Consider the following 235092-nt stretch of genomic DNA (forward strand, 5'->3'; position numbering starts at 1 on the left):
AGGAAGCAGCTCCCACTTCTGAGGCTGGAGGAAAGGGAAGAGGCCGGACCATCAGGATATGGACATGTGGAGGACGTGACACTCTGCTGTTTGCAGGGGTGGTGAGGCTGGTTCCAGAGTGTGGAAGAAGCTGGGACCAGTGGTTTACGGTGGGCGAAGGACTGTGGCTGAGGTGGATACTGAAAGGAAATAATAGTAGGTAAACAGAAAGGACATCTTTCCTCCCCAGCCTTCAGTCTCCCTCTACTGCCCCTATTGACAGAAATTAATAGGAAACTTAAGATCCCCTGGAGAAGGTAATGGCCACTCACACCAGTATTCTTGCCTGGAAAATCCCATGGTCAGAGGAGCCTGGCAGGGTACAGTCCATGGGGTCGCAAAGAGTCGGACACAACTGAGCAACTAACACTTTCACACTTTCCCTTTCGTTGCCCCCAAAGAACTGGTTTGCAGAGTACCAACTCCAGCCATAAACCAGAGTGTAGAAAGATAGATCTGGAGCTGAAGGAGATAGTTTAATAAACAGCTCAGTGTTTCATAGAAACACAGTAAGAGTATTTCTCATATCATTAACTATTAAATAATAAGTGAGTTAATGTTTATAAACTCCTAGAACAGTGCCTGGCATGTGATAAGTGCATTACAATGTGCTTTATAAAAATAAATATTGGGATCGACATATAGACACTGTAGATGACACCACCCTTATGGGAGAAAGTGAAGAGGAACTAAAAAGCCTCTCGATGAAAGTGAAAGAGGAGAGTGAAAAAGTTGGCTTAAAGCTCAACATTCAGAAAACGATGATCATGGCATCTGGTCCCATCACTTCATGGGAAATAGATGGGGAAACGGTGGAAACAGTGTCAGACTTTATTTTTCTGGGCTCCAAAATCACTGCAGATGGTGACTGCAGCCATGAAATTAAAAGTATAATAAATAAAAGTAAGCCACGCTTACTCCTTGGAAGGAAAGTTATGACCAACCTAGATAGCATATTCAAAAGCGGAGACATTACTTTGCCAACAAAGGTCCATCTAGTCAAGGCTATGGTTTTTCCAGTGGTCATGTATGGATGTGAGAGTTGGACTGTGAAGAAAGCTGAACACCAAAGAATTGATGCTTTTGAACTGTGGTGTTGGAGAAGACTCTTGAGAGTCTCTTGGACTGCAAGGAGATCCAACCAGTCCATCCTAAAGGAGATCAGTCCTGTGTGTTGATTGGAAGGAATTATGCTAAAGCTGAAACTCCAGTACTTTGGCCACCTCATGAGAAGAGTTGACTCATTGGAAAAGACCCTGATGCTGGGAGGGATTGGGGGAAGGAGGAGAAGGGGACGACAGAGGATGAGATGGCTGGATGGCATCACCGACTCGATGGACACGAGTTTGAGTGAACTCTGGGAGTTGGTGATGGACAGGGAGGCCTGGTGTGCTGCGATTCATAGGGTCGCAAAGAGTTGGACATGACTGAGCAACTAAACTGAACTGAACTGAACATACAAAATAGATAACTAATAAGAATGTACTGTTCAGCATGGAAACTCTATGCAATGCTCTGTATTGACATAAAGCGGAAGGAAATCCCAAAAAAGGGTGATCTATGTATATATATAGCTGATTTACTTTGCTATATAGAAAATAACACAACATTAGAAAGCAACTATACTCCAAAAAAATTAATTTGAAAATACAAAAAAAAAAGCAAAATAAAAAGTAAAGATCACTCCTCCAAAAACCAATGTGGGAAGTAATATTATAATCCTAGTTTATCCAGGAAAATGATGGGGCTTAAAGAGGTCACATCTGGAGGAGGGCATGGCCACCCACTCTAGAATGCTTGCCTGGAGAATCCCTTGGATGGAGGAGCCTAGCAGGCTCTGGTCCATAGAGTTGCAAAGAGTTGGACACAATTGAAGCAACTTAAGAAAGTGAAAGTGGCTCAGTCATGTCCAACTCTTTGTGACCCCATGGACTACACAGTTCACGGAATTCTCCAGGCCAGAATACTGGAGTGAGTGGCGTTTCCCTTCTCCACGGGATCTTCCCAACCCAGGGATCAAACCCAAGTCTCCCACATTGCAGGTGGATTCTTTACCATCTGAGCCACAAGGGGCTTCCCTGTGGCTTAGCTGGTGAAGAAGCAAGTTAGCATGCCCTCAAAGAGGTCACATAAAATGCCCAAGATCACACAAGCTCATCCCTGGACTGTCTGAATGCAAAGCTGTTGCTTTTACAGCTTTGGTATGAGCTTCCTTTGAGGCTCAGAGAGGGAAAGCACCTAAGTTAATCACTTTGAAGAGAAACAGACCATAAAAGTGCAAGAGGAGAGGAATTTGGGGAGCATGTGGATGAGGGACAAACTGCTGCAGGTAGAGGAATCTGAGAAGACTTGCCAGAGAATGTGGTGTTTGAGCGAAGCTGGAGGACAAGGCTTTAACAGGCAGGTGCTGGGAGCAGATGAAACTGCCTAAGCAAAGACCCCAAGTGCAGGGCATGTAGGCGGAGCAGTGAGGACGAGGACAAGGGGGAAATGAACGTCCCTCACCATCCCTTCTTATGTAAACAACAGAGTTGGGGTATCTCTAAATATTCCTGGCAGCAATGTGAGTTAAAGAATTCACAATATTCATAAAATGTTGCATAGAATATTATGCATTTGTGAAGCAATGGGATTAGCTGAAAAATAATGAATTTTAATGCACCTTCATTTTTAAAAAAATCTATAGGTAGGGTCATTAAAATCTGCTTACAAAAGACACATCATCTTGCTCTGAGACAGTCAACTGAACTAAAACCCTAAGCTGCTTTGATACCCTTTTACCAATGCACCAAATTTGTTTTTAACAAGTCCAGCTCTTAGAAGGGTATGCACAAATTTGATTTATATGTGTTTCATTTAATTCATCAGACTGGTTGCGTTCTTGCTGTTAGGTACTGTCCTAGGTACTGGAGATGCAAAGAATCATAAACGGTGGTTCCACTCCTCAAGGAACTCAGTATAGTACTGAAGAGCAACAGATAGATATGCAAATCTCTGCAATCAGAATGGAAGAGTCCTAAGTGCGCTGGGAATATGGGAACCTTGGCCAGGGAGGATGGGAATGGGACTCCTTTCCTTCTACTCCAGGAAGCAGCATCACAACCACAACTTCTGACAGTAGACAGAGCATGGGATGTGAAGGCAAAGCAAATGAGACAAATTTTACAGAGACTCATTAGTTCTATCGTGCAGAATCAGACCACAGGGACCACGGGGCTGGTTTGCTAAGGAAATCAGAGTAGTATGGAGCTGAAAAAGTTCTGAAACATGTCCATAGCTCTGAATCTGGCCTCTGTAATCCTACGTTCAGCTCTGAAAGTAAGGAAGATGCCAGGAAAGCAGAGAGGGAAGCCACATCTGCCAGTAATAATTGTGAACAGTTTCTGAGTATCCACTCCATTGCAAACACTTTCCTATAAAATGAGTATTATATCCAGGCTAGTAGTAGCCACTAGTTCCCAGGTATCCTTCTCCCATCCTTCTTTCAGTAGTAGACGCCCCCACTGAGCTTTAAGCAGAGGGTGTTCATGCCTTTCTGCTAGAGACAGTATTCCCAGGCTTCCTGGTAGCTGATGGGACTGCGTGACTTCCATTTCACCTGCAGAACGTGAGTTGATGTCACATGAGCCATATCCACATCGTTTTCCTAAAGCAGCGGCCTCAACTTCTTCTTCCCCCTTTTCACATTCATGCTTCTGCAGAGAGACGGACAGCACCCTAGAGAAAGAACCTGGGTCTGACGAATAGGGCAGCCCCCTCCTCATCACTACTTTCTGCCGCTCCACCTAGTGAACCTGCCTTTAGCACCTTTTTTTTTTTTTTAACTTGGCCAAAGATCAACACCCATGATAGAAAAGCAATTTTGTTAGACTTAACAATATTGGGCTAAGAGAATATAGCACACGTGAGAGAATCTTAGACATAGGCTGCATGTGCTCTAGCGAAGAGATTGATAAAAATTACACTGGCTTATTTGGGAACATTTGTCTACATCCTGGTTTCTAGTTAAGTTTCAAATGACTGAGGTTACCTATTCAATGTCCTCCAGGTGAGAAACCGATCATTGTATTGAGGAAAGTTAGACTCATTCAAAAGTTTTGGATGATTTGCTATGTGTCAGGTACCAAAGATGGAAAGACGCACACACACATTCTCTCTCTCTCTCCCCTCAAGATGTTTGCTGATGGTAGGAAGATTGGCAAATATAAAAACAGTGTTGACAGGAAAGTATCAGTTAAAAATACTCTGAGTTGCAAGCAACCAAAAATCTGACTGAAATGGGTTTAAGGGGAAAAAAAGATCATTTATGTGTTTATGTAAATATACAGTCCAAGAGTAAACTAGACTACAGGCATTTAAACCATACTTAATTGGAATTTCTGTGGTTGGGGGTCTGTAAATCTGTATCTTGCCCCTCACCCCATCCCCCTACCAGGTAATTTCAATTCTGATTTGGAAAGTATTGTTTTTATATAGATTCAGTTCAGTTCAGTCTCTCAGTCGTATCTGACTCTTTTCGACCCCATGGACTGCAGCACGCCAGGCTTCCCTGTCCATCACCAACTCCTGATATAGATTACTGAGCTGCAAATAGCAGGTTGGACTGGAAAGGGGAGAGAATGGAGGGGGCGATGGTTGTTTCTCAGGGAGAGGAGGGAATCCTGAATCCAGGCAAGGGCAGCCCAGAGTCCTAAGATATCTATTTGGTACTCAGAACAGAGTCAGAGCGCAGATTCTGAAGGCTGCTTATATGGAAGGCTTGAAGGGGAGTGTAGAGGACAGGCCGCCTGTCCATCATTCTGAGGGTTCACAGTCCATGAAAGTGACTGCCACTTCTATTCCGTCACCCAACAGCTATTTATTATGCAACTATGTACCAGGCGGCTTCCCAGGTACTGGCATCTTCCCAGGCTTACCAGGCGTCTTCTGCCTGCCAAACAGGAGATGTGGGTTCCACTCCTGGGTTGGAAGATCCCCTGGAGAAGAAAATGACAGCCCACTCCAGTATTCTTGCCTGGAGAATCCCATGGACAGAGGAGCCTGGAAGGCTGCAGTCCATAGGGTGGCAAGAGTCAGACATGACTTAAGTGATTAAACAACAACAGCTAATGTACCAGGCACTGAGCTAGAAGTGAGGATACAGGGGTTTACAGCCAAAGAGCCTTTCCCCATGATGCTTACATTCTAAGGGAAGACAGGCAATAAACAATTAGAAAAACAAGCTAATTACTGGCTGTGTTAAGTTTTAAGAAAGGAAAATCTCCTTCATGACCATAGTCCCTAATGGAGGCTGACACTGGATGGAGTAAAGGTGTTCCAGTTGAAAATTTAGCGGAGACTTGAGAGCAGGAGCATTCCAGGCTCTCAGCAAGTGCAAAGGCCCTGAGGTGTGAGGGAGCCGGCCGGGGGCGGAAATACAGGGAGGAATCTGTGTGGCTAGAGCTCAGTGCCCGGGAGACCCAAGTAGAATGAGGAAGTCGCAGCAGCCAGGTTAACTACAGGATAACATGTGAGCACCAAAGAGAGTCTGGGTTTTACTCCGCACCCACTGAAAAGTTCGTGTTAAAGAGGGTTTGCTGGTTACTGTGTGAAAAATATCTACCATTAATTCAGGACTGTGATAGACGCCCAAGGTTCTTATCTGCTCCCAACAATTCATGTCTTAGTAACTGGTGACCTTGTATTAGCGCTGTCCGCTAGAACTTTCTACAAAGATAGAAATGTTCCATATCTGTGCTGTGCTGTGCTGAGTCCCCCGGTCGTGTCAGATTCTGCGACCCCACGGACTGTAGCCTGCCAGGCTCCTCTGTGAAGCCCAAAGCTACTATGGACAGGTGGCTCTTGAGCTCGTGACACGTGGCTAGTGCGCCTAAGGAACTAGAGTTTAAATATTATTCCATTTAAAGTAGCTTGTTTAAAGGTATAGTGCCACGTGAGGCTAATGGCTATATACTTGGCAGCCCAATGCAGCGCAGAGCTGGGTGCCTGAGGGTTTTAACTCCTTGCCGGGGAAGCCAAGGGCCTCCTGCACCAAATGTTGGAGCTATTAAGCAGGTCCACTGATACCTAAACGCTGAGCCCGCTTTGTGCGCTCGCCTTGTCAAGAGACAGCGGCTCGCAGCGCATCCTGAGCTTCCTTTATAATCAGCGCGGAGGCACGCGCACGCGGCTGTGCGGCGCCCCCGGGGAAGCCCCGCACGGCGCGCAGAGGTTTGCAGACTCGTCTTGCAGGGCGCACCCGCTTCCGCGCTCTCGAGGCCGCGGGCGCGGTCCAGCCATTGGCAGGAGGGGAATAACGGCCCCGCAGCGTCTCGCGCCGCCTGCCCCGCAGCCGGGCCGCGTAGACAGCGGCTCCCGGCGCAGCACAGGTGGGCTGGAGAAGCTGGGGAGACCGAGGCGCGCCATCGAGCGGACTCGGAGGTTTGGAAACCCCCTCGCCGCGCAGTCGCAGCTGCTTCTCTGCGGGGATGGAGGCGGGCGAGGCGCGGGCTGCCGCCCGCACCGTATCTGCTTCCTGAGCTTGCTTTCGCTTCGGTCCGGCTTGCCCAGGCCTGAATCCCGCCGCCGAGCCGCGAGAGCCGCGCGGGTGGCCGCGGGGGAGGCGGGGCGCCTGAGCGCCTGCGGGACCCCCGCCCTCTCCCCGCGCACACGTCCCCGGCGCGCGCGGGTCCTGGCTGGCCCGAAAGCCCCCCTGACCTTGGTGTCTCCCCGTGCCAGGTCTGCGCCAGGACCATGGGCGCCGCGCTGGGCACCGGCGCGCGGCTGACTCTCCGGCCCGGCCGGGCCTGCGGAGCTGTCCGGAGCTGGGCGCCTCCCGCGCCCGCCCGAGGCTGCCACTCCAAGGCCCGCCCGGCGCGCCCCGTGCCGCTGAAGAAGCGGGGGTACGATGTCACCAGGAACCCGCATCTCAACAAGGTAACCGGGAGAGGGTAGGAGGGCCCAAGCCGCTCTCCCGGGGCTGGCGGGATGGGCGCCCCGCCCCCGGGGCCCCGGGAGGATCCTCCCAGACGCCCTTCCAGGGGAAGCTTGGTGTGACTCGGTTTGGCTTTTTAGCGCCCCTCTTCTGCTTGGAAAGAGGTCACCAATAATGCGGGAGCCTGATTTCTTCACGAACAAATATAGACTGGGTTGAGATCCTCTTAACCATTCGGACCTGGAGTCAGATCTCGCCTTGATGCTTGCTGATTCTGTTAATTTGGGGCAGTTCATTGAACCTGGCTGTCCAGGTTTCCTTATCTGTAAAAGCGAAACATTTGGGTCGGGAGTGTTGTGAGATTTAAAGAGAAAACAGAGATAGCGTTCTTAGCACAATTCCTGACACGCAATGAGAACAAATATCAGCTAAGGTTCTCATTATTCTGAGAAGAAAATTTTTAATTTGAGCCGGGACAAGAAAGTCTAGAATTATGGAACATTCAGACCTTGAAAAGGCCTCAGAGATCCAAATTGAAACCTTTCCCTTTACAAATGAGAAAACAAGACAAAAGAAACTTGACAAGGTCGTCAGCTGGTTAGCTCTGACTCTGCCACTGAAATCTGGGTCTGAATCTCCGGTGCTTGGGTCAAATTCAGCCCACTGCTGACACGGTGCTTAAGAGCACACACATTTGCTTCTGGGAGTGGAGTTTAGTATCATTGTTGTTAAAATCGAGAAACCTGGGTTTAAGGGCTGTCTCCTAACACCATCTCATATTAACTTGGGCCTCTCATTTGATTTCTCTGAGGTTCCACTTTCTCCTGCTTAAAGTGGATGTTATGACAGACCCACCATCCCTACCACATTCAGCTATTGTGACAATCAGATGAATTACTGAATTTGATTTTGACAGTATATAAAGTGCTTGGTAAAGAAGCAGTTACTGCAAGATAAAATTCTTCACAATTTCCTTGAATCAGGATTGTGAAATTCAAGTGAGGAAATAGTTGTGGAAAAGGTGTTTTTGAGAAATAGGAACAATTAGCTAGATGCTAAGTATTGTTTCCTGCAGAATTAATAGAAGAAGCTAAGAAAGAAAATTTCTCTCTCAACCTCCACCCATCACACTATGATCCCTGCTCCCCGCCACCTCCAAGAAACCCTAAATCCTTTGTGTATTACTACTTTGGAATAGGTAAGGTGTTTTACGAATTACAACTTTGTTGGCAGGTGTTAGGAAACTCAAACTAGCCTAGCGAATAAAGGCCTTCTGTAACTAAATGTCCAGAGGAAGAAAGCACTGCAGGCAACTTTGACTCAGCAGTCCAGATCACATCCTTACAGATGCAGGTTCTCTGGCTGCCTGCTCGGCTCTTGCGTTGTCAGCTGCATCTTCAGAGTCCATCCTGCAGAGTCTCTCACCCCATTGCTGCCACAGGCCCCGTCTCCTGTTCTCACATCTCACCATCCAGAGATTGAAAGGCACTCACTTCTGGTGCCTGTAGAAGAGAAAGGACACTTTCTCTGAAGGCTCAGGAAAGGAGTCTTTCTGTCCCATGGACTCTAATTGGACTCCCTTCTACTCTCAAACTGACCACTATGACTTAAGTCAGTCAGCGTTCACCCCTGAATTTAAAGATGGAGTTCAAGTTAGGGGTACCCATAGCAGCTGGTTTAGAATAAAGGGGAAGTGTCCCCACCCCACCCCAAGTAAATCTGTGTATTGTCATCAGAGGGAGGAAGGGTAGATGCTGGAAAGCAAAATAATAAATTCCCACTACTGACTCCAATTGTTTTAACAATAATAGCTTTAGAAGGACTAGCATATTCGAATTAGCACTGAATTTTTATGAATAGTTTTAAAAAAAATGAAAGGAGGACTTGAATGTCTTTTTTTTTTAGCCTTAGGTTTATGGTTTCCTGAAAGCATTCTTGCCCTTGTCCTTTGTCCCTGGTATAATTTTTTTTTTTCCTCCTAAGTAGGATAAATGGGACATTATTCATAAATCTAGGGACCTGACCTTTTCATGAAGTTAGAGTTTTTGTATATCCTTGAAGTCAGCTGGTGCTAGTCTGGGCTGAGTATCTGGGGTGATGCTGAGAGAGCCTGTGGCCCCCCCATTTGCCCTTGGGGAGGGAAGGGAGACAGCGGAGGAAGCAACACTGCCTGGCCACTGCCCCCACTTCCTCCTGGGGTGCCATCCTCTCGCTGCCCTGCTGATGTCCAGTGCTCGGGCAGTCTCCAGGGAAGGCTTGAAAGCTTGACACTTTCCAGCAGCCAGATGGGGAGACTTGCTGAGTTCAACAGAACCAATGAGGTTATCACTAAGAAAACAAGAAAAGGGTGGCTTCGAAAGGGAGACATCCTTAATGGGCAGTCCTGTGGGTGGATTTCTTTTCTGCTAGACTCAGAGCTCCTCCAGGGCAGGGACCAAGTTTCCTGCATTTGTGGCTGGCACTGGGCAGTTCCTGAAGGCTGTAACAAGGGCGTGACCATGAAGACTAACATTACGTTCTTGGAACATGTGCACTGGTTTTGCCTCCTGCTTTGTGGGTGAGGCATTTAAGTTGAAGCTTGAGGGAAGGGGGTCATCAGGAGATGGAATTCTCCTAGAGAAGAGCTACTGAACAGGGCGGGCATCACTGCCATTGTGCAGTCACAGGGTCTGGCCCCAGCGCTGTTGTAATCTCGCCCTGTGATCTGTGATGACTCACATTAGACCCTCTGCCCATGTCACACCACTGCTATGAGGATCCCGGGGGAGTCCTGTGAAATCATTTTGGAAAACTGTAAGGCTAACTAAATATTAGATGATCATTTTGACAAGTTCCAGAATCAGGGTGGGAAAGTCCCTTAGCTATGACCTAGCCTGAAATTGTTCAAACTTCCAGTCGCAACCTATGAGACATGGAATTATCTTGTGGATCTAACCAGCTTTTTTTTTTTTTTTTTAAGTTCAAAGACATGGGTTACAATAGAATTCAGAAATAGTAAATGCATTCAAATTTAATAAATATAAGTATTATACCAAGTCACCATGTGAAATGCCAACTTTCACTGTGGACTGTCATTTTAAAATGACAACTGTTATAAAGACTGTTGTTTTCATCCAGCCTCTTATTTTCAGATGAAGAGACAGGGTGAGAAAGCCATGCAATTTCTCACTTGAAAGGAAGCCACAGAGATTGTCAGTGGTTGCAGAGGTGGGCAGAAGATGCCCACCGTCTGATTTTCAGTTCCCTGAATCACAATGACGGTTCTCATTCACATTGGTTTTGACTGACTTAGACATATTCACGATGAGAACAATTGGAACTAGGTGATTCTGAGTTCCCTACAGGGGTCTAGATCTTCTGATTCACCAAAATTTCTATTTCCTTTTTTAAGACGATATTGTGCCTTTCTTCTAAAATTTACATAGTGACTTCTGCTGTTCTCCATATAGATGATTGTGGCAACAGAGTGAATCTTTGATTACACATTACAGAATATCAGCAATATTTTACCTACATGAAACAGGAAATGATCAACCCCATTTTATAGGCTGTCTTCATAGGTGGAATCACCTCCGTCCTATTCACGGGGCAAGTGAGCCCCCGCAGCACTGCCGCCTCCGCTTACCTCTGGCCTCTTGGGAAGGGCTGTGCTGTCCCCACGCCCCACACTAGACTCGAGTCCCCGCCCATTTGTCTTCTCATGCCGTGTGTGTTTCCTTTTGGTGCTGAGTGCTGCCTACTGTCATGGCTGGTGGCGTGACTTCCACCCTAGACCCCGAGCTCCATGAGGACAGAGACTGTCTTGTCACACGATACTCTCTACATCTGACTTGACATGCTCAATAAATATTTGCTCTTTGGACGATCTCAATCAAGTTCTAACCCCTTTCCTCTCAACTTTACGAGCCTTAATGTCACGGCTTTACAGTTAGCCCAATGCTCTCGTTGCCTGGAGACATGTTTACAAGTAGCCCGTTGGGAGGAAATCCACCTATTGATCTTGATCTTCCCAGACTTCAGGGCATTTCACTGCAGGGGTGTGATATTTCCCAGGCTGGTTCAACCCCCTCCTTTGACCCACGTGCCAGCAATAATTTTTGTCATGTGCTTCCACTGAGCCTTCACCTGCTTCTCTGCAGTTTTTCCTTTTTGTTTGCTTATAGTAGCTTTACGAACGATAGCCCAGGTCTGGAAACAACCCAGATGTGCATTAACCAGTGAATGGCTCAGCAATTTACAGTACACCCGTCTAATGGAATGCTCCATAGCCATGGTGGGAAAGGGAGTCAACTGTTGATTCTCTGCATTTTTTTTTTTTTTTTTATCTCTTGAGCTTGATGATCAGGGAAAGAATGAATGAAGGGTGCTTGGTCCAGTCACTAATAATGGCCCAGTGTATTTCATGCAGTGGGCCCTTCAAATTGTGGGGCATGGGGACTGTCTTCCCACATGGACTACATGCATTTAGATTAGTGGGCATGGAAGCCCTGGGGGGCTGGGCTGTGGTGCTGGGTGCACAGGTTTCAGCTCCATCCCTGCTGTATGCAGTGGTGACTTCTTAGACTCCCACACAGTTAGGCTTTGCCTTTGACTGAAGGATGTTTTTGTCCCGTGCCAGTTTAGAACTTGATTTTGCCTCCTTTGGGTTGGGGGGAGTCTGTCATCACATGATTGGCTCATTGATCAATCAGGAGGTGATGATTGGGTTGTATGGAGAATTTGAGGTTTCTTGGAAATGCTGTTTTCTGTTCCAGAGGCAGATGACATAATATGTCTTCTTGAGACCTCTGCTTCTGATGTGATGTTGGGTTGGGCTTCTTCAATAAAGAAGCAATGCATTATTCAGTAAACATCAGTTCCATGAGCAGTAGTTTGTTCTGGACATGTGCCTCCTGTGCAGTGACTCAGGGCATTGAAGCTCAAGCCCTGTTCAGATATTTTAAGAACAAATGAGCAGAGGCGGGTTGGAATGAAATCCTTCCCTGTCAAATACTGTCCTGGCTTCCTGGGATTGATAACATTTGGTGTTAGGGCTTTGTGCTTGAAACAGCTAAAAGAACTTACATTCATTAGGCTAAAAGTTAGGCAACTTTTAGAAAGCAAACCCCTGACTCAGAGGCTTAAACAAGATAAAAGCATGTTTCTCTCATAAACAAGCCTGGGTAGGCAATGATGAGCATGTTGATGTGTGGCTTGAGTGTGTTGCTCAGCCATCCTCAGTGTGTATCTTCCGTTTCATCGTCCGGAATGGTTGCTCTCGTCTCTACCATTTATTCTATACAGAAGCAAGTGTGCAAGGGAACTAGCGGAATTTGGACGTTGCAAATATCACTTTCATTCACATCCAATTGGTCAGAGTTGGTCATAGCTGCAGGAGAACCAGGGAAACATAATCTTTAGCTGGGCACCCATATATCCTGCTAAAAATTCTACACCAGTAAGGAAAGAATGAATGAATATTAGGGAAAGGGCTACAAAATGCTTATCTGAAATTTTAACTTGATTTACTAACAGTTTTATCCCAACCTTTAAAATCCATGTTTCTCTACATCTCCTCTACAAGCAGCCTTGTTCATACCTTCATCATCTTGTGTCTAGATTAGGCAGAAGCCTTCTCATGGGTTTCCAACTTGTAGTCCTGCTCCTTTCAATCTCCTTCTCTGTGTCTGTTAACCACACTTTGAGAGGCTAAAACCTTGCACAAGTCCCTGGCCACTCTGTTTCAGACCCCATGTCCAATGCACCAGGTAGTCCCGCTGCTCTGTCTCCAGACCACATCTGGAATCCAGCCTCTGCTCTCACCACGGGTCCCCCACCGACCTAAGGCGCTGCCATTTCTCTGCTGGATGATTACAGCGCCCCCTAGCTACTTCAGTTCAATCAGTTCAGTCACTCAGTCGTGTTTGACTGTTTGTGACCCCATTGACTACAGCACACCAGGCCTCCCTGTCTATCACCAGCTCTTGGAGCCTACTCAAACTCACGTCCATCGCATCGGTGATGCCAGCCAACTATCTCATCCTCTGTCATCCCCTTCTCCTCCCGCCTTCAATCTTTCCCAGCATCAGGGTCTTTTCCAATGAGTCAGCTCTTCGCATCAGGTGGCCAAAGTATTGGAGTTTCAGCTTCAGCATCAGTCCTTCCAAGGAATATTCAGGACTGATTTCCTTTAGGATGGACTGGTTGGATCTCCTTGCAGTCCAAGGGACTCTCAAGAGTCTTCTCCAGCACCACAGTTCAAAAGCATCAATTCTTCGGTGCTCAGCTTTCTTTATAGCCCAACTCTCACATCCATACATGACTACTGGAAAAACCATAGCCTTGACTAGATGGACTTTTGTTGGCAAAGTAATGTCTCTGCTTTTTAACATGCTGTCTAGATTAGTCATAGCTTTTCTTCCAAGGAGGAAGCGTCTTAATTTCATGGCTGCAGTCACCATCTGCAGTGACTTTGGAGCCCCCAAAACTAAAGTCTCTCACGGTTTCCATTGTTTCCCCATCTATTTGCCATGAAATGTTGGGACCGGATGCCATGATCTTAGTTTTCTGAATGTTGAGTTTTAAGCCAACTTTTTCACTCTCTTGTTTCACTTTCATCAAGAGGCTCTTTAGTTCTTCTTCACTTTCTGCCATAAGGGTGGTGTCATCTGCGTGTCTGAGGATACCCTAGCTGGTATCGTTCTGTTTCTTTTGTTTATCTTCCCCACAATAGCCAGTGTGATCCTTTTAAAACAAAGTTTGATCACATCACTCCTCTGCTCAAAACTCTGCAGAAGCAAAGTTCTTACCATGTCCTGCGTGATTTGACCCTCTCTGACCTCTTCTACTTCTCAGTCTCACTGCCCAAATCAAGCAGGCCTCAGATACTCCAAACATGCTCCTACTTGGGTTCTTTGCCCTGGTTATTCCTCTTCTAGAACACACAGCTCCTGCATAGCCACATGGTTAACTCCCTCACCTTCTTCAAGGCTTCTCACTTTCTCAGTGAGACCTACTCAGACTACCCCATGGGAAGCTGTAAACAGTCCTTTCAACTTTCTTGGTCCCCTTCACATGATCTACTTTTCCTGCATAGTATTTGATCCTTCCTAACATATTATTTGGCTGCCCTGGTGGCTCAGATGGTAAAGCATCTGCCTGCTATGCTGGAGACTTGGGTTTGATCCCTGGGTTGGAAAGATCGCCTGGCGAAGGGAATGGCTACTCACTCCAGTTTTCTTGCCTGGAGAATCCCATAGACAGAGGAGCCTGGTGGGCTACAGTCCATGCGGTCACAAAGATACTGTTTAATTTTCTTATCATGTCTCTTGTTTATCATTTGTATATCCCTACTAAACTCTGTTTAGACAGAGATTTTTGTCTTATTCATTCATCGATGTATCCAAGGTACTTAGAACAGTTCTTGGTCCAGTGTTTGTTACCCAGTGAAGGGTTATTGGATGAGTGGATCATTCAGGGAGGCATCTGCTGAGGCTCCTTCCTTTCATCCCTTCCTTCCCCTCCTCCTTACCAAAGCCCCCCTTCTTTTCCTCTGGTGCTTTTCCTCCCCAGCACCCCTCTGTGGGGTGTATATGCCCAAGTTCACCTGCATCTGGAATGTAGGTTAGTCTGACATCAACCCTTGTGTACCCAGAGGGCCACTTACCATGAAGACTGGGGAAGCACAACAACATGTTCACCCTTTGTTATTTCCAGGTTCACCAGCATTAAACCAAGCCTTGGAAAAAAAGAAACTATTTAGGAGACACAGGTGGTGTCTTGAAACCAGAGATGGATGGAGACATTCTTGAGAACCACCCTAAAAAAAAAAAAAAAAAAAAAGCAGGATGTGTAGGGAGTAGCCCAGAGATAGGAAAACCCAGCCTCAGTCAGCATCTCCAGCTTCCTACAGCTCCTACCCTGGAAGCCCCCGTCTCTGCTCTGGACTTCTCTGAGCCCCCCATGCTGCAGCCTCCCTGCTGAAGACAAGGCTTACCGTGTTATGGACCCCCACCCCTCCCATCCACAGGGTGAAACCTTACCCCTAAATGTGATGGTGTTTGATGGTGGGGCCTTTGGGAGGTAATTAGATCACAAGAGTGGCGCCCTCATGATGGGCTTAGTGCTTTTATCAAAGAAACGGGAGGGAACCCCTTCTCCCTTTCTGCCATGTGAAAATAAAGCAAGAAAATGGCCATCTGCAAGCCAGGAAGATGGTCCTTAGCAGGAACTGAATCAGCTATACCTTGGTCTTAGACTTGGTCTTTACTGTGAGAAGTAAATTTCTGTTGTGTAAGCCACCATTTTCATACTGTTCGTGGAGTTCTCAAGGCAAGAATCCTGAAGTGGTTTGCCATTCCCTTCTGCAGTGGACCAGGTTTTGTCAGGCCCTAACCAGCAGGGACATGCCCTTCGGCCACTCAGCATAGCTGGATGACATGCCTGGCTGTCCCACTGCTGATCCCCATTGAGTGTTTAAACCTTCACCGGCCATTGGGTGTCAGTCAACATGAGGCTAGGGGTTGAGACAAGGGCCCTGCTGGAGTGGCTGGGCAGGGGATACGGGGAAGGCTGGAGCCGGTGTCGGAAGATGCCCAGGACTGGAGGGCACCCCAGCCTCACCGCTGCCGTTGGCTGCCCTGGGGCCCCACTGATGCTGAAGCTCTAGTACTTTGGCAACCTGATGCGAAGAGCTGATTCATTGGAAAAGACCTGATGCTGGGAAAGATTGAGGAGGAGAAGTGGGTGACAGAGGATGAGATGATTGAATGGCATCACTGACTCAACGGACGTGAGTTTGAGCAAACTCTGGGAGATGGTGATGGACAGAGAAGCCTGGCATGAAAAGAGTCGGACGTGACTTAGTGACTGAACAACAACAACAAAGCCACTCAGTCTGTGGTGCTGCAGCATCCCAGACGGACTAAGACATCATTCCAGGACCTGCTGTGTATCTCGGGTCAGGAAGTCAAGGAATCGTGGGATGGCGTGCCAGAAGCTCAGGGAGAAGGTTTGCTACTCCTGAAAAACTAATGCTCAGAAAGTCTTTTCTTATAAATGCGTTGTTATAAATAGTTGAATTGTCCTCCAAAGATAGTATATTATGATTTAGATTAGCATTTGATCATTGTGAAGATTTCAGAAGTATTGACTTATGTTTATGAATGCTTAATGCAAAATACTAAATGGAATCTATACCCATGTGCATTACTGTAAAAAGAGGTAGCTCTGTAAAAAGACTTGAAACTAAATGTGTAAAAATGATCATGTTAGGGCAATGGAATTATGGGAGATTTATTTCCTCTATATATAATTTTCTTTAATGGTCCATTGTCTTTTCAATTTTAGGCTACAGTTTCTGTTGGAAATTGAGTTTCTAGAGCCAAGTAAATAACATTTGGACCAACTTTTGGAAGTTGACCTATCTGTAACACAAGGGTGGCATTCTAATCCTATAGAAATCTGTGTGTGTGTGTGTGTGTGTGTGTGTGTGTGTGTGCTAGTCATTCAGTCATGTCTGACTCTTTGCGACCCCATGGACTGTAGTCTGTCAGTCTCCTCTGTCTATGGAATTCTCCAGGCAAGAATACTGCAGTGGGTTGCCATTCACTTCTCAAGAGGATCTTTCCGACCCAGGGATCGAATCCGGGTCTCCTGCGTTGCAGGCAGATTCTTTACCATCTGAGCCACCAGGGAAGCCCAGAAATCCCTCCCAAGTGGTCCTATTTCAAGATTTGCTTGCATGTATAATCAGTTATCTTCTAGAGGCAATATGTTTAGATTCATGTAGTAAATGTTAACGGAGAACCTGCCACCTGTTCTAAAAACAGTCATAAACAACAGTACTAGAGTCTGTAAGCAGCGGCACTGGGGGGCAGATCCCACACAGAAATACATGTTGTCTGGCTCAGACGTGGACCAAATGGCATCAAAGTCAGTCTAAATCTGAACTCTATATAGAGTTTCTGTGGAGGGCTCCACAGGGCTCATCTCCAGCCTCTGTTTCTAGTGTCTCTTGACCTGCGTGGGCCTTTGGAGACTCTGGGGACTATGGCTTTATTTTAGTTTGCATTTGTGTCATTTCTACCAAAGATTTCTTTCATCATCTATTCTCTTCTTTCCAAATGCCAGTCTTATAGTGAGGGACTGTGGGGAGGCCTTTTGATTCTCGTGGCTATTGCAGAGGGGTCACTGGTGTTCAGCACTTTTGTTTGCAAAGACGTGGTTATAGTCAGCTTCCAGACCTTCACTTTGATGTGTAGAAAGTACATTGGGAAATCCTTTGGGGTGGTGGCCCACTGCCTCTCTGATGCAGAGCACAAAAGATGCTCTATGACTGTGTGATGAAAATCTGAGGGATAGCCTATGATTGGGGTGCCAGGGTCAGCGGTTAAAAGCACGCATTCATTCTGTACCCAAATGGTTGCCTGGCAGCCTGGTGAAAACAGAGTTCCTACCAAAAGGACACAGTAGAAGTAAAATGTACTCAAGTCATTTGAGGAGAGGGAGTTTTGGTGGAAGGATCATCAGCTTTTGAGGAAGTTGAAAAAGAGAAAATCAAAGCTGCAGTTGCTTTTAAAAGTGATATTGAAAGCCAGAAGGACCGGAGGGGATAGAGTTGAATGATTAGCAACTTGAGAATATTATTTTTTTTTTTGAAAGTGTTTTGTCTGGATTCTGTATCATTGTTTGGGAGCAGTCTACAAAGCCGTAGCACAATGGTCCTGGAACACATTCCCCTGTGGTGTGGAGCTCTGGAGGAGGCAGACCCTACTGGATCCTGTAGTTTGCTTTGGTCTTTCAGGAAACAGTAGGAGGAGCCAGCATCTGTACAAGGCAGCATCCTCTGGGTTGTTGAGCTGTGCAGTGACTTTTCCCATGAGGCAAAGGCTGCCGAGTTCCCTCACGACTTCAGTGGCGCTGGTCTTCATTCACAGTAAACGGTTCCCACCCCTTCTTTCTCTGGCTTCTGAAGGGAGTGTTGAAGATTCCAACCAAGATTATACTGAATTTCTTTCAATAGTAGAATGCCTTATGGAAGGAACCCAAGTCATAATGATAAGAGCCAGGATTTTTTGGATATACATTGTGCCAGGGTTTGTATTGACTCGTTTAATTTTGTTGTTGTTATTTAGTCGCTAAGTTGCATCTGACTCTTTGTGACCCCATGGATAGCAGCCTACCAGGCTCCTCTGTCCTTCACTGTCTCCTGGAGTCTGCTCAAATTCATGTCCATTGAGACAGTGATGCTAACCATCATTCTATGCTGCACCCTTCTCCTCCCACCTTCAATCTTTCCCAGCATCAAGGCTTTTTCCAGTGAGTCAGCTTTTTGTATCAGGTGGCCAAAGTATTGGAGTTTCAGCTTCAGCATCAGTCCTTCCAATGAACATTCAGGACTGATTTCCTTTAGGATTGACTGGTTGGATCTCCTTGCAGTCCAAGGGACTCTCAAGAGTCTTCTCTAACACCACAGTTTGAAAGCATCAATTCTTGCATGCTTAGCCTTCTTTATGGTCCAACTCTTGCATCCATACATGACTACTGGAAAAACCATAGCATTGACTCAACTAAGCTGGTTGGCGAGGCATTCCCTGCTGTGGCCCTCTGATGGGCTATGCTCATACCTACTGGCTCTGTCAGAATCAGAATCTCGGAGGGAATTTGAAAGATCGCTGGATGCCTTCTTGTCACCCTCTAAATTTGTGTAATTCTCCCACAACTCATTTGTTTATTAAATTTATTCATTAAAGATTTGCTGAGACCCTACTGTATTTTAGGCAGGGGAACCTCAGTGGTGAACACACTTGCCTTCAGGGAGCTTATGTGTAAGAGGGGTGGGAGTAGGCAGCAGTTTGTAAGCAGACAGTTTCAGTTCAGAAGGTCGGTGTGATGAGAAGCATCTGTACTAGTGCTGTGGGAGCTGGGGAGAGGGGTGTGAACGCTTCTCTGGCTGCACTGCCAGACTGACATTATGAAGAGGAGGAGTTGGCAGATGAAGGTGGTGGAGGAGAAGCTGTCTAGATCAAAGCAGGTGAGAGAAGACTTTTTCCCTGAGAAGAGCCACCTTTTGTGGTTGAATGTGCAGAAATTGAGCAGTAGACCCGTACTTTATGAGGGGCCCCATTTTCAGAGAGAAATCATTTTATGAAACCTCTAATTCTACAAGTAGAGTTAATGATACATCTCCAGGGACTATGGACGTGCCTTTTGATTTTGCTCTTTCCCTCAGTTTTGTGTTGTTCAGCCCCTGGGAGCACCATTCCCATTGGGTTCATTTATCAAATATTTGACATACTTCAGCTCAGCTGGCAAGGGCTACCTCGGCCTTGCTGCTTTCCTTGATAATGACCCGTGCAAGTGACTCATTCACCCTGCACGCTTCTCTGAGATTTAGCCTATATAGTCCTGGCTCTTTTCTACATTGTGTGTGTCTGTGTGTATGGTGAGCTATGTCCAACTCTTTGCGACCCCATGGACTGTAGTCCACCAGGCTCCTCTGTGTATGGAATTTTCCAGGGGAAAATACTGGAGTGGGTTGCCATTTCCTGCTCCAGGAGATCTTCCCAACCCAGGGATCGAAGCCATGTCCCCTGCATTGGCAGGCGGATTCTTTACCACTGAGCCACCTGGGAAGTCCTTCTATATCGGGTTCATTAAACACTTGCAGTGCATGTCTGTCTCCACCTGAATGTTGTCCTCAGAGCCAGGACCCCCTCATCAACACTGTATGGCCAGCACGATGCCTTCTTCATAATATACTCTCGATAAAAATCAGTTATGCAAATCACTTTCACATTACCTCCTGAAGACATCAGAAACCACTCTGGTCAAGACTAATATACAAGCCCATCTGCTGTCTCTTCTAAAAAGGCTTCCCTTGTGTCTCAGCTGGTAAAGAATCCACCTGCAACGCGGGATCCACCCCTGGGTTGGGAAGATCCCTTGGAGAAGGGAAAGGCTACCCACTCCAGTATCCTGGCCTGGAGAATTCCATGGAAAGAGGAGCCTGATGGGCTACAGTCCATGGGGGTCACAAAGAGTCGGACACGACTAAAAAGATGGTGACAATATAATTATATTTAGATCCCTCCATGGGGGTTGGAGGATTTTGGAAACCAAGAGAAATCTTTTATTTTGGTCATATAAATTTCACGAATCCATTTATTCAAGAGGGTTTTCTGCTCTGACGCAGTTCCAGCTTCATCTAAAGAATAACACATTTACGACCAGATTATATATTCTCATCTTTGAGGCTACTTTAAAGACCCTAGGTTTAGACCTGCTATAATTAGCAACAGATTAAAGGATTCTGGTGATGAAAGACAGCAGTCAGTTAGAATCAACCGTGTGTGACCTCTCCCTGCCCACCACCACCAGGGAACAGCCTGTGACCAGGCAGCAGAGCTCACTGGCTATGATCTAGGGATTTAGAGTCCAAAAAGCCCAAGGTTCCAGTTCCAGCTCAGCCATTTGTTATATGTGTGGTTTTGGGAAAGGCACTTCATTTCTCTAAGCCTCAGTTTTCACATCTGTGAATGGAAGTGATAATAAAATACCCCACTTAACAGAGTGCTGTAATAATTGATGTATGTAAAGTGCACTATAAGTGCCCAGTTAATCCTTAGTGGACCCAGATCTGTAAAAATTTTCCTCCATTCCTTTAGCATAGTGTGAAGCCCTGTGTGGGCCTCAGAAGTCACAGACCTAATAGCGTTTAGACCTGGTCCTTGCCCTTCTAGAGCAGCTAGTCCAGAAGGAGAGGGGAAGACTGGGAGATCCAAACTCATTCTCCGTGGGCGTGGGTACATCTGATTTTGGCAGAGACATGAGAAGAGAGGGGTGAGTCTGGGAAGAAACAGGTGAGGTAGAGTCTTTAGTGATAATTTCTGAGTACTTGGGTTCCCCTGGTGGCTCAGATGGTAAAGAATCTGCTTGCAGTGGAGGAGACCCAGGTTTGATGCCAGGATTGGGAAGGTCCCCTGGAGGAGGAAATGGCAACCCACTCCAATATTCTTGCCTGGAAAATGCCATGAACAGAGGAGCCTGGCAGGCTACAGTCCATGGGGTCGCAAAGAGTCAGACACAATTGAGTGACTGAGCATACATACAGCCTCCATTAACTTAAGCACAGTGCTTTTGAGTCTCTTGTAGAAAGGAGATGAGTTCATATTAAACAGCATATGTCTCAGACCTAAACATCTGCTGCCCTGGCTCTTGCTGTCACTCCTGTGTGTCCATCTCGAATGAGTGGACGTGCTCCTGACATCCACCTTCGTCTTGGGATTTCTGTTTTTCTCTGCAGTAACATGATCATGAAGACAGTCCACCAACCATTTGACAGAAAGCTCAACGCTCATGTCAGACCCTCCCTTCTCATCTCTTTTATTTTTGGGTTCTTCCAGCCCATAATTATTATTATTATTATTATTACTATTTTTTTGGACTGGTGAAATCACTCTGGCCACAGGACAGTGAATAGCTATGCAGTTGCCACCTGATAAAGCAGGCATAGGGAGAGTTGGTGTGAAGAAAAGCCTATTAACAGCCATTTTTAGAAACAGGCTTTGAAATTCACCCGTCAGAGCTGAAAGATTTCCCCTGTTCTCACACTTCAGGAGCTGGCAGTAGCTTCTCCTTGTGTTTGAAGAACCTCGGCAGTGCCTAGCCTTGCCTGTGTGAGAGGATGGCATGGGTGCCTGTGGGCAGCTGGCCACGTGGTGCCCGGGGGAAAGGCCTGCCCCGCCAGGGATGGTTCAGCTCTCAGGAACCAGCCTTGGCTGTGACACTGCAGTGTCTTGAGCATCCGTGGCGGCTTTTTCGTTTGCTGAGCTGTTGAGTGTTCTATGACCAGTCACTTGCATACAGTCAGCTGCTTCCTTTGGGACTCATAACTGCTGGAATAATAATATTAGAAATAATAATAATAAAAAACATGTATCTAATGCCACGCATGCCAAGTGATCTTATAGGTGCTTTCCATATATTACTTGCAGGCAGAGAAAAAAACACGAAGAAGGTAAACTTTGCCTCCTGTTTCCATGGCCTCTTCTCCCTTACAGATTTCCATTCAAAACATTCTGAGACTCTTCATGGTATCACTAAGATGTCTAGGGCTACCAATCTAACGGACTTTATATCTTATAAAGAGTCCTGCTTCCTGATCTGCATCTCATCTCTTCTTTACTTCCTTTCCTGCCTCCCCATTCAACCATCCGTCCATCCATCTGTCTGTTCATGTGTCCATACATCTGTCCATTCATCCAACCATCAAATGTTTATTGAGCACCTACCAGTTACCAGGCATTGTTCAGTTCAGTTCAATTCAGTTGCTCAGTCATGTCCAACTCTTTGCACCCCCATGGACTGCAGCACACCAGGCCTCCCTGTCCATCACCAACTCCCAGAGCCTACTCAAATTTATGTCCATTAAGTCGGTGATGCCGTCCAACCATCTCATCCTCTGTCATCCCCTTTTCCTCCTGCCCTCAATCTTTCCCAGCATCAGGGTCTTTTCCAGTGAATCAGTTTTCAAATCAGGTGACCAAAGTATTGGAGTTTCAGCTTCAGCATCAGTCCTTCCAATGAATATTCAGGACTGATCTCCTTTAGGATGGACTGGTTGGATCTCCTTGCTGTCCAAGAGACTCTCAAGTGTCTTCTCCAACACCATAGTTCAAAAGCATCAATTCTTTGGCGTTCAACTTTCTTTGTGGTCCAACTCTCACATTCATACATGACTACTGGAAAAACCATAGCCTTAACTAGACGGACCTTTGTTGGCAAAGTAATGTCTCTGCTTTTGAATATGCTGCCTAGCTTGGTCATAGTTTTTCTTCCAAGGAGCAAGCGTCTTTAAATTACATGGCTGCAGTCACCATCTGCAGTGATTTTGGAGCCCAAGAAAATAAAGTCTGCCACTGTTTCCACTGTTTCCCCATCTATTTCCCATGAAGTGATGGGACTGGATGCCATGATCTTACTTTTCTGAATGTTGAGCTTTAAGCCAACTTTTTCACTCTCCTCTTTCACTTTCATCAAGAGCCTCTTTAGTTCTTCCTCACTTTCTGCCATAAGGGTGGTGTCATCTGCATATCTGAGGTTATTGATATTTCTCCCGGCAATCTTAATTCCAGCTTCTGCTTCTTCCAGCCCAGTGTTTCTCATGATGTACTCTGCATAGAAGTTAAATAAGCAGGGTGACAATAGACAGCCTTGACGTACTCCTTTTCCTATTTGGAATCAGTCTGTTGTTCCATGTCCAGTTCTAACTGTGCTTCCTGACCTGCATACAGATTTCTCAAGAGGCAGGTCAGGTGGTCTGGTATTTCCATCTCTTTCAGAATTTTCCACAGTTTATTGTGATCCACACAGTCAAAGGCTTTGGCATAGTCAATAAAGCAGAAATAGATGTTTTTCTGGAACTCTCTTGCTTTTTCAATGATCTAGCAGGTGTTGTCAATTTGATCTCTGGTTCCTCTGCCTTTTCTAAATCCAATTTGAACATCTGGAAGTTCACGGTTCACATAATGTTGAAGCCTGGCTTGACCATTACTTTACTAGCGTGTGAGATAAGTGGAATTGTGTGGTAGTTTGAACATTCTTTGGTATTGCCTTTCTTTGAAATTGGAATGAAAACTGACCTTTTCCAGTCCTGTGGCCACTGCTGAGTTTTCTAAATTTGCTGACATATTGAGTGTAGCACTTTCACAGCATCATCTGTTAGGATTTGAAATAGCTCAACTGGAATTCCATCACCTCCACTAACTTTGTTGATAGTGAGGCTTCTTAAGGCCCACTTGACTTCACATTCCAGAATGTCTGGCTCTAGGTGAGTGATCACACCATCCTGATTATCTGGGTCATGAAGATCTGCTTTGTACAGTTCTTCTGTGTATTCTTGCCACCTTTTCTTAATATCTTCTGCTTCTGTTAGGTCCATACCATTTCTGTCCTTTATTGAGCCCATCTTTGCATGAAACATTCCCTTGTTATCTCTAATTTTCTTGAAGAGATCTCTAGTCTTTCCCATTCTATTGTTTTCCTCTATTTCTTTGCACTGATCGCTGAGGAAGGCTTTATCTCTCCTTGCTATTCTTTGGAACTCTGCATTTAAATGGGTATATCTTTCCTTTTCTTCTTTGATTTTCACTTCTCTTCTTTCCACAGCTATTTGAAAGGCCTCCTCAGACAGCCATTTTTCTTTTTTGCATTTCTGTTTCTTGGGGATGGTCTTGATCCCTGTCTTCTCTACAATGTCATGAACCTCCGTCCATAGTTCATCAGGTACTCTGTCTATCAGATCTAGTCCCTTAAATCTATTTCCCACTTCCACTGTATAATTGTAAGGGATTTGATTTAGGTTATACCTGAATGGTCTAGCGGTTTTCCCTCCTTTCTTCAATTTCAGTCTGAATTTGGTAATAAGGAGTTCATGATCTGAGCCACAGTCAGCTCCCGGTCTTGTTTTTGCTGACTGTATAGAGCTTCTGCATCTTTGGCTGCAAAGAATATAATCAGTCTGATTTCAGTGTTGACCATCTGGTGACGTCCATGTGTAGAGTCTTCTCTTGTGTTGTTGGAAGAGGGTGTTTGCTATGATCAGTGAGTTCTCTTGGTAAAACTCTATTAGCCTTTGCCCTGCTTCATTTGCCTGTTAGCCAAATTTGCCTGTTAACTCCAGGTGTTTCTTGACTTCCTACTTTAGGTATTGGGAATAGGAAAGTAAATGTGACAGCTACGATCCTCCTTCTTATTGAATATATTGTCTAGTGAGAAAGACAGAAAGGTAAAAAAAAGTGCCCAGATAGTTTTTAACGATAGAGAAGAAACAAACATGGTATGGCCTGAGAGAATAACTGAGGGCCCCCTCCAGCAGTGAAGGAACATCTCTTAGGAGGTAACATTTGAGAAAAGACCAGAGACAGAGGGGCCAGCTGGCGGAGGGGCCAGGCCCAGAGTGCTGTGGGTGGAAGGAACAGTATGTGTAGAGCCGGAGACAAGGAAGGACTTGGCCTGGCAGGTTCTGGGAGCTGACCACAGGCAGTCCAGTAGGGGTGTGCTGAGCAGTGTGCCTCAAGTCAGGGTGCAGACGGCTCAGGGTCTCAGATCTGTGCAGGACCTTGGAGTCTGGGGGATGCAGGCTGGCTTTCATCTTCTGTAACACGGGACACAGCCAGGAAGCGGCGTGATCAGCTTTACATCCATGAGGGATATCTCTGGCTGTGTGTGGAGAACAGGCTGGAGGGGGCGAGAGTGGAAGCAGAAAGCCAGTCACAGGCCCTGCAGCAGTGGGAGCCCGAGGTGGCGGTGGCCGGGCTGTGGGAGGAGGCAGAGATAGGAGACGAGGAGAGGAGGCAGGTGGCTGGATTGGGAACCACGTTTGAACGTAGAATGGGTGAGACCTGTCCCCTGTGTCCTCCGCCCTCAGATTCACCTGGACTCGGTCTGTATGTTCCCGCTGTGCCACCCTCACCCCCCTGTTGATTTCAGTTCCTTCCTGGCCTTCCTCTGCATCCTGCTTCATAGCAGCCAGGAAGTGGCGTGTTCGTGGTTTACCCTGGGGGCTTCCTGTCTGGGCACCTCTTGCATCCTCACAAGGCAGGCATTACTGTCTTTGTTTTATGGGGAGACACCAGGACCCAGAGAGCCTAAATGAGTTGCCCATGGTCTCCTGGATGGTAAGGGGGCAGCAAGAAGACTCAACCTAGATTTCTTGAGACTGGTCATTGGTTTGTACAAAACATCTATTGAGCGCCTACTGTGTTCCAGGCACTGTGTTGGGTTAAAAAAAAAATAAAGAGATGAATCAGTCAGTCATGGTCCTTGCTCTCAGAGTTCAGAGGAAGAGACAGACTGGCAAGATCATAAATTAAATGCAGTATAATAGGTTTTATGTTGTATCAAAAGTATGATATTAACAATGTCCACAGCTTCCCTGGTGGCTCATTAGCAAAGAATCCCCCTGCCAATGCAGGAGATGCAGGTTCCATCCCTGGGTCGGGAAGATCCCCTGGAGAAGGGAATGTCAACCCATTCCAGTATTCTTGCCTGGAGAATTCCATGGACAGAGGAGCGTGGTGGGCTACAGTCCATGGAGTCACAAAGAGTCAGACATGACTTAGCAACTAAACAACAAATTAATAATGTCCAAGTAATTTTTCTCTTGGCGAAGAGAAAGAAGGTGGCATTTCTTTAAGTGGGTGACTTTGGATCCTTATATTGAATCTCACAGATAATGTGTTGCATAAAGTAAAACAAAGAAAATTTGCTCTGACCTCTCTGCTGAGGTCACTACTTATTTTTCTTGGAGCTGAGACCTAAAAGATATACAGGGATTCCCTAGGTGGACAAAGTGGGAACAAGACGTTCCAAGCTCATACAGCAGAACTACATGGTATGTGAGGACCTGTGGGTGCTTCCGGAGGTGGGCGGGGTGTGTGGAGGGGAGGGGCTGGATAGCAAGGCGGGGCCAGACCCGGGAGGGGGCGGGGCCAGACCCGGGAGGGGGCGGGGCCAGACCCGGGAGGGGCGGGGCCAGACGCGGGAGGGGGCGGGGCCAGACGCGTGGGGCGGGGCCAGACGCGGGGGGGCGGGGCCAGACGCGGGGGGGCGGGGCCAGACGCGGGGGGGCGGGGCCAGACGCGGGGGGGCGGGGCCAGACGCGGGGGGTGGGGTGGAGCAGGGCGCGGAGTCCCGGGCTGCTTTTTGCCTGGGGAAAAGCTGGACATTAGTCCTCGAGATGAGGGGGAACACTGGAAAGGGACACAATGGGATTTGAGCTACAGACAGATCACTTTGGCCCCAAAGAGGGGACAAGGGCAGAGTCAGGGAGACTAGAGAATCAGGAGTTTGATTTCCATGAGGGAGATGGCGGCCTGGGGTGGCCAGTGGACACAGGTGTGAGAGGTGCTGAAGAAGGAGGAGACTGTGTCCCTTCCAGAATTTCTTGAGCTCCTTAGCAACAAAAGGATTCTTAAGGTTTATTGTCAATATTAAAACAAAAACCAAAAAAACCTAGTGGAAACTTTCTATGTATCTACATAAACTTGTACAGCTTAATCAGAGTATCACGCTCCTTTGTCTTCGCCTGGAATTAAACAAAATAAAGCTGTTAATACTGATGAGTTCATGCCAGTAGCCAGAGTTTTGCCTGCCAGTTACGTGTATCTTAAACATCGGAAAAGAAATTTACTATCAATCAAGATTTTTCAAAACATAAAATTCCTTAAGGGCTGCTTTGGGACTGGTGAATATGAGATGAATTACTGACTTGGGTTCTGTTTATTTTAAGAGTGGTTTTATTGTGAGTGTTGTCGTCATTGACCTTTATCTAATTAAGCATCCTTGTTCTTGTTCTGTTCTCACAAAGCTGCACTCTTGATTATAATTTTATCTCCCAAAGGAAGGTGCTGACTCACTGAGTATGTGGTCACGTTGTTATTCTGTTGCTCAGTCATGTCTGACTCTTTGCAACCCCATGGACTGCAATACAACAGGCTTCCCTATCCCTCATTATTTCCCTGAGTTTGCTCAAACTCATATCCATTGAGTCAGTGATGCCTTCCAACCATTTCATCCTCTGTTGCCTTCAATCTCTCCAAGTATCAGGGTCTTTTCCAATGAGTTGGCTCTTCGAATCAAGGTGGCCAAATATTGGAGCTTCAGTTTCAGCACCAGTCCTTCCAATGAATATTCAGGGTTGATTTCCTTTAAGATTGGCTGTCTTGATCTCCTTGTTGTCCTAGGGACTGTCATTAACTGACATTTTTTTCATTGTGGGGACAGTGCCCAGCATCCCATGCAGCATTTGACATCACTGCCCCCATCACAAAGATGTGGGGGAGATGCTGTTTGAACACTTTTAGGAGCTCATGGGATGTCCTTCTTCTGTGTTTTCCCTCAGTCTTCTGGAAAAACAGTAATTCCTTGCATTGAAAATGGAAAGAATGTTCATAATTTGGCAAGTTTATTTTCTAGATGAGAATTTCATTCCTCTAGGTATTTTTTTCTTTCCTTCCTCTATTTTATTTTTGTTTTGTTTTTGAGAAGACTTAGATGGACTAGAAACAAGAATCTGAAATTCATGCAATATGAACCTTTCACAAATTTGGCCTCCATGGCAAGTGTTGTCAGTTTCTCCACTGGATTGGATTTTTGCTCGCCTTTCTCTTTGCAGAGTTCTGGTTTGTGCTTATGAACTCTGATTCCTGGAGAAGGAAAAGAGAAAGTCAGAAGCTTACAGGAATGATTTTCTTGGCAAATTCGACCCAGTCTCAGCCACTTGTCTAGGTAAATAACTAAAGATTTTTAAGAAGAGATGAAGTTTTAATAGAATCAGCAATAAGAATACCATAGAAAGCCAACTCTTGTTTCTCGTACATTTTTTGGTGTCGTTTAGACAAGGTGATCTGTCACATGGTGTGACTGTAACCATGAGGCTGTGGACAACACAGGACGTTCAGTGATGAAAACACAGTTTCCAGAATGAAAATTCTTGGGAGGCTAGGCATCTTACAGGTCATGCAAAATCATGAAAGATCTTTGGTTTTACACAATGGGTGTTCCAAGTCTTTGATCTTGTGTAACTTACTCTATGAAGTATAACTTTAATTCACTTCCTCTTCAAAAGAGTGAATTTTTATAAAGGGGGCCTAACACTGTAAACATTTCATAATACTGTAACTTCAAAGAAGGAAGGCTGTAAACACATTTGCATCCATTTAGCCGATGGTTTGGAGATCTGAGGGACTCTTCCGTCCCTATTTTCCATGGGGGAAGCATTTATTCCTTTGACTTAGCCTCTGAAGTATAGTTCCCATCAGCTCTCCCAGAGACCAAGTGCTTCATTAACATCTTTGATCAAATAACCATTCCTGAGGAGCTTTTATTTGGTTTTTGTGTTGTAATTCTATGTCTTCCTTGAACTGGTTTGTTTACTGTTGCCTTCTTATTTTCCTTACTGAGTGAGTAAGTAGACTTTTCTCCTGCTTTCTGCTTTTCTACTTGGCGTCAGGACATGGTATTCTGTCTATTAGAATTGCGTGAGGGTTATTGAGAATTATATGTAATTTAACTATATGTTATACATTCATTGATACCTGAATACATTCATACACACATGCTGCTGCTGCTGCTGCTAAGTTGCTTCAGTCGTGTCCGACTCTGTGCAACCCCATAGACGGCAGTCTACCAGGCTCCCCCGTCCCTGGGATTCTCCAGGCAAGAACACTGGAGTGGGTTGCCATTTCCTTCTCCAATGCATGAAAGTGAAAAGTGAAAGTGAAGTCGCTCAGTCGTGCCTGACTCTTAGCAACCCCATGGACTGCAGCCTACCAGGCTCCTCCATCCGTGGGATTTTCCAGGCAAGAGTACTGGAATGAGTTGCCATTGCCTTCTCTGTCATACACACATACATTTATGTAATTTAAATATATATTACACATTCAAAGCAGAAGTGGAAATGGAAGGAGTAACAGATTTTCTCTCCTTGGGCTCCAAAATCACTATGGATGGTGACTTTAGCCAAGAAATTAGAATATCCTTGCTTCTTGGAAATAAGTCTATCACAAAACTAGACAGGGTATTAAAAGGCAAAGACATCATTTTGCCTACAATGGTCTGTATAGTCAAAGCTATGGTTTTTCCAGTAGTCATATATGGTTCTGAGAGTTGGACCATAAAGAAAGCTGAGTGCCAAAGAGTTGATGCTTTTGAACTATGGTGTTGGAGAAGACTCTTGAGATTCCCTTGGACAGCAAGGAGATCCTATGGGAAATCAACCCTGAATATTCATTGGAAGGACCGATGCTGAAGCTGAAGCTCCAATGCTTTGGCCACCTGATACGAAGAGCTGACTCATCGGAAAAGACCCTGATGCTGGGAAAGATTGAAGGCAGGAGGTGAGGAGGGAAGCAGAGGATGAGATGTTTGGATGACATCACTGATTCAATGAACATGAACCTGAGTGAACTCTGGGAGATAGTGAAGGACAGGGAAGCCTGGTGTGCTGTAGTCCCTGGGACTACGAAGAGTTGGACACGACTTAGTGACTGAACAATAACATACATTCATACTGTTAGGATACACTGATGTGCCTTTCAGTTCAGTTCAGTTCAGTCGCTTAGTTGTGTCTGACTCTTTGCGACCCCGTGAATCGCAGCACTCCAGGCCTCCCTGTCCATCACCAACTCCTGGAGTTCACTCAGACTCACGTCCATCGAGTCAGTGATGCCATCCAGCCATCTCATCCTCTGTCGTCCCCTTCTCCTCCTGCCCCCAATCCTTCCCAGTATCAGGATCTTTTCCAGTGAGTCAACTCTTCACATGAGGTGGCCAAAGTACTTCATTTACCCCCATTGAAAAGATAGCAGATTATGTGTGCTTAATTGGATTCCCAATTGTTGAATGTGATGATGTTAGCCTCTAAGGAGTCAGGAACACTTTCTCCCTATGTCTTTCCATTAGAACTAAGTGTTCAAGTCCGGGGGCACTTATCCTTGAAATGAGATCCTAAGGATGAACTGAGAGGGAGGAATGGGTCCTGAAATATCAATAGTGGGAACTCCAAACCAAGAATGAGAGAGAAAAACCTCATGGGAAGGTGGGCCGGTAGTAGAGACCAAGAAGACTTGGATTGTGTACTGTGTTGGAAAGCATGATTGCAGGTGTAACATGCCAGATAGGAAAAGAGGTGAAGAGACGAAAGAGTGAGGATCAAGGTCTACAGTAGATGGGGTGAGATAGTCCAAGATCCGAATGAGGGACTGCTGGGTACCTACTGTTTTCTTGGGTCTTGACACCTCTGCAAAGGTGAGGCAACTGCTTAAAAAAACCAAACTGGACTTGATGGCTGCCACCTGCCCATCAGTGCAGGAAGCCTGAGGTCCCCGAAGTGTCATTTGCTGCTGCTGCTGCTGCTGCTAAGTTGCTCAGTTGTGTCTGACTCTTTGCAACCCCATGGACTGTAGCCTACCAGGCTCCTCTGTCCATGGGATTTCCCAGGCAAGAGTACTGGAGTGGGGTGCCATTGCCTTCTCTGGAAGTGTCATTTGAGCATATATTAAATGTAGTGTCACATGTTAAAGCTGTTGACCCAAACACTGGGATCACAGCCAATGAGTATGAGAGGTGAGACCTCCCCATCCATGGCAGTCACTCTGTACATCTGTAGCTTGAAGAACTTCAAGGACCCTGGGGTTCAAGGAGAGCAGACTCAGAAGCCTTCTAGCTTGGGAAACCCCAGACTCTTACTTTACAAACTGTGGTGGCCTTTAGTGTCAGAAGCTAATATGCTCTGTGGATCTCCAGCAAGCCCGATATATCACCTCCGTGGCAGGATCCAGTGTACCAAGAGATGACCCCACAGAAGTCTGGCCCGAGCACCAAAGACTGTCATGCAGTCTTGATTTTGTTGTCTCTTCTTCCTGTGTCAAGGACCTCTCAAATGGTTCTCGTTTAACTGTACCCACTTCTTACTGGTGGGGGAACAGTAGAAGCTGGAGTAGAAACCTGTGGGTGGCTAAGGTTTGACCTGAGGCCAAAGGTAGGTTCTGGCCTCATGTCCATTGTCTCTGATAGTAGATGTTCAGGTCATGTGCCCAGAGGTGGGTTCTGATTCCTGCCAACTCATCCAGTTCTGTCCCTGCTCCATCTAACCACACCCAGCCTCGAGTCACCCACCAATGTCAAGCATAATTGAAGGACTGTGTCCCAGTCATCTGCCCATCTTGGAGACTTTCAATCACATGACTCTTAGAGGAAAAATTTACGCTTATAGCTCAGTTTGAAAGAATATACAGACTTCTTTTACCTTGAAGTTTTCTGCTTTAATGCGGAGCTTCATTTTTATTCCTTTCAGCACCTCAATTTGTGAAAAAGAGAAATTTCTGGCTATCAGTGAGGTCAGAGTAACTGAGTTTATGAATTTTTTTTTCCTTTGAGAAAAAATTAGCTTTGAATCCAGACCCAATAGAAAGCTTATATCCAGGATTCTAGGACAAGAATCACTGCACAGGGGTGTCCTCTGAGCTCTTTTTATGGAAGTCATCATTTCTGTTCTGGGTACGGGTGTTTAGATGTATACTTTTGTGGCAGCAGGAGCTGGTTATGGCAACATGTGGGGGAGATGTTTATCTTAGGATAAATATCTGGGTGGGAGGTTTGTGTTTCAGAACACTGAGAGCTAATTGTAAATGAAACCATTTTGCTGTGATTTAATCACTTCTTACTCATTCTCTTGTAGGATCTTGTGGAAGGCAGACTAGCTACATTAGGGAGTCACAGCTCATGCTTTTCCACTGAGTAAATCTGCTAGAGGAAAAGGCCTTATTACTTACTTCCCTACCTCCTTTTTAGTCCTTTTTAGACTCAGGCAAGAATAGAAATCTTAATATTAAAAAATAACAGCAAGAACAACAAACTTTTGCAGGAAATCATTGACTCTTGAGACACGAGACCTCAGCCTGATATAGCAAAGAGAACAGTGGCCAGGAAGAGAGGAGACCAGGGGCATTATAGGCCCTCCTCTCAGCTGGGTGATGTGGGGAAGTAATCCCATTCATCTCTAATCCCTATCCTGGGAGATGGGAGTTGATCACTTCCAAGTTTCCTTCCAGGCTAACATTCCCTAGAGATATGAACCTGTGCTTCCCAGGTGGCTCTAGTGGTAAGAAGCACTTGCCAATGCAAAAGACACAGGAGATGTGGGTTTGATTCCTTGGGTTGGGAAGATCTCCTGAAATAGGAAATGGTAACCCACTCCAGTGTTCTTGCCTGGAAAATACCATGGACAGAGGAGCCTGGCTGGTCACAAAGAGTCAGCCATGACTGAGCACTAAGCACCCAGAGATATGAACAGGACCCTAAGGGAGTGACTTCCTTGGGGACTTTTCAGCCAGCTATGGAGATACAAGGGAGAAACAGCTTCCTTGGTGGCTCAGACAGTAAAGAAGCTGCCTGCAATACAGGAGACCCAGGTTCAATCTCTGGGTTGGGAAGATCCGCTGGAAGAGGAAATGGCAACCCACTCCAGTATTCTTGCCCGGAGAATCCCATGGACGGTGGAGCCTCGTGGGGTACAGTCCATGGGGTCGCAAAGATTTGGACAGGACTGAACAACTAACACTTTCACTGTGGTGGTCCAGCTGTTCACATTTTCATATGCAGATAAGCAGGGGGCACAGTCGGAGGAGCTCAGGCTTTGGGGTGGAATTTGAGAGATATGGGTTTGTATTTTACCCCTGACACTTACTAGCTGTGTGATCTTGGGAAGGCTACATGATCTTTCTTTCACAAAGTCTGTGGGGAAGTAATCCCATTCGTCTCTGATTGGGAGAATTAAGGAGGACAATTCCAACCTCCAGAGGTCATTTTAAGGATTGAAAGTGATGGAACACATTTGAAGTGCTTGCTTAACTCAGCTGCTGACACACAGTAGGCCCCTAGTGAAGGCTAGTGAGCTTCCTGCCCTTTTACTAGCATTGATATCACATCCATAAGCGTTCCAGAAGCTTGAAAGACTGTGTCCTCTGCCTTCACCCTACGCTCCTCAGGAGCTTCCATCTTCTTCCCAGTAAGAGCTTTTATTTTAATGAAGGCACATTAACTACTATTTATTTCCTTCTGTGCATGCAGTGGGTTTTGATTTTTTTTTTTCATTTGGTTATAAAATCAATAGTCAATGCCTGTTTCCCTTCCCTTGGGGGCTGTAATTGCGTGTTAATTTAAAGGTCTGATTGCGGAACCCAGCACAGCCTTGGTGACCTCGGTCCGAGCCGCCCTGACTGTGCTGTGTGTGGGTCCAGGCGCGCAGCGCTCCCTGTACTTAACATCGTTTGGGAGGAAGTTTCCAGAACCACAGCCTCACAGGCCACGTTTAATCACCTCAAACTCTGGGTCTGAGGTTAGTCTGGAAATGAAAAGCTGTTTGGGTTGACCACAGCCGAGAAGTAACAGAATGGGGGCTTATATAAGGGAACCCAGCAGAGCCCCATCAGGGGCACTTCAGTGGGAGCCAGAGGCCAGGTGCAGTTGTTGCCAGGGTGTTTCGGTCCAGGTTGAACCAGCTGAATGTGTGTGTAGCTGTGTGTGTGTGTGCAAAGTTCACAACCTTGTCTTTCTCATTTGGACATCTCTGTAGCCTCCTTATTTATTGCCTTCTTTCCAGTTTCTCCTACCCCCTCAGTTCAACTTTCTATTTCAGCCTCCACTAGATAAATTTTTAAAATCAGGGAGACTCTGATTCTTTGTTTTAAACTTTTTTTTTTAATAATTTGAATACTTATTTCTTATTGGCTGTGCTGGGTGTTCATTGCTTCACGGGCTTTCTCTAGTGGTGATATGGGGGCTTCTCATTGCAGAGCACAGGCTCTGGGGCACTTGGGCTCAATGGTTACAGCTCCCAGGCTCTGGCACACAGGCTCAGCAGGTGCTGCACGGGGGCTTAGTAGCTCTGAGACATGTAGAATCTTCTTGGACCAGGGATCGAACCCATGTTTCCTGCACTGGCAGGCAGGTTCCGCCACCAGGGAGGCTCTCTGCTTCTTAAAATGCTTTGTGTGGCTTCCTTCCACCTATACTACGAAGTTCAAACTCCTTAATGCAGTGTCCAAGGCCCCTGTCAAGCAGACTCAACCTGGCAGCCTCGTCTCTCCTTGCCCGTGGACCTGAGTGCCTGTACCAGACCTGCTAAGAGTTCTCTAGTGACACCGGGTGTCTCTCATCCCAGATCTTTGTGCCTGCTGGTCCCCTGCTCCTCTTAACTCTGACAGTGCCAGTACCACTCTCTCTGGACATCCTTCCTGACAGCTCCAGACCAAATACAGTTTTTTCCCACTGTATCCCCGTGTTTATTCCACTGCCATGGCTCTTATCACCCCCCTGATGAGTTGTTTTTGGCTTTTATTTTTATCTTACCCCCCCTAATAGGATCCCCTACAGATAGTAACTCTTTTACCAGTTTTTATAGCCTCAGGAGCCTGGCTTAGGACTTCACACACATAGCAGGTACTTTCTAATATTTGTTGATTGAATGAGTTCATGCCCTAAATGTGCATGCATAGATTATGGTTGTGGCTGAGACCCAGCCATCGTTAGTCTTAAAACCCCTTAAAAATTCTGGATACAGACAGACACCATCAGTGTTTGCTTTGGACTCTGTTTTATACTTCTTTTAGTCCTTAAGGAGATGTAAGAACAGTGATAGGCAAACAACAAATCCTAGACACGTGGATCTTTAATTTCTCATTTACTATGTAGATGCACTCCTGTGGCCTCGTGGCATCAGAAAGTCTATTAGGATCCCACCCCATCGCTTACCAGCTGCTGTGTAAATACCAGCAAAGCTCTTAATGTGAAAACAGAAAATAACATTTTAGGGACACCTTCACATATATTGCTCACTTGGTTCCCTGCATTGCCCTTGGAGGTAGTTGTTAATCAACTCACTTTTTTTTTATGGTTTCTTTTTTTTAGTTAATTTATTTTAATTGGAGGCTATTACTTTACAATAATCAACTCACTTTTTTAGGATGAAGAAATGGAGACTCAGAGCAGTTAAGAAATCCGCTCGAGATCCCACTCACAGCACCCAGAAACTCCAAAGTACACATGCATCTCTGGTTTTCAAACCTGTGCATGTTCTGCTTGACAGCTTTATCTCTTCAATTCTGTTTCCCCAGAATTGGAAGAGGAAGGAAGGAGGCTGTGCAAGTTGTCCCAAGTCTCCTGGTATAGGGAGTATAGATGCTCTGGTCTTTCATCTGGTTGATGCCTCTCCTGAACCAGGGCTAGCTGCAGTGGTCAGACAATGCCCAGCCACTGCTGTCCAGTCCAGGCCATGTCTTTTATCCCTCTTTATGAGGGTTTACTCTGTGCCAGACAGCATCTTAAGAGCCCTTTGTGATCATTGTTTCAGTTTATGCTTCATAAAAATTCCTTAGGTAAATCTCTTAAGGTAAATACCATAATTAGCCCCAACTGAGGCACACAGGATATAATAGGCATCCTGTAAAGTCTTACACACAATTAAACTCATCAAGTCTTGGGCCAGACCTCTTTCACCCTGCACCCCAGCTCTCTGACTGCCATGCAGAACTGCTTCCTGTTTCTTCCACCTGCAGAAGCTTCAGACTTATGCAAGGACCCAGGTTTCCTCTCTGTGACCCTGGGGGGCTGGTAAGTGGCCTCTGCCCCCTCTGCCTGACACTGTCTGAACTTTAGCCTGGAGCCTTCCCAGGACGTGGGGATTAGGTTGAACAAAGCAGCCCCAGAAGAACCAGGGAAGGAAATAATCAAGTCAAGATACCAGAGTTCCAATCATGGCTCCATCATTCAACCAGCTTGTGCCGATCCCTCCATCTCCGAGTCAGTTTCCTTATCTGTAAAATGAGGTAGCAACCTCACTGAGCTGCTCTAGGAAATGACACGGGTTCTCTGTAATCAGTAAAGCCTTGTCTTAGTGACTTGGGCTGCCAGAACGGTGTACCATAGACTGGGTGACTTAAACAACAGACATTTATTTCTTACAGTTCTGGAGGCTGGAGTCCAAGATCAGTGTGCTCATATGATAGAATTCTGATGAGAGCCCTCTCCCTGGCTGCCTTCTCACTGTGGGCCCCAGCGGCCTTTCCTGGCTGTGTGCCCCTGTGGAGAGAGAAAACTCTGGTGTCTCTTCCTCCCAGCACGAGAGCCCTGTCCTCGAAACCTTGTCTTCACCTAATTACCTCCCTAAGGTTCCATCTCCGAAGACCGTCACACTGGAGACTGGAGCTTCATTCAACATAGGAATTTAGAGGCGACACAGACATTCAGCCCTTTAACAGCCCTCCATTTGCAATATTCCTCATCATGATGTTAATGAGGAAGAAGAAGATTGTAGGACTGGCCACTAAGACCTCCTGGCTTGGGGGACATATTCAGGTTCCCTGCAAAGCTCTCATGCCTCAAGTCCATGTGCTGGTCGCTCAGTTGTGTCTGATTCTTTGCAACCCTATGGACTGTAGCCCACCAGGCTGCTCTGTCCGTGGGATTTTCCAGGAATAATACTGGAGTGAGTTGCCATTTACCTCTCCAAGTCCATGGTCAGTTCCTAATTTTCTAACAGTGCCTGGTGACATGCAGAATACAGCAAAGATAGAATGTCACCTTTCAAGAAATGCCAGAGGAGAATTCTGTCTAAATCAACTTTTATTGTTCCTTATCATCAATTGCAGTTTCAATGCGTCCTAAGGGAGCAGGCCACGGATAGTGTTTAAAGGAACCTGTCTAAAGGTTTCCCAGAAAGATGACAATGGACAAACCAGCCATTATCTATGCCCCTCTTTTTTCCAGAACAAATCAAAGCAAAATGAAAACCCAGAACCATGTTCTGCCCATGAATGGGATCCTCTGTCTTGCTTGAGGTTCACACACAGTAGACAGTGCCTCGGATGTGGGACTAAAATGCTACTAGTCACCTTTTGTTGTCTGGATAATTTTCTTTTGGAGGCATGACCATTGATTTCAAACCCAAAGCCCTGGCTTTTTTGAGAGACAGGTAAGCACAGGACCTGATTGTTGGTTGAGAAAGCTAGGGAGTCTGCACTCCCAGAGGACATACTGCCAACTAACTAACATGATCAGGAGGCAGGTGAGGAGCCTTGCAGCTGCCCAGGCCACTGGGGGTCAAGAGCAGGGAGAAACCAACACCAGTGTGGGTGCAAGTGACTCACATGTAGAGGCACGTGCCCCTGGCTGTCCCCATGTTACTGAGTCCAGGCTCACTCTGCTCGCTGCTTAACAGGCCAATGACTCAACAACGAGGTGTTGAGGCAAGGAATACAGCCATTCGGAAAGCCAGCTGACCAAGAAGATGGCAGACTAATGTCTCAAAATGACCATCTTCTGGGGTCTAAGATGCCAGGTTCTTTTAAAAATCTGAGATGGAGGGATGTGAGGAAGCAAAGTAAAAGGGCCATTAATCTTGCAAATATCTCCTACAGTGGCAAGCCTCAGGCAGGAGAATGTGTTAATTTCTTCTTTCCTGCCTGTTCAGGACAGGGTCCTGAACAAAGGCACTTTAGTTTAACAGACTGGCTGAGAGGCAGGATTCTCTGAAGCAGGCCATTACCTATGATTATAACAAAAACAACAAAAAGCAAGTCAAGGAAGCAGTTCCAACATGGAGTCAGAATTGGCTTTTTCCTGCAACACCCGTACTTCTGGGTTCATTTGGGGGATTTACATCAGGGCCTCCACTTCTGACTGACAGGTAGAGGCTTCCCTGACCTTTTCTCTGGTCTTCCATCTCTCTCCTCCCTCTTTTTCTCCTCCTTCTTGCCTTCTTCTTCCCTTTCTTTTGTTCAGGATGGCTGTGTGCTGGAATGGAAGGAGAAGGGTATATTTTGGCTGGGGTTTGGGGACTAAATTAGTGGAACATGGAGGATAAGTGAAAGAAGGAAATTTTGGTTCCTTTTCGTTCTTCCCATCTGGACTCCAAAGGCAGTGGGATGGCAGAGTGGGCGGCTCCCATCTCGGCTTTGCCACTGCAGGTGGGCAGTCGTGTAGCTGCTCTGGGTCACAGCTCTCCATCTAGATAGCAGCATTGTGATAACCTGGTGTGATAGCCAGTGTGCATATGGCTCAAAAGTGCTCTTTATTTACTTATTGCACTTATATTAATTATAACATCAAGAGTCATAGCACTTTCTGTGTGCCAAGTACTGATCAAAACCTTTTATGTATACTGACTCATGTATCTCATCCTAATTTTTGGAGGTAGGTACTATTACTATCCCCATTTTACAGGATTTGAAACTGAGGCACAGAATTAAGTACCTTCCTCAAGAACACACAGCTAGTGGATGGGGGAGCTGGGGTTCAAATTGCAGCTCTCTTGCTCCAGGGCCTGGGCTCTTAACCACTCTTTTATAAACATTGGCCACAATCTTTTTATTATTTTTTTTTGGCAAGGCCGAGTGGCATGCAGTATCTTAGTTCTCTAGCCAGGCATGGAACCCACATCTCCTGCAGTGCAAGTGTGGAGTCCTAACCACCCGGCCACCAGGGAAGTCCATTAGCCACAGTCTTACAAGGAGGAAGATGCTCGGGTCCTGATAGAGTGGACAGCGTCCCACTCCTGTCCTCACTGTGCCCTGGCTTCCCTCTGTGTAGTGGCCTCAGCCCTCTGTACTGGGAGCCCCCCAGCCTCCCATCTTGTCTGCCCCTGCTGGGATCTGCTCCATCTCCAAGATTCTAGACTGTGTCAAATGAAAATCTGCCTCTTTACTGCCTGTTCTGCCAGACACTCAGGGTAGGCACCTCTGGTCTGTTGATTTCTTCCATCTCAACCCAGCAACCGTCCGCACGCTGCCACACGTGTTAATACAAATGTTTCTTGTCCTGAAGTCCTGTTGAGTCTCTCTTTGCAGTGTGTCCATCACTGTCGGGTTCCCAGTGGCTCTGTCCCTGTCTGAGTCTCATTGTGTGTTGGCGTCTGTGACAGCGCTGTCCTGACTGCTCACTTCTGGCAGCCACACCCCCTGCACCAAGCCAGCTTCTGAAGGCTGTACTCTGTTCTGCGCTGTCCTGTTTGGGAAGATTCAGTCACCCATGGCCTGATAAATAAAGCCTAGCCTCCTCAACCTGTCGTCTAAGGTCTCCTGTGATCAGACCTCTCCAGCATGGCTCCTTCCGATACTTCTCTTCATCTGTGCTGTGACCCAGGAAAGCACAAGGCCCTACTCTTCCTGAGAGTGTCTTGACTTCCCATCTCTCTGCCTTTGCTCAAGCAGTCCCACTTCCTGAAAGGACCTCTCTGGACCAGCCTCCATCTTCACCTGTGTCTGGGAAACCCTAAGGCCCTTGGCTGATGCTTCTTGAGAAACTTTTCACGATGCATCTGACGGACATGTCTTCTTCCTCTGGGCCCCTCTGACACTCTGTTGCCCTCTGGCCTGGGGAACAGCGTGTGCTTATTTTCCAAAAAACCTAGATTGGTGTCCTAGATACCAGCACAGTTCAGTTCAGTTCAATTCAGTCACTCAGTCATGTCCAAATCTTTGTGACCCCATGGACTGCAGCACACCAGGCCTCCCTGTCCATCGCCAACTCCCGGAGTTTACTTAAACTCATGTCCATTGAGTCAGTGATGCCATCCAACCATCTCATCTTCTGTTGTCCCCTTTTCCTCCTGCCCCCAATCCCTCCCAGCATCAGTCTTTTCCAATGAGTCACCTCTTTGCATCAGGTGGGCAAAGTATTGGAGTTTCAGCTTCAACATCAGTCCTTCCAATGAATACCCAGGAGTGATCTCCTTTAGGATGGACTGGTTGGATCTCCTTGCAGTCCAAGGGACTCTCAAGAGTCTTCTCCAACACCACAGTTCAAAAGCATCAATTCTTCGGCACTCAGCTTTTTTTACAGTCCAACTCTCACATCCATATATGACTACTGGAAAAACCATAGCTTTGACTAGATGGACCTTTGTTGGCAAAGTAATGTCTCTGCTTTTTAATATGCTCTCAGTTTGGTCATAGCTTTTCTTCCAAGGATTGGAGAAGGAAATGGCAACCCACTCCAGTGTTCTTGCCTGGAGAATCCCAGGGACAGCGGAGCCTGGTGGGCTGCCATTTATGGGGTTGCATAGAGTTGGACACGACTGAAGCGATGGAGCAAGTGTCTTTTAATTTAATGGCTGCAGTCACCATCTGCAGTGATTTTGGAGCCCCCCAAAAAATAAAGATACCAGCACAAATACTGAAAATAAGTTCAAATGAACTTTTTGGCCAACCCGACACCGTCCTCTCCCTCACGTCCACCTTTCCCAAAGCAGTGTAGTCTCAGCATCCTGTCTGGTCCCCTTTTATTTCTCTTATTACATTTCTCCTTCATGTTCTTATTTTCTAGTTATTTTAATGTAGACAATGTAACATGGCATTTAACATTAAGAGCTTTAGAACCAACATCATGTGAGCGTGTACTCAGTTGCATCCACATCTTTGCAACCCCATGGGCTATAGCCCACCAGGGTTCTCTGTCCATGGGATTCTCCAGGCAGGAATATTGGGGTGGCTGCCGTTTCGTCCTCTAGTGGATCTTCCTGACTCAGTGCTTGAACCCGCATCTCTAACGTCCCTTGCATTGGCAGGCAGATCCTTTGCCACTGCATTACCTGAACCACCATCACGTGGGTTCAAATCCTGGCTTTGTCTCCCCTGATTTTGTGAGTTTGAGAAGACTGCCTAAGCATACTGTACTCACTTTCCTAATCAATAAAATAGGGTGGATTACCCCTCTGTGGTTGTTACCAGAACAAAATGCATTAGTACCGTGAAGCTCTCGAAACATCGCCTGATGCACAGTAAGTGACTGACTGTCAGTTTGTCCTGGGTCACATCTGTCCTGTGTGTCAGGAAAACAAGACAGCAACAAGCTGACAGGACCGCGTGGGCGCCTCATACTTTGCAGAGACGGCTTCCAGTGGCCAAAGGATACGAAACCAGACCCTGCGCCAGGCCACACGGTGCTCAGTGGCGACTCGGTGGTCGTTGCTGGAATGCATAGCTGGGGCCCACAGCGTTCTTCTGTGGGAACCCTCGGCACCCTGCCTCTGCGTCCTGGGCCCAGGCTTGTGTGGGGAGGAGAGTGACTAAGTGCTGCTGCTTGGCTGTGGTGACTGACTCATGAACGAGGGGGCTGAAGGATGGGGACTCGGGAAGTGCACGCCTCCTTGTGGGTTTCCTGTCAGTACCACCCTGCTGCAGGGCCTGGGGCTTCCAAGAAAGAGCAATGCCCAGGGGGCTTCCTGTGACTCTGCAGCACCTGGGCTGACCTGAAGGAACCGCCTCTCCCACTGTCACTCACACCTCCTGTGCTGGGCCAAGGCAGTTCTGTGCCTTGAGCTCCTCTCTATTCCCCCACTGCTGTCTCCATGGGGCAGCTGGTCGTCACAGGGAATCGACGCTGGAAGGAACCTCAAAGACGGCATGGAGGAGCTTCTCCTGTTGTAGATGGACTGATGTCGCAGGAGAAGCAGGAGAGTCCGCAGTCCAGACAGGACTGAAATCCTAAGCTCTGATCCCCAAGTCCGTGTTCAGGAAACCTCGTTAAAGTAAGAGGATGAATCTGCTTGGCTGTGGTTGGAGGTGTGGGTGGAATCAGGTTCGGGTGAGCGAGTCGCAGGTACACAGCTTAGCAGAGCCCACTTGCCAGGCCCCAGCCAGCGTCCGCTTCCCATCCCAGCTCTCTGTTCCTCCTCTCCCCGGCGAGCTGGGAGGTCGGCATGCAGCCCTCCTGGGAAAGACACTGCGCAGGCTGCTCAGGGCATGCTCCACGTGTCGCCCAAACACATCCCTGCTGGAGGACCACGCCCCCTCCCTCCACACCACGACCTTGGCCTCAGGCAGGCCCCTGTGGGGCCGTGAACAAACTGCTGAGCCTCCTGGAGCCTCTGTTTCTCCTTCTGTCATCTTCTGCACTAAATTAAAGCAAATCATGAGAGCCGGCCCTCAGAACAGCATCTGGCATGCAGTAAGACATCTAATGTGGAGAGCTCTTATTTATTATTGTCTGTTATCTTTAAGATCTTCCCTCAGATTATTTTTATTATGTCCAGAGGCCTCAGAATCACCCAGGGAGCTTTGTAGAGGATACAGCCTAATTTAGTAGGTCTGGGATGGGGTGGGGATCTTTTTTAAAAAATTTACCAAGGGGGTTCTGATGTACACTAAGGAACACAGTCCCCTCAGTTCCCAGTTCTCCTGTCTTGAGCGTGGCTCTGGTTCTTTAACAATTTTTCATTCCCTACAAATTAAAGCCAATTTTTTTTATGTGGGCTGGCCTTCATTTTGGAAAATTCTGACTCAGTCTCTAATTTGTCTGCTGCTGCCGCTGCTAAGTTGCTTCAGTCGTGTCCGACTCTGTGCGACCCCATAGACGGCAGCCCACCAAGCCCTGCTGTCCCTGGGATTCTCCAGGCAAGAACCCTGGAGTGGGTTGCCATTTCCTCCTCCAATGCATGAAAGTGAAAAGTGAAAGTGAAGTCGCTCAGTCGTGTCCGACTCTTAGCGACCTCATGGACTGCAGCCCACCAGGCTCCTCCGTCCATGGGATTTTTCAGGCAAGAGTACTGGAGTGAGGTGCCATTGCCTAATTTGTCTAGCCTTCTTTAATGAGCTACATCCCACCAAGACATTGACACGCAAAGAAGGGTTCTCTGAAGAGGCAGCAAGCACTGGGATTGGAAACACTGGGCTTCAGCACTGGGCATCCCTGTGTTCACACCCAAAGTCTGTCTTTCACGGGCTATGTGGCCTTGGGCAGGGCTTCCCAGGTGGCTCAGTGGTAAGGAAACTGCCTGCTGGTGCAGGAGACGCAGGAGACACGGTTTCAATCCCTGAGTCAGGAAGATCCCCTAGAGGGGGAGATGGCAACCCACTCCAGTGTTCTTGCCTGGGAAATCCCATGGACAGAGGAGCCTGGAGGGCTACAGTCCATGGGGTCGCAGAGTCAGATATGACTGGGCGTACACACATGCACGTAACCTTCAGCAAGTTCCTTTAGCCCCCCAAGCCAAGCCCCAGGACCAGCATTTCTGAGCTGCTTGTTAAGTGTTCAGGGCTGCTCAGCGCCTAAAATTCAGTATGTAGCGTCTCTTCCCCGAAGCAGCTCTTTGGGCCTCCTGTTTCCCAGTGCCTCAGTGACCTGGGCTCATCCTTGGCTCGGTCACTCTGCCCTCTCCAGCACGTTGTCCATTCTCTGTCGTGACAGAGGCACCCACCAGCGCCTTCCACAGCCTGCAGTCTGTCGCCACCACCCCCTTCCAGATTCTGGGTGGCCCCCTATCAGTCCCCCTCGGGGGCTCCTGGTCAACCGTCACTTCCTTTCAAATCTCCTTCTTTGCCTGCAAACTTGAGCTGCCTGGGCACCAGCCTGGGCCTGAAAACTCCTTTGAAAATCCTGACTCAGGTCTCCAACAGATTACTCAACCCTCATTAACATGATTATTCACGAAACAACAACAGTTTCTGGGGAGAAATGCTGGAGGTCGATATTCAGAGAAAATGGCAATAAGTGTGTTTTCTCCAGGCCAGAGGCCTGATTTGATGAACTCTGTTATATCCTGTTGATTTGTCTTGGCCTCTGGACTTGTTTGAGGTAAACACCCCAGGAGGTTTGGTTCTTTACCTAAAATTGTAGTGTTGCTTTGGGGCTTGGAAGCTTATGTGTAAAGCACCAAGTCACTTTGTAATTTCTGTGGAAAAGAAAAGGCCAAAAGCACATTCCTGGTGGCCAGTTTTGCAGAAACCCAGAGATGGCGCTATTCAAGGCTTTATGGGAGACAGGGGCGAGTGGGGACAGACCCAGTCAGGTGTCCAGCTCAGGCCCCTGGGGTGGGAGGCCCGGGTCTGCAAAGCCTGGCTTCATTTGTCAAACACTTCAAACAGATGTCCTGTGTCAGGGCCTCGTGACAGACAGCTCTGCTTCTGCTGCTTGTTCTTGTTCCTTTATTCGTAGCAGAGGTGAATCTGTGCAGCTCACGCCTTTTGTTCATTTGCTAGTGGCATAGCCTTGAACTCTCTTTGTCAAAAAGAATTCTTTGGGGAAACCCTGAGCAGAAAACAGATCAAAGCAATGGAAGGTTCATCAAGGGATTTGGGGCTTTCTTGCAAACCGTTGTTTGTGGACCTGGTGAAGTTCCGCGGGTGCTGCAGCTCTGAGACAGGCGTCTGTCCGTGTGGGTGTTGTTCAGACCTCTGGATGCCTTGTACTGTCTCATTGTCATGCTGCAGGTTTAGCAGAGTTAAACCGCAAGGGTTCCAATTTAGATTGTCATTCACATCCAGCCTCAATCACAATTCCTCACCCGTCAAAACTGGCTAGGGAGGCGCCTGGCAACGGTGGGTGGGTGGCAAGCCCAGCCAGCAGGGTAATTTCTCTCTGTTTTTCAAATTTATCTATTTATGGCTCTGCTGGATCTTTGTTGCTGCATGGGCTTCCTCTAGTTGTAGCAAGCAGGGGCTGCTCTCTAGTTGCAGTGTTCAGGCTTCTTGTTGCTGTAGCTCCTCTTGCTGTGGAGATTGGGCTCTAGGTGCTCGGGCTTAAGTAGTTGTAGCTCCCAAACTCTAGTCCACAGGCTCAATGGTTGTGGCAAACAGGCTTAGTTGCTCCAACTAACGTGAGATCTTCCTGGACCAGGGATCGAACCTGCCTCTCCTGCGTTGGCAGGCCCTGCCCTTGGGACAGCAGACATTTAAGCAACTCCAGTCTCACCTTCAAAGATACCAGTTCTGTCTTTCCTAAACAGTGATTCTCAATTTTGGTCTCTGCGTGTTCAGTTGCTCAGTCGTGTCCCACTGACTCTTTGTGACCCCATGGACTGTAGCCCGCCAGGCTCCTCTGTCTATGGGATTTCCCAGGCAAGATTACTGGTGTGGTTGCCACTCTTTACCACTGAGCCACCAGGGAAGCCCCAGCAGGGTAGTTTATGTAAAAATGATTGCTCTGCTCAAAACTTCAGACGCCCCTGCCCTGTGCCCAATGGGCCACATTTGACCTCTGGACGTGGTATTGGAAACTAGAGCACAGCAGATGCCCAGGACAGTAAGAAATGACTTTAGGATTGGAGGATGGTATAGACCAGCTAGGATTTTTTCCATCGGAGAGGAAAACAAAAGCTTTAAGTGATTTTTATCTTTCTACAGTGCGTAAAGCTCCAGTTGATGAAGGAAGTTGCAACCAGACTAAGTATACCAGTTAAGCTAAGTGTACCAGTCCCAGCAGGCAATGGGAAGTTGGGTGTCCTTTATCCATGGGGCTGGAGGTGGGGGGAGGGGAGGAGTCTTGTCTAAAGCTTGACATTTGGCCCACCTTCTTTTTTAAGCTTTCGAGAAGCTCCCCCAAGTTTCTGAAAACTATTTTCTAGAGTGAAAAGCTTCTTTAAGAAAACAAATAAATGAGTACAAGCCCTGCATCTTTCTCTCAAAGTGTGTTCTGAAGCCCCGTAGACAAAGCCTTGCCTCTGGGAACAGTCCAGCTGCTCTGGATGTTATGATAAAAGAATACAAGTTCAGGGACATGAACTCACCATGCGAGACGTTCTCATGACCCCGGTGAGAAAGATAGCAGGGCTCCAGTTTCCAGGCTTGGATTTTCTTTCCCCCAAAGACAGATCGTCCGTCAGGCCCATTGAATTCTCTGAATCACCAGTTAGCTCTTTCAGGAGCAAGGGGTGTGTGTGAGGCTCACCGGTTTCTCTCTGCAGAGACTGCTTAATTGGATGTGTTAATGCAGGGCTTGAAGGAGGAAAAGTGGACTGGCTGCGTGCTTGGGCTAATCAGATGACGACCAGTCACCTCCTTTGTTTGATGGTTTTCATCCCATACTTGCCATCGAGAAATACTAGATCTAGAATTTTCTCTGTATGTGAAATGTCTCCTCTATCATCATAGAGAATTTTCTGTGAGACTGTGAAACTGAGGCTCAGAAACCCATAATTGAGTCAAGGGATACACAGTGGGTTGGAACACAGGTCTGTGTAAATCCAAAGTCTGTATTTCCATCTCCTGTTTTGGTTACCTAACTCATTACCTAAAATGGAGTTGGGATCCTAGGCAGACGACCAGAACAGAAATGTTTTTAAAAGTTCCGGGTAGGACTGATCTGTGGATCAAGGAATAAGCTCTGTTCTCAAACAGTATAAAAGCAGGGGCAGACCCACTGTAGGGCACTAGTTTTCAACTTTGGCTATGCTTTGTAATTATTTGGAGAATAACTATAATTATTATAAATAAACTAATAACTATATTCCATTTATTTATATTATATCTATACTATATATAAAGGCAGTGGCACCCCACTCCAGTACTCTTGCCTGGAAAATCCCATGGACGGATAAGCCCGGTAGGCTGCAGTCCATGGGGTCGCTAAGAGTTGGACACAACTGAGCGACTTCACTTTCTCTTTTCACTTTCATGCATTGGAGGAGGAAATGGCAACCCACTCCAGTGTTCTTGCCTAGAGAATCCCAGGGACGGGGGAGCCTGGTGGGTTGCCGTCTCAGGGGTCGCACAGAGTCAGACATGACTGAAGCGACTTAGCAGCATATTATATTTATAATATATTATAAATAAAAAAATAATTATTATTTTTAAACATACTAATGACCATCTACAGAGAATTATGAAAAAAATTGTCTAGAGTATGGCCTTGGCATCAAAGTTTTTTAAACTATCCCAGGTGATTCCCAGGTCACTCAGTGGTAAAGAATCTGCCTGCTGATGCAGGAGACGTGGGTTCGATCCCTGGGTCGGGAAGCGCCCCTGGAAATGGCAATCCACCCCAGTAATCTTGCCTGGGAAATTCCATAAACAGACGAGCCTGGCGGGCTGCAGTCCATGGAGTCTCAAAGAGTCGGACACAACTGAGCAACTGAGCAAGCAGAGACCAAAACTGAGAACCAGTGCTTAGGAAAGACAGAGCTGATATCTTAGAAGGTGAGGCTGGAGCTGCTTAAATGTCTGCTGCACCAAGGGCAGGACCCAGGAGGCATTCTAGTGACCCGGCAGTACTGGGAAGAGAGGTGGACGAGGGGGCAGGCAATAGAGCTCAGCCAAGACCGGAAACCAAACCATCCTGCTAACCACCCACAGCAATCATGGTGGGAGCCAAGGGCTTGACTCTTGTGTACGGGCTGGTAATTACTTTGTGTACTTAAATCTGAACTCTCGAAATGGATTGTAAGCTCTCTTGAGTTTCAGATACTAGTACCCAGAAGAGGTCTACCATCTTCCTCATTAGATGCCCTGTCTTTGGAGGGCAGGGCCTATAGTTATGCTCCTTGACCGTCTCCCAAGCTGCAGATCACAGCACGTTGTGCCTGGGACACACAGAGGATGCTGGGGGAACTTTCACTGGACATGTGGCCATCCTTGGAAAGGGTAATATTTTCACATAAATTCATTGTGGAATAGGGAACGCACTTGTGCAGAACTTCACTGAAGCCACTCTTTCCTGGCAAGTCCGTCAACTTCTTGCCACAAGGTTGTGGCCTCCTGTGCTTTCCCTCTGGGGCAGGTATGCAGGCTTCTGCTGCTGGTGAGACTGGCCTTGGCAGAAAAGCATGAAGTGGAGTCACTGAGTCCTGAGGGCTGTGATTTTGAGGTTGATACTAGAGCCTTCGGGGTGGCGGGGAGGGGGCGGGCAGATTTCACAAGTCAGCAGAAAGGCTGCCAAGTCTATGCTTGCCAAATGGCTGTGTCCGTGGTTCTCAGAACTGGGCAATTTCACTGTGTCTGATTGAAAAATCATATCTGTGGTCTCGGGCAAGACGAGAATAAAGAAATAATATACCTAATATTTGTATGCATGTGGGCAGAAAAACTTTGACAGTTTGAAAAGTCATCCTTCCAAAGTTGAAAGTCACAAAGGGCAAGCCGGTTTGCTGACAGTTTGGTCAGAAATCCAGCAATAGGCCTTGTAGCCATGATACCAAAAGGGGGTAGAGGTTAGAAACTGAAATTCGTTGAGCATCTGTTTGATTTGTACAGGTTGTTTGGTAAAGAGTAGATCATTTCATACTTGGCACACTCTAAGTTACCCAAGAAGATATTTTCAAAATACTAATATGAGATTGTAACCCATCTACTTAAAGCCCTTCAGTGGCTTTCCAGATCTATTTAGAATGGAAAACCGAAACTTGGTGTGGCCCACAAGGCCTTACATAGGCTGGCCCCACATTGCCTGTGTCTGCCTGTTCCAACCCAGCAGTTCTCTTGTGAGCCCTGTGCCCACCCTCTGTGGACTTCCCAGATGGTGCTAATGATAAAGAACTGTCTGCCAGTGCAGGAGACATAATGAGACGCGGGTTCAACCCCTGGGTCAGGAAGATCCCCTGGAGGAGGGCATGGCAATGCACTCCAGTATTCTTGCCTGGAGAACCCCCATGGACAGAGGAGCCTAGTGGGTTACAGTCCATGGGATCGCAAAGAGTCGGACACGAGTGAATGACTCAGCATGCATGCATGCCCTCCCTCTGCTGGGCACTTACACCCGTGCTCCCCTCTCCTGGAACCCCTTCTCCCACCCCCCAGACCTTAGCCTCCAATCAACCTTTACCCTTTACTGTTTCCTTCAGATCCCAAGGAAAGTATAGCAGTCAGTGCCCAGGCAGGAGACTGAAACCATACCATTTATTTGAACCAGTGGGCTATAACATAGTATTTTATAAATTAAGTACCATGTTATAAAGTAGATAACAGAAGAGAGGTTGGAAGCTACAGCCCGTGTGCCAAATCCAGCTCAGGATCTGTTTTTGTGTGACCAGTTAGCTAAGAATAGTTTCTACAGTTGTTAATGGTTGTTATTTTTATAAAAAGTGGGACTGCCCTGGTGGTCCAGTATTTGAGAATCCGCCTCCCAATGTAGGGGACATGGGCTTAATACCTGGTCAGCAAACTAAGATCTCACATGCCACCAAAAATAATAAATAAATAATTTTTTTTTAAAAAAGGAATGTAGCCGACAAAGTCTGACATATTTGCTACCCTGACTTTACAGAAGAAATTTGACAATCTGTGCTCTTTGGCATCATGGAGGTAACAACTGTGAGCTAACCCACTCTGGGACTGCAGAGACACAAGTTGCAATTAAGAAAACTTAGATGCTTAAAGAAGGGACCCAAGGCCTACAACCCAGCCCTCTGAGAAGGGAGCACCTGCGGCTGGTGTGCTGTCTCTGAGGTGGGGTGTGATGAAGCTGGTTCCACGCATAGTAGGAAAACCGTGCATCCTCCCTGCTGCTGCCGTGGGAAGGAGTCACTGCTGTGCAAGTCAAGAGGCCTTGACTTTACACCAGCTTCCCTGGTGGCTCAGACGGTAAAGAATCCGCCTGCAATGCAGGAGACTGGGGTTCGACCCCTGGGTCGGGAAGATCCCCTGGCGAACGGAATGGCAACCCACTCCAGTATGCTGGCCTGGAGAATTCCATGGACAGAGGAGCCTAGTGGGTTGCAGTCCATGGGGGTCACAAAGAGTCGGACATGGTGAGCGACTAACATTTTCGCTTTTCACTTGGCCTTGCCAGGCGCCACCCACGGATATGGGAAGCCCAGGGGCATCAGAAGGAAAGCAGCAGGTTCTGTCTCTCCCTGCTCCAGGCTTTCCATCCCCCTCCATCATGTGCTCTTGGAAAAGCCCAACAAAAAACCAGTTTGCAAAGCAAAAAATGTCGTTTGCAGAGCCCTGGCCCCCCAGATCACAACGCACACTGTAGAGGAGTAGGTTTGAGGGTCATAATTTAATAAACGGGACAGGAAGTCTTTGCTGAATTCTGCCATGTGCTCAGGGCCTTCCATCGTATCCTCACTGTGCCTGTGCCTTTCCTCCATAGCACTTCCTACGGTTAATGATAATAGGAGCAAACCCTTAGATAGACTTACCACGTGCCAGCGTAGTTCTAAGATTTAATCACAATTTTAAGATTTAATCCTCAGAACAACCTTGTGTAGATAGATACTGATATTTTCCCCACTTTACAGATAATGAAACTGAGGCATAGAGAAGTTGAAATAACTTTCTCAAGGCGCCACTCAGCTAGTAGGTAAAAGAACAAGACTTTGAACTGCAGCAGTTTTGTTCCAGGATCTTGGCTCTAAACCACACAGCCCTTCCCCTTGGTTTCAGTTTTCTGTTCGTAAATCTCGATTCAATATGCGCCTTCCCAATTAGACTGCCTTCGTGAGAGCGGGCACTGGGTCTCTTCCTCCCCTATGCCTGCCACAAGGTCTGGCACGCAGGAGGCTTTCAGTGAAAATTTCCTGAATGGATGAATAAATGGATGAGGAACTGGAGTCACAGAAAAGTTAAGCCAACAGGTAACTGTCAGAGCTGGGTTTCAAACCCGGGTCTGTGTGACTCTGGAATCCATATTCTTCCTAGACATGAGCTGTCAGTTGTGTGCTTGCCAGCCAGTGATACACGATGATGGCCCCAAGGCACTGTAAATTCACCGCTGTTCTCTGTGTTTTAGACAAATTACAGTGTTCCTTGTGGTCTTCGGGTTACCCAGAATGTGTGAAATATATGTGTGTAATTCCCCACCCCCTGATTGGGCTGCAGGAATCACTGTGCTCTGTAAATACGGTCCCCAAACCCAGGGAGCGGAGTTTTCTAGTAAAGCTTTTTCAGACACATACCGTGTTAACCAAATGTAGTCGTGTCCAGTAAGGCATTTAGCAACGTGGGTAGGGGATTCTTGTACTTTTTATTCCACATAAAATTCCTGTTCTAGGATTTGGATTTTTTTTTTTAAGAAGAGGATACTTCATACATATGCTCTTCTTTTTTACAAAGAGCATAAAGAAAATGTTGTATTTAAAATATTGAAAAATAACAATGGTTCTTTGAATAAATCTGAACAAAATCAAATGATGTTCATGAGTTCAGGACAACATTCGTGCCCCTCAGTATGTCATCCTTTTTTTTTTTTTCCTGCACTGCTGCTTGCAGGGTCTTAGATCCCCAACCAGGGATTAACCTGCACCCTCAGCAGTGAAAGCACAGAGTGCTAACCACCGGACCACCAGGAGATTGCTTTTGCTGGGGGCTGGGGCACGTCATCTTCTAAACCTCTCTACCCCACATTGCTCACCCACTTGCAGGGCTCCACAGGCTGCATTTCCTCTTTTCTGTATACTTTTGCAATACTGTCCACTCAGAGTAAAGCCAACATCCCCACGACGGTATGTGAGGCATTACATGGTGTATCCTCAGAACAGCCCGGGTGGCCTTTCTGTATTCCTCCATCTGGGGCCAGCATAGAAGCTCAGAAGAATCAGAGGGAAATAGCAGAGCAAGGCAGAAGGACAGTAGATTTCCCAAACATTCATTCATTCAGTTTACCTTTTAACCAACCAATAAGATGTAATCACTCAACATAGTCAGCTGAGCTTTCTATGTGGTCTATTTTAACCAATGAAGTCAATCTTCGTTTCCTGTGCCGATTGTCTCAAGTGTTCCCATGAACAGTAGCAGCTCCAGAAACTCTGCATTAAGAGTGGTCCAGGGCAGTAATCTGGTTAGATGGGGCACTGGGAGAAGGGATGTAGGGAGTGGTCCCAGAGCTATTTGTCTGGTAAGCATATTATTTTTATTTGAGTTTATGTTTATTGGGTTGCAGGCATCTGTCTGAGAATCTACAGATTTCATAGCCACCGCTAGTGAAAGGAAATCCTAGACCTCTGCTCATTAAAACAAGCAGAGATGGGCTTCCCTGGTGGTCCAGTGGTTAAGACTCTGCACTTCCACTGCAGGGGGTGTCGGTTCCATCCCTGGTTCAGGGAACTGAGATCCAACATGCTGTGTGGTATGGCAACAGAGACACACACATACATATACACGAAGGCAAGCAGAAACACAAACTTGATCTAAATTAAGAAAAATAGAGAATCGAAAGTTATGTAAGTATTGGCCAGACAGAGCCAGTCAGTGGAATTCAGGCAGGCCCAAGGGAATACTGGGAACGGAGGCTGGTAGGTCCTCAGAAATCTGCTGGCTTCTCTGTTCTCTTATTGCTAATAAGCCAACTTCTTCTGCTTCACACTTTTTCATTGTGGGAAACATGACTGCCCCACAGCTCCCAAGTTTATATTAAACTTCCAGCCTCAAAGACATAAAGCCATCTCTTAGTCTTAATACTAAGTTGTCAAAGAAAGAATTGATTGGTCCAGCTTGAGTCAGGTGGCCACCCTGGTCCGGGCAGGGACTGGAGAGAAGGATCACTGTGCATCAGGGCTGCTGGGGGTGGTGAACACGCGTGTGTTGGTGATGGGGGGTGATTTTGATCTGGACAGGCACTCCAAAGATGTTACTGTATTTTTAAAGGGCATTTATAACCCCTGGGGAAAACATATGTCCATGACACGTCTGGGCACACAGAACAGTTGATCACTGCTTGCTGGAAGGGCCCGCAGAGGTACCTGTGAAACGATCTATCGATTGAGCTGTGGATTAAGCTGTTAATTAAGCTGTGCCTTAGTTATTTGACTCTTGACTGTCTGGTAGCCTCAAACAGTGTGACATCAATAATAGTAAGAATGGTGAAAACTTACACGACACATTAACAGACCAGGCCCTGTTTGAAGCATGTTGTTTTGTGTTGCTGTCGTTAAGTCATTGTGTCTGACTCTTTTGACCCCGTTACTTTTTGTTAATTCATTTAAATTAATCCTCATAACAATGCCATGAAGTAGATACTAATATTATTTCCATTTTATAGATCTGGCCGCTGAGGCACAGAGAGGTGAAGTCATTTGCCCAGAGTGACAGTACCAGTGAGGGGTGGAGTCAGGACTTGAACCCCAACAGTCGACTTCAGAGTCTGTGCTCCCGGGGGCTCGGTGGGAGTTACATCTCCTGCATCGGCAGGCGGGTTCTTAACCACTAGCACCACCCGGAAAGCCCCGGGCTGCAAGCGGCTTTGTGCACCACTATCATCCTGTGGCGACCTGGATATGGCAAGTGTCTTCCTTTAATCTATTGACTGTGGCAGGAAAGTTTGTAATACATTTTTAAATGACTTCCACTGATAGAAGGATCTCGAATGAGAATCCAAACTGCTAAGCTTTAATTCTGGCTCTGTCCAGACTAGCCTTGTGACCACTGGCAGACAATTTCTTGGTAGCCTCAGATTTCTCCTTTGTCAAAGTTGTAGGTTAGACTGGGTCAATGGAAGGTATCTGGAATATGTCTTTCAGCACACGTCCTTTCTATGTCCTGCAGTCTTCCACATCCTTCCTTGGCCTTGGCAGACACTGTTAATCAATCATAACACTGCTGGCTGAACTCAGATGAGACTTCTCAGCATTTATCACAGAGCTCCCAGCACCCACTTAGCATTGATTGAGGTTGGCTTCCAGTTAAAACTTGTTATCTCTAGATTAGATGATTCACAGAGCTCCTGTAAATTCTTAAAATCCATAGCTCTCTTAAAAGAAAGCAGTAATTCCTTTTTTTTTTTTTTTTTTTGCTTTAAAGGTTTCATTTTCATCTGTATAAAAAAAAACTCATTCAACAAGTATTTTAATATTTTGATTTTTTAACTCTCATGCAGACCTTCCCTCTCCCAGTTATTCCAATCTAGATTGTAATTATGATTTGAATGTTGCTTGTTCTGAAACCCTCTAAAGTTTTGTTAATAAATCATGCCAAGAAGTTGGACTAACTTGACCTTAAGCTTAGTTTTAGGTCAAGTTGAACTTGAATACATCACTGTTTGCAAACACAAGTTTAAAGTTTGGGAATTTGCTTTTTCAAAAACAATGAATAAGTGAGGAAAAAAAGCCCTGAATTTAAAGTACTTCAGGGGAAAAAAAAAGTAAAAACTTTTAGAAGTGATAAAACCATGCCTGGCCTGTTGATTACCCGAGAGAAATTCTCAGACCAATTGTAAATAATTAGAAGTTGTGCATTTTTGTTTAAGAATTCTGAGAATCTTGCTTACAGATTAGCCAAGACTAAGGGAAAAAAAAGTTTAAAAATACGATGCAGTTGACCTTTATTGTTCTTAAGTCCCATGAGTTCTGTGCCAATAAAAACACTGTTTTTCTTTCCATTGGTTCTGGGTTGAAATGGTTGAAAATGGTGATTTCGCTCCTTTTATTAACCTCAAAGAACATATTTCAAGTAGGCAAACAATCTTCCCAAAGCAATTATGGAGAAATTTGGAGTTGGCACAGATAGGTGGTTTTTGATATTCTGCACCGGGCTGGGAAACAGAAGCATTTTGGTTCTGTACACTTCTCCGCAAGGTCCGAAAGAGTTCTCTTCACTGTGCCATGGATCCAAATGCAGACCTTACTTCCGAGGAGGCCTAGTCAAGAGCTTGAACTTTGTAGCATTATTTAACCAATCACAAGGCCTGAGAACCCTCATGCTCTGATGGGAAAATGTACTCAGACAAGTGACCCTCAGGCAGATGGATCCCATTATGTAAAACCTCAGGAAATTGGACTAAGACCCTGGAGAGCAGAGATTGGCTGAATTAGCAAAATCACTGAATTATAAAATATCTGATCAGGAGAAAGATGTATTACACTAAGGTATGCAGGTAGCTGAAACTTAACTCCTCAAAGGGCATTACCTGGTGGAGGTGCCTCTAAGGCCACCCCTTCTTGTGTAATCAACAGCATTAATGTGCAGACGCATCACGTGATCAGTTTCCTTAAGTGATTGTTCAGTTCCGTGTAATCGACATTCTTCCTGCATCTGGAAGAGGGGTGCATTTCTAATCCAAAGCCCTGACTTCAGACACTGAATTCCCTTGCATAAAGCCTGACCATACTAGAAAAGAGAGGAACTGTATTCTAACATATTATAAAAGAGAAGACCCCCCTAAAGGGAAGCAGTGTGACAAGCGCTTACAGGGATCCCTGATACCTCCAAATGATGCTTAAATTCCTTGACCTTGGGGTTTCCCTGGTAGCTCAGTGGTAAAGAATCGCCTGCCAATGCAGGAGTCAGGGGTTCGATTCCTGGTCTGGGAAGATCCCACATGCCACAGAGCAACTAAGCCTGAGCCACAACTGCTGAGCCTGTGCTCTAGCGCCCAGGAACCGCAGCTGCTGAAGCCTGCACGCGCTAGAGCCCGTCGTCTGCCAGAAAAGGCAGTGCAGTGAGAAGCCCGAACACCGCAGCTCGAGAGTAGCCCCTGCTTACCGTAAGTGGAGAAAAGTCCACCCAGCAATGAAGACCCAACACAGTCAAAAACACGTGTGTGTGTGCTTAGTCACTCAGTCATGTCTGACTCTTGCGATCCCATAGACTGTACCTGCCAGGCTCCTCTGTCCGTGGGATTCTCCAGGCAAGAATACTGGAGTGTGTTGCCATTTCCTCCTCCAGGCGATCTTCCTGACCCAGAAATCGAACCCAGGTCTCCTGCATTGCAGGCAGACTCTCTACCGACTGAGCTACAAGGGAAAATACATAAATAAATAAAATTATTTTTTAAAAAATCTCCCTGATCTTGAGCTGGTTCATCTGACAAATGGAGCCACGACCTCTGCCTCGTCTGCCTCACCAGGAAAACCCAGTGGCCTACGAGGCCCTGCTTGCGTCCCCTCCCAAACCAGCCTCTGCCCCTGCCTTCTGCTGGTCTGTGCCTCTGCGGTCGCACTGGTCCCCTTGCTCTTCTCCCCTCTGGCTTTATGGGCTTTGCTCTGCTTTACTCCCTGCCTGGAACCTGGTTCTTCCTGACAGCTGCTCGGCAAACTCCCTCACCTCCTTCCATCTCACTTTCACAGCTGCCAGCCTTGACCAACTTTGTAATACCGTGACCTGCTCACTCCAGATCTTCCATATCCCATCTGAGTTTTTTTTTTTTTTTCTTTCCTAGCCTGATGAATTCTTTGCTAACTTACGATGCTTATTCCTTTTTATCTGTCTCCCAACTGGGATATCCTGCAGAATAAAGTCCTTTGTGCCAGTTTTTTATTTCAGTGTTGCCCCTAGAACAGTGACTGGCACAGAAAAACTCACTCGATACATACTTTTTTTAATGACTAAATGAAAGCAATTCTGGAGCCCCAGGTGCAATCCCTGGTTTGGGAAGATCCTCTGGAGAAGGGCATGGCAACCCACTCCAGTATTCTTGCCTGGAGAATTCCATGGACAGAGGAGCCTGGCGGGTTACAGTCCAAGGAGTCACGAAGAGCTGGACACGACTGAAGCAACTGAGCATGCTAATGAACGCTGAGCCTCCAAGGAACCAAGCAACACAACTTGTCTGATTTATTCTGAAGGCAGCCCTAGAGTCCCCTGCACGGAGCCTGTTGACTCTTATTTTTAGAAATCATCCCAGTGAATGGGCTCTCTCATTTCCTGGCTCATGACAGATTAGGAAAGAGAAGATCCTGAAAGATGACAATATGATAACAGCTAGCAGAGATCACTGACAATGTGACACGAGAGGAGATGAAAAACTTTTTTTAAAAAAGCTGAAAAAATTAAACGATCACATGTCTGCATTCATTTTATGAAGGAAGATAGCTTCAGACGACTTAACTCACAGGAGGTGATGCAGTTATTTTGTTCAGAATATGGATGGTAGTCATTAAGATAAGGTTGGGTCATATTCATTAAATGCTGCTTGCATGCTCAGTCACTTCAGTCGTGTCCGACTCTTTGCGACCCCGTGGACTATAATCCCCCAGGCTCCTCTGTCCATGGGGATTCTCCAGGCAAGAATACTGGAGGCCGTGCCCTCCTTCAGGGCATCTTCCTGACACTTCTTAAGAAGGTAGAAATAAGTGCATATCGTACACTGCAGTTTAGCCAAACGTTTATGGAACCTTGACTTCCCTGGTGGTTCAGACGGTAAAGCATCTGCCTATAATGCGGGAGACCCGGGTTCAATCCCTGGGTCGGGAAGTACCCTGGAGAAGGAAATGGCAACCCACTCCAGGACTCTTGCCTGGAGAATCCCATGGATGGAGGAGCTGGGTAGACTACAGTCCACGGGGTCACAGAGAGTCGGACACGACTGAGCGATTTCCCTTTCCCTTATGGATCCTCTGGTGGATGCCAGACACGGTGCTTCTTTAGCACCAGAGATTTAAACGAAGACGTGTGTTTGAAGTCTGGGGTGTGAAATAGATAATGTAAACAATTTTATTTTTAATTTTTGTCCAAAAATATTGGATTTTCTTTTTTTTAGCACTTAAGAAGGTACAATTAATTATACTGGAAAATCCACTTATATGGAAGAGCTCATTCCCTGGAGAAATGATTTGTTGCTATGAATTACTGTGAATCACAAAGCTGGATGAGGGCTGGTCAGCTAACTAGTCTCCCACCAAAGGGATAAATGTCCTGCCCTGATTTATGTATGGTATTTAATCCTTCCTTCTCTCCATTTCCAAAAAGTATCACGTTGATGAGTAAGGTCGAATTTGACAGCCAAAAGGAAGCTGATATTAGTACTATATTTCTAACACTCAAATTAACACTCTGTTATGCAGTTTCAGTATGATTCTATTCTTTTTCATGTGGATGGTTCTTTTTTTTCTCTCATCAACCAGATTGCAGGTTCCTTAACATAAGAAACAAGGTCATAAAGGTGATCAGGTTAGCTCTGTGTATCTTCAGACTTGCTGTAGCTTATATTTATCCATTGTCTCTTATATGCGAGCTGTTATGCAAGGCATTTTTCATGTTAGCTCATTTAATCTTTATATTGTCTCAAAGAATCTCATGATATAGATATTGCCAATATTTTCACACCTTGAGGACTGAGAAACTTGAAGCTCGGTGATTTTTGTTAGGTAACTGATGTCTCTACATCTTGTCAATGAACTTGAATTCAGGTCCTGAACAGCATATTGAATCATGGGTTTTAGCCATGCCTGTCTTTCATCTTCTCCTGAAGTCCAGTATCATCTCAGAATATTTTTTAGATCTTGAATTATTTATTTTCCTTTTGTCATTTAGACCCTAGCTTATAGATCAAGTTTCACATCTGTTCTGCAGCTTAGCACCCAAAAAAGAAGTTTTATATATGATAGAGCCAGGGTGCATTTTTCTTTATCCTTTGGTTATTTTTCTTTTCCTACTCACATAGCTTGTGGTTAAATTATTTTCCTTAGACTTTTGTACTAAAATAATTTGCCTTTGGGGAGAAGCCAAGCATGGACCATTTTCAATTCTCTACAAGATTGTTTTTTTAAGCAGCTCAAGTGAAAGAATTCCTATGTCTTACCATGGGCATTTATATGTTGGTTACATAGGGCAGTCAGTGCTAGAATGTAGTCTCTCTTCAAAACCTTGCATCTTCTCACTTCACCTACCCTTAGGAAACAGCCCAGTAGCTACACAGAAAACAAAAGCAAGGACCCAGAAGCCCACAGTAGTTACTGTTTCCAGATTCACCTAACAGTTGGTCCCCTTTGTGTTGAGTTTGCAGTTTTAATGAAGCTATTTAATTTTCCACTTTTAGCATAGCTGTGCATAAAAATTCCTTCTTACCTTAGAGGAAACCAAGAATTGGACAGAAGAGTCCTCCAACTAAATAAAATAATTATATGGTTTACATTTGTCAAGCACACCTTGTGCCAGGAATAATGCTAAGTGCTTTATCTGCATTATTTTAGTTAAGACATATAACCCTCTGTGATAGACATTTTATTCATCAGTTCAGTCACTCAGTCGTGTCCGACTCTTTGCGACCCCATGAATCGCAGCACGCCAGGCTTCCCTGTCCATCACCAACTCCCGGAGTTCACTCAAACTCACGTCCATTGAGTCGGTGATGCCATCCAGCCATCTCATCCTCTGTCGTCCCCTTCTCCTCCTGCCCCCAATCCCTCCCAGCATCAGAATCTTTTCCAATGACTCAACTCTTTGCAGGAGGTGGCCAAAGTACTGGAGTTTCAGCTTTAGCATCATTCCTTCCAAAGAACACCCAGGACTGATTTCCTTTAGGATTGACTGGTTGGATCTCCTTGCAGTCCAAGGGACTCTCAAGAGTCTTTTCCAATACCACAGTTCAAAAGCATCAATTCTTTGGCCCTCAGCTTTCTTCACAGTCCAACTGTCACATCCATACATGACCACTGGAAAAACCACAGCCTTGACTAGACGTACCTTTGTTGACAAAGTAATGTCTCTGCTTTTCAATATGCTGTCTAGGTTGGTCATAACTTTCCTTCCAAGGAGTAAATGTCTTTTAATTTCATGGCAGCAGTCACCATCTGCAGTGATTTTGGAGCCTCCCAAAATAAAATCTGACACTGTTTCCACTGTTTCCCCATCTATTTCCCATGAAGTGATGGGACCAGATGCCACGATCTTCGTTTTCTGAATGTTGAGCTTTAAGCCAACTTTTTCACTCTCCTCTTTCACTTTCATCAAGAGGCTTTTTAGTTCCTCTTCACTTTCTGCCATAAGGGTGGTGTCATCTGCATATATGAGGTGATTGATATTTCTCTTGGCAATCTTGATTCCAGCTTGTGCTTCTTCCAGCCCAGCGTTTCTCATGATGTACTCTGCATAGAAGTTTTCTTCATATAAAACAGATGAACCTCGCTTGAAGAAGTCATTTGTCTAAGGTCACTCGGCGATAACAAATGTCAGATCTAGGGCTCAGAATCAGATCAGACTGGCTCCAGAAACCTGCTCTTCATCTCTTTTTTTTTTTTTTTAAGAAAACAAACTTTTGACTTGAAATAGTTTAGATTTACAGAAAAGTACAAAGGTATTACAGAGAGCTCATGTACGCCTCTCACCTGGTCTTTCCATGTTAACATCTTACATTTCCATGGTACACTTGTCAAAGCTAAGAAACTGACGTTAGTACATTACTATTAACTATGCTGCAGATTCTATTTGGATTTCACCATTTTTTGCACTAAGGTCTGTTTTCTGTTCTAGGATCCAGTCCAAGGTACCACGTTGCATTTGGTTGCCCTGACCCTCTATGATGTCTGATCTATGACAACCATTCCTTATTTTTCATGACTTTGACATTCTTGGGAAGTCCTAACCTATAGAGTGCCCTTCCCCTAGCTGGGTTAGTTTGATGTTCTCTCATGATTAGACTGGGGTTATGAGCTTTTTGAAAGAATATAACAGAGGCAGAACCCTTGTTCTCAACCACTTTCTGTGTCATTTTCAGACATGCCAATATTACGAATGGGCAGAGTATTTCTCTTTTTTTAATCTATTTATTTACATATTTATTATTTATTTAGCTGCATCAGGGCTTAGTTGTACCACAGGAGGTGGGAATCTTAGTTCCCTGACCAGGGATTGAACCCAAATTCCCTGCCTTGGAAGGCAGATTCTTAACCACTGGAACAGCAGGACAGTCCCAGGCAGAGCATTGCTGTTTGCCATTCTACCAAAGAATGAACTGCAGCTCTAGTGTGATACTGGGAGAAAAGAAGGGTGTTCATTTAAAAGTATGAAATAATTAGAAGTCTCATAATGGCGTTCTTATTTCCATTTGACAATTGATAGCTTGATAATTAATGTCAGCACTGAGAATTTCCTAATAAAGTGATGTGTGAGGTGAAGAGAAGTTCCAATATTTTCGTGCTGGAAATTTTTCCAAGAGAAGTAAGCCAAAAGATGGTAAAAACTCTATTTAGAGAAATTACCTTTAGTACAATTTATGATAATAAAACATTTGGAAAGAGCCTAAATGCCTAACAAGTGAGAAATATTTATACAAATTACGGTACATTCCCATAATGGTTTATTATACAACCTTTTAAAATGATGTTTGTAAAAGGTGGTGATAGTATAGACACTATTTAGTGGGAAAAACAAGATGTAACATTGCATGTTCATTACAGTCACAGCTAACAATTGTCCAAAAATGACTACAAGAAAATACACTAACATATCAACAGTGATTGTCTTTGGGTAGTGGGAATATAAAGAAGGAAGTTTTACTTTCTTCTGCTTCTCTATACGTTCCATGCAATTAGGGTGTTTGTGTTTTTTTCAAAAACTGTGTTTTTTCAAAGGAATATACTCTTCAATCACTAAAAGAATATTCTGTGAATTGAAAAGGTGATTACACGGAAGGATCTTTGAGAGCAAGATGCATCAATTGAGCTTCATTCTGTCCCTAACCCCTAAGCTCTAACAGTCCCCGCGGTCGGAGCTAACTCTGAGTGTGGGGGATTGAGAAGAGGTAGGAGGCGTTCCACCACTGCCCGCCTGACACCACCAGCACGCCCGTGCACACACCCCGTGTACACACTCCCAGTTCTTCAACAGCTCTCCAAAGACAAAGGGTGTACCTGCAGCAGCTCGACTGGAGGCTGAGGCGGAGGTGGACCCTTATCAGCTCTGTGATCCTGAATCAAGAGGCAGTGTAGAGAGGGGGTTAAGGGCAGTCCCACTGCCTGGATTTAAGCATTAGGCAGGTTATTTAACTCTCTGTGCCTCTGTTTCCTCATCTACAAAATGAGGATAATAATAATATCTACCTTTGAGACTTGGGGCCTCTCGACTTAAAAAATTAATACCTGTAAAGTGCTTAGAACAGCGCGTGGCTCACAGTAGTATTCAGTGGGTGGTATTTAATATAATGGCTTGTGACTGAACAGTTACTTTTTCCCCTAGGAATTCAACAATCCTCTACTAGATGATTTCTCAGGTAATCTCCAGCTCAAAAATGCTGTGATCCACTCTCCAGAGGCTGTGTGCTTAGTCGCTCAGTGCTGTCTGACTTGGCGACCCCATGGACTGTAGCTGTCCAGGCTCCTCTGTCCGTGGGATTCTTCAGGCAAGAATACTCGAGTGGGTTGCCATTCCCTTCTCCAGGGGATCTTTCTTACCCAGGGATCGAACCTTCGCCGCCTACATCTCCTGCATCAATAGTGGATTCTTAATCACTGGGCCACCAGGGAAGTCCTTTCCAGAGGCTACATCTTTTCAAATTGTGACTCTGAAAAATATGTATGGTTTAAATGTGGCTAGAAGCTCACTAATATCTATTCAAATGGAAGAATAGTGTATAAATCTCTGCTTTAATTTCTAAAACTCACAAAAGCATGTCTCCAAAGGACCTCCAGCTGAAGGCCATAGCTCCTGGTTTTTCATGCTGGATCATGTTTAAAAAAAGAAAGAATTTGGTTTTGCCAGACTGGATGAATTCTTACAGCCAAAAACTCAAAGTTCTTTTGTGGCCACATCTGACATGATTTAACATTTTGGACATTTTATAAAGAAGTAGTTCATTAAAAAAAAAAAGTGGCGATCTAAGAGCAGATGGAAGGATGTATTCTAGAAGGCCCATTCTCAGTTCTCTGGAAGGTGACAGGACTCCTCCTGCCACAGGGGAAATGGGGAAAGCAATCCAGGTCAGGCATCTGGATCTGGCATTCAGAAGGCCAGACCTCCCTGTGTTGCCTCTGTTCTTGGTATCATCTGTTGAGGTTATAAAACCCTTCCTTTCTCACACTCCTTCTGTTTCCCTTCCCCTGCCAGGCTGCGTGCTCTGGAATCGGCACTTCCTGTGTGGTGCCCCTCTCTTCTGGCTCACAGTGGTCAGAACTGTGGGACTGAGACTCATGCCCTGCCTGGGTGCTTCTCACCCGTGCCCTGACCATACATAGTGTCCCAGAGAGGTTTACTCAACAACTCCATGGTTCTTTCCATAACCTGGGGGGCAGGGGTGAGGACCAAACCCATTTCCTCAGTAAATTTAAACTCTCATCACTGCTCTCACTTCCTCATTCAGTCTTATTCTCCACCTCTCTCTTGCTCTCTATTCTTTCTCCTTCTCTCTCTTTCAGCTGCTCTTACTCCCTCTTTTCACGGGCACCACTGGGAACATCAATGCTAGCACACAAATCGAAGAGAGCCAAAGTTCAAAGGCCATCTTTTTCAGGAAGCCAAGTCCGGTTGTAGTACTGATGTCTTTCCACCCCCATTGATGGGAAGGGGTTTCAGGATACATGGTTCATTCCAGAAAAAGGGTAAGCTGCAGGGAAGAAATGTTGGCAGGCAGCTACTGCTGACCCAGTCCGTCTACTGCTGTACATAGACAAATTTTTGGTGAAAGCACCCATGCTGGGCTTCCCTCCACAGAGTTCACCCAGTTCCGAGTCACTGTGCATGTATGTTTGTGTATGGATGAGTTTGTGTATGAATATATTTATGTACGTGTGTATGTATACATGCACATATGTATGTGTGTATGTAAAGGTAGGTATGTATGTGTGTGTGGGTAACTTTTCATGGCTGCTACATGCTAGCATCTCCCTTAACATTATAAAACGATTATTCAGTTTCTTCAAAGGCCACTCTGAGTAGCAGACGATGCTAAGATTTGGGAAGGCAGGAGAATGGCCACTGAGTCAGAGATGATTTTTTTTTTAATCAAATAGTTCGTTGCAATTTTGAAGTTTTGGATTTCTCCTTTCATCTTTACCTTCCCCTTCAAATCCTTTAATGATAAGAAAAAGTGAAGTTTGGTGCCAGCTAAACTTTTTAAGTGGTGTGGAAATGAAGATAGTACCAAGTAAAAGAATTCAGATATTACTAAGATTTTTTTGGTTTTGAGGTGTTGTAGATAAATGTATTTATGTGCCTAGTGGGGAATCCAATATTATGAATATTAAAAAAGGGGGCAATAAAAAGGGTATGTAAAATATGTATGAAGAAAAGGTGTATAAAAATTTGCCCTTATGCACGGAACTCTGTTTCTAAGTGCCAAGCACAGAAAGCCGCTAAATAAAATCTTTGCAATTGTTAAAAAAAAAAAAAAAGAAGTAGTTCATTAATTTATTTGAGGTGGTAAGCATTGTGGAACTAGGAATGCCAAGCCCTCAATATTTAATTCAATATTAAGAATAATACCAGTATAGGTGAGGCAGCTTGACTTGTTCATGGGTTAGTGGATACAGAGAAACTATTGAAAAGCTTAACCTCCAGAACACTTAAAATTTGGGGAAGAGTTTGGCTAGTGAAATGAATATTTGGGTTTGAGGACTTAGCTTTGGGATATTATCAAAAAACATCCTTGGTACCTGGTTGGTGACCATGGCCAAGAAGCTGTGAAGACGGAGAACTGAGGTCCAAGGTGAAAGCACCACCCTCTTAATGGAGATATCTGGGTCCCCCAAGGAAGTTTGTTCTTGCTGGGGGGTAGCTCTTAGTGTCCGACCCGGCCCACTGAGGGCCCAGACAGCAGGGACCCAGTCCGTTTATATGGAGCAAAGAGGAAAGAGTGTCTTGGACTCACAGCAAGAATGTAATCCAACCTATGTGTTTTGGATTTAAATTAATCCCAAATCAAGTCAGTTCAAGAAAGGATGTTTTAACCCCACTGAGATGAGTTTATAACTTCTACAGAAACACACTTGCAAAGCATTTTGCAGCCTCCAGTGCTGGAATCACCTTTGGAGCCCGACAAACCTGGGTTTGAATCCCAGATCCACAGTTTGTGAATTTGAGATGAGGGAAGGGGCTTCCCTGGTGGTCCAGTGGTTAAGAAACCCCCTGCCAATTCAGGGGACAGGGGTTTGATCCCTGGTCCAGGAAGATCCCACATGCCACAAGGCAGCTAAGCCCATGTGCCACAAGTACTGAAGCTCATGTGCCTAGAGCCTGTGCTCCCCGACAGGAGAAGCCACCACAACAGAAGCCAAGAGCAGCCCCCACTCACCACAGCTAGAGAAAGCCCACTCACAGCTATAAAGGTCCAAGCCTAGCCAATAATAATAATAATAAAAAGCTGGAGAAAACAGGGACTTCTCTGATGGTCCAGTGGTTAAGAATCTGCCTTTCAATGCAAAGGACATGGGTTCGATCCCTGGTTGTGGAACTAAGATTCCATATTCTACAAGGCAGCCAAGCCCCTGAGCTGCAGTGAAGCTCCCGCATATCACAGCTAAGACTCAACGCAGCCAAATAAATACATTTTTTAAAGAAGAAAATAAATTATCCCACAGTTTAAAAGAGAAAGAGTGGGGCAAATTACTTATGCTTTCTGTTCCCCCAGCTCCTTCTTAGAGATGCTGGGAAGCTAATGTAAAATTCTGTTTCAAAGTGCTAAGCACAGAGCTGGTCACAGAGTGAGCGTCAGTAAGTGGTGGCCGGTGGTGTTTTGTCTTTGCTCATTACAGCCGCTCTTTAGGTGGTTGCTGCTGTGGCCTCACTTTTCAGATGAAGAAAGCGAGGCTTAGAGAAGCTGCGTTCAAGAGCAGATATACAGAAGCAGAGGAAGTGCCAACCTGCAAGGCCCATCTTCAGACGTAACTTCTCGGCCTTCCCATTGCAGAAGGAAGTGCTTCCTCTGAATGCAGCACCAATGTGTACATATCCATCCTAAACTCCCTAGCTATCCCTTCCCCCATACTGGCCCCGGCAGCCATACGTTCTTTCCCTAAGTCTGTCTCGTTCTGTTTTGTAAATAAGTTCATTTGTGTCTTTTCTTTTTAGATTCCACGTACAAAGGATGTCCTATGATGCTTTTCCTTCTCTGTCTGACTTAACTTCACTCAGTATGACAATCTCTGGGTCCATCCATGTTGCTGTAAATTGCTTTTTGAGTGTGCGCTTGGGAAACCAGCTATTGCACCCAGAAGCTCTGGCAAAATAGGGATGAGACTCTAAGTTGTGCCATCCCAGATTTTCTGATCCAGACCAGAAACAGTTAAAGAGCTGGTGAGAACAGGTCAGCAGTGTGGCCAGTCCCCATAGGCACAGGCAGGAGAGTGTGAAAGAGACTGAGGCCCAGAGTCAAGACTGTGTAGCCAGTCTGTTTGGGGCTTGAGGCGGTAGAGACCCAGTGCTGGGCTTCCCCGTGGCTCAGCGGGGAAGAATCCGCCTGCAACGCCAGAGGCGCAGGAGATGTGGATTCAATCCCTGGGTCAGGAAGATCCTTCTGGAGAAGGGCATGGCAACCCACTCCAGTGTTCTTGCCTGGAGAATCCCATGGACAGAGAATCCTGGTGGACTACAGTCCACAGCGTCACAAAGAGTTGGACACGACTGAAGTGACTTAGCACACATATACACAGACCCAGTGCCACAGCTGTCTGAAAACTTGAGTGTCTGAAGCCTTCCAAAGTGTCCTGGCCCTTCTGGCCAGCAGTGGGCTCAGTTTTGTTCAGCAAAACCGTTTTCCCTCATTGCTAGCTTGGGCTTCCAGTTGCAGCGAGTCCTCATCATTCCTCCGGAAACTCCAAAGGAGACTCTCTGGCGGTCATTATTCATGCTTCTGAACAGACTTCCACATCCAGCCGGTCTGCCTTTGAGCAGCAGGCAGGCATGCCCCCTCCCCTGCAGTCCAGGAGAGAGTGTCAGAATGCCAGCAAATTCAAGCATTCTCAGCCACCTGGGTCACCCTGGCGAAGAGGCTGGGACCACCCAGTCCCCTGTTTCTACAGCCACAGAGAAAAAGACCAAGCAGATATTGGAACCAGAAAGTCCGATGCCTGAGCCCCTCAGGCTGGTGCCCTGGGGGCCTTGGGATGGGAAGTGCAATGTCTTTCCAGCAGCCTGAGTTCTCCTGCACCTCCACCTCTGGGCTCGTGTCCCTCACTTGGCACATACTCTGACTTCCTCGTTTGCTAGTGTTATGTGTAGTGTACCCAGGCCTCATTTAACTGTCCCCTTCTCCAGGCAGTATCAGGAATCACATTTCTTTCCTTTGAGGCTTCAAGCTATTTAATTTCTTTTTGCTGATCACTTTATTATGAAATAGTTCAGACATAGGAGAAGGCAATGGCAACCCACTCCAGTACTCTTGGCTGGCAAATCCCATGGATGGAGGAGCCTGGTACGCTGCAGTCCATGGGGTCTCGAAGAGTCAGACACGACTGAGCGACTTCACTTTCCCTTTTCACTTTCATGCATTGGAGAAGGAAATAGCAACCCACTCCAGTGTTCTTGCCTGGAGAGTCCCAGGGACGGGGGAGCCTGGTGGGCTGCCGTCTCTGGGGTTGCACAGAGTCAGACACGACTGAAGCGACTTAGCAGCAGCAGCAGCAGCAGTTCAGACATAGAAAAAATACAGAGTATCTGCAACCATCATCCAGCTTGAGAAATAAAACATAAATACATCTGATGCTTGCTCTATTCCCCTCCGTCATCAGGGTCCCTTCCCTTTTGCCATCCCTAGTGTAATCACTGTCATAATCTTGGGGTTCCTGTGTATGCTTTAATGCTTTTATTGCATACGGATTTATTCTTATATGAGTCTTTTTGCATATGTTTAAACGTCTTAGCAATTATATCAAATGTAGGTATCCGTCAACTTCCTCATTTCTAAGGTGAGTTTGGTGACAGTATCTACCTTCAGAGGGTTGTCATGAGGACTAAATGAGTTAATACCTGCAAATTAGATTAAGTGAAAAAATAATAATAGCTAATTAGCTATTATTATTTTTTCACTTAATGTGTTTCATGAATTAACCATATAATACACTTACTTTTAGACTGCTACTGCTGAGTCGCTTCAGTCGTGTCCGACTCTGTGCAACCCCATAGACGGCAGCCCACCAGACTTCCCTGCCCCTGGGATTCTCCAGGCAAGAACACTGGAGTGGGTTGCCGTTTGCTTCTCCAATTTCTATATATAACATTCTGTTGTAACAGTAAAGTGAAATGTACTTCTCCATGCTTCTGTTGATGAAAATTTAGTTGTTTCCAATCTCTACTATTAGCCATAATTTTGCAATCAACATTCCTGCATGTCTCCTTGTGCCTGGGCAAGTTTTTTCTGACCTCATATAATTGAATAGTGTAGAATTGCTGATTTATATCTTTCACATATTTTAACTCACTTTTGGCTACTATTATAATTATACTTGTGTGTGTGTGTGTGTGTGTGTGTGTATGCACAAGTCTTATCATTTCTAGCAGATTATAAGCTCTTAGAAGACAGGCAGTGGCATTCAGTCATTCATTGATTCATTTAACAAATATGTGCTCAGCACCCATTATAGGCAGAATGCAAAGATTAAATGTCCTCTGTGCTCTAGGAGACACAGGGCACATGAAATCAGACTGGTGATCATTTCAGAAGGGGAGGTTATCACTGAATGTTTGTAATGGTTTTGTATATATGCTCTCTCAGTCAAGCCCTTCATTAATGGCACCACTGCTTGTGGGGTACCTGGATGCCAAGCCATTAATCTTGATGAGTTCAGGTTCCGCCAATGACAAAGAATTATTTTATTGTGTTTAAAAGCACAGCCGAGGGTTCCAATTCCAGCATCATATATGAACTGCATGAATTTGTACAAAGGATTTAACTTCCTCAAGTCCTCGGTTCCTGATCTGTTTTTGTTCAGTTGCTCCGTCCTGTCCAGCCCCATGGACTGCAGCATCCCAGGCTTCCCTGGCCTTCACTATCTCCCGGAGTTTGCTCAAACTCATTTCCATTGAGTCGGAGATGCCATCCAACCATCTTATCCTCTGCCACCCCCTTGTAACTGGTGCTAATAATAGTATCTGTCCAAAAGGGGACTGAAAACGCAGGTAAAGTATTTGGCACAGTGCCTGACACAGAAAAGGTGCTCAACAGTTGGTTTCTCTAATAATGATCATGTTGATTACATTACCCATGAACCAAAAGATGCATATCATTTAAAAAAAAAAAAAAAACTTATAGGGCAGTATACAGTTTGTGTGTATGGGACTTTGTCAAGAGAAGAACCACAGATTAAGTGCTTTTCTCCAGTTATCTCAGATAAGAAGTGAATTAACCTCCGCAGTGCCAGGCACTTTAAATATGTGATAGAAACATGCTTAGTAGATTGTTTAATTCTTACAACAGTCCTGTGAGGTGAAGGTGTACACAATATCCCTGGGGAGGTGGGGAGCTGTGGGAGAAATTGGTTCCAGGACCCCATCCTGCACCCTGTGGTGCATCCTGCACCTTTTATAAAATGGTGTAGTATTTGCATGTGCTGTGCTGTGCTTAGTCACTCAGTTGTGTCCGACTCTGCAACCCTATGGACTGTAGCCTGCCAGGCTCCTCTGTCCATGGGGATTCTCCAGGCAAGAATACTGGAGTGGGTTGCCATGCCCTCGGCAGTATTTGCAAATCCTTCCATATACTTTTAAAGCACCTCTAGGTTCAGTTCAGTTCAGTAGCTCAGTCGTGTCCGACTCTTTGCGACCCCATGAATCGCAGCACGCCAGGCCTCCCTGTCCATCAACATCTCCTGGAGTTCACTCAGACTCATGTCCATCGAGTCAGTGATGCCATCCAGCCATCTCATCCTCTGTCGTCCCCTTCTCCTCCTGCCCCCAATCCCTCCCAGCATCAGAGTCTTTTCCAATGAGTCAACTCTTCGCATGAGGTGGCCAAAGTACTGGAGTTTCAGCTTTAGCATCATTCCTTCCAAAGAAATCTCAGGGCTGATCTCCTTCAGAATGGACTGGTTGGATCTCCTTGCAGCATTAATCTTGTATTAAATATTGTAAGTAACGTTACTTACAATATTTAATACAAGATTAATGCTATGCGAATAGCTATAAATACAATCTAAGTGCTAAAATACATGCCATTTTAGACATCAGCACGTCTAGGATGTCATCAAAAATTTTTGCGTTTTTCATTGCGCTGTGAACCATCAGCGTATTACCTAATTTGAAATTTTAGAATGTTACCAGTTGCTACCTCTTCTCTATGAATATATATTCACAATGTATTTTATCTAAGCTTTATTTAGAGAATGGGGTTTTGTTTTGCTTTCTAATTTGTTTCAGCCCACAAATTTGACTCTAAATACCAGAAACAATCAGAAGCTCCTTGCATCTCTTGACCCCTCTTCTGGGTGCTGGGACAGGCTTCCCAGCCCAGGAGCTCTGGGGGCAGCGGCACACTCGAACCTCTAGAGGGAGCTTAGTGGGTATTTGAGTCCGCTGCTCGGCCTCTGGGCAAAACTGCATTTGAATCATACTTGAAAACATCATTCTTGTGAATGGATTCTCAGAGAAAAATTCAACATCATTTCCCAAAATAGATTCAGACACTGCCCAGGTTGCTTCCATCACATGCATACTTAATTTTCCTAAAATTCACTTTTCATTTCAGAGTGGTCTCCAGCTCCCCGCAGTGGCCCCTCCTAGGAATTTTCTCCAAAGTGAAGCCAGCGCGTTAGGACTCTCAGAGACACATAGCCCTATCTTTTGACTGCCTCTTCGTTCCTCCGCAAGAAACAGGCATAACATTTCACAAATAATGAGCTGCAGCTGAGCTTTAACCTACTAGATTCATTGCAGAATGTTTCTCTCTAATAGATACTTTCTATTATTTAAAAACTTTTTCATTTGTAATCTTGAATTTAAGGGGTGTACTGCTTATGCTTAAACTAATCAATTCTGAATACAGTGTATTTATGTTCCTGACCAAACAACAGCCTGGTGCCAAGTGTTTGGGAAATAACCTGACAGGTACATTTGACTTAAAGGGGCAGTCATGGCGTGATCTTCACTCTAGCAAGAAAGAAAAATGATTCTGGGACCTCCGTCTCTTTCTGAAGGACAGAAGGCAGATGAAGCTGTTCTCAAATATCAGATAGAGTGAGAAGTAGACTTGTTCTGCAGCTCCAAAAGGCCGACCAAGGGCATATGGGCAGAGTTGATCATGAGATCAACTTTTGCTCAGTGTAAAGAAAAACTGTTCAGAACACATTGACTTCTCTGTTTCTGGAAGTGCTTGATGGGAAGCTGAAAAAGCATCTACGGAAGGGATGGGAAGGACCCTCTTAGCTCCCTTCAAGCTCTAAGATTCTGTAAATCTTTAAGGGAAGGACTGACTTGCCTAGTTTGCTTCTTTCTGATGATACTGACCTGACTCAGGGGAGATACTTTTCCCTGTAGTGGAAAAACTCCATCACTTAACTCCTTCGTGTTATAAGTACTATGGGATCAGAAGGAGTGACTGACAGTGTGCACGGCGGGAGGAGAGCTGGGGGAAGGGGTTAGGGAGGCTTTCCTAAGCCGAGAGCAATGAAAAAGGAGAGGAGTTAGAGGAAGCTGCAAGATTCCATTCAAAGGTGTGAGAAAATAGGAAACCTTGGTTTATTTAAAGCATTATGTGTTTTCTGTAATGGCTTAATGCTGTAAGGGTAGAAGTAGAGATTAACAAGTAGGGGTAACATCTGAAATATTTAATGACCTATATGGCAGTTAGCTAAATGAATCAAAACAGAGGCCAGACATTTCACAGCCATTTCACATTTCTGCTGGAATATCTGGTAAATATCAGCCCAATCAATAAGTCTGAAAGGTAATTTTTTTACCAGAATATTCCCCCCAAAGAAGGAGCACTGTCATAATTGCAATTTAGAAAGATAACTCAGAGGAGACTGAATTGCTAAAATTCTTAATGACTGGGAATATAAGTTGAATCATGTATAAATTCAGCCGAAGCAATTCTACACTAAACCGTAAACCCAGCTATGAAAAATAAGCCTATCCCTCAGTCCAGAATAACAACAATAACAAAATCCACCATGCGCCAAGATGAAAATCAAGCTGCCGGTTTACAAGAAATGTAACCCTATCCCCGTCTCTTGTTGTCAGCGCCAGACTGGTTTTCAGGCAGAGCCTGGTTTGGCGTTGATCACGGAGTGAATTTGCTGAAAACAGCAGCCTCACATGTTTACAGTTCTTTCTGCTGGTGAGGCATGGATTAGAAAAAGAAATAGGGGTGATTAAAACAGGAATGGTAAACACCAGATAATCCAAAGCCAGACGAGTGACCTCCAGCTCAAAGTCAGTCAGCCAACCAAAGTCACTCCACTGCTCCTCTCTCCTTTTTCCTTGTGGGAAGAGTCACAGCACCAAGGACTGTCAGCTTCCATTGGGTAAAGGTGGGTTTTCCCATCATCCCCATGTGAGAATGTGAGGGCTGGGAAGCATCTGGTGAGCATCAGTCCATGAGGTCGTCAGGGATATCTGGGGGGCCTGTCAGGCTCCTGGAGCCCAGCACAGGGGAAGTCTGGAAGCAGAATGTGAGAGCACTGGAGGGGCCCTGAAAATAGCTTCAGCAAAGACCAGCCACTGATGGATTCTCTAGGGTCAAGGCCAGGGTTCCATATGAGTGGCATTTAGCTGTGTGGCTGTTGGTGACTAGAAACACCCCCTCCCCTTTTCTGTTCACAAAGAGAACCGTAGGAAAGCATGTCCCTGAGATGTTTCCCCAAACTTCAGCTCAGCCCAGGATCGAAAGGGTGTAAACTTGGAGCCAGCGATGTGACCACGAGCAGGAGAGTTCTCTGAGCCGCAGTCATGTCGTCTATAAAAGCAGTCCCCACGTGACTTACAGAAGTGCAGTAGGAGTCTCGGGAGGTAACAGACAGCAGGGGTAAGCAGATCTTTGCTGTGAGGGCCACATATTACTGTTACTGCTCTTCTCAGGTGAGCTCAGGTAGCTTTGGGGAGCAGATCTCTCTGTGCATGGAGTGGACTCCCAGCTCTTTCTCTGAGAGGGAGAAAAGCTGTGGGCTTAAAAGCCCTTAGAAAACTGGTAGAATGGAGAAGTAATCAAGTGTTTCTGGGTGGTTGTGGGAGGCAAACTTGGGGAAGATACCAGTGTTGCAGGAGACTTGGAGGAAGGGACCTGAAGTGAAAACACTGTGGGCTTTGGAGTCAGACTGTCTGGCTGTGAGCTCTAGTTAGCACCTCCTTTTCTGGCTGTTTGATTCAGTCGAGCTACTTATCCATTCTATCTGTAAAAGAGCCATGATTTTTATAAATCTGATTTTAAAAGGTTGTTACAAAGATTTAAAATAATGCAGTTAAATAGAGCCTAAGTAGTAAATATCACTGAATAATGACTATTATTAGTGACCACTGATCCAGTAAAATGCAACAGAAAATACTTGTTCATACAACCACTGCACAGTATCACTTATATGTGGAATCTTAAAAAAAATTGAATACATAGAAACAAAGAGTAGAATGGTGGTTTTCAGGGGCTGGGAATGGAGGAAGTACGGAAGGGTTGGTAAAAGAATACAAGCTCTCCGTTGTAAGGCTCTGATCTAATGTATAACATGGTGACTGTATTGTATAGTTGAAATTTACTAAGAGAGTAGAACTTGTGTTACCACACGTACTTAGCAAAGGGTAAACATTGAGGTGACAGATGTGCTAATTAATTCAAAGCAGGGAATCCTTTCACAATGCATATGTATATCAAAACATTATATTGTACACTTTATAGTATGGTTTTGTTTGTCAATTACATCTCAGTAAAGCTCAAAAACTACTTCTCATAGAAGAAATGCCAGGTCATAGACTGAAAGGGACGCTGAGCTCACCTGAATGAATGGATGAGAAAACTGAGGCCCCAGAAGGCTGGCCTGTTGGTGGTCCCACGGCTGTTGGTGGCAGAACTGAGCTTCCAACAAAAGTCTCCAAGTGGTGGAGTCATTTCCTCTCCGTCACGCTTCTAAGATGCTTCCCAGGACTGACACCTGGGTACGGGTGTCGGTTCCGTGACCCAGAGGCATAGCCAGGCTTTGAACTGAGCGCGTGTGGAACAGCACCTGCTGATGCTCTGAGGGTGGCCGAGGGCGGTGCAGACGGAAGCCAGGTTGGCACGGCTGGGCTCAGGACCATCAGAGCCCGAGGAGAGGCCAAAGAATCGGACCACCAAGTCTTTCTTAGAAGAGAGGGAGCCCCCATAGGGTTTTAGAGGAGCAAACAGCAGTTAGATGTGTGTTTTGGGAAACCCACTCTAGCAGTGCTGCGAGGACCCCAGCAGCACATGGATAACAGCTCTACTCTTATGACTGTTACGACATGCTGTTATGACATTATGCTGTTATGATGTGAGTTTGTGTGTATGCGCTGGGAGGGGGCCAGGGCATGCCACTGAAGTCTCTGGTTCTCATTCTTCTCTTCTGAGCCTCACAACGCCTTTAGCAGGAGGCAAAGAGGATATTTTCACTCCCATCCTGCAGGTAAGGAGAACCCAGGGGCAGAGGTGACCCAGCTTCTCTGGGCACTAATTCCAGCACTTTCTCTGTGCATGGCACTGGATGACGTGTGGTGGAACTGTGTCAGAAGTAAAAGTCTTCTGCTTCACATTTTTAAATCAAAATACACTGAGGACAAGAGACATAGTAGATGCTTAATAAATACTTGTTGATTTTTTTCTTCTACACACTAAAAAGTTTAATAATGAATTTCAATAACAAATTTTAACAAATGTAGTTTCCCATAGCAAATATTTATAGTTTCAAGGGTATGAAATAAGATACTTAGGAATATGAAAACAAACTTTTTAGTATCTTAAGAAGTCTCTTTGAATAAGCTACAGACTTAAACACCAAGCTTTAAGATAAGAAGATAAGCTACAGAATGGGAGAAAATGTCTACGAGTCATATATCTGATAACGATTTAGTGTTCAGAATATATTAAAAACTCTTACAGCTCAACAACAAAAAGACACACAAAAAAAACCCATAAACCAAAAAAATGGGCAAAGTAGTTGAGTAGACGTTTCTCCAAAGAAGATGTACAAATGGCCGATAGCACAGGAAAAGATCAACGTCATGAATCACTGAAGGTATGAATATCAAAGTCACAACGAGATGCCACTTCACAACCACTAGAGATGGTTTGACCCGTTCCATCATCGTCCAAGACCTGGTTCTGACACGGGAAGTAGAAAACATAAAGAGAAAGGAGATAAAGTTCAGAAAATGAAAGCAGAAGACAGAGGAAAAGTGATATCATGGATGTACGTTGCACTCAGAAGGAATTTCAAGTCTAAACTCTGCCACTTCCTGTGTACACGATCTTGGCCACATCTTGGAACCTTTCTGAAACTTTAATTTCCTCAGTTATAAGATAAAAGAGGTAGACCAGATGATCCTTGAGGTCCCTTCCACTCCTGGCGTCTTGTAATTCTACATGTAGGTACATAATAACCTTCTTAAAGTCTCTCAGGCTTTTTTGAGAGTGAGAAAGAAGGAGCTTGGAGCATACGCATGATTTGGAGGTATTATGGGGTGAATTTTGAGTGGGAACTACTGAGGGTAGCCAGTTCTTCGGGTTAGATATTTTTCTGGGCTTTACTGAGTAAAGCCTGAAACCTGTACTTTCAAAATGGAGAAAGGGGAGACTTAGCTTTAAATGTATTTCATCTGACTGTGATGAAAGTATTAAAATTGCACAAGAAGGAAATTTATAGGGCTCTTTACATGCTGCTCATTTTGCACCAGTCAGAAGAGACTGAAATTCAGTATGTTCTCAAATTAGCTAAAGAAACCCCTTGTCAAAGACCCCTCAATCCATCTGGTTATTATTATTAAAGCATTATGGGGTGTGTATGCTTTCCATAGGAAAAAAATGCATAATCCCTTCAAATATGTAATTTCATAGATTTTGAAATGTGAAGGCAACCATTAAGGGAGCTATCAAAATGATCTGAGGCTCAGAGTGAGCTGTCATGAGGGAAATATAAAAGAGTTTTCAATAACTGGAGGTTCAACAGTTTCTAATGCCAAGATCCAGGATTTTAAGAACACTTCTTGGAATTCTAAAGACTGTTGTTTTCATTGCACGGAGGCATCTGAGCCGAAAAGATCAATTCTGAACCACCTGGACCATATTATAATGTCTGGGACCCTCAAAGGTATGAAGAGACGCTCACCCAGATATGCCTTCTTCTAACAGGACTGCCTCCCAAAGCCCGGCACAGCTGAGCCTCTGTTTCTGTAGCTGTGGCATTTTGTTCCCAGAGCACTGTGCCCTGTGCCAGCCTTGCCTCTCGGACCTCAGCCCAAATAAGAAAACATTTTCTCTTAAGCAATTTGGAGCAATAGTGAGGACCTGGAGTCAGACAGGCTTTGAGCCAGATCCAAGCTCCCAGCCCTCCCACTCGTGAGCTTTGTGACCTCGAGCACAGTGCCTGGTTCATGGGAGGCATTCAGTAAACCCCTCTTGACCTGAACTTTGGAATCAGGTTGATTACTTACCTGATTTGTTCAGAAGCTTCCTTCTTATAAGGGGTGGTTAGGGAGTTTGGGATGGACATGTACACACTGTTATGTTTAAATGGGTAGCCAACAAGGTCCTGCTGTATATCGGACAGAGAACTCTGCTCAGTGTTATGCGGCAGCTTGAATGGGAGGGAAGTTTGGGGGAGAAAGGATATATCTACTTGTGTGGCTCAGTCCCTCTGCTGTGCACCTGAAACCATCAAAACATTGCTAATTGGCTATATGCCAATATTAAATGAGATAAAAAAAAGAAGTAAAGGCAGAACAAATGGGATCTGATCCTTGCTTTACAAGTGCTTAATCTCTCTATGCCTCAGTTTCTTCATCTGTCAAATGGAGATGATGATATCTACATCGTAAGCTGATTATGATGATCACATGAGTCAAAAGTGCTCAAAACAGTGCCTGATACAGAGTAAGCACTGTCTATGGATTTATCATAAAAAGAGAATTCTGAAAATTTCTAATACATGATTAACACTCCAAAAATATTATATATGTAGTATTTTTACTTTATTTCTTTATTGATCTTTTCTTTACTTATTTTTATATATTTTCCATACATGGTATAAGGCCCTACAAAAGACTTAAACATCCCCTGAAAGCCTCCATCAAAAAGGATAAAACTTCCTTCTACTGCTCAGCACTTTGTAACTTACCAACTGCTTTGGTGACAGAATTTCATTTGATCCTGACCTCAACCTCCACCCTGCAGAGTTCCCACCTGCCTTGTTCTGGCTGATCCTCCAAGGAAGCCTGATCTTTGGCTGGAGAAACTCACTGCTGGCTTGTCTCCCAGACACAGAAGCCCTAACAGGACATGGATTTGTCATCATTATTTCTGGCTACCTTGCAAAGTAGAGGAGGCAATTCCACTGTTGCCATCTGTGGCTGGGGGCTGGGATTGTTTTCCCATTGGAGGGAAAAAAACAACTTTGAAACTTACATTTTGGATGGGAATTTAAATATCTCTTCAGTTTGCTTGTGTCTTGTAAGGTGGTGAATAAATGAGGCAGAGAGGGTAGGGGAAAGGTCTATAAGGAATGCAACATTGCCGTGAATTGTTATGAAACTGTCGAGAAACTTTAAAACCGTAATCCTCTGTGCTGGTGAACTGAGATGGCTACTCAGGTACTGCTAGTGGAGTTGTAAGTTGCGCCAACCTTTCTGAAAGTGATTTGACAATAACTAAGGAGAATTAAAATTATTTAGACCTCTCTAGAATGTAAGATTCAAGAAGGTAAGTATTTTTGTCTGTCTCCAGTTTTTTTGCTTGTTACTACATCACCAGTTTTGAATATTGTCCAGCACTTAGTGGATGCTCACTAAATATTTATTGAATTAATGAGTGAAAGACTCGTCGATCTCTTAAGTCTAGTAAGTCAACCTAAAAAAATAGTCAGAAATGAAGACAAAGTCTTTTATGTGTGCATAAATTTATAAAATAAATATAAATACAAAATAAAAATATATGCACAGCATAATTTATAATAGTGAAATTTTAGAAACAGTTATACAAAACAGGGAAATTATTAGATAATCAGTTGAAATTTTCAATTTTAAGTGATGTTTTAGGTTGACTTTTTAGTGTGTGGGAAAATGTTTATCATATAATTTTAAGTGGAAAAAATTCATATGTATATGAAATTTTACATATAGTAAATCTCAACTTTATTTTAATTAAGTTTTTTTTTAAGCACAGAGAAAATACAGGAAGAAATAGAACAAAATGATACAGTGATTATCTCTGAGTGATGAGATTAGCTGTGATTTTGATTTAATTTTTCTTAACTTTTCAGTGTGTGTGTGTGCTTAGTTGTATCCGATTCTTTGTGACCCAATGGACTGTAGCCCCCAGGCTTCTCTGCCAATGGAATTTTCCAGGCAAGAATACTAGAACGGGTTGCCATTTCCTGTTCCAGAGATCTTCCCCACCCAGGGATCAAGTCTGGGGTCTCCCACATTGGCAGGCAGATTCGTTACCACTGTACCACTGTACCACTGTAATAAGCATATATCACTTTTAAGGCTAGGTAAAAGATATGTTACTAAATTTCTATTGAAGTTAGAGTCAGATGGAGATCGGGCTTGTGACCAGGCTCTGCAACTTGCTGGTCATGTGTTGACATTCCAAAGACTTTATGTGATATATGTAAACAGATCATTTAACAAAATACTGAGCATAAAACTGGGACTTTTCCTGGTGGCTCAGCAGTAAAGAATCTACCTGCAATGTAGGAGATACAGTTTCCATCCCTGGACCAGGAATAACCCCTGCAGAAGGAGATTATAGTTCTGGAGGCACCCCACTCCAGTATTCTTGCCTGGGAAATCCCATGGACAGAGGAGCCTGGGAGTCTACAGTCCCTAGGGTCACAAAGAGTTGGGCATGACTTAGGGACTAAATAATGACAAAATGAAGCATAAAATTAACAAATGAAATGATAGCTGTTGTTCTTACAACTGTTGTAGCAAAGCAGTACCTTTTGAAAAAGGTGTCTAGAGCTGTTATAATATCCTTTCCTGATGTGTGTTGAGATTCCCGGCAGGTCAGGAATGGCATCATCAGTTCCTGGAGGTGGGGGTGGTACCCTGTCTGTTTTGTATATTTGGCAATTCAAGTGCTGGGTGACTTTGACTGTGTGAGTAAAGAAAGGTTGAGGAGTTGCTGACCTGCCACATTAACTTGTCAGTATAACAGTGACCTGTACTCTTGGGTACAGAAATGAGTCCTTTTCCTGGCTGTGAGCCTGGCCCACCGTCACGTCTCCATGAAGTTTCTTTGTTCTGTTTTCATACATGGTCACACTGAGTACTCATAATAACATGGTGTGGGGGGGCCTGTATTACACCAGGGTTATAGGTGAAGCACAAGCTGGAATCAAGACTGCCAGGAGAAATATCAGTAACCCAAGATATGCAGAGGACACCACTCTTATGGCAGAAAGTGAAGAGGAACTGAAGAGCCTCTTGATGAAAGTGAAAGAGGAGAGTGCAAAAGCTGGCTTAAACTCAACATTCAGAAAACCAAGATCATGGCATCCAGTCCCATCACTTCATGGGAAATAGATGGGGAAACAATGAAAACAGTAACACACTTTCTTTTCTTGGGCTCCAAAATCACTGCAGATGGTGATTGCAGCCATGAAATTAAAAGACGCTTACTCTTTGGAAGGAAAGTTATGACCAACCTAGACAGCATATTCAAAAGCAGAGACATTACTTTGTCAAACAAGGTCTGTCTAGCCAAGGCTATGGTTTTCTGGTAGTCATGTATGGATGTGAGAGTTGGACTGTGAAGAAAGCTGAGCGCCAAAGAATTGATGCTTTTGAACTGTGGTGTTGGAGAAGACTCTTGAGAGTCCCTTGGACTGCAAGGAGATCCAACCAGTCAATCCTAAAGGAAATCAGTCCTGAATATTCATTGGACGGACTGATGCTGAAGCTGAAACTCCAATACTTTGGCCACCTGATGGGAAGAACTGACTCACTAGAAAAGACCCTGATGCTGGGGAAGATTGAAGGCAGGAGGAGAAAGGGACCACAGAGGTTGAGATGATTGGATGGCATCACCGACTCAGATGGACTTGAGTTTGAGCAAGCTCCGGGAGTTGGTGGTGGACAGAGAGGCCTGGAGTGCTGCAGTCCATGGGGTCACAAAGAGTCGAACACGACTGTGCGACTGAACTGAACTGATAGATGAAGAAGCCGAGACCCATGGAAGAGTAGAGACTGCCCAAGGTCACAGACTTAGTACACTGAAGGGACCAGGATTCAAATGCAGTGTCTTTGCCTTCTAAGTTCTGTACTCTCTCCCCTCCTGGACTCCTTTCCAGAGGAGTGACTAGCAACTATATTCTTCAGGTCTTGCTGAATTGGGGGGTTTCCTGGGATATTCCAGACAGCAATATTTTAACCTTTTCTGTGATTGCTAGCCAGAAATGAAGAAAAACTGGCATCTCCAAGTCTAGAAAGGAGTTGGATAAAATGTTCCTTTGTTACTGGCTTTAGTAGCAACACTTAGACCCATGGCTTATCTCAGATATGGGGGCTGACCTGGCCACATCCAGCAATTGTCTAGCGAAGCCGGGTGACCCCATCAGTCACAGTGAAATGCCCTGTGTTTGCCTATAAAGGCCATAGGTCTCCCACTTCTCTTGCCTCGGATGTGGTGATGAAGTCAGCTGGGAAGTGCTGCTTGACCCCTCTGATAGCCTTTACCTCTTGCAGATAGATTCCATTGTTCTTCCAAGTGGTATCTGATCAACAGAGCTCAATGGGCATTTTGGCATAAGGGGAATATTCTCTCCCTCCCAAGGCCTAAGAAACCAGCTCTGAGCAGGCGCCGAGAGCTGGGTTATTGTGAGCCTTGTGAACCCATTGACTGGCTCTTTAGAAAAAACAGCAGCAGCCCCCCGTGGGTAATAACAGTGCCATTCTTGTTCAGATGAGCAAGTTCCATGGACTCATCTGCCCATCATTGTCATGCTACCCGTGATGATAGTAAAGGAATAGACCAGTGGAGAAGCTAGACTGGCTGGAGAAATCAAAACAGGGAACATGGCCCCAGTTCCCGGCCTTTGCTTAGCCTGCCTAGGTGGGTTCAGGTGGGTTTGGCCCCGGGTAAGACTTTGTTCACAGGAGGTGCATTCGTTTGCTGAGCTGCTGTAACAGAATTCCAGAGACCAGATGGCTTAAGCAACAGAAATTTGTTTTCTCACGGTTTTGAAGACTAGAAGTTCAGGATCAAGGTGCCGGCAGGTTTGATTTCTCCTAAGGTCCCTCTCCGTGGCTTGCAGGAGGCATCTTCTCCTTGTGCCTTCATATGGTCCCTTTTCTGACTCTCTGTCCTCATTTCCTCTTCTTAAAGGACAGTCAGAGTGGATTTAGGTACACCAAAGCCCCATTTTAACTCAGTTACCCCTTTAAAAGCCCTAGCACCAAATAGTCATATTCTGAGGTACCTTGGTTTAGAACTTTAACACACGAATGGGGGGGGGGAAATGCAACCTCACAGGGTGGGTCTACAGAAAACCAGATAGAACAATCAGAGCTGAGCAGTCACTTAGGGCTTTCTGAACCACAAGGACTGACGGGTGTCAGCAACTCCTCCAGTGATGCAGTGGTCATCAGACCCCAGGAACAGAGCAGCACCACAGCGACTGTGAGGACCCCAGCCTCCAGGATGCCCACGTGGTGCTAAGCCACAGGCCTGAGGGCTGGCCCCGGCCCCCCAGGCCTGCCCGTCCTTTCCTTTCCCCCAGTGGTGCCATGCTCTGGGAGGCTCACGTCTTGCTTCCTCTCCCTCTGAAATGTACACTGAAGCTCCCCTTTCTCTTCCACTTGGTTTCTTCTGCTCTGCTCTGCATAGAGCATCTCCCTTCTTCATGTGGACCATGACCACGGCCCGTCCCTGCTTCGAGTACTGAGCCTCTGTACCTCCCCAGCCCTCCACTCAGCTGCCAGAGCGCTCCTCACTGTGAAGACTGGGTCAGTACTTGAGGGCTTTCTTTCCCCATCGCCTGCAGGATATCAGCCTTCCTTTGTGTAACATATGAGACCGTGCTTGTAAACCATCAGTGTCTCCCCACCACTCGCAGGGTGATACAATGAGCAAAGCTTGCAAAGCCCATTTCACCAGCCTGACTGCCTGATGAAAACCCCCTGCCCTCAGCCCTACCCCTCAACATGGTCCAGCCCCCCCCCCAAATATAGCCCCACCCCCCATCTCATCCTATAAGCTTGGTGTCGCATGTCTCCCCTGCTTCCATCTCTTGCCTCCAGACTTGAAGAACTGTCCAAAGTCAAAGTCTAAGGATGTCCCTGGTGACCCAGTGGTTAAGACTTCACCTTGCAATGCAAAGGAGTTCAATCCCTGGTTGGGGAACGAAAATCCCACATGCCTCTTGGTCAGAAAACCAAAATATAAAACAAAAGCAGTATCATAACAAATTCAATAAAGACTAAAAATGGTCTACTCAGGAAAAAAAAAAAGTCAAGGTCTCATTCAAATGTTGCTTTTCAGGGACGTCTTTTCCACTCCTCCCCCAGCCCTCAAGGAGGACTGTTCTCTCTCTGTTCTGAAATCCTTCAGGGCTTGATACTGTGTCTGTGCTTAACTTCTTGAATTGCTTCATTTCCTTAACACTGTCTCCATCGCTAGGATGGGAGCTCCTTAACAAAAGGACTTTCTCCCATTCACCCCTGGGTCTCCATAGTGCCACACATAGACCCTCCATAGTGAGTGAGTTCCCAGGTGGCATTAGTGGTAAAGAACCCCCTTGCCAATGCAGGAGGCGTGGGTTTGATCCCAGGAGTGGGAAGATTCCTTGGCAAAGGAAATGGCAACCCATTCCAGTATTCTTGCTGGGTGAATCACTTGGACAGAGGAGCCTGGTGGGCTACAGTCTATGGGGTCATAAAGAGTTAGACACGACTGAGCATCTGAGCCACACAGTTAGTTAGGAGATGAAGTTGTGGGGGTCTCTCTAAACCTTACAATGGGCCAGGCTGTGGGCTTGTCCGGTTCTCTGATGATGTCCTTTTCAAACTTGAGTGACAAGCTCTTCTGTGACAGTGTTCGTGGCCATCCCGTCTGCAGCAGCACGTCCATCCTCTGGGGCCTAGTCCCCTCCGCGTTTGGGACTGTCAGCAGAAGTGCAATCAAGCGCAACGTAAGTTACATTAAAATCAGGTGTGAAAAAATGGACCTGGAGGCAGAGCTGCAAACACCACTTGCCTCAAGAACCCCATCACTGCGATGTGGGACAGCACACATGTAAGGAGACCCGGGGTGGAGGAGACCGGGGAGCAGCCGCTTAATTGTTGGAGCTCTGGCCCAGAAAGAGCATGCTGAGAGTACCTGGCAAGCGGTGCCCTCACTCACGTCTGTCTTCCTGCTTTCCAAGAATAAGATGTTCTTGGAGAACAGGAGAATGTTCTACCAGTGGTCCAAAGCTCTGTGTGTGTGTGTGTGTGTGTGTGTGTGTGTGTGTGTGTGTGTGTGTGTGTGTGTGTGCTCAGTTTGATCTGACTCTTTGCAACCCAATGGACTGTAGCCCACCAGGCTTCTCTGTCCATGGAATTTTCCAGGCAAGAATCCTGAAGTGGGTTGCCATTTCCTCCTTCAGGGGCTCTTCCAACCCAGGTATCGAACCCGCATCTCTTGCGACTCCTGCGTTGGCAGGCGTGCTCTTTACCACTGCGCCACCTGGGAAGCCCAGTCCAAGTGAAAGTGACAGTCACTCAGTCGTGTCCAACTCTTTGTGACCCCATGGACTATACAGTCCATAGCATTCTCCAGGCCAGAATACTGGAGTGGGTAGCTGTTCACTTCTCCAGAGGATCTTCCCAACCCAGGGATCAAACCCAGGTCTCCCACACTGCAGGCAGATTCTTTACCAGCTGAGCCACCAGGGAAGCCCTCCAAGGGAGAATACAAATACTTGCCTATCATGGAAAATAGCAAAGTGGGAGGAAATCTAAGGGGGAAAAATCTAGCCCAATATTCCTTTCAAGGGACTTTCTTAGCCACAGAACCTTTTATTCACACAAAATCTCACATAAGGAAGTTCAATGAATATCATAAAAGCAGAGTTAAACTGCACAGGAGTAGCAAGACGGACATCTATTCTCATGACACTCCCCACTTGACAGCCTGTGCAACCTGTGAGGACCCACTAGGGTCTTCAGAGTCCAGATTGGCATCTCCTAAGCTAGTCGTCCAGCCTCAGAGACAGAGTCTGTTATTTATTCACTTATCCATCCATCCATCCATTCGTTTCCTTCTGTTCTCTCTCCTTCCCTCTCTCTCTCTCTCTTCAAACATTTTTTTAGCTCCAACTGCAAGTCAAGAACTAACATAAAGAGAAGTAGGACCTGCCGGAAGGACGCCTAGATGTCTAAATGGGGAGACAGACTTGTAAACAAACGCTTGCAGCAACTTGGCAGTTATCTTTAGAGCTCCGGGGCGGTACAGGGGACAGCAAGGTTACCAAGAAAGGAGAGGGCAGTTGGCTTTCCAGTCAGTGCCCAAAATAAGTTGCCTGAATTCCCTAGCCGCTGAGATTGTTCCCTACCCTGCTGCCGCTAAAGGAATAAAAGAGGAAGCTTTTCTGTTAAGAGCCTCCACCCCCACCCCCAGGCCTCCAAGCTCAGCCATCACCCCCAGCAGTGCTGAGAGCCCCGAGCAGGCGCTGGGCGGTGAAGGGGGAACGGGGAGGGGTTTGCAGGGCCGGGAAATCCCACAGCTGCTGCTGCTGCACAATGGGCAGGGCCAGCGCATGCACCCTGGTTCTTTTGTCCCAGGCTACTGGGGAGTTCGGAAAGCCATTGTGCCCTGAGATCTTTGAATGACCTGGTCACTCATGAGTAAACCTTAGGGAAACTCAGGCTTTCTTTCCCCAGAAATGAATTGAGCCCATTAGTTAGTAGAGGAAGGGGCCCTCCACCCACTACGGAGCTTTCAAACTGATCCCTTGTCTGTAGTTGAACCTTAAGGCATTTTTCTTTTCTTTTCTTTTGATAGGAAAATAGAAAAGAGAAGGAGTCCTTTTTTCCAATGCTCTGGGAACAAGTCTTGTTCTGCCTTCTTTGTAGAAGAGACAGACAGGTTACCCACTCATCGTTATAATTTTATCTCCTCTAGCTGGTGAGGCCGATGCTCACTGACACAAAGACCTTTCCCACTGCCTTTCCTTTGGGGTAGGATTTTGGCCATAAGAATGAAAACATCTATGGAAAAGAAGGAAGGTCTGGGCTGGAGTAGTCACGAAGGGCTTTATTCCAGGGTTAAGACTTGAGTTAGGTCTCAGGGATGAGTAGGATTTAGTCAGAGGATGGGGGCTGGGCTCTCTGTGGACCATGTGAGCCAAAGCGTGGAGGGGGTGATGAGGGGAGCAAAGACCCACCGCCAGGTGGGTCTTCAGAGATGAGCTGAGATCATAGCTTGGCCCCACTGAAAAGCCTCCAGGAGCTCCCTAAGCCACAGGGCCCGTAGCTGGACCCCAGAGCCCTCTGTGACCGGGATCCGCCTGCCTCGTGCCTGCCCAGGCCTCTGGGCTGATCTCCACCTCCACTCCTCCCCGCAGTCCCACTGAAGAGAGCTGCACTGGCCGCCTCCCGGGCCTCTGCCTCTTTGTAAATGCTGATTCTTCTCCCTGGGGCCCTCCCCCCTCCTTTGCCCATCAGCAGAAATTCTGCTTGATCTCAGCTAGATGTGACCTTTGCAAAGCCCACCTGTCTGCTCCCTTTGTAACCCCAAGCAGTTAACCCCCTTCTCCTCACTGTAGCCCACCAGGCTCCTTTGTCCATGGAGTTCTCCAGGCGGGAATACTGGACAGGATTCCCATTTCCTTCTCCAGGGGATCTTCCCAACCCCGGGATCGAACCCCGGTCTCCTGTGTTGCAGGTGGACTCGCCTCTGTCTGAGCCACAGGGACGCCCCCTACACTCCCAGCTCCTCTTTACTTGCATTTGTTTCTCTGTCAGACTGTCGTGCCTACATCCTTGCCCCCAGTCCAGCCTCCCATTCTCCATCCCATACACTTCAGCTCGGATTTCAGGAATAATGAACTTCGCTTATATCTTCAATCCCCTCCAGCCCATTCTCTCCAGCTCCATCTAGTAACAGACCTACCGCCAGCCTGAGCTGACTGCTTCTCCCAAATCCTTCTCATGCTCCTTTCGGACTCCTCAAGCTTCCAAGTCAGGCCAAAGGTAGGGAGACTTTTATTCCCCAGGGTCACTGTTAGAACTCTCCCATCCTCTTATTTAAACAAATAGTTTCCACAGCAACAAAACCCATTTCTTGGTGCCTTTTCTAAGAGTTGTGCTATTTAGAGAGACTGACCTTTCCTCCTTTTTGTCATTGTCATTTACCATCTTTCATTCATTGAGGACTTTGGCACCAGCTTATAGACTTTCTCCACCCTTGGATGACTTCAGAATCAAAGGGCTGATTCCCCCAGCACCCAGACCTCCTCCAACTGGAATACTCTCCTTTTGCAATCAGCTCAGCTACTACTGCAGTCACACCCCAGACCTTGGCATAGTGTGGAATTTGTCTGTGTGAATCATTGAAATCACAGAAGTCAGTGAGCCTAACAACATTCTCTGACCAGAGATGCTGCTTGCTCAGCCTTGCCCTCTGAACTCACCAGTCTCCAGCCTCCTCTGCCCTCTACCTCTCCTGCCCGGTGACCTAGTCCAGTCCAGCTTCCAGCCCAGGGTCATCATTCCTGCTCATCCCGACAGTACCCTCATCTTTTGCCTCTATGTCTTTTCACTGCTGGGCTTCCCCGGTGGCTCAGTGGTAAAGAATCCACCTGCCAATGCCAGGTGATGCAGGAGATGCCACTTTGATCCCTGGGTCAGGAAGATCCCCTGGAGAAAAGAATGGCAACCCATTCCAGTGTTCTTGCCTCGGAAGTCCCATGGACAGAGGAACCTGGCGGGCTTCAGGCCCTGGGGTTGCAAAGAGTCAGATGCAACTGAAGCGACCTAGCACACGTGCACAGATGCTGCGGGGGCCCCTCTGCCTACAGGCGGTCCCCCACCCGTGCCGATCGGCTCTGGCACCCATTCTCTCCGTCTTTGAGGAATCCACCCCAATAGCATCTAAATATGTTCATGGTCTCTCCACTCTAAAATCCCCTTTGCAGCCAGAGGTCTTGGAAGAATTGTGTCTCTGTGCTGATTCCCTTCCCTCCCTTCCTACTCTCCCTTCAAACCACAGAATCCCAACTGCGGCCAATCTTCACCAGCTTACAGGGAACCTCTATTGGCTGAATCCAGCAGGGTTTTCAGTCCTCGTTATCTTTCAGAGACACTCAGCTGCCTTGACCACTCCTGCCTTCCTGAAGCCCTGTCCTCTTGGGCCATCTAGTGACAACCCATCTGCTTCCCCTTCCACCTTCCAATTGTTTGTTCTCAGCCTGCTCCCCCGGTTCATCCTCCTTTATCCAGCTGTCAAATGCTGGCGTTTCTCAAAGCTCAGACCTTCCTCACTTTGACCACTCTCTGTAGAGGAATAGACCTTGCTGTGGCTTCAGTTACCACGGATTTCTACCAATGTTCAGATTCATTCTCCAGCCCTCTCTTTGAGACCCGGACTTCAGATATCCAGCTGTCTGCCTGATGTCTGCAGATGGGTATTTCAGAGGGTATCAGACTCAGCATGTATAAAGTACAATTTGAGATGTGTTCCTTTCCTTCCAGCTCCTCCTGCACACCCAGATCACTGCGTGTCCCATCTCCATGACACAGTCGTCCGTCATGGCAGCGATACCCCCCAGTTCTCCTCGCTACAGCCACAGTGATCTTCCCTGCACACACAGCAAATCCTTTCTCTTCTGTTTAACACTTATCTGTTGTTTCCCGTTGCCCTGGGGCCGAAAACCTCAGTCCTTAGCAAAGTCGCCCACGTGCTGTCCCATCCAGGTCCTGCCCCCCTCTTTCCGAGCCTTGAACATGCTGTTTCTTAGGATGTTTCTCTGCTCAAATCTGTCCTGGCACTTGGCCTAATTAACTCTTTGTCTTTCATATCATGTCTCAAAGGTTGTTTCCGTAGGGAAGGCGCTCCCTCCCTGCAGAGGAAGCCACATCAGGGCTCCCAGTTCCTTCCATGCTTTCATAGCATCCTCTACAGCTGCTCTGTGGTACTTCTCATCGTGAGGCAACTATGTGGTAGTTTTTTGTTTGGTTGAACATTTATCTTCCCTGAGGAACTGGGAACTTCTGTTTTGCATGGCTACATCCCCATGCCCAGCACATTACCTTGCATGAAGTGGGTACTTAAATTTTTGTCAAACGAATGACATCCCTTTATTTTGTAACTTTAAATGAATGACGCATCACTTTGGCTTGTATCATCTGTGCTAATTTTCGCTGCTGGAAGGTGAGATGGGTTTTGCCATCTCTCACCTGTACCTAGAACTGTGCATGTCAAACAGCACCTGCTAGCTGAATGAATGAATGAATGAATGTTGGCTAGGTTGAGTCAGAAGGGTGGGCCAGATGGTGAACAGGTCAACAGTGGCAGCAGTGAGAAAAGCTTCCTAAGGGTCTTATCTGCAAACCTCGGGTTATCTGCTTCTCATTAATGTTCAGCCACAAAACTGCTTCAGAGATTTTTTTCCCTATAAAAAGTCAGTCTCTGGTCTTAATTTCTCACCAGTGTTTAATGATCTTGATGTCTCATCAATGTTCAACTGCCCAGAATGCCCAGATACTTAACTTGAAGCTTCTTTTTTTTTTTCTTACTAGGGAAAACAACAGAGCAATGAGACTCAGTGGGAAGAACTTGGCTCCTGTCTCCCGCATAGGTGTGGCAGCTAATTTTCTCTCTGTTATAAACTTAACCTATGCCAGGACTCTTGCCAGGGTTTTCCAGTAGGGACAGTGAGAGGCCTTTCTACAAGACTGTGTCATGGTTAGCACCATCGTTGTTCTGTGGCTCTATGCTGTATTTGTATTTTAAGGCAATAACACTAATAAATAATTATATTAAATAGCAGTATTTTTCTTTCCTGTCATTACTCCTCATCCTGAAAGAGAAATCTTTCCTAAGAAGTCAGGGTCCAACCCTCCGCCACCTCTTTCAGAATTTCTCCTAATAGCCTTTCTTTTTATTTTTTATTTTTGGTCGCACTGGGACTTCACTGCTGCACACGGGCTTTCTCTAGTTGTGGCGAGCAGGGGCTACCCTTTGTCGCGGTGCTCAGGCTTCTTATTGCAGTGGCTTGTCTTGTCGCAGAGCACGGGCTTCAGGGCGAGGGGACTTCAGTAGTTGTGGCTCCTTGGTTCTAGAGCACAGGCTCAGTAGTTGTCGAGCACAGGCTTAGTTGCTCCATGGCCTGTGGGATCTTCCCAGATCAGGAACTGAACTGGTGTCCCCTGTGTTGGCAGGCAGATTCTTAACCGCTGGACCAGCAGGGAAGCCTCTCCTAATTGCATTTCTGTTGAGATGTTTCCTAAGGACAAGATACTTACGTGTACTCCTGAATTTGTATGCTGTGGATTCGAATTTGTACAAAACTTTTGTCTCCCTTTCTGGTGCAGTTCCTTACAATCACTGGGGGTGCAGATGAAAAGCCCTGACTCTGCAGGGGTCCACAGTCACAGGTACAGGACTTAGGACTTGAATTATAAACCAGCAACCCGCGTGCTTCCCAGGTACCCTGATTTCTGAGAATCCGGGTACTGGATTGTAAGTTTCAGCTGATGACCTTTCATCCCTCATGCACTAGAGTGATGACGGGCGTAGAAGAGCATGCTCAGTTGAGGAACCAGCACGCACAGATGTGAAAATGCCCGCTTCCTCTAGGGATGGGAAAGGAGTTTGCTGTATTGAGAGCTCTTGGTGGAGGTCAGCAGGACAAGAAGCCAAGGGTGATGCACAGCTGATGAGAAGCCTTGCAAGCTTTGAAAAGGAGGGGTTTTTTCCTTAATTGAAGTTTAGTTGACGTACAATATTTCAGGTGTACAATACTGTGAAAGTGCAAGTCGCTCAGTCGTTTCCACCTCTTTGTGACCCCACGGACTATACAGTCCATGGAATTCTCCAGGCCAGAATACTAGAGTGGGTCGCCATTCCCTTCTCCAAGGGATCCTCCCAACCTAGGGATCAAACCCAGGTCTCCCTCATTTTAGGCAGATTCTTCACCAGCTGAGCCACCAGGGAAGCCCAAGAATACTGGAGTGGGTAGCCTTCCCCTTCTCCAGCAGATCTTTCTGACCCAGGAATCGAACCAGGGTCTCCTGCATTACAGGTGGATTCTTCTTTTTTTTTTTTTTGAAATTTTTATGTTGCTCTTTAATTCTTTAATTTTAAGGGGAAAAATATACAAAGCACAATATTCGTTTCCCTGGTGAAAATTTTTCCCAGAAGACACAATATGGTGTGAGCTATTTCCGTAACAGCAGGTAATACACAAGTCATTTCTACTGGAAACTATGCCATCTGGAACAAAACAATTTGTGGAAATGTGTGTCAGTATGATTGTGTTATCCTAGGTTAAAGATGTTGGTAATTGCATCATCAAAGTAGTTTTCTAGTAGGAAATGTACGAAATGTAAGCTCTTGGAAAGAACTATTATGGGTAACCTTTGGTTAAGTTTTCTGGCAAATGCTTCATGCATTTCAAAGTTACAGGTGGATTCTTTACCAACTGAGCTACGAGGGAAGCCCCAGGTGTCCAGTAAAGAGATTCCATTATACTCATATACATGTGTATTCTTTCTCAGATTATTTTCCATTGTAGATTATTATAAGATATAAAATATATTTCCTCGTGCTATACAGTAGGTCCTTGTTGTTTATCTACTGCATATATAATAGCAGTGACAGTGGTTTGGTCACTCAGTTGTGTCCAACTCTTTGAGGCTCCATGGACTGTAGCCCACCAGGCTCCTCTGTCAATGGAATTTCTAAGGCAAGAAGACTGGAGTGGGCTGCCATTCCCTTCTCCAGGGGATCTTCCCAACCCAGGGATTGAACCCAAGTCTCCTGCAGTGCAAGTGGTCTCTGCCTTTACAGGCAGATTCTTTACTACTGAGCCACCAGGGAAGCCCCGTATGTATCCATTAATTCCAAGTTTCTAATTTATCCCACCCCCTCTCCCCTGTGGCATCCAAAAGTTTGTTTTCTATGTCTTTGAGTCTATTTCTGTTTTTAAAATAAGCTCTTATCATTTTTTTCAGAAGTGACATCATACAATATTTGTCTTTGTCTGACTCACATCACTCAGTATGATAATCTTTAGGTCAGATAAAAATGTTTAAGTCAGGGAGTGTAGTTATCAAATTTGGCTTTTGGGAAAGGTTAGTCCAGCAGAAGTTCTGAAGGATATATTCCAAGGGTGGGACAATGAGACCAAGGGGTGGGGGGAATTAAGACTGGAGTCCAGGAGTTGCAGAACCGTTTGTTTATGAACAGGGCAAGGACGATTTCAGTCTTGAAAAGAGAAAGATGAGAATGAGGAGGCGGACAATAGTGGAATCTCAAACTCTGTCTCAAACTATTCAGGAGCTAGGACATCATCCGGATTTGGTAATCGGCTGCAATGTGAGGAGTCCAGGATGACTCAAATTTCTCCTGAGCTACTGGGTGGCACCATTGTCGAGTAGAGAATGTAGGAGGGAGGCTTGGCCTGGAAGATGAGTTTGGTTAGTAGTGTATGGTATTTGACTGGTCTAGGAGACTTGTAGGGGGGATGCCCAGGAAGCTGATGGAGGTCTGCATCTGGAATGAAAATGATTCTGGAGACATTATGCAAAACATTGTTTTGCCACCAAATTAACACCCAGGCTCCTTTATTTAAAATATTGATAGCTGATATTTACTTAGTGAGTCCTTACTAAGCATCAGACACTCTGTGACATGGGACACAAATTACCAAGTGGATTCTGGTATCAGCCCAGTTTTACAGACAAGGAACCTGAACCTTGAAAAGTCAGGTAATGGATTCAGGCTGGGCATCTCGTTGAGGATCAGACTTTGGCGGTCTTAGCCTCCATCACTCATGATCATTATCCTATGCTACAGTGTTTCTCAAGATGTTTACACTACAACCTTCGGTTACAAATATACTTTACATCACAGGCCAGTACCCTGACACACACACACGTGAGCACATGCGTGCACACACATACTCTTGCAACTAAGCAACAGTTCTTGTCCCTGCTAAATGTGATGCAGCCTGGAATGTTCTACACAAATCTATGTCATTTTCAAAATACTGGTTGTTCCCTATTAAGTTGATTTCAAAGCCAGAGTTGAATTGTTTGATAAGCACAGCCATATTTACTTCTCCTGGGGAGAGTATTTCCCTTCTGTTCTCAGCTCTTGTCATTCCCCCACCTTTGGGGACAGAACACTAAATATTGCTGAATGCTTTGCCCTTTTCTCTCCAGAGAAAAGTGTTAAGGGTAATACCCTGGGGTCTTGGGGGATACCGCCAGCCAGGAAACTCTCACTTCAGTAGACTGATCAAACTCAGTCTTTTTTTTTTAACTGGAGGGTAATTGCTTTACGGTGTTTGTTGGTTTCTGCCATACAAGGTGAATCAATCATAACTATATAACTATATATAAATACACACACACACACACACACACACACACATATATACACATATATCCCATTCTTCCCAGCCCCGTATTCCACCCCCCTTCATCCCACCCCTCTAACTCATCACAGAGAACCAGGCTGGGCTCTCTGTGTTATATAACAGCCTCTCTTTAGTAATCTGTTTTACACATCAACTCAGTTCTGTCGCTCAGTCACGTCTGACTCTGCGACCCCATGGACTGCAGCACTCCAGGCTTCCCTGTCCATCACCAACTCCTGGAGTTTACTCAAACTCATGTCCATGAAGTCAGTGATGCCATCCAACCATCTCATCCTCTGTCATCCCTTTCTCCTCCTGCCCTCAATCTTTCCCAGCATCAGGGTCTTTTCCAATGAGTCAGCTCTTCGCATCAGGTGGCCAAAGTATTGGAGTTTCAGCTTCAGCATCAGTCCTTCCAATGAACACCCAGGACTGATCTCCTTTAGAATGGACTGTTTGGATCTCCTTGTAGTCCAAGGGACTCTCAAGAGTCTTCTCCAACACCACAGTTCAAAAGCATCAATTCTTCGGCACTCAGCTTTCTTTATAGTCCAACTCTCACATCCATACATGACCACTGGAAAAACCATAACTTTGACTGGATGGACCTTTGTCAGCAAAGTAATGTCTCTGCTTTTTAATACACTGTCTAGGTTGGTCATAGCTTTTCTTCTAAGGAGGAAGCATCTTTTAATTTAATAGCTGCAGTCACCATCTGCAGAGATTTTGGAGCCCCCCAAAATAAAATCTCTTACTGTTTCCATTGTTTCCCCATCTGTTTGCCATGGAGTAATGGGACTGGATGCCATGATCTTAGTTTTCTGAACGTTGAGTTTTAAGCCAGCCTTTTCACTCTCTTCTTTCACTTTCATTTGACACATGGTAGTGTATATGCTCGGAGAAGGCAATGGCACCCCACTCCAGTACTCTTGCCTGGAAAATCCCATGGACAGAGGAGCCTGGTGGGCTACCGTCTGTGGGGTCGCACAGAGTCGGACATGACTGAAGCGACTTAGCAGCAGCAGCAGTGTATATATGTTAATGTTACTTTCTCAATTTGTCACACCCTCTCCTTTTCCCCATGTGTCCCTGCAAGTCCTTTCAAACTCTGTCTTTAATGTGGCTGACTAAGATTATTGCAGAATGTCCAAAATGAGAACAAAGGGTGAGAAACAGCGCGTGCAAAATAGTGATTACGAGAATGGACTCTAGTGGCAACACAGACCTGGGTTCATGTTCCAGCTCCATAGCCTGATAACTCTATAACGTTGGTTAGATATTATATATCATATGGATGTTGTAGAAGGATCAAATTCAAACAGTGCATTGGTTCATTCAGTATCAAAACAGCCTCTCCTTCAGTAGGCACTAAAAAAACAGTACTAAAATCTTTTTTAATTTAATAGAAGTTATAAAATATAAGCCGACTCACCAACCTAATATTCATCTGTACAAGCAAAGTAAATTTCCACCCTACTCAGCAGTGTCCCAGTCACTCATTCAGTGGTGTAGTCAATCAGCATAAATTTAGAATAAACTTTTCCTCGGTCCTTTAAAGGAGACTTTAAATATTAACTGTACTTATCACAGGATATAGGTTTCAGAAGAGCCTGGTAGCTAATGGCACTAAATATAGCCTTGGGCATAGAGCTGTTTATTTTGGAAATTTGGAGGAAAGGTCACCCTTGGAGTTCTCTGTGAATGTCAGCATCGCTTCCTTCAGGGTCACTCTATAGCAGCCAAGCCACACGTTCAAGAATTTCAGTTACCGTTTAGGAAATCACCAATGGAAAAGGGCAATTTGATTAAGCACCTGTAGTCCCTCAGCACAGAGGTCCCAGAGCTCATCATGTTTATGAAATGAGAAATTTTTAAAGAGCCTCTCAGGTTCCTTAAGTGCAAGGATTAGATTCTATCTCATAAGGGAATAGAGAAACAATTCAATGCTAATGGTATAAACTAAGCTCTGGTAAGAAGGAAAACTCACATGGTCTGTGTTTGCCTTTCCCTTTCTTTTGATATAAATCTAATTTAAAAGTGGAACTACAGTTCAGAAAGCAGTCCCAGTACTTCAGCCTTTAACTTTCAGTCCAGTCAACTCTGGGAGACAGTGAAGCACAGGGAAACCCGGCATGCTGCAGTGTATGCGGTTGCAAAGAGTCAGGCATGACTTGAACAACAAGAACCCGTCCCCGCTGAGTTTCTCTCACTAATTTTAGATTTGCGTTTGGTCTCCATCCCTGATGAAAATTTACTGGACACTTAGCCTTAACTTGCAAGTAAATGATGTCCCAACGCTGAGTACCAAGGAGGGTGAACAGGATGGGCTGATGGTAGAGGTTAGAAGGGTAAATAGGATGAGACGTTCTACGGACACTCTGGGTTGCTGGCCCTCTCAGGAGCACCAGGTTCCAGCCTGGTGTTCCCCACCGCACTCAGCATCAGGCAGGGACCTGGCCACAGCTTAGTTTACTGAGGACCTCAGATGTGCTGACCACCACGCTGGAGGCTTCAGTTAGTTCTCACTGCTGTCTTCTGATATCAAATCCCTTATGGGTATACAATGGAAATAGGTTCAGGGGATTAGATCTGGTAGAGTGCCTGAACTGTGAAAGGAGCTTCATGACATTGTACTGGAGGTGGTGACTAAAACCATCCCCAAGAAAAAGAAATGCAGAAAGGCAAAATGGTTGTCTGAGGAGGTCTTACAAATAGCTGAGAAAAAAAGAGAAGTGGAAAGCAAAAGAGAAAAGGAAAGATATACCCATTTGAATTAGAGTTCCAAAGAATAACAAGGAGAGATAAGAAAGTCTTCTTAAGTGAACAATGCAAAGAAATAGAGGAAAACAATAGAATAGAAAAGGCTAGAGGTTTCTTCAAAAAAATTAGAGATACAAAGAGAATGTTTCCTAAAAAGATGGACACAATAAAGGACAGAAATGGTTTGGACCTAACAGAGGCAGAAGATATTAAGAAGAGGTGGCAAGAGCACATAGAAGAACTGTACAAAAAAGGTCTTAATGACCCGGATAACCGCAATGGTGTGATCACTCACCTAGAGCCAGACATCCTGGAATGTGAAGTCAAGTGGGCCCTAGAAGCATTACCACGAAAAAAGCTAGTGGAGGTGATGGAATTCCAGCTGAGCTGGAATTCAAATCCTAAAAGATGATGTTGTGAAAGTGCTGTACTCAATATGCCAGCAAATTTGGAAAACTCAGCAGTGGCCATAGGACTGGAAATGGTTAGTTTTCATCCCAATCCCAAAGAAGGGCAATGCCAAAGAATGCTCAAACTACCTCACAAATGCACTCATTTCACATGCTAGCAAAATAATGCTCAAAACTCTTCAAGCTAGGCTTCAATAGTATGTGAACTGAACTTCCAGATGTACAGGCTGGGTTCAGAAAAGGCAGAAGAACCAGAGATCAAATTGCCAACATCCACTGAATTATTGAAAAAGCAATGGTATTCCAGAAAAACATCTACTTCTGCTTCACTGTCTATGCTAAAACCTTTGTGTGGATCATGACAAACTGGAAAATTCTTCAAGAGATGGGAATGCCAGACCACCTTACCTGCCTCCTGAGAAACCTGTATGCAGGTCAAGAAGCAACAGTTAGAACCAGACATGGAACAAGAGACTGCTTCAAAATTGGGAAAGGAGTATGTCAAGGCTGTATATTGTCACCCTGATTATTTAACTTCTGTGAAGAGTACATCATGAGAAATGCCAGGCTGGATGAAGCACAAGCTGGAATCAAGATTGCCAGGAGAAATAGCAATAACCTCAGATATGCAGATGACACCACCCTTATGGCAGAAAGCAAAGAACTAAAGAGCCTCTTGATGAAAGTGAAAGAGGAGAGTGAAAAATCTGGTTTAAAAACTCAACATTCAAAAAACTAAGATCATGGCATCCAGTCCCATCACTTCATGGCAAATAGATGGGGAAAAAATGAAAACAGTGACAGACTATTTTCTTGGGCTCTAAAATCATTGCAGATGGTGACTGCAGCCGTGAAATTAAAAGGTGCTTTCTCCTTAGAAGAAAGGTTATGACCAACCTAAACAGTATTTTCAAAAGCAAAGACATAACTTTGCTGACAAAGGTGATACTTTGTTTGACAAAGTCAAGGCTATGGTTTTTCCAGTAGTCATGTACAGGTGTGAGAGTTGAACCATAAAGAAGGCTAAACACCAAAGAATTGATGTTTTTGAAAACTGTGGTGCTGGAGAAACTCTTGAGATTCCCTTGGACAGCAAGGAGATCCAACCAGTCAATCCTAAGGTAAATCAACCCTGCAGATACCCTGAAAGGACTGATGCTAAAGCTGAAACTCCAATACTTTGGCCACCTGGTGTGAAAAGCTGACTCTTTGGAAAAGACCCTGATACTGGGAAAGATTGAGGGCAGGAGGAGAAAAGGGTGACAGAGGATAAGATGGTAGGATAACATCACTGACTCAATGGACATGAGTTTGAACAAACTCCAGATGATGGTGAAGGACAGGGAAGCCTGGCGTGCTGCAGTCCACGGGGTCACAAAGAGTTGGACACGAATGAGTGACTGAACAATAACAACAAGAACAACAAATTACTATCTTCATTCTGTAGATGAGCAAATTGAGGTTCAGAGACATTAAGAATATTACTGAGGATCACACAGCTGGTGGAGGAAGAGTCATGATTTGAATTGAGGACTGGTGCCTTCAAAACCTCATCTCCCTCCTCCATGGCCTGTTCTGGGTCATCTGCACACTACAGGCCAGAACTCCAACAAAAATACCATTAGCACTATTGTGCTGAGCACCACACCCTGCCAGGCACTGAACTAACCTGCTTACTTCTGAATTGATTCCAAAGTATCAAGGGGTGCAGAGTCCACTGGTTTGGCTAGAAAGAGGACTACACTGAAACTCCTTGGCAGCAGAGGCTGTGTCTATTTGGTCTCTCATATGTCTGGTGCCTCCTACGTGGCTGGTTCTCCAAACATGCTTGTTAAATGAATGATTATGTAAATGAATTGACAGTAATTTGGAGTGGAATTCAAGGTTCAAGTCCTATCCCAAGGTGCTGTTAGGGTCTTGATTTTAGGTAAATTATTAAACTCTGTTAGCCTCTGAGTTACTGTCTATAAAATGAACAAAACACTTTCATAGCCTACCTCTAGGGTGGTGGTTCCCTATTGCTGTACCTTGGACTTAACCTGTGGACCTTTAAAAACTCTTCATCCAGACTTCCCATTCCCAGAATTCTGACTTAATGGGTATGGGGTGTGACCTGGGCATTTAACAGCCCCTTAGTGGGGCTTCCCAGGAGGCCCTAGTTGTAAAGAACCCGCCTGCCAATGCAGAAGGCATTAAGAGATGCAGGTTCGATCCCTGGGTCAGGAAGATCCCCCAGAGGAGGGCATGGAAAGCCACTCCAGTCTTCTTTCCTGGAGAATCCTATGGACAGAGGAGCCTGGAGGGCTACGGTCCGTAGGGTCACAAAGAGTCAGACACGACTGAAGTGACTTAGCATGCATGCATTAGTGGTTCTGCTAGGTAGCAAAATTCGGGAGCTTCTGTCATCAGGATATTCTTTTGGGGTTTTGTGATTGTCAAATATAACAAAGGAAATGCAATCACTTCATGCAACCTAAAGAAGCCATCACTATAAACAGTTGTTATAAAGTCAGTCCAATGTGACTGTGGACCTACAATTCCTGTCTCCCACTGTCACCACAGAGGAGACTGAGTACCTGATCTCCTGTGTGCCCATCGGTCATCTGTCTCCAGGACGAAATGATCTCCTCCTGCTCCACCTGATGGGCTGCAGAGCTGAGCTCAAGCCCAGGAGGAGGAGAAGGAGGGTTCAGTTAACACCAGGGTGGAACAGGTTAACAGTCATCTGCTGGACAGCTGCCCTGTAAGATGAGCTTGTCCTTGGTCGCTCTCATGTCCGGCTCTGGCATCCCACCCAAGCATCGGCATGCACCAGGCGTGCATATATTGATACAGTGGCTATTCAGTGTGTGTCTTATTCCCCCAGGTCATAGTTTACATTATGACCCAGTCTTCCCAGGCTGAGAGGGTCAAGGAGACACTGTGCTGCTGGAAGAAGGAAGTGGTACTCCCTGGTCCTCAGTGGGTCCCCTGCCCATCACCTTCCTGTGCCAATCCTCTGTTGAGGGTTAGCTGAGTTAGAGGGCCAACAGGGTTCCAAGAGCAATAGTATTTAAATTTTAAATAATAGCCTCTTGGGAAGAGAGGGCCATGAAGCATTCAAACCGCCACAGGGAATTTTGCCAACAGAATGATTCCTAAGCCTTCCCACTATCCACCTCTCTTCCCTTGTTCAGGTTAGGACAAAATCCTAGATCCTGCCACATCTTTGAGTTTATAAAGAGATCCCAACGTCAGTGTTCTTACTCGATCAGCACAACCATCCAGTCGTGTCAGCAAATTCAGAGAGATGAGGTCACTGCCCCCAGAATCACACAGCTGGAGAGTGGAGGGCTTTACTGTAGCGCTTTGGTCTTTCGGTCCCCCGCCAATACTGGCTGTGTGAGGGCAGCACCTCCACGTCCTGGTCGTCGTCCCACGGAAGGGAGACGGAACTGCAGGTCCCGCTGGAACGAGATGTGCCCCTGTGTGCACCTTGAAGCCAGGCAGCCTCTGTACCCTTGCAGCCTATGGCACCAAAGCCCAGTCTTTGAGCCCAAAACTCTAGGGTTCGTTCTCAGTGCTCAGGAGCAATGTATCTTCCACTCTCCTTTTGGGCATTTACAATCTGTTTCTGGATCTGTGATTTTGCCCCTGTTCACAGAAGCATGTCTGGGAGGAAGGCCATTCTCAGGTCTGTGTCTGCTAAGACTTCCCGATGCTTGTGCTTCAGTTCAGTTCAGTTCAGTTCAGTCGCTCAGTTGTGTCTGAATCTTTGCGACACCATGAATCGCAGCACACCAGGCCTCCCTGTCCATCACCAGCTCCCGGAGTTCACTCAGACTCACGTCCATCGAGTCAGTGGTGCCATCCAGCCATCTCATCCTCTGTCATCCCCTTCTCCTCCTGCCCCCAATCCCTCCCAGCATCAGAGTCTTTTCCAATGAGTCAACTCTTCGCATGAGGTGGCCAAAGTACGGGAGTTTCAGCTTCAGCATCATTCCTTCCAAAGAAATCCCAGGGCTGATCTCCTTCAGAATGGACTGGTTGGATCTCCTTGCAGTCCAAGGGACTCTCAAGAGTCCTCTTCAACACCACAGGTCAAAAGCATCAATTCTTCAGCTCTCAGCCTTCTTCACAGTCCAACTGTCACATCCATACATGACCACAGGAAAAACCATAGCCTTGACTAGTCGGACCTTTGTTGGCAAAATAATGTCTCTGCTTTTGAATATGCTATCTATGTTGGTCATAACATTCCTTCCAAGGAGTAAGCGTCTTTTAATTTCATGGCTGCAGTCACCATCTGCAGTGATTTTGGAGCCCCGCCCTGCCAAAAATAAAGTCTGACACTGTTTCCACTGTTTCCCCATCTATTTCCCATGAAGTGATGGGACTGGATGCCATGATCTTTGTTTTCTGAATGTTGAGCTTTAAGCTAACTTTTCCACTCTCCACTTTCACTTTCATCAAGAGGCTTTTTAGTTCCTCTTCACTTTCTGCCATAAGGGTGGTATCATCTGCATATCTGAGGTTATTGATATTTCTCCCAGCAATCTTGATTCCAGTTTGTGCTTCTTCCAGCCCAGCGTTTCTCATGATGTACTCTGAATGTAAGTTAAATAAACAGCGTGACAATATACAGCCTTGACGTACTCCTTTTCCTATTTGGAACCAGTCTGTTGTTCCATGTCCAGTTCTAACTGTTGCTTCCTGAAGCCCCCCAAATATCCATCTCAAAGAAATGCCCAGGGGCCTTCATAAACCTGGGGTTCAGTCAGAGAGCAGCAGTCCCAGTAACCTCACTTCCTATCGCCAGTGGGAATCCACATCACCCTCATAAAACTCACAAGCAAATTAGAGTCATGGAAAAATATGCAAGAGCAGGAGGAAATGCCTTCCCGTCCCCTAACAGCTAATCAGCTTTAATTGTACCGTTTCGCAGCTGACTGCCCCCAGCCATGGCTCCTCTCTGCTGTTGCAGCTGATTGGTGGAGGAAGCAGGCCACAGCGTAAGCCTTCAGCCCAAAGCATGACGTAATGGTGGTGGAACAGAAACCTTTACTGTTACACGTGTGTGTGCTAATCCTTCCTTCCAGCAGTGACACTGCTCCAAGGAAACATGGCTCCGTGCGTGTCATGGGCCAAGCACGTAATCGCAGCGGCACAAGCACACCTGCTTTTCTCATAGGCTGATGGGCCCGGTGCTAACACAGAGGAGCAGTGGCTGAACCACTAAGGTAACTGGCTGTATTTGGAGAAGCAGAATAATTCCATCTCCAATCAAATCAAGTCAACTCAGTCAAAAGTGTTAGTCGCACAGTCGTGTTCACCTCTTTGCGACCCCGTGGACTGTAGCCCACCAGTCTCTTCTGTCCATGGAATTCTCTAGGTGAGAATACTGGAGTGGGTAGCCATTCTCTTCTCCAGGGAATCTTCCCAGCCCAGGGACTGAACCCAGGTCTCCCACATTGCAGGTGGATTCTTTACCATCTGAGCCACGAGGGAAGCTCAACTCAGTCAACAAACTGTTTAACCTGGCCACTCTCAGGAGCAGTTCAGAGCAAAGAGTGTGAACTTTAGAAGCAAGTGGATCTGGGTTCCGCTCCTGGTTCTTCCATCCACCTGCTGTGTGACCTTGCCTAACTACCTTTATTTTATTTTATTTAATTTAACTTTACAATATTGCCATATATCAAAATGGATCTGCCACAGGTATACATGTTTTCCCCATCCTGAACCCTCCTCCCTCCTCCCTCCCCATACCATCCCTCTGGGTCGTCCCAGTGCACCAGCCCCAAGCATCCAGTATCATGCATCAAACCTGGACTGGCGACTTGTTTCATATATGATATTATACATATTTCAATGCCATTCTCCCAAATCATCCCACCCTCTCCCTCTCCTACAGAGTACAAAAGACTGTTCTATACATCTGTGTCTCTTTTGCGGTCTCGTATACAGGGTTCTTGTTACCATCTTTCTAAATTCCATATATATGCATTAGTATACTGTATTGGTGTTTTTCTTTCTGGCTTACTTCACTCTGTATAATAGGCTCCAGTTTCATCCACCTCATTAGAACTGATTCAAATGTATTCTTTTTAATGGCTGAGTAATACTCCATTGTGTATATGTACCACAGCTTTCTTATCCATTCATGTGCTGATGGACATCTAGGTTGCTTCCATGTCCTGGCTATTATAAACAGTGCTGCGATGAACATTGGGGTACACGTGTCTCTTTCAATTCTGGTTTCCTCGGTGTGTATGCCCAGCAGTGGGATTGCTGGATCATAAAGCAGTTCTATTTCCAGTTTTTTAAGGAATCTCCACACTGTTCTCCATAGTGGCTGTACTAGTTTGCATTCCCACCAACAGTGTAAGAAGGTTGCTTTTTCTCCACACCCTCTCCAGCATTCATTGCTTGTAGACTTTTGGATTGCAGCCATTCTGACTGGCGTGAAATGGTACCTCATAGTGGTTTTGATTTGCATTTCTCTGATAATGAGTGATGTTGAGCATCTAGCCTCAGTTTTCTAGTCCATAAAATGGGGATAACATCATAGGATTGTTAACTCAGGGTTGCAGTGGGGATTAAATGAGACGATAGTACAAAGTGCCTGTCTCAGTGCCTGACCTAACCCAGTGGGTGCTCTTGTTATTGGTGATGATAGTTTTGTGCTTCCGCCTGTATTAGCTGCTTCCAAGTGTCTAGTTCGCACTACCCCGCGTTTGTTAATTAACTGATGCTCGAGAAACCAAGCAAGAAATGCCCTTCATGTGCTAAAATGTATGGCACTGACTCTAAGAGAGAGGGGAGAGCTGAATGAGGTAGGGTATCAGGAAGACCTCCTGGAGGAGGTGGCCTCGACTGGGGATTGGAAGATGGGAGAGGAGCGCGTCAGAGCATGCTGGACAGAGGTCCTCCTGGAGGAGGTGGCCTCGACTGGGGATTGGAAGATGGGAGAGGAGCGCGTCAGAGCATGCTGGACAGAGGTCCTCCTGGAGGAGGTGGCCTCGACTGGGGATTGGAGGATGGGAGAGGAGCGCGTCAGAGCATGCTGGACAGGGATCCTAATGTGGACCAGAGTATGACAGGCAGAGTGAGCGTGCCTGCTGGGGGCGGAGGGCAGTTTGGCGTGGGGAGCTCATGGGGCTGCAGAGGCAGGAGCCTGGCCTGAGTCATCGGAGGCGCAATTATGCTGGATGTGGTGACGTCCCTTTAGGCCCCCTCTGCTGGACGAGCTCCCGACCACCCTCCAGGGCTTGTCTCCAGGATCGCTCCTGAACTCTCTTGTGTCACCCTGCCCCATGAACAGATAACAGTGGTAATAATGAGAATATGTGGTGTTCCCTGAGCACTTCCAGTGTGCCAGTACCCATGCTGAGCATTTCACACCGGTATTTCAGTGAATCCCACCGCACGTGACACGGCCTGCATCCCATTTCTTAGGTTGGAGAAGTGTCCTGCCCGAGGCAGAGGCCCCGGATCACCTGTACACGTTAATCCACGTGTCTTTGCTCGTCGACCCAGAAGCGCATTTCTTTTTGGGCTGTCTAACAGGGTACACCTTGGCACAAAGTAGGAATTCATAAATGTTTGAACAATGAATGAAAAGAGAGTGTCAAGTGTACAGCAGGACTCTGGAGCCAGAGGCAACAGGCAGATTGCCAAGAGGGGCAGGGAGCCCTCCTGTCGGGAAGGCTTAGTTTTTGAGGAGCCGGCCAGTGGGAAGCCTGGGTTTCTGGACAGCAGGAGGCTTGGGCCGGGCCCGGCCTCACAGGCTCACTGCCTTCAAGCCACTTGATGGTGTGGGTTCTCGGTTGCTAAGTCATGTCCGACTCTTGTAACCATGGACTGTAGCCCACCAGGCTCCTCTGTCCGTGGGATTTTCCAGGCAAAATTACTGGAGTGGGTTGCCTTTCCCTTCTCCAGAGGATTTGATGCTGGAATCAAATGTCTTATCTCCAGTGCCAGTCTCTGATGCCAATAAGTTTGTCCTGGGTTGAGCCCACAGGTGAAATTCAGCAGCTGGGCCAGAGATGCTCATTCAGGGAAGACGATAAGATAGGTAAGGTCGGGGTAATGGTTGAAAGCTTAACCCTGCCGAAGCTTAGGCACCGACCAATCAAAACAGTCCCAGACTTTTGGTGCTAGAGCAGGATATTGAAGCCACCCACTTTGCCAAACGTTAACCCATTGTTTGTTGATCTTGGGGAGGTTCCAAAGGTTCCCTGGGAGAAGCCAGAGCAGGTTGGGAGGGCACCTGGCTGGGGGGAGTAGTCAGAGAAGTGGCTCTGTAGCAATTCAAATATTTCAAAAGAGTCACAACTGGCAGATTCCTACCGGAGTGTTGTAGCTGAACACCCCAAGGTCACTTTCTGCTAAGAGAATCAGCCATTTTTCAAAACCCCCTTGTCCTATTTTGAAGACTTTGTTAAAACTTGATGATATGGGGCTTCCCTGGTGGTCCAGTGGTTAAGAGTCTGCCTTGCGATGCAAGGGACACCAGTTAAATCGCTGGTCCAGGAAGATCCCATATGCCTCAAGCAACTAAACCCAAAAGCCAAGCCCACGTGCTGTGACTCCTGAAGCCTGCGCACCTGGAGCCACAAGAGAAGCCACCACAGTGAGAAGCCCAAGCACTGAACCGGAGACAGCCTGCATGCAGCAGTGAAGACCCAGCGCAGCCAAAATATCGAATAAAACAGTCTTTAACAACAACAACGAAAACTGGATAATATGACCCAACACTTTATTTGGCTAGGCATACAGAAACCATAAATTCTCAATGCAGTAAGAAGGATTAAGGACTGACCCCCCACCCCCACCACCACAATCAGCTTCTTCATGTTGTACAAACCTTACTCCTGCCTTAGGACTCCTGGTATACCTTAATATGGAATACCATATTCATTTCCATATTAACATGGAAATTATCCAGGCCAAGAGCCTGAGTGCTTTCTCCTATACAGTTCTAATACTTTTCCCTTACACCCTAGTGAATCATCTTTGGCCTGTCCTATTTTGGAAGCCACAGTAAAGCTAAAGTACCTGCACTTCTTCTCTGCAAACTTGTAAATCTGAGGTTGCCTTAACATTAGTTTCAGGGTGAAAAGAAGCTTATAGAAGTATTTTTTTTAATCCCTGAAATTACCAGTTGCTAAACAGTCATACTTTTTCCTGAAATACCAAAGAAGTTGGTGGCAGTCAGCCAAGAGAAACAGCCTGTAGAGAGACTCGAGCTGTTATTAAAAGCCAAGTGGTCATTAACAAAGATGATGTCATAATTAAATGTCCTGGCCTGCCTGGGATCCTGGGTCCAAGGAAAGACAATTCCATTCTTTACTAAACCAGTGAAGACTCACCTGCCTAATAGTGTTTAGTGAAAGTACGAGATGTTTCCTGCAAAAGGATCAGGGACCTCGGTGTCATACCAAGCTTGCAGAGGTGATGGCCAGCACAGGGAATTTGTGAACTGGTGATTTTGGGCTTTGATGAAGAAAACTGGGAATTTTATGTGCCCAGAGTGCTTTGCAAAACGCCATGAGTCATATTTTCAGAGCCGAGCCTATCCTAAGATAGGTTTTTTCTTACAGTTCCAGCAGTTCTGAGAGGAGGAACAATGCCTCAGGATTTTTATAAGCCGAGTCATCATTGCTCCTTTATAAAAATATAACCGCAGCCCAGAACTCGTAGTTTCAGAGATTCCCAAGTTACAAAACAAAAACGAAGAGGAATTGGGAATAGCCAAGGAATCTAACTTTTATTTACTTTTCCCTTCTATTTCTCTTTTTTTCCCACCCTTCCTTCACCAGCACCATCCCAACTCACATTTTCTGAGGTCCATCTCACCAAGGTCCTGGCAGGGTGTACATGATATAAGTGGCAAAGATGCAGCCACTCCTGAATAGAGGCTCAGAAGGAGGAAACAGACATGTGGACACGAGGAGGGGGGGTGAATTGGGAGATTGGAACTGATGTATGAGCATTGCCATGTGTGAAACAGATGGCCAGTGGGAAGCTGCTATATAGCACAGGGAGCTCAGCTTGGTGTTCTGTGGTGACCTAGAGGGGTGGGATGGTGGTGGAGGGGGCAGGAGAGCCGTCCAAGAGGGAGGAGGTGTATGTACATATATAGCTGATTCACTTCATTGTACAGCAGAAGCTAACACAACATTGTGAAGTAACTACACCCCAATTTAAAAAAAAAAGAAATGCAGCCTGTGATCCACTCTTGGTTCTGTCACTTACCTCTAGTCAAAGAAATCATCAGGAAAAAAGTTATCACACCGAATGGTTGTAAGATGCATCTTGGTTTAAGAAACAATAAAATATGGGTCAATAGCTGTGCAACTTCAGGAGCATCAAATAACATCTGGTGCTCAGTTGTGTCCTCTGGACAGTAGAGGGTACAAGACCTCCTCACAAGGTGATTATTAAGGATGGCGTGAGATTGGGTATTTATTAGTCCTTTTCTTAGAACTGATGATAGCATCAGCTAGGTGGGATAATCAGTATATGGACTTGAATCGCCCTGTCATTGTTAAATTCCCTGTAAAGGCTCAGTGGTAAAGAACCTGCCTGCCAATGCAGGAGACCTGTGTTCGATCCCTGAGTCAGGAAGATCCTCTGGAGAGGGAAACGGCAACCCACTCCAGTATTCTTGCCTGGAAAATCCCACGCACAGACGAGCCTGGCGGGCCACGGTCCGTGGGGTCACAAAAGAGTCGGACACAACTTCATGCCTAAACAAGAAGAGGCACTTGTACTCATTGCAGATGAGGCATTTTCCAGCTGGTGGAAGAATGGGAAGAGTTGGTGCTTCCTACCCATTCAAGCTCCTCCTCCCCAAGGAAATCTGGGGACGCTAGACACCCGTAAGTGTCAATTAGTTTTTACTTATCACCTACACAGCCTTCGCTTCTACAAGGAACCTTCATCACCTGAGGCTCATTATGAAGAGAGGGCTTAACCCGCGTTGCCCCAGCGATCATCAGCCTTGACTACAGTGGGGGTCATCAGTTCAGTTCAGTTCAGTTCAGTCGCTCAGTCGTGTCCGACTCTTTGCGACCCCATGAGTTGCACAACGCCAGGCCTCCCTGTCCATCACCAACTCCCAGAGTTCACTCAAGCTCACGTCCATCAAGTCCGTGATGCCATCCAGCCATCTCATCCTCTGTCATCCCCTTCTCCTCCTGCCCCCAATCCCTCCCAGCATCAGAGTCTTTTCTAATGAGTCAACTCTTCACATGAGGTGGCCAAAGTCCTGGAGTTTCAGCTTTAGCATCATTCCTTCCAAAGAAATCCCAGGGCTGAACTCCTTCAGAATGGACTGGTTGGATCTCCTTGCAGTCCAAGGGACTCTCAAGAGTCTTCTCCAACACCACAGTTCAAAAGCATCAATTCTTCGGTGCTCAGCCTTCTTCACAGTCCAACTCTCACATCCATACATGACCACAGGAAAAACCATAGCCTTGACTAGCAGTATTAATTAATGAATTAGTTAATTAAGGACTGTTCTCAGTCCCCTACACAATCCTCCCCGCTTGGGGATTCTGCTCCCTTCCTTGTTAATGTCTGCCACGCATGGAGCCACTCTGGGCTGACCCCTTCGGCCACTGCCAGGGTAAGAAGGTTGAGGGCGCCTACACTGTTTTCTAGGCAGTTCTAGGGCAGCCCTCATTCAGCAGAGCCACCCGGAGTTCTACATGGAAGAGGTGTCTTTTTTTTCCACAGGATGTTGCTCTTCATCACTTCAGGATAAAGGCAGGGAAGTTGGACTGCTCATATCCCCCAGTATCCCTTACGAGAACAGTTCCTGCAGCTTCTGCCAGCAGACACCATCTCCAGAGGGTTTAACTGGGCCAGGGAGCAGATTCCATGACGTCTTACTTATCCCTCGTGTCTCCCTGCTGGTGCCCAAACCAGAAAGGGCCATTCTGTGAAAAACACTGGTCAGACGATGAAAAGATAAGCCACAGACTGGAAGAAATATTTACAAAACACACATCTGATGCAGGACTTGTATCCAAAATATGCAAAGAATTCTTTTAAAACAGCTTTATTGAGTTACAATTCACATACCATACAATTCACTCATTTTAAGGATACAGTTCAGTGGTTTTGGGAGATAATCTGGTTTTAACTTTTTAAGTTGTGGTCAAGTATATATATATATATAAAACAAAATTTGGTTAAACCATTTTTAAGTATACAGTTAAGTGCCATTAAGTACATTCATAATGTTGTGCAACCATCATTACTATCCATTTCCAAAACTTTTTCATTGCCCTAAATAGAAACTCTGTTGCCATTAAGTAGTAACGCACCCACGGCTTCCCCACCACCCAGCCTTTAGTAATCTCTAATCTACTTTCTGTCATGATGAATTTGTCTATTCTAGATATTTCCTGTACGTGGATTCGTATAATATTTGTCCTCTTGTATCTGGCTTATTTCATTTAGCATAATGTTTTCAAGGTTCATCCATGAAGTAGCATGTATCGGAACTGCATTCCTTTCTATGTTTGAATAATTTTCATTGTATGTATACACATCTTGTTTATCCATTCATGTGTTGGTGGACACCTCTGTTGATTCCACCTTTTGGCTGTGGTGAATAACACTGCAGTGAACATCTGTTCAAGTCCTTGCTTTCAGTTTCTGGAATGGAATTTTTGGGGTCATATGGTAATTTTGTGCTTAGCTTTTCGAAGAAATTCAAAATCGTTTTCCCATAGAGGCTGCAACACTTTACATTCCTACCAGCAATGTACAAGAGTTTCAGTTTCTCCACATCTTCACCAACACTTGTTATTCACTTTTATTTTTTTTTCATTACAGCCATCCTAGTGGGTGTGAAATGGTTATCTCAGTGTAGTTTTGATTTTATTTTCCCTGATGGCTAATGGGCTTACCTATTAGCTCAGACAGTAAAGCATCCGCCTGCAATGCAGGAGGCCCAGGTTCGATCCCTGGGTCAGGAGAATACCCTGGAGGAGGGCAGGGCAAGCCATTCCAGTATCCTCGCCTGGAAAATCCCATGGACAGAAGAGCCTGGCGGGCTACAGTCCATGGGGTCACAAAGAGTCGGACATGACTGAGCAACTAACATACACACAATGACTAATGATAGGCTTCCCGAGTGGCTCAGTTGTAAAGAATCCACCTGCCAATGCAGGAAACGTGGGTTCCTTCCCCCGGTGGGGAAGAACCCTAGAGAAGGAAATGGCAACCCACTGTAGTATTCTTGCCTGGGAAATCCCATGGACAGAGGAGCCTGGCAGGCTGCAGTTTGTGGGGTTGCTTAGCAACTAAACAACCATGATTAATGATGCTGTATATTTTTTCATGTGCTATTGGCCATTTGTATATCTTCCTTGGAGAAATATCTGAGTCATTTGCCCATTTTTTACTTGGGTTGCTTTTCCTTTTGTTGTGTGTTGTAGAAATTATAGATTCTGAATATTAAGCCATTATTAGACCTGTGATTTCCAAATATTTTCTCTCATTTTGTAGGCTGTCTTTTCCCTTCCTTGGCAGTTTTCCTTTATACACAAAAGTTTTTAGATGGAGTCAGTTTATCTAATTTTTTCTTTATTGCTGTTGCTTTGGTGCATATCTAAGAATCCATAGTCAAACCCAAGGTCATTAAGATTTACCCCTGTGTTTTCTGTAAGAGTTTTATGATATTAGTTCTTATATTTAGGCCATTGATCCATTTGAATTAATTTTTGTTTTGGTGTGAAGTAGGAATCCCCTTGAATTCTTCTGCACATGGCAATCCAGTTGTCCCAGCATCTGTTCTTGAAGACATTATTCTGTCTCCATCAAATGGAATTGGCCTCCTTGTCGAAAACCAATTTTCGTAGATGTATGGATTTATTTCCAAATTCTTGATTCTTTTCTATTGATCTGTATGTACTTATGCCAATACCACACTGTTTTGATTACTGTAGTTTTATAAAAAAATGGTTTTGGTTGCTCAGGGTGCCTTGCTACTCCATATGAATTTGAAAATTGACTTTCCTATTTCTGCAAAAGATGCCATTCAAATTTTGATAGGGATTGCATTAAAACTGAAGATCTAAGAACTATTAAAACTAAACAATAAGAAAAAAAGAGTAAAAAAGGCAAGAATTTTTTAACAATACCTCTCTAAGAAGATGTACAGGTGAAAAATGAGCATATGAAAAAAAATTGTTCAACATCCTATGTCAATAGGGAGTTACAAATTCAAGCAATAATAACATACCACTACATACGGTGGGCTACATCCCATGGGGTCTCAAAGAGTCGGACACAACTGAGCGACTAACACACACACACACACATATCTATTACAAAGACTAAAATTTTTAAAACTGACAACACTGATTGCTGGAGAGGAGGTGGAACAACAGAAACTCATTCGTTGCTGGTAGGAGCGCAAAGTTTTGCAGCCACTTTAGAAAACAGTTTGGCAGTTTCTTAAAAAGCTAAATATAATCTTACCAGGCATGCTCAGTTGCTTCAGTCGTTTCTGACTCTTTGCAACCCCATGGACTTTAGCTCACCAGGCTCCTCTGTCTGTGGGATTCTCCAGGCAAGAATACTGGAGTGGATTGCCATGCCTTCCTCCAGGGGAATCTTCCCGACCCAGAGATTGAACTCCTGACTTTTTTGTCTCCTGCATTGGCAGGTGGGTTCTTTACCAGGAGAGCCACCTGGGAAGCCCCTCAAGGGATACAGAGCCAGCTAAAAGAGTTTTCAATGGCCAAAACTAGAACAGCTTGAGCAAAAAAAATAAGACAGTATTGGATTATAACCCAGAGCATAAAACAAATAGCCATGAGTTCATTCTAATATAAATAAATGACTGAACAAATAAGTGAGGGAGAAGAGACAAATCTCCTGTGTAGAAGTCCAAGCAAGGCATAACTTCACAGTGGAGAGTCCTGGCAAGCACTTCTTCACCCACGTGATCTCGGTCAATAGCAACAATGATAAGTTGTGTTGGTCATATGTGCCTTGATCTGATGTGATAAAAATGGCACTTTACCTCTGTGGTCTTCCTCCTCAAAACCCATTAGCCCACTTCTGTCATGAGAGAAGCATGACACAAATTCCAGTGGAGGGAGAGTGTACAAGATACCTGACCAGTCCTCCTCAAGACACTCCAAGGTCATCAAAACCAAGGAGGGCCTGAGAAACTGTCAGAGCCAAAAGGAGCCTTAGGCGACCTGATGACTACATGGAATGTGGGGCCCTGGATGGGATCCTAAAAGAACAACGAAAAAAGAAAAAAAAACTAGGTGGAAAAAAAAACTAGGAAATCTGAATAAACCAGGGACTTTAATAATAATGTGTCATTGTTGATTCATTAATTCTAACAAATATACCAAAGGGATGGAAGATATTTACTAATAGGGCAAACTGGATGAGGAAATATAAGGGAACCCGGTACTGTCTTGTCAATTTTTCTATAAATCTAAAACTGTTCTGGGGACTTCCCTGTAGATCCAGTGGCAAAGACTCTATGCTCCCAATGCAGGGGCCCTGGGTTCAATCCCTGGTCGGGGAACTGAATCCCACACGCTGCAACTAAGATCCGGTGCAGCCAAATGAATAACAAAAGATGAATAAATGTTTAAAAAAAAAAAAACTGTTCTAAAAATAAAATACATTTTCAAAAAGAAGTATAAACCAAAAAACCCTGGCAATATACACATTTTCCATGTTTTTTTAAGAGGAAGCTAGACTCCAGAAGAGCCAAGATGACTGACGCAGGATGGCCTGGCTACTTAAAAGGCAGCAGTGGGCTCTGCGCCCAGGGCCCTCGCTGCTGAGTCTCAGTGCCTGTGGCTGGTCTGGGGATGGAACCGCCGCTGCTCCCGGGTTTCCTGCACACCCACTTATGTGCATGCGTTTCTTTCCTGTTCTCCCCAGGGCATGGCCTTTACACTTGAAGAGAGGCTGCAGCTTGGGATCCATGGCCTCATCCCCCCCTGCTTTCTGAGCCAGGACGTCCAGCTCCTCCGGGTCATGAGATACTACGAGCGACAGCAGAGTGACCTGGACAAGTGAGTGCCGGATGTCTGTTCTCTCACCCAGCGCCGGGCTCAGCTCTGGTCCTCAGATGGTTTTCTGGACACTCTCTAGCTAGGAAAGGCCAACAGCCCCGAGAGAGCCCAGACCCAGCCTTGCCTTCTACAGGGTGATGGTCTCCCTGAGGGACAGGGCTTGTTGTGATCGAGCCATGGTCCGTGTGTCCTGGGAGGACTGAGAAGGTTGCCTGAACTCCAACCAGGGGGATCTGGTTGGGCCTTCCAGAAGTGATGAAATCAGAGTCAGCCCAGGAAGCACCAATAGTACCAATGGAAGTACCAATGGACTTCAGCATTCAGCAGTGGGGTTCCCGGAAGGATTTCACTCAATGGGAAGGAAGGGAGCAAAAATGTGGGCCTATACGCAAAGAGTCAGACACAACTGAGCACGCACACACGTAGAGAACTGTGGACACAGCAGGGGAAGGGGAGGGCGGGACAAGTTGGGAGAGTAGCACTGAAACATCCATTACCATACGTAAAATAGGTAGCCAGTGGGAAGAGCTCAACCCAGTGCCCTGTGGCAACCTAGAGGCATGGGATGGGGCTGGGGGTGGGAGGGAGGTTTGAGGGGGAGAAAACATGTGTGTACTTCTGGCTGATTCACGCCGTACGGCAGAAACCAAAACAACATTGTAAAGCAATTATCCTCCAAGTGAAAAAAAAATTTTAATCTATAGGAAAAAATATAGGGGCAGATGGGTTAAGGAAACAGTGCATGGCCCAGGTTCCTGAAATATAAGGAATGTGGTGGAGCAGAAGGGAAATGGACAGGGTCACCTTGGGCGGACCTGGGATGCCGTCCGTTGGAGGTTTAGGGAGAGCCCCGCCTCCCCTCCGGTTTCTCCCGGTGGGGATGTTGAAAAGAAGAGTCAGTGGTGTTCACAGGGTCAGCTTTACCCGTCTTACTAAAGAAGGTAGTGACCTGGCAGGTCTCATGGCTGTGAACTTTGGCACAGCCAGGATTTGAACGCAGACAGTTAGCTCCAGAGTCTGTGCTTTGAACCTCTCTGCTACACCATAGCTAAGAGGTATTGAAGCTTAGTGGCTACAAAACTATCCTGAGTTCAGATCCTCATTCTATCACTTAAGAGCAAAAGTTCCTTAGTCCAAAATGAAATTCACCTTCCTAAAGATATTAAACCCTAAAAATCGAAGTCCAGAATCCTCCCCTTTCCAGTTCTTTCCAGCGAGATGGGCCTCACCCACATGCCTGGGAAGACCTGGGGGCAGTGGATGTGCCTGATCCTGTGAGCTCGAGGGGGCTTGCTCCTGAGGACCTCTCTGACCCATTCATTACGGGAGCCCCTCCTTCCAGCAGGTGCTTAGGGAGAAAGGCTAAGGAGGCTCCCCAGCTTATGGGTAAAGACAGTGGTGTGCTGCTAAGTGCTTAAGGAGCGGTTCTGGGGCCAGGGGGTGAGGATTTAAAGCATTTGCCAATTTCATGATGCAGATACTCCCGCCAAGGTCAATTTCAGCTTATCAACTTGACATCACTGAATGCGGAATTGAGAAGAGATGTGTACTAGTGGGTGCTTAGTAAGGGAATCATTACACTCGTAATGAGCTAAGATCCTGACTATTCTAAGCATAAATCCCCCTTTCCTGAAAGTGCCTTTTAGAGCATAGTAACGGACTAGTGCCTTTGGTGAGGAAGAAGAGGCTGAAGCCCCAAGAAGTCACAAGACTTCCTCAAGGTCACACAGCTCGTGAACAGCAGAGCTGAGATTCACACCCAGGAACCTGACGCCTCGCCAGGGGATCATTCCCCTGCCAGATCATTTTTGTCACCCCACTCCATGCCAGGGCCTCACGCGCCCTCATTATCTCTCCAAAACTTAAAGGTTGTGATATCAGCTGCCACTTAAACCTCATTGGGCTACCGCAGTGGCTTGGCTGTAAAGAAACCACCACCAGCGCAGGAGCTGCAGGAGATGTGAGTTCAGTCCCTGGGTCAGAATGATACCCTGGAGGAGGGCATGGCAACCCACTCCAGTATTCTTGTCTGGATAATCCCATGGACAGAGGAGCCTGGCAGGCTACAGTCCATGCGGTCGCAAAGACTCAGACACGACTGAGCAACGAACACTTTCAATTTCACACCCTACTGGGAATTTCAGTCCCTAAGTTTTTTTCTCCCAGACTGTTCTGTGTGAAGTGTGAATGAAAGGCCCTTTTCCTGGCTTACTGATTCCAGGCTTCAGGAAGTAGGCATGTTTGCAACATGCTTCCTGAGATCACTTGGTGCTCAAACACTTGTGAACTCTACTTGTGACAGGAACCAGGCCTGTGTGACAGGAAGGACCAGTTCATATACCACCGGTCCGCCTAGCATTTTTCCCAACCTCCCCCAGCCCCAGAATGCTGTTATTCTGCTGTTGTTCATTACTGTCCACATAACTATGACCTAACTAGCCATCTTGCATCATGGCTGAGAGCACAGATTCTGGAGTTATATTGCATAGGTTCAGATCTCTTGGTGAATTATTTCATTTCTCTGTGGCTTGATTGTCTCTAAAATGGCCAGATAGCAATTATATCCCAATAAAAAACATAAAATAAAATGACCAAAATTATATTACCCACCTTACAAGTCATTGGGGCCTTCCCTGGTGGCTCAGACAGTAAAGAATCCCCGTGCAGTATAGGAAACATGGGTTCGATCCCTGGGTCCAGAAGATCCCCTGGAGAAGGTAATGGCAACCCACTCCAGAATTCTTGCCAGGAGAATTCCATAAACAGAAGAGCCTGGCAGGCTACAGTCCATGGGGTCGCAAAGAGCTGGACATGACTGAGCGACTAAGCACACATACGAGTCACTGGGAGGCATGTTCCCCATGTCAAATCCATTAATGAAACTGTTGGGAATGGCACCTACATCGTGTAATAATAAGGGCCATTGTTGTTGTTGTTAGTCACTCAGTCGTGTCCGGCTCTGGGTGACCCCATGGACGCTGTAATGCAGGTCATATTCCCCACATTTCCTAGATGATGAGACTCATGCTCAGAGAGGATGGTGATTTGCCCGTGAAGGTGCCCAGGGAGCCCTGGGTTTCCACGTCGAGGGCCGTCCGTGCTGCCATGTGGGGTGTTCATGTCATCAGCTTGGTTCTTGCCTCCTCTCCCAAGGTACATCATCCTCATGACGCTCCAGGACCGGAACGAGAAGCTTTTCTACCGCGTGCTGACCTCAGACGTGGAGAAGTTCCTGCCCATCGTGTACACGCCCACCGTGGGGCTGGCCTGCCAGCACTACGGCCTGACCTTCCGCAGACCCCGGTGAGTGGCCTGGGGCCAGGGCTCGGGGAGGGGCCGTCTCCTGGCCGGGTTCAGTCTTCTCTCTGGCCTTGCTTGCTGGGACCCTGGAGGGGCTTCCTGGGAAGAAGCAGCCCAGCATGACATTTGTTTTGAGCTTTTGCTCTGGGAAATGAGCCCATGTGCAGAGAGGTGAGCTGAGACAGTGTCTAGCAAGGGGACCTCGGAGCCTCTCCACCTCCAAATAAGAAACACCCAACATGTTGTTCAGAGTTGGCCCGGGAGGTATTTCAGCTTGTTTTCCTCTCCTTTATCTACCCACCACCTCCTTCCCTCTCCCCCTCCAACCCCACTTTCCCAGTCATCTCCAAAGTGCAGACAGCTCTCCTGCTAATTCGGGTCAATGAATAATGGAGTGCTGGATACCGGAGACTGAATTCTTTTGCTGATTCAAAGAACCAGCATTCCTTTATTTGGGCTCAACCCAGATTCCACTCAAAATGTCGCTTTATTCGGCAAAAATCTGGCACGCCATTTTCTTTCCGAGCCAAAGAATTTGGGGGCAGTTTTCTAAAGAGATCACCTGTTTGTCTTTTTCATGGTGAGTTCAGCATATATATTTTTAAAAAATGAAAAAGGAAAAATGGAAGGATTTTCACAAAGTGCTCAGTGCAAGGTAATTGTCAACACGTAGTTCTAGCACTGATGATTAAAGAGCTCCTGAGTTTATTATGTGTCGTGGGACATTGTTTCAGCCTGTGTTAGAATACTGTGCACAGATGTGTAATTTACATTTACATAGAATTTATGAATCTGTGTTATAAATCATGCACTGTGTCAGGAACATGTCATCATGGATCTAGAACATCTTTCATTAATTTGGATAAGCAGTATTCCAGTTCTGAAGCCAGCATTTGGAATGAGCACTGCAGGCCCAGGGAGTTCCCGGTGTTACCCTTGGTAGAGGGCAGCGTGTCCCACTTCCTGTGGGTGGGCATGTCCACATGCTGCAGCATATTTGACCTCATCACGCAGAGCAGCCGTGTTTCAGCCATCCTGGGGGCAGGGGACAGTGTGCCCAAACTCCAGAGCTGATCTGGTCTTCAGCCTGTCTCTTTCAACGGGAAAGAGAGTCATCTCTGAAACCAATACTGACCGAGACCTTGGGAGCTGATGGCACGTTTCTGAAGGATGCAGGACCCTGTTTACTACCTCCCGGTTCCTTGCAGAGCCTCCCTCCTCACACAGCTTGTGTGCTGTGCTCTGTGTGTTCAGTCGTTTCTGACTCTTTGCAACCCCATGGTCTGTAACCCACCAGGCTCCTCTGTCATGGGATTTCCCAGGCCAGAATACTGGAGTGGGTGGCCATTGCCTACTCCAGGGGATCTTCCCGACCCAGGGATTGAACTTGCATCTCTCACATCTCCTGCATTAGCTTTAACACTGCACCAGTGTCATGGCCCTCCTCTGCAGCTATCAGCAGCTGCCTGAGGCTTAAAGAAACAAGGGCCAACATTTTAACAAAACTGAGCCTAGCACAGCCCAGCTCGTCCTCAGAAATCCTGTGTTCTGGCTACCCTGGTCTAGTCTCCTTCCCCAAGCATGTCTGGCATTCTCTGCAAGCCTTTGCCCATGCCATCCGCTCTGCCTCAGATTCCTGCCCTCTCTCCTTTCCTTGTTCTCTACCCAGCAAAACTCAGGTTATCCCCATCTTCCAAGAGTCAGCTTCTTTGATCTGATCAGAGAAACCCTCCCTGATCTGCCCCAGTCTAAACTCTTCTCAGCCTCCACGCCTCCCCTCAACCCCAGTGCATGACACATATTTCTATTCCATAGTTTTATTTTTGGTGCTTTATATTTTTAATTATTTGTGTACCAGCCTCCTCTGTTGTATAGTAACTAAGTCATGACTGACTCTTTTCAGACCCCATGGACTATAGCCTACCGGGCTCCTCTGTCCATGGGATTCTCTGGGTAAGAATACTGGAGTGGGTTGCCATGTCCTTCTCCAGAGGATCTTCCCAACTCAGGGGTCAAACCGCATCTCCTGCATTGGCAGGTGGGTTCTTTACCACTGAGTCATCTGATAAGCCACCAACCTCCTGTACTGGGACACAAGTTTCTAGAGGGAGCTGGAAACGCATCAGATCCATTGGGCAAGTAATTGACACTCTGATGGGACAGTGTCGCCCACTGAGTGAGAAAAAGAGCTAGGTCTTCACAATGAGCTCTGTGGTTTCGTCTCCCTGATGCTTAGGCAAGTTTCTTAACCTCTCTCGGCCTTAACGTCCACATTTATCAACCAAAGGCAATAAAGCTCCCTTCCTGAAATAATCGCTGTGAAGGTGAAATGTGATAACGTGGCCGGGTCCTGGCATCCGTGCTGTTTGCTTCAGCAACTACCGTAGGAGGAAGGCAGGACTGATACATGCAGAGTTATGTTACACGTCTGTATTTTTCAATGTTGGCGAAGAAAATTGAGTCATCGAACATATAATGAACTAATGTGTAATTACAGACAAGATCTGGCCCTTCCAGATTCACTGTTTCCTGAAAAGATCCTTTAACCCTTAAGCACTGCAGCTGAGATTGTACAGAAACACACTGCCATCCCACTCCCCACTACCAGGCTGACTGGAAGCCCTTCTCCCCAGGCTCTAATGGACTAGACTGTGAATTCAGCTGTTGGCTTCAGATAAACTAGTATCAGACTAGTGATGCTTTTGAGCTGTGCTGCTAGAGAAGACTCTTGAGAGTCCCTTGGACTACAAGGAGATCCAACCAGTTCATCCTAAAGGAAATCAACCCTGAATATTCATTAGGAGTACTGATGCTGAAGCTGAAGCTCCAATAGTTTGGGCACCTGGTCTGAAGAGTCAACTCATTGGAAAAGACCCTGATGCTGGGAAAGATTGAAGGCAGGAGGAGAAGGGGGCAACAGAGGATGAGATGGTTGGATGACATCACCAACTCAATGGACATGAGTTTGAGCAAGCTCCAGGAGGTGGTGAAGGACAGAGAAGCCTGGTGTGCAGCAGTCCATGGGGTCGCAAAGAGTCAGACTCAACTTATCAACTGAGAAAACAAGCAAACTGGTAATGGTAAGTGGAGAAGGAAATGGCAACCCACTCTAGTATTCTTGCCTGGAGAATTCCATGGACAGAGGAGCCTGGTGGGCTACAGTCCATGGGGTTGCAAAGAGTCAGACACGACTGAGCAACCAACACACACACACACACACACACACACACACACACACACACACACGGTGATAGTAGAGTTTTCCTCCAGGGTCCACTCCAGAATCCAGAAATTTGAATTAATGAGCATTTTTGAAGCTGCTGGGCATCATGTTACAGGCTGTGAAGTTACCTCTAAAGATCAAAATATAGTTCTTGACCTAAAGCTATAAGTTGAATATGATAAAAGTTAAACAGCAACAAGAGATTTAATAGGGACAAAGGATTACAGGAGTCAAAGGGAGAGGAAATTTGTTTTCCTTGAGGGCAGCAGGAATGCTTCACAGGAGGGATGACATTTGAGCTGGTCCTTGAAGGATGAATAGGAATTCCATGTGTGGAGAACTAGGGAAGGGCATTCCAGGAAAGGGCTTGGTTTTATCAGCTCTGTAGACAGCAGGGCAGTCAGCTCACTCAGGTATCTCCCCATCTCCTTCGCCTGGCACGGAGGGCCTTTACATCCATTGGCTGATAATGGATCTTCCCCAAGTGCTGGAAGGTTCATCTGGAAATGGTGTTGTTCATTTCACAAATGAGCAAACTGAGGTGGCAGAGGAAGGGAACTTGTCTGAGATCACAATTCTCAAGCAATTTGTAAAGTGAGAGTTCTGACTGTGGGAACTGGGGAAAGCCACACCAAGGAGATGACATTTGAGCTGGGCCTGAAAGATGAGTGCGAAGAACTGAGACAGAATGTCTTTGTCTACAGTGACTCAAGCATGCCCACCTCCCCCTGGAAAGAATGTAAGGCCTCTGAGACCTCACGGTGGGTGAAACAGCAGACTAGAGGGGCGGGGTAGGAGAATTGATCAGTGGTTCTACCTAAAACATGGTCTCCTTCTCACCATGCAAGGGGGTTGGCTTAACAGGGAGCTGTTTCACGCTCAGGTCCAGGCCTCACCGGTGGTTCTCCAGTGCATTAGTGATGGAATGGATCATAACAGCAGAGTGGGGGTTCATGTGGGTGGAAACCGCTTGAGCCCAGGAGCCAGGGCAGCCTCAGTTGGGTATAGGGAGGGTGTTGCTGAAGGTGGACATGTAGCATGGAAAACAGATGTGTGACAGTCCCGGCAGGAGACTGGCAGTTGAACTAGAACCAGGAGAAAAGTATTATCGTAATACCTGCTGGCTAAAGGCCAGGCACTATCCTAAGATCTTTACATAGATTGTTGTTCAGTCGCTAAGTGGTGTCTGACTCTGTGACCCCATGGACTGCAGCACGCCAGGCTTCCCTGTCCTTCCCCATCTCCCAGAGTTTGCTTAAACTCATGTCCATTGAGCCAATGATCTATCTAACCATCTCTTCCTCTGCTGCCCCCTTTTTTTGCCTTCAATGTTTCCCAGCATCAGGGTCTCACTGGAGTGAGTAGGCTGCTCACATCAGGTGGCCGAAGTATTGGAGCTTCAGCTTCAGCATCAGTCCTTCCTGTGAATATTCAGAGTTGATTTCCTTTAGGATGGACTGGTTTGATCTTCTTGCAGTCTATAGATAAACTCATCTAATTATCACAGCTCCCCTAAGAAACAGACACTGTTATCAGCCTATTTGTAGATGGGGAAACTGAGGCACAGAGAAAACTTGCCCAGAGTCACACAGCTCATAACCAGCAAAGCCAAGACTCGGACCCACACAGTCTGAACCAGAGTGTGGACAGGTAAGCAGCACATCACGACGCTTGCTGTAGTTTGGGGCTATGCACGTTAGGTGGGTATTCAGGAAGGGGTGTCCTTGCCACTCCTGGAACATTGTCTGGGGGTCTCAATTGGGGGTTGCTGTATTCGTTTCTAGAGCCTCTCCTGGGAGAGCACGATCCCCTCATCCAGGGCTGAGGCAGACACAGGCAGAGTGAGCCGGCGCCGTGGGTTTGTCAGTGACTAATTGGCACCTGCCATCTGCCCCTGTACCTCTACAAGGATTGAGTCTTGTGCCGCCGCAGCTGCTGACCTTCAGTACACCCTGAAAGGAGTTCAGGGTGGAAAGCAGAAATGAGGTGCTCTGTGCTCAGGGGGGAAAACGCAGGACAGGTCTTCAGGTCGTCTTTAGATATTTTTCAGGATCGGACTTTATGAGCCCAATTCCTCTATCTCTCCACATCTAGAAAAGCACTAAAATCCATGGTGACGACTGTTTCTCATGACTAGCTAAGGCTTCCTGAGACTAGTAGAAATCTTCTGGAAAATATGTGCTTGATTGCATGTATTCCCCCTCTTCACCAAAAATCACATACTGACCTTTCCCTCCTGCCTCTTTGGAGCAGTTTCTCAGGGCTATCTGAGGTGCTGTCTCCCGGGCTGCAGTCCTTACTTTGCCCCCAATAAAATTTAACTCACAACTCTCACATTGTGCATTTTTTAAAGTCAACAGATTCATCCCGCACACTCTGGGTACAGATTTCCTGCAAATGCTTTGTAGAACCTTTCCTCAGATGATAACCCAGTCAAGCTACCTGACTTGTGACCTTCTGAGCAGCTGCTCCAGGCGTCCATCTGGCCTTTTTCCAGGTGTTGACTGCATCCCTGTCTCCCTACTAAGGGAGAGTCTGGGCTCCGCCCCAGCCCTGAGCGTCCTCTGAGCCTGGCTGGGCAGGGCTTCGCAGATTAGCGTCCAACAGGAGGCCAGCCCGAGGGCAGGAGGGAGAGAGCCAGCGCCTCGTCATTTCTGAAATGATAAACGTTCCTGTCAGTCCTCTGTGAAAAGACCTCCCCCCCACTCCACCACCACCCCCAAAGCTAATTAGATCCAGCTGAGGCTAAAATGGGCTGCCCTGGCGTCCAGCGGTAAAGAATCCACCTGCCAACACAGGAGTTATAAGAGACGTGGGTTCGATCCCTGGGTCAGGAAGATCCCCTGGAGAAGGGAATGGCAGCCCACTCCAGTATTCTTGCCTGGAGAATCCCATGGACAGAGGAGCCTGGTGGTCTCAGTCTAAAGTGACTGAGCATGCATGAGGCTGAAATTGTCGCTCTGACATCCCTGGGGCTCTGCATCACCTCAGAACCCCTAGGGAGATGCTTGAGTATCTCAAGGACACCTGAGTACCCCGGGCAGGTGAGACACAGCAGAAGGATCTGGGCTCCGTGGAGCCTCCTCTGCCCCTTCCTGCTTCTTCCCTGTACACGCTCTGCTTGTGCCTCCGTAGGCCATGGGTCCTGGCTAGCTTGGCCTGAAGGTCTTCAGTGTGTGACTCAGAAGAAGTAAAAGCCAAGCGGAGGGGAGGCGCGAGGAATACAGCTGAACCCCACAGCGAGTGTGGCGAGGAAGCCAGCATGGCGTGGGTAGCTGTCCGATGTCAGCAAAGATTCTCCTTTCAGGAGGCCGCCTCCCGTGAGCCAGCCTGGGCCTCCCCCTCCTAGTCCTCCGTGAGCTCCAAGTGAGGTGCACGCGTGCACACACACACACACACATACACACACACCTGTAGACCTAGCGCTTCCCAGCCTCCCTGTGGGATCCCACCTGCATGGGTGGCAAGGGCTGGGTTGCACGTAGTTTTAGGAGCATAGCCTTTGAAACCAGGCAGACTTGACCTTGAACCCCAGTTCCAAAAAAATGACTTTCGACAAGTAACTGAGCACCCTGTCAGCCTCCTCGTGTGAAATGGGAGTAACGCCTGTGCGCATGGCCGTTTGTGAGGACTTGGCGCGATGCCACGTGAGAAGTGTCCTTGTATGTGCTCAGCTGTGATACGCGTGGCCCCCCAGCCCCTCCCCGCCCCAGCCGATCCTCTGACTCAGTCACCCCACCCCAGAGTCTCAACTGCTGACTTCTGAGAGCGTCTCAGGCCTCCAAAGTGCCACCCACGCTGACTTTGTGAAGTCAAAGTTGCTCAGTCGTGTCTGACCCTTTGCAACCTCATGGACTGTAGCCCACCAGGCTCCTCTGTCCATGGGATTCTCCAGGCAAGAATACTGGAAGGGGTTACCATGCCCTTCTCCCAGCAGATCTTCCCCACCCAGGGCTTGAGCCTGTGTCTTCTTCATTGGCAGGCAGATTCTTCACCATCTGAGCCACCAGTGACCTTAGTGATTTGTATTTGTGCCTAACTAGCATGGATTCATCAGCAGACACTCGTGCAGAGTTAGTAAGTTGAGAGTAGGAAGTAGGACTTGGTTTCCCCCGTCGAGCCTCGGGGAAGATCCCTGAGGACAAGTTCACGTTTGGACAGAGCCAGCAGCCCTGGCCCTGTGCCAGGCTCTCTTCTTTTTTAATCTGAAGACAGATGCGCTTCTGCACCCAGTCCACTAACAAGTACACGGGGTATTAACAGCTACCATTTGCTGAGTGCTCACAGGCTCCTGGCAAGCCTGGCTTAGGTGCTTCGTGTACTTATCCCTGAGCCCTACAGCAGCCGCGCAGGGTGCTTGTTTCTTAGATGAGAACTAGCTTGTCTAAGACCTCACAGCCGCCCTATAACCACACCCTGTTCGTTCCTGCGTTCGTAGTCCAGCTGCTGTGGCCCCGGTAAACACGACCCCTCACAGGCAAGCACATTCTTAAGGGACACACGTGAGGGACACACACTCACAACACCTGGAGGGCAGGATCCCACGGTGGTCAGAGCCCCAGCTGGAGCCCCGAGGGGGTGGGTCAGCTCCCTGGGTAATGGCTGTGTCACCTCGGAGCCCAGCTGCTCTCTGTCCCTGGGCCTGGATCACAGGAGCTGCCCACCGCGCGGGGCTGCGCTGAAGGTCAGGCGAGCTGACTGTGTGAGAACATGCTTTATCCGCTGGAGAGCTGCTCACAAGCTTGAGGGGGATTTATTTTCTCATTTCTTCTCCGTCCCCAACCCACCTGAAAGGATGAGGTTAAAGCTCATGCTCACACCCATGGGTTTCCTGCCTCCCTCTCTCAATGCCTGGGGAGCCCTTGCCTCATATTTTTCTCTTTGTACACCACATGCTAAGTAGCTTTACTCGTGTCCGACTCTTTGCAACCCCATGGACTGTGGCCCACCAGGCTCCTCTGTCCATGGGATTCTCCAGGCAAGAGTACTGGAGTGGGTTGCCATTTCCTCCTCTGGGGCATCTTCTCAGCCCAGAGGTCGAACCCACGTCTCCTGCGACTCCTGCATTGCAGGCAAATTCTTTACCATTAGCACTTAGGATCTTTTCATCTTCAGCCACCTACACACACACATACACACACACACACACACACACACACACACACTCCCAGCATAATTGGGAGGCAGGCAGAAAGCAAGGATTCGTCTCCTCAGACCAGCTGCCTCCTCCCTGTTCTCAGGGCACCAGCGCTGACTCCTCTGCCAGAGCCCGCTCCGCGGCCAGTCCTGCCCAGGTCCCTCTGCCAGGCTGTTTCAGCTGTGCGGCTGGAAAGGCTCCCGAGTGCAGAGTTAGCCCAGGTCAGCAGCTGGTCCGCTTCCTGTCCCATCTGGCCCTTTTAGTCCCCCAGGCTTGGGGTTATGAGCAGAGCTCTGGGTAAAGGGTCGGGAGACCCGCATTCTAGCCTTTGCACCCTCTTTCTGGCCTTGAGTCCTTAGCAAGTCACTTAGCTCCGTAGACTCAGGAGAAGGTGGTGGGCTGGAGTGCATGGCTTCTGTGATCTCTTTCAGCGCTAAACATTCAGCATCTAGTAACCCAAACCCTGAACTTCCCTGGTGGCTCAGGAGTAGAGCATCTGTCTTCCAATGTAGGAGACACAGGAAACGCAGGTTCGATCCCTGGATTGCAAAGATCCCCTGGAGAAGGAAATGGCAACCCACTCCAGTATTCTTGCCTGGAGAATCCCCATGGACGGAGGAACCTGGCGGGCTACAGTCCAAGGGGTCACAAAGAGTCAGATACGACTGAGCGACCAAACAGCAACAACAACCCAAACTCCATAACCACGTTGGAAGTAGGATATTCAGCTGAGCCATGGTCACGCTATGGAACTGAGCTGCAGTTTCTCCGCCTGAAAAATTAAGAGATCAGTTCGAGCAGTAGTTCTCCATGGCAGCTGTGCACTGGGAGCCTCTGGGGGCTTTTAAGCAACATCTGTGAGGTGGGTCCAGGCAGCTTTAGTTTTCAGAAGCTTCCCAGGGATTCTGGTGAGGAATGGCTGAGCGGGGTGATCTCTGAAGTCCCTTCCAGCTTGGATCCTCTATGACTTGCTGAGAGTCGATAACCTGCCGCCCAAATCTTCCAGGCCCAGATCTTCAATACCCAAGCCTAACACGTTGAAGACAAGGGGAATTTTCCCTGGTGGTCCAGTGGTTCAAGACGCCACACTCCCAATGCAAGGGGCCGGGTTCAATCCCTGGTCAGGGAACTAAGATCCCACATGCCCCAACTACCGAGCCCTTGAGCCGCAATTGGAGAAGCCCACAGTGAAGCCACAGTGAAGACCCAGCATAACCAAAAATAAATAGATAATAGAAAATTCAAAAAGGAAAAAAGGTTAGGGTCATGATAATGTTAGAGAAACGTATCTCCAGCTCAACCCTCAGCAACCTCACTGTTGAGTCCCACTGCCAAGTGCCCTCATGTCTCATGCACACAGTGAGTGGGGGTAAGTGGGCAGGCGGGGGGAAGGGTCTCACACGTGTTCTCCCCCCGTCCGTGCCCCCAGTGTCTTCCTGAAGCCTCTGTTACTGCACAGAAGTCACTCGTCTCCCCAGCTGCAGTCCATCCTCTGTCAACAGTTGATGAGACAGGAAAAAGCCTCAGGCCAAAGGTGACCCATCATTTGGGTGAGGATGTGACCAGTGCCGCCTGGCTCAAAAGGGAGGCCAGTCGGAATCCTTTCCAGGAACTAGAACGGACAAACGGGAAAGGTTATATGGAGAGAATTTTCCAGGTAGGAAGGGAAATCAAGGCCAAAGGATGCTGCGATTTAGACTTTTGACTCAGGTCATGGTAGATCAAAGGCAAACGCCAGCTATAAAGGAAAAGGAAAAAAGAACAGGAAGAATAGGAACAGATCTGTGGAGGGAAGACAGGGAAAATGGAAAGAAAGAGGGAAAAACAGGCAGAGGGAGGGCCAGTCCCCAGAGCTGCCTCAGCTCACCCTGGCTTTCCACTCCAGCTCTTCACAAATTTACCATCAACTCTGTTTCTCCAAAGGTGACTTACGTGAACCTCTGATTTCGGTCACTGGAGGAGCCAGGCTGAAAAAGTGTTGTGAAATTAGATGCACCTGATCAGTCCCCTGATCTCCTTGGTGAACGGAGTTAACAGAGTAAAGTAGGGTGTCTCAAACTTCTGTTGTTATCATTGTTTAGTTGCTAAGTCGTTTCTGACTCTCTGCGACCCCATGGACGGTAGCCCGCCAGGCTCCTCTGTCTGTGGACTTTCCCAGGCAAGGATACTATAGTCTCAAACTTCAGGTTGCGCTGAAGTCACCTGGAGGGCTTGATTCAGAGACTTGACCTAGCCACCAAGTTCCAGACACTGCTGATGCTGCTGGTGTGAGGACCACACACTGAAAACTGCTGGATTAGGGGCTTCCCTGGTGGCCTAGTGATTAAGAATCTGCCTTCCGATACAAGGATTCGGGTTCCGCCTCTGGTCAGAGAACTGAGATCCCACATGCCAAGGGGCACCTAAGCCCGTGCACCACAGCTGCTGAGCCCAAGTGCCACAACCAGCGAGAAGCCCTCGTGTCTCAATGAAAAGGTCCCGCATGCTGCAGCTAAGATCCAATGCAGCCAAAAATAATAAATATTTTTTGAAAAAGGAAAGAAAGCCACTTGATCAAAGGCTGATGAAAAGTGACTCGCTGAGAAATGAATTAAGACGATCTGAAGGAAGCAGAAGAAATAGGTTATTTCCAGACCCCACTGTGCATTCGCAGAAAAAGCTAGGAGTCCTGAGATGGAGGTTTTGGTCTCAGTTTTAGAAGTGTTGTTGTTGTTTAGACGCTTAAGTTGTGCCCAACTCTTTTGCAACCCCATGGACTGTAGCCCACCAAGTTCCTCTGTCCATGGGGATTCTCCAGGTGAGAATACTGGAGTGGGTTGCCATTTCTTTCTCCAGGGGATCTTCCCAACCCAGGGATTGAACCCAAGTCTCCTGCATTGGCAGGAAGATTCTTTACCACTGAGCCACTAAGGAAGCCCTTTAGCAGTGCCCCTCAGGAAACCCCTACCCCTTTATGGAGCTCAATTTCCTCATCTATAAACCAGAGCATTTTATTAGGTGATCTAGGGGGCTCCCTCCAATCCTTACAATCTGTAATTTTTGAACAGATTGGAACACGGTGGCTATAAATTTGCCTCTAAGTTTTTTGGCATTTAAGGGAGAAAAACGCAAAAGTAGATGAACACACATTTTCTGACAAGAAAAAGTGTTCAGGCTTATCTGCAGAAGTGTCATTTGGCTGAGAATCTGATTCACACGTGGGCATCTTCTTAGACAGACCAGCTGGGCAGCCCGGGGGCTGTTCACGGATGGTTCGATGCCAGGGACTGGGAACTGATGCTGGAGTAGATCTGAGGGAGTCCTCCCCGAGCTCGAAGTTGTTTGGCTATTATTGATGCACATGTCACGTGGAGTAAGTGAAATTGTATCTGGATCCCACATCAGTGAATCACTTTGGGACGGAGAGATGGAGGAGAGAAGGATTTTTTTTTTTCAGTAAAGACTATTCTTTTAAGAGCAGTTTTAGGTTCACTGCAAAATTGAAGGGACAGTACAGAGACTGCAAATACTCCCTGCCCCCACACATTCATCGCCTCCCCCATAATCAACATCTCCCGCTAGAGTGGTCCCTCTGTCACAACTCATGAACCTTCACTGACACCTCATTATCACCCCGAGTCCTTAGAGTACCTTGGAGCTCACTCTTGGTGTCATACATTCTGTGGATCTGGATGAAAGTTTTATATAGCATTGTACGGAGTATATTCACTGCCCTAAAAACACTGAGCTCTGCCTGTTCGTCCCTCCCTCCCCCACCCCACTCCCAGAAACCACTAAGGATCCTGGTATTTTTGTGTCTGAATCACACCGGTTTCAGTCACTGAGGGACATGGCTTCTTTTGTTCTTGTTGTTTAGCCACTAAGTTGTGTCCGTCTCTTTGCGACCCTGTGGACTGTAGCCCACCAGGCTCCTCTGTTCATGGCATTTCCCAGGCAAGAATACTGGAGTGGGTGGCCATTTTCTTTTCCAGACTTCCTTTTTTAGAGGAGGCTTAAAGATTTACATACAAGCAAGTAAGTTTGTGCTTCATGGCATGTGACCTGCCTTTAGCGTTCAGAAGGAGCAGCTTGCTGGGTGGGGAGGACAGAGGCCACCCTTCCGTCCATGAGCCTGGCTGGGTGTAGATGGCTGAGAGTGAAAAGGGGGGGAAAGTTGAGTGGCCCCACATGGATGCAGAGATTTTATTTTTCTGTTCAAGCTGGAAGCAGATGAGCTTTATTAACTAGAACAGGATGTTCTGAGTCTGACTTCCTTTAGCCAAAGGCAGATTTCCCTGGCAGTTTAAACAAACTGATTTTTGTTTCTGTTTTATGACTCTGTCCTTTTCCTCCCTTGTCCCTGGCAATCCCAACCCTGGTGATCAAAAGAATAGGTGTGGGAGAATTTCCTTACTGACAAGGAAATCCGTACATGCGGGCAGCAGTTGAGTAGACCTTTCCTCAAATAACCTTGATCTCTCATTAACCTGTAAAATGCACGAAAGCTTGTGTTTGCTCACAGAAACAGAATGAACGAGTGGTTACCAGTGGGAGAAGGAAGGGGGAGAGGTGAGATAGGGGTGTGGGACTTAGAGATAGGAACTACTATGTATAAAATAGATAAGCAATAAGGATATATTATACAGCACAGGGGAAAATAGCCATTATTTTTTAATAAATTTAAATGAAATATAATCTATAACAATATCATATCACTGTGTTGTACACCTGAAACTAATGTATTATTTTAAATCAACTATACGTCAATAAAAATAAAAGCTTGTGTTTGCTCAAGCTAAGTTCACTCCCAAAAGAGTGGCTTCTTAAGAGATGCTGCAAATAAAGCAAATGTTTTGAAAGGTCCCAGACTAGAGGACAAGTAAGATCAGTGTTGTGGAATTTCTTGAAGAAAAGTGAAGGCTGTCTTGCCAGAAAGAACCCCACCACCAGCTGGCCAGTCTCCAAAATCCAGTGTCATATTCATGTCCTTGCACCCACAGGAATCCCCCAAATTTCTCAGGTGCCCTGAATGGGTAACACTGAAAACTTTATCTATAAGCTAGTTTCTTAGAGACTAACATTAAACCAGCATCCAGGGGTCCCCCACCTTCAGGATCTAATGTCCGATGACCTGAGGTAGAGCTGGCGTACTAATAATAGAAATAAAGGGCACAATAAATGTAAGACACTGAATCATCCCCAAACCATCCCCTTCCCCAGGCTGTGTGTTCTATGAAACTGGTTCCTGGTGACACAAAGGTCGGGGACTGCTGTGCCTATATCGCAGGGATTGGGACTTAGGAAGGAGAGGTTTTGTATGAAAAGAAAAAGGAATAGGAAAGAACAGATCAGGAAGGTTGTGTCTAAGGTGCTGGAGATGAAGCAAGACTCAGGCAGGGAGCCTCAGTGTAGCATCAGCATTGTCCAGAAGGTTACAGGAGGGGAACAACTGAAAAAGCTAAAGAGACAAGGGTAAAGTGAGTGGTAAAAGATGGACTTCTCCAGCTGGACACAACTTCTCATATGAGCTCCTCTCCTGCACTGAAAACTTTAGGAGGGAAATGAACTATGGTTTTTTCTGCCCTGTGTCTCCCATGGCGCCAAGCATGGTATCTTCAGGCTTTGACCAGAGAGAGCACTTAGAGACTATCTTCTGATTAGACTCCATTCAGCAAGCGTTGATTAAGCTCCATCTTTATGGTTGGCCACCATAAATACATGGAAGATCCAAATGGAATAAGATAGTTTACTCATGGTCCCCGACCTTAAGGAGTTTACAACCCACCTGAAGAGAGGAACAGCTCTAAGGTGATATAAACCAATTAGTAAAGCATGGTATGGATTGACTGGTTTACTTTGAACACATAGAGGTAATTCATTATGTAGGAAGTATCTCCACTGAATTGTTGGTTCTTGATCTAAATCTTGAGAATAGGATTTTGATTCAAGTGGGAAGGTGGCCCAACACAGTCCCTGGCATAAAGATTTATTGTGTGAGTTCTAAACAGGAGGACCTGCATAAGCAAGAGACGTGATTGGGACAAACGAGAATCACACAGACTCTTAGGGCTGGGAATATACGAGACACTTCTTCCCTCTTGACAAAAACCCCACATTTCTTTCCAGTTCTTTCTTCCCCCAAATGGCCGTGTGCTTTGCGAAGTCTTGGTCCTCCGCAACCCCAAGGAGTGGGAGCTAATTAATCCCTAGCCAGTCACAGAGAAGTTCCGTCCCCAGTGACAATTCTGACCCAAGAGCTGGGAGGGTACTCTGCCCAAGGACTTCTGGAAAGGTTTTCTCATCCCAGGAGAGCTCCTTCTTTCCCGGATGTCCTCCGTCTGCCTGGGAACTGTGACGATCATCCTGCAGTCACAAAAACAGTGTGGGGACCAAGCCTGTCACCCCAAGGATGGTCATGGAGGGAGCCTGTGTCCCTGGTGACATTTTGAGCCAGCAAATAAACAAATCCTGAGTCGCCTCCCCCTGCACCTCTTGTTAGGAGAAATAAATTTCCTCTTTCCGGCCAGTTGAGTCAAAGTTTTTCTGTTACCTACAGCTGAGAGCAGTGTTCCTTCCTGATGGGATGTCTGAATCACCTCTTAGAACAGTGGCTCACATTTATTCAGAGCTTCCGATGCTCCAGATGCTTGAATCAGGCCCCACAATGTCTCTTTCAGTTTTGTGATATTAAGCCCATTTTCACGAAGAGGAAACTGAGGCACTGAGATTCAATAACCTGAAATAGCTTACACGTCTAGTACCTGGTTGAGCTGATATTCCAACCCCGGCTGCAAAGCCTGTCACATCCTTCTGAGCCTCTCCTCCCTGGTGATGGAGCTTCCAGGACAGAGGACTCACCATCACCTCGCAGACTGCGTATGTAAGGAGACTGTTCCATCACTTGGGCGGGGAAGGTAAGGCCAACGTGAAGCCAAGTGAGGACTTAGGATTGCGCTCCTCAGGGATCACGGTCATGCTGCTGAGGAGGGGCTGCCGGGAAAGCATTTTGCAAGGAGGATCATCCTCGGAGGCCTTACGAGGAGTGCCCACGGGGCATTGCTGTGTTAGCTGAAGTCCAGGGAGACAAGGGCCTTGCAGGGTCTGAGAGGCTGAAGTGAAGGGTGAAAACACAGGATGCCGAGAAAGGGGGACCTGTAGGACGTGGAGACGAGCGGGATGTGAAGGTGAACGCGAGAGGAAGAACCATTAGGTGTGCGCTGCGTGGCTGTGCAGTGTCAGCGTGGAGCGTGGAGCTTGGGCTCCAGAGCTGCTTCAATGAGCTGGATCAGATCGCATCTCAGAAGGGCTCAGGACCACCATGGTCACGTGATCTGTATTCTTGGCATCTCAAACCAGCTGTGAGAAATCAGAAGTGCTCCTGTCCCCGAGTCACAGGCGAGAGGTTCAGAAGTGATGGGCCACGGGCCCGGAGCCTCAGCGCTGGTCAGTGGCAGGATTCAAACCCCGGTCTATCCTGCCCTGCGGCCTCTCCCTCCTTCCACGTGGGATCCCCTTCTAGATCTGCAGGGTTGATATTCAACATTCCCGAGTCATGTGTCCACACATATGTCCTCTCCAGAACAACAGCTAAGCTGACATGTTCCTTAGACTGAATGAAATTAGCAACAGGGATCTGCAGGAACCCTTATGCAGGGCTGGAGTCCCCTGTGGGGAGACAGGCGATATGGGGCCACATCAGGGTGCCCGGTTAGGAGAGCAGGAATTGGCACCTTGCAGAATCTTTATACCCACACAGGCAGGCACAGTCTTTTAGGCACGTAGCCAGGACACACCAAGGACTTCATGGATCCTGCTTTCGTGATACGTCCTTGAGTCGCTGATGAGATATTCGATGGCCCCACATTGAAGCCCACCCCGTGCACAGCCAGCACAGATGTTACCTGTGTGCCCCCTGTGGCCCACTCCCCAAAACCCACACAGCGCCCTGCTCTGGGTTCCAAAACAGGCTGAGACATTGACCTCCTCAGAGGACCTGGAAAATAGTTACATCTCTCCAGGGAGTCGTAGGTGAGGCCCTGGCTATAAAGAGGTGGAATCAATTAGCTCTTAAGAGACCCTTGAGCTCAGTGCGTCACAGGTTGCTCTTTGCAGCCTATGGTGACCGGATCATGGAGCTCAAATCAAGGCCTAGGTGGGACATGGCACCTCCTCCCCAGGGTCACAAGTCAGTAGAAACAGTAGGGCTGGAAGTCAGGTCCCCTGGCTCTGTGCAGAGAGAAAGGGGTGTTTCCCACCATTTGAACCAAGCTTGATTTGTGTTACTTGTCTGTGTATAGCACTTTGAAGTTTCAAAATGAATTCAAATACAGTCCCACCAAACTGTGCTTTGAAACAGAGAGGGCAACGCTGTTCACATGAGGAAGTGAGGGATCCAGAGCTTGACTCCCCAGGCTGTACAAACTGTAAGAGAACAGAACGTAGACTTGGCCGCCTTCTATTTGCTATTCAGGAGTCCGTCCACTACTGGACTGACTGTAAGCATCCAATGGGCAGGAGCCATATTTGTTTAGCTCATCATTTGATACCCAGCACCCAGGACAGAGCCTAGGTACACTCCTTGTTAGATGAAAGGAAGGATAGAACAGGATAAAACAGGATAAAAGAAACTTGGAGTCTTATTTTCCTGATGACTTCTAATAGATCTTTGAGGAGTGAGCTTCTATTATTAATGGCTCCTTACTTAAAAACCAAGAGCTTTAACTCTAATTTTGTTTAAAATGCATTATGCCCTAATTTTTTAATACTAATGTAAATTACATTGGATTCCTTTAAAAATTTTCAACAGGAAGACTTGCCCAGGACTGGGAACATAGTAGGAACTTGATAGCTGTCTCTGGAGTTTAATTGGATTTAAAAGCGAGGCTGGGGACGTAAGTGTAGTTGCAAGGAGTTTCCATGTTACTGGATAATTAAAGAACAGACTTTATAATTTGCAAAATATCTTTATCCCCACATCCAGGCCTGTCAACTGGGAAGAAGTCAACAGTGAGAGTGGGATGAGATCAGGACCTGCATTTCCAGAATCTTTGGTTCCAAAGGGTTAATAACTTTGTCCAGTCCTCACACGAGAAGGTGGTGAGGGCAATAGATTGCCCTTGCCTGCCGGTGCAGAATGGACCCGGCATGAGCCAGCTCTGCTTCTCGTGTGCAGCCAAGTGGAGGGACTTGGATGTGAGGTTGTCATGGTAACGCTTTCACTGATCAGAAGATAGATGAAGCTGGAGTAAACCTCCTTGGCTCGTATGGGGGTGTGAGTGGGCATAACCAGGAGTGACAAGCAGAGAAACTTCTCTCTTTCTAGACAAAGATGGTGCACTGAAGTAGAATTCAAGTAGCAGTAGAGAAAATCAGGTAATGTGCTGGCTAGATAATTCTAGCAGTTAAATAGGCAATTAAATGATTTTGATGATCAAACCAAAAATGAGGGGGAGGGGAGGAGTGTTTAAAAGTAAACCTCTTCCCAGGCCATTGGTTTTAAACTTTTGTCCTAAGAGTCCACTTTAAGAAATTACAGACTACAGCTTTCTTTCCCAAGGTTCTGATTCATTGTGTCAGGAGTGGAGCATAAGAATCTCTGTCTTAAAACTGTCCACAATTTATTATTCTGCATGAAATTTATGGACTATATTGGTAGCACATGGACCGTAATTTCATAAAGCCTCCTCTGGGTAAATAGAACATCAGAAATCAAACTCAGTTGGAGCCAACTCAGCTGTTCTCATCTGATGGGAGAATTTAGGGAAAAATAAAAGCTGTTTTCTACTCAGCCTTAGTTTAAAAACAAAATAAAAACCAGAGTTTAATTAGTCCATGACTGATGACAGATGAGTTTCTGAAATAAGCTACTGTAGTTTATATTTTATACTTCCTTTTAATCTCACATTCTACCAAATGCTTCCCTAATTGACAGAAACCAGCAGTTGTTTGCTTTGCCTAATGCTCTTTCTTATTTTGTGTGTGCATGCCAAGTCACTTCAGTCATGTCTCACTCTTTGCGACCCCATGGACTGTAGCCTGCCAGGCTTCTCTGTCCATGGGAGTCTCCAGGAAAGAATACTGGAGTGGGTTGCCATGCCCTCTTCTAGGGGATCTTCCCAACGCAAGGATGAAACCCACGTCTCTTACATCTCCTGAATTGGCAGGTGGATTCTACCTGTGAAGTCCTTCCCCATCTTACCCAACAGTAAATTCCTGCTTACTCTTTAAAATCATCCCAAGTGTCTTCATCTCTTGCTCCCTCCTTAGTCTCTGTGCCCACACGTTTTTTAAAAAAATTAACTCATTAAGTTCTATATTTATTTGGCTGTGCCGGATCTTAGTTGTGGTATGCAGAATCTTTAATTGTGGCATTCAAAATCTTTGTTGCAGCATGAGGGATCTAGTTCCCCAACCAGGGATCAAACCCGGGCCCCCTGCACTGGGAGTGTGGGGTCTCAGCCACTGGACCCCCAGGGAGGTCCCTCTGTCCCCACACCCTTGCTTTCAGAATATTTTGCTCCTTCTTCTAAGTCTGTCCACAGCGCCTCCACTACCACTCTGGTAATGAACTTACTGCAGTGTTATCCAGCAGTGATTTACAGATGTGCTCCATCAACCTCTGCTCTGAAGGAGCTTGTCGGACAGTGTGTCTCACGAACCTTCGTAGCTTTGCCTTTTCCCTGTCTTTAACTCCTAGTATGGCAGTTCCCATATGCTACAGTGAATGACTGAGTGAATGGATGAATATATGTTCCATAAGCACAGAGGATTTTGCCTGTTTCGTTAACTGAAATGAACATTCCAAGTGCCCAGAACAGGTCTTGTCACAAAAAGTAATTATTGAATTAACTCATGGATGAGTACTTTAGCTTATACAACCAATTGAAAAGGCTGGACCTGCTATGTTTCTCGGTGTGCCGGTACAGATTTTTCATGGTAGCACCAGTATAAGCACAGTCTCCCAGACAAGTCATGATTAAGCTCCCCACTTGACATTTCTGTCATCTAATAGTTTGAGGTTTAGCTCTATAGACCCAAGGGATTCTAATCAAGAAACAGAAGTAATATTGCAAGCATATAGCTCATACCTATATAATTGGATCAAGTTAACTTTTCTTATCCTAACTCATTACGTTTTTCTATTCAAGGTAAGCCTGGGATAGCAATGATTCTCTAGGATAGTTTATATGCAATAATAGTAGAAATAGCTTCCATTTATTGAGCACTTACTAAATGTGCCAGGCATTGTACTGTTTTCCACATGTTATCTCTTTTAATTGTCTCAGGCAACTTGATTAGAAATGTTTTATTATCCCCACTTTACAGATGAAGAAACTGAGGCTCAGATGTAGTCATTTGCCAAGGTCACTCAGCTACTAACCAGAAGACCTGAGATTTGAGCGGAAGTCTATCTGAGCTTCTGCTCTTGAGCTTCACCGTAACTCTGGGGCTTTGAATTGAGTAGATCTAGTTGGAACTTTGGAGAAGCAATGGCAAGCCACTCCAGTACTCTTGCCTAGAAAATCCCATGGATGGAGGAGCCTGGTAGGCTTCAGTCCATGGGGTCGCTACCAGTCAGACGCAACTGAGCGACTTCACTTTCACTTTTCACTTTCACGCAATGGAAAAGGAAATGGCAACCCACTCCAGTGTTATTGCCTGGAGAATCCCAGGGAGCCTGATGGGCTGCTGTCTATGGGGTCGCACAGAGTCGGACATGACTGAAGTGACTTAGCAGCAGCAGCAGCAGTTGGAACTTTCTCCTGACAAGAGAAACATATGTTGTTTTCCAGTCATCTCAGAGCAAATATTTTCTTGGCCTTGAACATTCCTGATCTTGAGTTTTCTCAAGATCTAAAAGCTAAACTCGGTCAAAATGATAAATTATATTAAATGCCCCCCCACACCCCCCCATCCCCACTAATTACCCCTGATGAGTGGCTCTCTCATTCATTTGGTTCCAGGCACTTAGCTGTCTCTTGCATTTGCTTCCACTGATCAGGGTCCCTGAGGTTTGCACATATGTTTTCCCAGTGAACTTTTGTCCTCTCTGAAAAGTGCATTCTGCTCTCTTTTTATCAGATTCCAGCTTTCATGACTAATATGCGGTGATAACTCCAGAACTGTTTACACGACAAATTAAAGTGGGCAGAATCTTCCGCTTACAAATTGCTTCAAGACAGGGCTCAGATGTCTGCCCATAGAATCATCTTCTACATGCTAGCATAAAATGGATCTGAGCTTGTACAGCTTCAGCTGGCCCTTGACTTAGAGGCCTATTGTTTCTCGACAGGGATCTGCGCTCCCAGTCTGTTCCTCAAACTGAGGCTACAGAGATTTTATGACGCACTTGGAAAAAAATATGCGGGCTACTTCTCCAACCTGCTTTGGAAAAACAGGATGTTTCTCTCTCACAATCTTGCACATACCTGTAAACAAGCGACGCATTGGCAAGGCCTCTGAGTCAGAGGTATAGCAGTTTCAGACTCTCGGGTTTGATGATTATTTGCTTGGATAAATCAGAAGTTCATGTCAGAACAGAGCCACGTTCCAAAAACTTATTGCCCACAGACCCAGATTAACTCAAGGCCTTCCAGACGGCAGGAAGGTGTGTGTTTGTTTTATAAAGTGGAGGCATATGTGGGTCTGTGCCACGTTCCCAGCCATAAAAGAAAGAGAAGAGTGTTAAGTGTGACTTCTTGGGGGAAACGGGGCCTGACGTCTCTGTGATTATTATTTTTGGAGGAGTAAATATTTCAGTAGAAAAAGAAACTCCTTTGTACCAACTCTGAGTTTTCTTGGCATGTTTTAATATTTTCAACTAACAGCTGAAACCACGCTAACCTTCCCTGTTCTAATTGGAAGCGTCTGTGAGTTGCAAAATTAGAATTTTCAGATTCTGAAGTGATTTGCTATTTGAACAGGGGTGTCAGTTTCAGATGAAATTTTCATCTATGGGGCCTTTTTTCCCTCCGGATTATAAATTGTTCACTCAGCTAATGATGTGATGGAAATACACTCTTCACCAGCTTTCCGTGTACACAGGCTTTCTTAAAAATGAAAACCACACTTTCTTTTCAGTTTCTTATTCTACACCTTATCAGGATCCTTCTGATTCAAAGAGAACAGATGGAGAAATTCCTCAACCCTTGGAATTCAACTAGAACAATTTTCTCCTGCCAAAAAGCATCTCATAATCAAAGACATCAGAGCAGAAAATGATATTTGCAAATTCCAGGAAGAAAAAAAAATAGTTGAAACACTTAGAAACTTATTCCAGTTTTTCTCTATTTTAATAGAAGCCTGTCTATTAGAGGGCTTAGTGTGTTACAGATATCTTCTGAAGCTTCAGCAAGAAGGACATGAAAGCGTGATGACCTCTTACCTGCTTGCCTTACTACTTAGGCTACTTCCTGTCTCAGGGATGTTTGCCTCAAGGACCTTCAGTACTCCCAGGTGCGAATGAGAATGATGCCAGCTTCCTAGGCTCACGGTGATGAGTAAATGGTGTAGCATTTGTAAAATGCTCCCACTGGGAGCTGTCGTAGTCCATTCTGGCTGCTGTAGCAAGATACCACAGACTGTGTGGCTTATAAACAACAGAAATTTATTTCTGCAGTTCCAGAAGCTGAAAGTCTGAGATCAGAGCCCTGGCATCATCAATGCCATGGATGAGGGCTCACTTTTGGTAGTAGACTTGTCCTTTTATCCTCACATGGTAGAAGGGGTTAGGGAACTCTTCAGAGCCTCATGTATAAGGGCACTAATCTCATTCAGGAGCGCTCCACCCAAAGGCCCCACCTCCTAATACCATCACATTGGACATTAGGATTTCAGCATATGGAGGGAAACATTCAGACTCTAGCAGGAATGAAACAAATGCTGGGTTCTTCTCTTTCTCTCTTTCCTACATTTTACTTATCACAACTGAGGTAAAAATGACATGACCTACTTGAGGCCAAAGATCAGGCCTTCAGAGAGCCAAGACAAGCCTGAGTTTTGTAGGTTTAAAGCCTTGAAGGCTGCATCCTCTGTGTGGATTCAACACCCACTCTGCAGAGTCTGGCACAGGGTATGTTGTAGATTGTTCCCAAAAGTCAGAGAGAGCAAAAGACTGTTGGTGCCGCTACACACTTCACAGACGCTTGTTGCCAGTAGGGTTAATATTAATGACTTAGAGACTACACCGGGAAAGGGTTCACATGATGCCACCAAAAAAATGACCCTGACTTTGCCTGCTAGGTTCCCCATAAATGTTTGCAGTATTGAATTTAATAGGCTGGACCTGCAGTTCTGTAAGTTTTTGAGAGTGAAAGGAAACACAAATAATTGTGTCAAGACACAGGCAAACCAGAATATGTGCTCACCCTACTTAAGAACCACAGCATGCATTTCTGTGTCTCTTAGAGAGAAACTGACATTCATTCATTTGAGAAACACATCTTACGTTCCAGTTTAAGATTTTTCAAGAGGCTACTTTGTGACCTTATTTTATTTAATGCTCACACCGGCTTAATGAGATGGATTTAACTGTTAACTCAAGCCCCGGTTTAGCAACGAGCAACTGACACTCAGGTTAGTAATTTGCTAAGGTTGCTCGGTGAATAAGGGTAAGACCTGGGATTTGAGTCCAGGTCCGTCTACCTGCAAATTCATGCTCTTGTAACCATTCTAGGTCTAACATTCAGGGCTTGTTAGATTACGTCATTGTTGTTGTTTAATACCTGTGTCTAACTCTTGCGACCCCATGGACTGTAGCCTTCCAGACTCCTCTGTCCATGGGATTTCCCAGGCAAGAATACTGGAGTGGGTTGCCATTTCCTTCTCCAGGGGATCTTCCCAACCCAGGGATCGAACCCACATCTCCTACATTGGCAGGCAGGTTCTTTAGCACTGAGCCATCAGGGAAGCCCAGATTATGTCACAGACCCATAGATTTCTACAGGTTATGTGGTCTACTTTCTATTGATAAATTTTTCAGATGGGGAAGCAAGCTCAGAGACATCTTAACTTTTCAACACTCACAGAGCTGGATATACTCGTGGAAATTTTCTACTGCCCTTTTCCCAACCACTCCATTCCCACACAGAGGAAAGAAAGGAGTCTGTTCAGAGATTCCCTTTTGAAGTGGACATGATGTTTATAGGGCTGTACTTGGGGGACCCATGGACGTCAGTGAAGGTGGAAGACATGGTCCCTTCTCTCCAGATGCTTCAGGTCTACTTGAAGGAAACCGTCCAGCAGCAGCAAAAGGAGAGAGGGTGAGAAGGAAGGGCCCGAGTGCCCCAAAGTGGGGGCTCCCCGCCCAGCTCTGGGGCTCTATGAATGAGCCATCCAGAGGTTGCCTGTTCTGTCATCTCCCCATCCTCTAAGCGCATCTCCATTGTTCCCCATTATACTCTATTTTATTTTATTTTTTTCCTAGTCTGCCTAGAACAAAAAACTCCACTGGATCAGAGGTAAAGTCCCATTCTTCCTTATTTCCCAGGATCCCAGCACCGTGCTGGCTGCCTAAAGCTGGATGCATGAAGCCTGCGCTGGGGGCGAGGCAGGCGGTACCCTCAAGGAAGCCCCGCCCACCCCAGCCCAGTGGTGCGGTTGGAACTGCAGTTCACGCCTTTATGCCTCACTGCGAAGGCAGGCACCCTCCCTTACTGTCATGTTGGAGGGCCAGGAGGAAAGGGGGCCATCTCAGGGTGGGAGGGGACACCTGCCCGCCTCCGAGGGAGACAAGGGGGAACGGCAGGGGTGGTAGGAGGGCCGGCAGGTGAGCTATGGCTCAGTGGGTTAAGAGTCAAAATGTCCCTCGAGGTGGAAACTAAAACCAAGGCAAGCTTGTGAGTGACCTGCCACGGATAGGTGTTCCCCCGCCCCTTTATTCACACTGCCCCGCGGACGTTTCGCAGAACCAGGGGAGAATGTGATGCTTACACTCCTCCCAGCAGGGCGGCTACCTCGCCGCATCCTCAGCCTCTGCCTCGCCAGGTGCTGGGCCCTGGGACTTCTCCGACCTACTTTCTCCAGCTGCGCTGTTGAGACCAGGAGGTTGCTGCTAGGCTTTAAAAATAGTCTCTTGCGTGCTTTCGGAGGCCAGGTTTCCTTGCTGCCAAAAATGTGCGGAATGGTGGTTCCGTGGCAACAGCGAACCTTTGTTCCCAAATTGAAAGTTCACGTCCCTCCTCCTGAGCCGGGCCTCGGTGGTTTGCCTGATGTCACTGACCCTGCTTTAATTAAGTCCTCCTTTTTTTGTTGGACTTGGTGCCAGGAAGCCTAAATGAATGTTGTCTCTTTGAGTGGGTTTTGTTGTTTTTTTTTTTCTCCTCTCTCAGTTCTATTTTAGGAAACTTCTAAGGGTCCCTCCTCTGCAGGGGGAGATAAGGGCTAAGAGTCTTTTTCTCAAGAAAGAGCATTCTCCTAAGTGAGCGTTATCTTTGTTTTTCTTTCTCAGTGTAACTGAATTCTAAAATTCAAGAGAATTTTCTGGCTCCTGTTGAAAAGTGGAGATAGTGTTGTCGTTTACAGGCCTTTGTCAGTGGGAGGAAACCTCTCCTGCACTTGCCCTGACAAAATTCCTACAGACTGAGTTTTAAGACAGGTTCAGAGAAGAAATCAGGATCACCCCTGCTTGTGGGCACTGCACAAAAATTGGATACTGGTGTACTAGCTTCCCTGTAACAAAGTGCCACAAACGGAGTGGCTGAAAACAGCAGAAATTCATTGCCCCACAGTTCTGGAGGCTGCAAGTCTGACAAAGGTCGACAGAGCTGAGGTCTATCTGAGATCTCTAGAGGGGAGTCCTTCCTACCAGCTCCTGTAGTTTGCCAGTGGTCCTTGACATCCCTTGGCTTGTAGACACCCCACTCCAATCTCTGCGTCCATCACCACATAGCCTTCTTCTCCCCGTATGTCTCCATCTTCGCCTCTTTTCATAAAGACTCCAGTCATTTTGGATGGAGTGTGTGCATGCCCAGTCGTGTCTGACTCTTTGTGACCCCATGGATTGTAGCCCATCAGGCTCCTCTACCCATGGAATTTTCCAGGCAAGAATATTCGGGTGGGTTGCCATTTCCTACTCCAGAGGTTCTTCCCTACCCAGGGATTGAACTCATGACTCCTATGTCTCCTGTATTGGCAGGCGGATTCTTTGCTGCTGAGCCACCTGGGAAACCCCATTTTGAATGAAAGACCTTCTTAACAACGTCATCTTTTTTTTTTTTTTTACCTGGGGAAAATCATAATTCCAAAAGATACATGTACCCCAGTGTTCATTGCAGCACTATTTACAATAGCTCCGACATGGAAACAACCTAATGACCTCATCTTAATGACATCTGCAAAGACCCGATTTCCACAGAAAGCACCAGGAGTTAAGGTTTTAGTATATCTTTTTAGAGGGAGGCACACACTTCAATTTTGAATTGTTTTATTTTCTTGGCTTGGAATTTTCTGTCACCCAGAAAATATTTGCATATGTTATTGCTTCCTAGTCTAAATAACCAGTATCAGCCACCATTTGCGAGTGGTTACTGCACGCCAAGCACTACCCCTGTGCCTGATCTGTTATTTCATTGAATCCTCACCGAAACACGTTGAGATAGGTGTTATTGTATGCCCAGTTTCTAACTGAAAACACAGAGGCTCAGCTCTGTCTCATTTCAGCGCCCACATTCTGGACCGCTCAGCATACCCAACACGTATTCGCCTTCTGGAGCCCCTGTTGTGTGCTTGGTGCTATGCTGAGCCCCCAGGTTACGGCCGTGAACAAGAGCGATGTCGTCCTGCCCTCGTAGAACATGCCGTCTCGAGGGAGGAGCTGTGCACTGAAGACGTACTGTTCTAAATAACAGCCGCTAACCTGCAAGGAGAAGGCAATGGCACCCCACTCCAGTACTCTTGCCTGGAAAATCCCATGGATGGAGGAGCCTGGTAGGCTGCGGTCCATGGGGTCGCTAAGAGTCGGACATGACTGAGCGACTTCACTTTCACTTTTCACTTTCATGCATTGGAGGAGGAAATGGCAACCCACTCCAGTGTTCTTGCCTGGAGAATCCCAGGGACAGGGCAGCCTAATGGGCTGCCATCTGTGGGGTCACACAGAGTCGGACACGACTGAAGCAACTTAGCAGCAACCTGCAATGCTATAGCGCCAGGTAGGAATCCTTCTCCTCTGCTGTCATTGCCTGAGCTCTGTTGTAGAAACAGTGATCGCTGAGATGAAGAGTAATGAGAAGATCCTCCAAGAAGGAAGGCTCTCACCTCTGCTTTACCCAGAGCGCCAGTATCTCGATTTACGTAACGGGCATCTCTGAAGGATGTTGTGGCACAGAGTGGGCCATGGCTAGATGATGCTGTGGAAAGCTTACTCCGTGCTTCTGCATCGTGACCCGTGCGTCACCTGGGGCCTGTGCTCAGCGTCGTCCCCACTCCAGGGCCGGGTCCTGAGGTGGCCTCCTCTGGAACAGTACCGACAGCCCCGGCGAAGGAGCAGACGGTGAATTACATGCTAGCTTTCAACACAAGCACCCCTAAGTGTCAGGTCAGACCTGGAGCAAGCATGTCTTTTAGGCCAAATGAGTCAAGTGTGTGAGAGAATAAAGGAGGTATTTCGTTTTTGTTAGGCATGAATCCTTTCCCTTTCCTGGCCACATATTTAGCCCAGAACTCTGGGCGAGAGAGGGCTGACCCCCCATCTCCAACCACTCCTTCTCAGGCCCTGATGTCCAAGCATCGGCTGAGAAGGAACCTGGGTTCTGTTTCTAGAAACCAAAGTAGGAAGGTCCAAATTTGTGAAAGCTGTAAATCAGGGGACAGTGATTTACATTCCTGGACAATTCTCTGCAGTTTCCCTTTAAACAGTAACCTCCGAAATACACATACAGTATTGTTTTAGGTGTATTTTCTTTCCCTTGTGGCTCAGCAGTAAAGAATCTGCCTTCAATGCAGGAAACCCAGGATCCCTGGGTGGGGAAGATCCCCTGCAGAAGAGCATGGCAATCCACTCCAATATTCTTGCCTGGAGAATCCCATGGACAGAGGAGCCTGGCATGCTATAGTCCACAGGGCCTCGAAGAGGTGGACAACTCGCAACTTCAGGAATGTTCTGTAAAGCAGGGCATATATTTATTTAAGCCTTGATTCCATAAGTTGGCAGCTTGCCGGATTCTTTATATATATATTTATTTTTTTCTTTCCTAAAATTTCAAAATTGTTTCCCTGAAGCAAACAGGAAAAACTTGGGGAAAGTAATCAGTAGCCAAAGTTATTTTTGTTTTTTTTTCTTGTTTCAGTTAAGGGCTGTTAACATGACAGATCCCCGTGAGCGCCTCTCAGACAGAGGCCCATCCTCACAGCACCAGGAGTGGCCAAGGGTGTCTGTTCTGATTGCTCAAAGGAGTCTTTAGCCTTGATGAGTACTCAGGTTACCGTAGCTCCCTGCAGGGTGCTCAGCGCCCAGGAGTTCCCCAGGGCAGCCTGCATTCACTCAAAAGCCGGAAGTGCCTGCGCGTCTCAGCGGAGCCAGGCCCAGTGCTCCCTGGAACTCCCCGCCTTCCTGCCTCCTTTTGTGCTCCAGAATAGGCCAAGAGCATCACACCAGCCGTCAGGGCATCGTCTCACATGGCCGCATTCAGGGTAGGGGGCAGGGTTGTGGGGGAGGGTGGCTTCTTCTCACCAAGAGAAGATTGAAACAGGCCGAGAGCAAATTGGCACCCAAAATACTAGCCCATTCAGCCAGAAAGGGCCGCCAGGAAACCAGGGAGGCCAGCACGCTTAAACCACCCCCCTTCCCCTGCTCAGAATCCCCATAGAACTCCCAGGATTCTCGCAGCTGTCTGACCTGTCCCAAGGTCAGACACCTATGAGGATTCACACGCCTGCAGGCCTTTATAGTGTACAGAGTGTGTGAACTCGCCTTGCTTGGTCCTCCTGGTCACTCCGTAATGGAGAAGCCACAGTTCCCATTTTACTGAAGGGAAAACTGAGACACGGAGAGTTGAAGTCAGTTCAGTTCAGTCGCTCAGTCGTGTCCGACTCTTTGCGACCCCATAAATCACAGCACACCTGGCCTCCCTGTCCATCACCAACTCCCGGAGTCCACCCAAACCCATGTCCATTGAGTCAGTGATGCCATCCAGCCATCTCATCTTCCGTCATCCCCTTCTCCTCCTGCCCTCAATCTTTCCCAGCATCAGGGTCTTTTCAAATGAGTCACCTCTTTGCATGAGGTGGGCAAAGTATTGGAGTTTCAGCTTCAACATCAGTCCTTCCAATGAATACCCAGGAGTGATCTCCTTTAGGATGGACTGGTTGGATCTCCTTGCAGTCCAAGGGACTCTCAAGAGTCTTCTCCAACACCACAGTTCAAAAGCATCAATTATTCAGCACTCAGCTTTCTTTATAGTCCAACTCTTACATCCATACATGACCACTGGAAAAACCATAGCCTTGACTAGATGGACCTTTGTTGACAAAGTAATGTCTCTGCTTTTTAATATGCAGTCTAGGTTGGTCATAACTTTCCTTCCAAGGAGTAAGCGTCTTTTAATTTCATGGCTGCAGTCACCATCTGCAGTGATTTTGGAGCCCAGAAAAATAAAGTCAGCCACTGTTTCTCCATCTATTTGCCATGAAGTTGAAGTGACTGATCCCAAATCACACACATGAAGGAGCCGCGTTTCCGAACTTCCAAGAGTCCTGTGTTTAAACCTCACTTCTGCCTTTACATTGCTTCCATCTGAATCTCATCTATAGAAATGGGGAGGAAGCCCATCTGAGAGTGTTGTGTGAGAAATAAGACAATGTACATAAAGGGCTAAACAGGGTTCCAGAGATGTCAAAGAGCCTGTTCAGTGGATGAGTGAATGGATGGTTGAATGGCAGAGTGGATGAATATTGCTCTTCCGTGATGTGTATTCCATTTCCAGCTGCCCTTGATCTCATCTTTATTGAACACTAGTTCTTTCAGGGAATGGAAACTTTTAGTCCCAAAAGTGCATCACCAAAGAACTCTGTCTTGCTCTTGTTCGGTGACCCTCATACTGCAAGATTTTCTACCAAACTTTGATTGCCTTCCTGTTTCACCAAAGGCACACTGAACTGTCAACCCTAGCCCCTGACAAGCACGCACACTGACTTGGTATAAGTCTCACTGAAATATGAATTAATAATTAGCTCTGAGTGTTTAGTGAGCACTTACTATGAGCAGTTCCTCGCTAGGCATTTCGCCAGCATCTGGATGCTGACTCCCCAGCCTGCACTCCTAACCACTAACTACACCAACCCAGCAACTCTTAGAACTGCCATTTGTTGGGCACTTACTACACGCCAGCAGGCGCCATAGTAAACTCTTTAAATATGCATTTTCATAGTTGATCCTTATAACAGGCATGAAGCAGCTACTGTCAAGTTCTCCATTTTACAGATAAGGAAGTGCAGCTTGGGGAAGGGTAACCTGTCCACAGCCACTCGGCCAGTGAGGAGCGAAGGCAGCACCTGAACCCAGATGCTGTGGCCGCAGAGCGCATACATTTAACACCTCCTCTCTGCTACCTCCCCCTGCCATTTCTCTGAACTTCTCTGGAGTCGCTTGCACCCTCATCACTCTTAGTGATCTGTTTTATTGGAAGTAATCCCTGAAAATCCCCATGCCCATGCCCAGGACTGTATGGGCTGGAGATCTCTGGTGAGACTGAGCAGGTGTGGGTCAGTGCACCTCCCAGGCACTGAAGTATTCTTCCTGAAGCCACTAAACAGGAATGCAGAGAAGTGAGCGTCTGCATTTCTCACTTGGTCAGAACCTCATGACAGCAGAGATAAGAACCAACCCCATCACCATGTATTGCTAGGAAAAACTAATGCCCACCCCGCTTCTTTGAGTGGAAGTAGTTAAACCTGAAAATAGGTTGCTGAGGGCATCTAAGAGGTCTTCTTCCCTGGAAATATCTTCTTTTTGAGCTGGTCTAGATGCAATTTGGGTAGGAAGTGGAGGGATGGGCAAGGGATTTCCCCCTAGGATCCCGCTGGAACCCACAGTCCATTTGTTTAACCTCATAATCCCTCACTCTGCACATTTTACTTCCTCACCAACATGCATCAAGAGAAATCTTTCATCGGTGGTTCCAATGAGCGCCTATGATGCTCCATTTTGGTCCATGTCCCTAGCTCTTCATTGGGAACTAGGTCTCTGGAAAGAATAGGCAGTCTGGGGCAACAGAAAGAGCACTGGACTCAGCATCTTGGTTCAAGTAGGTTCTGCTGCTTGTGAGCTGTGTGACCTCAGGCAAATCACTTCACCTCTCTGAACTTCCATGTCCTCATTTATATAGTGAGGTCTTTGGACTGGATGTCTCAAAATCCTCTTCCAGGGCAATCCTTTGGGGAAGACTGGTAGCTGTGAGTTATGTAATAAATGGAAATGCACTTTGAGAAGTCATTAAAAGCCGTTAATATATTTCAGTTTTATTTTTGCACCGTGATCTGAGCATAAAATTATATATGCAAAAAAGAAAAAAAAGTCATCTTTTGAAACTTTTTAGCTCAAATCTCAGTTTAAAAACATTCATTTGAAATGTCCCTCCACCCTCTTCTTATCTGCCACAAAGAGAGCCTATTTTTATGTAGCCGATTATTTCCATAATCATACTTTTCCTGTGTTTAGAATTAATCACATGAGAGCTTTGCTAAGATCTAAAATGGTGCCTGAATCTTATCCCTTAACATGTGAGCTTTTTGCTAAATATCATTACTAAGCCTCTATCTGGTAAAAAGTAATGCTGAGAAGAGAAGTTGTTTGGCTCTAAGGGACATTTCCAAAACAGGTCAGGGTTAAGAACTTCTTGAGGCCAGGAATGCGTCATAGGGATTAATTAATGTGAGTAAATGACTTCCCCAAGGTCACCCGGTGAGTCATCAGTGAGCCTTGGGCTGAGACCTGGTTTTTCCAGCTGAAAAGAATGGGCCCCTTTGTTAGCATTGTTGTTCCACGTGACTAGCTCCAGACGACCTGGCGGGGGACGGGTGCGGAAATTGCTTATGAATATCAGAGCTGCAGCTGTGGAAAAATAGAAGCTAAGGAAGAGTCACAGTCCCCAACAAGGCCTCCTCAGGCCAAACCTCAGAGCAGCAGCTGGTTTGGAAGTAGAGAGGGTGGTTCTTTGAAAGGTCCCAGGCATACAGGCTCAACTTGGCCCGCTTACCACTGCTGACACCAAGGCAGGTGCGTGCATGCGTGCTGTCACTTCAGTCGTGCCCTACTCTTGTGACCGCATGGACTGTAGCCCACCAAGCTCCTCTGGGTCTATGGGCTTATCCAGGCAAGAATACTGCAGTGGGTTGCCATGCCCTCCTCCTGGGGATCTTCCCCACCCAGGGATGGAACCAGTGTCTTCTGCATTGCAGGCAGATTCTTTACCACTGAGCCACTGGGAAGCCCCCAAGGCAGGTACCAGTATTTAAACTTCAGGATGCTCACCATGTGTGACTGTTTATCTCATCTAGGAAAGTCTTTGAAGTTCATTACTATCAACACAGTATAATTTTTTTTTCCAAACTCAAACTGCATAGAGATGATCTTTAGCAACAAGTTCCAAGAAATCAATCTGATTCTTGTTTTTGTCTTGATGGGTACAACTAAGTGCTCTGTGGTCATTTTAGAGTAGCCCAGAAAATTCCTGGAACTTGCTCTCAAACCTAATGAGTAAGTTAATTCGGAGACCCACATTGTCCCCAGTCGACATGGTGGAAAGAGCCTGGCAACTCCCAAGTCTTAGGCTCTGGAATTTTTCTCCCCACTGGCCTGTCCACTCCCTTTATAGATGCATTTCCCTGCTCTGAGCCACAAGCACAGCCCAGTGCCACCCAGCCCAGCACACTGATCCCTTGAGCATGATACAACATAGCCCACATGAAAGCTTCTTTCACTCCAACTTATACCAAACTTATACCAATCTCTACACCTTTCACCTTCATCACTCAACCTTCAACCATCCTTGTAGTTCACTTCTTCAAAAATAATGTGTGAGTAGTATTATGGACTAGGTTTAGGTATACAGTGGTCGACAACAGAGTAAATGCTTGCCTTGCCCCAGTGAAGTTTACAGTCTAATGAGAGTAGCATTTAACTAAATAACCACATAAATAACTGTAATAGGTTTGTGTGTGTAAGGATGGGATACTTGAGAATTTTAACAAGGAGCCCCAAATTTGACTTGGAAGTCATCTGAAAAATAAGTAGGAATTAACTAAGCATATTGATAGAATGCAGAGAGGCCAGGGGTGCCAGGCAAAGGGAACAGTGTATGAACTGGCCAAAGACTAAGAAAATCTTGACACATGGAGGAATGGAAAGAAGGCCAGTGTGGTCAATGACTGGAGAAAGCAATAAGGATAAAGTGAAGAAGTTGTCAAGGGCCAGACTATACAGGGCCTCGTAGGTGGACCAGGCTGAGGACTTGAGTCTTTGTCCCAAGAACCATGGAAAGACATGAAGGATATTTATCACAGGGGATAACAAAGTAAGGTTTTGGAGTTTTCTGTGGTCCAATGGTTAGGACTTGGTGCCTTCACTGCTGTGGCCCAGGTTCAATCCCTAGTCAGGGAACTAAGAGCCTGCAAGTTGAGAGGCATAGCCAAAAACACAGTAAGGCTTTGATTTCAAGAACATCGCTCTTTCTTTTATGTAGATACTAGATTAGGTGGAGACAAGAGAGGATGTCACAGAGTTATTGTGGTGCTTTAGGGAACAGCTGTACTGGGAGTCTGGACCAGGTCAGTGGCGTCATGGGTGAAAGAAGTGTATGAACCAGGAGGTAATTCCAGAGCAGAAGTGAACGACTTGGCAGGGGTTATATAAAAGGGAAAAAGGACAGTGTCGAAGATGCTTCTGGGGGTCTGGGATTGTTAAACTACATGCCTGAGGGAAATAGTTAACTGAGAAAGGAAGCGGGAGAGGAGAGTCAGGTTTGTCTTGGGTTTTTGTTTTGTCTTGTCTTTGAGTCATAGCGATGCACGTCTAGATCACAATTTGATTTTGGACAGGTGAAGTTTAAAGTGCCTTCGAGACATACGAAGGGAGATGGTAGGCAGGCAGTTGAATATAAATGTCTAGAACAATGGCTCTAAAATCAGAGGCACATTTTCTCCCCAGGGAATGTTTACCAACGTCTGGAGAGATTTTTGGCTCTCACAGCAGTGTGTGGGGTGCTGCTGGCATCTAGTGGGGAGAGACAGGGACGCTGCCCAACGTTCCACAGCGCACATGACATCCTCACCCTTCACAGCAAAGAATTATCCCACCCAAAATGTCAGTAGTACCAAAGATGAAAAACTCTGGTCTGCAGATCTTTGAGAGTCACTGGCCAAAAGCCTTGGGCACTGTTGAGATCATATAGAGAAAGAGGAAGAGTGAGAAGGAGAATGCCACTGATGCTCCTGCTAAGTCGCTTCAGTCGTGTCTGACTCTGTGCGGCCCCATAGACGGCAGCCTACGAGTCTCCCCGTCCCTGGGATTCTCTAGGCAAGAACACCGGAGTGGTTTGCCATTTCCTTCTCCAGTGCATGAAAGTGAAAAGTGAAAGTGAAGACGCTCAGTCATGTCTGACTCTTAGCGACCCCATGGACTACAGCCTACCAGGCCCTCTGCCCATGGGATTTTCCAGGCAAGAGAGAAGGAGAATGGGGCAGTGCAAATTTGGGAGGAACTCTAACACCTAGTGGTGGGATGATCCAGCAGGAATATCCTAAGAAGGAGCAGCCTGAGAGGTAGAAGAAAAAAGACGAGAGCGGAGTCACCAAAGCCAGAGGCTTAAAGTGTCAGAGGCTGCTGAGAAGACAAAGGAGACGAAGGCTAGAAAGCTGCTTGTATTTCTGGAGTGGACATCATCCGGGGCCTTGGCAAGAGCAGTGTTGGCAGCACATTATTAAGTAACGACATGTTTCAGTGGAAGATGGAAAAATGGAAGCGGCTAGTGTAGACAGCGCTTCCAAGAAGTCTAGCTATGGGAGAGAAGAGAAGGAAGAAACAGTCTTGGCAGGGACCGTGGAAGTCAAGAATAGTTTGGAGTTCAGTGGTGTTTTTCTTGTTTTACTTTGTTTAATTTTTTTATTACGGATGGTGTCTAACATAGATAAAGTAAACAGGCTATTATAATAGACCTCTCTGTACCCTGAATTCTGTGAACTCTGGATTGTTTTGTTTCTCAGAAGAGTAATTTTTATTTTTGTTGTTGTTGTTCAGTTGCTGAGTCGTGTCCAACTCTTTGTGACCCCAGGAACTGCAGCATGCCAGGCTTTCCTTTCCTTCACTATCTCCTGGAGTTTGCTCAAATTCATGTCCGTGGATTCGGGTGATACCATCCAACCATCTCATCCTCTGCCGCCCTCTTCTCATGCCCTCAGTCTTTCCCAACAACAGGGTCTTTCCCAGTGAGTCTACTCTTCACATCAGGTGGCCAAAGTATTGGAGCTTCAACTTCAGCATCAGTCCTTCCAATGAATATTCAGGGTTTATTTCTGTTAGGATTGACTGGTTGGATCTCCTTGTAGTCCAAGGGACTCTCAAGAGTCTTTTCCAACACCACAATTCAAAAGCATCAATTCTTTGGCACTCTGCCTTCTTTATGGTCCAACTCTCACATCCATACATGACTACTGGAAAAACCATAGCTTTGACTATACAAACCTTTGTTGGCAAAGTGATGTCTCTGCTTTTTAATGTGATGTCTAGGTTTGTCATAACTTTTCTTCCAAGGAGCAAGCATCTTGTAATTTAATGGCTGCAGTCACTGTGCACAGTGATTTTGGAGTCCAAGTAGGCTGGACTCAAGTTCCAAACTCTGTCCCTACTGATGGGCAACAGTGGAAATCTCTGCTGGGTTCTTTCAGTGTCCAGCTGCAGTTTTTTTTTTTTTTTTTTTTTTTGCCAGACCCTTGGGTATGTATAGGTGAATCATCAGCCAGTTATTTGGGCAGGTTTTACACACAAAATTGGATGTTCATCCTCTCTGCATCGCCTTCCCTTCCAGAACTTTCCCCTTCACTTTCTGAGTGCTCTTCCAGCTCCAACTCACTTCTCTGACACCTCAAACTAGTAGGACTGAGGCTTTCTGCTGCCTCAAGCTACTTGCGTATTAGACTGCCCTCAAGCAAAAGCCACACATGGGCAAATCTCAAAGGGTATAATTCCTGCTCTCAGAGGCAGATTCCTCTCCAGTTTCTGTCTGTTTCAGGCTCTGTAATTTTCACTGCAGTGGGAGGATTGGCTGCAGATACGGAAGTGTATAGGTTTGCTGGTGGAAAACTGACAAGAGATGCTTCCTGTGACATCACAGACATGGTCACTAGGGCAGTGAGGGGAAAGGTGAGGCAGTTGGAGGCCTGAGAGCAAAGAAGTTGCAACAGTCTTTGCAAAGAGTGGAAAGAGTGAATTTTGATCAGAGAAACACTGTAGGCAAGGAGACCGGTCAACGCTGAGAGTCTGTGTGGGTTGATGCCGAGAGTGGATGGTGGTGCGATCAGCCTGCCCTGGAGCAGGGCTGTCTCCATCTGCCCTCGGGGCCTGGCTGGGAAGGCACAGGGAGCAGAAAGTGGGTTTTCTTAAGGGTGAGGGTTTCACAAGACCGGTGGGACCGAAGAACAGGGCCATGGTGCTTACAGTGTTAACGAGGGCATGACTGCAGTAATGGGTCACAAAACCCAAGCACCTCGTGAAGCCATGGCAGCCGTTTGGGGGAAGCACTCTGATTTAGGCAGGGCAAGTAGAACAGGGAACCACACCCCCAACACGCACTTCCCCAACCCTCTGACACTGGCAAAAACAGACTGCGTGTTCGGGCCTGGGTACTTCACAAGTCAAAGGAGCCTCTCTCTCTTGGGTGCATTGGTCAAAAAAAAGGGGGAAAAGAAGGAACTGGTCCAGACCACTTGCCATCCTTTGCACCACCCACAACCTCCCCACCAGGCACACATGTCCTCTCACCGCTGATCCCAGGACAGGAGATTCATATCCACAGACTTAGGTCCAAACATTAGAAGTTCAAAGTCAAGCTAACAAACTGTTAAGTAAAATATGTTTCATCCTCCTGCTTTACAGATATATCTTCATATGGTCTGGAAGGCCAAGTTTGAATTTAGAATTCTCAGACTCAAGTGGTACAGAGGAAATAGACTCGTGGCTGGCAGCCCGCCCCTTTCTGTCCCCAGCTCCATCCTCCATGGCAAGGGACCACGTGGACGGGTATCTAGACATCACCGCCCACACGTCCAATTCCAGTCATGGCCCCAGGCTTGCGGACCCACCCACTGCAGTGTGGTCTGTCCTTGGAAGGGGGGACCCAGAGAAGAGGCCCACACAGCCCCTGAAAGCAGCCTGGGACCACTCAGGGAGATGATTCTGGGGTCCTGGGTGCCTGGCCTAGGGGGAGAAGGGTACAGGCTGCGGCGAGCACAGACTCCAGGGGGATACATCCCTTGGCCCCATGGAGCCCTTCCCCTGTGGGGAGCAGTTGAAGGAAGCTCAGGGCAGGGCTGTAAACTGTTTGGACTTTGAACAGGGACCCCCTCAGCCCCGATCTGTGGCCAAAATTAAGCGATACAACGATACACAGTGCTTGTGGCCCCAGCTGCGTTCCTGGTCTGACTGGTCTGTCTGTGGGCATGTGCTTTGTTTTTCCCAGTGGGCTGTTTATCACCGTTCATGACAAGGGCCACCTTGCAACAATGCTCAACTCCTGGCCGGAAGACGATATTAAGGTATGATCCTGCTTTCTTTGCTATTGCTCTCTTGTTGGATGAATCCTTTCAGCCTGCGCTAGTCATTCTGAGCTATAAAAGGGGCCATTGCAACACTGAAGACAGGACACCAAATCCATTCCCCCAGTCCCAGACCATAGTCCAGTTATAGCCAAGCACAAATGCACCATGGAGTGAAGGCTTGCGTTAACCAGATACCCTTGTGAAACTGTCTGTCATCATCATCATCATTATTAATAGTAGTACTAGTGCATGTATTGAGTACTTGCTGAATATTCACTGCTGGTTTCCATGGTGGATTCAGGGGAAAATCCAGCATGGACCCTCTTCTCAAGTAGCTAACTTTTCATGAGAAAAGTAAGAGAGAGAGACATAAAAGACTAACAGGTGGAACTTGATCAGAGATTAATCAGGCACACAGAAGAGCTGGGGGTGTTCAAATAGAGAGTTTCCTTTTAGTCGGGGTAATCTGGGAAGACTTCATGGAAGAGGTGACATTGGAGCAAAGCATTGAGTTGAGGGGTAGAGTTTGGATAGTCAGGCATTGGAGAGACTAGGATGGAGGGCAGGGACATTCTGCACCAAGAGAAAAGATTTATGATGAGCAACATCTTCACACCTGGGTGTGCACAGCAGTATGTGTTGGGCGGGGGTACAAAGTGTTGGGGAGAAGGGATAGATGTGCAGAGTGACAAAAGGAATCTGGCACTGTTTCCAGTTTTACTCAAAACATTTAAGGAGAAAAGTAGTTTTTATATAGCAAACGATATAATATAGAAGGCAAAATCGGTGCAGCTTTGAAGAAACTCGTTAGCCTCTGGCTGTGTAGCCAGATTTCTTCTCGTGGGGATTTTTGTGGAGGATTTCAGGGACTCTGGATTCTAAGATCATCATCACTTCTGCAAACAAATCTTATTGAATGACGCCATGCATGCGTGTGTGCTAAGTCAATTCAGTCATGTCCGACTCTGCGACCCTGTGGACTGTAAATCGCCTACTATTGGAGGTATCCAAGGAGGGACCCCATGATCACTTGATGGGGATATTGTAAAAGAGATGTGAACCTCAGCTCAGGGCAGAAAGGCACTGGGCTAAAGGAATATCTCCTCTGTGTCTCTTCGCATCTATGATTCTATAATCCTGTATTTGAAATCTGTAAAGATTGTATCTAGAAATGAATATACTTAAAACGAAACGAAGTAACAGTTAGGTCAGATCCCATCACCTTATCAGGCCTCCATGGACAGGGGAACCTGCATGTGTGTGTGTGTGTGTTAGTTTCTCAGTCATGTCTGACTCTTTTGACCCCATGGACTGTAGCCCACCAGGCTCCCCTGTCCATGGATTCTCCAGGCAAGAATACTGGAGTGGGTTGCCATGCCCTGCCCCAGGAGATCTTGTAGACCCAGGATGGACCCACATCTCTTAGGTCTCCTGCCTTGGCAGGCGGGTTCTTTACCACCACCGCCACCTGGGAAGCCCCTGCAAACAAATGGTTGAAGCACAATTACAGAACATCCCCTGGCTGCTTGGTGAGGGCGTTTCTGGCACATGAGCAGGGGAGGGACTGGAGCAGAGCACGCCCAGTTTCTCTCCCTCCCAAGGCGATGCTGAGAAGCTGACAGTTGTTTTCTCCCTCCCTCCCAGCCAGTTCCCTGGGCCACCTCCCTCCACCAGGCACCAAGTGCAGCTTCTCTCTAACCCCCTCTCCTGTGTTCCACCCACTTCTGGCCCTCTTGGGTGCGTGGTGGGGTTCAGAACCACAGTAAGTAGGACAGGACCTTGGCTCTTGGGAGCCAGGTTGGCGCCACAGCCAGGGCCCTTGGATTCCAGTCCTGACCTCAGTGAAGAGCTCAGTTAGAACATTTCCATCTGGGTGTGATGTGCCCTGGGGCTTCCCAGGTGGCTCAGTGGTAAAGAATCCACATGCCAGTGCTGGAGACAGAAGAGACTCGGGTTCGATCCCTGGGATGGGAAAATCCCCTGGAGGAGGGCATGGCAACCCACTCTAGTATTCTTGCCTGGAGAATCCCGTGGACAGAGGAGCCTGGAGGGCTACAGTCCATGGGGTTGTGAAGAGTCAGACCAGACTGAGTATGCAATCACACATGTGATGTGCCTGGTGCTTCTCTTTCCTGCTTGTCTTCTTAGACTCTGGTTACAGGCAGGTCTTGACCCTGCAGGCTTTGGCCCCAGTCTCAGAAGAAGCAAGTTTCCAAGGTGTGTCAGGATGAAATGTATAATGAAATCTTGAGCTCATTAAGGGAAGCCAGCTCACTTGATGGAAAGTTAACTGCAGCCTGCCCTGTGTAATCTTTCCTCCTTCCTGGACAGTTCAGCCATGGAGAGACTTGTCCACAGTAGGTGCTCAGTAGATGCTTGCTGAACTGAATGAACTTAGTAGAGGGACCTGATGAACATCTTCCAGATACCAGGCCTGTGCCAGGGCAGAGTCATGGGGTCTGCACTGACATCTGTGGTGCCTCTGTGTGAGCTCTGTATATATGTGTGTGAGCTGTGTGTGTGTGTGTGTGTGCACGCACGCACACGCATGCATACTCAGTTGCTCAGTCCTGCCCCCTCTTTGCAACCCCATGGACTGTAGCCCACCAGGCTCCTCTCTCCATTGGATTCTCCAGGCAAGAATACTGGAGTGGGTTACCATGCCCTCCTCCAGGGGATATTCCCAACCCAGGGATCGAACCCAGGTCTCCCACACTACAGGCAGAGTCCTTACTGTCTGAGACACCAGGGAAGCCCAAGAATACTACAGTGGGTAGCCTATCCCTTCTCCAGGAGATCTTCCTGACTGAAGAATCAAATCCACTTCTCTTGTGTCTCCTGCATTGGCCAGCAGATTCTTTACCCCTAGCGCCACCTGCTATGGGGAGTTTAAAAGAATGATGAAAAGACGTCCCCTCTTAACCAGTAAGGAAAAAAAGTGCTCCTTCCTTCCTCCAGACTAGCACAGGGCCTTGACAGCTCATGGGCTGGATTTCAGGTTCCCATCTCTCCTCCTGTCAGGGCATAACTTACAAAGCTGCACCCCAAGCTCTGCTTCGAGGAGTGCAGAATAGGGAGAACACATACCCTGATCCCAAAGTGCTTCACTCCACTTGGGAAATCGAGATATGAATTCAAACTTGAACCTTAGCTGCTCAGTATCTGTTGACTTCAACCGACATATTTTAAGAACCTTCCAAGTACGAAGTGCTACTTACCAGAGAGTTGAAGACAGCACCTGTTGTGATTTTAGAGGAGAACCAGGGGCTTTGGGGTCATTCTGGAAGAGGTGGAATGAGGCAGGGCTCAGACAAGGAGAAGCACCCAGTTCCTCTAGGGAAAGCGTGAGTTACATGAGCCAGCGCATCTAATTCAGCTGTGTTCAACAGCCATTTGGTGGTGGTTTAGTCACTCTGTTGTGTCCAATTCTTCGCAACTCTGTGGACTGTAGCCCGCCAGGCTCCTCTGTCCATGGGATTTTCCAGGCAAGAATACTGGAGTGGTTTGCCATTTTCCTTCTCCAGGGGTTCTTCCCGACCCAGGAATCAAACCCGGGTCTCCTGCATTGCCAGCAGATTCTTTACCAACTGAGCTATGACGGAAGCCCAACAGCCATTTAGTAAACATCTATTCTGTAAGACTTCCGTGAGGGCTTGGGGATAAAGATGGTGTGCAGGCATCTCAAGGAGCTTGAAGTCCAGTTAGACTGACCCAGAAACAATTCGACTGAGCGACTAAATAAATAAAATGTCCAACAGGGCTTCCCTGGTGGCTCAGACGGTAAGGAATCTGCCTGCAATGTAGGAGACCCAAGTTTGATCCCTGGGTTAAGAAGATGCCGTGGAGAAGGGCATGGCAACCCACTCCAGTATTCTGGCCTGAAGAATCAGGACAGAGGAGCCTGGCGGGCTATATAGTCCATGGGGTCACACACAGTTGGACACGACTGAGCGGCTAACACTTTGAGATGTTCTGTCTGTGCCACCGAAGAGAGGAGTGTGGGAATGAGGAGCAACAGAGTTGCCTGACCACTCACCCTACGGTACCCCAGAGCGAATGGGTGAATCCCTGGGGCCCCCACCTCCCCTCCATGCAGAACTGCTGTTCCACTTTGCAGAAACCCTGAGGTTGGTCTTGGAAGCTATGTAGAAGAGTCGGCTCTGGCTTTGCAACCAGGCAGACCTGGGTTCTCGGTTCTGGTCTTGGATTTTCCATTTAGCGGCTGTGTGTGCCTATAGCCTCTCTGACCTCACAGCAGGAAATCGTGAGGGCCAACTCTGATGAAGTCAGCGCTGTACTGATGGGCACTGGGGCGGGCATTGCCATCGCTAGAGAGGGCCATAAGCCCACAGAGCGGGGCTGTGGGGAGACTGCAGGGGCCTGAGGGCGGCCGAGGAGGGCGTCCCCCACCTGGGGACAGCAGACCACAAAAGCGTGGCCAGGAGATTTGGCTCTCAGACACTATTGCTTTTCAGTGATTTTTGAGATTTTTTTTTAATTTTTAGGCAACATTTTAAATTTAAGAGACTTCATTTGAAAAAAAACAAAACCACAATTTTAAAACCCTGGATTTCTGACTTCTCTAGAAAAGTCAGGAGCTCTGAATACTGGGCCCATGGTTTGTCGTGTGTACAAGTCAATTGGGCTTCCCTGGTGGCTCAGACGGTAAAATATCTGCCCACAATGCAGGAGACCCAGGTTTGATCCCTGGATCAGGAAGATCCCCTGGAGAAGGGAATGGCTACCCACTCCAGTGTTCTTGCCTGGAGAATTCCATGGACAGAGGAGCCTGGTGGGCTACAGTCCATGGGATCGCAAAGAGTCAGACATGACTGAGAAACTAACACACACACACACACATGCACACATGCATATACAAGTCAGTTAGGACCAATCAGGCTGCCCCCAGTCACCACTCTGCCCCACGACAGCGTTTTTCTGGAGGGTGCCTCCCTCTCACTCCAGGACTACCCTTCCAAACGTACAGAATCTTCTAAGCCACAGCCTTTCTTGTTTATTGGTGAAGTGATGCCCACGGTCGCCCACCAGTAAGTGTCACTTCCGGCCAGAGCCCAGCTGCTGAGCAGGACAGGCAGAGCTTTTCAAGGTACAGGTCTTTCTGGACCCTCACATAGCTCGCCTCTTGGCTGGAGGGGAGGCGTGGTCCAGAGATGCTTCTGTGGGCTTCCCTGGTGGTCCAGTGATTAAGAATCCCCCTTCTGGTGCAAGGGACATGGGTTTGATCCCTGGTCTGAGAAGATTCCACATGCAGAGCAATAAGCCCACGCACCACCGTTATTGCACATGTGCTCTGGAGCCTGGGAGCCACGACTGCTGAACCCACGCGCTGCAACTACTGAAGCCCACCCTAGAGCCTGTGCTCTGCAACAGAAGAAACCTCCACGGCGAGGAGTCGGCTCACCGCAACTAGAGAAAGCCAAAGCGCAGCCACGAAGACCCAGCACAGCCAAAAATAAATGAACGAACTTAAAGAAACCCACCGTGAGCTACCACAACATGTCCATCAGCATGGCAGGAAGTGTAAAAGGAGGGGTGGCAGGGACACGGAGCAGTTGGAACTCTCGCTCATTGTCGACGGGTATATAAAGTGGGACCATAGCTTTGGAAGAAAAGCCAGGTAATCTTTAAAAAGAGGAGAGAGAGAGATGCTTCTGAAAGAACTCAGAAAATGAAACAGGACTTTCTCTGGTTTCCCAGCCAGAAAGCAGGACTGCACACGCGCAGGAAGAGGAGTAGGCTGTCAGGGAAGCAAGGTCACGGTCTCGGGCCGGGGGGACCGTGGGGTTTGGGGGCTCCTCTCTCACAGGGAGGGAGAGCTGCCTGCCCCACCGCTCCCCAGAGCCCTGTGGTGTAAATCACAGAGGGGACTGAGAGCTGCTTTTCTGACTTTTTCCCACAGGGCCATTGCCCCGAGCCGGGAGGAAGGCTCAGCTCAGAAGAGCCCCCTTTCTCAACAGCTTTCCCAGGCTCCTAAACCCCTCCTTCATCCCAGGCCCAACAGCTAACAGTGCCGAGAGGCGGCTGAGCCCTGGAGCCAAGGGAGCATCCCCTGCCTATGGGCACCAGTCTCTTGGGCCTTTAAACCTGGACCAGACTTAGTTGCCAAGTGCCTGCCTGCCTTGCCCACACCCACCAAGGGGTAAGCCCCAGTCAGTGTCAGAAGTTGGATTTCCCCGGAAACATTTCTCTTGGGTGGAGATCAGCATATTAGGAACGGCTCTTGGGATCAACCTCTAGAAGGAAAGTAGTCAGGACAGAGGAGAGGGAGAGGTTGGGCTGAGTCAGGGGGCCCGAGAGACCCAGTGGGGCACCTGAGGAGGTTCAGGAGTGGGGATGGCTCTTCCGTCATCCCGAGTTGGGCCAAGGGGTCCCTTAGTCCTTGGCTGTGGGCCGCTGCCCTGGGAATGGAGCATGACATTGGTCAAGGTGGCTCTCCTCAGTCGAGCAGGCACCCAAGCAGGCTGAAAGTACAGCTCAGGTAATGACCTCTTCTCTCCTCTGAGGGGGTCTGGACAGCACAGCACCACATCCACTTGCCAGCATCCCGCTAAGTGCTTTATACGGATGAACTCACTGGCTTCTCCCAGCAACCCTCCAAGAGGCAGGAATTATTGTCATTCCCGTGTTATAGACAAGGCAACTGGGAAGTTAGGTTCAGTGCCGGTAAGGGATGGAACCAAGATTTGAAACCTCAGCCAGGGCATTATTTGTGTTGTGGGGAGAGAAAAAGAGGCAGAGAGGAGGAGGAGATGGGAAGGGTGAGGGAGGAGGAGGAGGAGGGAGAGGGCCTCGCACACAGTGCTGAGGGCGGCCCACGCCCAGAGCTTCAAGCCCAGGGTAACCAGAGCCGGGGCAGGCCAGGAGACGGGGCCCTCGTATCGGTCTTGGGTCAGCCCCGCCAGGGCCATGCAGGCTGAGGGAGGTGGACAGTAAGTCGGAAGCCGGCTGGACAGAGGAAGAAAGGGACACAGCATCCCCCAGTCATCCGGATCTTCTCCTTGTTATTAGAAATACCAAGGGGTCACGAGCTGTAAACGCCATCCAGATGTGGGAACTGTGATGCTGTGGCTCAGGGCAGCCATCACCAGGCTCTGAAACCCCAGGCTGCAACTCCAGCTTGCCCTCAGCCTTCTGACTCCTCCCGCTCTTGTGGTCCCAGCCCCAGAGGAGGCAGCATCTTCTCTCTGAACTTGCCTGTCTACTCCAGGTCTGAATTCAGTCCCGTGGAGAAGAGCCTTTGCTGTCTCTGTTGGGCCAATCACATTGTCCATCGTTGCACTGCAGGTCCCAAGCCAAGTGCTAAAGAATCAAAGAGGACAAGATCCTTTACCTGCCCTTAAAGAGTTGCTATGAAAGACACGGACATAGATATAACTGTCATACAAAAAAGAAAGGCTTAGGTGACATGGGAGATTAAAATGCTATAGGAATTCAGAGCTGGGAGTGATATGTTCCAGAAGGAAAGCTTCATATGGAGGAAAGTGTCTTTTGAACTGTTTCTTGAAACATGTAAGGATGGTAGGATTTGGATCAAGGAGGTATAAGGATTGAGGTGTAAAATAGCATGTAGGCTAACAAACACACACCTTATACAAGATTAGCGGTATTTCCATTTGGGTGGAGCATGGAGTGCATAAAAGGGAAATTCAAAGAGTAGATTGGACATAGATCATGGAAGGTCTTAAATGTCAGTCAGAGATGTTTCAGCTTTATTTTATAGGCATCAGGAGCCATTGGAGGTGTGGGGGCGAGGAAGTGGCAAATCTAGGTGTGCTTTGAAAAACAAAATGGGATAAGGAGACTCCAGGAGTAGAAAGACCAATTGCATGCGTCCTCAGTCTCGAAGTCATGTCCACCTCTCTGCGACCCCACGGACTGCAGCCTGCCAGGCTCCTCTGTCCATGGGATTCTCCAGGCAAGAACACTGGAGAGGGCTGCCATTTCCTCCTCCAGGGGATTCTTCCTGACCCAGAGATCAAACCCGCGTCTCTTTTGTCTCCTGCATTGGCAGGTGAGTTCCTTACCACTAGCGCCACCTGGGAAGCCCATATAGCCAGACTTTCTTAAAAGTTGCCAAGGTCTTCCATGGTTTCCTTTTCACGCACTCATTTAACAGATAATTGTTGCATGGCCTTTCTGTGGTGAGGCTGCATTAAAGAGCGATGAAACAATTAAAAATTCTAATATGTAGCCTTTGCCCTAAATAATAATCATCAATATAATCATAAGAGCAGTGATCATTTGCCAATCATGTACTTTATTGTACAAGGCCCCTGGTTAAATGAGACATTTATTATTTAATTTCATCTTTACCCATGGAGTTGCAGAGTCGGACGCGACTGAGTGACTAACAACTTTCATCTTTACAGCCTAATGAGTTGGATATTTTAATTATTCTAATGTTATGGAAAATTAAAACTCAGAAAACTTACTGTTTGACCCAAGATTACATATGGTACATTATCAAGAAGGCTAGTCTCAAGTGCTGGCTATTAGATGCCCAAACCCCTGCTGTTAACCTTTAGGCTGTTGGGTGAGATAAAATGTGCATTTTTTAAATGTTAAATAAGAACGCAAATGCTATCACTATCAAAGGCTTTAATTGCACCGTATGCAGGGCTTGGCAAGCAGTCGGTACTTAATTATTGTTTGCAGAAGGCAGGCGGGCAGCCAGGAAGGGTGCGCAGGCCAGGTGCATGGAATATATAGCAGGTTCTAGAAGAAATCCCATTAGGTTGTAATGGCGGGATTTGCACTGCTGGGGAAAGCGCAGGAGGAGACAGAGGCTGAGAGGCGAGAGAGACCAAAGGTGAAGAGAGAGTGTGTCCCTCCTCTGGCGGGAGTGAGGCCAGTTTGACCAAAGAGAGCAATTGTGTGCAGATGAGTAACTGGAGATAAGTTCCAGAAGGCGTGTCGGGTTCCTGTCATTAGAGATAAGCCTTTTGGACTCTATTTCATGGACAGTTAGAAGGCAGTAAAGGGGAAATCCCATGGACAGAGGAGCCTGGCAGGCAACAGTCCATGGGGTCACGAAGAGTCAAACTCAACCTAGCAACTGAACAACAGCGAAAAAATGCCTTTGACCCTGGTTGCGAAGCTGTTGCAATATATACACTTGCTGTTGTTTAGTCACTAAATCGCGCTGGACTCTTTTGTGACTCCGTGGACCGCAGCCCACCAGGCTTCTCTGTCCATGGGATTTCCCAGGCACGACTACTGGAGTGGGTTGCCATTTCCTTCTCCAGGAGATCTTTCCAACCCATGGACTGAATGCGCATCTCCTGCTTGGCGGGTGGATTCTTTACCACTGAGCCACAGAGAGGGCTTTGTAAAATAGCTAATTGTAAACTAGCCTGTGGGGCACTGCTGTATAGCATGGGGAGCTCAGCTCAGGTCTCTGAGATGATCTACAGGGGCAGGATGAGGGCGGGTGGGAGGGAGGGGATACAGGTACATTATACATACGGCTGGCTCACTCTGTTGTACAGCAGAAGCTAACACAACATTGTAAAGCAATTATACTCCAGTTTAAAAAAAAAGGAAAATTAATAAGCAACGCACCTGTTAGCACAACAGGATTGAGAGTGGATGGCAGATGGAGGTGAGATATCCCCTCAGAGCAGTCAGGCATGCAGTCAAGTGCCCGCAGGCATCTCCATGTTGGGAGGGACCCTGTCAGACCTCTGCTGCCATCCTTTTTTTTGTTTTGGCCATATTGTGTGTTCTGCAGGATCTTAGTTCCCCGGCCAGGGATCGAACCCATGCCCCCTGCCTTGGGAGTGTGGAGTCTCAACCACTGGACCACCAGGGAAGTCCCCCACCACCATCTTGAAAAGCCCCAGGGCTATAAGGAGAGCACCCTGGAGTCATAGCTGGTTTCCTCTGTAGAACTCCCTGTCTCTCTCTGTGCCTCAGCAGAGAGAAAGTGTGAGAGACTGGGAATCAGAATAAGGAGGTTTTAGCTAGGAGAGATGGTAGGGAAATGTGCAAAGTTTGGGCCCCCAGGGACAGTGTGAAGACAGGACTCGGGGAGAGCGGCCAGGAGGGGGTCAAGGGCAGGCCGCAGAGAGGTCGGATGGGAGGTGGGGTGGAACTTGGCCAAGAGCACAGGTGCTTTTCTCAGCTGAATGGTGGGGGGATTGGGACGCGGGGAGTGGAGGGAGCCCAGACCAGGAACCTGAAGCCTAACTAGAACCCCTGCTTGCCACATTCACGAGCAAAGTGCCCTTGGTAAGTCACCCAGCGTTTCTAAGATAACTGCTGTGGAAACTTCCAGTGCAGTGCCTGGCGTGGGGCTGATACTGAGCAAATACGTACAGAACGTGAAGGTCCAGGAGCTTAGTTTGCTCAGCTGTGCATCGGGGATAACCATCACTGACCTGCCTCCCTGCCGGGTGTGGGGAGAATCGGGTGAGACGTGAGACAGGGTTGGGGGAGGGGCCCTCGCCCTAGGGGAAGAGACCAATCTCAAGGAGACAGCATGATAGTCCTGTATCCGCTGCCCTCTCGAGGGCCCCCTTTCCAGAGGTGAAGGGGTATTTTAAAAATCTATGCACCAGTGTCTATTAAAAGGCCCTGTGTGCTCTCACTCCTGGAGAAAGAGAGAGGAGATTCTGCAGAGCTTGTTGGTGCTGGATCTTAAACCCTTCCTGGCAGGACGGAGTCTTCATCTCTCTATCCACGGGGCCCAGCGCTGTGCCACATGGAGTAAAGTGACCCCTATGGTGCCCAGGACATCCACATCTCAGAGCTGGTCCTACGTCCTGACCCAAAGCTGGTTCCAGGGGAGGGCTGGGTGGCCCCATAAACTCCACTCATTTGAAGATGTAGGGAACCAGTGCTGGGGAGCAGCTTGGGATGACCTATAAACAAGTTCACTGTCACCCTGAGGGGTTCCCCGTGGCCTGACATTCAGGGTCCCCCTCAGTCTGACTCCAGCCTGATTTTCCATTGCTTCCTTTCCTGGGACCCAAACCCCCCTCTCCCCCCACACACACCCTATACCCCCACCACTTCCACCCTGAACCATAATTTCCTTTGCATCAAATGGGTAATCTCCACCTTTCCAAGGTCTGGCATGTGTTTCCCCCTCATCCAAGAAGGGTTGCCCTGCAGGAAGTGCCTCTCCCTTCTCTCTGTCTCTGCTGCTCTTGAGCTGTGACACGGCTCTCATACTTTACCCCAGAGTCAGTATAAATATACACATTCCATCTCTCTTCTGCCCATTCCTTTCAAGGGCTGGGTCCACACATTCTTGATCTTAGAGATAAGCAAACTGAAGCTCCTTCCCCCAGGTTTTAGCATGGTGTCTTTTGCAAAGTGCCCTGACTCAGGGATGGCTCAGCGGTAAAGAACCTGCTTGCAGTGCAGGAGATGTGAGTTTAACCCCTGGGTGGGGAAGATCCACTGAAGAAGGAAAGGGCAACCCACTCCAGTATTCTTGCTTGAAAAATCCCATGGACAGAGGAGCCTGGCGGGCTACATGGGGTCGCAGAGTTGGACATGATTGAAACAACTTTGCACACAAAGTTTATTAGAGTTGGTTCACTTGCAAGGTTCCCGGCCAGCTCTCACTGCCCTGAGTACTCAGTGGGTTGCATTTTCATAATCACAGGAAGAGAGGGGAGAGGGAGAAGATCTTCTTTGTCTTTCTTGAGTAGATGTCATGTTTCCCTCATCAGTTCCTCCCCCAGCTAGGGCAGGGAAGTTTTCTCGTCCCTGTATGGTCCAGCCAGGACTGTCATAGCACTTGGGAAAAATATTTTCAGGTCTCAGGACAATAAGGGTCTTTCATTTTGAAAAGTCACCTTTCCATAAATGATTGTTTTTTGTGTGCACACAGCATGTTTTGAGGGTCATTAACCTGAAGACACCACTGGGCAAGTTGTAGGCCTTATTCGCTACTACTGTTTTATTGTTTGGGGGTCATTGTGCAAAGAACATGTCTTAGGGGCCAAAGAGCATGTTTTGGGGGTTACTAATTAACTGAGCTCACTGGGCAGGATGTAGGTCTCATGCCTCCATTGTTTTGTTTGGGGGCCTGTCTCGTGCTTCTGTTGCATAGTTTAACTTGCTAAGCAAGTTGTCTTGATTTTATTGTTAAGCAAGCCAATCTGGCTCTGATGCTAAGGGACTTCATTTGCTTTGTGAGTGAAGCAAGCCCACAGTGCTTCAGAATTTTCTCATTATTTTCTTGAGTGATCATTAGTCTTATTGTGGTTTCTCAAAGCCCCCTAAAGTTCCCTCCCTAATGGGGTTTCTAAGCTAACTATTTGATTATCCTACTCTATCCCTGCCCCATGGGCAGAGGAGCCTGGAGGGTTACAGTCCATGGGTCGCAAAGAGTCGGACACGACTGAGCGTCTGAGCACACACATCCCTGCCATTCCCACAGTAAGCATCATCATCAGGCCCAACACGCTGCACAAACAGGCGCTTTGTACAGATGTCCTGCCTTTCCTTCCAGGCGGTGGTGGTGACTGACGGGGAACGCATTCTGGGCCTGGGAGACCTGGGCTGCTACGGCATGGGCATCCCCGTGGGCAAGCTGGCCCTGTACACGGCGTGCGGAGGCGTCAACCCGCGGCAGTGCCTCCCTGTGCTGCTGGACGTGGGCACCAACAATGAGGTAATGTGCTGCCCTGGCCGGGAGCCAGAGGGTAGCAGCTGGGCTCAGGTGGGGAAAACCTTGGTGCAGTGATCTGTCTACGCAGCATCGGGCTGTTCTGCACAACAGGTCAGTAAACCCAGGAGATGGGTGCTGAGGCAAGGAAGCCGCTTTATTTATTTGGAGAGCCATCTGAGAAGATGAGAGACTAATGTCTCAAAATAACCATCTTACAGGGGCTGGATGCCAGGTTCTTTTATAGCTCAGAGATGGGGGAAGTGAGGAAGCAAAGTAAAAAGGCCATGAATCTCGCAAATATTTCCTAGAATGGCAGGCCTCAGGCAGGGGGTGTGTTCATTTCTTCCTTCCAGCTGTCCACAGGTGGACAGGGTCCTGAACAAAGGCATTTTAGTTTAACAGTCAGGCAGAGGGGCAGGATTCTCTGAATCAGGCCATTCTATTTTTTACATATTTTAAAAATAATAACAAAAGCAAAGGAAAGCAAGTCAAAGAAACAGTTACAACACGAACACAGAATTGGCTTTTCCCTACAAGGGGGCTGTTTCTCTCTGGGGTCCTCTTTGCTAGGACATTTCGCCTACACAGCAGTGACTCAAAGACCTCTCTCCATCCTGGTCACCCACTCCGCCCTCCCAGCCCCTCTGTCCTCCCCCAGCCTCTTCTGGGTCTTCTTGCTCCCCTCCCTCCTGCCAAGGTGCCCCTGCACAGGCTTTCTGTGCTCCCTTGTTCTGTGACCCCAGGCAGTTTCTATTACCCTGGTGGCCTCTCTCTCTTTCTGATCCATTAATGAAGAAAGCCACTGAGGTGGGAGTGGCTGCTGGTCAGTGTTTTCAGCATTTTAGAGGTGAACTACCTCTGTAAAGAACTTTCCTGCTGGCTCAGTGGTAAAGAATCCGCCTGCCAATGCAGGAGACACAGGTTGGGTCCCCAGGTAGGGAAGATCCCCTGGAGAAGGAAATAGTAACCCACTCCAGTATTCTTGGCTGGGAAATCCCATGGACAGAGGAGCCTGGCAGGCTACAGTCCCTGGGGTCACAAAGAGTCGGACATGACTTAGTGAATAAACAACAACTACTACTTCTGGAAAAGGATTAAAACTCAAAGCACTGGGACCAAAGGCTGAAATGCCTGGATCAGGCACATAAGTGTCCTGTAAACCCATGGGGAGAAACTGACCCAAACTGTGGCTGGGAGCCCCTGCAGGCTTCTGGGAGATTTATAGTTTAAGGAGCTCAAACCCCAGCCAGGAGTTTGTCTGCTCTGGGTACCACCCCCCTGGGTCACATTCCTCGTGCTGTCTGCGATTCACAGCTCTGTATCTTTGTCTTAATGACATCTATCTCTGGATTTAAAATCCGTGCATGTCCATCTGAGAAAAATCCAGAGAAGTATTAAAAATAAAATATTAGTCACACAACCAGTCATAATCACTGTTTGCAATTTGGAATATTTCTTTCCAGCCTTACCCCCACCAAATGTAGCTTTTATAAAAGCAAAATTAAATATGTGATGATTTACATGAAATCTCATTTAGCTGATGGTTTGCTATTGAGACTCGGAAATCTGATTTTCTAGAGAAAAGAAACAAAATTAAGTTTATATTGCATATACAATTTTGTTTCCCGCTTTTTTAAAGGTAATGTGTGTCAGGAGCTTTCTCCCAGGTCACTAGCCATTCTTCCACAATGTCATTTACATAGCTGCCTGGTGTATCACAGTTCACATAAGAAACTCTCCACTCTTGGGCACTCAGGTTGTTTCTGTCTTCTTGAAAATATAATTGTGCTCTCATACCCATTTTTGCAGGTCAGTCTTCCTGTCCCTGATGATTTCCCAAGGATATACTCCTACAAGCAGAAATATTGAGGCAAAGAGAATGGTCATTACTTACATTCCTTATTCATATTGTCAGAAAAGCTTATACTGTTGGTATCCTGTGTGATCTTTCTCAGGAAAACTTTTCGTAGCTCTTTCCAAGGTCTCCTTCCCCTCTGGACACCGCACAACACCCTCATTTCTAAACAAGAATATGCACTGTAGCCCCTAGTGAGATGCTTATTCAGGTTTCATCCCCAGATGCAGTCAAGTGAGGGAGACACAGAGAGACCTGGCTTCAGACTGGGAACCTGTTGGGGTGGGAGGGGCTGGCGGAGGACAAGCCGGCAGCCAAAGTGCTGGCCTGGGAACACAGGCCCTGATCCCCAGCCCTGACAGCCAGGGGAGTCCCTGTATCCCTCTAGACTCCAGCCCTGCCAGTGAAACTGGAGCCTGGGCCAGAAGGTTACGGAGTGCGCTCCCACATCCAAAGCACTTCTCCATATGCCTCCCCACCAACCTAGGAGCAGGGAGGCTGGGTAGTGGGACACGCTTTATCATTGCTCATCAAGACCAGTCTTTAAGGTCTGCCCCATGCTGTGGTTTCCCCCGCCCAACCAGATGCCTGAATTTTGCTGAAATTGTCCCTCAACCACAAAGAACATGTGCGGAAGCCCTGTAAATGTGGATGAGGAGAGCAAACTTTGTGTTATTATTCCCACCCATCACCTCCTGCTGTGTTCCAACTGGATTTAATCGAGACCTTTCCCTCCCTCTCTCTCTCTCCCCTAAAAGCTGTTTCTAGACAAGAAATGGAATGGCTCGAGGTTGATTCTGAGGCCATTGCATCCCTTGGAAGGGTGTTGGCTGCCTTTAGCAGGTGTCTGACATCCTTTATCGTTAAAGGTCCAGCACCCAGCAATGATGTGCTAAAGTTTAGAGTGGGCCTCAACTTGTAACTACCAGGGTCTTTGCCCGTGGCTCAGATGGTAAAGAGTCCACCTGCAATGCGGGAGACCTGGATTCAATCTCTGGGCCGGGAAGATCCCCTGAGGAGGGCATGGCAACCCACTCCAGTATTCTTGCCTGGAGAACTCCATGGACAGAGGAGCCTGGCAGGCTGCAGCCCATGGAGTGGCAAAGAGATGGACATGACTGAACAACTGCACTACTTGTAACAAACCCATCAGAAAAGGTGGTGGAAAGTAGGAGTAACCATGGCCCTTTCATAGACCACCCTGTTTAAGCCTGACAGTAACCCTATGGGTGGAGCATCAGTTATTACCCTCTTTTTACAGCTGAGGAAACTGAGGCCCAGAGAGATTAATCTCCCTAAGATCTGCTAGAAACAGCAGAGATCTTGGAGGCAGAGCAGTGAGTGGTCCTGAAGACAGATCTTAGTTCCCTGCCCAGGAACTGACCCTAGGTAATCTGGATGAAAACCAGGAGTCCTAACTACCAGACCACCAAGGGCTAGAGGCTAGAAGCAAAGTTCCCTGGTTCTTTGCCTCATCTGAAAGCAAGAATGTTTCAAGGAGGCAAAAACCATCATAACAGGTACAAAGTTTCTTATTAGAGGCAGAGCATAACATGTGGGAGAACACACGGAGAAACAGTTTGTTTATTAATATTTAAGATAGAAGCAAGGCAGAAATACACACCTGGAGACAAAGGGAATAGGCATCCTCTCTAATGAGGTGCCTGCCAGGCTCCTCTGTCCATGGGATTCTCCAGGCAAGAATACTGGAATGGGTCGCCGTGCCCTCCTCCAGGGGATCTTCCCCACCCAGGGACTGACCCGTAGTCTCTTGCAGCTCCTGCATTGCAGGTGGATTATTTTCCACTGAGTCCCTGGGGAAGCCCTGTCTAGTGAGGAGGAGTACGGTAAGTCAGAAGATAGGCAGAGATACACCTGGAGAGGAGTGTGGGAGTCCTGAAGGAGGCATGCAGTAGAGAGGTGATTTAAATCACTTACATAGGACAGTCCTTTAAGGCCTTTGCTGCTGCTGCTGCTAAGTCTCATCAGTTGTGTCTGACTCTGTGCGACCCCACAGACGGCAGCTCACCAGACTCCCCCGTCCCTGGGATTCTCCAGGCAAGAACACTGGAGTGGGTTGCCATTGCCTTCTCCAGTGCATGAAAGTGAAAAGTGAAAGTGAAGTCGCTCAGTCGTGCCTGACCCTCAGCGACCCCATGGACTGCAGCCTTCCAGGCTCCTCTGTCCATGGGATTTTCCAGGCACAATACTGGAATGGGGTGCCATTGCCTTCTCCAAAGGCCTTTGTTTACATTTGGCTAATTATTTTGTTTCTTTTTTCACATGGGACTTGTCCTAGGACTCTTCTAAGATATGAGTACAACTTTTTGTTAAGATGGACCCCACCACAGAGGCCTGTTGGGGTATGTCCACACTTATTATGGGCTGGCACCCCCTCCCTTTGTGACCCCCGAGGAGCCTTCCTGTGCACGTGCAGACAGGGAAGTTTTCCTGACCTCAGGAATGGTCACCCGAGTGGTCGCCTTCCCTCTTCACTTCAGCAGAGCTCAGCTCCTGCCGCTCGCTTTGTCCCTGGAGTGTCTGGGTGAGAACAAAGCTTCAGTTTCCCTCCACTTTCAGACCCCAGGTGTCCAGCCCAGGGGCCCGTCTACCTCCTCCCTCAGCAGCAGGGGGCCTAACCACCTGTGTCCTCCTCCCCACACAGGTTCCAGTCGCTTTATGAGAAGGTACTTCTTGACTTTTAGAATTTGTGTTCCTAAAGTAACTTTAATGCGTTATTCAGAATTCTAAAGGAAGAAGGAAACGGCCTGTCTCCCGCTGTGCCACATCTGTGCCCCCATCCCACGTGTCCCTGCGCGTGTTCGTGGATGTCCTTGTTGCCAAGATGTCATCACACCGTGCCCCTAATTTTGTTCTGATTTCTTCAATGAGAATTATGTTGTCAGCACTTTCTCTTTACTTATTTTTTTTTTTTAAGTTTATGAAGTGTTTAGTAGGTGTCAGGCACTCTGCGAGGCTGCAGGAGATAAATGAGAGCCAGGCGTGGGTGGACTGGTCTCAGCAACCTAATGGATCATTTTAATGGCTCAAGGGGTACAGCTACTCAAAGTGTCTGCTTCCCCCCCAACCCATGGCTTTTGGCCCCCGCATCACCTCTAACTCCTGGGTGTGGAAGGCAGAGAGCTTCCCCTGGGCCTACTCCCTCCTGTTAGAAAGGACCAGAGGGTTCCCCAGCTGGAGGACAGAGCACACCCTGACCAGGCAACACCATTTGTGAGAGAGAAAGCGGTTCTCACCCAGTCCAGGGAGGCCTCAGCCGTCAGCCACAGTGCGCCAGGACCTTGTATGATTTGGTCTCATTTCATTCTCATGCCGGCTATATATGAGATATCGATCTCCACATTTTACAGATGAGGACACTGAGACTGAAACGTGCTGTTTTCCTCAGGCTCCACAGCTCTAAGTGTCGGAGCAGAGATTTGAGCCCAGGTTCTCTCTGGCTGCCAGAGTTGCCTTGTCTACCATGGCACACTGCTCCAAGATGTCAAGCATCTGTGTTATAGACTGGGTGATGAAGAGTGGGAAAGGAGGTGTTTCCCACACTCTGGGTTCCACAGAACAGTCAGGATCAAACTAAGGCTTAGCAATGCCATTTTCACAGTCCTCCCCCTGCAAGCAGAGGTGAACTCCCTCCAGACTATCTTTAAGGAAGTTACAAAGAGGCCCACCTTGGGGAAACGGAAGACAGTCATCTCTCTCTTTCCAAATGCATTCACTACGTGGTGTCCCACCCTAGAGGGCTTTTTGAAAATAATCAGTCTGCAAGATTTTTCCCCTCGAAATCAGGGGGCACATCTCTTGCCCGGAGCAAGCCACGGGAGAGGGAGCGTCTGCTTGAGCTACCATCTCTGTGCCAGTTCAGGGAGGATGCTGCAGTGAAGGCTTGTATCAGAACAACTAGACTAACTGTGTGTGTCTCTATTTAAAAAAAAACTCCTGAGGCAAAAGGAGCTTTAACCAGAGTCAAAGAAAACACCCCTCCAGGTTTCCTGTTGAAGGAAAACATCTGTGTCTACAGCCCTGAAACTCTGAGTCACTTTTACCTGCTGACACCAAGGAGGTTCGGAAAAGTAAATATATGAGGCATGAGCGCATGAGGGAGGGGCATCCCATGATGTTCCAAACGCCAGAGAGAGGGAGCCCTGCCCCATTCGGCAGGGTGCCTGCTCTGGCCCACCCCCCACCCCTAGGCTTCCCTGGTGGCTCAGAAGGTAAAGAATCCACCTGCAATGTAGGAGACCTGGGTTTGATCCCTGGATCAGGAAGATCCCCTGGAAAAGGGAATGGCAATCCACTCCAGTATTCTGGCCTGGAGAATTCCATGGACAGAGGAGCCTGACGGGCTACAGTCCATGGGGTCACAAAGAATCAGACACAACTGAGCGACTAACACACACACACACACACACACACACACACAAGATATTAGATGTCAATGCTTCTGGCTCACCCTCCCTCGTTTCACACAGGAAAAGGGGCTCCAGGGCAGAAATGACTTCCCCCAGATTTAAGTGCAAACCCAGCACTTGTCCCACTCTGTGCCAAGGATTCTGTGGGGCAGATCTGGGCTTGGCTTCTCAGCCCTCACGTTTTCTCCTGCCCAGATCTTGAGCTTTGATGGGGTCTCCTCTCAAGGAGACGCTGAGAGAGTCTCATTGGAATGACTGAAGAGGCAGGTGGAGGAGACGGATCACGGGCAGAGCCTGGTTGTCGGTGCCTTGGGGGCTACTGGTTGCCGAGGCAGCATGGGATCGCCCCCAGAGCCGAAGGGTGAAGGATTCCTTCTCCCTGATAAGACTGTCCTCACTGCAGATAATAATTTGGTTCACCCACAGTGCCGTCAGGCGCTGGCTATCTGTGCACCTGTGACCTAGGCCCGTCCTAGGATCGTTGTCGCTGACCCTTGGGTTGACCAAGCTTCCAGAGAAGTACATGGTGGGCATAGCTGTCACTTGGAGCGAGAAAGAGCCCTGTGTCCACACCGTGGACCCAACCCCATGACCTCCTCAGAACCCCAGATGTTCTCTGAATAACACCTTTGTGTGCCTGTTGCTGTGCAAGATAAGTATTCCAGACCAAGAGGTTCATCTTCCAATTTAAACCCAGCACTCGATGACACAGCAGGTGAAGAGGAGCAAGCCATTGTGTTTTCCATGACATTTAGTCTCCAAGATTTTTCACCTTGAAAAGTCAGAGCCAGCATATATTAAGTTAACCTTAATAATGCATTCCAACATGTGTGTGCTAAGTCACTTCAGTCGTGTCTGACTCTTTGCAACCCATGAACTGTAGCCTACCAGGCTCCTCTGTCCCTGGGATTCTCCAGGCAAGAATACTGGAGTGGGCATGCGCTCCTACAGGGGATCTTCCCAATCCAGTGATCGAACACGAGTCTCCTGCAGCTCTTGCATAGAAGGCAGATTCTTTATGGCTAAGCCACGAAGAAGCCTGCGTTCCAACATACATTTGGCACAGGCAAATACTGTTTGAGTCCACTTATACGAGGTACCCAAAATTGTCAAATTCATTGAGTCAGAAAGTACATTTGATAGGTGCCACTGGTCGGGGGCAAGGGTGGTGAGAAGGGAGAATGGGGAGTTAGTGTTTAATGGGGACAGAGTTTCAGCTCAGGAAGCTGAAAAATTTGGGAGATGGATTATGGTGAGAATTCTACAATAATGTACAATTGTGGTACATTAAGTGGTGCTTAGTGCCACTGAACGGTACAGCTAAACATGGTTAAAATAATATGTTTTATATTATGTGACTTTTATCACAATAAAAAAAAACTGAATGCAACACAAAGAAGGAAGAGCTATGAAATTAGGGTTTGGAGAGAGAGATTAAATACCAAGAATGAGCATTACGATAGTTATTTTGGTACCTGGCTTCAGTTATATCTGAAGTCATCTACCTCTACACTCTTCAGTTTTGTGATTCAATAAAATACTTTTTTTCCCCTTAAAAAAAAAAAGTCAGAGCCAGGCAGACACCCATGGAGGCCACGCTCAATTCCCATGGCAGTGAAGAAAGTTCTGGTTCATCTGGTTCATCTACTCTGCTTTGAGTAGAGCCTCAACCTGAAGTTACAGTTGTAGAATGACTTAGTGCCAGCGGGAACTTGGCAGCAACCTAGCAGAGAGAACACAGCAGGCTTGGAGCTGGGGACACTGGTCCCTCCTGGGAAGACCGCATGCTCTAATCATCGCCACCCTGTTGCTTCCACCAGATTCGTTTTGTGAACATAGGCAGTTCACTTAACCTTTCCGGGCCTCAAAAACTCCTTTGGAGGAAGCCAAACCAAGTGATTTCTAAGACCTGCGTAGTTTTTAATTCAGCATCTCCTTAGCCCAGTCATAATTGCAACTCACATGGTAAATGCTCTTAAACGGCCTGCCACGCACAGCACTGTAAACATCACTGGGGAGATGCACGTCAGTAGGACCCTTTCCTCAAAGAACTTATGTTGTGCAGTAGACATCATTGTAAGTCAACTATATTTCAATAAAATATAGAGAGAGATCATTATTATCGCCACTGGACAGAGAGGTAAAACGAAGCAGGGGCAAGTACCCAGAGTCTCAAGCTCATTGGGTGACAGAGCATGAATGCGAACCCAGGTGCATCCGATCCCAGAGCCCACTTTATGTCACTCAGTGGGACACAGGGTGAATTGCTCCATGTGACACAGTGTGGAAGCTCCACCCTCTGCTGTTCATGAGAAGCTGTCTTTGTTCCTGCCGAAGGACCACCAGCTGACTGGAGATGTGGACACGGCGTTTCCCCAGACCCCACCCCGGCTGTCGCTGCTCCCCAGCCGGGTCGGCAGCACCAGCTGGAGCTTCCAGCCACTCCTGGACTCTCAGGAAGACCAGGGTGGGGGTCAGGAGCCACACCCACATTCCCTGGTCCCCAAACGGTGGGGTGGAAAGGGCACCATCAGGAGATCCAGTCAAAGCAAGGCTCAGTTTCAGCTTTGCTACTTTCTGGCTGTGTGAGCTTGGGTAATTTATTTAAACCCTTGAACTCTACCTTCCTCATCTGTAAAATGGGCGCGAGAGCATGCAAGACAGAAAGCTCGAACTACTTTTTAGAAAAATGTTTGCATCATATTCCACACATGGTTTCTTTTTAATATTTATTTATTGGCTGTGACAGGTCTTACTTGCTGCCTTTGTGCAGCACGCGGAATCTTTAGCTGTGGCATGTGGGATCTAGTTCCCTGACCAGGAACTGACCCCGGGCCCCCTACACTGGGAGCTCGGAATCTTAGCCACGGGACCACCGAGAAGTCCTGAATCAAGCTACTTTTTATTCAGAACAAGCAAATTACTTGAAAACTCTGTACAAGTATGAGAAGCTATATTTTCATGTCATCTCCACATAGAAACTTTCCCCCAATTTTTTGGTGCACTTAGTTTTGAAATATTTCAGATATAAAACGTTTTATTATAAATAAAATAAGTACTATAAAATATCAAGACTTTTTTCAAAGCTTCCTAGTCACTTTTATAACTCAGTACTACTTCATTAGGGTTAACCCTTCATCTTAAATGCAGATATACTGAGAAGCTTTTGGAAAAATCTAAAATTCTTCAATACCACTGGAGAATTGGACTTGCCCCCAGAAACCACATATGCAGCACCAGGAAAGCCATTCTTGGCTGCCTAATGTACCACTGAATCAATCTGCCTCTTGGAAACATGACAAATTATAACTTACCGTGGACCCTTTCATCTCTGTAAGAACTGAAAAAGTGAGTGTTTTCTGCAAATGCCAAGAGTTATACCATTTTTATCATTCTGTGTGCGCCTTTTCTGTGTTGATGTGTCTCTGACAGATGAAACCGGGATATCTGTGCAATTTTGTTTCCCGCTTTTTCCATTTTAAATCATCTCATACACCTCTGTTCAGGTGGCTGCATAGGCTTCGTCCAATTTCTGCGGCTGCCTACTTGTCCATCTTGTTGTTACATCATCATTGACTTCTTTGGTCCCCTTGGCTGGACGTTTGCTGTCTCTCAGTGGCTTTCAGATGGTCATTTTGTGAAAGTGGCCGGTGAAAGGCTATATGTCCCATTCGCATCATTTGCCCACACGTGCACGCACACGCACACACACACACAATAGCTAGAGCAGAGTCCTAAACGGTCTCAAGGATGCATAACCCAGGAGTGCGGAGAGTGAGAAATGAAGTTTAGGTCCCACGTCTCTCAGATGTAGCCACGTGGTTCCTTGGAGAAAGTGTTAAATCCACCTCAGATATGTGGCCTGAGGACTGGGGGGTAAGGGGTTGGGAAGGTAGATATTTCCTGATCTTTTCTGTCCCCTACACTTTTCCCCCACCACCTCCTACAGCGCCATCAAGACAATATGGACCTAGACTGGTGTCTTAAAAAGGATGTCAATTCTGGTTGATGCGCCGAAAAACCACTTAAGCAGCTTGGCCCAGAGGTTAGGATCATGGGCTCTGGAGCTTGCAGCCATGAGTTTGAATCCAGATTCCTCCACTCACTAGCCCAAGGGCTGGTCGAGTCTCTTAAACTCGCTGTGTCTGGCCCCCCTGAAGTACCCGGCACATAGGAAACACTGAAAGTTAAAGCTGCTGCCATTACTTTACAGCATATGTTATGATTCACAAAGCTTTTTCACATGTATCAGTATTATTTCATTTCCTCATAACCATCAAGCTGGGCAGATGGTATCTTATTCCCATCTAACTTTACTTTGTCGACAAAGATCCATCTAGTCAGAGCTGTGGTTTTTCCACTAGTCATGTATGGATGTGAGAGCTGGACCATAAAGAAAGCTGAGTGCTGAAGAATTGATGCTTTTGAACTGTGGTGTTGGAGAAAATGCTTGAGAGTCCCTTGGACTGCAAGGAGATCAAACCAGTCCATCCTAAAGGAAATCAGGCCTGAATATTCCTTGGAAGGACTGATGCTGAAGCTGAAACTCCAATACTTCAGCCACCTAATGCAAAGAACTGACTCACTGAAAAAGACCCTTATGCTGGGAAAGACTGAGGGCAGGAGAAGAAGGAGATGACAGAGGATGAGATGGTTCGATGGCATCACTGACTCAATGGACATGAGTTTGAGCAAGCTCCAGGAGCTGGTGATGGACAGGGAGTCCTGGCATGCTGCAGTCCATGGGGTCACAAAGAGTCAGACATGACTGAGCAACTGAACTGAACTGAACAGATGAAAAGAAGGCTCCAAGAGGTCACATGATTTACCTGAGGTCACATAGCTAGTCTGTGCTGGAGCTGAGACTTGACACCGAGCCCCTTGAGGGCAGGACTCATGACATGCTTGCCTCTGAATCCTGCAGGAGCAGTCCAGATGGAGATTTGAAGATAACACAAAACCTTGGCCCCAAGGAGCTCCTATTTAGGGATGTGTATGCTAAGTCACTTCAGTTATACCTGACTCTTTGTGACCCAAATTCCAGGCTCCTCTGTCCATGGGGATTCTCCAGGAAAGAATACTGGAGTGAATTGCCATGCCCTTCTCCAGGGTATCTTCCTGACCCAGGGATCAAACCTTTGTCTCTTATGTCTCCTGCATTGGCAGGCAGGTTCTTTACCACTAGCGCCACCTGCGAAACATATTTGGGGAAGGAGGACACAAAAACATAATTTCCAAAAACCTTAACACATAAAATTGCGTCCTATTTCTTCACCAGGTGCTTTTTCCTGCTTTTACCTCCAGCTCCCAGTCTTTCTTTGTGTTGACTCCTCAGCCTGGAGGGCCCAGCCTGCCTGGCAAAATCTGTCATTTTTTTTAAACTTTTTATTTTGTATTGGGGTGTAGCTGATTAACAATGTTGTGATAGTCTCAGGTGAACAGTAAAGAGACTCAGCCATGCGTATACATATATCCATTGTCCTCTAAACTCCCCTCCCATCCAGGCTGCCACTTGGCATTGGGCAGAGTCCCATATGCTCTACAGTAGGTCTTTGTTGGTTATCCATTCTAAATTCAGCAGTGTGCACATGTCCATCCCAGACTCCCTAACCACCCCTCCCCCAAGTCCTTTCCCCTTCTCTGCTCATCTTTTAATGCCTGACCATTTATCCCATGTCATCATCTCCACTTGTCCCTGGTGGGAACTACTCCACTCCTTCTCTGCTACCATGGACCGCACTTTGTGCTGAAGGAATGTCTCTCTATCTGTAGTCAAGTTTACTGACTCATCAGCCAACCTGCAGTGGACTGAGCACCTTGAAGGCAGAGACCATCTCTTACCCACAAAGCCTCTTAGAGACCCAAGGGCAGCAGGCCATTAGAGGGTCAGTAAAGGGTCAGGAAATGTGTCATGCATGGATGAACCCGCAGCTTCTGTGTAGGCGTGTGTGTGAGGGGGTACAGGAGAGGCGGGAGGGGCCGTCAGCCAGCGCAGACACAGAAGATGGGGCACCTGACACGGGGCTGCTTACGGCAGGCTTCTTTCCTGGATGGAAAATGCTGGCTGTATCAGTCTCTCCTTGTGTCCCCAGGGCCTGGCACAGTGCCAAGCACATCATGGGTATTCAGTAAGCGTTCACGGGAAGGACAGGAGGGAGGAAGGGAAGGCTTCCTAATTTGAGTCCAGATCAGTGACTTTGGTTGAGACCCAGTACCTCGATCCAGATGTTGCCTGTGGCAGTTCTTAACGGGGTCAATATTTGACCCCTAGGGAGACATTTCAGCTCAGTTCAGTTCAGTCACTTCAGTCATGTCTGACTCTTTGCGACCCCATGGACTGCAGCACACTAGGCCTCCCTGTCCATCACCAACTCCCTGGAGTTCACTCAAACTCATGTCCATTGAGTCAGTGATGCCATCCAACCATCTCATCCTCTGTCGTCCCCTTCTCCTCCCACCTTCAATCTTTCCCAGCATCAGGGTCTTTTCAAATGAGTCAGCTCTTTGCATCAGGTGGCAGAAGTATTGGAGTTTCAGCTTCAATATCAGTCCTTCCAACGAATATTCAGGACTGATTTCCTTTAGGAAATTTCCTTGGGGAGACATTTGGTGGTGTCTATAGATGTTTTTTTATTGTCACAACCTGGCGGGGATGGGGAGATGCTCCTCACTTCAAGTGGGAAGAACCTGGAGACACTGCTGTGCTAAGTATTCTACAACATGCAGGTTCGCCTTCACATCAAAGAACTGTCCAGGCCAATGTGTCCATGGTATCACTGCTGAGAAGCCCTGGGATGAACCCAGAGCCACAGCCAGAGGTTGGAAGACTGTATCAGAGAGTCTTGCTAGTTCAAGCATCCTTGGTTCCTAAACTCTAGACCCCCTGCCAAGAGGTCCATGCTGCGTCAGTGGCTTCGCCTCCAGACCCTTCCAGGCAGCACCTGGGGAGCGGGAGTGAGGGACAGGTGCCCCCCAGCCCTCCTCACTGCCACCTTCCTGCCAACCCGGGACCCTTCACGAGACAGATGCTGTCTGTTGCAGGAGCTGCTCAGGGACCCCCTGTACATCGGCCTGAAGCACCGGCGCGTCCGCGGGCAGGAGTATGATGACCTTCTGGACGAGTTCATGCAGGCTGTGACGGACAAGTAAGTGGGTCAGCCCACCCCTTCTGGAAGAGGACTGTTAAGAGATAGGATGACTAAGTCAACACAGGGTTTGGCAGAGACGCGTGCTTTTCCAGGTGGTCCGAAAATTCCAACTTGACCCCATGTCTTTGGAAATCTCAAAGGCAAACGGGCTCGCTCTCTCAGATAATCTTGGGGAGCTGAGAAGGGAGAGAAGGGGTGACAGCTGAAGGCCCTGTGATCAGGGGGCAGTTAAGTATCTGATTTCCTGGGAGGAAAACCCCCCTGGCCAGCTGCTCTGGGTTCCTGGCAGAAATAGAGATGTTCTTAGTGTTGGGGGACAGAAGAGTGTCCTTCTAATGGAATGGCCTGCAAGGCAGCTGGCCTTGTTAGCTGTCATTTTCCGGCTCCAAGGACCAGGCGGTGTTAATGAGCCACCGCTGAAGGCCACACGGGCGGGCCTGCGAGATTTACGAGGTGTCATCTCTGTGCAAGGGTGTACCACGCTGGCAGCTCCTGCCTCCCACCCCAGCCTGCCCCATCTGTCTGCCATCATTACCACCCGCTCCCCCTACGGGGACTGGCATGCTGCTGGGATGGCACACTGGCTGTTCTGGAAACAGCCCCTGTCCTCCCATGCCGAGTCTGACAGGCCTGTCAGTCAAGACAGTCTCAGCAGCTCAGCTGGTCCCTGCAGATCTAGAGATCCCTTCTCACTGAAAACCTCCAGCCTTGCTTGCCACTCCAAGAGTGCCTGGGGAGGGCAGAGCTGTTCTGCACATCCTTGACAAGGGACTTCGTTGTCTGAGTTCAGTGATTGGCTGGAGAGAAAGCTGGGCTGGCCTCTGCAGCCCAGGACATCTCGTCTGGGTGGGCTTTGGGGGTGGACACACCCACCCCACCACTTCCAGGTCTGTGACCTTGGGCAGGTTAAGTAAGTAAGTAAGTAAGGTTGCTCAGTCATGCCCAACTCTTTGCGACCCCATGGACTGTAGCCCACCAGGCTCCTCTGTCCATGGGATTCTCCAGGCAAGAATACTGGAGTGGGTTGCCATTTCCTCCTCCAGGGGAACTTCCCGACCCAGGGATTGAACCCAGGTCTCCCGCATTGCAGGCAGACGCTTTAACCTCTGAGTCACCAGGGCAGGTTACCAAACTTTAAAGCCTGATTACCTGGATTCCTTATCCAGAGATAAGAAGAAAGCGTTTTATTGTTGCTGTGGTTTTTGTCTTTATTTTTTTAATTATTTGCTTATTTTATTTGGGGCTGTGCTGAGTCTTAGTCGCTGGGCGGGGGATTTCTCTAATTGCGGCGAACAGGGACCACTCTCCGTTGCGATGCACAAACTTCTGACTGCGGTGGCTTCTCGTGATGCCGAGAACCGATTCTAGACACCTGGGCTTCAGCAGCTGTGATGCACTGACTTGGTTGCTCTGCGGCATGTGGGATCCTCCTGGGCCAGGGACTGAACCCCCATGCCCTGCATTAGCAGGTGGATTCTTAACCATCGGACCACCAGGGCAGTCCCTGGTTTCATTTTTGAAGATGAGGGAAAATAATAGTGAATTATATGAGGTGGGGATTGATAGCAGAGTGTGGAGTACTGGGGTGGATGGGCCAAGTAAGCCAGGGGATGAGAGTCCAGTGTCCACCTGGGCACTTCGTCCAAGATGGGAGAACAGAGCCCATCCACACAGAGGGAAGGCCGTGCGCTGGGCACAGATGCTGGCAGGTGGGTAGATGTTGTGGGGGAGTCCGTGGGAGCTCTCCTGGATGACAGGGTCATCGGCTGAAAGTGAGGATGGGGACTGAGGGGGTGCAGGTTTGAGGCATAGGAGGCAGGACCTGGAATGTCCCAACTCGGAGCTAGAGAACGGTTGCTGGGTGGCTTCATGGACCCCCTTCAGGTTACTGGCCATGAATTTAACTTAGGTCATGAGTTTAACTTACCCGTGATTTTCTCTAGTGGGTTTCCACTGTCTGAATACAGGGCAGGAAGACACAGAGAGAAGGATTCAATCAGGGTTGAGATTTTGCCAGGCAAGCGAGAGAAAGAGAAGGGAAGGGCTGGACAGTGTCCTTAAGGGGATGATTGCAATGATGCGTCATGAGGTCTAGGCCAGGGAAGAAGGGACAGATGAGGGTCTGGTGGAGAGGAGGGCTGAGAGAGTGGTATGGCCCATGGACAGTAGGTCCTGGTGAGGCCTGAGAATTACTGAGTTGGGTACCAGATGGAATAAGCAGGAAAGGGAAGAGATAATCAGAAAGTCAAGGGTTCGAAGCTGGGATTGTGAAGGAAGTATTGCTGTTGAGATGGGGCCACTGAAACAGCCCATTCAGGGGTCAGCTACATGGCCAGAGGGCTTCCCTGGTGGCTCAGCTGGTTCCTGCAACACAGGAACATGGGTTCGATCCCTGGGTTGGGAAGATTCCCTGGAGAAGGGAACGGCTACCCACTCCAGTATTCTGGCCTGGAGAACTCCATGGACTCTCTAGTCCATGGGGTTGCAAAGAGTCCGACACGACTGAGCGAGTTGCACTTCACATGGGCAGACGCGAATCATCTAGAAGAAAAGAACAAAAGAGGTGAATGTCTCACCTAATTCTCCCCCGTTTAGATCATCCTGAATACCACATACGGTTCCAGACAAGATACTTTGAAGGTCACAAATTATCGTAAATGGCCTAACATGCCTTTGGAAAACAATGACCACAGCAGGTATCACGGTTATTGTTCTCCCATAACCACAACAGGAGCAAAGGCTTGGCCTGGTGGGGAGCAGGGGAAAGGACTGCTGGGTCACAGGGGTATGGAACTCCCTTCAGAAACCTGCAAGGTGTTCCTACAGAGGAGGGACTGGGCTTGTTTCTGTATATTTCTTCTCTTGTTTCACCAGGAGAAGAACCAGTTGACAGAATGTTAAAGGAGGAAGTTTTCAGCTCAGAATAGATCTGAGCTAACCCGCAGTGCATTAGACGCTCTGTGAGAAGGATTTCAAGCTGGGGCTCCGTGGCGTCTGGGTGGTGCTGTCATAGAAGGAAGTGAGGCATCAGTTGTCCTCTAAGAAGCTTCCCCACCTGGTGCCCATTCAGACCTCTGAAGATCCCCGTGTGGCTGGCAGGGTAGCAGACGAGAGATCTGAGGGCTTCGAGAAGTCAAGGAACCTGTCCCAGGTCACACAGCATCTGGCAGGACAGCGAGCTGACCCTGAGTCTGCTGACTCCAAGGCCAGACTGCTTTCTGCAGTTACTCGTGGATGACACACGGGAATGCATTTGGCTTTGAGAGCACGTTTCTTTGGCTTCCTGTTTCCAGGGCTCCCTCCTTATCTAGTGAAGTCAGTAGTCATTCCGTGATTCCCCACAGAGAAGCCTTGCTATTCGTGTGAGAAGGTTAAATAAACTAGGATGTAAGAGGCTCCTTAAATTATCATTAAAATCAATTTACAGTCTCACAGACACACTCCCACAGTCCAGGGGTAAACCCCTGGGCAGGGATGTGCGTCAGCCAAGAGGAATGTGTCCTTAAGTGGAAAAGATGAGCGGTTGACACTTGCTTATTTTAACTTTCTAATAAGCTGAAGCAGATGTTGCTGTGGATGCTGTAGGTGGGGAGTGAGCTGGTCTCCTGGGATTATAGTAGCCCCATGATGGGGTGCCCAGCCTGGGCAGCCAATGAGTCAGCCCCCCTGAGGCCAGACACTGTGTATTTTAAGAAAGAGCCTTGGGAAACATTGATTCCTGCCTTCAACATCCTCATGTCTTTTCAAAAGTCCTGCAAGTAAAAGCTCCAGCAGCTTGCTTCTACCCGCTCATCTTAAGAGTTTTTGGCAGAACAAAAAAAGTTACTGTGGCTCAACTGCTGCCCTAGTGGGTGGCCACTGGGGGAGACCCACGTGGGCAGAAGGAATCTCCATGTAACCTGCGAACCGCAGCAGTGAGCCACTGTGCGTGTCCAGCTCAGAGCTGACGCATAGCCTGGTGTTCCCATGGCAAAGACCAGTCCTTCATGCTCCCCACGCTCTCCCTGCCCTGCGCTGGACCCCACAGTGATGCACCTGAGTCATGGGCTTTTCCTGATGGTTTCCACTTGTGTTTTTCATTTCTCTTACTTACAGCAGAGTCTATTCTAAGTTTGCCCCTGGAGCGCCAGTTCTGTCTGATGTTTGGCCTGGGCTGGACAGGCGTTTGATGTCTGAAGCAGCAGCTTCAGCCTTTATGCAGGCCGTGAGAGGAAGTCACCCCCATTCTCTAGCTCCCCAAACTCTAAATATAGAGATTTCTAAACTCTTGATAAGAGTCATAACAAAGAAGGGAGATATTAGATTTTTTAAAACGTGACTTTAAAAACAAGAAAGTCATCTGCGTCTTAGCTCCAAGAAAATGTCTTTTTGAGTCTCTCCATCTTTCTCTCTGGTTTTCTCTCTCTCTGTCTCTCTCTCACTCACACACACACACACACACACACACACTATTCTACACCAGAGACCTGAGGTTCATGCCATGGTGGGACTAGCATAGCGTGACTTCCATCACATTCTACTGGTTAAAGTAAATCACAGGTCCACACCCGATTCCAAGGGGGAAGGGTAACACAAGGGTCTGAACATCAGGAGGCATGGTTCATTGGGAGCCACCAAGGTAACAGACAACCACCCCATCCAGCCGGAGGGACAAGGAATCGGGCAGCCAGCATTACCAGAGGCTGTGCCCCAGAAATGCAAGAAGGGCAGATAAAAAGAACAACATCCTTCCACATAGAAACAGGGAGGTGCCTCATACACAGTTGGTAGTCAGTTATTGAGTACCTGCTGTATGTAAGACGCTGTGTCAAGTGTAGTCGGCAATCCTCAGAGAAATAAACAGTCTGCTCTCAAGGATCTATGAATGCAGAGATATTCTTATCTGCCTCCTGGAGTTCAGACCTTACCTCTAAGCTTTCTCAGCCTCTGAGTCTCTTTAAGAAGAATTCTAGGGTGGGAATATAAATTTGGGAGTTACCAGTTCATAGATGGTAACTATGCCTTACATAGTAAGGGCAAGGGCTTCCCTGGTGGCTCAGACAGTAAAGGATCAGCCTGCAATGCAGGAGGTCTGGGGTTTGATCCCTGGGTCGGGAAGATCCCCTAGAGAAGTGAATGGCTACCCATTCCAGTATTCTTGCCTGGAGAATCCTATGGACAGAGGATCCTGGTGGGCTGCAGTCCATGGGATCGCCAAGAGTCAGACACGACGGAGCAACTAACACACACACACACACACACACACACGAGTGTGCATGTGTAAGGTCAAGGGCATGATGGGGTTCACCTAGGAAGAGAGAGTAGAGAGAGCAGAGAGTGTGCCTTACTACTGATTTTGAAACTGTGCCCTGTGAATAACTGCAAGTTAATCTGCTCAACAAAATTTGGGAGTACACTGTGAAAGTTGCTCAGTCGTGTCTGACTCCCTGCGACCCCATGGATTATACAGTCTCCCGCACTGCAGGCGGATTCTTTACCAGCTGAGCCACCAGGGAAGCCCAGGAGCATGCTAGGATATTGCTGGTAGGAACGGCAAGGAGAGTAAAAGCTTCTGTTCCTCGTGCTCGCACTGATTGCTGGGACTCTAAGGCCTCTCTAGGCACCACTGGAAACGGGCTGTGGCTGATCAGCAGTGTCTGCCCTGAGCAGGGCAGTGAGGCTGGCAGCACGTGTGCCATGCTTTAACCCTCCCAGATCTGCGTCGAGCCTGTGGCCTCAGCATCTGTGACTCCGTGAACACCCACGTGTGCTGGTCCTTCTGCAACTCTAAAGCCCAGTGGCAACTCAGAGGCCAAAGGATCCTGGAGGCTGAAGACTTCTCATCTCCAGCTGTTCAGGATATTTCAAGAACTACACCAAGCCTGTCTGTTGGACCCGCATGAGATTACAGCTGCTTCTTCTGAGTTACAAATCATGGACTTCGCTCCCATGACACCCTCCACCCCCATGCCCACCCCCCACCCACGCTGGAACAAAGCAGTGGGTCAAACACATGAAGGCATGTGAATACTGACCTGTGGTTCCCACACCTGGCCTGGCATTCGATCCACCCGGAGAGGTATCAATCATACAGACTCCAAGGGCCTCCCTGGTGGTCCAGTGGTTGAGGACCCGTCTGCCAACTCAGAGGGCCTGGTTTTGATCCCTGGTATGGGAAGATCCCGTTTGCAGTGAAGCAGCTGAGCCCGTGGACTCCAACTACTGAGCCTGAGCTCTGGAACCCTCAGGCCACAACCACTGAAGTTCGAGCAGCCCAGAGCGTATGCTCCATAGCAAGAGAAGCTACACCTCAGCCAGAATAGTCCCCCCCCCGCCACAACTAGAGAAAGCCTGAGCACAGTAGCAAAGACCCAGTACAGCCCAAAATAAGTATTAATGCATAGATAAATCAGTAACAACAGTTATGACTCTCTTGTTCAGGGGGTTTCTTATGAAAAACTTCCTGTGGAATACAGAAAATCACATCACCCTCCCAAAAAATTTGTCTACTTTTTTCAGAATTTTACTTTTCCAACTCGACCCATGAGGGAATGTATTTTTGGCAAAAAGATAAGAACAGGAGGTACGGATCACTTACTCCTGGGAATTGAGCTTTATCTGCAGCACTGAGGTGAGAAGCTCTGAGAAAGCTGAGAGCAGCACAAACAAATAACAGAGCTAATCATGCTTTTCCAGAGCGTTTGAATAATGACTGCATGCCCAGAACCTGACTAAGCCCTGTAATGAAGTTCTAAAGAAATACAAGACATGCACTGTGTCCTCGAGATTCTTACAGGTCTTCCAACGAGACAACATTTTGAACAGGAGGTAATTAGAGAAGAATTAAGTACTTGACTGTTCAGTATTGGCCTTCAGTTCGATAGAAATTCAGAGAAAGGAGCAATCAGGGATGACTGGGGAGAGATGCAAAGTAAACAGAGGCAGGGCCAAATGTGAGTAAGCCACAGGAGAGAGAGTACATTCCACATGCATGATACATCACGAGGAAGGCAAGGACACAGCAAAGACTCTGGAGGACTGGTCCCACAGAGATGGATGTTTATCGGCTCAAAATAAAGTTAAGTAGGTATAGGGGATTCCCAGGTGGTGCAGTGGCAAAGAATCCTCCTGCCAATGCAGCAAACGCAGGAGACTTAAGGTTCAGTCCTTGGGTCGGGAAGATCCCCTGGAGATGGACATGGCAACCCACTCCAGTATTCTTCACTGGGAAATCCCATGCGCAGAGGAGCCTGGCGGCCTACAGTCCATGGGGTCACAAAGAGTTGGATACAACTGAGCACTGAGTAACTGAGCACACACACAGGAATAGAGCGGGCTACATGATAGGCCTTGGGATCCAGGAAGAGGGTTGTAACTATTAGAGCTCAGAAGTAAAAAGGGCTTAAGTTATCTAACCCTGTGTTTTCTTTAATATCTATGTGTGTGTTTGTTTCTCCATTTTGGCAGCATTGGGTAGTTGGGGCACACAGGACTTTTCCTTCATTGCGGCACAGGAAGTCTGTTTGTGGCACAGGCTCCAGGGGCATGCAGGCTCAGTGGCTGTGGTGTGCCAGCTTACTTGCTATGCAGCACTTTGGTCCTAGTACCCTAGTATCCAGGGATTGAACCCCTGTCCCCTGCATTGCACAGCAGACTCTTAGCCACTGGATCACCAGGGAAGTCCCGATAATTAGGTGATTGTAAACCAAGCTTCCTCAAACTCCAGGCATTTACAGAAATGCCTGGAGGCTGCTAGAAATGAATGCATCCAGGCTGCTAGAAATGAATATTTCCCAGCAACCATACAAGACTAAAACTACTTGAAGAAAAATATCATTGTTTTTCATTGCTTTCTGTATCACAGTTCTGTTCAAGATTTCATTAATTAAAAAAAAAACAAAAAACTTCTACTAAAAATGTTTGAAAATTATCCATCCTCACAAAGCCTTAGTTGGAACTTGATGCAGAGAGCAGCAGGGAGGCTTGGTAAGTTCTTAAGCAACAGACGTATTGAAATTGACAAGATGTGGGAGAAGATGAGAACAGAAGCCATGGTAACACCCCAACTCAAATTCTGCGCTTCCCAGGGAAGTGACCAACCTGGCCAGAAACCCTTGCCCTGTTTGTAATCATAGCATAACTTGTGACCACATAATTCATGTGTTAATTAATCATGCATCACATCATGATGTCTTTTCTATAATGGTCTAGAGCTTTTCCATAACCTTTTTTGGTCTTTATACCATTAGAGCAGAAATTAGGCAAAGATGTGCCTGGATTCTTGTAGAGAGGTTCAAGTATCAGCCTAGGCTGGACTGATGGACTTTGAACAACTTTCCTTCCTCAGGTCCTGTAACTCTGTATCATCTCTACCAGACTGGTAGTCCCTGGGGGGCACAGTGCATGATTAGACTCATGGTGGATCCGCCATATATGGTGAGCGTGGGAGGTGACTGGTTGGATCTTTGATTGGGGTCAGGTGGTTGGATGGTTGCTTGGTTGGTTGGTGGAGGGGCTGAAAGCCCTCACCAGGCTAGCTGTCAGTCAAAGTGAATAGAAGCTTGTGAACAGGCCACGTCTGAGGAAGCTCAGGCATTTCCCAGCTGGCCCAGTGGTCAAGAATCTGCCTGCCAGTGCAGGAGCCGCAAGAGACACACGTTTGATGCACGGGTCGGGAATATCTCCTGGAGGAGGAAATGGCAACCCACTCTAGTATTCTTGCCTGAAAAATTCTGTGGACAGAGGAGCCTGGCGGGCTACAGTCCATGGGGTCACACAGAGTCGGACACGACCAAGTACTCACGCTCAAGGAAGCTCTGAGGAAGGAACAGCAGGACCCATTCTAGCTTGTCTGGCCTCTGAAGAAACAGGACCGTTTCCCAGTCTCAGCCTAGCACGGCTAATTGTTGACAGTCCAGCTCCTACGTTTTCCCACCCGAACAGGAGCCGGATGCTGTGAAACAACCGACGCTCATGCTTGTGAGGACTCTGTCTGCGGTTACAGAGAGAGCTGGAAGGTGGTAGCAAAATGCAAATCAGTATCGAGCTCTCTAGGACCCTGTTAGCTTCTATCCTGACCAAGTGGATTAAATAGAGGCCAAAATGTGATGGAGGAAGTTCACTTAACTGGGGAGATGGATTCAGTGACACCAACTGGTTATTTCATTTTTCCCTAAGAGGTGGATTGTACTACCTGGTATCAAAATAGGAATAAAATTATTCCCGAACCTGAAAAGTTTCATATTATAGCAGAGGAGAGGAAAGAATAGATTAATGAATTGATAACAATAATGATAAAATAACAGTAACTATTTTTTTACTTATTACCTGCTATGCACAGACTAATATGAGCTCTCATACAATATTAATTCATTTAATTCTCACAACAGCCCTCTAGGGTGGCTACTGTTATAAGCTTTATTTTACAGGATGAGGAAACTGAAGCTTACAAAGTGTAACTAGCCCTCTAAGAAAGGGGGCCTGGAGGCTCACGAGGGAGGGAGTGTATGTATAATCATGGCTGATTTGCATTGTTGTACAGCAGAAACAAACACAACATCGTAAAGAAATTTTCCTCCAATTAAAAAATAAATTTAAAAAAAAGAAAAATAAATAGAAAGGGGGCCTTATTAAGGCCCCACCCATTAACAACAGTTGTTGAAAGCATTAACTCTAGAGCTATAATGCCTGAGTTTGATAGCCATTCCCTTCTCTAGGGGATCTTCCTGACCCAGGGATCAACGTGGGTCTCCTGCATTGCAGGCAGATTCTTTACTGTCTGAGCCACCAGGGAAGCCCTTCATTAAGACCCTCCCACTAACAATGGTGGTTAAAAGCACTACCTCCAGAGCTATAACGCGTGAGTTTGAACCTCTCGCCTGCCCCTTATTAACAAACTACTTAATTTATCTGTGCCTCAGCGTCCTCACTTCCAAGATGCATTTTTAATATTTAACTTGTAGAATGCTTCTGCTGAATGAATGAGACAAGCCATGTAAATGTTATAACTGGGTAATAGTAAGCATGAATGTTTGCTATTATGAATAACAATAATAATTGAGGCAGTTTCCAAAGTCACTGTCCTTCAGGCCATGCTTTAGTGCTCCCCATATTCATGCATTCAATTAAATTATCCATGAATATATCCATCTTTTTCTTCCGTAGTCCCCCACTCATCCATCCCCACTGTTCCAATAATACCTCCCTTCTCTTCCCCAATTTCTCTTCCCAGCTGCTACTCTTAGGAAATAAAAACAACAGCCCTGGCAGCGTGGCTGTGAGCCATGTCCCTTTTCAGATGCCTGGTATGTGCGATCAGTCCTTTCACCTATTCAGTTTAGCTCGCCCCATCCCCACCCCCACCTGACAGAGAGGCATTCTGTGTATCCGTGTAAATATGTGTGGGTTAGAGCTCTGTTTTCTGTAGCTGTTTCAGCGCAGTGTTATGGGGGCCTTCAGTTCAGTTCAGTTGCTCAGTCGTGTCCGACTCTTTGCGACCCCATGGACGGCAGCACGCCAGGCCTCCCTGTCCATCACCAACTCCCGGAGTTTACTCAAACTTATGTCCATCGAGTCGGTGATGCCATCCAACCATCTCATCCTCTGTCTTCCCCTTCTCCTCCTGCCTTCAATCTTTCCCAGCATCAGGGTCTTTTCCAATGAGTCAGTTCTTCACATCAGGTGCCCAAAGTATTGGAGTTTCAGCTTCAGCATCAGTCCTTCCAATGAATATTCAGGACTGATTTCCTTTAGGATGGACTGGTTTGATCTCCTTGCAGTCCAAGGGACTCTCAAGAGTCTTCTCCAACCCCACAGTTCAAAAGCATCAATTCTTTGGCTCTCAGCTTTCTTTATAGTCCAACTCTTACATCCATACATGACTACTGGAAAAACCACAGCCTTAAATAGATGGACCTTTGTTGACAAAGTAATGTCTCTGCTTTTTAATATGCTGTCTAGGTTGTCATAACTTTTCTTCCAAGGAGCAAGTGTCCTTTAATTTCATGGCTGCAATCACCATCTGCAGTGATTTTGGATCCCGAAAAAATAAAATCTGACACTGTTTCCACTGTTTCCCCATCTATTTGCCATGAAGCGATGGGACCGGATGCCATGATCTTTGTTTTCTGAATGTTGAGCTTTAAGCCAACTTTTTCACTCTCCTTTTTCACTTTCATCAAGAGGCTCTTTAGTTCTTTTTCACTTTCTGCCATAAGGATGGTATCATCTGCATATCTGAGGTTATTGATATTTCTCCCAGCAATCTTGATTCCAGCTTGTGCTTCTTCCAGTCCAGCGTGTCTCATGATGTACTCTGCATATAAATTAAATAAGCAGGGTGAAAATATACAGCCTTGATGGACTCCTTTTCCTATTTGGAACCAGTCTGTTGTTCCATGTCCAGTTATAACTGTTACTTCCTGACCTGCATACAGGTTTCTCAAGAGGCAGGTCAGGTGGTCTGGTATTCCCATCTCTTTCAGAATCTTCCACAGTTTATTGTGATCCACACAGTCAAAGGCTTTGGCGTAGTCAATAAAGCAGAAATAGATGTTTTTCTGGAACTCTTTTGCTTTTTTGATGATCCAGCAGATGTTGGCAATTCAATCTCTGGTTCCTCTGCCTTTTCTAAATCCAGCTTGAACATCTGGAAGTTCACAGTTCACATACTGTTGAAGCCTGGCTTGGAAAATTTTGAGCGTTACTTTACTAGCATATGAGATGAGTGCAATTCTGCGGTAGTTTGAGCATTCTTTGGCATTGCTTTTCTTAGGGATTGCCTTTCTTAGGGGTGGGCCTTACAGACCCACCATTCTGAGAGCTTTGCCCCATGCAGAACTGAAAATATTCTTGTGGGACACATTTCTCAGTACAGAAATGAGAACCGGAAACTTGCCCAAGGATAGAAAATCACTGAATTTTAAGGTCAGCCCACTGATACTGACTTTTTCAGGGACCACACGTATAGCATCCCTTGTGTTTTGCTCTTGGAACTGGAAGGAAGCCTTTGATGACGTTGTCCCCTTCCACCCTCCCTTGCTCCCTCAGCTGCGGCCACACCGACCCTCCTGCTCCTCCTTCCACAGGTCATGTCTGTTACAGCTGCAGAGCCTTCATCCTTGCTGTTTCCCCAACCTTGAAAATCCATCCATTTTCACAGCTGTTTTCTTCTCATCATTCAGACCTGGAGATGGGTCCATACATCCAGGCGGGGTCAAGTATTGAGGCCTATACAAGGCAGAACATTGGAACTGAGATGCAGAAAACTGCAAGTTTTGAATGGTTGGACCTTACATGAAGAAGAAATGGGATCTGCTCACCAACCCCAGGGGAATAACAAGGAGCTGGGGGTCGGGGTGAAGTAGGGAGGAGAGGAATTGCTTTCTTTTGGAAGAAAGCAAACACTGAGTCTCACCACATGTGGACTTGAGAGTCCACAATTTTAATATCCACGTGATGCAGAAATTCCCAAGTTAAGAAATGGGTATGAAAGTGCCCCCTACTAGTGACACGGCTGAAGGACCTAGCAGAGGGAAAACAAACTTCTCTGTAGTGACACGCCCACCACCCATGCTGTGTGGAACTCCTTGAAGGGAAAAACAATTCCGTAATGAAGCAAATTCGTGATTCACAGTAAGCCACACAGAAACAAGCCACCATGCGGGAAGTTCAGAAACTAATGGAAGAGCTAGAACCCCAAGGAGAGGAGCATTCTGAGGGGCTGTAAAGTGGTTACACTGAGATGTAATAAAGAGATATGTTTTACAAGAATGAAGTAATAGGGAAAGTACACAGTACTTTAAAAAATGGCAAGCAGATTTGAAAAAGAAACAGCTCAAACTTCTGAAAAGGAACAACAGAGTCACAGAAATTCAGCAGAGTACACTAGGGCTAGCTCAAGACACCATCAGAAAACCCAAATCTTTAAAAATCACTGCCTGCGGGCATATCAGAGACCCTTCTTTCCTACTGCTGGCGATCCAAAAAGAGTTGGGAGACCAGGTGTTCTACTCAGGAAAGACTTTTTTTTTCTGAGCTGCCATTGATGAAAAGAGCCTTTCTCTCAAGGGAAAGAAAGGATAGAGAAGACTAGAGCCCCCAAATCTGAGCCCCATCACTGCATGCCAGAGAGGATTTTGCAGTTCTAGGCAACCCCATCCCCGTGGCACATTTGCTCTCATTTTGTCTTTGTGTCTCCTTCTCCATGTCTCACTCATTCACACACGCATATCACGCAGTCTCTTCTTATTCTACTGCGTTCATTTTGTTAGGCTCAAGCACATTGATTTTTAATGTGTTTGAATCTAATAAAATGGGGGGTGGATAATCCTAAAAACAAATGCTTCTGTCAGGATAAGTGATGGGGTCTGCTCTGGTGGTCCAGCAGTCAGGAATCAGCCTTGCAATGCAGGGAACACCGGTTCAGTCTCTGGTCTGGGAAGACCCCACATGCCTCAGGGCGGCTGAGCCCGTGTGCCCCAAGTAATGAGCCCGCGCTCTGGATGCGAAGAGCTGCAACCCCTGAGCCATGTGCCGCAATTGCTGAAGCCCGAGAGCCTGTGCCCCACCAGAGAGGCCGGCACCACAGGTCCGCACACTGCAACTAGAGCGTAGCCCCTGCTTGCCGCAGCTAGAGAAAGCCTGCCCACAGCAACGCAAAATCAGCACGGCCAGAAGTAAATAATTAAAAAAAAAAAAAAAGGTAAGTTACGTAAAGGAAAAAAATACCTGCATGTACGTGCATCAGGCCATTAACAGTGACTACAGTTAAAGCATGAGGTTGCCAGGATTTTCACTGTCAGTCATTTCTATGATGTTTGATTGTGTGCAGGCATTTCTTTTGAAATTAGAAAAAGCAATGGATTTCTTTTAAAATAATGAGTTAAGCAGCAATTCTTTCTCAAAGACAGTTCCTTGCATTTTTTAAAAACTAAAGAAGCAAAGAAGCAAGCAAGCATCCCAGGTTTCACCTTCTGGTAAAGTGAGTGTTAGTCTGATCTAGGCTTCTGCGAACGATAAAGTCATTCACATACATCAAGTCAAGTAATACTCAAAATAATCCCAGTAAGTAGATGCAGTTATTGTCCTGTCGCACTAAAATGTAAGTTCCAGGGAGAGATCTTCGTCTCTTAGGTTCATTGCTGTATCTCAAGCACTCGGAACGATGCCTAGTTACAGCATGGGCTCTCAATAAACATTTATTGAATGAGGGTACCCTTTACAGACAGGGAAACTGGGGTACTGAGCAGTTAGGGATCTTGTGCAAGGTCACACCTCTAACAGTGGTGAAGCCAAGCTGTGAACCAGGTGGTCTAACTCCAGAACCTACTCTCTGACTTGGAGAATCTCTGCGCCTTTTCTTCTACATGAAAGAAAAGACTGTCCAACCTATTCCAGACAGCTCCTTGATGCAGCAGGCAAGGAGGACAAAGGGGAGGAAGGTCTGTGGAAACCAGTCTATCAGTGCTTCACATATCCGTGTCTCCTCTCTCCACCTTGTTCTAAGGCAGCGTTAATGACCCACCCATCCTCAACATCAGGGAGGCGATGGAGGCATCAGCCATCAACTCCCATTTTCCAGACTCTGTAGCCACCCTCAGCAAGGGAGGCACCTTCTTTTTTATTTTCTCTTTTTATTGAAATGTAATTGACATGTAACATTGTATAAGTTTAAGGCCTACAGCCTGTTGACTTGATACATTACTATAAAGCAATATATTTATACCACTTATATTATATCAGTTATCATTTTCTTTTTTGGTGGTGGGGAAAATTCCCCAGAATCTGGGTCTTGGGTGGCATTTCTCAGTTCTTCCTCCTTAACTGCCCAATGGCTAGTGGACCAGCTGCCCCATCCTTCACCAGGACTGATATCCCTGCAGGCCTCTCTATAAACTGCAAACCCAGCCAGTCCTGTTGGGCCCCAGGGGAAAAACTGAGCCTCTGGCTCCAAGCTTCTCCTGGTGGTTTTAAACAATACAAAGGAAAAACCCTCAATTTAGGGCATCCAGGCTACAGACAAAGTTTCAAGGTTTTGTTTTAATTTTGAAAGGTTGTAAAGAGCATGAATGTTAGCTCTAAATCCAGTGTCTCAAGGAGCGTTCACTCACTGAGTCCCTCTTAGCTGAGACAGTCACTGCTCAGTGTTTTCACTGAGTCAGAAATACACTTTGCTCTCAAGAAGTTTTTTTTTAATTAATTTATTTTTTATTGAGGGATAATTGCTTTATAGAATTTTGCTATTTTCTGTCAAACCTCAATAGCCATAGGTATACATATATCCCCTCCCTTTTGAAGCTCCTTCTCATCTCCCTCCCCACCCCACCCCTCTAGGTTGATTCAGAGCCCCTGTTTGAGTTTCCTGAGCCATACAGCAAATTCCTGTTGGCTATCTATTTTACATATGGTAATGTAAGTTTCCATGTTACTCCTTCCATACATCTCACCCTCCCCTCCCCTCTCCTCATGTTCATAAGTCTATTCTCTATGTCTGTTTTGCCATTGTTGCCCTGTAAGTAAATTCTTCAGTACCATTTTTCTAAATACCACATATATGTGTTAGAATACAGCATTTCTCTTTCTCTTTCTGACTCACTTTACTCTATATAATAGATTCTAGGTTCATCCACCTCATTAGAACTGACTCAAATGTGTTCCTTTTTATGGCTGAGTAATATTCCATTGTGTATATGTACCACAACTTCTTTATCCATTCATCTGTCGATGGATATCTAGGTTGCTTCCATGTTTAGCTATTATAGATAGTGCTGCAGTGAACAATGGGATAGAGGTGTCTCTTTCAATTTTGGTTTCCTCAGGGTATATGCCTACGAGTGGGATTGCTGGGTCATATGGTGGTTTTATTCCTAGTTTTTTAAGGACTCTCCATACCATCTTCCATAGTGGCTCTATCAAATTACATTCTTATCAACAGTGCAAAGATTCCCTTTTCTCCACACCCTCTCCAGCATTTATTGTTTGTAGACTTTTTGATGAGGGCCATTCTGACCGGTGTTAGGTGATATCTCATTGTAGTTTTGATTTGCATTTCTTTAATAATGAGCAATGTTGAGCATCTTTTTGTGTGTTTGTTAACCACCTGTAGGTCTTCTTTGGAGAAATGTCTGTTTAGGTCTTTTTCCCACTTTTTGATTGGGTTGTTTGTTTTTCTGGTATTGAGTCATATGAGCTGCTTGTATATTTTGGAAATTAATCCTTTGTCTCTCAAGACGTTTTTAATTGGGGAAAAATAGAAATATGCTTAAGTAATTATTGCTGAGTCTGTGTAGATTTAACACCCACCTAGTTAATGGCTTTGCCTGCAGTGTCAGTTGAGGTTGATGGGAGAATAAGGTGATCAAACGCCTGGGACATTTAGATGGAGTTAAAAGTTATGACTTTCTTCGTAGGAAAGAGCTAGCAACTCACTTTTCCAAAGAATCTTCTCTGTACTGGGTGCTTGACTTTTAATTATCACAGCAATCTTGAGAGATAAAGAAATTGAGATTCAGAAAAGTTAAACAACTTGTACAAAATCACCAGCTAGAAAGGGAAGAATCTAGGCCCACCTCAAACGCATCTGACTCCACACTTAGTGGTATTTTTCTCCAGTCTCTGCTGCTGGCTCTCCCAGCCTCACTGGAAAGCCCTTTCCTGCCTGTGGACTTATTTGCATTGACTTGGATCCTGGGGTAAAGGAACGGGACTGAGCTATTATGATACAAAGATTCTTGGCCACAGCGGCCTCTGGAAGGGGACAGCGGGCCCCCGGGGACCGGGGTGTCCCATGGGCTACGTGTGACTGGGCACCCTGGGACGGGCAGTGCTCTCTGGCAGGCACCATCCACGCTTCCATTTGTTCACCCGCAAGGGCTGAGCGGGGCAAGCCCAGGGCCCCAGGCAAACAGCCACAGGTGGGTTTGGTCTTCTCACTCAGATGTCTCAAGCAGATTTGTTCGGAGCAGGGCACAGGAGAGGCGGTCAGTTCCAGCTCCTGTTTTCAGCAGTCGTGCGCCACGTGGGGAGTGAGACACCTTCCCTGCCCTCAAGGGACCCTGCCCCGGGCCTGCCTGGACCGAGGCTGTCCCCTACCCTGGCTTAATCTTGCCCTTCTTTCCCTCCCTGACTTTGACTCACAGCAGTTTCACAAGCCCACAAACACAGACTGGATTTTGTGGCCTTATTGTCCTCCACCCCAGGCTCTCATTCAGGGTAGAATTTAGCCAGTTTCATGAGAGAGGGCACGGCAGCCCACTCCAGTATTCTTGCCTGGAGAATCCTCATGGACAGAGGGGTCTGGCGGGCTATGGTCCATAGGGTTGCAAAGCAACTGAAGTGACTTAAGACACATGTGAGAGAGGGACAGTTCATTAGATGCTTAGGAAGTCCAAGACATAGCTGTGTGACAGATTGTATGGTACAGATACTATGGCAGTACACCCAAACAGAGAGATCAGGATGGACCAGAGTAATCGGAGGATCTTCACGAAGGACATCCCGTTATCCCAGGACGGTTCGAACGTACAGTCTGGGCAAATCAGAGCCGATGTCCCACGTCAGCCCATGGGATGGTGGCTGGGAAGGTGTCTGGGCTTGAAGAGCAGGAGGTTGGGGAGTGAGCCGTGTGCTCTGGAGGAAGCACTCAGGTCTGGCCTCTGACCTCTGAGAGGTCGAGAGGTCGGCAGGTCAGCCTCCATCCTCTGCCCAGCCCCGGGCTCTCTGGCGCCATTTGCCTGTTTGCCCAGGAACTCAGACACACGGGGAAATTGAGGAGGAAGTCCACACTGTTCCTGGAGATTTTTGTTTTTTTCTGTCTGGCCTGGGACTGCCGTCAGATCAGTGACCACGGAACGGACACATTATTCTGGCACTTTTGCTCAGAAGTTGCTGCTTCCTGTGACTGTGCTGTTACACGGTGGGAGTTTTCCCCCATCAGGCTATCACGGCGGCCGCAGGAGCCCGCCAGTCTGGCTGCCAGAGCCGGCACGCCAGAGGACCATCCGGGGTGGGACCAGGGAGGGAAGGGCCTGCACACACACCCCCACCCCCCTGCCATCGCGCCTGGAGCCCCTTCCACAGCCTCAGCGCCAAGCGGAGCTCCGAGGAGCCTGGAATCGCTTCCAGGGACAGCCTCCTTCCGTCTTGGCGTTTGAGCTCTCTGCCTTTTATGGCCCTGCAATCTCTGGATTTCTGACCTCCCCGTCGGCTCTGTTTTTTCCCTTAAGGCCACAAAAGATAAGTCTACCTTCATTTCCCATCCACAGAATGGTCCTTCGTGTCTTTGAAGGTAATCATTCATGCCTGATTCCACTGGGATTTCGTTTTCCGACGCCATAGTCCCCCTTTCTCCAATCTGTGGTTTCCCGTTTCTTCACCTGCAGACTCGTTTCCCTGTCTTCCTGCTGAATCCCTCCCCACCACCCCCTGCAGAGTGCGTCAGCCCCTCTTCGGGTCTGTGGTGGAGCTTCGGGGTGAGAGCTTCGTCTCTGTCCCTCCGCGAGGCTGTGAGGTCCCAGAAGGAGGAACCGTGTCCTCTTCCCTCTTCAGCTGGACTCTGACTCCTGCCTCCTCCCGTCTCCTCAGACCCTCGACCCCCGTCACTGCCCCTTGCGTCTCCCCTCCTTGCTGGCCCCTCCGTCCCATACGCAGACCTCCCATCAAAGCCGAGGCCGTCCCGGCGTCCCACACCCGCCACCGGCCTGTCTCCCTGCCTTTGTTTGAAGCCAAGCCTCTTCCTAAACGTGCAGAATGGCTCTCCCGCCACCTCTCCGCTGAACGTGCTCTGGCTAAGTGCACGAGTCATCCGAGCTTCACCCGCACCCACACTTCCCCGCCGTTGTTTCGGTAGAGGCTCCTCGGGCAGCTGCTCTGCGGGCCCCCTTCTATCCTGCCGGCCCCCGCTCACCCTGCCGCACAGGGGGCTCTCCCCGCTCCTCGCCACTCCCCGGCTGCAGCTGTGCCAGGGGCTCCGTTCTCGGCCTCGCTCCCCGCTTAGTACACACGCTCTGCCCGAGACCCCTGCCCAGCCCCGTGACCTGAGCCGCACAGCTGTCCATCCGTCACCCGTTCGATGTCCTAACACAGCAGCCACTTTCTCCCACCTACAGCCCCTCAGTAGGCCTCACTGCGCCCAGACGGTCCAGGCTCTTTCCACAGGCCTGTAAAGGGCGGCCCCCAGAGTCCACCCAGCCTCGCCGCCACCAAGCCTCCCCGTCCTCACCCCTCCCGAGCTCCAGCTCTGGTTACGTTCCTTCAGCTCCAGGACGCCCCCCACCACTGCACACGCGTGTGCTGTTCGCTCTGCCTGAGGCGCCCTTCACTCTCCCCGCCCGACCCCACCTGCCGAGTCTGCGGGAACCTCTGCCCTGCCCCGGGGCGCACCTCCAGATCTCCTGCTCTCGGAAGCCCTCCCTGCCTGCCCCAGCACAGCTGTCTGCTCCCTTTGAGACTTCCCACGTACCCAGCACATACCTTCATTATTGCCCTTGTCAAAGGATGTCACCACTGCTTTCTTCACTTTCTTGTGTCCCCGTCAAACTTGAAACTCTTGAACTTGCCTTGGTCATCTAGCAGGGAAGACAGTCCCTGGTTCACAGCGGGCCCCTTAGACATGTCTGCTGAACTGAATATTTCTATCATACCCCGGAGAGTTCCTGGCACAAGGAGGACCCTATGCCCAATACATTCTTTTAATAATTAAAGTAGAAATCTCTGTAAATAATTGTGATGCAACGTGATGTGTGCTAACAGATGCGCCCAGTGTAGCAAGGCAGCCCAGACACAGAAGAGTTTCTGCCGCCCCGGGTAAGGAAATTGCTGGATCAGGGAAGGCTTTCTCGAAGACATGACCTTTCATAAGGGCCTCACTGTTTAAGTAGGAGTTGGCCAGGATAAAAGGAGGTCTCCTAGGTATCTGAGCAAAGACATAAAACAGTGCAAGGGTCCACAGTGGTTGGGAAGCTGCAAAATATGTCCACAGTGCTGGAAGACATGAGCAGGGGTGATCATTAAGGTTGGGACCAAGTCAATGCCATCTCAGGAGTCTGAACACAAAGGCAATGGGAGACCTGTAAGGATTTTCAGAACAGAAATGGTGTGCAAGAATTTGTGTTTAGAAACAGTAGATGGATTGGCAGGAGGGGAATAAGGCTGGAGGTGAGATCCATTATTATAGGACCCTGGCCAGAAGTAACAACTGCAGGAATCCCAGGGAGAGATGGCCTTGCCTTGAATCCACTCACCCCCACACACACCCCAACCCCAGTACAGAGTTCTTTCTGCAGAGAGCTATGTCTGTCAAGCTGCACCAGAACGGTAAGGTCTGTAGTGAAATATGTTTAGAAAATGCTGAGTTAAACAGGTTTCTTAATGCAGGACTTTTCAGAGCCTTTAATATAATACATTGTACATGTTACATGAACATTCAGAGTTTCCCAGATGGATTGAGCCCTGTAACCTCTTTCTGAGAGCATCTCAAGGGACTAGAATTTAATGGATTGGGTAAAATAGAAACCAAGATCTAGTGCTTTCGTGATTCTGTCAGCTCTAATTCCTGGAAGGACAAAATAAACAGAAGAAATAGCTTTCCCCGGTGAGTAACTGATGTCCTCTGAGTGCACTCCCCTGGGAAGTCTTTTGTGTGTGTATGTGTGTTTGTTTTGTTAGGGGCATGGAATGGCCTCCCATGGAAATGTGAGGGGTCGGTTTTAGTCATCTGTTTGGGGGCAGGCTGAGCAAATCCACCTGCTCTTCCCAGGTCCCCTGTGTTTGTTCAGGCCTGAAAGAGGTCAGCCCCAGGTGTTTAAAAGAATGGCAGGTCCTGACCTACGGAGCAAAGAAACCGGGTCTGCAGCCCCTGGAATGTTTGGCTCTCACCACATCTCTCCAGCTGACTTTGGTTGGCTGGCTGCAGGGGAGGAGCAGCCACCTGAGAATCTCCTGACCCTGCAGCCCAGGTAGCAGGTCCACCGCTCGGTGGGCCCTGGCGTGGCCTCCTCTCACTGTTGCATTCAGCTCCCTAGGGCTCCCAGGCACAAGCTGCCGTATTTAGCCTTCCTCTTGCCTGAGGGCTGGAGGGAAAAACGCTTGTAACATCCACCCATCAGCCTTGTGTCTTTAAATGAGCCCCAGCCTTAGCGTGCCTTCCCTGGCAGCACCAAGGCCATTTCCCAGCGAAGTCCCCAGGGTGGAGGAGTCTGGGCAGCTCTGTGTGTGGCTTGGGGATGCGCCTGTTTCTCCATCGCAGGAATTTCATCCATCGCAGAAGCATTAGATGTTCCTCAATCCCTGCCAGGGCTTCAGGGTGAAGAGTTCACAAGTGCAGAAGGGGACAGATAAACCACCACCTCCCCGGTGAGGGCCAGCTTCTGGCAGGGTGGAAGGCCAGTGATACGCCGCTGGCACCAAAATCAGGGAACTGCCCGGGGCCCTGAGCAGGCGGTCTGAGCGGGGGCCCCTTGGAGGGGCTGCTGCAGCCCCTGCCCTACGACCTGGACGGTGGCTGCCTCAGGCCTGCTCACTAGGATGGTCTGCTCTAAGCCAGCTCAAAAAAGACTCAGGGACACTGGTGTTCCTGTCACATGTGACCCTCAGCAGGAATGGTCAGACCACCCCACTTTGGACTTAACCATCTATCTGAGTGAAGCCCCCGGTGTATCTATTCCAACCCTATGTTAAGTAGCTCCTGCTTCTTCCCCTAAGGCTCTCAGAGCAGAAACTGAGACCCAGAGAGAAAGGGACTCACCCAAAACTCTGAGTTTATGTCAGAAAGAGAACACGATTTTCCTGTTTCCCAGTTTAGTGTCAAAAGAAATCTAACATCTACTTTATCTTTTACAAAAATCATATTGCTGTGAAATCTAAATTCTGGAGTCAGACAGAGCCAGGTTCAGATTGCAGCTCCACCACTTTTCAGTTGCAGGAGAATAAATAGCCCCGGGGCAAGTAAGTGACCATCCTGTAGCTGAGAGTTGCTTCTCTGAAAGGACACCTACCACGTATGGTCATGGGAAGATTAGTTGAGATAATGCTTCTAAAGAACTCAACCAGATGCCCAGCTCCATCTGTAACCATTAGCTGTTTTTGTTACTGCTGCTGTTGGTAGAAATATTTTAATGAATATTATCATTAACATTGAAATTGGTATGATGGTCCACTCATTACCTGTATTTGGACCTACATGGAGGAATTGAGAGAAGTGCTTTTGCCACTGAAGCTTTTTAAATCTTCACTTTGAAATGGCTTTTAATCAGTTTAACAAGTTGGCAGGGGACTCCCCTGGTGTTTCAGTGGTTAAGAATCCGCCTTGCAATGGGGGGGGTCGCAGGTTCGATCCTTGGTCAGGCAACTAAGATCCCCCATACTGCGGAGTGACCAAGCCCATGTGCCACAAATACTGAAGGACTGGGGGAATGGTAACAGGTCCACAGGTCTCACTGGAGATGAAGAACAGGCACAGTGGCAGTGAGAGAGGTGGAAGGGAAGGCTGTGGTCAGAGGCTGATCCAGTCAGTGTGGAAGCTGCTCCCGGTGACGAAAGGTCCAGGGGGCAGCCATGGGGATGGTATCCATGGTGGACAGGGTCCCTGGAGGCCCTTAAATCCAAGGAGGTCCAGGAACTCTGAAACTAGTTTACTGGATGGGCAATTCACATAGCCTTTTGCCCAATTCCAAGTTAGATTAAAGTGACCTGAATGAATGAGATTGTGCCCTATATCTCATCAGATTGCTGCCTGGGAAGGTTCTTTTATGTGACACTGAATCTGACATGAAAGAGGAATAAGGTACTGAACCCAGGCATTTACTTCTAATCCTTGCCTTATTTTTTTAACCTAAGAGGGGGGGTTGCTTAAAGGTCAGATTGTGTTTGTGTGTGTGAAAGAGAGATGGGAGAGAAAGGAGAACGTGTATCACAGTGTTTCGCCGTTTGACCTTTTCGGCATTTTAGCTCCAGGCTAGTGGGGGAGCAACACTGGCAGTCTTGTGAGGACGCTATATATCAAAATGTCACCAGCCACCAAAGACATTCTGTTCCCCAGTCCCCATGCAAATACTTGAAATTCACACCCTGAGCAAAAATTCACAGTAAATTTTGGTTTGGCGAGCATAGCATTATAATTATGCAGCGAAGGGCTTTAAAAAAAAAAAAAAACATTTATATTCATTGTACAAGGAGAAGAGGGATGGTGAGTCAGGAGACACGGCTAGCTCCCCACCCCTGCCCCCAGCAGCACTTGCTCTGTGACGGGAAATAAGAATTGTGGTCAGGGTGACACACGTTTAGCATCTTACAATGTAAAAATCGCCTACAGGGACTTCAATTCTCGCTCGGGAAACTGAGATCCTGCCAGTAGCACAGTGTGGCCAAAGATCAAAAAAATTTTTAATAAATTAAAAAAACAAAAATCACCCCCAGGGCTCCCCTGGGGGCTCAGTGGTTAAAGAATCTGCCTCCCAGTGCAGGAGACACGGGTGGGATCCCTGGTCCAGGAAGATCCCATGTGCCACGCAGAAGCCGAGCCTGAGCACCACAGCTGCTGGCCTGCACTGCAGACCCCGAGCTCTGCAACAGGAGAGGCCCCCACAGTGTGAAGCCCGAACCCCACAACTAGAGAAGCCCCCGCCCACTGCAACTAGACCCAACACAGCCAAAACAGCAGCCAAGACCCACCACAGCCAAAAATGAGTGAATAAACAAATCACCCCCAGCTCTGAACCCTCACAACAGCCCACCAGAGTTGGCCAGATAGGTATTATGGTGCCTGTCGACAGACAGCAAACTGAGGCCTAACACAGAAGTGAAGTGACAGGTATAAGACCACTCGGTTGCAGCCCACCAGCCTCCTGACCCTCCTGACGGACTGGCAAGTGACCACCTCTCCATTTCGGCTCAGTAACATGAACCTGTCTCCAGATCCCCCATCAACAGCCCTAACTCACTAAGCTTCTGGAAGGACCACGGTAGGAGCACGCATTTCTACTGTACTTATTTTTGCTTTCTCCCTTTTCTGGTTGTGCACCTCCTTTTAGAACAAGCCTCTAGAAACAGTTTCTGAAAATTACTGAGCCGTGTTTGTAATGCAGATGTAATTTAGGAGCATGTAGATTAATCATTTTAACAAAAGAAGTAGGCATTTAAGATTTAATACTAGCCACAAGATAAGGGTCTATTGTGTAAAGCATAGCTTATCTTTGGATTCAATGTTCGTCTTTGGTTTTACAAAGTGGCTTGTATTTCCAGTGTTTTCTACGTAAGATGGTAAAATGTGGGCTTCCCAGGTGGTGTTAGTGCTGGACAAGCCGCCCACCAATGTAGAAAGAGACACGAGTTCGATCCCTGGATTGGGAAGATCCCCTGGAGAAGGAAATGGCAACCCACTCCAGTATTCTTGCCTGGAGAATCCCATGGACAGAGGAGCCTGACGGGCTACAGTCCATGGGGTCACAAAGAGTTGGACCTCACTGAAGCAACTGAGCATGCATGATAAAATGTAGAGCAATCGCAATGTGTTAATAAAGTGGGAAAATTTTCTGGAACAAAAAAGAAGGCTAAGCCATACACAGAATTCTGAGGTTGGAAACTGTGTGTTCTGGGCCACTTCAGTGTTCTACCCCCCGCACAGTGCCCAGCCTCATCAGACACACACCTCGACAGCACAGGACACCCACCACGTGTGCCCAGCCACAAGGGCAGACGTCTTTCTTTCCACAGCTGGTCCCAAGCTGATCCCAGGCCTCCAGTTCACACAACTGGGACTAGCAGGCATTTCTCCTTCTCTCGTGCCCAGACACCCCCATACAGATCAATCAGGTCATTTTTTCTCAATGAACATGACTGCAGATGCTGTCAGTCACAAATTGACCCATGAGATGACATCTCTTTTGGCTCATGGATTAAGTCATTTTTAGTAATTCACATCACACTTGCTTCCAGAAGGACTCCAAGAAGACACAATACAACGCAAAAAAGCAGGATCCAAGAGCCAGAATGGAGTCAGGAGAAGGTACGTGCAGGGAGCCTCGGCTGAAGGAACCTGCCATGAAAGGGCAGAAGTCAGCTCTTGGCTTCCTGACACACAGTGCTAACAGGAAGCGCGGGTCACCAGGCCGGTCATTTTTTAGGAAACACAACCTTCTTTCTGACCTTGAAATCTAGGAGGCAGTTCTAGTGTAGATTTTAAATAAGGCAGCGTGCTTAGTCGTTCAGTCGTGTCTGACTCTTTGCAGTCCCGTGGACTGTAGCCTGCCAGGCTGGCTCCTCTGTCCATGGGATTCTCCAGGCAAGAATACAGGAGTAGGTTGCCATTGTCTCCTCCAGGGGATCTTCCCGACCCAGGGATCAAACTCGTGTCTCCTGCATTGGCAGGCGGATTCTTTACCAGGGAAGCCCACCAGCCCACATTAGAGACAATGATATGTGCTTGGCTGGCCTCCAGGTCCCATACATACCCTCTGCCTTCCCCATCCTCCTCCCCAGTGGGGCGGGCAGAGCCAGAAGTCCAGGAGCCCGCCACGTGGCACACACCCCGAGAGTGAGCCGTGCCCTCAGCCCCTGGCCTGCACCGCCCCCTCCCCAGGGCAGGCTGACACCTGCCAGGGACCAGCTCGAGGAGGCAATCACGTGCCCTTTCCTCTCCCTCCCCACAGGTTTGGAATAAACTGCCTCATCCAGTTTGAGGACTTTGCCAATGCCAACGCCTTCCGCCTTCTCAACAAATACCGCAACAAGTACTGCATGTTCAACGATGACATCCAAGGTAGGTTTCCACCCAGCCTGACAAAGCCACTCGGGTTGAGGCCTCCCAAGGCTCATCTGGGTGCCAGGGTGGGGCAGGGCCCCCTGAGAGCCAGTTTACCGCTAGCAGCTATTGAAGACAGAGCAGTATATCTAGATTCGAGTCCCACTTGGCTAATTCTTAGCTCTGTGACCTTCGGCACATCCTCTAACTTTGCTAAGCCTCAGTTTCCTCATCTGTAAAATATACAACATTACTGTTTCAGAGGAAAATAAGAGTTAGGTGATTAGGGACCCAAAAGATATTTTCAACAATGCTATGATTTAGGACTCATCAGACCCAAGCATCAGCCACCATAAAAATGGCCTTCCCCAGCCACAACTCACTCTTGGAGTTTCTGAACACAAAGTGTATCACTGTCAGGGAAGCAGGATAAAGCCTTCCCTTAACTTGGCTGGGGGCTTCCCCTGGGGCTCAGTAGTAAAGAATCCGCCTGCCTAGCAGGAGACGCAAGTTCAATCCCTGGCTCAGGAAGATCTCCTGGAGGAGGAAATAGCAACCCACTCCAGTATTCTTATCTGGAAAATCCCATGGACAGAGGAGCCTGGTGGACTACAGTCCATGGGGTTGCAAAGAGTTGGGGACAACTTAGTGACTAAACACCAGCAATGTAACTTGGCTAGAATGAGTGCCTCTCACAGTGATAACCAGAGCACTGGAACACTCCAAGAGCATCTTCTCATTCAGAGTCGACTTGGTTCCCTGTTCAGTGAGCTAGAAGTATCTGAAGGCACTTGCTTCCTGCTTGGCAGTGCCAGCATATGACTGGAGTGGGAGGGGTGGTCCCTCCGGGCTTACCTCACCTCATCCAGGATTTCTCAGTAAGGAGCATGGCCAGCTGTTCCTAGTATTTTATGAAGCCTGATGGAAACCTTGATGACTTATAGGTTATTATTTAACAAATGAAGTTTGGCAAGCAAGATGTTTTCAAACCGAGGAACTTTTCAAATGTCAGATAATATGAACAAATTGGTAGGGGACAGGTATTGGTTCCTGGGACTTAAAGATGGGCCAGCATCTTGTAGATGAGGTCCAAAGAGGTCCCAGCTTTTCTCCAAGTGAGATAGAGAAACCTCAGTTCAGTTCAGTTCAGTTCAGTCACTCTTTGCGACCCCATGAATCGGAGCACGCCAGGCCCCCCTGTCCATCACCAACTCCCGGAGTTCACTCAGACTCACGTCCATTGAGTCGGTGATGCCATCCAGCCATCTCATCCTCTGTCGTCCCCTTCTCCTCCTGCCCCCAATCCCTCCCAGCATCAGAGTCTTTTCCAATGAGTCAACTCTTGGCATGAGGTGGCCAAAGTACTGGAGTTAGAGAGAAACCTAGGTGGATTCAAGCCTAGTCAGAAATAACTAAAGATTAGAGCCGAATCTTAATTATACATCAAGCATGGTTGTAAGTACTTTACATGTTAATCCTACCACGTATTAGCAACCCTGTCTTGTAAATGAAATAACAAAAGCACAGACAGAGTAACTAGTGTTCATAGCCAGTAAATGTAGAGCTGAAAATTGAAACCAGGCATTTGGACTCTGAATTCCAAGTTTATAATCCCCCACCCAGATTTTGTACTCATATCACAAAACCAAATGCCTCTTCCTTCCCTGTGGTCCACATTGAGGGCTAAAGAAATATGATATATGATCTTTTTTTTTGCATTGGTCAAGAATGACATGCAAATTTGTGAGGTGTTCTGTATTTTGAGGGGGCTTCCCTGGTGGTTTAGATGGTAAAGAATCTGCCTGCAATGTAGGAGACCCAGGTTCAATCCCCGAGTTGGGAAGATCCCCTGGAGAAGGGAATGGCAACCCACTCCAGGATTCTTACCTGGAGCATCCCATGGACAGAGGAGCCTGGCACGCTACAGTCCATGGGGTCGCAAAGAATCAGACATGACTGAGCAACTAACACTTTCACTTTTTCACTTTCATACATTTTTAAGAGGCAGATTAGCATAGTTCAGATGAAACTATGGTGGTCACGGGTGCTTCACTGGTGGTCCAGTGGTTAAGAATCCGCCTCGCAACACAAGGGACACTAGTTAGATCCCTGATCCAGGAGCATCCCACATGCCCAATTAAGCCTGTGGGCCACAACTATTGAGCCTGTGCTCTGGAATCCACAAGCCGAAACTATAGAGCCCACATGGGGCAACTGCCTGTTCCCTACAGCCATGCTGCACAATAAGAGAAGCCCGAGCACTGCAGCTCAAAAGTAGCCCCTGCTCTCTGCAACCAGAAAAAGCCTGTGCATAGCAACAAAGACCCAAGGAGCAAAAAAACACCCAAAATATACACACACACACACAATGCCGGAAGAGTAGGTGTCCAGAGAGGGGCCCAGAAAGGGAATGCTGGGGCATGGTGACCCCACCCCCAGCCTGTCACCACTCCGTCTCTGGGCTGGGACAGGCATTGGCAGTGCCAGCCTGGCCTCACCTGGACAAGCGGGGCGCTGTGCAGACAGAGCAGCACAGTCCGGGAACAGCGGTCCCCTCGCTGCTGGCCCAGCGGGCAGGGTGTGCCTGCAGCCCTGGAGGAAGCACCTGCCTGCCGGCCCCTGACCAGCTCCCAGGTCATACCCCTCACCCGTGAGTCGGCAGCAGGACAGCCATCATCCTCCTGAGCCCATGGCTTCCCAGGCCGGAGGGTAGATGTGGAAAACAAGCCGCCGTGGGCAAGCACAGCTAGGAGAGCGGGCTCCAGGTGTGCAGACATACACACAGAGCTTTAGGTTCCGAGAGGGTTTTCCATCCACACAGCCTCACAGCTTCCTTGGCTCACCCGCCTTCCATCTACAGGGCGAACGGACATTGTTGTCCACGTCACTGGTGAGCGTGTCGCTCCAGGTCCCACAGCCTGACATAAAGCCGGGGCTGTGCTGTGTGCTCAGTCGTTCAGCCGTGTCCAACTCTTTGTGACCCCATGCACTGCAGCCAGCCAGCCTCCTCTGTCCATGCAATTTTCCAGGCACAAATACTGGAGTGGGTTGCCATTTCTAGACTCTAGTTATTTCTTTAAAAAAAATTTTTTTTATTGGAGTATGGTTGCTTTAGAGTGTTGTGTTAGTTTCTACTGTACAACAACGTAAATCAGCTATGAAAGTGCAAGTGTCAAGTCGCTCAGTCGTGTCTGACTCTTTGTGACCCCGTGGACTGTAGCCCTCCAGGCTCATCTGTCCATGGAATTTTCCAGGCAAGAATACTGCGGTGGGTAGCCATTCCCTTCTCCAGGGGATCTTCCTGACCTGGGATCCAACCCTGGTCTGTTATATTACAGGCAGATTCTTTACCATCTGAGCCAATACAGTCCCTCTTTTTTGGATTTCCTTCCCTAGGTCACCATAGAGCATTGAGTAGAGCTCCCTGTGCTATTTAGTAGGTGCGTGCGTGCATGCATGCTAAGTCGCTTCAGTTGTGTCTGACTCTTTGTGATGCCATGGACTGCAGCCTGCCAGGCTCCTCTGTCCATGGGATTCTCCAGGCAAATGTACTGGAGTGGGTTGCCGTGGCCTCCTCCAGGGGATCTTCCCGACCCAGGTATGGAACCCACATCTCTTACATCTCCTGCATTGGCAGGTGGGTTCTTTAACACTAGCGCCACCTGGAAAGCCCATCCGGTAGATAGAAGCTAATTATTTCTCACCCGGAATTCTGTACTGTCTCTCCGAGCAGTCAGGCTGCCTGTGCCCCGGCATGGGTGAGGTGGAAAGCCTCTTTGCGGAGGATTACGTTCCAAACCCCACATCAGTGTGGGTGTCACTGCTCTGCTCACCTCCCCCGTCCTCTCTTTTTGAGGCTCACAGTCCCCACACCCCACCGGGGGCCTGGGGAAAGGGACGGGCTCACTCAGTCACCAGCTGGTGAGTGACGGGCCAGGACCGGAAGCCTGTGCTGTGCACTCTCACTGCTGAACGGGCGGTTAGACTAGTGAGGAGTCCCGGGGCTAATGGGGAAACATGGAAGAACTGCTCCCCTTTCCTTGCAAATAAAAAGTAAAAAGAAACCTGTAACTATATCAGTTCAGTTCAGTTGCTCAGTCATGTCTGACTCTTTGCGACCCCATGGACTGCAGCATGCCAGGCCTCCCTGTCGATCACCAACTCCCAGAGTTTACTCAAACTTGTGTCCATTGAGTCGGTGATGCCATCCAACCATCTCATCTTCTGTCATCCCTTCTCCTCCCACCTTCAAGCTTTCCCAGTATCAGGGTCTTTTCCAATGAGTCAGTTGTTCGCATCAGGTGGCCAAAGTATTGGAGCTTCAGCTTCAGCATCAGTCCTTTAGTGAATATTCAGGACTGATCTCCTTTAGGATGGAGTGGTTGGATCTTGCTGTCCAAGGGACTCTCAAGAAGTCTTCTCCACCACCACAGTTTAAAAGCATCAATTCAAAAATAGAAAGGGTGCCTGCGAGCGCAGAATTGGAGAGGGTTGGGATGGGGAGGGAGTGTGGGAGGAATCCCAGTGGTAAACCGACACTACAGCCACGCCCCATGTGGTCGCTGGGGACAGGCCCCTAGCAGGATACGTGGTCAGAATCTTCTGGAATCCCATAATGGCGGGGGCTGGGACCAGGCTGCCCATGTGAAATCGAGAAGTGGAGTGAAATCGAGAAGTGGAATGTTTCCTGCCGTATCAGTAAACAAGGATGTTGCAGTCATCGGCGAATGCAGCAGCAGTCCTCCGTGTGAACTGGTGAGCCCTAAGGGCACTCAGCAGGCAGAAGGAAATGGCAACTCGCTCCAGTGTTCCTGCCTAGAGAATCCTGTGGACAGAGGAGCCTGGTGGGCTGCTGTCCATAGCGTTGCATGGAGTCGGACTCGACTCAAGTGACTTAGCAGCAGCAGCAAGGGCACTCAGGAAGGAGAAGAATACCTGTGATCTAGCAGCCATCAGACTGCAGCCACCCCCTACAGTGAGCTCAAGGGAGCTCAGGACGTGGAAAAATGCAGGATCCGGGCCCCACAGCTGATATACATGTGACAGGAATGGCTTTAGAGAGCCCAGACTCTTGCATCTTTCCATACACAGAAAAGTGCTACATTCCTTAACCTGAGATACTTGGTTTTCTGGAATTCACAAAAATACTTTTGACGTTCAGATTACCTGCCCTTTGTTGCAAATTTCTAGGTAACCTGGCTCCTCTCCCCCTCCATCCCCTCACTCCCAGCTCCTCAGAGCAGTTCTCTCAGGGCTAGTTGAGATGCTGTCTTCCCAGGCATGAAGTCCTAAAAATTCCCACGAGATAAAACCTAATTCCCAACTTTTAAGTCATGAATATTTTTTAAGTCAACAAAAGGAACAGCAGCCCAGCCTCATGTCCTCCGTGGAATAAGAAAAGATATGAGTAAAGGCCACAGGGTCCACCCTCCAGGAGGGCAGGGCCGTGCTTGGTGCTGAGCAGAAGATTCAAGCCGTCTCCCAGCCAGTCTGCTGCTCCACCCTCCTGGGAGTCACCAAGCCCACATGGCCAACCCCCCGGCGGGGCATCTGGAGCCCCCGCACTGGAGGGTCAAGGGCCCCCCAGGGCTGCGTGTCTGCTCCAGCCTGCTCCCACTTGGCTGGTAGAAGGCCTCCTCCACCCAGGCTGGTTCTCAGCGAGCAGGGCACGCAGGCTGGTGGAAGGCCTCCTCCAGCCAGGCTGGTTCTCAGCGAGCAGGGCACATGGGCTGGTGGAAGGCCTCCTCCACTCAGGCTGGTCCTCAGCGAGCAGGGCACACGGGCTGGTGGAAGGCCTCCTCCACCCGGGCTGGTTCTCAGTGAGCACGGCCGTCCCGGCACTGACTCATTTGCTGGCAGCCTCGTCAGGAATTTCTGGAAAAGGCAGAGGCTCAGGTGACTTTTGTTGTTTCAGCTGGGAACAGAGAAGCATCCCTACTCTTAGCAGAGGCGGGAGACCTGGAAGGAGAACAGCGATAGGAATGGTCACGCCCGGGGGACTCACCAGCTGTGTCCTTCCCAAGAAGCCAGCTCCAGGAGGCTGCTGGCCTGGTGAGCGTGGGCCCCAGGCCCCATGGCTGGCTGCCCGCATGGACCCAGGAAAGCCGGCTGGCTTGTCAGCTCCAGAACGTTCCCCGCCCTGCAAGTCCTCCTTGGACCTTCCCTGCCCTCAAGACCTGCCTCGTTCCTGAAAGCAGACAGCCGCTCAGGGGGCCTACAGTGTGTGCCGGGCCACCGTCAGCCCTCAGGCTTTCAAGTTTTCATCTGTGAGCCCAGGTGCTTAACCGTCAGATGCTGGATTCAGACAAGCCTGGGTCTGCCGTCAGATGCTCTACCCCTGAGCTGTATTTCCAAGACAAGCCTAGGTCGAAATCTCCAACTGTTCTGCTTTGGGACTTTGGCCAAATGGCTTAACTCCTCACAGTCTTCTTTTCCTTATCTGTAAAAGGAACATGATCGTATTGACGGCCATGAAAGGCATTCAGCCAGTACTGCCAGAAAGACCAGGATGCTTTGCTAAGGTGAACATCAGTCCTGGCTGGATGGACACTCTGCCGATCCACTGTTACCGCCACTCCCTCCATTTACGGCACCCAGGTTATCGTAAGGGCTGTAGTGATGTAGAGGCAGGAACAGGCATGTAACCGGAGATGGTTCCGGTACCAAGTACTGAAACGCCTGGTGCACCGTAGGCTCCCAACACATAAGGCTGGGAGGGAAGGAGGGTTGAAACAGAGCGGCTTTGATGGGAGTGGGGAGGGGACCGGTGTGAGCGCAGGACGGGGGAGCTGAGAAGGGAGGCGGGTTCCACCTCACCTCTCTCCACTCTCCGCATCCACCCTATTTCTGCAGCCCGCTGAATTCCTCAGTTCCATGAGTTTTCTGCCAACTCCGCGATTCTGAATGTGCTGGTCCGTCGGCGTGGAACTCTCTTCTGCTCTTGGCTAATTTCTCTTTGTCCTTAAGACTCAAACCTCAGCCTAGGATACCCTGCCCAGGGTCAAACCTGTTCCACAGCCCCCAGGATGACCCCACCCTTCACCAGGAGCCCAGGAGTGACATTGGGCAGTGGTCACCCACTTGGCATGATATTGCAAAATACCCCGGTGCAGGGATGATGGGAAAGGGGCAGAGGAGAAGGAACAAACAGCCCAGCTCTGACATCTGTCCGGCTGGTCTGCTCTGTAAGGACACTGTGGTGGGGGGGGCGGGGGGGTGCCATTTCCAACTCCCAGGGGTCTGCTGCCCCTCCCCCTACTGAAAGTCGCTCAGTCATGTCCGACTCTTTGCAACCCTATGGGCTGTAGCCCACCAGGCTCCTCTGTCCATGGAATTCTCCAGGTCAGAATACTGGAGTGGGTAGCCTTTCCCTTCTCCAAGGGATCTTCCCAACCCAGGGATCAAAGCCAGCTCTCTCACACTGTAGGCAGATTCTTTACCATCTAAGCCACCAGAGGGTGACCAGCCCACTTGTGAAAGTGGGCCCGACCTTATTCAAGAGGCTGCCCAGTGCCCCGGCGCCAAGCCTCCAGGCCCCTTGGCCACACCCTGGCGAAGCCTAACTCCCTGTTCTCATTGCCCAGGACGACAGCCTCCTCTCACCTGAGACACAGCTAGTTCTTCCCCTTTTCTCTGATAACCCATGGTTTAGGATAGAAACTTCTTCAACTTTGTCAAAAGTGACAATTAATTAATTAAAAATTAAAAATAAATAAAATTTAAAAGTGACTATTAAAAGCCCAATAGCAACTACATTTTCAGCTTGTCCTTCTATGCTATTTCCTGTTCCTACAACCTCCAGTACTCAGTTTGCGGGAAGTGCACTTATGGAAAGCTCCCTCTGAAAGGGAAAATTTGTTTTTCTTTCATCATGAACGAGGAACAAACAACGCTGCTTTCAGCTGCCATGGTGTGTGTGGGCACAAGCGATGTTCTAACATAACCCTGGACCCCCGGGCTTCTCTAGGTGATTGCTTCCAGAAAGCTAAGCAGCTTCCTTCCTCTCTGTTTTTAAATCCTTAATGCATAACCCAAGACCCTGCTCTTCATTAACTTTAATGAAACTTTATGAAACTTAAATGAAAGTCAATGATGGAGATGACTTTATTTGCCAAACTTTCTAATACAGGATTTGAGAACTGCTGTTTTCCCTCTTGAGTTCTTGACTGTGATTAGGGTCACTGGCCTCTTCAGAGGATGTCCTCGGAGGAAGATCCCCGAAAGGAGAATGAGAAGTAGCCAGCAAGGGAGCCAATGACCATGAGGGTCCAGAAGCCATGTGCAGAGTTTTCCGTAGGAAAGAATGAACACCAGTATCAAATGGTTATGAAAAGTCAGGGAGGAGGAGGGCTGAGGACTGACCCTGAGCTTGACAAGGGGAGGAGCTGGTGGCATCAAGACAGGAGAGTCGCTGGACGGGACTGGGTTTCAGGGAGACCGAGAAGAAAGGAAATGCAGACCATGAGTATGAAAGTGTTGGTTGCTCAGTCGTGTGTGACTCTTGGCAACTCCGTCCACTATAGCCCGCCAGGCTCCTCTGTCCATGAAATTCCCCAGGCAAGAATACTGGAGTGGGTTGCCATTTCCTTCTCCAGGGGATCTTCCCAACCCAGGGATTGAACACAAGTCTGCTGCATTGCAGGCAGATTCTTTACCATCTGAGCCACCAGGGAGCCAACAATGAGTATATTACACTCTATAAAGGAACTTGGCTATAAAGGGAAGTAAGAGACAGGGTGGGCTTCCCTGGTGGCTCAGTGGTAAAGAACCCACCTACCAATGCAGGAGACATGGGTTCACTCTCTGAGTCAGGAAGATCCCCTGGAAAAGGAAATGGTAACCCACTCCAGTATTCTTGCCTGAGAAACCCCACGGTTGGAGGAGCCTGGCACGCTATAGTCCGTGGGGTCACAAAAGAGTCGGACATGACTCAGCGACTAAACAATAGCGACAGCAAAAAAAAATGGGGTGGCGATGACATAGGGTCAAGAGGAGGCTTTTTAAGGATGGCAACTTGATGACATATTTGCATGCTGACGGCAGTGTGGTCCACCAGAAAGGGAGCAGTTGAGGATGCCAGAGGAGGAAAAAGGAAGAGAATTACAAAACCAACTCCTGGAGTAGGTAAACATGCTAAGGTCCAGTCCACACGTGGAGGGGGCTTTCGCCAAGAGCAGGGATCATTCATCCATGAAACAGGAGGAAAGGCAAAGTGTAGAGGCCGGAGGCTTTGATAGGCCTAGTGGTCAGAGAATTCACTTCTCTCCTGGCTCTCTTTATTTTCCTGAACTTCTCTTTTCATTTCTGAGAAGGGGGGAAAGGGAAAAAAGAATGCTCCTTAGTACCTATTTCCTAGAGTTGTCATAAACAATAAATGAACAAATAAATGCAGGCAAGCATATACACGGCGCAGAGCCAAGGTCACGGTGAGAGCCATTAGGAGAGGTTGCCATTGTATCCTTTGGACATTTTCGACTGTTTTCTATCAGATTTCCCGAGCTTTTGTGTTTTCCACCACTTTCAGAGTCACAGCTGAACAATTATGTCCACGACCTAAGTTCACTTCCCTCTACCTCCACTAGCACCTGCTTCGCAGGTCCCCCCCCACCTCCCAGGGAAAGCCCAGGAGGCCACTGCTGCTGCCTTCAACTCCAGAGTCAGGAAAGGCTGTCTGAGCTGCATAGACCAGGAAGCGGGTTTACTTTGCTTTACTTCCTGCTTTACTTCTCTTTACTTGGTGACTGACGGGGGAAGCCACTGTCCTGCTCTGGCCTCAGTTTCCTCATCCGTACCATTGTTGGATGTCATGCTCTCCATCCAGCACTGAATTTCTGCAGGTAAGCTGTTGTTCAGCCTGCAGGTTTAACCACAAAGATACTTGACATCCAAGGAGGAAAAGCTCCATCAAGAGGCAGGGTCCTTGAGAGGTCCTCTGATGAAATATCTCTGGCGCCACCTGGTGTCCTATGTTTTGTGCATCTCCTTTCGGGAGGCAGAGTTCAGTTCAGTTCAGTTCAGTTGCTCAGCGGTGTCTGGCTCTTTGCAACTCCATGAACTGCAGCACGCCAGGCTTCCCTGTCCATCACCAACTCCCGGAGTCTACTCAAACTCATGTACATTCAGTTGGTGATGTCATCCAACTACCTCATCCTCTGTCGTCCCCTTCTCCTGTCTTCAATCTTTCCCAGCATCAGGGTCTTTTCCAATGAGTCAGTTCTTCGCATCAGGTGACCAAAGTATTGGAGTTTCAGCTTCAGCATCAGTCCTCCCAATGAATATTCAGGATTGATTTCCTTTAGGATGGACTGGTTGGATCTCCTTGCAGTCCAAGGGACTCTCAAGAGTCTTCTCCAACACCACAGTTCAAAAGCATCAATTCTTCAGCGTTCAGCTTTCTTTATAGTCCAACTCTCACATCCATACATGACTACTGGAAAAACCATAGTTTTGACTAGATAGACCTTTGTTGTCAAAGTAATGTCTCCACTTTTTAATATGCTGTCTAGGTTGGTCATAGCTTTTCTTCCAAGGAGCAAGTGTCTTTTAATTTCATGGCTGCAGTCACCATCTGCAGTGATTTTGGAGCCCCCCAAAAAATAAAGTCTCTCACTGTCTCCATTGTTTCCCCATCTATTTCCCATGAAGCAATGGGACCAGATGCCATGATCTTAGTTTTCTGAATGTTGAGTTTTAAGCTAACTTTTTCACTCTCCTCTTTCACTTTCATCAAGAGGCTCTTTAGTTCTTCACTTTCTGCCATAAGGGTGGTGTCATCTGCATATCTGAGGTTATTGATATTTCTCCTGGCAATCTTGATTCCAGCTTGTGCTTCTTCCAGCCCAGCGTTTCTCATGATGTACTCTGCATATAAGTTAAATAAGCAGGGTGATAGTATACAGCCTTGACGACCTCTTTTCCTGATTTGGAACCAGTCTGTTGTCCCACGTATGGTTCTAACTGTTGCCTCTTGACCTGCATACAGATTTCTCAGGAGGCAGGTAAAGTCGTCTGGTATACCCATCTCTTTAAGAATTTTCCACAGTTTGTTGTGACCCACACAGTCAAAGAATTTAGCATAGTCAATAAAGTAGAAGTCTGGAACTCTCTTGCATTTTTGATGATCCAAGGGATGTTGGCAATTTGATCTCTGGTTCCTCTGCCTTTTCTAAATCCAGCTTGAACATCTGGAAGTTCACGGTTCATGTGCTGTTAAAGCCTGGCTTGGAGAATTTTGAGCATTACTTTGCTAGTGTGGGAGATGAGAGCAATTGTGCAGTAGTTTGAACACTCTTTGGCATTGCCTTTCTTTAGGATTCTTTCATTGCCTTTCTTCAGGAGGCAGAAGGCTGTCCTGAAATAGAATTAGATGAGCTGAAAACTTGCTCTGTCCAGTGGAAAACTGGACACAAAAATGAAAGATACACTCCTATTCCCACCCTGCAACCATTAGTATTTTACAGCACCATCCAGATTCTGTGTGTATATTTTGATACAGTTAGAATCATGGTTATGTAGACCACTTTAATGTTCTCTTCCTTCCAACTAATTACATGCTTTGCATGTATGAGGCCCTGGATTCAATCCCGGCATCTCCACAGCGAGTGAATGTGTTTATTTAGAGTCCCTGGAGTAGGAAATGGCAACACACTCCAGTATTCTTGCCTGGACAATCCCATGGACAGAGGAGCCTGGCAGGCTACATAGATCATACAGAGCTGGACACGACTGAGCACACACGCACATCCTTCGAACTAATTCAGTGAAATATAGTTTAGGGGTTAAAAGCACCAGCCCAAGAGCCTGATTCCCCGAGTTCACTCTGTTATGTGATCTTGGCCAACTCAGCAAACTGCTCCATACCTCACTTTCCCAATCTGTAAAATGGGGATGATTATGAGACAATTAAATGTCTTTACATTAAGACTTATAAAGCACTCTGAACAATACGTGCTGTCAGTTACTAACTTGATAGCATTTTCTGTGTTGCTATCATAAGGAGCATTTTTAATGGCTGCAATATCCACTGAGTGTCTACATTAGCTACTTTACTTAAACGTCACTCTTGTTGGGTGTTTATTATTTCCAGTCATTCTGTGTTATAAGTGACAGGGTCATAAATACCCTACAACATACCTTTTGGATGTTTTCATACATAGATTCCCAGAAGTAGAAGCATGAGGTCAAAGGGCAAAAACATTTTATGCCTTGGTTTATATTGGGAAATAGTTTTCCAAAAAGGATTGTAGCTCTTTAGCATGGAATGTGGGCTGGGACTTTACTCTCTTCCCTCCTCCCTCACCAGCCAGAGATAATATCGATTTCTTTTTGATTTGTATAATTTTAACCAGCCATAAACAATCCCACTTGAATTTCCTTTTCTTTGATCATCCTGGACGCTTAGCATTGCCAGCTGTAGTTACTTTATTGTGACTCTGTCAGCATCCACATCAGTGGTTTTAACAGAGAAAACTTGACATAAAGACTTGTGGATTATACATTAAAGAACTGAAAAACCAAGAAGAAATACTAAGGATCTGCTACCACCCCCATAGGCTGGGGTAACATAGGGAAGATGCGGAGGGGAGCGCTATGAGTTCTAGAAGTGATGGATAAAGTGCAAACTGGATTTAACTGCTGCTTCTGGAACAAACTGCTGCTGTAAGAGTAAAAACAAAACCAAGGCAATGGAGTTGCCAGATCTAGCAAAAACAAAAATGCAGATGGTCAGCTAAATTTGAGTTTCAGACAAATAAGTTTTTAGAATATTTATAATAAACATGGAACACATGCTAAAAAAAATATTTCTTGTTTATCTAAAAATCAAATTTAACTGAATGTCTTACATTTTACCAACCAATCTTCCAAGGTGGGGATGATGCTGAAAAAAGTGTTCTTTCCCTCCTCGTTTAGCCTTTCAGTCACCCCCTGGCACCGCCTATTGGCAGAGCCCACCATAAAGCCAGCTGGTAAGGCTGGAAAGTGGTTTGCAGACCAAGGAGCGACAATTATCCAGTAACTGGCAGAGCCCACACTTTTGGCGGTTCAGCATCCTTGCACACCTATTCTACACATTGATACTTCCAGAAGACAATAGAAACAATTCTAACAAAATGCCTAATAAAATGCAACTATCTTTCCAACCAGTGCAGACATTCTTACCCTCTCCCTGAAATGGGGAGAGGCAAAGTCTCTACAGTTCTTTTGTTTGCCAGGTAAAGAATGTCTGTTTCAACAAGAATGAAGTCGCTGGCCCCTGCAGTCGCCAACCTTCCACACACCCTGAAAGGGGTTCAGGGCAGCGATAAGGGATGGAGTCCTCTGTGCCCTGGGAAAAACAGGCAGAACAGGCCTTCAGATAGTTAGGTATTTTCAGGAGATTTTATGAACCCAGTTTCTTGCATCTTGTCATATCTAGAAAAGCATAAAATCATTAGTGGAGACATCTGCTTCTCATGACCAGGAATAACCTTGTGACTAGCAGCAGCCTTCCTGCCAAAATGTGTACTTGACTGCAATACCCTCTTCCCTAAAATCACATGTATACTGACCTCCCCCTCATCGCTTCCGAGTAGTTCCCAGAGCTATTTGAAAGGGCTAAGGTCCTTATTTTTGCCCCCAAATAAGCATTAACTCTCAACTCTGACAGTGTGCACTTTTTTTTTCAATTGACATATTTATATCTGGAAGATAGTCACACTACCCAAATCTGGGCAAGATTAACTACTCTTCCAACTCGGTCACATTTGAAAACTCTGTTATCTAGAGGCTGAATTGTAGAATTAACCTTCAACAAAACTTATAAGAGGAAGAAAAAGGGAGAATAAATTAGTTAATATGAACCATTAAATCACATGATAGTCAAGGAAGAAAATTTGCATGGTTACTACATCCCTCGTTTCTATAACCAGTCATGCAGCCATGGTTGATGTTTATTTATTTCTTCCTCAGTCTCCCATGCCATGTTTTCTTATCCTCAGACAAGAACTTGGCTTGCCAGTTCCCTTAGTAAGATGACCCAGACCTTCATTTCTGAAGGATCTGCGCCCTCAGCAGCTCTGCCTCTCTTTCGTTGCAACAATATTTGTTAATACCTCCTCTGGAGCACTGGAGTGCTGTGACACACCCCTGCATGCAGAGTATTATGCAAAAGAGAGTTGCTGGGCAACTTGCATGCCTACAGGCTTGACTCTGTGAGGCCGAGGGAAAGCTGCTTGTTCCATCACAGGTTCTAGGTACGGAGAACTCTGCCAAGGGTCTTGGCGGTGGGGCCCGGGGGCCAGATGGTCATCTCAGTCCGTCTATTGCAGGCACAGCCTCTGTGGCCGTGGCAGGGATCCTGGCTGCTCTGCGGATCACCAAGAACAAGCTCTCCAATCACGTGTTTGTTTTCCAAGGTGCTGGTGAGGTGAGTCCCACCAAGGGCTCTCTACAGTCGCTCCAGAAGAAGAATAAGAATACGGGGAGGAGAAACAAGGAGGGGACGCCTTCTGGGCTCCAGAGGAGAGGAAACAGCCCAGAAGCATGGTGATCATTGTACCTGCCTGGGCCCCACCATTTGGGTATCTCGAGGCAGGGACTTAACGAGGCCTCCTGTGAGGAGTGGGGGAAGAAGGGAGGATCTTGGCAAAGTGTCTGATAAATCCTGAGTAGCTCTGGCCTTTTGTCTGAACACCACCTCGCAGGCAGCCATGGGCATTGCCCACCTCCTTGTCATGGCCCTAGAGAAAGAAGGTGTACCCAAAGCAGAGGCCACAAGGAAGATCTGGATGGTGGACTCCAAGGGGCTCATTGTCAAGGTACTGTCAGTCTGGAGACCTGCAGGTTTCCTGAGACTTGCCACTATTGGAAGGGGACTGGAGGAGATCTTCCAGGGGGCAAACTGCTCAGACAGAATAGAGAGCAGAAAGACAGCAGTGTCCTGATCTCCACAGCAAATGACTCATCCCCCAGGAGCCTTAACCACTCTTGTCCAAAAGCTTTGAATGTGCGTGTGAATGTGTCTGCCTCCTGCTCCCAGCCTCATCTCCCCGATTCCTGTCTTGCACTCATCTCCAGCCATATTAAACCACAGTTGTCCCAAAGTGAATGCTCCCTCTCTTCCCCATCTTTGCAAATTTTGTTCCTCTGCCTGGAACGAATGCCCACCTCCTTTCCCACAAGCCCACTCAGCCCATCAGTCTCCCTGTCTTCTGTCACCTCCTTCAAGCAGTGTTCTTGAGCATCTAGGTCTCAATTAGTTTTCTAGAGGAAACTGCCCTCTGCCCTTCGTGTATTAATATTACACTTGTCACGTTATGGGGCTGGCACCCCTCTGCTGGTCTCCCTCCCCGTAAGGCTGTAAGTCTTGATATCTGTGTCCAGCATGTGATAAGAACATAATTGATATCTGAGGCATTGGTGAAGGAATGAGTAAGGGAGACAGTCCAGCTTCTGACTTCAGTGTGCTGAGGGCCCAGCTGGATGACCTCCTTCCTTAGGATTTCACTCAGAGCTCCATGTTTTAATTCCCCAAATTCCACTAACATAGGATGTGTCCATGAGAGATTTTTTTTTTAAAGACAGAGATGGGAACAAGAGGGTCTCAGCCAAGAATAGTGGAATCCCCCAAAGCAGCCACAGACCCTCTCAGGGCAGACTCCCACTGGAGGGGACCGGGACCTGGACCCCACCTCCTGCCCCAGAGCCTTCCAGAGCGTGGTCCAGGCTCGGGCGCAGGCTGCCGCGCTTGGCTCTCGCCCACCTTTCATCATCGCTTTGCTCAGTTGAGCTCGCCCCTCCTGCACGGTCTGTCAGAGCTGCCATTCTCACTCCGGTTCTCGTGGGACCGATTGACCCAGGGGAGTCATCCTTGACCAGCCTGTGACCCACGGCCTCCTATGTGAAGAAATGGAAGGAATCTAACACAGTGTGAAGTAAGTCAGACAGAGGAAGACAAATATCACATATCACTCCTGTGTGGAATCTAATTTTTTAATATGACACACACAAAAAATGAACTTATTTATAAAACAAAAACAGATTCACAGATTTGGAAAACAAATTTACCATCACCAAAGGGGAAATGTGGGAGGGAGGGAAATATGGGAGGGAGGGAAAAATTAGGAGCTTGGGATTAACATGCAGACACTGCTAGGTATAAAACAGATAACCAACAAGGACCTACTGTATAGCACAGGGAACTCCACTCAATATTCTGTAATAATCTATATGGGAAATGAATCTGAAAAAGAATGAATATATGCATATGTATAACTGAATCACTGGGCTGTATATCTGAAATGAACACAGCACTGCAAATAAACTAGACTCCAATAAAATTTGTAAAGGAAGAAGTGGAAACAATCTCGAGCTCACTGGGAGCAGCCAGCCATTGCAAGCCAGATCTGGATCCCAGCTTATTCTTATTTATAGGGAGGTTAATGAAAGAGAAAGTGTTAGTCATTCAGTCATGTCCCACTCTTTGCGACGCCATGGTCTGTAGCCCGCCAGGCTCCTCTGTCCAAGGGATTCTCCAGGCAAGAATAATGGAGTGGGTTGCCATGCCCTGCTCCAAGGGATCTTCCTGACTCAAGGATTAAACCCGGGTCTCCTGCGCAGCAGGCAGATTCTTTACCATCTGAGCCACCAGGGAGGCACTGGGGAGGTTAATTTCAGTTTCAGTTCAGTCACTCCATCGTGTGTCTGACTCCTTGAGACCCCGTGGGGAGGTTAATGGCTCTTGTCAAATACACCCTGATGGTGGGTGACTTGGGCCCCCATCCCTCCTGGGGCCTGTGTGCTGTGTGTCTCAGAGTCAAGAGTCTCAATTAGACTCAGGCGTTTCCTCCAAGCCTTTCTGTCCTGGCCTAGGAAGCCACGACCTGAGCAGCTCAAAGAAAGGCTTTATTGGATTCTCCATATGTGGTTTGGATTAAAGAAACACACACACACACACAACACGCACATTTCAAATCCTTAGGTTCCGTCTTAGGTTCCAATCTAGAGGATGGGCCTCAACACTTCTGACAGCTCAGCCCAAAGCACAGGGCTCTGCGGGAAAGGTTCTAAGAGTCTCCGGAACATCCCCACCCTACCCGATGGTTCTCACCACCACAGCTGCATCGTGTTCTTCCTTTCCCTGCAGGGGAGGAGCCACCTGAACCATGAGAAGGAGATGTTTGCCCAGGACCACCCTGAAGTGAACTCCCTGGAGGAGGTGGTGAGGCTGGTGAAGCCCACGGCCATCATAGGTAGGAGGAGGGGGTGGCCCACTGCTCAGCCCAGCTAATTCTCTTGACTTGCAGGCGGAGACTGAGGCTCAACAAGGGGGCTTCAGCAACCCATGGAGATGCAGCTCTTTCCCCTCACATCCAATTCAGTGCTTTTATTGAGTTATTGACTTTTATTGAGTTATTGCTGCATGTGAACCATAGAATGGAGGCACCACGCTGGGCTTCATGATGCAGAATTACTCCATAGAGCAGAAAAACACAGGCTGGTCTCTCTGACCAAGATGAAATGAGCTCCTTGGAGGGGACCCTAGCATCACCCCTCTCCTGGGGGGAGCAGCCCACTCTAAAGGGCAGTGGCCAGGAATGCCTTCACAGGTGTATCTTCACTGGCCAGGGGCCTGGGACAGACCAGTGGTCCCTTACGACTTAACAGGGGGTCTCAGCCAGCTCAAGCAGGAAGACCCTTTTCTCTCATCCTCTGTTGTCCCCATGGCCAATGACATCCCCCAAGACTCCTGAGCCTTCTGCGCTGTATCTAGTTGCCCGCCAGCACCACCAGGAGAGGAATGGGGTATTTATAAAGCGTAGGCATCCCCACTACCCCTCTTCTCCCCGTAGGTGTTGCTGCCATCGCAGGAGCCTTCACGGAGCAGATCCTGAGGGACATGGCCTCCTTCCACGAGCACCCAATCATCTTTGCCCTGAGCAACCCCACCAGCAAGGCCGAGTGCACGGCTGAGAAGTGCTACCGGGTCACCGAGGTCAGCGGGGAGTGCTTCCTGCCCCAGGCTGAGCGGACACAGTAACAGTGACTATGAGTCGCCCTATGAGTAGGGTAGGGGAAAAAAAATGGAGCTGGCCCCCAAACCCAGGTCTGGCTCCAAAGCCATGGCTCTTACCATTATGCCTTGGTGCTCAGGGTCCCCTCACATAGAGCTTTGACCAGAACTCGAGGTGCTGGTAGACTCTGCACACCTGGCTTGGCTCTCTGGGGAGGTGACAAGTTAGAAAGGCACGCCTTCCCCTTCCGGTGGTTTTGTGGCTGCCGGGGAGCCTGGTGGGAGCTCGGTTTCCGGTCAGATGAACAGGCCTGCTTTTAGCACCCGCAGCGTCCTCAGCAGAATGCCGAACACTCAGGAGAAAACGGAGAGGAGTCAACGTTCGGGAGACCAGACTAGGCCACCATCACTCCCGCAACCCGTCTCCAAGCTCCGTCTCTGGTTTTCTTCCCGCCCCCAGGGCCGAGGGATCTTTGCCAGCGGAAGTCCTTTTCCAAGTGTGACTCTGGAGGATGGCAGGACCTTCTTTCCGGGGCAGGGCAACAACGCCTACGTGTTTCCCGGCGTGGCCCTGGGAGTCATTGCCGGCGGGATCCGGCACATCCCGGATGAGATCTTCCTCCTGACAGCAGAGGTATCCCTGTTCCCTGCTCCTGCATGCTCCCGGGAGGGCCTACGCTGCTCCCTGAAGACTCCTTGTCTTGTTTCTGCTACTTCCTGCCCCCCAAGTCCTTCAATGTCAAGCTTCTCTCAAGATCACCTTGAGGCTTGAACGTCTCTGAAAACACACGCTCTAAGGGGCGCGAAGTGGGATAAGGAAGAGTCAGTGGGAGGGGGTGTTGGCAGGAGGCCCTGGCACTGAGGGGACATACCTGGCGGGGCTCCCTACCTCCCAGCAGTACCCGTGTGCCTGCCAAGAACAGAAATGCCACCAAAGCCACCTCAAACAGTGGGCTCATGAACCATGACAAGCAATTGATTCTTCCAACCGTGGGTGCTGGCCACATTACTGGTAACTGGTAGCAAAATAAGCCCCACTAGGGCAGCTTTCTCGGGGAAGGCACTGGCACCCCACTCCAGTACTCTTGCCTGGAAAATCCCATGGACAGAGAAGCCTGGTAGGCTGCAGTCCATGGGGTCGCTAAGAGTCGGGCATGACTGAGCGACTTCACTTTCACTTTTCACTTTCATGCATTGGAGAAGGAAATGGCAACCCACTCCAGTGTTGTTGCCTGGAGAATCCCAGGGACGGCGGAGCCTGGTGGGCTGCCATCTATGGCGTTGCACAGAGTCGGACACGACTGAAGCGACTTAGCAGCAGCAGCAGCAGGGCAGCTTTGTATAAGGAAGGTTGCAGTCTGGGTTGGCCTGCTCTGAGTACCCCTATCTTGAGCACAGACATGGATGTACACCTGCTCCAGGTACCTTACTAGAAAAGCTCCCAGAAGGGCTCTTTACTGGGCACGGTGAAAACAATGAAAGAATTCATTGAGAATGACAACCTACATTCAAAATAATGGTTTTTAATAACAGTTACAGTGGCTGACATTTATAAGTCGCTTACTAAATACCAGGCGCTTCACATTTATCTTCACTCTGAGGAACCATGGCAATAGAAATGTTTCTGTTGGAAAGTTAAGCTAATCCCAACTATGTTGTTGTCATCAGTCAGTCGCTGAGTCGTGTCCGACTCTTTTCGACCCCATGGCCTGCAGCACATCAGGCTCCTCTGTCCTCCACTATCTCCCAGAGTTTGCTCAAACCCATGTCCATTGAGTTGGTGATGCCACCCAACCATCTCATCCTCTGCTGCCCCTTTCTCCTGCCTTCAGCCTTTCCCAGCATCAGGGGCTTTTCCAACGAGTTAGCTCTACACATCAGGTGGCCAAAGTATTAGAGCTTTAGCTTCAGCACCAGCCCTTACAGTGCATATTCAGGGTTGATTTCCTTTAGGATTGACTGGTTTGATCTCCTTACAGTCCAAAGGACTCTCAAAACTATAAACAAATATCAAATACATTCATCCCCAGTGAGCTCCAAAGGCTCAACTGTGATCTCTGGCCTGTGTCTGCGTTCCCCTCTCACCACGGCACTGGGGAGAGCCCCAAACCAGCATGACACAGAACGGCTTCCACACAGCCATACCCAGTCCTGCTCCTATGAGCCCCACAAGAAACTACCTGCGTCATGCACCAAGTTCCTTCTTCCTATGTCTCCTGGAGGCCCATCAGCCTCGCACAAGCCTCGTGCACACTAGCTCTGGTTTTCTGCTGTGGTTCTCTGTCCCTCTTGTCTTAAGTATTTTGTGTTTGTATTTCTTCTGGTTGCTCTGATTGGTGGTGGTGATGTTTTGGTGGCATGAGCAGAACTGTCTGAAACTCCCACTGGATAAGAAGAGTCACTTCCTGCTTGGAGTTGGCCTGCAAGCAGGTTCCCTGATGTGCAGAAACACGGTTGCCAGAGCCTTCCTGTGCAACCTCCAGAGACATCTTCCCAACCCCCACCTCGTGCTGTGGGACAGCTCCACTCCATCGTTTCCAAAATAGTGTCCATGAATTAAGCAGGAACCCCTCCTGAATCTACTTGTCAGTCACTTGCTATGAGCACAAGGCCCCTGCCTCCCTGGAGCTGACAGTCTGGTCTTCAAAGTCCTGGCAGGTTACATTTCTGAAAAGGGTGCTTTTAAATTAAGATAACTTCAGTTGCATCTGATTTCTCTATATAAAAATTAATATGTATTTTAGGAGATTTACATGCGCTATCTCATGTCATCTTGACAGCCTGGTAAAATACAGCAATCATCCCTGTGTTATAGACGAGGAAACAGGCACCGAGAGGGGTCACCTGGCTTGTGAGCAATGCGCCAGGAGGGCCCCAGGCAATGTGCCTTGAAGCCACAGCAGAGCATTGGCAATGCCCAGCGTCTTAGAAGCAACCACACCTACCTCGATCCAACTCGTCACTGCAGAAGCTTTCTAGCTGCAGATCTATCCCTGGGAATCCTACTTCCCTCTGATCAGTCCATCCTCAATAGCTCCACAGAGGATCCTTCAAAGCTGGGAACAGGCCCTCTTGTCTCCTAAACTTCAGACTTTTATATGGCTTGTTGGTGCTCCCAAGAAAGTCCAAACCCCTTCACGCAGTTCATCCCAGGCCCTCCTTCCCTCCCGCTGCCATCAGCCTATCCATCCTTTTCACAGTCATGCTCTCTCTTCCCTCCAAGAATTCTCATGTGCTATTCCTTCTCCTCTCTTCAAGGAATTCATACTTGGCCCTTCAGGTCTTAGCTTCTGTCTTTTCTTCTGGACGCCTTTTTTTATTTTTATAAAGAGTGAGTCTTTAACTAGTGATTTGGCTTTATTTAGTTCCTTGGCAACATAAAAGAATATTACACTTTCACATACTCTTTTTTTTTTTAAACTTTCACCACCTTAAATGTAAACTCCTAGGGATGGGCCTTAGAAAAATAAAAGACATTATATAATTCTCTGAGACTGTAATTAAAAGATTTCTGTTAATCTGTTTAAGTGTAAAGGGCTTATTGTGAAGCCATTCAGAGGAGGTTTCACCATAATAAGTATGGACAGGGTGAGAGAAAACAGTCCCAACTCACCTGGAACTTCAGAAAAAAAAAAAAAAAAAAAGAGTGAGTCTGCGCCTGGCTCTTCTCTCTCTGAACAGGGTCTTACCCTTCTCTCTCTGCTGCCTGCCTCTGCCTCAGCTGCTCCATCTCCCTCTCTCATGTCACCAGCCTTGCCTCATCTTCTGTTTTTGTTTTTTTTTTTTTTTGCCTCACCACGAGGCATATAGGATCTTAGTTCCCCAACCAAGGATTGAACTTGCATCCCCTTGTGTCTTCCACATTGGAGGGCTTCCCTGGTGGCTCAGTGGTAAAGAATCCACCTACTAATGCAGGAGACTCAGGTTCAATTCCTGGGTTGGGAAGATTCCCTGGAGGAGGAAATGGCAACCCACTGCAGTCTTCTTGCCTGGAGAAGTCCATGAACAAGGAGCCTGGCAGACTATAGTCCATGGAGTCTCAAACGAGTCAGACATGACTTAGCGACTAAACAACAGACCCCCCTGCACTGGAAGTGTGGGGTCTCAACCACTGGATCACCAGGGGGGCCCTGGAGGGCTAGGCCCTGCCCTCCTCTGTGCCTGTCTGTCCCCTCTCCTTGCCGTCACTCTAATCGTTCATTTTCCACTGACGCCAGCCTCCAGGAAGGAAAAGACTGGCTTCTCCGCCATGCCCTTCCACACCTAGCACAGAGCCTGGCGAGTCACAGGGCTCTGTGAAGGCTGGGCTGAGTGAACAGAAAGGAGAAAGCCAAGCATGAGAACGCGGCCCACATCCCTCCCATCTGCCAGACTCTGAGGCAAGACTAGCTCCTTTCTTGGTCTGTTCCGGGACACAAGACTTCTTATGTGGCTTTTCCCCAGATTTAAACTTGACACAAGGCGGGGTGGGGGTGGATTCAGAGCCACATCAAAGAGGCTGTTCTGCAAGGCTGGATGAGCACCAGGCCCCCAGCAGGAGAAAGAGGCTTGAGGAGGAGGGCTGCTCCTCAGAGAGCAGCCCTGGATCAGGGAGGGTATCCCAGGGGGAAGGCTCGGAGCATTTATGCAGGGAGCTGGTACTGCCCGTTGTGGAGTCACTTGCTGGAGAAGCAGCTAGTCTTCACCAGGGCCAGGGCTGGGACGGCGAATCAAGGAGCCCTGAATACAGAGACGCAAGACAGTCATGATGGACGCCCAGGGTGCTCCTAAGCGTGTGGAAGGGGCTGGAGCTCAGGAAGCGAGGGACTCAGGCATCCCAAGGCAACAGGCTAGGCCAGCCAGGGGGTCCCGGAGTCTGCTCTGTGACGTGTGCTTAGTTGGCCCAGTCACGTCCGACTCTGCGACCCCAGGGGCTGTAACCCGTCAGGCTCCTCTCTCCATGGGATGCTCCAGGCAAGAACGCCGGAATGGGTTGGAATTTCCTTCTGCAGGGGATCTTCCCGACCCAGGGATCAAATCCACGTCTCTGCGTCCCCTGCACTGGCAGGCGGGTTGTTTACCAGCTGCTCTGCGAGTCACTAGTTTGTTCATCTTGGCCCTAGTGATTTTCCTTCAGAATTCAGAGAGCCTCATGTTGTTTAAAGCCTCAGCTAGTCTCAAAGGACATAAAGGGTGTGTCCTTGTTGTAAGCCTAAGCTTTAAGCACCCCAGGGCCACGAGGTGGCGAGACAACAGTGGAAACTGCAGTGACTGGCCACCTGTAAGGGGCAAGGTGAGTCTCCAGTGTACTGGGTTGGGCTCGTTCTGGAAAGGCAGAAAATCAGCTTGTTCCTCTCCCTTGTCTCTCCCCAGCAAATTGCCCAAGAGGTCTCTGAGCACCATCTGTCACAGGGGAGACTGTACCCGCCCCTCAGCACCATCCGAGACGTGTCTCTGAGAATCGCCATCAAAGTAAGGGACTCCTCACCCCCTAAACATGGGTAGCGGCATCCGTCAACTCTGTCTGACTTTAGGGGGACTGAGGGGAGGGCAGCGCTGGACACGTCCTGGCTCCCTGGCCTGCACTGCATGCTCCCCAGAGGCTGCTGACAAACTCTGGCCTGTAGCTCGAGCCCCATCCCGACACCCACTCAGGGCAGTTCTGGGAAGCTCCTGCACTTCCCCTCAGAAACCAGACAGAAAGGTCATCAAAGTCCATAGTTTTGTGGACCAGAACGTGGGTGGGATTTTTAAAAAATGAATCATAAGTGCCCATTTATACAGAAAGGTCAACTTGCATAGCATCATGGAAAGAGCTTGGGCTATGGAGTCCCAGCCCTGCCAGTCAGCAGCAGAGGCACCTCAGGACAATCACTGCACCTCCCTGGGCCTCAGTTTCCTTCTTTTCCAAAGAATTCCTCTGTCCCAAAGTTTTGGGTCTTCCCTGGTGGCTCAGTGGTAAAGATGTGGGTTAGATCCCTGAGTTGGGAAAATTCTCTGGAGAAGGAGATGGCAAACCACTCCAGTATTCTTGTCTGGAGATTCCCATGGACAGAGGAGCCTGGCAGGCTACAGTCCACAGAGTCGCAGAGAGTTGGACATGACTGAGCAACAAAACAACAACTCCCAGAGCTTTGGAGGACATTAAAAGAGAAGAGCTTGAAAAAGCTCCACACTTGGCACCTTTCTGGCCAGAGTAGATGCTCATGCTTTCTCTCTCTCTCAGGATGGCTGGGCCACGGGGTGATCAAGTTCATGGAATAGTCTAAGTATAAATGTCACCCAACAGACGATGCAGAGATGATGGGTATTCAGAGAACCAGAACATAGAGCCCTAAAGAATGACCTAACACTGATAATTGTTGCATCTGGATGACAAATACACGAGGGTTTATTATACTGTTATTTCTATAATTTCTATTAATATATATTTTACATTTTCTATAAGTTTTAAGAGTAATTTCAGAAAATGCATTGCACGACAGACAGCATGCGCTCCCCAAGAGTTGTCCCGTGTGTTCCAGAATCAGACTGTGGGGCTTGTTGTCCTCAAGCCCAACTGTCCAGCTGATAGTCCAGCTCCACCCTGTCCAGTTCCTTCCTTTCAGGGATATTTAGCTTCATCCTCTTGTGAAGCCAAAGCTAATACCCAAAGAACATTGTCCAAGCTGTTCTTTGAATTCAGGCCGCGTTTAGGAGAGACAAAGTATCAGGTACTGAACACTTTTGCCTGCTACCTAACTTTATCCTCACGCCATGCCAGAGGAAGCTGTCATTACCCCCACTTCACAGATGCGGAAACTGAGGCTCAGCCAGGATGGCATCACTACCAAGGACCCACAGGCAATTGGAAGCAGAAGCAGACTTTAGCCTGAAGCCTCTTGACCCTGACCGTGTTTATTCCACTGTGTCAGAGCTCCCTTACGAGGCAGAAAGCTCTAGCTCCTTCCTCTCCAGTGGCTTCAGGGGCCACATGCCTGCCGCGGGTGTATCCCCCCCTTCCACAAGCTCCCAAACGAGGGTCTTCAGGCAGGCTCCTCCTTACAGCCAGTTCCTCAGTCACACATATCTTTCCCTAGGTCCTCGACTTCGCGTACAAACACAACCTGGCCTCCTACTACCCAGAGCCCGAGGACAAGGAGGCTTTTGTAAGGTCTCTGGTCTATACTCCAGAATATGACTCCTTTACGCTGGACAGCTACACTTGGCCCGAGGAAGCCATGAATGTCCAGACCATCTGATGCAACCTCAAAGGCTGGGATAGGGCTGGGTGAAGCCCAGGGTAACACTGACAATATAAATGGGTTCAAAAATGGCCATCCTTGTCATTGTGTTTTTCCTTTGAACTTTCTGGTGTGAGGGGAGAGGCCCAGGCATAAGATGAGTAAGAGCTTTGTCCCTGAAGGAGGCCTTGGGTTCACTTTTCTGTAACCCTCCTCAGGCTTCCTTCCCAAGAATTTCTTCATCCACCAATTGCTAACTTTTGGCTAGACCTTGTGGAAATCTAGAATCTGCCTTGACAAGGTCTGGGGTCTAGTAGAGGAGATGAGATATGGGCACAAGGCATTTTGCCTCCAGGGAGAAAGTAGTTAAGTCCCTGAAAGAACTGCAGATAAAGGTCGTGTGCTCAGAGAAGGGAGAGGATCCTTCCTATGAGGGCATAAGAGAAGGCTTCATGGCGACCCACCCACCAGGGAGTTCAGTCTCTGCTGGACGAATACACACCCTTCAAGACTCAGAGGGCGTGAGAGCTGAGTGTCTGGCTTGAAGCAACTCACAAGTCAGAAATGGTCACTGCCCTGTGGGTTGCTGAGTGTGGGCATGCCCTTGTGGTTATTACCAAAAGGAAAACCAGAGAAATGTGGGTGGGGACAGTCAGCAAACCAAGGAGGAAGAGAGGCTGTGAGGGGAAGGGCACCGTGGGGAGCGTGAGAGAAGACTTGATTTCATGTTCCTGACTCAGGGATGCTCTCCTCTGCCCTTCACACTCTGAAGTAGTTCATCAAACTGGAAAAGCTTTCCTACAGAAGGTTGTCAGTCTGTGTGTCTCTTATACCAGGTTGAGTCATAGCTTTCACCTCCCTCGTGTCCAGCAGAGCCCACACCATGGGGAGGGTTGGGCGGCTGGGGGGGACAAGCTTGTGGCCCTCACAATGGAAGACCCTGCTAAATTGCTAACATCTACTGGCATGGCAGCGTCCAGCCTCCACTTTCATTGAGTGACACCAGAAAAAACAATCCATGCCCAGAGACCTACCACTGTCCACCCTCCTGCTGCCAGCTCAGCCTGAGGGTCTCCGCTGCCCACCATGAGCCGGCCCTACGTGCCACTCCTCAGGGACAGGCCAGCGGGGCGCCTGGGATCCTGGAAGAGTGATTAGCAGAGACATCACGTCACCCCCTGTCTAGGTCTTACTCTTCCAACACCTCCTTCCTGGGTGCTGGTGCTCAGCCAGGAATACCCTGAGGAAACATCCCCGTTCTGTAATCTGTGGCCGCATTCTGAGGACCTCTCATGGTCAGAAGAGGGCTTGAAGAGTGAAGCTGGAATCTGGACACCAGGGGGCCTTTCACATCTTTTCTACGTCCTGTCCCACAACTTCCTCTGTATCCCAACTGCACCTTCTTTATACTCAATGTGACAGAAAAGAAAAATAGTAGAGAAAATCAGTGAAACCAAAACAGGCTGACAAGATCAACTAAAATGACCAACTTTAGCTATGCTGACGGAAACAAAAAGAAGATAATTACATTTCCTGTGTTCCAAGCACAGGGATCATCTTGCTGGCACTGAGCACATGCGCTTCCAGGCCTGTGCCCTTACACACGCTTCGTCTCTACCTGCAAAGTCCTTCCCTCTGCTTCTCTGCCCTTTATCAGTTACATTTCAGTTCAACCAGCTTTCTGCCTGGAGACATCATTCATCATTGGAGTGCAAATACATTTGATTCCAGGAAGTCTTCTTGGACAGAATTAATAACTAAATTAGAAATCAACAACAGTAAAAAAGAAAATGGGAAGTTTCCAACTCTTTGGAAATTAAACAGTATATTTCTAAGTAAGTCATGGTAAGAAGAAATCACAAGATAAATTATGTATGTTGAATTAAATAAAGAAAAATAAAAATTACTGCTGCTGCTGCTAAGTCGCTTCAGTCGTGTCCAACTCTGTGTGACCCCAGAGACGGCAGCCCACCAGGCTCCCCCGTCCCTGGGATTCTCCAGGCAAGAACACTGGAGTGGGTTGCCATTTCCTTCTCCAAGGCATGAAAGTGAAAAGTGAAAGTGAAGTCGCTCAGTCGTGTCTAACTCTTGGCGACCCCATGGACTGCAGCCTACCAGGCTTCTCCGTCCATGGGATTTTCCAGGGAAGAGTACTGGAGTGGAGTGCCGTTGCCTTCTCCAAAAAATTAATGAGTTATAGCTAAAAATAGTACCTAGAGGGAAATTTTAGAGCTTTAAATGCCAATATCAGGGGGGAAAAAAGAATAAAAGTCCTAAAACAATAACAAAGTTTCTCCTTAAGAAACTACAACAGGAAAAGCAAACAGAATTCAAAGCAAGCAAAGATTAGAGTAGAAATCAATAGACCTATAACAAATCAAAGAATTGAATTAGTAATTCAAAATCTTCCCACCAAGAAAAGCCCAGGCCAAGAATTCTTCATGGGTGAATTTTATCAAATATTTAAAGTATTAATAATACCAATCCTTCACAAACATTTTCAGAAAATGGAGGATGGAATACTTCCAAAATCATTCCATAATACTGGTACTACCCTGATATCAAAACCAGATAAAAAGCAACACACAAAAACTGCAGACCAATATCCTTCATGACTATAGATGCAAAATTCTAAACAAAATATTAGCAAGCCAAATGTATCAATATAAAAGAATTAAACACAACAAACAAGTGTAATTTATCTCAGGAATGCAAAGTTGTTTTAACATTTAAAAACTGATCAACATAGTACATGATCTTACTAGAACAAAGGACACAAACCACCAGATCATGTCAATGGATGTGGAAAAAGCATCTTAAAATACCCAACACCTGTTTATGATAAAACTTTCAACAAACTAAGAGAACATCCTCAACCTAATGAAGAGCCAACAGCTAACATCATCCTTACAGTGAAAGAATGAATACTTTCTCCCTAAGATCTGGAAGTTTGTTTCCACCACTTCTGGTCAACATTGAGGGTCTAGCCAATCAATTAAAAAAAAAAAGTAAAAGGCATTCAGACTGGGGGGGTGGGGGGAGAGTAAAACTGCCTTTATTTACAGATGACGTATTCTTGTAAGCAGAAAATGCCAAAGAACAGAACAGCACTTGCTTTGCTCTCTCCCTCCCTTCCTCATTCCCTCTCTCTCTCCCCTAACAAATGAGTTTAGGAAGCTCATAGAAAGTAAGGTCAATGTACAAAAATCAACTGTATTTCCATAGACTAGCAGTGAACACTAGCAATAAAATTAAGAAAACATTGCATTCACAATACCATCAAAAAGAAAAAAAATATGTAATTTAATGGCATCTGGTCCCATCACTTCATGGCAAATAGATGGGGAAACAGTGGAAACAGTGGCAGACTTTATTTTGGGGGGCTCCAAAATCACTACAGATGGTGACTGCAGCCATGAAATTAAAAGACGCTTACTCCTTGGAAGGAAAGTTGTGACCAGCCTAGATAGCATATTCAAAAGCAGAGACATTACTTTGCCAACAAAGGTCTGTCTAGTCAAGGCTATGGTTTTTCCAGTGGTCATGTATGGATGTGAGAGTTGGACTATGAAGAAAGCTGAGCACCAAAGAATGGATGCTTTTGAACTGTGGTGTTGGAGAAGACTCTTGAGAGTCCCTTGGACTGCAAGGAGGTCCAACCAGTCCATCCTAAAGGAGACCAGTCCTGGGTGTTCTTTGGAAGGAATGATGCTGAAGCTGAAACTCCAATACTTTGGCCACCTCATGTGAAGAGCTGACTCATTGGAAAAGACTCTGATGCTGGGAGAGATTGGGGGCAGGAGAAGGGGATGACAGAGGAGATGGCTGGATGGCATCACCGACTCGGTGGACGTGAGTTTGAGTGAACTCCGGGAGTTGATGATGGACAGGGAGGCCTGGCGTGCTGCAATTCATGGGATCGCAAAGAGTCGGACATGGACACGACTGAGCGACTGAACTGAACTGAAGAGGTACAAATCTTGTACAATGAAAACTATAAATCATTGATGATAGAAACTAAATTTAAGGGTAATGTTCCATGTACATGTTTAAGATTCAATATTATCAAGGCTGCAGTTCTCTCCAAATTATTTATAAATTCAACACTAGACCTATCAAAATCCCTACAGGCTATTTTTGTATAAATTGACACATTGATCCTAAAATTTATATGCAAATGTAGAATAGTAAAAACTTTCGAAAAAGGATGATGTACATGATCCAATTTCAGAACTTTCCATAAAGCTACAGTAATCAAGACCGTGTACTCATATAGATCAATGAAACAGAGTTGAGAATTCAGAAATGAGTCCTTCATTTATGGTAAGCTGATTTTTCAGTTACCAAAGTGAGTGGAGGAAAGGTGGTCTTTTGAAGAGATGATACTGGGGACAACTAGATATCCACATGCAAATATATATATACACACTTAGAGAAAGAGATACTTATTTCACACCATATACAAAAATTAACTCAAAATGGACTACAGATCTAAATGTAAGAGCTAAAATCTGTACAATTTCTAGAAGGAAATATAGCCAAAAAGTCTTTGTGACTGATTGAAGAGATTCTTAGATACAGTTTAAAAGCATGATCCATAAAAGAGAAAATAGATAAATCGTACCTCATTAAATTTTTTAACTTCTGTACTTTGAAACAAACCATTAAGGGAAAGAAAATGACAGGTAACAGATTGGGAGATAGTATTTGCCAATTATGTATCTGATAAAGGCATTAGAGTCAGAATATATAAGAAATTTCTACAACTCAGTAAGATGACAAGATCCAACTGAAAAAAATGGGTAAAATATTTGAGTTGATATATTATAAATGGCTAACATGTACACGAAAAGATGTTTAACATTAGTTTTATTAAAATTAAAACTGCAATGAGATACCACTTCCCACTCACCAGAATGGCTATAATAAAAAAAGAGAGAAACAGTCTAAGTGTTGGAGAAAATTAGAACCTCTTCTAGCAGGGCTTTGTCTAAGCACCAAGAAGTTGAGGGAAATTTCCCTCCATCTTTTAAAAACCTTCATTCTAACTCCCCAGCCTCTCATACTTGGTCCCAGAACTCAGCAAGTGTCCTTCAGTATAGTGGCTGTACCTGGGGATGCTGTGGCGGTACCACCCAGATCCCTCGAACGGTCTAAAACACACATTCATGGCCAGCCGCCAACAGTATTATCAGCTGCAGGCTCACAGCACTGCCTGGGAGCTGCACTTGACTGAAAGATGATGCTTCATCCAAGATTACACCCTCATCCCCAGGGACAGCCTGCATCTAATGACTGGAGTCCAAAGATCCAAGCCCCTTGCCACAATTGCGGACACCCCTAAATGGCCATCCCAGCTTCACAGCTCCCTGGGAGATTGGCTAATGCTACTGCTGCATCTGTATGTATCACCATTTGGCTTCTGAAGCATCCTGGTTCTCTAGCTCCATCACAGTGTTGTTGAGATGACGCTCCAGTAAGCCTCCAAGTGCAAACCTCTATCTGTTTCCTGAGAAACTTGACCTGCGACGTGAAACTGGCCAAACCTCTCAATTTTCCAATCTGTTGCGCCAGCCCCAATGTGACCACCAGGAGCCTCGCTGGGTTTCGTTTTCCCTCAGTAGAGACCCTGCTGCAAGAACCAAGCCTGATCCTTAGTCCACGTCCCAGCAAACATGTCCTAGTAAATGCCCCCAGCAAACAAAACGGCCACTCACCTCAGGAGAACTCCTTCCTGTTCGGAATTCCTGTTCACCTAGTCCATGCTGCTCTCACAGCTCTCATACATCCTTAAACATATGATTCTTGAAACTTATCCATATTTTTATGGATGTTGCAGAGAGGGTGTTGGGCTGCCATGACCTACTACATCCTGTCTAGAAGTGGAAGTTTCTAGACACAGATTTTCAAAATTTCAAATGTTACTTTTTTCTCTAACTTAATTGTAGTCAGAAAACTTGTGTTATTCAAATGTTTTAGAATTTTGTTGAAATTATATATGATCTT

General features: G+C 47.3%; 1 protein-coding gene and 1 non-coding gene across 3 annotated transcripts; both read left to right on the forward strand.

The window, feature by feature from the left end:
• The first annotated feature begins 6259 nt into the window (after positions 1–6259).
• ME3 (malic enzyme 3) lies at positions 6260–229180 on the forward strand. Of its 2 annotated transcripts, XM_070782863.1 has the most exons (15): positions 6260–6459; positions 6757–6954; positions 111584–111717; positions 114871–115020; positions 152024–152099; positions 164590–164751; positions 178075–178178; positions 203804–203913; positions 218202–218299; positions 218577–218690; positions 221018–221123; positions 221724–221866; positions 222345–222518; positions 227237–227335; positions 228943–229180. In XM_070782863.1, the coding sequence occupies exons 2-15, from the start codon at positions 6772–6774 to the stop codon at positions 229102–229104; spliced, it is 1815 nt and encodes a 604-aa protein (XP_070638964.1). In that variant the 5' UTR covers positions 6260–6459; positions 6757–6771; the 3' UTR covers positions 229105–229180. The 2 variants fall into 2 exon arrangements, with proteins under 2 accessions (XP_070638964.1, XP_070638965.1); XM_070782864.1 differs by lacking the exons at positions 6260–6459; positions 6757–6954 and adding an exon at positions 42000–42020.
• LOC139180814 (small nucleolar RNA SNORD30) lies at positions 166254–166323 on the forward strand. Its single transcript, XR_011565064.1, has one exon. It is a non-coding gene; the product is annotated as a small nucleolar RNA SNORD30 (small nucleolar RNA).
• Positions 229181–235092: the final 5912 nt, after the last annotated feature.

Source organism: Bos indicus, chromosome 29, assembly GCF_029378745.1.
Source record: "Bos indicus isolate NIAB-ARS_2022 breed Sahiwal x Tharparkar chromosome 29, NIAB-ARS_B.indTharparkar_mat_pri_1.0, whole genome shotgun sequence".
NCBI classification, from domain to species: Eukaryota; Metazoa; Chordata; class Mammalia; order Artiodactyla; family Bovidae; genus Bos; species Bos indicus.

Coding starts and splice junctions, on each gene's coding strand:
- ME3 (XM_070782863.1), top strand. CDS start 6,772: ATGGGCGCCGCGCTGGGCACCGGCGCGCGGCTGACTCTCCGGCCCGGC. Junction 6,955..111,583: donor GGAACCCGCATCTCAACAAG/GTAACCGGGAGA, acceptor TGTTCTCCCCAG/GGCATGGCCTTTACACTTGA. Junction 221,867..222,344: donor AGTGCTACCGGGTCACCGAG/GTCAGCGGGGAG, acceptor TCCCGCCCCCAG/GGCCGAGGGATCTTTGCCAG.